This window comes from Oncorhynchus keta, chromosome 16, assembly GCF_023373465.1.
Source record: "Oncorhynchus keta strain PuntledgeMale-10-30-2019 chromosome 16, Oket_V2, whole genome shotgun sequence".
NCBI lineage: Eukaryota > Metazoa > Chordata > Actinopteri > Salmoniformes > Salmonidae > Oncorhynchus > Oncorhynchus keta.
The window spans coordinates 8,274,444-8,518,236 of NC_068436.1; the positions used below are offsets into that span (position 1 = coordinate 8,274,444).

Consider the following 243,793-nt stretch of genomic DNA (forward strand, 5'->3'; position numbering starts at 1 on the left):
CGTTATTGTCTTCGCTACTCTGTGTCTCTGGTTCTGCCTTTTTTCTCCTCCAAGCTTTTATAGTGGCAGCCAATGCAGCCGCTTTCAGAAGAGGAAAGGTAACTCGCGGTCAAAAGGATACGAGGCTGTTTGTGTTGCTGTCTCCTTAAACGGGACACACGTGTAGAGCCCCAAGAAAAACAGCTCTTAAGAGGGCTACGGTGCCCTATACAGATATATTTAGGTATTGAATCCGTCCATGCAACGTATACAATCATTTTATGATTGTGTAATTGTCATATCTGTATAATAGCCACATTTTGGGTTGAAATCAAGTGCTCAGTCTTGTCAGTGGCCAGTGGGGACATAATCGAGGTCAATAAATACCATCATTCTATGACAGACTCTAAATGTAGGTTCAATCTGAAGGCATATCAGTTCACACACTTTATAAATATAGAATTATGCTTTACCCTTTTGAAATAGAATTCTAGAAGTGTTGGAACTTCAGATTGAACCTACATTTAGAGTCTGTCAAAGCATATTGATATTTATTGGCCCAAACACCATTCCACCTCAGTGACTTTGACTAAACAATAACTAGACACACAGGTTTGACGACCAGGTTCACTGGTTAACTAACTACACAATACTGTCCAACGATGCTGCATTCGTGATGACTAGGGCCAACATCAATGTATCATCAACTACAGGACATAATACACTCTGAGCCTGGGCACAAGTTGAATGTTGAAGACGTATCACAGATTGTTGAGTAGAGTAATCCTAATTGGTTTGTGTCTTTGTCTTTAGAGGATGGGTGCAAGGACATGGTAGCATCTCTCTGCCAAGGGATCGACCATCTGGTGTTCAATCTTTAAATAGCTTGTCTAGTCTCTTCGGTTTAGTCTTACTGTATTACAGTCTTACATACATATACTCTTGTATTCACATTCAATATACAATATGGACCATAGAGTTAATGAACCCTGAAGGTCTTCATTTGTTGACTTTAGAGGGCAACACAAAGGCTGTTCCTTACAGTAGTCTATCTTTGTAGGTTTACTGTACCTTTACTGTAATATGGTGAATCTTTACTGTAATATGGTGAATCTTTACTGTAATATAGTCACGTTCTTTCAAAATCGAACCCAGAAGCAGACCAGGACAAGGAGAGTAGGAAGAAGGTGAGTATTTATTTACAAGTGAATGTGAATGGGTAGATATATCCAGGTGGCGTAGCGGGCAGCGGTGGTGAGTTGATGGGAGTAAATAGGTGGATCCAATGGGGTAGCGGAATCCTCCGACGAACAGGCGGGAATGGGGTAAATGATCCGGGTGAGTAATGTTCATGGCTAACGATCCGGCAGGGAATGGATGTCAGGTCAGAGCTTTTGAAGGGGAGAGGTGATGATCAGGACAGATGTGCAGATTACTGATGGGATACAGGTGCGGGTGAACATCGATCTCCCAACAAGCTAATTCGCCCGGCAACCAGACAGGGTGCGTTCCAGGACACCGGAAACACACTCCAGGACAGAAACACAGGCAAACACAGACTCAGGAAGCGGGATTCGTGACAAATATGGTGAATCTTTACTGTAATATGGTGAATCTTTGCTGTACGATGGTGAATCGTTACTGTATCTTTATGTATGTCTAAATATATTTTTAAGTGTAGATTACAGTTTCTATACTCATTTACTGCACAGGAGGTTGGTGGCACCTTCATTGAGGAGGACGGGCTGGTGGTAATGGCTGGAGTGGAATAGTATCAAACACATGCCATTCCATTCACTCCGTTCCAGCCACTATTATAGGCCTCCCTCCCCCAGTAGCCTCCAGTGATCTACTGTATCTTGAAGACAGTTTACAAAAGTATTTATTTTTTCTAATAGGGGTTGTAGAACACTTCCACACAGTAGGGGATTTCAATTAGACAGCAGTTAGGAGAGATTAGACACACAATCCATGAAGAAATATGATTAATTTAGGATGAAGGAGGATCATGATTAAGAGAGACAACTGTATTGAAAACGGCTCAATATTTACCCTCACAAAGCTCAATTGACTTGGTGAAGTTCAAGCTGATGACATTAAAGGCCCATTGTGATATTTGTACATTTTTTGCATTTAAATGACTGATGCTACCCATTGATTCTTGATGAATATCACTTACACAGCAAATTGGCCAGTGTTATCTCGTGTTGATTTTTCAGTGTAACATTTCTAGTGTTGATTCAGGAGTTACATTCACTTTGTAAGAAATGGTGCAAAATAATCCCAGTGTTGGTGTTTATAAACACAGTTGCGTGTGAGAGTGTGATTGTGTCAGTTTTACTCTGTGGAGAGTAACAAATTCCCATCAAAACCACACTCATCATTATCATATTTCCCAACGTGCTCTACTGCAGGTAGATTTTTTTGGGATTGTTGTTATTATTTGTGTTTTGCATGAACATTGATTGATTAATCACATGCTACACAACATAATTTTTCTAAACTAATCAAATCAGTCAGATGTATTGCACCCGTTACTGAAATGGTTGTTCCAGTTTAAATGGTAGTCTCCTTTATCAGTGTTTAGAACCCAGGCAGCCATTCTGAATGCAGGTTACTGGTGAGTGAAAATGCCAACTGTTGGAATGTACACATTACTTTGCAAGCCAACATAATGTGACTTGCAGGCCTGATGTGGCCTGTAAACAATGAGTTTCAGGCCACTGTATTACTAAAACTAGGCATCAAAATAAGGCCTTACGAGATATGTAACGTCATAAAGATTTGACTGATAACATTTTGCCTAGAAACTCACTTGGTGAACAAATTCAACTACCATGTGTCTGTCACTAATAAATACAGTCATGGGTGGTACCTCAATCGAAAAGGCAATTATAACGGAGGCGTGGCTTAGTGGCTTTCAGTTAGATATTCTTGGCCAACCTTAGGTGGAAGTGCTGTACCAGTTTAAGTGGTCTATTGTTATGTTAATTAGAGTTGGAGTACATCCGCTACCAGATCTGAAGTCTTTGTAAATATTTTGATTTGCGCATGTGTCAGAGGGTTGTAAAGATTATTTTTTTTTTAGAAAAAAACAACTATTTTTGTAACAGTTAAAAACATTATATGAAGTGTTATTGCATAATATATATATGAACAGTGCGTTCGGAAAGTATTCAGACCCCTTGACTTTTTCCACATTTTGTTACGTTATAGCTTTATTCTAAAATGGATGAAATAAAAAGTCCTCAGCAATCTACACACAATACACCATACTGACTAAGCGAAAAACAGGTTTTTCTAAATGTTTGCTAATTTATTAAAAATAAAAACAGAAATACCTCATCTACATAATTATTCAGACCCTTTGATATGAGACTCGAAATTGAGCTCAGGTGCATCATGTTTCCATTGATCATCCTTGAGATGTTTCTACAACTTGATTGGAGTCCACCTGTGGTAAATTCAATTGATTGGACATGATTTCGAAAGGCACACACCTGTCTATATGAGGTCCCACAGTTGACAGTGCATGTCAGAGAAAAAACCAAGCCATGAGGTCGAAGAAATTGTCCATAGAGCTCCGAGACAGGATTTTGTCTAGGCACAGATCTGGGGAAGGGAAACAAAACATTTCTGCAGCATTGAAGAGCCCAAAAACAAAGTGGCCTCCATCATTCTTAAATGGAAGAAGTTTGGAACCACCAAGTCTCTTCCTAGACCTGGCCACCCAGCCAAACTGAGCAATTGGAGGAGAAGGGCCTTGGTCAGGGAGGTGACCAAGAACATGATGGTCCCTCTGACAGAGCTCTAGAGTTCCTCTGCGGAGATGGGAGAACCTTCCAGAAGGACAACCATCTCTGCAGTACTCCATCAATCAGGCCTTTATGGTAGAGAGGCCAGATGGAAGCCACTCCTCAGTAAAAGGCCCATGACAGCCCGCTTGGAGTTTGCCAAAAGACACCTAAAGACTCTTAAACCTTGAGAAACAAGATTGTCTGGTCTGATGAAACCAAGATTGAACTATTTTGCCTGAATGCCAAGCGTCACGTCTGGAGGAAACCTGGCACCATCCATATGGTGAAGCATGGTGGTGGCAGCATCCTGCTGTGGGGATGTTTTTCAGCGGCGGGGACTGGGAGACTAGTCCGGAATGAGGCAAAGATGAACAGAGCAAAGTACAGAAAGATCCTTGATGAAAACCTGCTCCAGAACACTCAGAACCTATGACTGGGGCGAAGGTTCACCTTCCAACAGGACAACGACCCTAAGCACACAGCCAAGACAATGCAGGAGTGGCTTCGGGACAAGTCTCTGAATGTCCTTGAGTGGCCCAGCCAGAGCCCGGACTTGAACCCGATCAAAGGTCTCTGGAGAGACTTAAAAATAGCTGTACAACAATGCTCCCCATCCACCTGACAGCGCTTGAGAGGATCTGCAGAGAAGAATGGGAGAAACTCCCCAAATACAGGTGTGACAAGCTTGTAGTGTCATACCCAAGAAGACTCAAGGATGTAATCGCTTCCAAAGGTGCTTCAACAAAGTACTGAGTAAAGGGTCTGAATACTTATGTAAATGTGATATTTATGTTTTTTATTTGTAATAAATTAGCAAAAACATTTGAAAAAACTGTTTTTGCGTTTTCATTATGGGGTATTGCGTGTCGATTGATGAGAGAAAAAACAGTTGAATACATTTTAGAATAAGGGTGTAATGTAAAAATGTGGAAAAAGTCAAGGGGTCTGAATACTTTCTGAATGCTCTGTATATATACAGTACCAGTCAAAAGTTTGGACACGCCTACTCATTCAAGGGTCTTTCTTTATTTTTTACAATTTTCTACATTGCAGAATAATAGTGAAGACATCAAAACTATAAAATATTATATATATATTCAAATATAAGCAAGGTTTGAAATTATTCTGTTTTAGTTAAATATTATATATTTTTGGGCTTCTTGTGGTCAATCTGCAGTTGAGAAATTATTTGTCATTCTGTTCTGGTCCCCTGACCATCTGCTCAAGACAAATAAATTGGCCCGCGGCTGAATCTATTTGATGATCCCTGTTGTAAACACCTCCTTGTGTTAAATATACTATATGAGATGTTATTGCGTGACACTAAAAGTTTGAATTACCTAAACACTGACAAAGTGTAATGGTGTCAGCACTTAATTTAACACTGAAAAGTCTAGACCCATTACACACTGGCTGATTGCTAAAAATGTAACAGTGTTGATTCAACAGTGGTGACTTTTCTGTGTATAAATGCCTCATGGTCCAAGTGCATGGGACACAATAGCTGTTGTGGCTAGCACAGTGTGGGGCTAGACTAGACATTATGTTCGCGGTGGAAGAGAATGGCTGAATGAGTTGGGTAGCTAGCTAATCCTCTTTGGATGTAAAAAAAGAAAAAACCCATCTGAGTGCCTGATCATTCAACTGTCTCAAAGCAGAACCTTGCTGTGAGATCTGGTTGTCTTCCTGCAATCTCAGCCACCCAGAACCAAAATCTCCTGTAACTACGTCAGCGACTCAATATATCTGTCCATGAGAAATGAGTCATTCTGTTAATTAAACAGCAGTAGCCTTCTTATGGAAACCTACACCTGCAACAGCTTGAATGCAAAGCATTAGCAAAACAGAGGAAGTATGTGATAGGCTTTTCTGACAGTGAAACTTCCTTTGCCGAGGTTAAAGCATTGGCTATTTTGTTCTGGCTCATACAAGTGATCCATAGACTTAATTGTTTGTTCCATGTGTTTCAAATTAGACGAAGGCTGGAATTCAATTGAAACCACCCTTACAACAAATATTTCAGTTGAAAAACAGCTGCAGTAAAACTGCAGTAATTGCAGTTGACTGTGATATTTTGGATGCAGGTCATTGGAGAATAACTGCAGTTACACTGTAATGTTACTGCAGTAAAAATTGTGTTATTTTGGATGCAGTATTTTCAGCATACCGCAGTTATACTGCACTCTAACTGCAGTTATTTTTTGTAAGGGCATGCTTATGCAAAGTGTATTGTGCACACACACTCTTATATAAGCTATAGCAGCCAGTCGTGTAGTGGAGGGTAAAGAAGTAAACGCAGTTAACCCACGTTTTGCAAAAAAAAACGCACACAGTGGCGTTGCCCTTTTAAGAGCGAGCAGTTACTTGGTCTAGAGCAGAAAACCAAATTCACAGAGGAAACCGCAGTCGAAAGAATGGTGCATACTGAGTGCCTTTGGAAGAGAACATATTTTTTCGATTGTTTTGGCTTTATCTTTACAAATATGATAGACTTCTGACTTGTTCAAAATATCAAACACATGATGAACATGAGCATAATGACCATCATCTTGAATGATAAACATTCGCTCATTAAATTAGCCACAGAAAATGTTGACCACTAAAATGAATAACTTGCGTTGTCTTTATTTGGGGTTTGAACAATTGACGTTGCCTCGATCTGCAATGAGTTTCTCAATTTGGCAACACCGCACAAGCAAGATTGTGCTTCCTCAATTGCCTAAATACCTAGGCAACTTCTAAAAGCCATAACCTATATATAGTAGACTGCCTGTCTGTAAGTCCACATTATCCTAAAATTACGTGTTACAGAATACAGCAACACAGTTGTGTTGAAAACAAAGGCACGCCTGCCTGCTGGTATGCAACGTAGACAGCATAGTTGATGAGCGGAGGATGGTTTGTCCGATAGTAACCTCGGAGTGAGAAAATGGGGGGGTTACGTGGTTTATAATCAGTTGGCTATATATAGAACGGCAAATCATTCATTGTTATATCTGTACCGTGCCCTGCAATTATGAAATAAATAACATTTCCTCCTGGACCTGAGAAAGTGTCCATTCTTGTCTCAAAATATGCATCACTCATTCCTTTCTCTGTCTGATGTTTTTCATACAAAACCAGCCATCAATGATCAGAACAATTCCTCTGAATCACACATCGTTTATCGGACAAATAACCAAAGAAATATAACCTATGAAATAACAATGTTGACGAAAACATAATAAAGCTAAACACAAATGTTCGAATGTTGAGAAACCATTGCATCGTATCGAAAAGATAACGCTAGAGAAGAGAAACATCAACTCGAGTCGAGACCACATCCGCTCTGCTCTCCACTTCGCATGAAAAGCAGCTTTGACCGATAGTAACCTCGCTTCGCAGCCGGCAGGAACTAGGTGAAAGGGGAATGATGTCATTGGGCTTGTGGAGGAGAATAGCATTGCTCGACACAGCAGAATATCACGATGGCTATTTGGTTTTGTGTTCATATTTATAAGAACATGGTCATGTGTGATTTACTGCACAGACTGCTGCAATATGTTACATTTTGGGCGACCCGACCAAATTGACAGAAATGTGAGCTATAGACCGGTCATAATTTAAACCAAGCCTAAGAAGCGGTAGATCCGTTCTATTTGCTATTTCTACTCGTCCCATTCTAAGTTTCGTTTTTACATATTTCACTTTTGGTTTTGTATACCAGCCTCAAACAGCTGAAAATACAATATTTTTGGTTATTCAAAATGTGTTTCACAACTGCTTTGTCACAAACTGAAATTAGGTGAATTATTTCTGCAACTTTTAGTCAATTTATAAAAAATTCTAAACTGAAATATTACATTTACATAAGTATTCAGACCCTTTACACAGTACTTTGTGGAATCACCTTTGGCAGCGATTACAGCCTCGAGTCATCTTGGGTATTACGCTGCAAGCTTGGCACACCTGTATTTGGGGAGTTTCTCCCATTCTTCTCTACAGATCCTCTCAAGCTCTGTCGGGTTGGATGGGAATCGTCGCTGCACAGCTATTTTCAGGTCTCTCCAGAGATATTCGATCGGGTTCAATTCTGGGCTCTGGCTGGGCCACTCAAGGACATTCAGCGACTTGTCCCGAAGCCACTCCTGCATTGTCCCGAAGCCACTCCTGCATTGTCTTGGCTGTGCGCCTAGAGTCGTTGACCTGTTGGAAGGTGAACCTTTGCCCCAGTCTGAATTCCTGAGCACTTTGGAGCAGGTTTTCACCAAGGATTTCTCTGTACTTTGCTTTGTTCATCTTTCCCTCGATCCCGACTAGTCTCCCAGTCCCTGCCGCTGAAAAACATCCCCACAGCATGATGCTGCTACCACCATGCTTCACCATAGGGACGGTGCCATGTTTCCTCCAGACCATAAAGGCCTGATTGGTGGAGTGCTGCAGAGATGGTTGTCCTTCTGAAAGTTTCTCCCATCTCCACAGAGGAACTGTGGAGCTCTGTCAGAGTGGCCATTGGGTTCTTGGTCACATCCCTGACCAAGGCCCTTCTCCCCCAATTGTTCAGTTTGGCCAGGCGCCCAGCTCTAGGAAGAGTCTTGGTTGTTCCAAACTTCTTCCATTTAAGAATGGTGGAGGCCACTTTGTTCTTGGGGACCTTCAAAGTTTCAGACATTTTTTGGTACCCTTCCCCAGATCTGTGCCTCGACACAATCCTGTCTAGGAGCTCTAAGGACAATTCAACCTCATGGCTTAGTTTTTGCTCTGAGATGCACTGTCAACTGTGGGACCTTATATAGACAGGCGTGTGCCTTTCAAAATCGTGTCCAATCAATTGAATTTACCACAGGTGGACTCCAATCAAGTCGTAGAAACATCTCAAGGATGATCAATGGAAACAGGATGCACCTGAGCTCATTTTCAAGTCTCATAGCAAAGGGTCTGAATACTTATGTACATTAGGTATTTCTGTTGATGTTTTTTTTTTATACATTTGCAAAAAATGTAGAAAAACCTGCTTTTTGCATGGTCATGATGGGGTATTGTGTGTAGATTGTTGAAGGAAAAAAATATTTGATCCATTTTAGAATAAGGTGTAATGTAACAAAATGTGGAAAAAGTCGAGGGGTCTGAATACTTTCCGAATGCACTGTATATCAACATTGCGACATGCATAGATTGTTGTGGAACTCATACACTTGTGCAAGACTCTTTGACGCCTCAACAGAGTCAATGTTTGACTTTAACACGTGATAACAATATAACAGAACAGATTAACCGGAATAACATTTACTCTCATGGGTGGCCAAAAATAAATATCTGAACGCCACACCCCAACTAAACCACGGCTCTAGCCTTCTGAGCTAACCCGCTGGGTGATATCTCAATAACCCGGCATCAAAAACCCAGTACCCAGCATTAATACCCCTGCATTTTCTAAAGAAAACAACCCAACTAAGTGACCCAACACCTGCAACCCAGAAGTTGGGTCAACCAAACAACCCAGCATTTTTTTAAAGAAGGTAAGCTTCCTGTACTAGAGAAAAACTATATGGAAAAAGTAACTGGATCTCCTAGGGGAAAACTAGGGTCTTCAAGGGAAAGATAAGGTCTACTAGAGGGAGGACAAAAACAAGTTGATATTTTAGGGAAAAACTGAATTCACTAGGGAAAACTGGATTCATTAGGGGAAACAGATTCCACTAGGGAAATGGGATCTACAAGGGAAAACTGGATCCACTAGAGGAAACAGATTCCACTAGTGAAACGGGATCTACTAGGGAAAAGTGGATCCACTAGGGAAAACAGATTCCACTAGTGAAACGGGATCTACTAGGGAAAACTGGATCCACTAGGGAAAACAGATTCCACTAGTGAAACGGGATCTACTAGGGAAAACTGGATCCACTAGGGAACACCTCTTCCTCAGCAGAAGAACAGGAATGACGTGTAGACTTAAGCATCCCATGCTATGTGGTCGGTGTCATGAGAGCTGACGTCTACAGAACCAATGACTCAGTATTTACATCAGCACACAAAGTTACTCGTTTTGGTGGTGTGTTCAAACGTGTGTTAATATGCTTCACAAATCATTCTTTACTTTCTCACTCTTTATAATTATTTTGATTAATCCGACATCACCCCCCCACACCAACATTCATACAAATAGCTGCTTTATTGAAGGAAAATGTACTTCCTATGACTGACGTGTGTTTGTCTCACCTAGCACTAACTGTAAGCCTATGCATTGATAAAGTTGTTATGGGGGTGTTTGTCGTTAGTACGGTTTTGGAATTAGAAAACTATATTTATTATGTTGTCCAACATATTGATAGTTTACACCAAGTAGTATGTTACATTGCACTGTAAGACTTATTTACACCGTGCAGTACAAGCCTCCTCTTGATGTGGTTGACATAAAAAATAAAAAAATAAAGATTAAGAGCTATGAGCTGCATTTAAATCTATTATAGAAGCTGTTTAATACCTAGTGTACAAATGTTTTTATCCTTTCTGGTAAAACGCTTCGTAGAATGAATGAATTAATGTACAAGGGAATATTATAGGAAATAGCTCAATTAATACACCTTATCAAATTATAAGCTTATGGAAGGACACTGTATTAGTTACTTTAATTCTGGAAAACAAAACTGTAAAAGTTTTGTATGAGAATGTGGATTTTCACGAGTAGTCCAAAAACAACTGACAAGAAAATACACTGCTGTTCAAAAGTATCACTTAGAGGTCACTTAGAAATGTCCTTGTTTTTGAAAGAAAAGCACATTTTTGGTCCATTAAAATAACTTGAAATTGATCAGAAATACAGTGTAGACAGTGTTAATGTTGTAAATGACTATTGTAGCTGGAAACGGCTGATTTTTAATGGAATATCTACATAGGCGTACAGAGGCGCATTATCAGCAACCATCCCTCCTGTGTTCCAATGGCACGTTGTATTAGCTAATCCAAGTTTATCATTTTAAAAGGCTAATTGATCATTAGAAAACCCGTTTGCAATTATGTTAGCACAGCTGAAAACTGTTGTTCTGATTAAAAAAGCAATAAAACTGGCAAAACACCAGTCTCAATGTCAACCGTGTAGAGGCGACTTCGGGATGTGGGCTTTCTAGGCAGAGGTCCTCTGTCCAGTGTCAGTGTTCTTTTGCCCATCTTAATATTTTATTTTTATTGGCCAGTCTGAGATATGGCTTTTTCTTTGCCACTCTGCCTAGAAGGCCAGCATGCCGGCGCCGCCTCTTCACTGTTGACTGGTGTTTTGCGGGTACTATTTCATGAAGCTGCCAGTTGAGGACTTGTGAGGCGTCTGTTTCTCAAACTAGACATTCTAATGTACTTGTCCTCTTGCTCAGTTGTGCAGCGGGGCCTCCCACTTCTCTTTCTATTCTGATTAGAGCCAGTTTTGCGCTGTTCTGTGAAGGGAGTAGTACACAGATCTTCAGTTTCTAGGAAATTTCTCACATGGAATAGCCTTAATTTCTCAGAACAAGTATAGACTGAAGAGTTTCAGAAGAAAGTTATTTGTTTCTGGCCATTTTGAGACTGTAATTGAACCCACAAATGCTGATTCTCCAGCATTTGTCTAAAGAAAACCAGTTTTATTGCTTCTTTAAATCAGAACAACCATGTTCAGCTGTGCTAACATAGTTGCAAAAAGGTTGTCTAATGATCAATTAGCCTTATAAAATGATAAACTTGGATTAGCTAACACAACGTGCCATTGGAACACAGGAGTGATGATTGCTGATAATGGGCCTATGTAGATATTCCATAAACATAAACAATCAGCCGTTTCCAGCTACAATAGTCATTTACAACATTAACATTGTTGACACTGTACTTCTGATGAATTTGATGCTATTTTAATGGACAAAAAAAAATGCTTTTCTTTCAAAAACAAGGACATTTCTAAGTGACCCCAAACTTTAGAACAGTATCATTATTATCCTCCCCATTTCAATTTGAGACACTCCCACATATGTGTTCTGCCTGCCTGTCTGTGTCTCGTGCCTGCTGACCAACCAACCAGCTTGCAGCCCACTGCCACATAAAGGCCCATGCAACCCCAACAGCTGGCTACAACACTATGTCCTCTCTCTTTATCTCTTGCTCTCCATCTTTCATGGTCAGCGTGGTGGTTGCCCCTCTGTTTTTCATGACTATATCTGCTTGGCCTTGAGTACTTTTCTCTTTCTCTTGCTGTTTTATCTAAACAGACAGTTGCTGTTGTTTCTTCTACCCCAGTGTGTTGGAGGGTAGGTTACCGCTCTCCCAAAATGGGCCCCTGACCAACACTGTCGCTGCACTGCTGACTGTTGATAACCGCATGTTTCACTTCACTAACTTTGTGTTGAGAACATGAAAAACAACCGGTTATGAACTACTGAATACATACGGGTCGGAAATGTACTCACTTCTCCTATAGTTATGGCCAGGAGTTTACATGTCCATGTGACCTGATCGGGAAAAGCTCTAGGGCATAGTTAAAGGCTGTACCTTAGGAGTTTTCCTGGTTCCTTTCACATGCTCAGGAAAAACTCCTGGTCCCTAGCAGGGTTGTTAAAAAAAATGTATTGCATAAAAATATATGAAATACACTGTATAAAATAAAATAAATACTGAAAGACTGAGCGTTCATTCTGTTCCCAAAGGGATCACCCAGTCTATGTCAATCAGGCCCTTTGAAGTAGTCAGATTCAGAGGCTGACGATGTATGTGTGAAAGACCTATTTTAGTAACAAACAGGGTTTCAATTACAAGATTGCTGGGGGGTATCTTGGTTGGCACCATGGACACACCTTCACCCACTGTAATATTAACACGGGCATCCCTATAGATGCCCTGTTTTTAGAGCAACTCACTACGTATGTATGACTGTGTGTAATTCAATCCCTAGTATGAAATGAGTCTGGCAATGAACCAATCCTCAATATAAGTTGAATATAAATCTCAGGTGCTTTCGGGAAAGTATTCTGACCCCTTAACTTTCTACACATTTTGTTACGTTACAGCTTTATTCTAAAAGTGTTTATTTTATTTTATTTTTTTAAAATATCCTCATCAATCTACACACAATACCTCATATTGACCAGTGGTGGAAAAAGTACTCAATTATCATACTTGAGTAAAAGTAAAGTAATAGAAAATGACTCAAGTAAAAGTGAAATTCCCCCAGTAAAATACTGCTTGAGTAAAAGTCTAAAAGTATTCGGTTTCAATTATAATATGACTTAAGTATCAAAAGTAAATGTAGTTTCTAAAATATACTTAATTATCAAAAGTTTTAAAAAGTACAAATAATACAAAAATCCTTATATTAAAGCAAACCAGATCGCACAATTGTATTTTTTATTTACGGATAGCGAGGGTCACACTGCCAGATCAGAGTCAGTAGAGATGACCAGGGATGTTCTCATGATAAGCGAATTGGACCATTTTCTGTCCTGCTAAGCATTCAAAATTTAACAAGTACTTTTGGGTGCCGGGGAAAATGTGTGGAGTAAAAAGTATATGATTTTCTTTAGGAATGTAATGAAGTAAAAGTAAAAGTTGTCAAAAATATAAATAGTAAAGTACAGACACCCAAAAAATCTACTTAAGTAGTACTTTAAAGTATATTTACATAAGTACTTAACACCACTGATAATGACAAAGAAAAAAAAGTTTTGACATTTTTGTAAATGTATTAAAAATATAAAAACAAAGTATTTATTTACATACATTTTCAGACCCTTTGCTATGAGACTCGAAATTGAGCTCAGGTGCATCATGTTTCCATTGATCATCCTTCTGATGTTTATACAACTTGACTGGAGTCCACCTGTGGTGAATTCAATTGATTGGACATGATTTGGAAAGGCAGGCATGCAAGGACACATTCTAGAATTCTCTCATTCTTCAATGATAATTGTAATTCCACTGCTTGCGTAAGCGTGACTTGACTGTGACACTACTGAATAGCGTTTTCTCAGCCCCTCGACCTTGGGGGCTGAGCAATGGTGATAATGACTTGAAGGAGACGAGGCACCGACTCAAACCCACAGCTGATAGCAGGCTGATCAATCCCACTGGAGAGCAGTAGCAGCACACTCACTGCAGACACGTGAGGGAGAGGAAGGGGGAGCCAGTGTGCTAATACCCACTCCCTAACCTTTTCAGAACAATGTCTCCCCTTTGAACAGCCACCCATATATACATACATGCACTATATATATATACATACATGCACTATATATATACATACATGCACTATATATATATACATACATGCACTATATATATATACATACATGCACTATATATATGTATATACATACATGCACTATATATATATACATACATGCACTATATATATACACATGCACTATATATATATACATACATGCACTATATATATATACATACATGCACTATATATATGTATATACATACATGCACTATATATATATACATACATGCACTATATATATACACATGCACTATATATATATATATATACATACATGCACTATATATACATATATATATATACATACATGCTCTATATATATATATACATGCACTATATATATATATATATACATACATGCACTATATATACATATATATATATATATATATATATATATATATACATACATGCACTATATATATATATATACATACATGCACTATATATATATATATATATACATGCACGCACTATATATATACATACATACATACATGCACTATATATATATATATATACATACATGCACTATATATATATATATACATACATGCACTATATATATATATATACATACATGCACTATATATATATACATACATGCACTATATATATATATACATACATGCACTATATATATATACATATACATACATGCACTATATATATATATATATACATACATGCACTATATATATATACATACATACACTATATATATATATATATATACATACATGCACTATATATATATATATATACATACATGCACTATATATATATATATATACATACATGCACTATATATATATATACATACATGCACTATATATATACATACATGCACTATATATATACATACATGCACTATATATATACATACATGCACTATATATATATATATATATATATATATATATATATATATATATATATATATATACATACATACATGCACTATATATATATATATACATACATGCACTATATATATATATATATATATATATATATATATATATATATATATATATATATATATATATATACACATACATGCACTATATATATACATACATACATGCACTATATATATATATATATATATATATATATATACATACATACATGCACTATATATGAGAGAGAGAGAACCATCTAAAACAAAGAGTAAAAGCCTATTGGTTTCATTAAAATGTTGAGAAATGTGGGTTATTAGGCTTATCTGGGGTTGTTTATCCCAAAATAAGAAATAAGGCTGTTTGTTTGAAATAAACATATGTACCTAGAGTTAGTTATATGCAAGTCAACACAACACACAGACATAGATAAGTATTTGATGCTATTCAACTTAAAATATGACTTTTTACACAGCTCTTACTAAATGTTATCCAGCACACCATCAATTATTAAGCACTATGTAGCTATATAAACTATCCTAATTATAGTAGCCTACTGTACTTAACATGCAATACTGTAAAAACGAAAACTGTCAACAACAACAAAAAATGCTAAATAACTGTATAAATCGTCTGGCTGGGCTCCTCAACATGCCCTTCAGTAGGTGCATGTGAAAGGTTGTCATTATGAAAACAAATATTGAAAAAAAAAAAAAAGGGATGTGGAAGAAGGATGTGGGGCTCACGAAACAGGAAGCGGTCTGTACATAGCATGTCTTTTAACTGTGACCATCAGCTGTTACCAGCCAAATGACAGGCGGTTCATCAATGCAACAACGACCAAATCATGCTCAAGTCAAGTCCCTCTTAACGGTTTCTGTTATGAAAAACCCCAGAGGTCACAAGCTGATCCCATCTATCATCTGTGGTATGGGATCTTAACAAACATGAAACATTCATCATGAAATTGATTATTCACATCATTTTACAACATATTTGTCACTGCATGAGTATGTTCACATGTAGCCTCCAAGCCCCATACTCTTATGCAGGGAAAGGATTCTCATTTTGTGCCAGACACCTTCGTGGGGAAGGGAACGTTTGGGAAAAGAGTCAAGATTTTCTCATTCATTGTCCTTATTTCAATGTCTCGGTCTCTCGTGTCTGTTTCATCTCTCCTGAGGAGACAGTGGTCTATGGAATTGCATAAGTGTTCGGAGAAGTTGAAATGTTCTAGAATCTTTGATGACTCATTTAGCTTCCCAACAGGAATACAACTAAAACCCCTGGACCATTGCACCATCTAGTGGAGTACAGGGATAAATGGTGGACTCCAGTGGAGGTGATGCACTTAATTTATTTTAATTTTGAAATTATTTAACCTTTATTTAACCAGGAAAAGCCCATTGAGACCCAGAGTCTCTTTTTCAATGGAGTCCTGGCCAAGAAGGCAGCAACAATCATTACATAATTAAAACGTACAACAATTCAATACATGATCCAGCCTAAAAGCATTTACACTCTTCCGTAACAGAGTCTCCCATCAATATTTTAAATTCATTCAGTGGCACTAACATATCTAGACGAAGCTTGGATTGTAGATTATTCCATGCCTCTGGTGCACAAGAAGAGAAAGCAGTCTTGCCTAATACTGTGAATGTCCTGGGGACTTTAAGTAGCAACCACCTAACCGACAGGGTATGGTAACTGCTGGTGGTGAAGGAGACCAGACTACAGAGGTAAAGAGGGAGTTTACCCAAAATGGCTTTGTAGATGAACACATACAAATGTATCTTTCTGCGCATATAAAGTGAGGTCCAATCTATCATTTGGTACAATGTGCAATGGTGGATGAGTGACTTGGCATCAAAGTGCAAGGATGCATGATAAACAGAGTCCAGTCTCTGTAAGACAGAGGAGACTGCATGATAAACAGAGTCCAGTCTCTGTAAGACAGAGGAGGCTGCATGATAAACAGAGTCCAGTCTCTGTAAGGCAGAGGAGACTGCATGATAAACAGAGTCCAGTCTCTGTAAGACAGAGGAGGCTGCATGATAAACAGAGTCCAGTCTCTGTAAGACAGAGGAGGCTGCATGATAAACAGAGTCCAGTCTCTGTAAGACAGAGGAGACTGCATGATAAACAGAGTCCAGTCTCTGAAAGACAGAGGAGACTGCATGATAAACAGAGTCCAGTCTCTGTAAGGCAGAGGAGGATGCATGATAAACAGAGTCCAGTCTCTGTAAGACAGAGGAGACTGCATGATAAACAGAGTCCAGTCTCTGTAAGGCAGAGGAGACTGCATGATAAACAGAGTCCAGTCTCTGTAAGGCAGAGGAGGCTGCATGATAAACAGAGTCCAGTCTCTGTAAGGCAGAGGAGGCTGCATGATAAACAGAGTCCAGTCTCTGTAAGGCAGAGGAGGCTGCATGTTAAACAGAGTCCAGTCTCTGTAAGGCAGAGGAGGCTGCATGATAAACAGAGTCCAGTCTCTGTAAGACAGAGGAGTCTGCATGATAAACAGAGTCCAGTCTCTGTAAGGCAGAGGATACTGCATGTTAAACAGAGTCCAGTCTCTGTAAGGCAGAGGAGGCTGCATGATAAACAGAGTCCAGTCTCTGTAAGACAGAGGAGTCTGCATGATAAACAGAGTCCAGTCTCTGTAAGGCAGAGGAGGCTGCATGATAAACAGAGTCCAGTCTCTGTAAGACAGAGGAGACTGCATGATAAACAGAGGCCAGTCTCTGTAAGGCAGAGGAGGCTGCATGATAAACAGAGTCCAGTCTCTGTAAGACAGAGGAGACTGCATGATAAACAGAGTCCAGTCTCTGTAAGACAGAGGAGGCTGCATGATAAACAGAGTCCAGTCTCTGTAAGGCAGAGGAGGCTGCATGATAAACAGAGTCCAGTCTCTGTAAGGCAGAGGAGGCTGCATGCATATACAACAAGTCACCATAATCAATTACAGAGAGAAAAGTGGCCTGATCAAGCTTCTTTCTAGGCATAAGCGGGAAGCAAGCCTTATTATGAAAAATAAAAACCTTTGTCACAACATTATCCACATGAACTTTGAAGGACAACTTGTCATCCAACCAAATACCGAGGTATTTGAAGGATGACACTTTTTCAATGGATATGCCACCAGATGTGACAATGCTAACCTTCTCTGGCAGAGTTCAAGCTCTGGTAAAGGTCATGAATTTTGTTTTTTGTACATTCAAGACCAGTTTGAGATTATAAAGGGGGGCCTGCAGGGACTGAAAAGCAGTCTGGAGCTCGTCAACAGCCTGAACCAGAGAAGGAGCACATGAATATATGACTGTATTATCTGCACATAACTTTGCTGGTTGCATCCCATTTCCCAAATCATTAATAAAAATTGAGAATAACACTGGAGCTAAAATGGAACCCTGGGGCACACCTAAATTAATCTCAAGAAAGCTAAACTTGTGATTGTCAGTATATACACAGTATTCTGTCAGAAAAATAATTCCTAAACGAAATTACTGCACCTTCACTGAGACCAATGTTTCTGAGTCTAGCTAGAAACAATTCATGGTCAACTGAATCAAAGGCCTTTAATAAATCCACAAACAGAGCAGCACAATGTTGCTTTTTATCAAGTGCATTAATGATGTAATTTGCCACGGCCATAGCTGCAGTTGTGGAGCTGTGCCCCAATCTAAAGCCAGACTGAACCCCACTCAGTATGTTATTTTCAATGAAGTGTTTTAAACTGTGAGTTCACTAGGGATTCATAGACGTTGCTTGCACTATCATAATGATATGAGATTTAAAAACACATCAGATCAAAAACAGATATCTTTATTTATATCACTTTCACATAATTGTACACTGTACAAATTGATTACTTTATAATATTGAGGAAAGGGCCTCCCAAGTGGCGCAGCGGTCAAAGCTACTGCATTGCAGCGCTTGAGGCATCACTACAGACCTGGGTTTGACCCCAGGCCGTGTCACAGCCGGCCGTGACCGGGAGACCCATGAGGCGGCACACAATTGGCCTAGCGTCGTCCGGGTTAGGGGACGGTTTGGCCGACCAGGATTTCCTTGTCCCATTGCGGTCTAGCAACTCCTAGTGGCGGCTGAGGGCCTGCAAGCAGACCTCAGTCGCCAGCTGGTCAGGGTTTCCTCTGACACATTGGTGCAGCTGGCTTCCGGGTTAAGCAAGCAGTGTATCAAGAAACAGTGCGGCTCGGCAGGGTCGTGTTTCGGAGGACGCATGACTCTCGATCTCAGCCTCTCCCGAGTCCGTAGGGGAGTTACAGCAATGGGACAAGACTAACCACCAATTGGGGAGAAAAAGTGGTAAAATAAATAATAATAATAAATAATGTTGAGAAACAATGACGAGACAACTTGGAAATTGACTTTGGCCTAAAATAAGAAAAGTCAAGTCATTCATTTAAACCAACTCATTTGAAGTTGAAGTGACCATTTTAGGATGCCACGTATCCGAGAACGTACAGTAAGTAGCCCAGGGCTCTAAAGGTGACTAGGGTCTTGTTTTTTCTCTGTTTGGGTGTTCCTCCCATCTTGTGACCGTGGGCTAGAAAACAGAAAACATGGAATTCCCAGAAAGGAAGCCTTGCCCTTTGCTCTGAATTGTTTGTGACTACATTTAAAACAAAGATTAACTAAATCAACCATTGGTGGGAAGCCAGTTCTGCTGAGATGACATGGCCTTGAGGTCATGCTTTCATTGGGGAAGAGGTCCAAAAACAACCCCTTCTGTGGTCATTTCCCCTATTCCCCTCCCATGGCACTGGGTAGTAGGTAGGAGTTGTCCTTAAATCAGAAATGTTTCATCATCCCCTCTATCATATTCCAGACTGACCGGTCACTAAACTGTGTCAGAGTGTACAACCTGCTTACGTCTGTTTAAGGGGGGCAATTAACCACATACCCCTTATTAACCATTTGTTAACTTGTCATTTGAAACAGGGTTGCAAATGCCGAGGTTTACTGTTTCTCTAAAAACAGGTAAGATAAATGACAGATTAATATTTACCTTACTGAGGTGATGTAGAAATAGTCATAATATTACTGTACCTTCTAAAAAAAAGTTTTCAATTTTTTTTCTCTGAGCTTGAAAGATACTGATCATGAATAAGAGATTTAATGTGATAAGCAATTATATATATATAATATATATATATATTAGGCTTATCTGGGGTTTGTTTATCTCAAAATAAGAAATAAGGATGTTTGTTTGAAATAAACATGCATACCTAGAGTTATATGCAAGTCAACACAAACAGTGGGGCAAAAAAGTATTTAGTCAGCCACCAATTGTGCAAGTTCTCCCACTTAAAAATATGATAGAGGCCTGTAATTTTCATCATAGGTACACTTCAACTATGACAGAGAAAATGAGGGGGAAAAAATCCAGAAAATCACATTGTAGGATTTTTTAATGAATTTATTTGCAAATTATGGTGGAAAATAAGTATTTGGTCACCTACAAACATGCAAGATTTCTGGCTCTCACAGACCTGTAACTTCTTCTTTAAGAGGCTCCTCTGTCCTCCACTCGTTACCTGTATTAATGGCACCTGTTTGAACTTGTTATCAGTATAAAAGACACCTGTCCACAACCTCAAACAGTCACACTCCAAACTCCACTATGGCCAAGACCAAAGAGCTGTCAAAGGACACCAGAAACAAAATTGTAGACCTGCACCAGGCTGGGAAGACTGAATCTGCAATAGGTAAGCAGCTTGGTTTGAAGAAATCAACTGTGGGAGCAATTATTAGGAAATGGAAGGCATACAAGACCACTGATAATCTCCCTCGATCTGGGACTCCACGCAAGATCTCACCCCGTGGAGTCAAAATGATCACAAGAACGGTGAGCAAAAATCCCAGAACCACACGGGGGGACCTAGCGAATTACCCGTAGAGAGCTGGGACCAAAGTAACAAAGCCTACCATCAGTAACACACTACGCCGCCAGGGACTCAAATCCTGCAGTGCCAGACGTGTCCCCCAGCTTAAACCAGTACATGTCCAAGCCCATCTGAAGTTTGCTAGAGAGCATTTGGATAATGCAGAAGAAGATTATGAGAATGTCATATGGTCAGATGAAACCAAAATATAATTTTTTGGTAAAAACTCAAATTGCACGCCCAATTTTTCAGTTTTTGATTTGTTAAAAAAGTTTGAAATATCCAATAAATGTCGTTCCACTTCATGATTGTGTCCCACTTGTTTTTGATTCCTCACAAAAAAAATACAGTTTTATATCTTTATATATCTTATATCTTATATCTTATATCTTATATCTTTTTGAAGCCTGAAATGTGGCAAAAGGTCGCAAAGTTCAAGGGGGCCGAATACTTTCGCAAGGCACTGTATATGTTGAAGAGGGTAGGGCTTAAGCTGCATCCCAGTCTCACCCCCCGGCCCTGTGGAAAGAAATGTGTGTGTGTTTTTTGCCAATTTTAACCACACACTTGTTTGCGTACATGGATTTTATAATGTATGCTTTTCCCCAAACACCACTTTCCATTAATATGTATAGCAGACCTTCATGCCAAATTGAGTCAAACGCTTCTTTAAAATCAACAAATTAGGGTGTGCAGGGTGAATACGTGGTCTGTCGTACAGTAATTTGGTAAAAGGGCAATTTGACATTTCCTCAGTACATTGTTTTCGCTGAGGAAATGTACGAGTCTGCTGATAATGACGAGGATTTTCCCATTTTCCAATGTTGACGCATATCCCACAGTAGTTATTGGGATCAAATTTGTCTCCACTTTTGTGGATTGGGGTGATCGGTCCTTGGTTCCAAATATTGGGGAAGATGTCAGAGCTGAGGATGATGTTAAAAAGTTTAAGTATAACCAATTGGAATTTGTAGTCTCTATATTTTATCATTTCATTGAGGATACCATCAACCACACAAGCCTTTTTGGGTTGGAGGGTTTGTATTTTATCCTGTAGTTTATTCAAAGAAATTGGAGAATCCAGTGTGTTCTGGTAGTCTTTAATAGCTGTTTCTAAGATTTGAATTTGATCATGTATATGTTTTTGCTGTTTGTTCTTTGTAATAGAGCCAAAAAGATTGGAGAAGTTGATAAATAGAGAACTATTCGCATCGTTGTTTGTTTTTCAATTTTCCCAGAAGTGGTTAGATTCTGTGGATTCATCAGTTACATTGAGCTGATTTCTGACGTGCTGTTCCTTCTTTTTCCATTGTGTATTTCTGTATTGTTTTAGTGATTCACCATAGTGAAGGCATTCTTCATCAAACCATTTGTCATTGTTGTTAATTTTCTTAGGTTGTCTCAAATCAAAGTTTATTTGTCACGAGCGCCGAATAAAACAGGTGTAGATCTTACAGTGAAATGCTTACTTACAGGCTCTAACCAATAGCGCAAAAAAGGTATTAGGTGAACAATAGGTAAGTAAAGAAATAAAACAACAGTAAAAAGACATATACAGTAGCGAGGCTATAAAAGTAGCGAGGCTACATACAGACACCGGTTAGTCAGGCTGATTGAGGTTGTATGTACATGTAGATATGGTTAAAGTGACTATGCATATATGATAAACAGAGAGTAGCAGTAACGTAAAAGAGGGGTTGGCGGGTGGTGGATTGCAGGACACAATGCAGATAGCCCGGTTAGCCAATGTGCGGGAACAGTGGTTGGTCGGCCCAATTGAGGTAGTACGTACATTAATGTATCGTTAAAGTGACTATGCATATATGATAAACAGAGAGTAGCAGCAGCAGCAGTGTAAAAAGAGGGGTGAGGCACACAATGCAAATAGTCCGGGTAGCCATTTGATTACCTGTTCAGGAATCTTATGGCTTGGGGGTAAAAACTGTTGAGAAGCCTTTTTGTCCTAGACTTGGCACTCCGGTACCGCTTACCATGCGGTAGTAGAGAGAACAGTCTATGACTGGGGTAGCTGAGGCCTTTGATAGTTTTTAGGGCCTTCCTCTGTCACCGCCTGGTGTAGAGGTCCTGGATGGCAGGTAGCTTAGCCCCAGTGATGTACTGGGCCATACGCACTACCCTCTGTAGTGCTTTGCAGTCAGAGGCCGAGCAATTGCCATACCAGGGCAGTGATGCAACCTGCCAAGTTTACACCTTGAAATATTTTGCCCAGGAAATTGTCTAGAAGGGATTGAATTTGTTGTTGCATTATTTATTTATTTACCTCCAATCTATAACATGTCTTAATATTATTCAGTTCCTCTGGCTTTGATGCTTCATGAGATTGAGCATAGCTCTGTACAAGTAGACTGTGATTTTGCTGTGATCTGACAGAGCATTCACAGTCAGTCCACTGACACCCCTAAGAGACTCTGGATTGAGGTCAGTGATAAAATAGTCTACAGTACTACTGTCAAGAGATGGGCTATAGGTGTACCTACCGTAAGATGACCATCAAAGCCTACCATTGACTATGTACATTCCCAGCGTCCTAAAGAGCTGCAGTTGTGACCTGTTTTTGTTGTTTATGGCGTCTTAGTTGTGTCAAGGGGGGCATATATGGGGGAGGGAATGCTGTCACCTCCAGGTAGGTGTTTGTCCCCCTGTGTGCTGACGGTGTCAGGTTCTTGTCCAGTTCTGGCATTGAGGTCGCCACAGACTAGTACATTTCTCTGGGGCTGGAAATTGTTGATCTCCCCCTCTAGGATGGAGAAGCAGTCATCGTTAAAGTAAGAGGATTCTATTAGGGGGGCATATAGCTAGCACACATGAGTACATTTTTCTCTTATTAATTTCTAGCCAAATGTGAAATGTTCCTGCCTCATTTAATAGAGTGGGTTAGGTCTGCAATGTACCAAATTAGCATACCCCCTGAGTCTCTTCCCTGTTTCACACCTGGTGGTTTGGTGGATGGGACTACCAGCTCTCTGTAACCTAGAGGGCAACCAGTGGGTCCTTGGGCGGCTGTAGTGGGGGTTGGGCCTGTTGCTCTGCTCACGGCCTGGGCATATGTCCTGCTGTTATGTTGAGGTCCTTGACGCAGTGGCGTGTGGCCAGGGTTTGTCTTAGCTGGTTGGGGTGTGGCTGGTGATGCTGTGGTCTGGATGTAGGTCCTTTTGGTGTGGGTTCTCTCAGTGCAGTTCCTTCGGGAGGGGATCTTGCACATCTGGGAGGGTGTCTCGCTGGTCTCTGCGGTTGTCCGTTGCTCCTGTGTGAGGTGCTGGGGCTACGATTGAGGGTGATGTCCTTCAGGGTCCTGGAAAAAGTTGAAATTTCTGCCTTGTAGAGGTGGACCTGGTCGTAGAGGCTGTTCTAGTCCAGGGTGGAGTTGTGGGCTAGGTAGACATTAGGTTTTGAGGTACAGTCTCACGAAATGCTTGCATTCACCTGCTGTATGGTGGCAGGGTGAAAGTATTTGTGGTAGAAGGGTCTCTCTCACTCGCTCTCTCTTTCTCCTTTGCCAAGATAATCCATCCCCCTGACAGGTGTGGCATATCAAGCCGCTGATTAAACAGCATGGTCATTACACAGGTGCCTTGTGCTGGGGACAATAAAAGGACACTAAAATGTGCAGTTGTGTCACACAACACAATTCCACAGATGTCTCAAGTTGAGGGAGCGTGCAATTGGCATGCTGACTGCAGGAATGTCCACAAGAGCTGTTTCCAGATAATTTAATGTAAATGTCTCTACCATATGCCTCACAACCGCAGCCCACGTGTATGGTGTCGTGGGGGCGAGGGGTTTGCTGATGTAAACGTTGTGAACAGAATGACCCATGGTGGCGGTGGGGTTATGTTATGCCCAGGCATAAGCTACGGACAACAAACTCAATTGCATTTTATCGATGGCAATTTGTATGCACAGAGATACTGTGACGAGATCATGAGGCCCATTGTGGTGCCATTCATCCCCCGCAGTCACCTCACACCAGATACTGACTGGTTTTCTGATCCACACCACTACCTTTTCCCCCCAAGGTATCTGTGACCAACAGATGCATATCTGTATTCCCAGCCATGTGAAATCCATAAATTAGGGCTTAATGAATTTATATCAATTGACTATTTTCCTCATATGAACTGTAACTCAGTAAAATCTTTGAAATGGTTGTTTATATTTTTGTTCAGTATATATGACTCAAAAGACTGAGGTATAGACTTGGGAGGAGTAATTTTATATGTACTTGTTTTTTTGTCATTTAGGAGACTTGAGCAACTTACAATAGCAACTGGGGTTCAGTGCCTTGCTCAAGAACACATCAACAGATTTTTGACCTGGTCAACTTGGGGATTTGAACTAGCTCCAGAAATATTCCCGAGTTGCTGACTTGGAATTCCTAGTTGTTTTGTATGCTGACATAAGTGTTTAGACACCGGACGGTAACCAATAACACATTTTTTCTTATTAGCGTCATGGCAGCAACACTAGTTTCCCGCCAGCAGCATTAAGACTTCCAGTTTTCCAATTTTTGCCTTCAAAATAAAAGACTGCGGTAAAACGCTGTGTGTATGATACGAAATCAATAATTTTTTCAGCTTTGCATAGTGCATAATGTTAAAATAATAAACTAAAAAGAGAATGACTACTTTATATAAGATACATCATATTATAATGTGGTACACATTGAGAAATGCTTGGAACTTGAGTAAATGAATGTAAAGAACATAATATTCTACAGACCACATTGATCTAGTACTAGAGTCTATATATTGTGTTATTTATTGGATGATACCCAGCAAGCCCACTCATTTCATTGCTCCCAATGCAAATCATTGTAGGCCTATAAATTACATTATTGGCTTAGAGAGAAAAAACTATTCTATGTGCCAATGTAAAAGTGGGGTTGGAAATACTCAGTAGGGTCTGTAGAATGTATGGTGTTATTTCATGGGGGACTGAGGTTAGTCCCAATGGAATGGGTGGAGCAAAAGGCCAGCAACACTGTATTATTCAGAGCCCCATTGAAATGACACCAGATATACATTCTACAGACCCTACAAAACGTTTACTGCGGCACCCAAAATAGTTTTGCTCTATAAGCCAATATGTATTACATTAACAGTAATTCGCATTGGGGGCATTCATATGACTTTGGAACATGGTGCAAATGTCACTTAAATATGAACAAATGTAAATAACTGTCAATAACCTGAGTGTTTCTACTATTACTTGGGGAACCTGTATTTTGAAGAATTTCTAAAACAACGTTGACCCGGAAGTACTTCACGTGTTGCTGACGAGACGCTGATATTTCTCTTCGGTGTAAAACGGAAGTAAACTGACGAAGAACAATTTCCACGTTAGCGTTTTGATTTAGACGTTTATTAACACCATGGACATCTACATTTGACTCATTTAACTGCACAGCATCATATACTTACCACAGGTTATATTTCATTCGCGTAGGAGACAGGACTTAGTTGATAGATGTTATCTATATAACGCTAGCTAGCTGCTAATGTTAGCTAACAATGGCCAACTGTATTGTTTTTCACACTCAAATAGCCTCCATTATGGAGGTTCTAGCGAATGCAGCCGTGGCAGAGATCTGTAAACTCGTCGACGACGACTATGCAGTGTTTCGTTTGGAAATAACTCAAAGCCAGAAAGAAAACAGGGCATTGCGGAGGAAACTACAGCTACAGGAACTTAAGGTGTCACGGGAGCGCGCAGAGGGGACATTGCGAGAGCGCGTCCTCGCCAGTCGTCCCAGAAGTGTAAAGATCCTCGACCGATACAGAGGAATGGCAAGAGGTACATTTTGCATAAATGCGCTGCATTAGCTAAATAAAACTAAATTCAATGAACATGAAAAATACTTCTACAGAATAGGCCATACATTTTTAATGCATTTACGGTGATACGGCGGATACAGAAGTCAGGGCATTCATACCTCATGCGTTTCGCTGAGCAGCACAGAGCTGTTGTGAAGGAAGTTGTATTCTATGGTATATTGGCAATAGCACAATTTAATGTGCATCCCACCACCAACTGTGAGGGATGGAAACAGGATTCCCATAAATGAATAAAAATACCCATCAAAAAGTAAACTAAATTAAACAACTTTGCTGTTTAAAAAATGTAACCGATCTGTTCCGAACTCTGGCTTAAGGGGAAACTGGGAGGGCAGGTCTTCCGGAGACAGTAATGCAAGTCTTCAGATGTAAAAATCTTTTAAGTCCCAAAAACGTTTCTGCCACAATAATGTCCAGTTTCTTAGTCTTCTACGAGACATGTGCCGTACAGTTAATAACTGTGGCAATGACTACCACAAAATCCACAATTTTAACACACGGTATCTTTTGACTGGCAGCAAATATTTACTACAGGCTGTGGTCCGTCCACTACCATATCATCACGAGCATCCCTTGTTTTCCCAATTCTTTTAAATCACCTCTGCATAGGAGATTCGATTGACCGCTTTAACTACACCGTTCTTCAATATACTCTGTCCGTCTGCACACACTTGAATCATGGCCAAATCGTTTACAATTCTTACACTGCAATCGTTTGGAGACGAAAGCTCTTACATCGTATCTTACATAACCAAGCTTCACACGCGTAGGTTGCTCTTTATCAAAAAACAACAGGACCGAAAGACTTTGAAAGAAATTGTCAAGCAAGCCAGTTTGTGTTTAAACAGAACCTCTCTCTCCCCCACCTATTGTCAACCAATCATCTCCGTGCGGAGCTATACAGAGCGGTACTGAGCTCCTTTTGGCCTTTGCATGCCTCTGGAGACTCCGCGATTGCGTCACACCCGTCCATACGGAGCCCCCGACCACATTTTCGGATCATGCATAAATTGGCTTAAGTCGCCCCGCTCCCCTCTGCGTATTTGTTCAGGGACCGGTTTCCCAGAAGAATCTTAAGGCTAAGTATATTGTTAAAACCTTCGTAGGAGGAGCATTGTTAAATCTCCAAGCTGTTTCCCCAAAACCATAGTTAACGTTGCACTTAAACGCTCGTAATTTAACGCCTGCCTCAGCCAACTCGTAGAACAGCCGACTGGGTTGTTAGATGCTTTTTTTTGCCCTCCAGCGTCACTTTATACATAGAAGATTTATGTTATCCGTCTCTCGGTGACCGCCTATAACTTCACAACGAAGTCGACTACAAATACAAAGTTGCCAATGTCTTTGCAATTGTAGGGGTAAAATGCTTAAAAATGAAAATTGAGATGACCGCATTAAAAATATATAGCCTACCTACAATATAGGCCTATATGTTTCAATGATATTAAAATACATGTTCACTTAATTGAGTTTTATTTGTCTACTGTCTATTTTTTACCTCAATATATTTAATGAAATGCAGCTTAATGTGCTCAATGATCGTGATTGTATTGTGAAATCGTGCAACGCTGCCTTTCTTTCGACCCTACCAGTATCTACAGTTGAAGTCGGAAGTTTACATACACATAGGTTGGAGTCATTAAAACTCATTTTTCAACCACTCCACAAATTTCTTGTTAACAAACTATAGTTTTGGCAAGTCGGTTAGGACATCTACTTTGTGCATGACACAAGTAATTTGTCCAACAATCGTTTACAGACTAGATTATTTCCCTTATCATTCACTGTATCACAATTCCAGTGGGTCAGAAGTTTACAAACACTAAGTTTTTTTAAATTTATTTTATTTTATTTCACCTTTATTTAACCAGGTAGGCAAGTTGAGAACAAGTTCTCATTTACAATTGCGACCTGGCCAAGATAAAGCAAAGCAGTTCGACAGATACAAAGACACAGAGTTACACATGGAGTAAAACAAACATACAGTCAATAATAATACAGTAAGTTGACTGTGCCTTTAATCAGCTTGGAAAGTTCCAGAAAATTATGTCATGGCTTTAGCAGCTTCTGATAGGCTAATTGACATACTTTGAGTCAATTGGAGGTGTACCTGTGGATGTAGTTCAAGGCCTACCTTCAAACTCAGCGCCTCTTTGCTTGACATCATGGGAAATCAGCCAAGACCCCAGAAAAAAAGACAAGTCTGGTTCATCCTTGGGAGCAATTTCCAAATGCCTGAAGGTACCACATTCATCTGTACAAACAATAGTACGCAAGTATAAACGCCAATGGACCATGCAGCAGTCATAGTGCTCAGGAAGAAGATGTGTTCTGTGTCCTATAGATGAAAGTACTTTGGGGCGAAATGTGCAAATCAATCCCAGAACAACAGCAAAGGACCTTGTGAAGATGCTGGAGAAAACAGGTACAAAAGTATATCCACAGTAAAACGAGTCCTGTATGGGCATAAACTGAAAGGCCGCTCAGCAAGGAAGAAGCCACTGCCCCAAAACCGGTATAAAAAAGCCAGACTACGGTTTGCAACTGCACATGGGGACAAAGATCGTACTCTTTGGAGAAATGTCCTCTGGTCTGATGAAACAAAATTATAACTGTTTGACCGTAATGACCATCGTTATGTTTGGAGGAAAAACGGGGATGCTTGCAAGCTGAAGAACACCATCCCAACCGAGAAGCATGGGGGTGGCAGCATTATGTTGTGGGGATGCTTTGTTGCAGGAGGAACTGCTTGCGCATGTAAGTAAAAACATAACTTTAAAATAAGAAAAGTGGACTCGCCGAACTTGTAGACTAGTTGAACACCTATGCCATCCTCCTCTCTTTGATGTTGGCAAACCGGTCTATGGCTTTGTCATATAGCACACTTTTAGTTTTTGTTGTCATGGCCTACATAGCTAAAATGCTTGCTAGCCTGACTTCCTCTCATGGGCAACAATGAACCAGCTAAGTTAGCTAGCTAGTTAGACTACTAGGCAACATCTCGACTCATATTGAACTTCAATCGTCTCAGGCCAGTGGTACAACATTAATTTATGGTTAGATCTGAATCGTCATCATAATCATTGGCCTGTGCAGAGAATGAAGTCAAAACCACCAGTCAAAATCCCCATCTCCATCCATGGCCAATTTAGCGAGCTAGCTACTGCAGACCAGAAACAATAAGGAAGTTTAGCTTAGGATGTGATTTGATTGGTGTGAAGCCGAATCCAAACTAACCTCCCTTGGGGGGCGTTTTCCTGCGCCAGGACAACCTACTGACAACCTACGCTGACTGGCTAATTATTATATAAAAAATGTTTACCAAGGGAGGCCAAATGCTTGCTGGCATCAATCAATCAAATGCTCCGGCGCAACATGTCATATACTCTTTTGTTCCAGACAGCATCAGATACATGGGCTACACATACTGCAAATCAAATCTGAGACAGAGGGGCGCTATTTCTCTCGCTCGGATGATTTCTCCCGTGAAATTCAGCCCCTTGCAAATAGATGGAAAATTATGAAAAAACAGAGAGATGAAAGAGACCTTATTTTAACATTTACATTTTTTTATAGGTCATATATTTGGGGAAGCCTGGCTTCCCTTGACGTCCATGAATACACAGCACTGTATTTAGGCTATTGTTTATATGTATATTTCACACTATGTTGAGGTCAAAATCAGAGTATAATACTTATGTGGATATCAAGCCCAATACATGTCATTGTCAGTTAAAACTACTTTGACGACCACCACCACCGCTTTCTGTATGCTAGCTATGCTACCAGTTTATACGAATGGGAGCTAGCATTTAGCAGTCTTTTTTTCTAAACCTGAAAAGTGACAACCTCTAAATGTTATGCAGCGAAAAGAGCCAAATGTATTCAAATTGGATTTGAGTAACCACATTGTGGGCCTGTTACAACATATCAATCATGATGGATTTGACAAATATCCACTTTGTTAGATCATATTTTTTGAATGTGCGCCAATCCAACTTCCTTCTATCCCCTACCGTCTGCATTCCATTGACCTCTTTACCGCGTCTATCCCCATTACCTTCCACATCTCATTCCAGGAGTTCAATCACATTTTTGTGTCTTTTGAAATCCCTACACGAGGTATCATAAATCGTTTTTTATTTATTTGTGAACTTCTTCTGATAGCCTTTCATCAATAACATATGCCATTTAGCAGACGCTTTTATCCAAAGCGACTTACAGTCATGTGTGCATACATTCTACGTATGGGTGGTCCCGGGAATCGAACCCACTACCCTGGCGTTACAAGCGCCATGCTCTACCAACTGAGCTACAGAAGGACCACAAAGTTGATAGCCTTTCATTGGTTGTCAAGGAAGTTGTCAAGGAAGTGAGTTTGTGTTAATAGTGGATTTACACCACCCCCAACTACCGTCAACCAATCATGTCAATGTGGAGCTATACGGAGCCATCCACGTTGTTACAAAATATAAGAGGCGCATGGCATCGCTGTACGGATTTGGCTCGATTTGGCCTCCGAATGCTCCGCAATTGCGTCACACGGAGCCTTTGGATCAAGCATAAAAGTTCTCTCTGCTTGGTGTTTTGGGAAATATGTTACATGTTCGGCCGTTGTAGGAAAGATGAACCTTTAAAACACTCGTGAGCCTAAATTCCATCGCTATTGGGAAACCGGGCCCAGATGTGTTACCCAGAATTGGGTCTTGGTCAGTTTTTGGATAGTGTGCAATGATTCCCCTATCTTCCGGCAAGACACATTATATTCTAACCAGATTCTTGATTGGGGCTACATGTACCCTACCGGATAAGAGTGTTGGACCAGTAACCGAAAAGTCTCTGAGCCGACTAGGGGAAAAATCTGTTGATGTTCCCTTGCGCAAGGCACTTAACCCAAATAGCTCCTTTAAGTCGTTCTGGATAAGAGTCTCCTAAATGACTCAATGTAAAACTTTTTTTTTTTACTGCATTTCAAATTATTCACTCAATGAAAACATTGTGATGCATGGAGCATAATACATCAATTAATAAATAGTATGTCAAGAAGTTATGACAAGTGTTACCTTACATCCTTGCCAATTGTAGACAGTGTCAATATTGTACAATATACTGTTGAGCATTAACAATACCTAACTTAACACCATCTTTCCCCCAATCACTCTCAGGTGAAGGGCATCTCACTGGAGGCCACAGGAGCTTTGTGAGGCCAGCGGGACACAATACATGGAGAGATGACCAACCAATCACTGTTGATGAGGGGAGTGGAACCTCCAACCAGCACGTTATCGTGATAGAGGTTAGTTTAATAGTATTACATCAAAATACAGTATATCAAATGTGGCCAGTTTATTTCATAAAGGCTCCCCGCAGCTATTAACTTCCTTACATGTACATCCTCATTTACCTGCCATAGGGGAGCTTGTGAGACTTCCCCATGACATTGTTATCCAATTATACTCATGTACTGATAATAACCTCCTCTCTTCTTGTGTCAGTCTGCAGATATAGAGGCTGCAGGTCCTGGGTTCAAGCAAGAGAGGTCTGAAGGAGAGGAGGACCCACGGCACAGCAGAGACATCCAGACTGTAGCTACAGGGGGAGCTCCTGCCGCTCCAGAGGATCCCACCGCCTCACCAGCACAGCCCAGGACCAGACGCAGCATCACGGAGGTCAGTGGAATGCTGAACGCCGTCCTCAAGTCAGAGACAGATACCAAGACTTTAACTGTAACACAAAGGCTTTTACCCACAGGATCTGACCACAGATCAGACCCAGAAAGATTGGAGCCACTGGGCTGTCCTCCTGCTCTCGGCTCAGAGTATTTACTTTACGGTAACCTAAGCCCGAGGACGATTCAATCCCATCGGGACTCAGGTGACGTGTTAGAGACTGGCAATAATCCATCTTGTTCTTACACTACAGAGTTGGACCCTGACAACATGCCCTTGGGTTTAGAGAGACAGACTGATCTGTCTAGAGGGGACTGGAACCGGTACAGTAGTAGTGTATACTCTGAAGGGTGCTTAGATAAGAAAGGAGAGGGTCTGGTTGTAGGTGAAGTGACTGTGAAAGTGGAGGGCGACGCTCCTCCCACATGGAATGCAGATAGTCACCTCGGAGATGGACTCTCACAGGGCAGAGATTTCTTAGATTACAGTGAAAGCTTAGAAACAAATACAAATATTGTTACCCACTCCCCTTTACACTCGCTCAGGCATCACGACCCAGTGTCCACGTCGATGGGGCCTTCAGATTCACATGGTCACGTCCTTTTCGATCAGGTGTTGAACTCAAACAATAGGGCTAGAGCCCAGACTCAGGGAGCGGGAACCACATCAGGATATAGTAAAGAGAAACGGTTCCTCTGCATGTTCTGTAACAAAGGCTTCAGTTGCTCCCAGAAGGTGGAGAGGCACCAGAGAGTCCACACAGGGGAGAAACCATTCAGCTGTACCCAGTGTGACATGCGCTTCGCCCAGGCTGGCCACCTGAAGAGGCACCAGAGGGTCCACACAGGGGAGAAACCCTACAACTGTACCCAGTGTGACATGCGCTTCGCACAGGCTGGTGACCTGAAGAGGCACCAGAGGGTCCACACAGGGGAGAAGCCCTATAGCTGCCCCCAGTGTGAGAAGAGGTTCTCAGAGAGGAGCTACCTCAGGATACACCAGCAGAAAAACCATTCCACTCTATAACATAGAAAGTAATCATTCCACTCGATAGCATCTGACATTTAGATCAAATCCTGCATTAAAGACACATTTTGATTGTTTTCAGCAGAAAAGACCCACAGATGCATTTGGAATATTCCTTGGTAGAATATTGTATCCAGATATTGTGTGATATGATATGCATTGTACAAAACTTTAGGAACACCTTCTTAAAATGGAGTTGCATCCCTTTTGTCCTTAGAACAGTCTCATTTAGTCTGTGCATGGACTCTACAAGGTGTCGAAAGCGTTCCACAGGGATGCTGGCCCATGTTGACTCCAATGCTTCCCACAGTTGTGTCAAGTTGGCTGGATGTCCTTCGGGTGATGGACCATTCTTGATACACACGGGGAAACAGTTGAGTGTGAAAAACCCAGCAGCATTGCAGTTCTTGACACACTCAAACCAACTACCATACCCCGTTAAAAGGCATTGTCGTCTTGTCCATTCACCCTCTGAATGGCACACATACACAATCCATGTCTCAATTGCCTCAAAGCTTAAAAATCCTTCTTTCACCTGTCTCCTCCCCTTTATTTACACTGATTTAACAAGTGACATCAATAAGGGATCATAGCTTTCACCTGGATTCACCTGGTCAGTCTATGTCATGGAAAAAGCAGGAACGTGTTCCTAATGTTTTGTACACTCAGTGTATAAGCCACATAAGCCTAAAAAGTATGTTATACATATTGTGTTTGTACTGTGTAGGCTATATGATGTTCACAACTGCCTGTTTCATTACTTCCAATCAACTACTTCACCCCCCCCCACCACCAGACATGTTTAATAAGAAATGAATGCAGTTGATCAACTTCATGCAGTTTTTTAGTTGAGACGTGTGTATGTGTGTGGTTTTCATATGGTGTATTTAAAACTTGTTTATGTTTAATAAACACCTAAATGGGACTTTTCATCCTAAGACTTTCATTGAGATTCTCTTTAGTATAAATCCCATCTGGACCCGTAAGCACAAAGCATCTCAGAATAGATCCCAGCAGTTCAAATCTGTTTTAAGACTAAAATAAACTCCCAGCTCAGAGTAGGTTTTAGGATGACGTCGAGACACTGCCCAGACTAACTCTGAGCCAGGAGGAGTAAAATCAACTCATAAAAGTTTCTCAGCTGATAATCACGACATCCTGCAAAGGAAAGATAGCGATGACGCTCTTTGACGTTGTTTGCAAATGATAGGGAATAACCAATCACAATGAGGCATCACCAGCTGTGAACTCCATAGCATGCTTCAGACAACGTCGGTGAGTGTGACTACCATCAAATGTTGCAATGGTAAAACATTTGATATAATATTCACCCGACACGATCACTTTGCCCACTCTTAATTATCGCCTAATATGTTGGCATGAATAACCTTTAAACATTTTTTAACCCATTCTTATGATTGTCAAAAGCTGAATTTTGGACTATATTACCATTATACTGTACCAACACCCGTCACTTCCCTTTAACAACTTTTCAACTTTGAACTCCTGTTTATCAAATCACTTGCCGATAATTTTGCGTATGTTTGAAAGGTTTTTCATCGGACACAATCAAAGTTAACATAAGCCCTAAATGCTTTCAGTTGCCCAACTTACCGGCATGCCCAATTTTAGGCTTTTTACATTTTTTAACAACGTAATGTTGCGCTCCAAAGGGATAACATGAAATAGCATGATGTAGGTCATTAAATAATCAAAATAAAAACTTGTTTATTTATTAGCCTAGTGGTTATAAGCATTTAGGCATATCATGTGAAATAGGCCACGTGAAATCATTGTCAAAATCGACCAGAGGGTCTAGATTATTTATGCATTGATCATATAGACATGTATCAAAACATTATTTTAATAACTTCAAAGCAATTGCATGTGGCACAGGAACCACTGACTCGCTTCATTACCAAGACACCTGCTGGTAACCCTTAACTGGTTAGGACAGCTCATGAGGTCTCCTAAATATCTGTTGACAAGGTGGGACTGTTATGGCTAAAGAGGCTTCACACATAGCTTTTATTTTTACCCATCAGAGTAGGAATCAAATGTCTCTTATCAGCACTTACGACCAATTTTCTACTCCGAGAGGCTTTTGTTAACACGGGCCCAACAAAGAGTCTCAGAGTAAAAGTGCTGATCGAGGATCAGGTCCCCACCTGTCTACATAGTCTTATTCTTTATGATCTAAAAAGGCAAAACTGATCCTAGATCAGCACTCCTCTGAGAGGCTTTGTGGATACAGACCCCTGATTTCACCCTATTCTACATACCCCCGACAGAGCATTAATCAAATCAAATCAAATGTATTTATATAGCCCTTCATACATCAGCTGATATCTCAAAGTGCTGTACAGAAACCCAGCCTAAAACCCCAAATAGCAAGCAATGCAGGTGTAGAAACACGGTGGCTAGGAAAAACTCCCTAGAAAGGCCAAAACCTAGGAAGAAACCTAGAGAGGAACCAGGCTATGTGGGGTGGCCAGTCCTCTTCTGGCTGTTCCGGGTGGAGATTATAACAGAACATGGCCAAGATGTTCAAATGTTCATAAATGACCAGCATGGTCGAATAATAATAAGGCAGAACAGTTGAAACTGGAGCAGCAGCACGGTCAGGTGGACTGGGGACAGCAAGGAGTCATCATGTCAGGTAGTCCTGGGGCATGGTCCTAGGGCTCAGGTCCTCTGAGAGAGAGAAAGAAAGAGAGAAAGAGAGAATTAGAGAACGCACACTTAGATTCACACAGGACACCGAATAGGACAGGAGAAGTACTCCAGATAAGATTAAAACCAGACTACTTACTAATGATACCTACACATCCCCACACACTAACAAACACCTACTGTACAGGTCAAAATAGTTCAGTCAGGTTTGTCTGATGATGACCTCATAGCTGACTCATATTTACCCACAACATCATATTTATGTCCACCATGATGGGTTTAACAACAATGAAGTCATTCTGTAATTACAGTATAGGACTCAAACATAGAACGTACACACACAAGATAACAAGGATTTTGTGTTGTAGATATGTGATAGTAGAGTAGTGGCCTGAGGACACACACTTAATGTGTTGTGAAAGGTAATGTTTTCATTGTGCTGAACCCCAGGAAGTGTAGGTCCTCCCTTGGCAGCAGCTAGTGGGGATCCTTAATACATACAAACGTAGTGGGGATGGGTAAACACTCCATGTTGAAAGTGTGTTTATCTGTGTGTACATACCTAAGGGAGTGTATGTCTGTATCATCTGTCTCTTCCAGGAGGAGGAGAGCCCAGAGGTGCTGCTGGTGAAGGAGGAGGGTCTGGGGAACCCTGAGGGGACCATGGTCATGGAGGACAACCAGACTACACCTCCTCCTGAACCCACAGAGGAACCAGCTGAGCAGCACAGGACCACACACAGTCTCACTGAGGTGAGCCCACTGTGAACTACTGTCTGAATGGTATTAGGTCAGGGCCTGTATCCACAAAGCCTCTCGGAGTAGGAGTGCTGTTGTTGGATCAGTTTAGCCTTTTTTGGTGTGGGACCCTGCGTTTGAATTATCCAACCATTTAAGTGTCAGGTAATCACATCAACTAACATGTTTGCATAGTACTCATAGCAAACCCTCATTGTCCAATCAGAAGATGCTCCATAGCAGGATGCTCATATCAGATTTCTTGATCCAACATCCTCTCACTCTGTATCTCTTACAGTCAGTAGACATGGAGGATGGGAAGCCTGACCTGCTGCTGGTCAAAGAGGAGACAATAGAAGATGGACCAGAGAGCATTGATCAGCTGAGTGGACTAAAGATGGGGGAGCAAGGTAAAGGAGAAATACATATAGCCTACATAGAGTACATGAGTACTTTATTTCCAAAACAATATCAATCCAATTTGTATGAAATATAAAAATAAACAATATGATGTATATCAACATAAGTCATAGATATCACCAGGCAAATAACATGCACAAATTCCATGTCTATGATTGTTGTTCTGTTGCTAAGTCTGGATTGTAACATTTGCCTGAAGGTGGCTGGCTGGAGGCTAACAGAGGAGACTGGGCGGCCATCTTGGATTCCCAGACTGGTGCAGCCAAGGGCCCAGGGGACGACATCACTGAGCAGGCCAGGACCAGAGGCGACATAGTGGAGGTCAGTGGATGGGACAGCATCCTCAACTCTGGGCTGGGGAACAACACTGTTAACCACAACCAGAAACAGACTGTCAAATACAAAACAACAACCGAACTTAGTCTCCATGACAACAGACTGGCTGAGACCAGGACGAGGTTTAGATTTGGTCCGCGGGGACGGGGAGGTGTCAGTATGCGGCAGGAGAGAACAGACACAGACTCTGCTAGCGAAGCTCCGTCCTGCTCCTATAGTTGTGATTCAGAGAGACTGATGACTCCTCAGGTTAACCACCGAACAGGTGCTGCCTTCAGCCTGCCTTCTATAGGATCTATCAACTGGAACATGGAACCTGCCACAACACAGACACTCCCTGGCCGTCCTCCTCACACTCTCCTTATGTTAAACCAGACCTCAGACAATGCCAGTGCACTAAATGGCTACACAAGCCCATTGACAAATGACAGTAGTAGCAACGCTATCAGCAGATCTGGTGGCAAAGAGAAGTGCTTCCCGTGTTCATTCTGTTGGAAAGTCTTCAGTTTCCGCAAACAGATGGAGAGCCATCAGAGGATGCACACGGGGGAGAAACCGTTTGGCTGCCACCTGTGTGAGAAGAGGTTCTCCCACCAGCACCACCTGAAGAGGCACCAGAGGGTCCATACAGGGGAGAAACCCTACAGCTGCCCCCAGTGTGAGAAGAGGTTCTCCCACCAGCACCATCTGAAGACGCACCTGAAGGTCCACACGGGAGAGAGGCCATTCACCTGTACACACTGCGGGAAGAGGTTCTCAGAGAGGAGTTACCTTAGGATACACCAGCAGAAAATGCACATGGCCCATGTATAGAGTATAGTAACATGTTATGTAGTACTAGCTAGTATGTTTGTAGTTAATTCTGTTGGTTTTGGATGTAGGAGGGAACTGAGGAAAGAATGAGTATGATGAGGCAGATTAAATGATATGGTGATGGATGGTGTCTGTAAAAAAATGCTTTACTTATGAAGAGTGACAACCTTGTCCTGTTGTTTGATAATAAAATATATGCCTTAATTCATGTTTACTTGACATGAAGTAGAGAAGCTGTGATGTTGAACCTTTTCCAAGGCATTCTAAAAATCATTTGATCAAAGCGAGGGTACCAGATAAGTTCGTTTACTTGTCACATCTATAATTGTGTGCAATAAAAGTACTGTACTAAACGTTATGTGAGTATGACCATTTTGTTCAAATGAAATACAAAATTGACTCTGTACTGACTGACTTGTATATTTTTGTATCATTACAGGGACTGAGTTTCCCTTCTCTGTCGAACCAAAACATTATACTTAATTTAAAAATATATATAATTATTAAATTTTTTACCCCCTTTTTCTCCCCAATTTCACTACAACTCCATAGGACTCAGGAGAGGCGAAGGTCGAGAGCCATGCGTCCTCCGAAACACAACCCAACCAAGCCGCACTGCTTTTTAACACAGCGCCCATCCAAACCGGAAGCCAGCCGCACCAATGTGTTGGAGGAAACACCTAGCGACCTGGTCAGCGTGCACTGCACCTGGCACGCCACAGGAGTCACTAGTGCGCGATAAGACAAGGATATCCCTGCCGGCCAAACCCTCCCTAACCCGGACGACGCTAGGCCAATTGTGCGCCGCCCAATGGGCCTCCCGGTCGCGGCCGGCTGCGACAGAGCCTGGACTCGAATCCAGAGTCTCTGTTGGCACAGCCTTAGACCACTGCGCCACCCGGGAGGTTCTATTATACTTAATTGTTGAATCAACACATACCGTTGAAGTCAGAAGTTTACATAGGCCTTAGCCAAATTAATTTAAACTCAGTATTTCACTATTCCTGACATTTAATCCTAGTAACAAATACCCTGTCTTAGGTCAGTTAGGATCACCACTGTATTTTAAGAATGTGAAATGTCAGAATAATAGTAGAGAGAATTATTTATTTCAGCTTTTATTTCTTTCATCACATTCCCAGTGGGTCAGACGTTTACATACACTCAATTAGTATTTGGTAGCATTGCCTTTAAATTGTTTAACTTGGGTCCAAAATTTAAGGTAGCCTTCCACAAGCTTCCTAGAATAAGTTGGGTGAATTGTGGCCCATTCCTCCTGACAGAGCTGGTGTAACTGAGTCAGGTTTGTAGGCCTCCTTGCTCATACACACTTTTTCAGTTCTGCCCACAAATTTTCAATGGGATTGAGGTCAGGGCTTTGTGATGGTCACTCCAATACCTTGACTTTGTTGTCCTTAATACCTCTCTGGGATATGTGGGACGCTAGCTATTCAAATAAATTACTATAAAAATCGAACTTTCATGAAACCACACGTAAGATACCAAATTAAAGCTACACGTGTTGTGAATCCAGCCAACATGTCAAATTTCAAAAAGGCTTTTCGGCAAAAGCAAACGATGCTTTTATCTGAGGATAGCACCATAGTAAACAAAGAGAGAAAACATATTTCAACCATGCAGGCGCAACACAAAATGCAGAGATAAAAATATAAATCATGCCTTACATTTGACAAGCTTCTTCTGTTGGCACTCCAATATGTCCCATAAACATCACAAATGGTCCTTTTGTTCGATTAATTCCGTCGATAAAGAAAAACACCGGTTCCAACTTGCGCAACGTGACCACAAAATATCTCAAAAGTTACCTGTAAACTTTGCCAAAACATTTCAAACTACTTTTGTAATGCAACTTTAGGTATTTTTAAAGTAAATAATCGATAAAATTGAAGACGGGATGATCTGTGTTCAATACAGGAAGAAAACAAACTGACGCTACCTTTCTGGTCACGCGCCTCTATCTAACAGTACACTTGCAGTGACCCTCGTTTTGAACAGGGATACTTCTTCATTGCGCAAAGGAAAAACCTCAACCGATTTCTAAAGACTGGTGACATCCAGTGGAAGCGGTAGGAACTGGAAGAAGGTCCCTTAGAAATCTGGATTCCCAATGAAAACCCATTGAAAAGAGAGTGATCTTAACAAAAAGAATTGGAATGGTTTGTCCTCGGGTTTCGGCTGCTATATAAGTTCTGTTATACTCACAGACATGATTCAAACCGTTTTTAAAAATTCAGAGTGTTTTCTATGCATATCTTATCTTCTGGGGATGAGTAGCAGGCAGTTGAATTTGGGCATTCATTTCAATCGGACGTGAAAATACTGCCCCCAAGAAGTTTTAACTTTGGAAGTATGCTTGGGGTCATTGTCCATTTGGAAGACCCATTTTGCAACCAAGCTTTAACTTCCTGACTGATGTCTTGAGATGTTGCTTCAATATATCCACATAATCCCCCCCTCATGATGCCACCTATTTTGTGAATTGCACCAGTCCCCCCTGCAGCAAAGCATCCCCACAACATGATGCTTCACGGTTGGGATGGTGTTCTTCGGCTTGCAAGCCTCCCCTTTTTCCTCCAAACATAACGATGGTCATTATGGTCAAACAATTCTGTTTTTGTTTCATCAGACCAGAGGACATTTCTCCAAAAAGTACGATCTTTGTCCCCATGTGCAGTTGCAAACCGTAGTCCGGCTTTTTTATGGCGGTTTTGGAGCAGTGGCTTCTTCCTTGCTGAGCGGTCTTTCAGGTTATGTCGATATCGGACTCTTTTTACTGTGGCTATAGACATTTTGTACCTGTTTCCTCCAGCATCTTCACAAGGTCCTTTGCTGTTGTTCTGGGATGGATTTGCACATTTCGCACCAAAGTACGTTCATCTCTAGGAGACAGAACGCGTCTCCTTCCTGAGCGGTATGACGGCAGCGTGTTCCCATGATGTTTATACTTGCGTACTATTGTTTGTACAGATGAACGTGGTACATTCATGCTTTTGGACATTGCTCCCAATGATGAACCAGATTTGTGGAGGTCTACAATTTTTTTCCTGAGGTCTTGGCTGATTTATTTTGATTTTCCCATGATGTCAAACAGAGGTACCGAGTTTGAAGATAGGCCTTGAAATACATCCACAGGTACTCCTGCAATTGACTCAAATTATGTCAATTAGCCTATCAGAAGCTTCTAAAGCCATGGCATCATTTTCTGAAATTCTCCAAGCTGTTTAAAGCCACAGTCAACTTAGTGTATGTAAACTTCTGACCCACTGGAATTGTGATACAGTGAAATAATCTGTCTGTAAACAATTGTTGGAAAAATGACTTGTCATGCACAAAGTAGATGTCCTAACCGACTTGCCAAAACTATAGTTTGTTAACAAGAAAGTTGTGGAGTGGTTGAAAAATTAGTTTGAATGACTCCAACCTAAATGTATGTAAACTTCTGACTTCAACTGTATGGATTTTTTCTTTTTTAATATTAAACTCTGATGGCTCCATATTGTTAGGTACTTGAATCTCGGTGTTAAGAGGCTGGGAATGGGACCGATCCACAATGGACCGAGACTCCACCACCACCACACAGAACACAACCAGTGGAGACAAACGGGAGGACTGAACAACCTCAGACCTGGTGGCTTTGTCCTACAATGGGTTTTGAGAAAGAGACAGGGAGAGAGAGGACCCGAGGAGTAAGATATTAAGATCTTCCCAGAGGCTCCAGTCAGGGATCCAGTCTGCAGCCCAGACCCTTCTCTTCACACTCAGTGCAGGGATGAAGCAGGGCCTGGGGCTGATAGAGATAGACCAGGTTACCCTGGGATTTAGCCTTCATGGAGAGTGGTGGGAGACCCCACTGTTGGTAGTCTATCAGCAAGTCTGTCTTTTCCTTCAGGATCTTGTCTAATGTCTGGTAAAAGCGTCCAAAGAAGGTCTGGGCCTAGCCTTCCTTAACCTTCTCCCCAGGCTATTGCGCACAGTGCATATAAACCTGGGATATCAACCACTCAAAGTTGGTTTTAGTGGGAGTGACCTTCTTGGTAAAGTATTTGTCATCATTGAATTTTAGTGAATCTCACGACTGCGTGACTCTGTGATTGTGGTGTGCTAGCATACGGGGGAGTGGAAGGTGTTGAGGGAGATGATTGGTTGGTAGATTATGCAGATTAAGCCAATATTATTGGAACCGGGAGATTCTCAGGTTAAGTTTGACGTTTTGGTCCACCAGACTCTTCGCACATTGGGCATAAGTGTAGTGTCTGGGAATGACATTAAGCCTTCCTCAGTTACCTCAAGGTTACTCCACCAATACAGACAGGTTCAAGATGGATGTTCACAATCCCAGCAACTCCCAAACAATGTCTTGAGGTCAAAGACTAACCACCTGAGGGTTGTGGCTCCTGCCTCCTCTGGTGTCATTGCTTCACAAAGTGGGAGGCCAACCGTTTGGATGGATGGATGCAGACAAGCCGTATGCCTGCCCCACGTGTGGGAAGCGCTTTGCTGAGGCGAACTATGTGAAGAAGCACAAGAATGTTCACACCAAGCAGAGGCCCTTAAATGCATGTGGACGAAAAGGGCTGCTTTCCGGAAAAACGGAATAACAGTTAGGATAATGGGACAATTCTGACTACAATGCAATTTATCATTCCTGGATTGAGGTATGTTTTTTTCCGAAGCCTGTCTGAACCCAGTGCAGCTGTTAGCAAGCATAGGGTCGGAATTTATCAAGGATCAAGTTGTGTCATGCTTTGCTCTCCGGAGCAGGGCGCTGCTCAGTGTAGAGTGTAGAGGTGGATCAAATGAAAAATAATCCTGGTGTTTGTGACGCCTGCCGTTTGGTGAGACGTACTGTAGACCCGGTGGCAATGGTGAGACTGAGAATACCCTGTCTGTCTTGTTGAGCTTTGTCACAGTTTCTTACTTGATAAAATCAGGGTAGGTTATATTTGCTATTCTGTGAGGGCCTATGTTCCGAACCCGCTACGGTGCTTTAGGTGCCAAGGATTCGGACTGTGGAGAATGGAGATCCCACAATGTGAGAAATGTACAGGAGGACGTAGTCAGAGGTAGTGTAAAGTTGGGATAGAGAAAGCACTTTGTGCCAACTGTGGGGGGAGCCCATGCGGCTGTGGATTCAAAGAGCCTGTGAGAGAGAGACAGGTTGAGATTGCCAGAGTTTGAGTGTGGAGGAAAGTTTCTGATAGGCCAAGGGTGAGTGATTCGACAGGGAGCCCCCTAACCCTTGATCATGACTCTCACTTCCATTACACATAAGAGTCATTGGACGAAGGCATCTTCTGTAAGGGGGGATTTGTTAAAAGCCCCGACGCTCGATTAGAACTTCGCTTTCATATCAGCAAGAAATCATTTTCAAATAACAAAAGGTTAAATTGATATACAGCCTGATAGTGTTAGGGTACCCACACGGCCATGTCGCCATGTTACAGCGCTTGTTTGGGGAAAACAGCGGCGACCACCTGTGTTAATTAGCAATCTAGCTTGCTCCCAACACGTGTGTGTAAACGTAACTCGGGAAATGTAGTTTCGTCGGATGGAAGCATCCATAGCTGTATGGATTTTCGCAAAACTGCTACAGTAAGTGTGTTTTTGTTTCGAAAGCCGTATTGCAAGCGATGATTATTGACGTTTCTAAACGTTAAAACAAAGCGTCGGGATTGTAGTTCACATGAGCCAGCCGAAGATAACAGCTGAGAACTGTAGGGAGAATTCCGCCTAGAGTTTGAGAGCGATCAGCCTCCCAGTGAATAGGCCTGAAGAGCGATCCAGAGAGGATGAGTTTCAGTAAGGTAGGATTTCTTGCGTTTATGGTTATGGTTATTGAATTGTACTGCACTGATGGTTCGTAAACCCCTGTAAAAATTTGGTAGTGATAGCAGCAGAGACATTTTGGGGTGTAAGAGTTTTTAAAAATATTTTTTATAGAAGATCTACAGGGGGTTTTAAGAGAAGGGGCTCCATCCTTCCCAGGCTGGAGTAGGATCTGGTTGGGGTGGTGTGTTTTTGGGGTATAGTGGTGAATATGTGTAGGGTTAGATGGAGAGATTTAAAAATAATAATAATAATAATATTTCCACTTTTTCCTGTCAATGTGCAATTCACACTCCAACCTGTGAAAGGCAGCAATACGTAACAAAGCAATTCTGCTGGAAACTCACACGAAGAAGTAAACGGAAGTGAATAAGAACAATTTCCACGTTAGCATTTTTTTATTTAATGTTAAAATATGACTAATTTACATTCACAGCGTCACATACTTAACCCATATAGTGTTTAATTCACGTTGGAGACAGATAGCATCTATCAACCAAGTCCTATGTATGTAACGCAGACTAACTAGCTGCTAACAATGGCTAATTGTGTGGTTTTTCACACTCAAATAGCCTCCATCATGGAGGTGCTAGCGAATGCAGCCGTCGCAGAGATCTGTAAACTCGTAGACGACGACTATGCAGTGTTTCGTTTGGAAATAACTCAAAGCCAGAAAGAAAACAGGGCATTACGGAGGAAACTACTGGAACTGAAGGTGGCACGGGAGCGCGTCCTCGCCAGTCGTCCCAGTAGTAGCAAAATCCCCGACCGATACAGAGGAATGGCAAGAGGTACATTTTTCAGGAAAAAGGCAGAGGCTGCGTGGCCTGCCGCCCGGTTCAGCCCTGCACGTGTTAAGATGTGTTACCCATAATTGGGTCTTGGTCAGTGTTTGGATAGAATGCAATGATTCCCCAGACTACTTAGCTACCTTGCCCAAAGACACAACAGCATATTGTAACCAGATCCTTGATTTACTGTATTTCTTATCATTTACTCATTGAAAACAATGTGACACATGGAACATAATCAGCCTACATCAATAAATAAATAGTATATCAAGAAGTTATAAGGAGTGTTATCTTACATGCTTGCCAATTCTAGACGGTGTCAATAGTGTACCATATACCATTGACAGTACCCCTTTTCCCCAATCACTCTCGCAGGTGAAGGACATCTCACTGGAGGCCACAGGGGCTTTGTGAAGCCAGTGGAACACAATACACGGAGAGATGACCAACCAATCACTGTTGATGAGGGGAGTGGAACCTCCAACGAGCACGTTATCATGATAGAGGTTAGTGTTATAGTGTTAAATAAAAATGTGTTATTTTGTCTGTTTATTTCAGAAAGGCTCCATTCAGCTATGTACATCCTCATTTATCTGCCTTAAGGGAGCTTGTGATAACTCCCTATGACATTGATATCCAACACAACTAAAGTACCCGGAATAACCTCCTCTCTCCTTGTCAGTTTGCAGAGGCTGCAGTTCCTGGGGTCAAGCAGGAGAGGTCTGAAGGAGAGGAGGACCCACGGCACAGCAGAGACATCCAGACTGGAGCGACAGGAGCACCCCCTGTAGCTATGGCAAACCCCACCATTGTGCAGCCCACGACCAGAATCAGCATCACGGAGGTCAATGGAACGCTGAACGGCGTCCTCAAGTCAGAGACCGACACAGAGACTTTAACTGTAACACAAAGGCTTTTACACACAGGATCTGACCACGAGAAACTAGGGCCACTGGGCCGTCCTCCTGCTCTCGGCTCAAAGTATTTACTGTACGGTAACCTAAGCCCGAGGACAATTCAATCCCATCAGGACTCAGGTGATGTGTTAGAGACTGGCAATGATCCATCTTGTTCTTACACTACAGAGATGGATCCTGACAACATGCCCTTGGGTTTAGAGACACAGACGGATCTGTCTAGAGGGGACTGGAACCGGTACAGTAGTAGTGTATACTCTGAAGGGTGCCTAGATAAGAAAGGTGAGGGTTTAGTTTTAGATGAGGTGACTGTGAAAGTGGAGGGCGACATTCCTCCCACATGGAATGCAGATATTCACTTAGGAGACGGACACTCACAGGGCAGAGATTTCTTAGATTATAGGGGAAGCTTAAAGACTAATCCAAATGTTGCAACCCACTCCCCTTTAAACGAGCTCCAGGATCATAACCCAGTGTCCACATCTATGGGACCTTCAGATTCACACGGCCGCATCCTTTTCGATCAGGTATTGAACTCAAACGACAGGGCTAGAGTCCAGGCTCAGGGTGGGCGAGCCACATCAGGCAATATTAAAGAGAAACGGTTCCTCTGCATGTTCTGTAACAAAGGCTTCAGCTGCCTCCAGAAGGTGGAGATCCACCAGAGGGTCCACACAGGGGAGAAACCCTTCAGCTGTACCCAGTGTCATATGTGCTTCGCCCAGGCTTGTGACCTGAAGAGGCACCAGAGGGTCCACACAGGGGAGAAACCCTTCGGCTGTACCCAGTGTCACATGCGCTTTGCTGAGGCTGGCAACCTGAAGCGGCACCAGAGGGTCCACACAGGGGTGAAACCCTTCAGCTGTACCGAGTGTCATATGCGCTTCGCCCAGGCTGGTGACCTGAAGAGGCACCAAAGGGTCCACACGGGAGAGAGGCCATTCGCCTGTAATCACTGCGGGAAGAGGTTCTCTGAGAGGAGATACCTGAGGATACACCAGCAGAAACACCATTCCACTCTATAACATAAAAGTAACCATTCCACTCGATAGCTACCTGGCTAGCTAAGTAAACAACAGCTGAAACGATCTAGCTAGATGTAAAGTTTACATGTATTCCCACTAGCTGGCTACTAGACGACCAATATAGCATTTGGGCCTAAAGCTTTTTGTAGGGACCCAAGGAAAGCAATTCTTGCCTGTATCAGTGATGGACACTAGTTATAATGTAGACCAATACTTTTATAGCTAACTACTAATACAACAGCCTAATTTATTGCACATTGTTTTGATAAACTGGTTAGAATAGGGTCAAATCATAATCTGTACCAAATGGATTTCCTATCTATTAGGGCTGGGCGATTATATCAAATTAATTTGATTAATTCGAATGAATGTTTTTGCGCGATATTCCAAATGCCTGTATCGCAGAATCGAGTTTTGTATTTTCCGATTTTATGAGCGTTTTAGTATGCTTGTTCGCATGTTGTCTTTTTAATCTCGTTCGCTCCTTCTGTGCTGTGCACATTATCATTTACACCAGTGATCTGTATATAATGACGAGATGCTCATGTCAACGCCCTAACAATGGGAGTCTCTGTCCCAAAGGAGGGAATGCAGGGGGATAAGTTTAGGTTCAAAATAAGCTCATAGAAACCCATTGGGCTTATTTTGGATAGATTATGGTGATAGTGAAACCTCGACCTTTGCCTCTTTCTCCCAAGCCCCCCCCCTACCACGCAACAATAAAGAAGAGGTCACTTCTTCCTTTCTGACGAATAGATTCAATTCGCTATTTGCATTTGGTCCAACAGAAACGGTCATATGGACATCGCAACACATGGAGACTTTGTTTTACTGTAATAGAGAAGGTAACCTTTTGAACCCTGTTTATGTTTCAGCTGCTCAAATTGTGAGCAGAGTAAAGCACTGCTAAAACGGATGCACCAATGAACATTCATTCTGGAAAATGTATGCTCAGTTTGTCGTGCACATATTACGGTACCACGTACCGCTAGCAGCAAATTTGTCAAATAAAGATTGTTATACTAGCGGTTTGGTCTGTGTTTTATACATGAGCAATAAGCATAAAACAATTATAATAGGAATTGGCAACTTGTCATTCTGAGAAATAAGGTAGGCCACTTGACCTCAACATCTGAGCAAGGTGGACAGACTAGCATGCTGTTCAAAGTGTTGGAGACGGACAGAGGGGTGTGTTCATAACAAGTCAACTGTTCTACCTCGTTAGCTGAATTCAGAGCTTGTGAAGTGATACCTAGTTCCAAGTTGGCTAAACTTGAAATATTAGCCTGCTACTCGCTAGCACGTGGGCTTGTGCTTTGAGATATTGTTTGAGACCTGTGTTAATTTTCTATAATACCTGCTACATTATTAGCGAGTGTGCATTGTTCATGGTTCTGGTTAAATTTGTAACAGAATCATATTTTTATAGACAGACCTGATAGCCAGTGATTACTGCAAAAAAAGCAGGTTGAACTATTTTGATAAAATAATTTAATTTTTAGTGGGTCTTAATGTTGTTGAAGACTTATATTCAGCCAAGGTATAATTTCACACATCTGAATTAATTATATTATTGCTGATTGTTTTAAATGTATTTGACCTTTTATTTTTAAATTGTACAACAAAGCTTATTTAGAGAACATTAAAAATAATCGAGAGATGAGTTTTAGGCCATATCGCCCAGCTCTGCTATCAGCAGTGTAGCCTAGTAGTTAGAGTGTTGGACTAGGAACCGGAAGGTTGCGAGTTCAAACCTCCGAGCTGACACGGTACAAATCTGTCGTTCTGCCCCTGAACAGGCAGTTAACCCACTGTTCCCAGGCCGTCATTGAAAATAAGAATGTGTTCTTAACTGACTTGTCTGGTTAAATAAAGGTAAAAAAAATAAATAAATAAACATCTTACAATGTACACATATCATGTACTTCTATGTTCCATGTTATTTACTGTGTATTATCAACCGTCAACTATATACACTGCTCAAAAAAATAAAGGGAACACTTAAACAACACAATGTAACTCCAAGTCAATCACATTTCTGTGAAATCAAACTGTCCACTTAGGAAGCAACACTGATTGACAATTAGGTACCGAGCCTGACTGCCATTAGGTACCGAGATGAGATCCTCAGACCCCTTGTGAGACCATATGCTGGTGCGGTTGGCCCTGGGTTCCTCCTAACGCAAGACAATGTTAGACCTCATGTGGCTGGAGTGTGTCAGCAGTTCCTGCAAGAGGAAGGCATTGATGCTATGGACTGGCCCGCCCGTTCTCCAGACCTGAATCCAATTGAGCACATCTGGGACATCATGTCTCGCTCCATCCACCAATGCCACATTGCACCACAGACTGTCCAGGAGTTGGCGGATGCTTTAGTCCAGGTCTGGGAGGAGATCCCTCAGGAGACTATCCGCCACCTCATCAGGAGCATGCCCAGGCGTTGTAGGGAGGTCATACAGGCACGTGGAGGCCACACACACTACTGAGCCTCATTTTGACTTGTTTTAAGGACATTACATCAAAGTTGGATCCGCCTGTAGTGTGGTTTTCCACTTTAATTTTGAGTGTGACTCCAAATCCAGACCTCCATGGGTTGATACATTTGATTTCCATTGATCATTTTTCTGTGATTTTGTTGTCAGCACATTCAACTATGTAAAGAAAAAAGTATTTACTAAGAATATTTCATTCATTCAGATCTAGGATGTGTTATTTTAGTGTTCCCTTTATTTTTTCGAGCAGTGTATTACACTGTTGATGTTTATGGAGTACAACATGACTCGTTAGCTTGTATTCTCCGAACAATAACACCTGTGTTCCTGTACCAGAATGTGTATACTGTATTATAGGCTATAGACAAGAGAGGAGGAAGTGGCGGCTTGTTAGAGCACAGACATGGTTCTAATGTCAGTGGTGCTCACGAGGAACCATATAACAATAGAAATGTCAATGGAGCCTCTGTCTAGCATTGGGAACCCCCAGTACTCAATGTGTGATAGGATGCTGAGTGCAGGAGTAAACTAATGAATGTGGGCTTTCTGTACATTGTCATTTATTTTCCATTCCATTGTTTGCTCGTCTTGTAATTGGTTATATGAACATGATCAGAACAGTCATTGATTGATAAACCAAACAAAACGTGGACCCATTGTGATGTATTTCAGTTTTTCTGTCCATAGTACAATATTGCTGCGTGCTCAGCCTCTGTCTGCATCACACAGCCTGGGAGTCCTCAGTCCTGTACGACTCATGGGTAGATTGTTGAATGGTCGTCATGGATCCGGTCCATACATGACCAGTTTGCTGTTCTCAGTTTAGCCCAGAGAACTAAGAATCAGGCATCTCTCTGTATACAGTCAAGGCAGTACTGTTGCGTTCCTACAAACTGTGTACATCAACACCCGGGTCAAAGCCACCCATGATTGTCCAGCCTTGTTGTAGTCCTGACTCCACTCCACCTATCCTGACTCTACTCCACTCCACCTATCCTGACTCTACTCCACTCCACCTATCCTGACTCTACTCCACCTATCCTGACTCTACTCCACCTATCCTGACTCTACTCCACTTCACCTAGGTGGTGGAGCGATTTTAGCTGGGTTAGACAATCATGAAATGTGACCTGATTTGCATTTTGTGGGAGAGAGTAAGAATGCAGTCTGTTTTCTGTGTGTGTGTGAGTTATGATATTTACTATGACATCAGCCTACCTTCACAATAAGCTACTCAAATGAATGTGTACACTGCATTTCTCCGGACAAACTTCAGCGAGGCTGAATTGTTGTCTGTTGACTCCTGAAAAACAGACACAAAGATGGAGTTAGTGAATAGGTCACATTGTCTGCCTGTCATGGATCAATGTATAGCCTCAATTCTATGAGCTTGACAATGACCGACACTTGAGTCTGTCTGGTCATGGTGTCACTTCTATAGCCATGCAGAGCAGAGGGGGCTGTGATGGGTAGCCTAACAAAATGGCAGGTAGGCAACTACAATGTTAGTTATCACATGTGATGCCTGTTGGATACGATATAATGTTACCATGTCTAACACAGATGTGCGAAACTGAGGGATACATTAATTTCACTAGCTACATACACCCAATCTCTGAACTTTGAAAGCAAGCTTTTTAGCTAATTAAAACGTGTGTCCTTACACGTTTTTGAATCATTTGAGTTTAGATATGACGTTAAAGGGTAAAAAAAAATGAGTAGCAAAAAAACAAGAAATTATCAAATAAAATAGTTTGACAACCCTGTTTGTAAGCTTTTAAATGATATCAAACTCAACTGTTTATCTTTTCCAGTGATTAAGACATGGATGTCTCAGGGTATGGTGGGGGAAGCAAAATGGGCACCTCTATCTCCTGAATGTTTTGGTATTCATCTCCAAAAAGTAACTTTCTGACCACTTCTACCATGGGCAAATATGTATGGAAAGTTTAGTTCAAATTAAGAGGGCTGTAGTCAAAAAGTAATTGAAATCAAATGGAACAACCCAAAATCAATGACTACATTTGCATAATATCAAATCAACTAACATAAACCTCATGGCAATCCCTCATTGCCCAATCATCCTATCAGATGTCTTAGTCCAACATCCTCTCACTCTGTATCTCTTACAGTCAGTAGACATGGAGGATGGGAAGCCTGATCTGTTGCTGGTCAAAGAGGAGACAGTAGAGGATGGACTAGAGAGCATTGATCTGCTGAGTGGACTAAAGATGGGGGAGCAAGGTAAGGGAGAAATACATATAGCCTACATACAGTAATAGATCTTCAATGAGAATAGTGATGCGCCAGGCTTTTTTTTCTGAAACCAGTACAACTTATGTTTGCATAATGTATGAACTTGACCAGGTAATTGACTCAAACTTCATAGGTAGTTTTTTCTGCCATGTTTGTAAACTCTTCCTGCAGGTGGTTGTCTGGAGGCTAACAGGGGAGACTGGGCAGCCATCTTGGATTCCCAGACTGGTGCAGCCAATGGCCCAGGGGATGACATCACTGAGTAGGACAGGACCAGAGGGGACATAGTGGAGGTCAGTGGATGGGACAGCGTCCTCAACTCTGAGCTGGGGAACAACACTGTTAACCACAACCAGAAACAGACAGTGGAACACAAAACAACAACCAAACTTAGTCTCCATGACAACAGACTGGCTGAGACCAGAGCGTTGTGTAGATTTGGTCTGCAGGGACAAGGAGGTGTCAGTATGCGGCGGAAGAGAACAGACACAGATTAAGCTAGCGAAGCTCCGTCCTGCTCCTATAGTTGTTATTCAGAGAGACTGATGGTGCCTCAGGTTAACCCCCTAACAGGTGCTGCCTTCAGCCTGCCTTCTATAGGATCTATCAACTGGAACATGGACCCTGCAACAACACAGACACTCCCTGGCCTTCGTCCTCCTCACACTCACCTAATGTTAAACCAGACCTCAGACAATGCCTCAACACTAAATGGCAACATAAGCCCATTGACAAATGACAGTAGTAGAGACGGAATTGGTAAAGGTGGCAGCGCCAAAGAGAAGCGCTTCCCGTGATCATTCTGTGGGAAAGCCCCAAACAAACACCTGTTCCCCAAACAGGTGGAGATCCACCAGAGGATGCACACTGGGGAGAAATCATTAGGCAGACAAATGTGCTGGGCCAGTTTCTCACACTCGTCCAACCTGAAGAGGCACCAGAGGGTCCACACAGGGGAGAAATCTACATCTTCCCCAGTGTGAAAAAAGTTTCTCCCACCAGCACCAGCTGAAGATGCACCTGAAAGACCATTTGCCTGTACACACTGCAGGAAGTGGTTCTCAAAGAGGAGCTCTCTCAGGATACACCATCAGAAAATGCTCATGGCCCATGTATAGAGTATAGTGATCTGTAGTGTAGTACTAGTTAGTTTGTAGTTAATTTAGTTGGTTTTGGATGTATATGGAACTGGATGAGGTGAACTGAAGAAATAATGAGTATGATGAGGCAGATCCAGTGTTGCTGATGGGAAAGACTGGACCTCTGAAGCAGCTGGTCACAAACTATGAAACAGAAGCCTCCAATCTTCTTTCCTAAATCAAGACCGAACCACGAGGGACAGAGAATCCACAACCACACAGAACACAACCAGTGGACAGGTAGACTGAACAACCTGGTGGTCATCAGAGAGACGGAGGCTCCAGTCAGGGATCCAGTCTGCAGCCCAGACCCTTCTATTCACAGTCTCAGTGCAAGGATTAAACAGGGCCTGGGGCTGATAGACCCTCCTGTTCCTATGATACAAACACCACAATATCCATGATGAACAGTGCAGGTCACCCTGGGCTTCAGCCTTCACAGAGAGTGGTGGGAGACTACCACCAGGGGGGTCTATCAGGAAGTCTGTCTTCTCCTTACCTCAGGGTTACCCCACCAATACAGACAGGGTCGGGATGGGTGTTCACCACACGGGGTACCTAGCCTATAACATGGCAAACAATCCCCACAACACCCAAGCAATGACTAAAGCTCAAAGACTAACCACCTGAGGGTGATCGCTCCAGCTTCTACCTCCTCTGGCGTCATCGGGTCACAACTTGGGAGGCTGAGCATTAGGCCAGATGCCGACAAGCCGTATGCCTGCCCCACTTGTGGGAAGCGCTTCGCTGAGGCGAACTATGTGAAGAAGCACCAGACCGTTCACACCAAGGAGAAGCCCTTCAAGTGCAAACTATGTTACAAGAGCTTCTCCTTCCTGAGTAACCTTATCAGACATAGGAGTGTTCACAATGGGGAGAAATCATAGCAGTGTGGCTGGAGAGGTATTATAGTCATCATGTGAAGTTTCTTGGGGTAAGAGTTGTTTTGGATTACTAAGTCCCTCAGTTGAGCATCTGGGTATGCTCACATTCTCAAATGATATAGACTTGTTGTTTGGTGTGCTGGCATAGTACGCTCCCTCAACTTGAGACAACTGTGGCATTGTGTTGTGTCATGAAACTGCACATTTTAGTGTCCTTTTATTGTCCCCAGCACAAGGTGCACCTGTGCTTCTTGGTATGCCACACCTGTCAGGTGGATGGATTAGCTTGGCAAAGGAGAAATGCTCACGAACTGGGATGTAAAACCAATTTGTGTGTATGGAACATTTCTGGGATTATTTTCTTCAGCTCATGGAACATGGGACCAACACTACATGTTGAGTTTATATTTTTATTCAGTGTACATCCCCTCAGTCAGGTAAATATTCAACTGTCCTTGTTCTAGCCTAGATTTGCGGTCTCTAAAAATAAAAAATAAATGTATACAAGCCTGTTTCAAATGACAAGTTAATGAGGGGTAAGTGGTTAATTACCCTCCCTCATAAACAAGTCATACAATCTGACCCAGTTTGAAGAGATCAGTCAGTCTGGAATAAAAAGTACAGGTGGACTTTTGTTCATGTTCAAATATTTCACTGAAGAGAAGCTGCATGTAGGCCTACCAAATGTCTGATCAACAGAAATGTATCTAAATTAGGAGTGAAAGTAGCCTAAAAACACTCGGTCCAGTGCGGAATATCAAGTAAATAAATGGTGGATTGAACTGCGCATGTAGCCTACTTTTTCAAGTCATTTGTTTAACAATCCGTTGAAAACGTCATCACACAACACTGATTATATGCGAAACTGAGCCTAGGCAAACCGTGTTAAATAACAGCAAACGGGATCCTCCATAAGATTAGCATAACCCAGGCATTTTATCCGGGTTTCAAGCTTTTTTGGGTAATTGTAAACAGGATATGATGTTTATATGGGTCAACGAATTTCACAGGAGATAGCATCCGAGCGAGCGAAACAGCGCTGTCTGTGTTGCTGTCTGTGTTGCTGTCTATGTGTTGCTGTCTGTGTGTTGCTGTCTGTGGGTTGCTGTCTGTGTGTTGCTGTCTGTGTTGCTGTCTGTGTGTTGCTGTCTGTGTTGCTGTCTGTTTTACTGTCTGTGTTGCTGTCTATGTGTAGGCCATCTATCTGATGCTATCTGGTCCAAACGAGTATGACATTTTTGCCACCCATAGCATTGAAAGCAAGGGAAGCCAGCGAGCATCTTGCCTCCCTGTGCCAATCAGCGTTGAGCTAAACTGAGCGAGCTCAACTATGAATGTTCCCGATGCACCAAAAAGAAAAACATGTCAAGGGAAGCCAAGGTTGGATTTTGGCATCACTCCTATCAAATCCCATTGAAAGTATACGTCATCGACAGAAAAACTTTAATTGTTGCATCTCGTTGTGTTGCTGTCCTCCGGTGCCAGCTAGCTAAAATGGTCCCTTTCCTAAATTAGCCATGGATGGAGATAGTTCTCCGTACTGGACATTGATTATAATGGTGATTCTGGTCCATTGTTGTTTGCCCCTTGCCTGATTGGATGGAAGTTCCATATGTAGCTAGATGTAGGCCTAGAAGGCTAATGTTAACTAGCCAACGTTACCCATGAATGGACGTTCGACTAGCGAGCAAGCATTTTAGCCAGGTAGTCTAGGACAACAAAACATAAAAGCGTGTACTGTATGACAGAGTGATAGAGCGTTTCGTCAACGTGAAAGAGGATGGCTTTGGCATTTCTCTACAAGTAGGGTGAGTCAACATGTTTTTCTACTTGCACACAGAAGTCAGAAGCATTGACAGCCACATCATATTTAGCTTACGTTCATTGGACTAAATTGTTTTTGTTGTCTTTTAGTCGTCACTGTATTAGACTAAGCATAGGGGATGTGATGATGAAATGTTGCTGGAATAGTGAAGGCAGCTTCTGTTTTCTTTGTGAGAACTCTGTGGTTCTAAATCAATAGCAGTTTAGTGGTCTGAAAATGTTAACATTAACGGGCTTAACCATGCTGTAGGTCATGTAACTCTGTTACTGTACATGCAATATGCATTGTGGACTGCACTGGACAGAGGTTGCTATCGGGTTTTGTGATAAAACAAAAGGTAGGGTTAAATTTATTCTGCCACTGTCTTATTGTCTCTGCCTTTAGGCTTATAATATATATCACGTCTGCAAGGCATGTGTATTAACAGGTTATAGAGCAAACAACGCGATTATCACAACACCGGTTGTAATATGGCTTTTTTTGGAGAGGGGCAAGGCATCCCCCGTGATGCATATATCAAAAAACATGTACCGCTACTGCTCTAAGCAGGGTTTCCCCAAACTAAATCCTGCCCCCAACAGAGCTGATTCAAATAACCAACTCATCATGCTTTGACTATTTGAATCAGCTGTGATGTTCTATGGCAAAAACAAAAAAACGTGCACCCAGGGGGGACAACCTGCTCTTTGTGGAAGCCGTGAACGACCTCACACTCCAGTACAGTAGGTGGCGGTGCATGTACCTTTCAGTTGATGGTGATCTGCCAATATACATTTGAAGAAGTAGTAGTAAACGGAAGTGAACTGCCCAATAATCATTTCCAAGTTAGCGATTTTATTGTTGTTATTCAGACATTTACGCCATGGAAAAAAATATGACTTATTTAACTGCACAGCATCACATACTTGTCCCAGGTAGTCTTTAATTCGCGTTGGTGACCGGACTTGGTTGATGTTATCTAGGTAACGCTCGCTAGCTGCTAACGTTAGCTAACAATGGCTGACTGTATGGTTTTTCACACGCAAATAGCCTCCATTATGGAGGTGTTAGCGAATGCAGCAGTGACAGAGGTCTGTAAACTCGTAGACGACGACTATGCAGTGTTTCGTTTGGAAATAACTCAAAGCCAGAAAGAAAACCGGGTATTGCAGAGGAAACTACAGCTACTGGAACTGAAGGTGTCACGGGAGCGCGCAGAGACAATACAAGAGCGCGTCCTCGCCAGTCGTCCCAGTAGTGTCAAGATCCTCGACCGATACAGAGGAATGGCAAGAGGTACATTTTGCAGGAGGCCTGTTGCCCAGTTCCCCTCTGGGCATATGACTTTAAATGTATTAACCACTTATGGTTAAAGGGACACTTCACCACCCGACACTATTTGGGGTGTTTAACCACGACCTACATAATTCTGAGTGATGCGTTTGACATAATTATGCACTCTAACGGTGTTTTTACATTTTAGTGCCGGAGAGTTACACTGATGACGCTATCGGTTGATTGAGCCTGTTGTCAGATCTAAAAATGAATGGAGTCATGTTTTGTAGCAATTATTGTGGCCCAATTGTGTTTAGCTAATTGCACGATCAGGAGTAGATATGATTGTCCTTGTTCAATAGAGCCGTTACAGGGCTTGACATTCAGGTAAATTTGCCAGTACCATGAGAAAGTTACTGTTCCGAGCCAATATTACAGGAAAGCAAGTTGTACACGCAGAATTTCAATCATGGCTGATTTCATGTTTCATTTGCAGTCTGTGCAAGTACCTTAGCCTATTATAGTCAACCATACAATTTGATATTTACACTGTTTGGAAAATGCTTTCCGGTGGTTACTTTTTATATTGTCATGTCAGACTCATTGAACATTCGAGCAGCACTGGAAAGCTGGGATCCCGCTCTTCTCAATAATTGTCTTTGCCCGAGATTACATTCAGGAGTGTTGCGCAGCGACTGGGTTTACTGGAGTTGTACAAGCCAGTTCCACTGCGTTGTCATTGTTCCCCTCTACTTAGGGACTGATTTAGACCAGGAACACCTGTGCTGGGTTTCACAAGTATTGTAGCACTAAAAATATTTTCTCCATTTAGTTAATGGAATTAAGATGACCTCAGTGCAATGGTGGTTGTGGGAAACCCCGCCTAGGTGGGTGTAATTATCAGGTCGAACATTAACTCGTAGGCCCCAGACCTTTAGGGTAAGAGTTGAATACCCCTGGGCTCGGCTTCCCAAAAACGTAAGTTAATTGTTTGAACCTTTGTTGGCGCATCATATCTCAGAGCTGTATCCCAAAACCATTGTTAGTAAAACAGTTATTTACCGACTGCCTCAGCTGTTCTACGAATGGTCTAAGTGAGTCATTATCCCCCCTCTTCCGTGAGACCGGCAGTCTTATGCATGACAATAACAGCTGAGAAAATGTCATTACTGCCACAGCCCTGTGTGTAACCATATAAGAAAATACGTTATGTTTAGAGATGGGGGTGGTACACTTGTTACGGAGTCACTTATTGCACATTACCCCTCTAAACATAGTAAACAGATTGATTCTAATTACATTGATTTGCTTTGGAATGTCTAGCTATATTGGTTTTACATAACACATGTAGTTCGCTTGCTAGTGACCGAAGTCAAATATTGTATTTGTCACACGCGCCGAACAGATGTAGACTTCTCCGTGAAAGAGTTAAAATCAAATGTTATTGTTCATCTAGACATATTTAGCATATTTAGACATATTTATTGCGGTTGTAGTGAAAGGCTTGTGTTCCTAGCAGTGCAGTAGTATGTAACAATACACACATCTAAAAGAATGGAAATAAGAAATGTTAAGACGAGCAATGTTGGAGTGGCATTGACTAAAATACAGTAGAATAGACTAGTCACTAGTGTATACATATGAAAGCAGTTAGTAACATTAAATTCAGGTGATATGTACATGAAAGTAGGGTTAACTTAGTCATCTCAGCTCGACTTCTTTTCTGCTGCACTGATCGGATGCCTTCCTCTGAATTGAGAAATCGAAGGAATTGCGTCACTTTAACGTTCTATGACCCGTTGTTACAAATGAGCACTCTGAACCAATTACATTAATTTGGGGACAGGTCGAAAAGCATTAAACATGTATGGCTAGTTAGCTTGCACTTGCTAGCTAAGGTGTCCTATTTAGCTAGCTTGCTGCTACTAGCTAATTTGTCCTGGGATATAAACAGAGTTGTTATTTTACCTGAAATGCACAAACTCATTTACTCCGATAATTCATCCACACATAAAACGTAAAATGTTTCTAGTCATCTCTCCTCCTTCCAGGCTTTCATCTTTGTACTTATATGGCGATTGGCATCTACACTTTAATAGTATTACCACGACGACCGGCAAAACAGTTCGTCTTTCAATCACCCACCTGGGTATAACTGATGGGAGAGGCAGGACTTGCAGCGTGATCTGCGGTCAGAAATATAAACGAGTTCTATTCTAGCCCTTGGCAAAGCAGATGCTTGTTGGCGCCCGTGAGCAGTGTGGGTGCAATAATTGAATAACATGTATTTCTAAATGTATTTTTGCGACGTGTCCAGAGGGCTAAATAAATGTAGAGTAATCAAGGTGATGAAGTCCAGGTGTGCATAATGATGGTGCTTGGATTGGTGGGGAGGAGAGGGGGGTGACACCTGGCAACCCCATCAGTTGAGACTTCAGGTCTGTTCGAAATCCTCGGGCTGAAAGTGCTGGCTCCAAACACTGAAGTTGAGATATTTCTCAAGGAGAGTATCCACCTCTACTACGTCTTGAAATCACAATGAATTGTGGATATTGTGGTTCGCTTACAACCAAGAAATTTCGATGGCCCATTTTAACCGGTGAAATGCAGAAACGCTCAATTCTCAATTTTTATGACATGCTATGTAAATAACATTAATGAACATATAGAGTGAAATGGAGCAGCAGTGAAAATGCCCTTTAGCCAGAATTGGGTCTTGGTCAGTTTTTGGATAGTATGTAGTAATTCCCCTGATTACTTATCTGTCTTGCACAAAGACAGAATATCATATTCTAACCAGATTCATGACTTACTACTATTCTTATTATTTATTCAATTAAAACAATGTGATGCATGGAACATATCGATCTAAACTCAGCAGAAAAAGGAATGTCCTCTCATTGTCAACTGCGTTTATTTTCAGCAAACTGAACATGTGTAAATATTTCTATGAACATAACAAGATTCAACAACTGAGACATAAACTGAACAAGTTCCACAGACATCTGATGAACAGAAATTGAATAATGTGTCCCTGAACAAAGGGGGGGGGGGGTCAAAATCAAAAGTAACAGTCAGTATCCGGTGTGGCCACCAGCTGCATTAAGTACTGCAGTGCATCTCCTCATGGACTGCACCAGATTTGCCCGTTCTTGCTGTGAGATATTACCCCACTCTTCCACCAAGGCACCTGCAAGTGTGTAACTCTCATTCCTTCGACAATAAACGCAAATCCAACCATTACCCATGGTGAGACAACTCCGCGACTCGTCAGTGAAGAGCACTTTTTGCCAGTCCCGTCTGGTCCAGCGACGGTGGGTTAGTGCCCATAGGCAACGTTGTTGCCGGTGATGTCTGGTGAGGACCTGCCTAACAACAGGCCTACGTTCTTGGTGTAACTCGGGCAGTTGTTGTTGCCATCCTGTACCTGTCCCACAGGTGTGATGTTCGGATGTACCGATCCTGTGCAGGTGTTGTTGCGCATGGTCTGCCACTGCGAGGACGATCAGCTGTCTGTCCTGTCTCCCTGTAGCACTGTCTTAGGCATCTCACAGTACGTACATTGCAATTTATTTCCCTGGCCACATCTGCAGTCCTCATGCCTCCTTGCAGCATGCCTAAGGTACGTTCACGCAGATGAGCAGGGACACTTGGCATCTTACTTTTGGTGTTTTTCAGAGTCAGTAGAAAGGCCTCTTTAGTGTCCTAAGTTTTCATAACTGTGACCTTAATTGCCTACTGTCTGTAAGCTGTTAGTGTCTTAACGACTGTTCCACAAGTGCATGTTCATTAATTGTTTATGGTTCATTGAACAAGCATGGGAAACAGTGTTTAAACCCTTTACAATGAAGATCTGTGAAGTTATTTGGGTTTTTACGAATTATCTTTGAAAGACAGGGTCCTGAAAAATGAACGTTTTCTTTTTTTGCTGAGTTTATAAATAGTACTGTATATCAAGAAGTAATCTGAAGTATTACCTTACATCCTTGCCAATTCTACAGTGTCAATAGGGTACAATATACTGTTCAGCAATGACAGTAGCTAACCTAACCACCTCTTTTCCCCCAATCACTGTCTCAGGTGAAGGACATCTCACTGGAGGCCACAGGAGCTTTGTGAAGCCAGCGGAACACAATACATGGAGAGATGACCAACCAATCACTGTTGATGAGGGGAGTGGAACCTCAACCCAGCATGTTATCGTGATAGAGGTTAGTGTAATAGTATTACATCAAAGTTACAGTACATCAAATGTGGCCAGTTTATTTCAGAAATGCTCCCCTCAGTTATTCATTTGCTTACATGTATATCCTCATTTATCTGCCATAGGGGAGCTTGTGAGACATGATCTAATTCAACTAATATGCACCCGTAATAACTTCTCTTCTTGTGTCAGTCAGCAGATGCTGCAGGTCCTGGGGTTAAGCAGGAGAGGCCTGAAGGAGAGGAGGACCCATGGCACAGCAGAGACATCCAGACTGGAACGGCTGGAGTGCCCCCTGTAGCCAGGGAGGACCGCGCCACAGTGCAGCCCAGGACCCAACGCAGCATCACGGAGGTCAGAGACAGACACAAGTCAGAGACAGACACAGAGACTTTAACTGTAACGCAAAGGCTTTTACACACAGGCTCTGACCACAGATCAGACCCAGAGGGACTGGGCTGTCTTCCTGCTCCCGGCTCAGAGAATTTACTTTACAGTAACCCGAGCCCGATTCCTTCCCATCAAGAGACTGGCAATGATTTGTCTTGTTCTTCTACTACAGAGATGAACCCTGGAAACATATCCTTGTGTTTAGAGACACAGACTGATCTGTCTAGAGGGGACTGGAACCGGTACAGTAGTAGTGTATACTCTGAAGGGAGCCTAGATAAGAAAGGGGAGGGTCTCGTCGTAGATGAAGTGACTGTGAAAGTGGAGGGTGACACTCCTCCCACATGGAATGCAGATAGTCACCTAGGATATGGACTCTCACAGGGCAGTGATTTCTTAGATTACAGGGAAAGCTTAGCGACTAATCCAAATGTCACAAACCACTCCCCTTTACACACACTTGGAGATTACCAGCCAGTGTCCACTTCGATGGGGCCTTCCAATTCACACGGACGCTGCCTTTTCGATCAGGTATTGAACTCAAACGACAGGGCTGGAGCCCAGGCTCAGGGAGGGGGAGCCACATCAGGCAATAGTAAAGAGAAACGGTTCCTCTGCATGTTCTGTAACAAAGGCTTCAGCTGCCCCCAGAAAGTGGAGATCCACCAGAGGGTCCACACAGGGGAGAAACCCTTCAGCTGTACCCAGTGTCACATATGCTTCGCCCAGGGTGGTGACCTGAAGAGGCATCATAGAGTCCACACAGGGGAGAAACCCTTCAGCTGCCCCCAGTGTGAGAAGAGGTTCTCCCGCCAGCACCATCTGAAGATGCACCTGAAGGTCCACACCGGAGAGAGGCCATTTGCCTGTGTGCACTGCGAGAAGAGGTACTCGGAGAAGAGCTACCTCAGGATACACCAGCAGAAAAACCATTCCACTCTATAACATAGACCGTAACCATTTCACTTGATAGCGTCTGACGTTTAGATCAAACCCTACTTTAACCCCTTACACTTGTGAGAATTGGCCTATATGGATAGGGCTAAATTGAAATGTTTCTTACAGACGAACTAGGGATTGCATAACCATGGTAGCATTCAAAAGGGAACAGTTTGGAGATTATGGGAAAATTATTAGACTGGTGGGGACACAACAGTTTTCCTGATACAAAACTGAATCCAAACATTACATGGTTGATTTTATGCACATTTTACATTTACTGTACTTTGCCGCATTTGTTAAAAATAAAATCAGAACATACTTTGGATACTTTCAGTAACAAAATAAGAATATTCCAGGAAAATGTGGGATTGGTGCAACATAAGACAAAAAAATGACCAGGGTTTGAGTGAGAGGACTAACTGGTGTTTCCAAGCAGCAACACACCTCTCCAAAGTGTACACAGTTATGAAGTAATTTCAATGCACTTTTATGACTTAAGGAAGTGTCTTCAACTTTAAGGTGATTTTCTTTTTGCTCTCCTAGCTGTGCCGTTGAGGAACTAGATCAATCACACTTGTTTTTATTTATTTTTTTAAACATTTCTGTTATTTCACCAGGTAAGTTGACTGAGAACACCTGGGGAATAGTTACAGGGGTGAATGAGCCAATCGTAAACTGGGGATTATTAGGTGACCGTGATGGTTTGAAGGCCAGATTGGAAATTTAGCCAGGACACCGGGGTTAACACCCCTGCTCTTACAATAAGTGCCATGTGATCTTTAATGACCTCAGAGAGTCAGGACACCCGTTTAACATCCCATCCGAAAGACAGCACCCTTCACAGGGCAGTGTCCCCAATCACTGCCCTGGGGCATTGGGATATTTTTTAGGCCCTCCAACACCACTTCCAGCAGCATCTGGTCTCCCATCCAGGGCCTGACCAGGACCTGTAGTGGTTTTGTTTGGAACACAGCCCTGCATCCCCGCCTTTACACGATTACTGTTGTTTAGGAAATCCAAAAACAGTCCATAATAAATCACAATCTGGGCCAGGTGTTCATCATTTGAAACCTTGCTCTATTGCCAACATCAATTATAAAAGCTAAATTATAAAATACGATCTTAGTGTTAGGTTTCACAAGGCAATTCAGAGAAGCAGATCATACTTTTGCTACGCATAGAATGGAGTCATAAGTAAATTAAAATGCGTGGTCCGCAGCCCCCCCCCAAAAAAAATCACAATTCAACAAACGGGCTCATTCTGTTCAAGACAACTCGGGGTATAACCCCATGTCATCTTGTATCTAGGGCTGTTGCAGTGACCATATTACCGCCACACAAGCAGTCATGAGTCATGACCGCAGTAAAATGCCACTTGCCATGGTAATCTCCTTTTATGCACTGGACATGCTTTGGTCGTACCCAACTTGCTAATGACCATCAGGTCCTAATGACCTGGTACTCGGGGCTCTATTGTCCCTCAACCACTCTGACAGCAAATGCAAATGCAATGGAAAATCACGTCAAACACTGATCATCAAAACAGAGCGCCTGTAAGTACGTTTAAAGCTCACCACACTGTGACAATCAAATTTGAAGAAAGAGGTTCAACAGCAGGTTGAAGCAGTGTGAAACATGGTTGTTGTGGATGTTGTTTTAAATCCTAACACAACGGAATGGACAGCACTTCCTACGGTGATGATCAAAACACACTTTCTCAAATTATCGATATCCTATAGTCACACCATGCAGCCCATATATGTTTTGCTTTCTAAGATATTTGTTGCCAAATAACTCAAACTAGCATATAGGACCTGTTTCAAATGCTAACTTTTACACTCAACATAGCCACTTCATCGGCGCGGTCGCTCAGTAATGAGAAAAATATCCTCTCTATTTTTATTCAGCTGAGTTAAATTATATTATTCTTACTATGAAATAAAATAATGTCACGGGGACTTAAGCATATATTGTCAGCTAAATGAACAAGAATACAGCCTATGTCATGGAGCATAGCCAGATAGCATAGGCCAACTCATACTCTGTTCTTCTGAAATAAATGTTATTCATATCATAATGTTTATTTTAGACCTGGTTAAAATAAATATATTTATTGTGAGGTTGTATATTCAATTGATTTATTATACTTAAAACATTTTTTTAAGTAGATGTTCCGAAGTCGGAGGCCTGGAGATGCTAAACGCGTTTATGTTCATTAACGGTCAGTTACAGTGAGACCTACAGTCTTTTGCATGACAATAACCGGCTGCCAACATTTCATGACCACAGCCCTCTTAATTTTCAGCATTTCCCTCAATTTACATTCCCCTCACTCAGACAATAAAAACATGAGCAAAAGTTGCTCAATTAGCAGGAGGGTCAGAGGCATCTGCTTGTCATGTGGTGCTCAAGTTCAGAACGTCTGTCAGTCAAAACCCATCCAGCTCTGAGACCCTGAGCTCTGACGTCATGTATAGCATGTTACTGGACAGCCACTTTGTTCCAATTTAAGTGCTTATCAGTGTCAAAATCTGCCATTTTCAACCCGGGCAGGAGTGTGAAGGGTTAAAGAAAAACAATACTTTTCATTGTCAACAGAAAAGATCCACAGATGCATTTGGAATAAGGAGAGTAACATATTTCATTGTTGAATATTCCCGAGTAGAATATTGCCTCCAGACATTGTGATATACACTGAGTATACCAAACGGTACGAACACCTTCCCACAGTTGTGTCGTGGACCATTCCTGATGTACACGGGAAACTGTTGAGCACCCACTACCATACCCGGTTCAAAGGCACTTAAATCTATTGTCTTGCCCATTCACCCTCTGAATGGCAGACATACACAATCCATATCTCAAGACTTCTTTAACTTGCCTCCTCTCCTTCATCTACACTGGATAAAGTGGATTTATCAAGTGACAAAATTAAAGGATCATAGCTTTCACCTGGATGAATTAGGTCAGTCTGCCATTGAAAGAGTTCTTAATGTTGTACACTCAGTCTGTTATATATATTGTGGTTGTACTGTGTAGGATATATGATGTTCATTACTTCCATTGACCTACTTCATTTTTCCCCAAGGCATTTTTAATGATATTTAATGTAGTTTATCAAGTTCATGCTGATTTTTTGTTGTTGTTGTGTATGTGTGTGGTTTTCATATGGTGTATTTAACACTTGTTTATGTTTAATAAACACAAAACGGGACTTTTCATTATAAGACTTTCATTGGGACTCTTTTAGTACACATCACATCTGATCTCACCCTATTCTGTATACACTGACAGTGCTTTATAACCATTATACACTTACTAAACATACCTACACATACCCACATAACTAACACCTACTGTACACCTCATAGTTTAGTCAGGTTTGTCTGATGATGACTTATCATAGCCAACTTATTTTTTACCAACAAAATATTTGTCTACCGTGATAATACTGCAATTTAAAATCAAAGGACCAGACGAAACAGGACGGATAAAAAGAGAAGTAAGGGGTAGAGGGTATGGTTTAGGGTATGGGTTTAGGTTGGGCGGACACGGGAACTAGGAAGGCACAAAAGGGGAGGGGGATGACAGAGTCAATCAGGGACACTAGGCTATATGATAGGTTAGACAAGAATGAAGTCATTCTGTAACTACAGTATAGGACAAAAAACGTAGTGGGGATGGGTAAACACTCCATGTTGAAAGTGTTTATGATCTGTGTGTACGTACCTGAGGGAGTATGTCTGTGTAATCTGTATCACCTGTCTCTTCCAGGAGGAGGAGGGTCCAGAGGTGCTGCTGGTGAAGGAGGAGGGGTGTGAGGAGGGTCTGGGGAACCCTGAGGGGAACATGGTCATGGAGGACAACCAGACTACACCTCCTCCTGAACCCACTGAGCAGCACAGGACCACACACAGTCTCACTGAGGTGAGCCTTTGAATTATCAAACCATTAAAGATGGTCAAGTAATCAAATCAACTAACTTGTTTGCATAGTACTCATAGCAATCCCTCATTGTCCAATCAGAAGATGCTCCATAGCAGGGTGCTCATGTCAGATTTCTAAGTCCAACATCCTCTCACTCTGTATCTCTTACAGTCAGTAGACATGGAGGATGGGAAGCCTGACCTGCTGCTGGTCAAAGAGGAGATGATAGAAGACGGACCAGTGAGTATTGATCTGCTGAGTGGACTAAAGATGGGGGAGCAAGGTAAGAGAGAAATACATATAGCCTACATACAGTAATAGATCTTCAATTGGAATAGTGATGCACCTGGCTTTTATTTTCTTTAAATGCAAAAAAACCCCAATGATAATATATTTACTTCACAAGGTAATTAACTCAAACAAAAATGTAATGTGTAGTTTTTTCTGACATGTGAAGTCTTTTTTGTAACCTCTTCCTGCAGGTGGTTGGCTGGAAGCTAACAGAGGAGACTGGGTGACCATCTTGGATACCCAGACAGGTGCAACCAAGGGCTCAGGTGACAACATCACTGAGCAGGCCAGGACCAGAGGCGACATAGTGGAGGTCAGTGGATGGGACAGCGTCCTCAACTCTGGGCTGGGGAACAACACTGTTAACCACAACCAGAAACAGACAGTCAAACACAAAGCAACATCTGAACTTAGTCTCCATGACAACAGACTGGCTGAAACAAGGCGTAGATTTGGTCTGCAGGGACAGGGAGGTGTCAGTATGCAGCAGGAGAGAACAGACACAGACTCTACTAGTGATGCTCCGTCCTGCTCCTATAGTTGTGATTCGGAGAGACTGATGGTGCCTCAGCTTAACCCCCTAACAGGTGCTGCCTTCAGCCTGCCTTCTATAGGATCTATCAGCTGGAACATGGACCCTGCAACAACACAGACACTCCCTGGCCTTCATCCTCCTCACACTCTCCTTATGTTAAACCAGACCTCAGACAATGCCAGTGCCTCAACACTAAATAGCTACACAAGCCCATTGACAAATGACAGTAGTAGAGACGCTATCAGTAAAGGCGGTAGTGCCAAAGAGAAGCGCTTCCCATGTTCGTTCTGTGGGAAAGCCTTCAGTTTCCCCAAACAGGTGGAGATTCACCAGAGGATTCACACAGGGGAGAAACCATTCAGCTGCCACCTATGCCAGGTCAGTTTCTCCCACTCGTCCAGCCTGAAGAGGCACCAGAGGGTCCACACAGGGGTGAAACCCTTCAGCTGTACCCAGTGTTACATGCGCTTCGCCCAGGCTGGTGACCTGAAAAGGCACCAGAGGGTCCACACAGGGGAGAAACCATACAGCTGTACCCAGTGTGAGAAGAGGTTCTCCCACCAGCACAAGCTGAAGATGCACCTGAAGGTCCACACGGTAGAAATGCTGTTTGCCTGTACGCACTGTGGGAAGAGGTTTTCAGAGAAGAGCTACCTCAGGATACACCAGCAGAAACACCATAACATAGAATGTAGCCTTTTCACTCATTAGACCTTTAGATCGAATCCTAATATTATATTATATTATCCTGCATTAAAGACAAAGATACCTTTTCATTGTCAGCAGAAAATAGCCACAGATGCATTTGGAATAACAAGAGTAACAGATTTTATTGTTGAATATTCCTGGGTAGAATATTGCATCCAGACTTTGTGTGATATATAAGGCCTAACGAGTCTGTTTCAGATTGTGTTTGTACTGTGTAGGCTATATGATGTTCACAAATGCCTATTTCATTACTTCCATTCAACTATTAAATGTTTTTCCCAAGACACTTTTTAATGAGAAAATTAATAAAGTTCATGAAGTTTATGCAGATTTAGTTGAGACGTGTGGTTTTCATATGGTGTATTTAACATAAATAAACAAACTGGGACATTTCATTCTAAGACTTTCATTGAGACTCTCTTTTGTATACATCACATCTGATCTCAACCTATTCTGCATACACCTGACAGTGCTTTATATAACCATTATACACTTACTAAATATACCTACACATACCCACATAACTAACACCTACTGTACACCTCATAGGTTAGTCAGGTTTGTCTGATGATGACTTTTGACTTATCAGAGCTGACTTGTTTTTATCCACCATGATGGGTTTAACAACAATGAAGTCATTCTGTAACTACAGTATAGGACTCAAACATGGTGGGGATGGGTAAACACTACATGTTGAAATTGTGTTTATTATCTGTGTGTACGTACCCAAAGGAGTGTACAAATCAATTGTTATTTGTCACATGCACCGAATACAACAGGTGTAGTAGACCTTACAGTGAAATGCTTACTTACAAGCCTTTAACCAACAATGCAGTTAAGAAAAACATTTTTTTTTGTAAAAAAATGGATAAATAAGAAATAAAAGTAGCAAACAATAAAGAGCAGCAGTAAAATAACAATAGTGAGGCTATATACAGGGGGTACCGGTCGAGAGGCAGTGTGTGTGGGCACCGGTTAGTCGGTAATATGTACATGTAGGTAGAGTTAGAGGGATTATGCATAGATAATATACAGAGTATCAGCAGCTGTACGCACTAGTGCTTTGCAGTCGGAGGCCGAGCAGTTGCCATGCCAGGCAGTGATGCTCTCGATGGTGCAGCTGTAGAACGTCTTGAGGATCTGAGGACCCATGCCAAATCTTTTCAGTGTCCTGAGGGGAAATAGGCCTTGTCGTGCCCTCTTCACGACTGTCTTGGTGTGTTTGGTGTATCATCTCCTTTGTCTTGATCACGTTGAGGGAGAGGTTGTTGTCCTGGCACCACACGGCCAGGTCTCTAACCTCCTCCCCATAGGCTGTCTCACTGTTGTGTTATCAGCAAACTTAATATGATGGTGTTGGAGTCGTGCCTGGCCGTGCAGTCATGAGTGAACATGGAGTACAGGAGGGGACTGAGCACGCACCCCTGAGTGGCCCCCGTGTTGAGGATCAGCGTGGCTGATATATTCTACCCTTACCACCTGGGGGTGGCCCGTCATGAAGTACATGATCCAGTTGCAGAAAGAGGTGTTTAGTCCCAGGGTCCTTAGCTTAGTGGTGAGCTTTGAGGGCACTATGGTGTTGAACGCTGAGCTGTAGTCAATGAATAGCATTCTCACATAATGTTCCTTTTGTTCAGGTGGGAAAGGGCAGTGTGGAGTGCAATAGAGATTGATGCTGATGCTCTCATGCATGTTACAGTGTTACTTGCCTCGAAGCGAGCATAGATGTACTTTAGCTTGTCTTGTAGGCTCATGTCACTGGGCAATGAGTAATTCTGAGTATACCAAACATTAAAACAACTTCCTAATATTGAGTTGCAGCCCTCCTTTTGTCCTCAGAACAGCCTCAATTTGTCGGGGCATGGACTCTACACGGTGTTGAAAGCGTTCCACAGGAATGCTGGCCCATGTCAACTCCAATGCTTCCCTCAGTTGTGTCAAGTTGGCTGGATGTCCTTTGGGTTGTATACACTTCTTGATACAGCCAGGAAACTGTTGAGTGTGAAAAACCCAGCAGCGTTGCAGTTCTTGAGACAAACCGGTGTGCCTGGCACATACTACCATACCCCGTTCAAAGGCAGGTATTTTGTCTTGCCCATTCACACTCTGAATGGCACACATACACAATCCATGTCTCAAGGCTTGAAAATCCGTCTTTAACATGTCTCCTCCCCTTCATCTACACTGATTGAAGTGGATTTAACAAGTGACATCAATAAGGGATCGTAGCTTTTACCTGGATTCACCTGGTCTGTCATGGAAAGAGCAGGTGTTCTTAATGTTTTGTCTATCACCTGTGTCTTCCAGTGCTTCTGGTGAAGGAGGAGGGTCTGGGGAACACTGAGGGGAACATGGTCATGGAGGACAACCAGACTACACCACCTCCTGAACCCACAGAGGAACCAGCTGAGCAGCACAGGAACACACACACAGTCTCACTGAGGTGAGCCTTCTGTAAACTACTGTCTGAATGGTATTAGGTGATCTATGATCAGTTTTGCCTTTTAGATCAAAATTAATAAGATTATATAAAGATCTTAGATCAAATTTTATTGGTCACATACACATGGTTAGCATATGTTAATGAGGTTAGTGAAATGCTTGTGCTTCTAGTTCCGACCGTACAGTATTATCTAACAAGTAATCTAACAATTATCTTATACACACAAGTATAAAGGAATTAATAAGAATATGTACATATAAATATATGGATGAGCGATGGCTGAAAGGCAAGATACAGTAGATGGTATAGAGTACAGTATATACATATGAGATGAGTAATACAGGGTGTGTAAACATTATATAAAGTGGCATTGTTTAAAGTGACTAGTGATACATTTATTACATCCAATTTTTAATTATTAAAGTGGCTAGAGATTTGAGTCAGTATATTGGCAGCAGCCACTCAATGTTAGTGATGGCTGTTTAACAGTCTGATGGCCTTAAAATAGAAGCTGTTTTTCAGTCTCTCGGTTCCAGGTTTGATGCACCTGTACTGACCTCGCCTTCTGGATGATAGCGGGGTGAACAGGCAGTGGCTCGGGTGGTTGTTGATCTTTTTGGCCTTCCTGTTACATCAGGTGCTGTAGGTGTCCTGGAGGGCAGGTAGTTTGCCCCCGGTGATGCGTTGTGCAGACCGCACTACCCTCTGGAAAGCCTTGCAGCTGTGGGCGGAGCCGTACCAGGCGGTGATACAGCCCGACAGAATGCTCTCGATTGTGCATCTGTAAAAGTTTGTGAGTGTTTTTGGTGACAAGCCTAATTTCTTCAGCCTCCTGAGGTTGAAGAGGCGCTGTTGTGCCTTCTTCACCACGCTCTCTGTGTGGGTGGACCATTTCAGTTTGTCGGTGATGTGTACGCCGAGGAACTTACAACTTTCCAGCTTCTCCACTACTGTCCCATCGATGTGGATAGGGGGGTTCTCCCTCTGCCGTTTCCTGAAGTCCACCATCATCTTCTTTGTTTTGTTGACGTTGAGTGTGAGTTTATTTTCCTGGCACGACGTTCGGAGGGCCCTCATCTCCTCCCTGTAGGCCGTCTCGTCATTGTTGGTAATCAAGCCTACCACTGTAGTGTCGTCTGCAAACTTGATGATTGAGTTGGAGGCGTGCATGGCCACGCAGTCATGGGTGAACAGGGAGTACAGGAGAGAGCTGAGAACGCACCCTTGTGGGGTCCCAGTGTTGAGGATTAGCGGGGTGGAGATGTTGTGTCCTACCCTCACCACCTGGGGGCGGCCCGTCAGAAAGTCCAGGACCCAGTTGCACAGGGCGGGTTCGAGAGCTTAATGACGAGTTTGGAGGGTACTATGGTTTTAAATGCTGAGCTGTAATCGATGAACAGCATTCTACTCTTAGACGCTTTGTGGAAAGGGCTCGGGTCTTGACTAATTGTGTGTTAAGTGTGGGACCATGCCTTAGAAATATTAAAGCATCAAAGGCATAGTTCGGGATTCTGGAAATCCCTTTATCTACTTCCCCAGAGTCAGATGTACTCGTGGATACCATTTTTACATCTCTACATCCAGTATGCAGGAAGTTGGAGGTAAATTTACAATCCAATGCTAACTATACTGAACAAAAATATAAACGCGACAATTTCAAAGTTTTACTTAGTTCATATAATGAAATACAGTGGGGAGAACAAGTATTTGATACACTGCCGATTTTGCAGGTTTTCCTACTTACAAAGCATGTAGAGGTCTGTCATTTTTATCATAGGTACACTTCAACTGTGAGAGATTGAATCTAAAACAAAAATCCAGAAAATCACATTGTATGATTTTTAAGTAATACATTTGCATTTTATTGCATGACATAAGTATTTGATCACCTACCCACCAGTAAGAATTCCGTCTCTCACAGACCTGTTAGTTTTTCTTTAAGAAGCCCTCCTGTTCTTCACTCATTACCTGTATTAACCGCACCCGTTTGAACTCGTTACCTGTATAAAAGACACCTGTCCACACACTCAATCAAACAGACTCCAACCTCTCCACGATGGCCAAGACCAGAGAGCTGTGTAAGGACATTAGGGATACAATTGTAGACCTGCACAAGGCACGCAAGGTCCCCCTGCTCAAGCCAGCGCATGTCCAGGCCCGTCTGAAGTTTGCCAATGACCATCTGGATGATCCAGAGGAGGAATGGGAGAAGGTCATGTGGTCTGATGAGACAAAAATAGAGCTTTTTGGTCTAAACTCCACTTGCCGTGTTTGGAGGAAGAAGAAGGATGAGTATACCCCCAAGAACACCATCCCAACCGTGAAGCATGTAGGTGGAAACATCATTCTCTGGGGATGCTTTTCTGCAAAGGGGACAGGACAACTGCACCGTATTGAGGGGAGGATGGATGGGTCCATGTATCGCAAAATCTTGGCCAACAACCTCCTTCCCTCAGTAAGAGCATTGAATATGGGTCGTGGCTGGTTTTTCCAGCATGACAACGACCCGAAACACACAGCCAGGGCAACTAAGGAGTGGCTCCGTAAGAAGCATCTCAAGGTCCTGGAGTGGCCTAGCCAGTCTCCAGACCTGAACCCAAAAGACAATCTTTGGAGCGAGCTGAAACCTGAAGGATCTGGAGAAGGTCTGTATGGAGGAGTGGGCTAAAAAAATCCCTGCTGCAGTGTGTGCAAAACTGGTCAAGAACTACAGGAAACGTATGATCTCTGTAATTGCAAGCAAAGGTTTCTGTACCAAATATTAAGTTCTGCTTTTCTGATGTATCAAATACTTATGTCATGCAATAAAATGCAAATTAATTACTTAAAAATCAATACAATGTGATTTTCTGGATTTTTGTTTTAGATTCCGTCTCTCACAGTTGAAGTGTACCTATGATAAAAATGACAGACCTCTACATGCTTTGTAAGTAGGAAAACCTGCAAAATCGGCAGTGTTTCAAATACTTGTTCTCCCCACTGTAAGTAAATTCATTAGGCCCTAATCTATGGATTTCACATGAATGGGCAGGGGTGCAGCCATGGGTGGGCTTAGGAGGGCATAGGCCCACCCACTACCAGGCCCAGCCAATCAGAATGAGTTTCTATCCACAAAAGTGCTTTATTACAGACATTGTGTTGTGTGACAAAACTGCACATTTTGTTATATTACAGCCTTATTCTAAAATGGATTCAAGAATTTTTTCCCCTCATCAATCTACACACAATACCTCATAATGACAAAGCAAAAACAGTTTTTTTTAGAGATTTTTGCATATGTATACCTTATTTACATAAGTATTCAGCCCTTTTGCTATGAGACTCGAAATTGAGCTCAGGTGAATCCTGTTTCCATTGATCATCCTTGAGATGTTTCTACAACTTGATTGGAGTCCACCTGTGGTAAATTCGATTTATTGGACATGATTTGGAAAGGCACACCTGTCTATATAAGGTCAAACAGTTGACAGTGCATGTCAGAGCAAAAACCAAGCCATGAGGTTGAAGGAATTGTCCTAAGAGCTCCAAGACAGGATTTTGCAGAGGCACAGATCTTGGGAAGGATACCAAAAAATGTCTGCCTCATTGAAGGTCCTCGTGAACACAGAGACCTCCATCATTCTTAAATGGAATAAGTTTGGAACCACCAAGACTCTTCTGGCACCCGGCCGAACTGAGCAATCGGGGGAGAAGTGCCTTGGTCAGGGAGGTGACCAAGAACCCGATGGTCACTCTGACAGAGCTCCAGAGTTCCTCTGTGGAGATGGTTGTCCTTCTGGAAGTTTCTCCCATCTCTGCAGCATTCCACCAATCAGGCCTTTATGGTAGAGTGGCCAGACGGAAGCTACTCCTCAGTAAACGGCAAATGACAGCCTGCTTGGAGTTTGCCAAACGGCCCCTAAAGGACTCTCAGACCATGAGAAACAAGATTATCTGGTCTGATGAAACCAAGATTGAACTTTTTGGCCTGAACTTTTTCTACAATTTTTCCCACATGTTACGTTACAGCCTTATTTTAAAATAAATGCCATAAAATAACAGTTTATTTTTTTGGTGTGGAATGAACAGCTGACCGAAGACAGAATTAGGGATTTTCTAATTGAACTTCTCTGTGGCCGTGTATGAAAAGTCTATTTCTGGGCCAGGTGTCAGTTAAACTACAGTACCAAAGCAATTCATATCTTGCAGTAAAATACTTTATCTTTGAGAAGACAGGTTAAATGTTTTTTTTGTGTGTAATGTTCTCTCACTTAGAAAACAGTCCGGATCATACAGGCCTAGACAATATCCAAAACAACTAACAATACACTGAATTCATACATTTTCAGTCATTTATAACCCAATACCACAACACAACTCAGTAACGTATTCAATCATTTTGCTGTGTATTTCGGATGCCAATAGAATGTACCAGAGGCCGCCAAAATAGAGCTTGTTTGGCAAAAAGTTCTTAACCCGGGGGATCCTGGCTGGCTACTTTTTCTATTTAGCTGGCTACTCCATGTGCTTGTGGGGAAAAAACTGAGCCCTACCATGGACGTACAGTGTCCGTCAGTGCTCAGTGAGTGAGGATGCTTGTCACAGTAAATGGAAAGAGGGTAGGTGGTAGGAGACATTAACTGGAGAGAGAGGCAGAGAGAGAGGGAGTGTGAGGTGTTGTCCACATTGTTTTGCTTTAACCACCAGCTGACAGAAAGATGAGCTGAACATACCAGTGTGCCAGTGGAAGGAAGAACAATAGCAGGTGACCCAACTGCGGTTTGTGACTACTATCATTTCCCATTGTAGCCAAGTCAATCGCAGTAATTCCATTTCCAATTTGTTAACAGAATTGCGAGTTTCAATCCCCTAATAATTCATAAACAAACTTGATATCAGTGAAAATAATAACTAATTGGTAGGTCTACCTTGACACGTTACCTCTGACCTGTTGTTAATCCTTCCTCCTCATGAGCGTAAACTGTGTTAGAAGAGTTTCTACTTCCTGAATCACCTTATCCGATATGAGTGTCCACAACGGGGAGAAATCATAGCAGTGTGTCTTCAGATGTACGCAAGGAATATCTGGAAAACACTGTTTAGCTGACATAGTTATCATGGGAAATGTCTTTGGGTAAGAGGGTAATTAACCCTTTGTTAACTTGTCATTTCAAACAGACTTGTGTAAATACCTGTTTTTAGAGGGGCAGTGTCAAGGCTAGAACGAGGTCTGTTGAATATTTAACCTACTGAGGTGATGTACACTGATCAAAAATATAAACGCAACATGTAAAATGTTGGTTCCATGTTTTATGCTGAAATAAAATATCCTGGAAATTGTCCATATGCACAAAAAACGTATTTCTCTAAAATGTTGTGCACAAATGTTTACATCCGTATTAGTGAGCATTTCTCCTTTGCCAAGATAATCCATCCACCTGACAGGTGTGGCATATCAAGAAGCTGATGAAACAGCATCATCAGCTGGGGACAATAAAAAGCCACTCTAAAATGTGCAGTTTTGTCACACAACACAATGCCACAGAAGTCTCAAGTTTTGAGGGAGCATACAATTAGCATGCTGACTGCAGGAATGTCCACTAGAGCTGTTGCCAGATAATTGTATGTTCATTTGTCTACCATAAGCCATCTCCAATGTCGTTTTAGAGAATTTGGCAGTACATCCAACCGGCCTCACAACCACAGACCACGTGTAACCACGCCAGCCCAGGACCTCCACATCCGGCTTCTTCACCTGCGGGATTGTCTGAGACCAGTTTTCCGGACAGCTGATGAAACTGTGGGTTTGCACAACCGAAGAATTGCTGCACAAACTGTCAGAAACAGTCTCAGGGAAGCTCATCTGTGTGCTTGTCGTCCTCACCAGGGTCTTGACCTGACTGCCGTTTGGCGTCGTAGCCGACTTCAGTGGGCAAATACTCACCTTCGATGAACACTGGCACGCTGGAGAACTGTACTCTTCACAGATGAATCCCTGTTTCAACTGTACCGAGCAGATGGCCGACAGCGTTGTGTGGGTGCCCCCATGGTGGCGGTGGGGTTATGTTATGGGCAGGCATAAGCTACAGACAACAAACACAATTGCATTTCATCTATGGCAATTTGAACGCGACAAGATCCTGAGGCCCATTGTCATGCTAATCACCCGCCACCATCACTGCATGTTTCAGTATAATTCAATGACCCCATGTCGCAAGGATCTGTACACATTTCCTGGAAGCTGAAAATGTCCCAGTTCTTCCATGGCCTGCATACTCACCAGACATGTCGCCCATTGAGCATGTTTGGGATGCTCTGGATCAACGCGTATGTCAGCATGTTCCAGTTTCCCGCCAATATCCAGCAACTTTGCACAGCCGTTGAAGAGGAGCGGGATAACATTCCACACACCGCAATGAACAGCCTGATCAACTCTATGGGAAGGAGATTGCGCTGTATTGTGCTGCATGACGTGGTCACACCAGATACTGACTGGTTTTTGGAACAATTCCCTACTTTGTTTTAAAAGGTATCTGTGACCAATAGATGCATCTGTATTCCAAGTCATGTGCAAGCCATAGATTAGGGCCTAATTTATTTATTTCAATAAATAAATATCCTAATATGAAGTGTAACTCATATTTTTGTTCAGTGTATATGGAATAAAGTAATTATATTATTTTGTACTCTATTCTTGCTAACACTCTGTTCTTTCTAAACAAATCTACAAATCTGCTCTCTGCTTGAAAGATACTGATCATAGGAGATTTGATGTAATGTAATAAGCAGTACCGCATTTCAAAGGACAGCACGCATACCTTTTTAATTTAACCACACGCTTTGCGCTACGCCGTCATGTCGCCAACCAATAAGGTCCTTTCTATTAAGTAAAGCAGAGGCCAAGAGTTTAATAAGAACAGTGGTAAAAAAAAAATAATAATAAACTATTGGCAAGAGTTGAGGAACAGGGAGGGAAGAGGAAGACACCTGTAAAAGATCCAGGAAAATGTGGGGGAGGTCCGAGAGAGAAGGGAGGAAGATGGAACTGGGACACACAAGGCTTAACAGCACTTTGAAATTAGGGAAACATCCGACTGGGAAGTGTGATCAATGCCAGGAGATGGAGACAGTGTAACACATTCTATTACAGTGCCAGGAATATGGGAGGGGAAGGGACAGTTTGTTATTAGTATCAAGAAATAATGGTATTGAACAGCCAAGTTTAATTGAATTGTTAAGAAAACCTTAAGGTGATATTGTATTTAATTATGTATTCCGATAGGGGGAATGGTTTAATTTTGTAGTTCAATTTTAGATTTTCTCCATCTCTGGTCCACAGTCCAGTAGGTGGCGGTAATGCATCACTAAAGCTGGTTGTCAAACGCGATTTACAAACCACTGAAGAAGAAGTGTAAACAGAAGTGACCAAGAACAATTTCCACTTTAGAGTTTTTGTTGTTATTTAGACGTTTATTAACAGCGTGGAAATCTACATTTGACTAATTTAACTGCATAGCATCACATACTTACCCCAGGTAGTTTTTAATTCGCGTTGGGGACAGGACTTGGTTGATAGATCTGTTATTTAGGTGACTAACGTTAGCTAGCTGCTAACGTTAGCTAACAATGGCTAACTGTATGGTTTTTCACACTCAAATCGCCTCCATCATGGAGGTGTTAGCGAATGCAGCCGTGGCAGAGGTCTGCAAACTCGTAGACGACGACTATGCAGTGTTTCGTTTGGAAATAACTCAAAGCCAGAAAGAAAACAGGACATTGAGGAGGAAACTACAGCTATTGGAAATGAAGGTGGCACGGGAGCGCGCAGAGAGGACAACGCGAGAGCGCGTCCTCGCCAGTCGTCCCACTAGTGTCAAGATCCTCGACCGATACAGAGGAATGGCAAGAGGTACATTTTTATGAAGGTCCAGGCTGCGGGGCCTGTCGCCCCATTCACATCTGCACATGTGTGACTTTAGATGCGTTAACAACAGGTTAACCAGAATTGGGTCTTGGTCAGTTTCTGTATAGTATGCAATAATTCCACTGATTACTTAACTAACTTGCAGAAAGACACTCATTTTCTAACCAGATTCTTGATCTACTGCATTTCCTATTAATTGAAAACCATATGAAGCATGTAACAGTCAATCCATCTATAAATAGTATATCAAGAAGTTATGCTTCGTGTTACCTTACATTCTTAACAATTCTAGTGTCAAAACTGTCAATAGTGCGTTATAGCATTGAGCGTTGACAGTAGCAAACCTAACCACCTCTTTTCCCCCAATCACTCTCTCAGGTGAAGGACATCTCACTGGAGGCCACAGGAGTTTTGTGAAGCCAGCGGGACACAATGCATGGAGAGATGACCAACCAATCACTGTTGATGAGGGGAGTGGAACCTCAACCCAGCACGTTATCGTGATCGAGGTTAGTGTAATAGTATTACATCAAAATTAGAGTACATCAAATGTGGCCAGTTTATTTCACAAAGGCTCCCCTCAGCTATTCACTTGCTCCCCTCAGCTATTCACATGTACATCCTCATTTATCTGCCTGTGAGACTTCACTATGCCATTGTTATCCTATTCAACTCATGTACCAGTAATAACCTCTTCTTGTGTCAGTCTGCAGATGCAGAGGCTGTAGGTCCTGGGGTCAAGCTGGAGAGGTCTGAAGGAGAGGAGGACCCACGGCACAGCAGAGACATCCAGACTGGAGCGGCTGGAGTGCCCCCTGTAGCCACAGAGGACCCCACCATCACCACCACTGCGCAGCCCAGAACCCGATACAGCGTCACGGAGGTCAGTGGAACGCCGAACGCCGTCCTCAAGTCAGAGACAGACACCGAGACTTTAACTGTAACACAAATGCTCTTACACACAGGATCTGACCGTAGGTCAGACCCAGAGAGACTGGGGCTTGGGAGACTGGGCTGTCCCCCTGCTCCCGGCTCAGAGTACTTATCGGTATTTCATCAGAGCCAGAGGCCTGTTCATTCCCGTGGGGATGGTGATGTTGATGCGTTAGACACTGGTGTTGATGATGCATCTTGTTCTTACACTACAGAGATGGACCCTGGCAACATATCCTTGGGTTTAGAGACACAGACTGATCTGTTTAAAGGGGACTGGAACCGGCGCAGTAATAGTGTATACACTGATGGCTGCCTAGATAAGAAAGGGGAGGTTATAGTCATAGATGAGGTGACTGTGAAAGTGGAGGGTGACGCTCCTCTGACATGGAATGCAGACGAGACTCACTTAGGAGAAGGACAATCACAGGGCAGCACCAATGACTTCTTAGATTACAGGGAAAGCTTAGAGACAAATCTAAATGTCGCAACCCACTCCCCTTTACACAAACTCAGGGATCGCGACCCAGTGTCTATGTCGATTGCTCCTTCCGATTCACATGGCCATGTCCTTTTCGATCAGGTATTGAACTCAAACGACAGGGCTACAGCCCAGGCTCAGGGAGGGGGGGCCACATCAGGCAATAGTAAAGAGAAACGGTTCCTCTGCATGTTCTGTAAGAAAGGCTTCAGCTGCACCCAGAAGTTGGAGATCCACCAGAGGGTCCACACAGGGGAGAAACCATTTAGCTGTACCCAGTGTCACATGTGCTTCGCCCAGGCTGGCAACCTGAAGAGGCACCAAAGGGTCCACACAGGGGAGAAACCCTACAGCTGCCCCCAGTGTGAAAAGAGGTTCTCCCACCAACACCAACTGAAAATGCACCTGAAGGTCCACACGGGAGAGAGGCCGTTTGCCTGTAATCACTGTGGGAAGAGGTTCTCAGAGAGGAGCTACCTCAGGATACACCAAAAGAAAAACCATGCCACTCAATAACATAGAAATAAACCATTCCACTCGATAGACGTACATGCACAAAGGAAACAACGTGTAGTGGGTCAATTTGTGCAACAGCTAAATGTGAGGCTTAACTTCTCTGCGGTTTTGGTACTGTACGTACCACGTAGCAGCTTGAAGTGAACCCGTGCACATGCACAGATACTCCGTGACTGTGAGAGCAATGTCTTGCATCACGCTCAATTGCAATTTCTGCAGTGCTGCTTGTGGCAACCTCATAACGCTGAGTCTTTCTTTAAAGACCAAGGTTAATTTTCATTGTTGTCTGCAGAAAAGATCCAGAGATGCATTTGGAATTATGAGAGTAACAGATTTCAGTGTTGAATATTCATGGGTACAACATTGCATCAACAAGTGTGATATATAAGGCATATATAAGCCTAATGAGTCTCTTACATAGTGTTTGTACTGCATAGGCTATATGATGTTCACAAATGCCTGTTTCATTACTTCCATTCAACTCCTTCATTTTTCCCCAAGACACTTTTAATGAGAAAATGCAGTTCATGCAGATTTCTAGTTGAGATGTGTGTATGTGTGGTTTTCATATGGTGTATTTAAAACTTGTTTATATTCAATAAACACAAAATGGGACTTTTCATTCTAAGACTTTCATTGAGACTCTCTTTAGTATACATCACATCTGATCTCACCCTATTCTGCATACACCTGACAGCGCTTTATAACCAATATACACTTACTAAATATACCTACACTACTGCACACTTTTTCTCCTCTCCTTTCCTCCTGACTGCATGTTCTGCATAGAAATAGAATTAATAGAACAGGCGTCCCCATTCAAGTCAATGATGGCATAATACAACCCCATTCAAGTCAATGATGGCGTAATCGAACATGTTGCTTGTTTCAGCAAGGAGCTACAAAGTGTCATTGCCTTGTTAAGAGCATGTTACAGCAGAAAGGGACTCAACCACACAAATGCCCGACCGTCCCATCTTCAGTCCGCTGTTCGTTCCACAATGATTGAGATATAATAATAATATATGCCATTTAGCTGACGCTTTTATCCAAAGCGACTTACAGTCATGTGTGCATACATTCTACGTATGGGTGGTCCCGGGAATCGCACCCACTACCCTGGCGTTACAAGCGCCATGCTCTACCAACTGAGCCACAGAAGGACCACAGATATATATATATATATATACACACACACACTGAACAGAAATATAAACACAACATGTAAAGTGTTGGTCCCATGTTTCATGAGCTGAAATAAAAGATTCCATAAATGTTCCAATATCCACAAAAAGCTTTTTCTCTAAAATGTTGTGCACATCCCTCTTAGTGAGCATTCCTCCTTTTTTAAAAAGATAATCCATACACCTGACAGTTGTGGCATATCAAGAAGCTGATTAAACAGCATGATCCTTACACTGGTGAACCTTGTGCTGGGGACAATAAAAGGCCACTCTAAAATGTGGAGTTTGCTTACACAACACAATGCCACAGATGTCTCAAGTTGAGGGAGTGTGCAATTGGCACGCTGACTGCAGGAATGTCCACCAGCCCTGTTGCCAGAGAACTGAATGTTCATTTCTCTACCAACGTCGGTTTAGAGAATTTGGCAGTACGTCCAACCGGCCTCACAACCGCAGACCACTTGTATGGCGTTGTGTGGGCGAGTGGTTTGTTGATGTCAGCGTTGTGAACAGAGTGCCCCATGGTGACGGTGGGGTTATGATATGGGCAGGCATATGCTACAGACAACCAAGACAATTGCCTTTAAGCCACATCTTATTTACGTCCACCATGATGGGTTTAACAACAATGAAGTCATTCTGTAACTACAGTGTAGGACTCATGTAGTGGGGATGGGTAAACACTACATGTTGAACGTGTGTTTATTATCCATGTGTACGTACCTGAGGGGTATCCTACGAATCAGGTTTGAGGAGTTAGTGAGGTAACTTTGATCAACTCTGAGTTCAACTCGGGATATCCAGTCACCTTTTAGTCAGGTACATTTCTATGGCAACAAATCCTTCAGAACTAACCTGCTTCCGGGCAGGCTAACTCAGGGCTAGCTCCATTTATCCTGAATGAAGTGTCTGAGCTGTGAGTTGAGAACTAATTAAATCAGATTATCTCCCTCTCGCAAAGACTGCATCATCACCCCTTCATTTGAGTAAGAGGATTAAAATATTTGTATTAAATCAAATGTTTTTTTTTGCGTGTTAAAAAAAGTGTAACATGTTAAAATACCTGTCACATTATTTAGTAATGACAGAATGCATTTGAAACTTTACAGCACAGTAAAACTTATGTTTGAAAAATACAATTATTATTATGACATAAAAACTATTTCTTGATAGGAGTGGGAAAAAAGACGGCATTAACGGCAAGTAATAAAATGACAACGGCACTTCTAAAATCCACATTTCACACCATATCGTGCTGAAAATTTGCAAGATAACATTTTCCTTCATTTTGATTTTGGCATAAAATCTAAATGTGGCACTGACTTTCCCATGGATTGATGTTTTAGCATTGTCTCAATGAAGAGTTCGGTGTTCAACTAGCCATGAGCGACATTCACGTGCACTTACAAGCCTGCTTAGAGTTAGCGGCGCGCGGATGGATGGATGCGCAATATCCACCGTCATGGTACTGATGAAGCCTGAGCTGGAATGTGAAGCTGGTTAGCTTTAGAAAACCCTGAGTAGATCTAGCTGGCTTCGTATGATACACCTCTGAGGGAGTATATGTCTGGTTAATCTGCATCACTTGTCTCTTCCAGGATGAGGAGGATCCAGAGGTGCTGCTGGTGAAGGTCGAGGGGTATGAGGAGGGTCTGGGGAACCCTGAGAGGACCATGGTCATGGAGGACAACCAGACTACACCTCCTGAACCCACAGCGGAACTAGCTGAGCAGCACAGGACCACACACAGTCTAACTGAGGTGAGCCCACTGAACTACTGTCTGAATGGTATTAGTTCAGGGCCTGTATCCACAAAGCCTCTCAGAGCAGGAGTGCCGATCTAGGATCAGTTTGAACTTTTAGATCGTAATGAATAAGATTATGTAGACAAATCCTGGATCAGCACCACTCAGACTATTTGTTGAGCCTGTATCCATAAAGTGTCTCTGTGTAGAAAATTGGTCGTACGTGCTAAGAGACATTTTACTCTTATGGGTAAAAATGAAAGCTATGCATGAAACCTCTCCAGTCATATGAATCCCACCTAGCCGACAAAGATTTAGGACACCTCATGAGATGTCCTAACCAGTTAAGCGTTATCAGCAGGTGTCTTGATAATAGGAAAAGGCAGTGAGTCAAGGGTTCCTGCTCCATAGACAGGCAATTGCTTTAGAGTTGTTGATTTTTCTATATGATCAATCCATACATGATCTAGACTTACATGCAACAGTATCTCTTGTGCATTTGACAATGATTTCACGGGGCCTATTTCACATGATATGCCTAAAGATGATTTAATTACCTACATTGCTATTTCAAGTTATCCTTTTGGAGTTTAACATCAAGCTGCTCAAAAATATGACTGAGCCTTGTCTTGTGTTTGGTACTGTCAATCACTCGAGACTGACACTTTTTTGGACAAAATAAGAATTCAGATGATCAGAGCGCACTTGTATCCCAACTGGAACTTGTCAATATTCTAAAACCGGTGCTTAATTTGAGGAACAGGATCCGGCACCTCTCCGTTTTGGACTGTTTTTTTCCAGAACCTTGAAGAGGAGTGAGACAACATTCCACAATCAATCAATCAACAGCCTGATCAACTGTATGCAAAGGAGATGTGTTGCAAAGTTTATTCATGCCAACATATTAAGTAAGAATTATGTCATGACTCTCCTGACAGTGGATTAAAGGACCCATTAGCGAGGCAAATGTTTGAATATAGCCAGACCCCCTCTATCCACCAAAGAAAGGCCTTTGTCCACAGAAGATCAACAGCTCTAATGGCCAAAGAGTGAACTTTGGAACAATAATCATAAGATAAGAATGGTCGGGGGGGATCTAAAGAATAATCATATTGTTTATTATTTTATGATGTCATTAAGGATGGTATAAGAAAGTAACAGTAAATCTGAAAGTGTAAGCATTCTGTATCAACTTTACATCTAAATGTTGTATAAAATATATGATTAAATATGAGAATACTTGTGAAGATAGCAATGTGATTTTAGCCTTCTAAATAAGAATTGTTTTCAAAAAACTTGTGCCCTGTCAGTAAGCACATCCAAGTGAGCACAGACATTGTGTCTGCATGATGGAACGCCCCCTTTTTACCCGGGGATAAAAGCCTTGGTAACGAAATGTAGAGCCTGACCTTGAATAATCAACCTTGAGACCAAGTAGACGGACGGTGAGTCGGACGTTACGAATGGTTGAAACTACCAGACCAGGAGCGGTGGCTACATGGCTGAAAATGTTGAGACCAGAACATTGACGGGTTACTACTGGCGTGTAAAGTGGTCGGGAGCTGAACCCTGAATAATCAACCATTGAGACCAAAAGACGTGAGACCGTGGTCCACATGTTGAAATAGTTAGAAACTCTCAACCTCAACACAAGATGAGAAGATAACCTCCACTACGCAACCAGAAACATTCACAATCTGCAGCTGTGCATGTAAAGGTGGTCCTAGAACTTTGACTAAAGACACAAGGTTGGAAGTAAGAAACCCCATCTCAGACGATCATTGGTACATCTGAAGTATCTGTCCTAACAACCACTCCACTACCAGATAAGCTCTACAAAGGACATTGTGACCTATGGTGGACAAACAGAGTCTTACATCCCTCGACAACTTCACCATAGGACCCATCGAGTTCAACAGAGATAGACGATGATCAAGGACAGCTATGCGTAAATATATTGCATTTCTAATCTGAATGAGCGGTAGTCAGGGTGCTAAGTATTCGTATTTCCGTGGGCATATCTTCCAAATGTAACAATGATAGTTGACCCTCCCGTTGACTCTCCCAAACGGTCATGCTTTTGTTAGTCCACTAGGGACCTGTTTTCATTGTATTACGCTAGTAATCAATAACCTATATGTGTGTGTTTGTTTATGTATGTGTTATTATTTAGTTAGTAAATAAATAATTAAGCCAATTTGTATAATCAAATCAAATTTTATTTGTCACATACACATGGTTAGCAGATGTTAATGCGCGTGTAGCGAAATGCTTGTGCTTCTAGTTCCGACAATGCAGTGATAACCAACAAGTAATCTAACTAACAATTCCAAAACTACTGTCTTATACACAGTGTAAGGGGATAAAGAATATGTACATAAGGATATATGAATGAGTGATGGTACAGGGCAGCATACAGTAGATGGTATCGAGTACAGTATATACATATGAGATGAGTATGTAGACAAAGTAAACAAAGTGGCATAGTTAAAGTGGCTAGTGATACATGTATTACATAAGGATGCAGTCGATGATATAGAGTACAGTATATACGTATGCATATGAGATGAATAATGTAGGGTAAGTAACATTATATAAGGTAGCATTGTTTAAAGTGGCTAGTGATATATTTACATTTCCCATCAATTCCCATTATTAAAGTGGCTGGAGTTGGGTCAGTGTCAATGACAGTGTGTTGGCAGCAGCCACTCAATGTTAGTGGTGGCTGTTTAACAGTCTGATGGCCTTGAGATGTTTGGCCAGAAGCTGTTTTTCAGTCTCTCGGTCCCAGCTTTGATGCACCTGTACTGACCTCGCCTTCTGGATGATAGCGGGGTGAACAGGCAGTGGCTCGGGTGGTTGATGTCCTTGATGATCTTTATGGCCTTCCTGTAACATTGGGTGGTGTAGGTGTCCTGGAGGGCAGGTAGTTTGCCCCCGGTGATGCGTTGTGCAGACCTCACTACCCTCTGGAGAGCCTTACGGTTGAGGGCGGAGCAGTTGCCGTACCAGGCGGTGATACAGCCCGCCAGGATGCTCTCGATTGTGCTGATTCATCAATAAGGTTAGGGTTCTTGCAAATATCAAGGAGTATGCGACTGTCACATGTGTTCCTTCTCCAGCCTCTAGGTCACCAGGCTGCTCGTTATGGCGCACACCTGCCACCATCATTATGCACACCTGCGCATCTTCTGACTCACCTAGACTCCATCACCTCCCTGATTACCTTCCCTATATGTGTCACTCCTTTTGGTTCCTTAGCCAGGTGTTTTTGTGTTTCTTGTTTTGTATTTAGTTGCGTTTATTTATTAAAACACTCACTCCCTGAACTTGCTTCCTGATTCTCAGCGCACTCGTTACATAAAAATGCCTCACCTAAGGGAAGCATCAGGGAGTGTTTTTTGTGTCAGGTGGAATGATGTTGGGTCCGGGTGCCGCTACGGGCTCCTCAGCCGGTTCGCAGGGCTCCTCAGCCGGCTCGCCGGGCTCCCCTGCCTCCTCGCCGGGCTCCCCTGCTTCAGCCGGTCTGTCGGGTTCCCGCGACCCAGCCAGCGGCAGGTACCCGTGCATCAGCAGGGGTGACTGGTTCGCTCCTGATCACTGGGATTGTCCCTTGGCTTGGTGTTCTGCGGCTGGAGCCGAACGCGCTGGGGAGGGGGTACCGTCAGGTATGCTTTCTCTCCTGCGCTCTAGTTCGCCATTCTCCTGCATCTCAGCTGGATTGACAGGTTTCCCGTGCCTCAGCAGAGGTTACCGGTCCGCTCCCGATTATTTATTAAATCACTCACTCCCTGAACTTGCTTCCCGACTCTCAGTGCACTCGTTACAGTGACATTCAGAATGAGACTGATGAGGTAATGATTGATAAACGGCTGTTATTGATATCTTTAGAGTTTAAGTCGGGAGATAGTAACTCGTTAAACAACTTTTCCCGTGGTGCCCCAAATTCCTAATGAGTTAATGGTTACATTAATTTAATTGAGTAACAATTGAACAGTTACTTGATTCAATAAATAAGTCATCACATTAATGATAGTTATGTCATGACAATTAAGAGAAGGCAAAGTGATCGCGTCAGCCGGAAATGATACCAAACATTTGCAACATTTGATGTACAGTCACATTCACCATGGTTTTCTGAAGCTTGCTATAGAGTTCGAAACTGGCGATGCCTCATCACGATTGTTTCAAATGATGGGGAATAACCAATGTCAATAAGCATCATCACTATCTTTCCTTTGCAGTAACTCAAACTGTCGTGATTACAAGCTGAGAAACCTTTCTGAGTTTATTTTACTCCTGGCTCAGAGTTTGTCTGGGCAGTGTCTTAACATCATCCTAAAACCTACTCTAAGATGTTTTCTGTTGTTGTTGTCTTAAAACAGGTTAACAGAACTCCTAAGACCTTTTCTGAGATGGTTTGTGGATACGGCCCTGCTCTTGATCAATTTTGTCTTAAGTGTGGGACCATGCCTTTGAATGATCAAACAATTCAAGTGTCAAGTAATCAAATCAACTAACATGTTTACACAATACTCATAACAATCCCTCATTGCCCAATCAGAAGATGCCCCATAGCAGGGTGCTCATATCAGATTTCTTGATCCAACATCCTCTCACTCTGTATCTCTTACAGTCAGTAGACATGGAGAATGGGAAGCCTGATCTGCTGTTGGTCAAAGAGGAGACGATAGAGGACGGACCAGAGAGCATTAACCTGCTGAGTGGCCTAAAGATGGGGGAGCAAGGTAAGGGAGACATGCAGTTTATTAGGTAAACCACTCCATTCACAAAATGGTTTGCTCCTACAGACAGTGATTCACGTGACCGTGGCTTGCTATATAAAGCAGGTAGACAGGCACCGAGTCATTCAGTTACGGTTTGATTGAACGTTAGAATGGGAAAAATGAGTGACTTAAGTGTGGTATGATTGTCAGGCCAGGTGCGCCGTGTGTTCCAGTATCTCAGAAACGGCCGGCCTCCTGGGCTTGTCATGCACAACATTGTCTAGGGTTTACTGAGAATGTGCGACAAAGAAAAAACATCCAATCAGTGGTAGTCCTGTGGGTGAAAAAAACGGATTGTCGAGAGAGAACGTCAAGAATCGTGCAAGCTAGAAGGCAAAAAATACTGCAGCACAATAGTGCTGTGCAGAATGGCATCTCGGAACGCACAACTGTCGGTTCTTGTCATGGATAGGCTATTACAGCAGATTACCACACCAGGTTCCACTCATATCAGCTAAAAACAAGAAACGGCTCCAGTGGGCATGCGATCACCTACACTGGACAATTGAGGAGTGAAAAAACATTGGCTGGTCCGCCGAATCCCGGTTCCTGTTGCGTCAGGATTTGGCTTAGGCAGCATGAATCCAGGGCCCCATACTGTCTGGTGTCAATTGTACGTCCTGGTGGTGTAGTGGGGTAGGGAATGTTTTCCTGGCACGTTAGGTCCCTTGATGCCAATTAAGCAATGTTTGTACGCCACAGCGTATCTGTTCGGGAGGAAAAGGTGGGTCCAACCCAGTACTAAATGGGTGTACCTAATAAACTGGCCAGTGTATATCCTACATATAGGAATAGATCTTCAATGGGAATAGTAATGCGCCTTTTAAAAATATTTTTTTATATATTGTTTATTCGCCGTTAGTCAGCACCTCCACTCAAAATACGTTTTCTGGGTGTGCTGCAGCTCATGTTTTTTATTCTACATAATGTATGAACTTGACCAGGTAATTGACTCAAACTCCATATGTAAACTTTTCTCTGCCATGTTTGTAAAGTCTATTTTCTAACCTCTTCCTTCAGGTGGTTGGCTGGAGGCTAACAGAGGAGACTGGCCGACCATCTTGGATTCCCAGACCCAGACTGGTGCAGCCAAGGGCCCAGGGGACGACATCACTGAGCAGGCCAGGACCAGAGGCGACATAGTGGAGGTCAGTGGATGGGACAGCGTCCTCAACTCTGGGCTGGTGAACAACCCTGTTAACCACAACCAGAAACAGACAGTTGAACACAAAACAACATCCAAACTTAATCTCCATGACAACAGACTGGCTGAGACCAGGGCGAGGCGTAGATTTGGAGGTGTCCGTAAGCGGCAGGAGAGAACAGACACAGACTCGGCTAGCGATGCTCCGTCTTGCTCCTATAGTTGTGATTCAGAGACACTGATGGCACCTCAGGTTAACCCCATAACAGGTGCTGCCTTCAGCCTGCCTTCTATAGGATCTATCAACTGGAACATGGACCCTGTGACAACACAGACACTCCCTGGCCGTCCTCCTCACACTCTCCTAATGTTAAACCAGACCTCAGACAATGCCAGTGCCTCAACACTAAATTGCTACACAAGCCCATTGACAAATTACAGTAGTAGAGATGGAATCTGTGGGAAACCCTTCAGTTTCCCCAAACAGGTGGAGATTCACACAGGGGAGAAACCTTTTGGCTGCCAACTGTGCCGGGCCAGTTTTTCACACTTGTTCAACCTGAAGAGGCACCAAAGGGTCCACACAGGGGAGAAACCCTTCAATTGCCCCCAGTGTGAGAAGAGGTTCTCCCACCAGCACCAGCTGAAGATGCACCTGAAGGTCCACACGGGAGAGAGGCCATTCGCCTGTACACACTGCGGGAAGAGGTTCTCAGAGAGGAGCTACCTTAGGATACACCAGAAGAAAATGCACACAGCCCATGTATAGTGACATGTAATGTAGTACTAGTTAGTTTGCAGTTAGTTCTGTTGGTTTAGGATGTAGTAGGAAACTGGATGAGGTGAACTGAGGAAAGAATGATGAGGTGGCAGAGTAGATGATATGGGGATGGTTGGTGTGATGGTGTCTGTAAAAATGATTCACTAATGAAAAGTGACAACCTTGTCCTGTTTGATGCTGGTGTTTTATAATGAGATGATAGTGCCTTAATTCAGGTTTATTTGACATGAAGCAATGTGTAAATCTGGACATATTTAGTTATTTTTGTGTTTTTAATATTTAGTTTATCAACTCTTTTGTTTTTTATTGCAAATGTCAAGCACTTTTGAGCCAAGGATTTGCAGATCGACTGACAGGTTAACACTTTTAGGCTTAGCCAGCTTTTGTTTGAAAAAATGCATCTGGAAACAGTACAATCCTTTTGGTTTCACCTGGTTGCCAATTCCAGATCCTTTGAGAACATCATTTGAGTCGTCGCTTGAAGCGTGAGAGGAATGGGAGACAAAGGAATCCAGCAATGTTGAAGCAGAGGGTTTCGTATAAGAGGGCGACTGGCTACAATTCTGAACTGTGTGTGGTGCGCTTTCTGGCGCCCAGAGCTGCTGAAGCATCAGCCAAGTGGGTGTTACAGAGTGGATGAGGAGAAAGGCTTACCTTTTACGAGATCATCTGCAGACACCATTCTCTGACCAGCTCTCTCTGATCAAGCCATGAACTGACCCTCTCCATCTTCGGAGGATGCCGCTTTCAAAGATTTGGCCGCTATTGGTTGACCCGTCATGATATATTGCGTGGTTGTTTTTTTGTTCTTGAAGCGCTTTGAGATTCTATGAAAAGTGCTATAGAAATGTAATACATTTTTATTAATGCTGAACCTTTTCCAAAGTATTCTAAAATGAATTGCGTCAAAGCGATGTGTACCAGATTTACGGAAAAGTAAATATAGTGAAGTTATTCTACTCATCACATGTATTGTTTTGTGCAATAAAAGTAATGTACTTCACGTTATGAGTGTATGACCATTTTGTTGAAATTAAATACAAAATTGACTGTATGATTGACTTGGTTATTTTTTTTATCATTGCAGGGACTGAGTTTCCCTTATGTCAGTCAAATCAACACATTTGGACATTTAACTTTATTATTATTATTTTTTTAACTCCAATGGCTCCATATTGTTAGGTGCTTGAATCACAGTGTTAAAGATGGGCTTAATTGTGGTTAACATTTTATAATATCATGTCATGTTTGTGTGTACAGCAAAGAGTTTCTGAAATAAACCTTTATTTGCTCTTCTGTTCAATTTGTGTTTACAGTCTGCAGTCCATGAGGACCTGCTGATATCCGGTGTTGGTGGCGAGAGAGATTGGACCTCTGAAGCGGCTGGTCACAAACCCTGGCCCCAGATCAGAACTCTGGATCAGGAGCCGTCGCTCTTCCTTCCCGAGTCAGAACCAGGACCGAACCGTGAGGGGAAGACACTCCACCCCCACCACCACTACACAGGGCACAACCAGTGGACAGGGGGACTGAACAACCTCAGTCCTGGTGGTCATCAGAGAGACAGAGGCTCCAGTCAGGGATCCAGTCTGCAGCCCAGACCCTTCTCTTCACAGTCTCAGTGCAGAGATGAAGCAGGGCCTGAGGCTGATAGAGATAGACCCTCCTGTTCCTATGATACAAACACCATGATGAACAGAGCAGGTCACCCTGGGCTTCAGCCTTCACACAGAGTGGTGGGAGACCCCCCTGGTGTGAGTCTAACAGGAAGTCTGTCTTCTCCTTCAGGATCCTGTTTAATGCCTGGTGACTGGGTTCATAGAAAGCCTGGGTCTAGCCTTCCTCAGTTACCTCAGGTTTACCCCACCAATACAGACAGGGTCAGGATGGGCGTTCACCATGAGAGGTACCTAGACTATAACACAGCACACAATCCCAACAACACCCAAACAATGTCAAGAGGTCAAGGAGGGAGTTCAAAGACTAACCACCTGAGGGTGACTCCTGCTTCTACCTCCTCTGGTGTCATTGGGTCACAACGTGGGAGGCCGAGCGTTAGGACAGACGCTGACAAGCCGTACGCCTGCCCCACATGTGGGAGGCGCTTTGCTAAGGTGAAATATGTCAAGCAGCACCAGACCGTTCACACCAATGAGAGGCCCTTCAAGTGCAAACTATGTTACAAGAGCTTCTCCCGCCTGAGTAACCTTATCAGACATAGGAGTGTTCACAACGAGGAGAAATCGTAGCAGTGTGGCTTGAGACATACACAGAGAATATCTGGTAATATTCTTTAGCTGAAATATTAAAGTAGGGTATATATTTGACTATATACCGGTATTGATGCATGGACTGGTTTGGGTTTTTACTTTGTATAATGGTGTTTCAATGTTTGGTTTGATAAACGTGTTAAGCCACTGTTGAGTGCAATGTCCGTTTATAGTTTATTCCGTTTGCTTCTTGAGTTGTCTCCCACACACCAAGCTCTGCACTCGGTGACACTCAAGGAGAGCATTTTTTGCTGCTACCACGAATCACAACCACTTGAGGTGACAGTCTGCGTGGTCAATGCTGCAGCTGCGATGCATTCTATAATTGCACTATTAGTTTGTATCTTACTGACTGCTGTCGTATCTGGGATCTACATCTGTTTATATTAGTTACTATGTTGTTACTAAGCAGTTATGTATTACGGCAGTGTTACTTTACTACACCTAATAGGAAATGCACATGCGCACTAGGGTGCCGGGAACTGTAGAGCACGAGGGGTTTTGACTAAACGAAAACTAACTATACTCCCGTCTCCTGCCTGGTAATTTCCCCACAACACAAATATTACAACTGCAAACAGTTAGTGTCTTTTATTAGCAAGCTGTGGCTAAAATAAATCGTTTTAGCTCATGCTAATCGCTAGCGAAATGTACCTAGTCAGGGCTAACGTAGCTATCTCGCTATACACCAGCCTGATACCTGGTGTATGCCTAGGTCAGCATGCTTGTGCAACGGTATATCCTAAATCAGAGTAATAGGCAAAGCATAAATATTTTATCTACATCCAAGCTACAGTAAGATAAAACGTTTAATGTAACATTAATTAGGGTTCAATGGGAAACACTGGTTCCTACCCTGTCACAATAACCACTCCCTGGCTTTTTCATTCGTTATGTCAACCACTGCATTCAGTGACTACTATATTCCATCTTTTGGTTGAAGTTTCATAAAACAGTATAAAACCATCAGAATGGACAAAGCCCATTTAAAACACCCAAAAGCCCCCCCCCCCATAATAGGTGATCAAATGTTAATGACAAATCATGTCCTTTTTATACGTTGACTTCTTATTTGCTTGTTTATCATTTAGAATTAAACATTTCCTTCGAACCAATAGTTTCTTGTTCTTGCCACCGATAGGATCTTGCCAGCCATTCTTTTAAAGGTAATTTACTGCTCTGAGCTTGAAAGGGCTTTCACTAGATTCCACAGCCACAAAGTCAAAATTGGCTATTATAAAAATGCCTGAAAACTTGCTTTTTAGTCTTAATTTAAGGTTAGGCATAATGTTAGCGTTGTGGTTAGGTTTAAAATGAAATGTTAAGAAAAAATAGGCAGATTTTAACCATAATTATGACTGAATCTGTGTACGCTAGTGAAGACCCCTTGAAATATACTAATCGTGAATAGGTTTGATGTGAAACGTAATAAGCATTACCGTATGTCAATGAACAGCGCGCATACATTTGTTTATTTTGCCACACCCTTTGAGCTATGACGCCAACCAATAAGATCATTTCTCTTCAGTGCAACGAAAGTAAACAGTGACCAAGAACACAATACATTGTTTTTAATTGATATACGTTTATTAACGACATGGAACTCAAAATTTGACTAATTTAACTGCCCCGCAACACATAACTTACCCCATGTAGTCGTTCATTTGCGTTGGAGACAGGACTTGGTTGATAGGCGTTATCTAGGTAAGGCTAGCTACTTTACCTGCTAACAATGGCTAACTGTATGGTTTTTCACACTCAAATAGCCTCAATTATGGAGGTTCTAGCGAATGCAGCCGTGGCAGACATCTGTAAACTCGTAGACGACGACTATGCAGTGTTTCGTTTGGAAATAACTCAAAGCCAGAAAGAAAACAGGGCATTGCGGAGGAAACTACAGCTGCTGGAACTGAAGATGGCACGGGAGCGCGCAGAGAGGACAACGAGAGAGCGCGTCCTCGCCAGTCGTCCCAGTAGTGTCAAGATCCTCGACCGATACAGAGGAATGGCAAGAGGTACATTTTGCAGAAGACTGCGGGGCCTGTCGCCCGGTTCCCTTCAGCACTTACGTTCCGATGTGTTACCCAGAACTGGGTCTCGGTCAGTTTTGGGATAGTATGCAATACTTCACCTGATTACTAAGCGATTTTGCACAATTGTTTTGTATTTTACCAATAGGCAGATCAATTAAGAACAAATTACTCTTGCACAAAGACAAACACTATTCTAACCAGATTCTTGATTTACTGAATTTCATATTACTTTATACAATTAAAGAAGGTGATGCATGGAACAATGCATTGATCGATAAATATAATATCAAGAAGTTATGACAAGTGTTACCTTACATCCTTGCCAATTGTAGACGGCCAATAGTGTACAATATACTGTTGAGCATTTGTAGTACATAACTTAACCACCCCTTTTCCCCCCAATTACTCTCTTACATGAAGGACAACTCACTGGAGGCCACAGGAGCTTTGTGAAGCCAGCGGGACACAATGCGTGGAGAGATGACCAACCCATAGCTATAGATGAGGGGAGAGGAACCTCAACCCAGCATGTTATCGTGATAGAGGTTAGTGTCATAGTGTGACAAAACATTTAACTACAGCAAATGTGGCGTGTTTGTTTTAAAAAAGCTCCCCTCGGCTATTCACTTGCTTACATGTACATCCTTAATTTTTCTGCCATAGGGGAGCATGTGAGACTTCCCTATGACATTGTTATACAATTCAACTCATGTACCGATAATAACCTCCTCTCTTCTTGTGTCAGCCTGCATATGCAGAGGCTGCAGGTCCTGGGGTCAAGCAGGAGAGGTCTGAAGGAGAGGAGGACCCACAGCACAGCAGAGACATCCAGACTGGAGCAGCGGCTGGAGCAGCGCCCCCTGTAGTTAGGAAAGACCTCGCCGCCGCACCCCAGGCCAGTACCAGACGCAGCATCACAGAGGTCAGTCCAACGCCATCCTCGAGACAGACCCAGAGACTAACTTTAACACACAGGCTCTTACACACAGGATCTGACCACACTTCAGACCCAGAGAGAATGGTGCTGGGGAGACTGGGCTGTCCTCCTGCTCCTGGCTCAGAGTATTTACTGGTATTTCACCAGAGCCAGAGGACGGTTCATTCCCGTGGAGATGGTGATGGTGACGATCTGTCTTGTTCTGCCACTACAAAGATGGACCCTGGCAATATATCCTTAGGTTTAGAGCAAAGATGGGCAACTGCCGGCCCGCATATCAATTTCCAAAAACGGATAAATAAAATAAAAAAATGGTAACTCAGTCTGGGTTTCAACTTAATGTTGCGATTTAGAATACACAAGATGCAATTTCGAAATTTGGTTGTGCATCAGCAGTTTCTCTTATGTCAGTCACCTGCAGCCGCTCAATCAGCCAATGTCAGCTAACATTTTTAAGAGTGGACTAAGATTGGTAAATTACTCCAGCCAGCTATGGAAACGTGTAGCAATCATGGTCAAATTACCATCCAGGGGGCCCCCATTGATTTTGTTAGTCACACTCAATCGGATATCATATTAAAAACTGCGAACATTTCTCTCCATCCTATGGCAAAATGAGTAGAATTGCATGAAATTAGTTATACAATTGCAAAATCTTCTCTCCACCCCATCGCAAAATGTGTAGCGGCAGGGATCGAGACCCAGTGTCCACGTTGATGGTACTGTCATGATGTTGGCCTCTTTGGGTATAGCAAGCCCCATCCCCCTCTCCCTGCCTCCCCTTGCCTCTTTCAACTAGGCTGCTGTGGTCAGAGAGACATCGTAAATTCCTGAGGATCTCCTCATGGACACACAGTATAGAGAGAGTAGATTTTCATGGAGCACAAAGTAATTTCTTCCACCTCACAGAACTTGAGGTACGAACAAATTTCATGTTCCGGAGAAAGTATAAAAGATTGGTGAAGAATCCAGCTACGAACTGGTCCCTTTGTCACAACTTGGGGAAGCTCATGGGAGACAGTGTGGCCACATTACCATAACGCTGTTTATCTAATTGTTGTATAAGATGAATGAGTGAGTATGATACTGTTTACACAATTTTACAATGTGATTTTGGACTGTTTAATGAAGGAAAACTCCAATCCCCTTTTTGAGTTGACTAAATCAGAGGACCGCCCCTGAGCCCAGTTAGGGCAAGACATCCTGGGACAGCCCTTTTCTGCCATTCCGAATAAAACCCAACTTTGAGAAATTATCACCAGACCATATTTTTCGCCATTAGGGGAGGACAAAGGTTTTGGACCATTGCTGAATCTTTTAACCATACCACGTGGTTAAACTCTTAGACTATCGATACCGACAGAATAATAACAAGTCTTTGATATTAATTACTAGTCTGCAGCTAGGAATTCGGTATCATTGAACTTGAAGAACGGCAACCGCCGAAACATTCATTCTATAACGAAACGAATGAATGTCACTCTGAACTATCCACTATAACCACGACAGAGAGAGAGAGGACAATTCTACAAAAGAAACAAACTTTTCACCAGCGATCAATACGACACACTAAGCGTAAATATATATATTGATTGCAATTGTTCCCGAATGAGTGAGTGTTCATGTGCAAAGGATTAGCATTTCAATTGTTATAATTATCACTCTGTAGTGACTTCTTAGTCGACCCCCACTTCCCCTTTTGTCTAACAAGCCGCCATGCCGGTTTAGCACACTTGGGCACATTCTCCTATCATTTCTTGTAAACATATTTACTGTTTGTTTATGCATTTCTGTGAATTAGTTAGTTAGTAATAAATAAATGATTTAAGACAATTGATGTATGGATGACTCAGTGACGACTGGGTTCGTGCAGGTAACCAACAATTTATTAATTAATTCGAAGACTAATTGATCAGATAAAATATCTGAAAAGTTATTTTAGGAAATTATAACTTTGTAATCTGAATATTTTTCCTTGGTGCCCCGACTTCCTAGTTAATTACATTTACATGATTAATCAGTTGATCGCTTAATACTAATGACAGAGAATCTTTGATGAAAACTATATCTTCAGTTTAATGATAGTAAAGACACGACAGTACCTTCTGATTCACACAGCCCTGTCGTCTTCATTTAGGTATTGAACTACGTTTTTCATTGTTGTCAGCAGAAAACTACAATTTCAGTGTTGAATATTCATGGTTAAAATGTTGCATCCAGGTATTGTGTGATATACACTGAGTATATAAAACATTAGGAACACCTTTGCACCCCCTTTTGCCCTCAGAGCAGCCTCAATTTGTCTGGACATGGACTCTACAAGGTGTCGAAAGCGTTCCACAGGGATGCTGGCCCATGTTGACTCCAATGCTTCCCACAGTTGTGTCAAGTTGGCCGGATGTCCTTTTGGTGGTGGACCATTCTTGATACACATGGAAAACTGTTGAGCATGGAAAACCGAGCAGCATTGCAGTTTTTGACACACTTAAACAGGTGCGCCTGGCACCTACTGTCATACACCGTTCAAAGGCACTTAAGTATTTTGTCTTGCCTATTCACACTCTGAATGGCACACACACACTATCCATGTCTCAGTTGTCTCAGAGCATAACATTCCTTCTTTAACTTGTCTCCTCCCCATCATCTACACTGATTGAAAGGGATTGAAACAAGTGAGGTCAATAAGAGATCAGATGAACGCTATGATTGACGTCACATGTTAAATACACTTCAATCAGTATTGATGAAGTGGAGGAGGCAAGTTAAAGACTTTCATAAACTCTTTAGTGTCCATCACATGTGATCTCACCCTATTCTGCATACAGTTGACAGCGCTTCATAACCTGTTCAACCTCTCTTTCGTGTCGTCTGAGATTCCCAAAGATTGGAAAGCAGCTGCGGTCATCCCCCTCTTCAAAGGGGGGGACACTCTTGACCCAAACTGCTACAGACCTATATCTATCCTACCATGCCTTTCTAAGGTTTTCGAAAGCCAAGTCAACAAACAGATTACTGACCATTTCGAATCTCACCATACCTTCTCTGCTATGCAATCTGGTTTCAGAGCTGGTCATGGGTGCACCTCAGCCACGCTCAAGGTCCTAAACGATATCTTAACCGCCATCGATAAGAAACATTACTGTGCAGCCGTATTCATTGATCTGGCCAAGGCTTTCGACTCTGTCAATCACCACATTCTCATCGGCAGACTCGACAGCCTTAGTTTCTCAAATGATTGCCTCGCCTGGTTCACCAACTACTTCTCTGATAGAGTTCAGTGTGTCAAATCGGAGGGTCTGCTGTCTGGACCTCTGGCAGTCTCTATGGGGGTGCCACAGGGTTCAATTCTTGGACCGACTCTCTTCTCTGTATACATCAATGAGGTCGCTCTTGCTGCTGGTGAGTCTCTGATCCACCTCTACGCAGACGACACCATTCTGTATACTTCTGGCCCTTCTTTGGACAATGTGTTAACAACCCTCCAGGCAAGCTTCAATGCCATACAACTCTCCTTCCGTGGCCTCCAATTGCTCTTAAATACAAGTAAAACTAAATGCATGCTCTTCAACCGATCGCTACCTGCACCTACCCGCCTGTCCAACATCACTACTCTGGACGGCTCTGACTTAGAATACATGGACAACTACAAATACTTAGGTGTCTGGTTAGACTGTAAACTCTCCTTCCAGACCCATATCAAACATCTCCAATCCAAAGTTAAATCTAGAATTGGCTTCCTATTTCGCAACAAAGCATCCTTCATTCATGCTGCCAAACATACCCTTGTAAAACTGACCATCCTACCAATCCTCGACTTTGGCGATGTCATTTACAAAATAGCCTCCAATACCCTACTCAACAAATTGGATGCAGTCTATCACATTGCAATCTGTTTTGTCACCAAAGCCCCATATACTACCCACCATTGCGACCTGTACGCTCTTGTTGGCTGGCCCTCGCTTCATACTCGTCGCCAAACCCACTGGCTCCATGTCATCTACAAGACCCTGCTAGGTAAAGTCCCCCCTTATCTCAGCTCGCTGGTCACCATAGCATCTCCCACCTGTAGCACACGCTCCTGCAGGTATATCTCTCTAGTCACCCCCAAAACCAATTCTTTCTTTGGCCGCCTCTCCTTCCAGTTCTCTGCTGCCAATGACTGGAACGAACTACAAAAATCTCTTGAAACTGGAAACACTTATCTCCCTCACTAGCTTTAAGCACCAACTGTCAGAGCAGCTCACAGATTACTGCACCTGTACATAGCCCACCTATAATTTAGCCCAAACAACTACCTCTTTCCCAACTGTATTTTATTTATTTATTTTGCTCCTTTGCACCCCATTATCTTTATTTCTACTTTGCACATTCTTCCATTGCAAAACTACCATTCCAGTGTTTTACTTGCTATATTGTATTTACTTTGCCACCATGGCCTTTTTTGCCTTTACCTCCCTTCTCACATCGTATATAGACTTGTTTATACTGTATTATTGACTGTATGTTTGTTTTACTCCATGTGTAACTCTGTGTCGTTGTATCTGTCGAACTGCTTTGCTTTATCTTGGCCAGGTCGCAATTGTAAATGAGAACTTGTTCTCAACTTGCCTACCTGGTTAAATAAAGGTGAAATAAAAAAATAACCAATATACACTTACTAAATGTACCTACACACCAACAAACACCTACTGCACACGTCAGAATAGTTTAGTCAGGTTTGTCTGATGACTTTTGGCTTATCATAGCTGACTTATTTTAACCCACATTTATGTCCACCATGATGGGTTTAAAAACAATGAAGTCATTCTGTAACTACAGTACAGGACTGAAATGTAGTGGGGATGGGTAAACACTCCATGTTGAAAGTGTTTCCATTATCTGTGTGTACGTACGTACCCGAGGGAGTGTATGTCTGTATAATCTGTATCACCTGTCTCTTCCAGGAGGAGGAGGGTCCAGAGGTGCTGCTGGTGAAGGAGGAGGGGTGTGAGGAGGGTCTGGGGAACCCTGAGGGGACCATGGTCATGGAGGGCAACCAGACTACACCTCCTCCTGAACCCACAGAGGAACCAGCTGAGCAGCACAGGACCACACACAGTCTCACTGAGGTGAGCCCACTGTGAACTACTGTCTGATGGTATGAGGTCAGGGGTTCCTGTATCAGCATTCCTACTCTGAGACTCTTTGTGGATATGGGCCCAGGTCTTCATTAATTATTCTTAAGTGTGGGACCATGCCTTTGAATTATCAAACCATTAAAGAGTGTCAAGTAATCAAATAAATTAACACGTTTGCATAGTACTCATATCAATCCCTCATTGCCCAATCAGAAGATGCTCCATAGCAGGGTGCTCATATCAGATTTCTTGATCCAACATCCTCTCACCCTGTATCTCTTACAGTCAGTAGACATGGAGGATGGGAAGCCTGATCTGCTGCTGGTCAAAGAGGAGACCATAGAAGATGAACCAGAGAGCATTGACCTGCTGAGTGGACTAAAGATGGGGGAGCAAGGTAAGAGAGAAATACATGCAGTAATAGATCTTCAATGGGAATAGTGATGCACCTGGCTATTGTTTTATATTTTTCTTCATTTATAAAATTAAATCAATACAACTTATGTTTATATACAAAAACATACAGGTGGTTGGGTGGACGCTAAAAGTGGAGACTGGGCGGCCATCTTGGTTTCCCAGACCAGTGCAGCCAAGAGCTCAGGGGACAACATCAATGAGCAGGGCAGGACCAGAGGTGACATAGTGGAATCCAGTGGATGGTACAGCGTCCTCAACTCTGGGCTGGGGAACAACACTGTTAACCACAACCAGAAACAGACTGTCAAACACAAAACAACAACCAAACTTAGTCTCCATGACAACAGACTGGCTGAGACCAGGACGAGGCGTAGATTTTGTCAGTGGGGACGGGGAGGTAGTGGTATGCGGCAGGACAGAACAGACACAGACTCGGCTAGCGATGCTCCGTCCTGCTCCTATAGTTGTGATTCAGAGAGACTGATGGTGCCTCAGCTTAACCCCCTAACAGTTGCTGCCTTCAGCCTGCCTTCTATAGGATCCATCAACTGGAACATGGACTCTGCGACAACACAAACACTCCCTGGCCTTCGTTCTCCTCACACTCCCCTAATGTTAAACCAGACCTCAGACAATGCCAGTGCCTCAACACTAAATGGCTACACAAGACCATTGACAAATGACAGTAGTGGTAACGGTGTCAGTAGATCCAGTGGCAAAGAGAAGCGCTTTCCGTGTCCATTCTGTGGGATAGCCTTCAGTTTCCCAAAACAGGTGGAGATCCACCAGAGGATGCACACAAAACCGTTTGGCTGCCACCTGTGCAGGGCCAGTTTCTCTGACTCGTCCAACCTGAAGAGACACCATAGAGTCCACACAGGGGAGAAACCGTACAGCTGCCCCCAGTGTGAGAAGAGATTCTCCCACCGACACCATCTGAAGAATCACCTGAAGGTCCACATGGGAGAGAGGCCGTAGGCACTGCTGTAAGAGGTTCTCAGAGAGGAGCTACCTCAGGATACACCAGCAGAAAATTCACACCACCCATGTATAGAGTATAGTGACATGTAATGTAGTACTAGTTTGTTTGTATTTAATTCTGATTATTTTGTATGTATTAGGGAACTGGATGAAGTGAACTGAGGAAATAATGAGTGATGAGGCAGAGTTGTGAAGATGAACCTTTTACAGAGTATTCTAAAATGTATTTTATCAAAGCGAGGGTACCAGATGTACAGAAAAGATATCGTGATAACAGTGAGGAGTTATTCTACTTGTCATAGATCGTTTTTTCAAGTAGGGAGGGGGTAGAGTAAGTTTAACCATGTTTTACATTCAGCATCACTCTGCCAAGGCAAATATAGTATTCTTTCTAACAAATATCTACATATACACTGAAGAAAAATATAAATGCAACATGTAAAAGTGTTGTTCCCATGTTTCATGAGTTGAAATAAAACATGTTTCAGGGGACGCATGACTCGATTATCTCCTCTCCCGAGCCCGTTGGGGAGTTGCAGCGATGAAACAAGATCGTAATTGAAATTGAGAGATAAAGGGGGTAAAAATAAATAAAAATACACATGTGCAACTTGTGCTGGGGGCAATAAAAGGCCACTCTAAAATGTGCAGTTTTGTCACACAACACAATGCCACAGATGTCTACATTTTTTAGGGAGCGTGTAATTGGCATGCTGACTGCAGGAATGTCTACCAGAGCTGTTGCCATTGAATGTTAATTTCTCTACCGTAAGCTGCCTCTGTTGTTTCCAACCGGCCTCGCAACCGCAGACCACGTGTACAGCGTCCTGTGGGCAAGCGGTTTCTAACGTCAATGTTGTGAACAGAGTGCCCCATGGCGGCGGTGGGGTTATGGTATGAGCAGGCATAAGCTACGGACAACAACACAATTGCATTTTATTGATGGCAATTTGAATACAAAGAGATACCGTGAAGGTATCCGTGACCAAACATCTGTATTTCCTGTCATGTGAAATCCATAGATTAGGGCATAATGAATTTTACTTTATTTACTTTACTTTTTTTAACTTTATGAAATTGTTGCATTTATATTTTTGTTCAATATATTTCAGGATGTTGTGTGTCCCTGGAAATAATCTGAATTTATTGAAACATTTTTTAAAACATATCTTGTCGAAAAAGAAGTGGTCTCTTGGCACAACTTACAGTGCCTTGCAAAAGTATTCATCCCCCTTGGCGTTTTTCCTATTTTGTTGCATTACAACCTGTAATTGAAATTGATTTTTATTTGGATTTCATATAATGGACATACACAATAGTCCAAATTGGTGAAGTGAAATGAAAAAAAAAAACCTTGTTTCAAAAAATATAGATATTTTTTAAATACGGAAAAGTGGTGAGTGTATTCATCTCCTTTGCTATGAAGCCCCTAAACAAGATCTGGTGCAACCAATTACATTCAGAAGTCACATAATTAGTTACATAAAGAATACCTATGTGCAATCTAAGTGTCACATAATCTCAGTATATATACACCTGTTCTGAAAGGCCCCAGAGTCTGCAACACCACTAAGCAAGGGGCACCATGAAGACCAAGGAGCTCTCCAAACAGGTCAGGGACAAAGTTGTGGAGAAGTACAGATCAGGGTTGGGTAATAAAAAAAAATATCAGAAACTTTGAACATCCCACAAATCCATTATTAAAAAGTGGAAAGAATATGTCACTACAACAAACCTGCCAAGAGAGGGCCACCCACCAAAACTCACAGACCAGGCAACAAGGCATTAATCAGAGAGGCAACAAAGAGACCAAAGCTAACCCAGAAGGCTCTGCATAGCTCCACAGCGGATATTGGAGTATCTGTCCATAGGACCACTTTAAGCCGTACACTCAACAGAGCTGGACTTAACTGAAGAGTGGCCATAAAAAAAGGCATTGCTTAAAGAAAAAAATAAGCAAACACATTTGGTGTTCGCCAAAAGGCATGTGGGAGACTCCCCAAACATATGGACGAAGGTACTCTGGTCAGATGAGACTAAAATGTAGCTTTTTGGCCATCAAGGAAAATGCGATGTCTGGTGCAAACCCAGCAGCTCTCATCACCCCGAGAACAACATCCCCAAAGCATGGTGCTGCCACGACCATGCTTCACTGTGGGGATGTTTTTCCCCATCGGCAGGGACTGGGAAACTGGTCAGAATTTAAGGAATACAGGGAAATTCTGGAGGGAAATCTGTTTCAGTCTTCCAGAGATTTGAGACTGGGACAGAGGTTCATCTTCCAACAGTACAATGACCCTAAGCATACTGCTAAAGCAACACTTGAGTGGTTTAAGGGGAAACATTTAATGTCTTGGAATGGCCAAGTTAAAGCCCAGACCTCAATCCAATTGAGAATCTGCTATGACTTAAAGATTGCTGTACACCAGCAGAACCCATCCAACTTGAAGGAGCTGGAGCAGCTTTTCCTTGAAGAAGGGGCAAAGATCCCGGTGGCTAGATGTGCCATACCCCAAGAGACTTGCAGCTATAATTGCTGGGGTGAATAGTTGTGCACATCAAGTTTTCCATTTTTTTGGTCTTATTTCTTGTTTGTTTCACAATAAAAAAATATTTTGTATTATCTTCAAAGTGGTAGGCATGTTGTGTAAATCAAATGATACAACCCCCCCAAAAAAAAAAATCAATTTTAATTCCAGGTTGTAAGGCAACAAAATAGGAAAAATGCTAAGGGGGTGAATACTTTTACAAGCCACTGTACTCCGGGTATGGGGTGACTGAACACCTTCCCCTGCAACTGGATCCTGGACTTCCTGACAGGCCGCCCCCAGGTGGTGAGGGTAGACAACACATCCATCACACTGATAATTAACATGGGTGCCCCACAAGGGTGCGTCTCAGCCCCCTCCTGTACTACCTCTATACCCACTACTGTGTGGCACAGTTCCAACTGCATCATCAAGTTCGTTGACGACACGACAGTAGTAGGCCTGATTACCAACAATGATGAGATGGCCTACAATAGAGGTAGGCACTCTGATGGTGTGATGCCAGGTATCAACCTCTCCCTCAACATCAGCAAAACAAAGGAGCTCATTGTGGACTTCAGGAGGAGCCAGACTGGACACACCCCCATCATCAATGGGACTGCCGTGGAGACGGTCAAAAATGTTAAGTTCCTCGGCGTGCACATCTCCGAGAAGCTGAAATGGTCAAACCACACAGACACTGGTAAAGAAAGCTGGTAAAGAAAGCAAGACAGCGGCTGAAGAAATTCTGTCTGTCCCAGAGGGCCCTTGAAGTGTTCTACAGGAGCACCATTGAGAGCATATTGTCGGGCTGCATCACAGCCTGGTACGGCAACTCCACCACCGCTGACTGCAAGGCTCTACAGAAGGTGGTACGCTCAGCTGAGCACAACATTGGGTTCACATTGCCTGTCCTCCAGAATACCTACAACACCAAGTGTTGCAGGAAGGCCAAGAAGATCATCAAGGACCTCAGCCACCCAAGCCATGCCCTGTTCGCCACGCTTCCATCACTCAGACGTGGGCAGTATGGCAAAAACTGTCAGACTGGCTGATAGCTTCTTCACCCAGACCATCAGGCTGCTGAATAGTCACCACTAGGCAGCTACCCCCCCACACACACCCTGGATTTCCTACCCACTCCCCCCCCATTGACCTGCATTGTTGGAGAATTTCACAGTACCCTGCCATTACATCCATCAATTACACCTGTGCATGTGACTAATAATCTAGTCAATACATTTATTTACTTGTCTTGGTGAAAAGGTTTATAAGGAAACATGATTCTTATAAACCGTTATGCTTTTCTGTACAATCTTTGTTTGCAGTCTGCAGTCCATGAAGACCTGCTGATATCCAGTGTTGCTGGTGGGATTGACTGGACCTCTGAAGGTCGCATACCCTGGCCCCGGATCAGGAGCCATTACTCTTCCTTCCCGAGTCGGAACCAAGACCGAACCACGAGGGACAGAGACCCCACCACCACACAGAACACAACCAGTGGACAGGTGGACTGAACAACCTCAGTCCGGTTGGTCATCAGAGAGACAGAGACTCCAGTCAGGGATCCAGTCTGCAGCCCAGACCCTTCTCTTCACAGTCTCAGCGCAGAGAAGAACAGGGCCTGGGGCTGATAGAGATAGACCCTCCTGTTCCTATGATACAAACACCACAGTATCCATGATGAACAGAGCAGGTCACCCTGGGCTTTAGCCTTCACAGAGAGTGGTGGGAGACCCCCCAAGTGGTAGTCTTTCAAGAAGTATCTTCTCCTTCAGGATCTCATTTAATGCCTAGTAACTGAGTTCATAAGAAGCCTAGAGTTGGACCTAGGTCTAGCCTTCCTCGGTTACCTTATTTTTACCCCATTAATAGAGATCATGTTCGGATGGGCATTCACCACAAGAGGTACCTAGCCTATAACACAGCACACAATCCTAACGATACCCAAACAATGGCTAGAGGTCAAGGAGGGAGCTCAAAGACTAACCACCTGAGGGTGGTGACTCCTGCTTCTACCTCCTCTGGTGTCATTGGGTCACAACGTGGGAAGCCGTGCGTTAGGACAGACGAGGCCAAGCGCTTCACGGAGACGACTTATGTGAAGAGGCACCAGATCGTTCACACCAAGGAAAGGCAAATCAAGTGCAATTTATGTTACAAGAGCTTCCCCTTAATGAGTTACCTAATCAGACCTAGGAGTGTCCACAAGTGGCTGAGATGTACAAAGGGAACCATTCTTTATCTGACATAGTATAGTTATCATGTGTCTTGGGGTGAGGGTAATTAACCACATACCCCTCGTTAACCCTTTGTTAAATTGTCATTTGAAACAGGATTGTGTAACTACCTGTTTTTATATAGACAGTAAACCTAAGCTATATCAAGGACAGTTTAATATTTACCTTACTGAGCTGAATAAAGTAATATTATTTTGTACTCTTACTAACACAGTATTATTTCTAAACATGAGCTTAAAAGATATTGACCGTAGTTGAATTTATGTGTAACGTAATAAGCAGTACCGTAGTTCAAAGAACAGCACGCATAATTTTTTATTGTATTTCACCACACCCTTTGACCTATGACTTATGCCAATACGATCCTCTCTATTCAGTGTAAGCGGAAGTGAACAGCGACAACAAACTATTTCCAAGTTAGCATCGTCATTTAGACGTTTATTAACACCCTGGACCTCAAAATATGACCAATCGAACCGTACAGCATAGCATACTTACCTCAGGTAGTATTTAATTTGCGTTGGAGACAGGACTTGGGGTTGATAGATGTTATCTAGGTAACGCTGCTAACGTTGGCTAATTGTAACCGTAACGTTATGATTTTTCACACTCAAATAGCCTCCATCGTGGAGGTGCTAGCGAATGCAGCCGTGGCAGAGATCTGTAAACTAGTAGACGACGACTATGCAGTGTTTCGTTTAGAAATAAGTCAAAGCCAGAAAGAAAACGGCGCATTGAAGAGGAAACTTCAGCTATTGGAACTAAAGGTGTCGCGGGAGCGCGCAGAGAGGACAATGCGAGAGCGCATCATCGCCAGTCGTCCCAGAAGTGTCAAGATCCTCGACCGATATAGAGGAATGGCAAGAGGTACATTTTGCCCGGTCCCTCCCTGTATGTGTTTGGATAGTATTCAATAATTCCTCTGATTACTTAGCGATCTTGCAAGAAGTTACTAAAAGTGTTACCTAACATCCTTGACAATTCTAGACATTGTCAGTAGTGTCCAATATACAGTTGAGCATTGACGTTGGCTAACCTAAGCACCCCTCAATCACTCTCTCAGGTGAAGGACATCTCACTGGACGCTACAGGAGCTTTGGGAAGCCAGCGGGACACAATACATGGAGAGATGACCAACCAATCACCTTTGATGAGGGGAGAGGAACCTCAACCCAGCACATCATCACGATAGAGGTAAGCATAATAGTGTGTCAGAAAGGATTCATACCCCCTGACTTATTATACCGTTTGTTGTGTTATACCCTTAATCCAAAATGGATTCAATTGCTTTTTTCTCTCACCCATCTACACACAATACCTTATAATGACAAAGTGAAAACATGTTTTTAGAAATGCCAGCATCCTTTAGTCGCCTCTCCACTGTTGACGTTGAGACTGGTGTTCTGCGGGTGCTATTTAATGAAGCTGCCAGTTGAGGACTTGTGAGGCGTCTGTTTCTCAAACTAGACACTAATGTACTTGTCCTCTTGCTCAGTTGCTTATCGGGGCCTCCCACTCCTCTTTCTATTCTGGTTAGAGCCAGTTTGGTTTAAATAATGCAAAAACACAGTGTTGGAGAAGAAAGTAAGTGCAATATGTGCCATGTAAAAAAGCTAACGTTTAAGTTCCTTGCTCCTATGATGAGAACATTTGAAAGCTGGTCGTTCCTTTTAACGTGAATCTTCAATATTCCCAGTTAAGAAGTTTTGGGTTGTAGTTATTATAGGAATTATAGGACTATTTCTCTCTATACCATTTATATTTCATATACCTTTTGACTATTGGATGTTCTTATAGGCACTATAGTATTGCCAGGCTAATCTCAGGAGTTGATAGGCTTGAAATCATAAGCAGCGCTGTGCATCAAGCATTGCTGAGAGCTGCTGGCAAACGCAGGAAAGTGCTGTTTGAATGAATGCGTATGAGCCTGCTGCAGCCTACCACCACTCAGTCAGACTGCTCTATCAAATATTAAATCAGAATTAATTATAATAAACACACAGAAATACGAGCCTTAGGTCATTTATATGGTCAAATCCGGAAACTATCATTTCGAAAACAAAAGCTAGCTAGCAACTTACTTTGGCTCCTTGCAGCCACCGGGTCCTTTTGATGCTGCACTCTCGAAACAGGTGGTCAGCCTGCCACGCAGTTTCCTCGTGGATTGCAATGTAATCGGCCATAATCGGCATCGATGTACGTCCTCAATAGCTTTGCCCATGCTAAAACAGGATTTTGGGCACTAGAGTCCTATCTATCTCTGTGGTACATCCTCATTTATTGGCCATAACGGAGCTTGTGCGACTTCCCTGTGATGTTGTTATCCAATTCAACTCATGTACCTGTAATAACCTCCTCTCTTCTTGTGTCAGTCAGCAGATGTTGTGGCGGCAGGTTCTGGAGGATCGTCTCTGGTCAAGCAGGAGAGGACTGAAGGGGAGGATCCACAACACAGCAGAGACATCCAGACTGGAGAAGCGGCTGTAGTTGCACCCCTTGTTACCACGGAGGACCACGTGACCGCGGTGCAGCCCAGGACCCGACGCATCATCACGGAGGTCAATGGAACGCTGAACGCCGTCGTCAAGTCAGAGACCGACACAGAGACTTTAACTGTAACACAAAGGCTCTTACACACAGGATCTGACCACAGATCAGACCCAGAGAGACTGGGGCTGAGGCCACTGGGCTGTCCTCTGGCTCCCAGTTCAGAGTATTTACTTTACGGTAACCCAAATCCGAGGATGGTTCATTCCCATCGGGACTCAGGTGACGCATTAGAGACTGGCAGTGATCCGTCTTGTTTTTACGCTACAGAGATGGACCCTGACAACATGCCCTTGGGTTTAGAGACACAGACTGATCTGTCTAGAGGGGACTGGAACCGGTACAGTAGTCGTGTACACTCTGAAGGGTGCCTAGATAAGAAAGGAGAGGGTCTGGTTGTAGATGAAGTGATTGTGAAAGTGGAGGGCGACGTTCCTCCCACATGGAATGCAGATAGTCACCTAGGAGACGGACACTCACAGGGAAGAGATTTCTTAGATTACAGGGAATGTTTAGAAACTAATCCAAACGTCACAACCCACTCCCCTTTACTCGTGCTCAGAGATCGTGACCTCGTGTCCACATCGATGGGGCCTTCCGATTCACACAACTGCCTTTTTGATCAGGTATTGAACTCAAATGACAGGGCTACAGCCCAGGCTCAGGAAGGGGCAGCCACATCAGGCAATGTTAAAGAGAAACGGTTCCTCTGCATGTTCTGTAACAAAGGCTTCAGCTGCCCCCAGAAAGTGAAGATCCACCAGAGGATCCACACAGGGGAGAAACGCTTCAGGTGTACCCAGTGTCATATGCGCTTCGTCCAGGCTGGTGACCTGAAGAGGCACCAGAGGGTCCACACAGGGGTGAAACCCTTCAGCTGTACCCAGTGTAATATGCGCTTCGCCCAGGCTGGCCACCTGAAGAGGCACCAGAGGGTCCACACAGGGGAGAAACCCTATAGCTGTCCCCACTGTGAGAAGAGGTTCTCCCGACAGGACCAGCTCAAGATGCACCTGAAGGTCCACACAGGAGAAAAGCTGTTTGCTTGTACGCACTGAGCTACCTCAGGATACACCAGCAGAAAAAACATTCCACTTTTGAGCATAGAAAGTAACCATTCCACTCGATAGCTTCTGACGTTTAGATCAAACCCTGCATTAAGTCCAAGATTAGTTTTCATTGTTGTCTGCAGAAAAGATCGACAGATGCGTTTGGAATAACGTCAGTAACAGAATCTGTGTTGAATATTCCTGGGTAGAATATTGCATCAAGACATTGTGTGATATAAGGCATATTTAAGCCTAAAAAGTCAAATTCAATTGTATTTGTTACATGATTCATAAACAACAGGTGTAGACTAACAATGAAATACTTACAGATCCTTATCCAACAATGCAGAGTTAAAGATGCATTTTTATAAAGTAATTAGAGTAAAAAAATAGACAAATTAACAATAACGAGTAAAAATAACATGGCTACAGGGAGTAGCAGCACCGAGTCGATGTGCAGGGGTACGAGGTAATGGAAGTAGCTATGTACATATAGTTAGGTACTAGGCCTTACAGATAATTATGTGTGGGGCACAGAGATGGGGTAGTCATTTAAAAATCATGTTAAACACTATTATTGCACACAGTGTCCGTATTATGTGACTTGTTAAGCACATTCTTTTGTCCTGAACTTATTTAGGCTTGCCATAACAAAATGGTTGAATACTTATTGACTCAAGACATTTAAACTTTTAATTTTTCTATAATTTGTAAACATTTCTAAAAACATAATACCCAATGCCATACCAAGCGGTGAGGCAGCCAGTCAAGATGCTCTCAATGGTGCAGCTGTAGAACTTTGAGGATCTGAGGGGTCCATGCCAAATCTTTTCATCCTCCTGAGGGTGAAGAGGCATTGTCGTGCCCTCTTCACAACTGTGTTGGTGTGTTTGGACCATGATAGATCCTTAGTGATTTGGACACCGAGAAACTTGAAGCTCTCGACCTGCTACACTACAGCCCAGTCGATGTGAATCGGGGCTTGCTCGGCAATCCGTTTCCTGTAGTCCACGATCAGCTCCTTTGTCTTGCCGACATTGAGGGAGAAGTTGTTGTCCTAGTACGACACTGCAAGGTCTATGACCTCCTCCCTATAGGCTGCCTCCTTGTCATCGGTGATCAGGTGTACCACCGTCGTGTTGTCAGCAAACTTAATGAGGGTGTTGGAGTAGTGCACGGAAGTTGTGGGTGAACAGAGAGTAAAGGAGGGGACTGAGCACGCACCCCTGAGGGGCCCCCGTGTTGAGATCAGTGTGGCGGATGTGTTGTTGCCTACCCTCCTGGTTGGGATCTGCACGTACGGTCACTGTGGGGACGACATTGTAAATGCACTTATTTATGAAGCTGGTGATCAATGTGGTAAACTCTTCAAACAGTCCTGTAGGTTAGCATTACCTTCATCGTACCATTACCAGTACCACTTGCACTTGTACTTCCCGTTTTGAGTTTTTGCTTGTGTGCAGGAATCAGGAGGATAGAGAGTAATGGTCAGATTTTCCAAATGGAGGGTGAGATTTGTGTTTCTGTGTGTGGCGTAAAGCTTATCTAGAGGTTTTTTTCGCCTCTAGTTGCATTAGGTAAAACGGATATCAGTTTCACTACATTAAAATCACTGGCCACTAGGAGCGCCGCTTCTGGATGAGCATTTTCTTGTTTGCTTATGGCCCTATACAGTTTGCATCGGTTTGTGCTGTTAAATAGACAGCTACGAAAAATATAGATGGAAATTCTCTTAGTAAATAGTATGTTCTACAGCTTATCATGAGGTATTCTAGCTCAGGCTAGCAGCATCTTGAGATTTCTTTAATATTAGAGATTGCGCACCAGCTGTTGTTAACAAAGACACACCTCCCCCCTAAGTTTACCCAAAGCTGCTGCTCTCCTGCCGATGCATAGAAAAACCAGCCAGATGTATATTATCCATGTCCTTGTTCAGCCAGGACTCAGAGAAACATAGGATATTACAGTTATTCAGGTCCCGTTGATATGATAGACTCGAACAGAGCTCGTCCAGTTTGTACTCCAGTGATTGTATGTCCGCCAATAGAACGGAGAGCGGATGTGGTTTATTCACTCCGCGACGCACATCAGGGTGCCCGCAAATCAGCCTGGTTTACGCCGCCGCCTCTTTCTCCTCTAAGTCTCTGGGATTATGGCCAGGTCGGGTGTAAGCAATATGTCCCGCGCCGCCGACTCATTGAAGTAGAAATCTTCATCAAAATCAAGGTTAGTGATCGCTGTTCTGATGCCCAGAAAACTATTTTAGATCATAGGAAATAATGGCGGAAACATTATGTACTAAAAAAGGTAAGATCAGCTAAAAGAAAAACACAAAATAGCTGAATTGGTCAGGAGCCCGTAAAACGGCAGTGATTACAGTCCAGTAGGGCTGTAATGGTATTGTATTCGTACACCTCGGTTCGGTCCGCACTGTGAACCCAAACGAATATATAGGCCTAATGGCTTCACAGTCGATTATAACTGCGATGGGCACAGATTTGTGGATAAAAAGTTAATAGTACTGCTCAACTGGAATAGCCTATGCAGAGTGGCGGATATAGCTTGTTGGCCAATCACAAGTCATTAAAGCGACACTACAGTCATATAGTCTCCTTGTGTGGCTAAGTAAGCACTCCTTACTTGCCACTGACAGAGGGCGACATGGGGGTGGCGGAACATAGCTGGTCGAGGAGGGCTCCCAGCTGACTTTGTTGACACTACTTGTCAATCCTTCTTTCTGTAAATATGTTACCCATATTTATTGGTGGCTGTTAGAAAACTCACAGGAAGGGAATTCTATATCTCCAACCCATCCCCCAGACTGTGCCAGAGAGACTTGGGGATCATAAACTGTCTCTCCCAAACTCCCAGTGACCTCTGCTACCAGGCCACCGATAGGTTGCTAGGGGGCAGGACACCTGACAGTCCTTCTGCCTGCTCAGGTCAGAGCCTTCTTAGTCTCTCTTCAAGTGGACAAGACTGTTGTATTGCAGGGACAGAAAAGCACATCCATCTCATATGTCCTCTGGAAATAAAAGTTATTTAGTGTGTGTAACTCTGTGGGGTTGCCTTATTCCTCTGACCGGGAAAATCTACAGAGCGCATCACAGGTACTTCCTGTTTGAGCTTCTGTTTGTAAACAGGAAGCAGGAGTGTAGAGTTATCATCTGATTTGCAGAAGGGGAGACGAGGGAGGGCCTTGTATGCTTGCTTGTGGGTTGAGTAACAGTGGTCTAGGACTTTATCGCCACGAGTGGCAAAGGACAAGTGTTGATAGAAGTTGGGTAGGGGGAATACCTAGTCTGAAAGCCATGTTTCAGAAAAAGAGAATATTGCAGTTACGAGAGTTTCGTTGGTAGCAAATCCATGATCGGAGGTCATCGATCTTATTATCAAGTGACTGGCCAATAGAATCGAGGGAAGTGGTGGCCGGTTTTCCCTTCGCCTTAGTCTCACCAGGGCGCCCGCTCTCATCCCTCAAGCCCGAAGATTGTGTCTTAGGTACACAAAGAACCCTGGGCAGATGAGTCGAAGTCCGGAATTGAGGTTAATAACTGTCAATCTGATGTTCAGAAGTTCTTGTCAATCATAAGAAATGATAGTGAATACATTTAGTGCAAAAAATGTAACGATTAACGCCAAAAGAATCACAAAATAGCAAAATGAAGTTGGAGCTTGCAAGATGGCAACCATACAATACAGTACGGCACCATCTTTCATATTTTGGGCCTTCTTTTGACACCGCCTGATACAGAGGTCCTGGATGACGGGGAGCTGGTCCCCAGTCTGTTACATATTGTGGTTGTACTGTGAATGCTTTATGATGTTCTCAAATGCCTATTTCATTACTCAACTACTTCATTTTTTTTCCCAAGACACTTTTAATGAGAATTTATGCAGTTTATGGAGTTTTGTGTTGTTTTCATATGTTGTATTTAACTTGTTTATGTTAAATAAACACAAAATGGAACTTTTCATTCTAAGACTCATTGAGACGGTTTAATATACATCTTTTGTGGAAAAATTCTTACACAGGGACAATCAAATGAATCATTGTTTGTTTACTGTCAGTGCTGGAGAGGTTTCAACCAACTCAGTGAACCACAGTACACATGTCAATCAGGAGCTCTCCCTGGGCAGACCCAGCAGTTGCCTTACATACGGCTATACACAGACAAGTTATTTGAGCATAATTAATTAATCATTACCGTTTCATAACATGTGACAGACCAATACCTCATGAAGCTTCTCCTCTCTATGCTGAGACATCTTTAGTTTGTTCTCAAAACAAGGTCTGGGCGTACTGCCAAATTGCAGCTCCTGATAAGAGGAGGAATTGTTCAGTCAACCACTTGCATGAGCACAGAAATTGGTTTATAGAACAGCACATGAATAGAATACAGAAATGTGTTATAAGAAAAGCACAAACATTAAAATTCCCATTACACATCACATCTGACCTCGCCCTATTATGCATACACCGACAAAGTGTTATAACTTAAGGTTACTTTCATATCCCCGGTTCTCTTTCAAATACTTGTTTCGATATCACATATGGGGATTCGTCAGGATCACCAATACTCTTGGAAGGACCTATCAAAAGTGTATGTTGGAGACAGACAGGTATAGTGGCGAATGAGGTGAGGTCCTAACCTCCTTTATAAGGAGCCATTCTCCCACCCTTGGGTCATTCACAAGCATGCTTCTCTTCCGCCTTTGCGAGCAGGGAAATGCGATATTACATCTCACTCATATTATCAGGGAAGCAGGGTTATGAAAGTAACCTTAAGGTCTTTCAAATGCTTGCTTTTTTTAACCCCTTTTTCTCCCCAATTTCGTTGTATCCAATTGGTAGTTAAGTCTTGTCTCATCGCTGCCACTCCCGTATGGACTCGGGAAAGACGAGAGCTGTGCATCCTCCGAAACAACCCAACCAAGCCGCACTGCTTCTTGACACAATGCCCACTTAACCCGGAAGCCAGCCGCACCAATGTGTCGGAGGAAACACTGTACACCTGGCGACAGTGTCAGTGTGCACTGCCCGCCACAGGAGTTGCTAGTGTGCGATGGGACAAGAACATCCCTGCCGGCCAAACCCTCCCAATTGTGCGCCGCCCTATGGGTCTCTCGGTCGCGGCCGGCTGCGACATAGCCTGGACTTGAACCCAGAATCTCTAGTGGCACAGCTAGCACTGTGATTCAGTGCCTTAGACCACTGCACCACTCGGGAGGCCTAGCCAGGGTAGTCTTAACATCAGCAACCCTCAGAGGCTCTGAAACTAAGGGAGTAAGCACCAACAAAATGACTGTCTCCCTCACCATTATAAATCAATATAATAGTTCCGGCAGGATACCATTGAAGAGAGAAAGACCTTTCGAGGGTGGCAGCCCAATGAGCGAAAATCACAACACCCTAGCATGAGCTCTCGTTCAATCCAAGTAGATGTGCAATGCGCATACTGGACAATGATGGGGACGCCCTTCTGGGGAAGGTGACAGGCGAAAAGCCATAGGTTCCAAGCTGTCGCCAATGAGAAAATGTCGACCTGGGCCAAAGGATGGGGTTAAGTACATTAACCTGAAAGACCCTGGGCATTATACAGGTGCAAACAGTGTCTGGTAGAGCACAGTCCATACACTCAAAGGACACCACAAAGTATCTTAAACACAATAGACATGTCCCAGGATGACTGAGTTAGCAACGTGCCCCCCTAGAAACGACATAACAGTTACGGATAAACTCTATTACTGTTCGTACCTTGGCAAGCCAATAAAAGCGACTAGAGGACCTTAACAAACCATCTCTCCATCCAGAAAAGTCCTGCAGGGAACATAAGACCATGGGAAACAGTGTAGGAAGGAACAATCTGTTTCGTCATACCACTAAACTCAACAACTGTAAAACAGAGAGTGTGCACTCTCTTCCAAGTCGCGGGCCCTTACTTCCTTTTTAAACATTTTATTACTGGCTATGCTAAAGCATCTGGGTGAGGTAAGAAAATTGCTTTGATCTCTTTGGTAAAAACCCTGAATGACGATAGCTGCCAGGACTGGTCGTGAGCAGGGTGTAGCTCCCGACCGGAAAGTCACTGGTCATCGAGGGACTCGAAGATGAGGGGAAGGCACTATTACCTTGCTCCGTTTATACGGGAAAAGGAGGGTAGGCAACATAAGAGGAAAAGCATACGACATCACCCTATTTTGATGGGTGTGTCAGCTCTTACCCCAGATGGGGTGGTCACCGGTATGGGGATGGGGTCTCCCAGGGCCCTCACAGGGTCATTGCTTTTACCAGGCTGCAGCAAGTCAGTCCGGATAGATGCGGGAAGCAGGCTTTCTCGGGACAGAGCAGCCAGCGGCTGACCTAAGACGTCAGGCAGTATAGCCGGAGGAAAAAGGAAATGACTGCTAAGTAACTGGTATGTCTTGGCCCTGCTCCATGGAGGAGGTTTGTCAAGAGCGAAGATACTTTTGCATATATAGTGTATGTAGACACCTCTTCAAATTAGTGGATTTGTCTATTTCAGCAATACTTGTTGCTGACAGGTGTATAAAATCGAGCACACCGCCATGCAATCTTCATAGACAAACATTGACAGTAGAATGGCCTTACTGAAGAGCTCAGTTGTTTTCAACGTGGCACCGTCATAGGATGCCACCTTTCCAAGTCAGTTCGTCAAATTTCAACTCCATATTAATGCCCATGATTTTGGAATGAGATGTTCTACGAGCAGGTGTCCACATACATTTGGTATGCTAACTCCTGTAAAATGGGTAGGCAGAGGCCCGGTTGCGTGAACCAATCGCAGTAAATTCCAAACGAGAAAAATCGAAAGCTTTGTGGATTAGAGTGTACCAGATAGCTGTTTGGGGCTCTGGCGCCTTGGTGAGGGCGCCGTCCCATCCCCCTTCTTCTCTAAGACCTAGAAAGTAAAGTAAATCATTATTATACTGACTGATCTCTAGTTAAATGGAGAGGGTTCTCCATAACAGATCCAAGTTATCTTTGCCATGTAGAGGAAAAACACATCTCAGAACCTAAAAAGGGCTGAGAGGGTTTCACAGTGAGCCCTGGAACCATGTTCTCCCGTAGAACAGGGATGAAAATATGGTTAGGGTTCCCCTGCCTTGTAGTCCATAGCAGTGGTTTTCAACTGGTGTACTTGAGGAACTCTCAGGAGTGCCCCAAAACTATGGGACTCCCAATCACGGCCGGTTGTGATACAGCCTGGAATCGAACCAGGATGTCTGTAGTGACGCCTCAAGCACGGAGATGCAGTGCCTTAGACCACTGCGCCACTCGGGAGCCCATAACAAAAAAAGACTACAATTTACATACATTTAAAAACATTAACATGTAATGTATGTGTGTGCATCTATCAGTTACACATACATGTTCAGTACATACACACAACAAGTAGGTCACATGAGGTAGGCGTCATGCCATAAGGTGTTGCTTTATTTGTTTTTTGATCATCTAGACAGGTGAAGATCTGGTCCTCGATCAGGACTTCTACTCAGAGACTCTTTGTGGATACAGTCCCAGGTCTTGAATCATTTTACATTAAGTGTGGTACCATCTCTTTGAATTATCAAACCATTAAAGTGTCAAGTAATCAAATCAACTAACATGTTTGAATAGTATCAAACAAACTAACATGTTTGCATAGTACTCATAGCAATCCCTCATTGCCCAATCAGAAGATGCTCCAAAGCAGGGTGCTCATATCAGATGTCTTGATTCAACATCCTCTCACTCTGTATCTCTTACAGCCAGTAGACAAGGAGGATGGGAAGCCTGATCTGCTGCTGGTCAAAGATGAGACAATAGAAGATGGACCAGAGAACATTGACCTGCTGAGTAGACAAAAGATGGCCGACGCATCTTAGCCTCCCGCCAACCATCTGCAGGAAGAGGTTTTAACCCATAACAGGTGCTGCCTTCAGCCTGCCTTCTATAGGATCTATTAACTGGAACATGGACCCTGTGACAACACAGACACTCCCTGTCCTTCATCATCCTCACATACTCTTAATGTTAAACCAGACCTCAGATAATGCCAGTGCCTCAACGCTAAGTAGCTACACAAGCCCTTTGACAAATAACAGTAGTAGAGGCGGAATCAGTGAAGGTGGCAGCACCAAAGAGAAGCGCTTCCCGTGTTCAATTTTCTCAAACTGTTGGAGGATGCACATGGGGAAGAAATCAATTGGGTGCCACCTGTGCCAGGTCAGTTTCTCCCACTTGTCCAACCTGAAGAGGCACCAGAGGGTCCACACAGAGGGGAAATCCTACAGCTGGCCCCAGTGTGGGAAGAGGTTCAGCATCAGGTGACGATGCCCCCGAAGGTCCACACAGGAGAGAGGTCGTTTACTTGTACTAACTGAGGGAAGAGGTTCTCAGAGAGGAGCTACCTCCGGATACACCAGCAGAAAATGCACAAGGCCCATGTACAGAGTATAGTGACATGTAATGTAGTACTAGTTAGTTTGTAGTTAATTCTGTTGGTTTTGGATGTATATGGAACTGGATGAGGTGAATTGAGGAAATAATGAGTATGATGAAGCAGAATAGATGATATGGTGATGGTGTCTGTAAAAATGCTTCACTGATGAAGAGTCAACCTTATCCTGTTTGATGCTGGTGTTTTATAATGAGATGATAGTGCCTTAATTAATGTTTACTTGACATGAATTAGTGAAGCTGTGTGTAATGTAATGTTGAACCTTATCCAAAGTATTCTAAAACACATTTTATCAAAGCGAGGGTACCAGATTTACAGAAAATGTAGTGTTAACAATAGTGACAAAAGTTATTTTTGTCACATATAATTTTGTGCAATAAAAGTACTGTACTTCATGTTATGTGAGTGTAACCATTTTGTTGAAATGAAATACAAAATCAACATTCTTTTTTTGTTGTTCATAATTTTAGGGACTGAGTTTCCCTTCTCTCAGTCGAACCAAAACATTATACTTCATTCTTAAATCAACACACATGGACATGTTTTTTTATTAAACTCCAATGGCTCCATATTGTTAGGTACTTGAATCACAGTGTTAGAGATGGGCTTGACTGTGGTTAACATTTTATAATATCATGTCATGTCTGTGTGTACAGCAGAGTTTCTAATATAAACCTTTATGCTTTTCTGTACAATTTGTGTTTACAGTTTGCAGTCCATCAGGACCTGCTGATATCTAGTGTTACTGGTGGGAGAGATTGGACCTCTGAGGTCACAAACCCCGCCCCCTTGGATCAGGAGCCGTCGGTCTTCCTTCCTGAATCGGAACCAGGACCCAACAGTGAAGGACAGAGACTCCACCACAACCACCACACAGAACACAACCAGTCGACAGGTGGACTGAACAACCTCGGTCTCTCTGATGACCACCAGGACAGAGGCTCCAGTCAGGGATCCAGTCTGCAGCCCAGACCCTTCTCTTCACAGTCTCAGTGCAGGGATGGAGCAGGGCCTGATAGAGATAGACCCTCCTGTTCCTATGATACAAACACCACAGTATCCATGATGAACAGATCAGGTCACTCTGGGCTTCAGCCTTCACAGAGAGTGGTGGGAGACCCCCCTGGTGGTAGTCTATCAGCAAGTCTGTCTTCTCTTTCAGGATCTCATATGGTGACTGGGTTCATAGAAGGCCTGGGCCTAGCCTTCCTCAGCTACCTCATGAATACAGACAGGGTCAGGATGAGCGTTCACCATGAGAGGTACCTAGCCTCTCATGGGGTTTTGGGATAAATGGTGAAAATAAGGTTTAAGACAAGTTTAGGATATATTTTACATTTTGTTCTATGAGATATCATCTGTCAGGTAACATGACCTTTATGAATCCTTTGTGATCGTTTTGATTACATAAATGCTTCAGAATTCCCCAAAAGTGATGTTAGCTGATGAATCAGATCTCCTAAGCCTCATATCTGCTCTGATCTTGAAATATATCCTGATGAATGTGTAATGTCACAAGCAGTACCGTATTTAAAAGAACATCGCGCAAACGCTTTTCATTTAACCACACCCCTGGGCTACAACATCCTTTCACCTCCGTGTAAACGGAAGTAAACTGTGACCAAGGAGATTTCCACGTTAGTTTTTATTTTTGTTATTTATACGGTTTTTGACACCATGGAACTCTAAATATGACTCGTTTAACTGCACAGCATCACATACTTACCCAGTGTAGTCTTTAATTCGCGTTGGAAACAGGACTTGGTTGTTAAATGTTATCTAGGTAACGCTTACTAGCTGCTAAGGGTTAACTAACAATGGCTAACGATATGGTTTTTCACACTCAAATAGCCTCCATCATGGAGGTACTAGCGAATGCAGCCGTGGCAGAGGTCTGCAAACTCGTAGATGACGACTATGCAGTGTTTCGTTTGGAAATAATTCAAAGCCAGAAAGAAAACAGGTCATTACGGAGGAAACTACAGCTTCTGGAACTGAAGGTGTCACGGGAGCGCGCAGAGAGGACAATGCGAGAGCGCGTCTTCACCAGTCCCAGAAGTGTCAAGCTCGTCGACGCATACAGAGGAATGGCAAGAGGTACATTTCGCAGAATAGTCCCGGCGATGTATGAACATTATTTTCACTTTTTCATAAAGCATATAATTTGCAACACTTGTACAATTTGGGGCCCTGAACATTTCAATACTATCCAGCTGCAGCCCTAAAGTATGACCTGTGACTAAAACTAGCCTGTCAACAAAACCAGTACTATCGCCATCTACTTGTATGTGGTAGGGATTAAGGATGATTCTACATCTATCTTCTTTCCCTGAATTCGTTATTTTATGACTACAGAAGTAGAAAACAAATTCATAGAAAAAACACCGATTATCTCAGGACACCATCGCGTTTGATCACAATCACGTATATTTATGCAATACATTTTCCAAAATGTATGTATAGAAAACTTACAATGATGTGTATGTCCGAAATAATCCGTTTGAGGTACTGAAAATGACAAAAACAAACACATTAAAATGAACTCAGTGGAAACGTATCATAATTATTGATAAATTGATGAGGACATTCAGTTATTAATCATGTAAAACAGTGGTATGATATGCCATGACAATTTTAGCAATTGTATTTCTCTTGCCGTGTAGACAATTGGGTTCATATGAGAAAAATAAGCCTGATACCAGTTTCTGCATAAGTAAATATTTACACTTAAAGATGATGATGATAACAGGTTATAGCTATAAACATGCCAGTCTAGTGGTTTTAAAGGCAGCAGTAGCGCTGAAATGTTAAACCTACAGTAACTGTGAGGTTTTCCCTTTTGCCTCTCTAAAACAGAATCAAAGTTACAACAATACCTAAAAAACGAATCAGAAATCTTTCACATACTGACACTGTATCAATAATGTATCTTACCGCTATGACAAACATACCTCACTTTTTCGATCCACAAAATCTTAGTATGAACATGTATATTGTAACCCTAATGTCCATTTTTTAAATACACTCAATGCTTCTTCAACAAAAAGAATGAAGATACATGACAGAGATGATAGAATCCCTCTTCTCTTTTCTTCCCTTACCATTCACAGCAAAGATTTTTCATGCTATTCAATCAATCAGGGACAGGTGAGAACAAAAGGACAAACCAAAGAGCTCTCAAACAATATAGTTTTGGCCGTGGAGAAAGGAGACGGGGCAGAGATGAGTTTAGCTCCTGAAGACACCACTACACTGCGTTCCGGCCTGGCTGACTAATTGCCTCCTGCTATGCGGAACCAATGTACGGAACCAATCTTGAGGATTTAGTGGTAGGGGTAGAGGGTGAGGGAGGAGGAGGAGAATGCGTGGATGTCGTCAATGAACGTTGGCCAGCATGGGTGAGGTGGGAAGGTCAGCTTGGACACTACTCTGAAGAGAAGAAACATATTTTTACCTTGTCGGTTCGGGGAATCGATCCAGCAACCTTTTGGTTACTGGCCCAACGCTCTAAACATTAGGCTACCTGCCGCCCACACTTAGAATAGACTTCTATAGTAAACTTTAGTATACACACAGTAGTATCCCTCAATCATGTGTATTACGTACTTTAAAATATTGTAGTATACTGTAGAATACTATAGTATTATTCGCCAAAAAAACACTGCAGTAAATAGATCAATAATGTCCGCAAAAACACAACACTTTTTTTTACTATAGTAAATACTACAGTATTTAATTTGCATATACTCTCCCCATATCCCACTCTGTTCCACCCATAAGTGAGAAACCTACATGCCAAATATAGACCATATTGTTCCATACAGGTTATACAAAATCTGTTCAGACCCCAGTCCTACCTACAGGTCTGTAAAATGTGCTTTTTTAGTATTTCTCCAGTAGGTTTCCTCAAGGAGAAAGCCACTTTTATGTCAAAGATAATAAAAACAAAAACACAAGTAATACTTCGGTAATGACAGTAAATACTACAGTATATTACAGTCCGCAAAATGACTACAGTATACAACAATCCACAAAAATACTAATTACTATACTATATACTACTGTTTTTTTTCACTACAGTATTTATACAAGAGTTAACAGTAAATATTACAGTCTTCCCTGTTGTGTTTTTATAGCAATTTTAAAAAAAGATGAAGATGGCACCGAAGTACATGGCTGACGTTTTACGTTCTCCCAACCAATTGTGCAATTTAAAAAAAAATATATAATAATTTGCGTTTTGTGTAACTTATTTTTGTACATCATTTTGCTGCTACCATCTCTTATGACCCAAAATAACTTCTGGACATCAGAAAAGTAATTACTCACCGCAGACTTGAATAAGCTTTTTCCTTTAACGAGTCCGACGAGAAGGATATCCTGCTTTCACTGGAACAGGCACATATCCACGCTTTTTGCATGAAGAAAAGACGCCGGAAAAGGGGACGCAGATCAGGGATCCTTCTGAGAAGCCGGAGGCGAGCGAGTAAACTCCCAATGCCTTCCATTCTCCTTGCTAACGTGCAAAGAACAAAGAAACGGACAATATAGAGCTGGCTAGGTTTTCAATGCACCAGCAGAACAGAGACACTACGTCTGGTAAGACGAGGGGTGTGGGTGTGTGTCTTTTTTGTCAAGAACAGCTAGTGCACGATGTCTAATATTAAAGAAGTCTCGAGGTATTGCTCGCCTGAGGTAGAGTACCTTATGATAAGCTGTCGACCACACTATCTACCAAGAGAGTTCTCATCTGTATTATTCGTAGCCGTCTATTCACCACCACAAAGCGAAGCTGCCACTAAGATCGCTCTCAACCAACGCTATAAGGCCATAAGCAAAGAAGAAAATGCTCACCCAGAAGCGGCGCTCCTAGTGGCCAGGGACTTTAATTAATGCAGGCGGGATTAAATCAGTTTTACCAAATTTTTACCAGCATGTCACATGTGCAACCAGGGGGGGAAAATTCCTAGACCATCTTTACTCCACACACAGAGATGCATACAAAGCTCTCCCCCTCCCTCCATTTGGCAAATCGGACCACAATTCTAAGGAAATACCAGTGACTCGCTCAATAAGCAAGTGGTCAGATGACATGGATACTACATTACAGGACTGTTTTGCTTGCACAGACTGGAATATGTTCCATCCAATGGCATTGAGGAATATACCACCTCAGTCATCGGCTTCATCAATAAGTGCATCAATGACATCGTCCCCACAGTGACTGTACGTACATATCCCAACCAGAAGCCATGGATTACAGGAAACAAGCGCATTGAGCTAAAGGCTAAAGCTGCCACTTTCAAGGAGTGGGAGACTAATCAGGACACTTGTAAAAAATCCTGCTATGCCCTCAGACGAACCATCAAACAAGCAAGGCAACAACACAAGATGAATATTGAATCCTACTACACCGGCTCTCACGCTCGTCGGATCTGGCAGGGCTTGAAAACTATTGCGGACCACAAAGGGAAACCCAGATGCGAGCTGCTCAGTGAAGCGAGCCTACCAGACGAGCTAAATACCTTTTATGCTTACTTTGAGGAAAGCAACATTGAAGCATGCACGAGAGCACCAGCTGTTCTGGATGGCTGTGTGAAAACGCTCTCGGTAGCCGATGTGAACAAAACCTTTAAACAGGTCAATATTCACAAAGCCGCTGGGCCAGATGGATTACCAGGACGTGTACTCAAAGCATGCACGGACCAACTGGCAAGTGTCTTCACTGACATTTTCAACCTCTCCCTGACGGAGTCTTTAATACCTACAAGCAGACCACCATAGTCCCTGTGCCCAAGGAAGCGAAGGTAACCTGCCTAAATGATTACCGCCCCGTGGCACTCACGTCGGTAGCCATGAAGTGCTTTGAAAGGCCGGCCATGGCTCACATCAGCAGCATCCTCCCGGACACCCTAGGCCCACTCCAATTTGCATACCGCCCCAACAGATCCACAGATGATGCAATCTCAATCGCACTCCACACCGCCCTTTCTCACCTGGACAAAAGGAACACCTATGTGAGAATGCTGTTCAACTACAGCTCAGCGTTCAACACCATAGTGCCCACGAAGCTCATCTCTAAGCTAAGGACACTGGGACTAAACACCTCCCTTTGCAACTGGATCCTGGACTTCCTGACGGGCCGCCCCCAGGTGGTTAGAGTAGGCAACAACACGTCCGCCACGCTGATCCTCAAAAGTGGGGCCCCTCAGTGGTGTGTACTTAGTTCCCTCCTGTACTCCCTGTTCACCCACGACTGCGTGGCCAAACACAACTCCAACACCATCATTAAGTTTGCTGACGACACAACAGTGGCCTGATCACCGACAACAATGAGATGGTCTATAGGGAGGAGGTCAGAGAACTGGCAGTGTGGTGCCAGGACAACAACCTCTCTCTCAATGTGAGCAGGACAAAGGAGCTGATCGTGGACTACAGGAAAAGGCGGGCCGAACAGGCCCCTATTAACATCGACGGGGCTGTAGTAGAACGAGTCGAGAGTTTCAAGTTCCTTGGTGTCCACATCACCAACTAACTATCATGGTCCAAACATACCAAGACAGTTGTGAAGAGGGCACAACAAAACCCTTTCCCCGCTCATGAGACTGAAAAGATTTGGCATGGGCCCCCAGATCCTCAAAATGTTCTACAGCTGCACCATCGAGAGCATCCTGACCGGTTGCATCACCTCCTGTTATGGCAACTGCTCGGCATCTGACCGTAAGGTGCTACAGAGGGTAGTGCAAACGGCCCAGTACATCACTGGGGCCAAGCTTCCTGCCATCCAGGACCTATATAATAGGCGGTGTCAGAGGAAAGCCCTAAAAATTGTCAGAGACCCAAGTTATAGACTGTTTTCTCTGCTACCACACAGCAAGCGGTACCGGAGCGCTTGCCGTCTAAGACCAAAAGGCTCCTCAACAGCTTCTACCCCCAAGCCATTAGACTGCTGAACAATTCATAAAAATCGCCACCGGACAATTTACATTGACCCCCCCCTTGCACACTGCTACTACTCGCTGTTTGTTTGTTACCTATGCATAGTCACTTCGCCCCCACCTACAAGTACAGATTACCTCAACTAGCCTGTACCCCTGCGCCCTGACTTGGTACCGGTGCCCCCTGTATATAGCCTTGTTATTGTTATTCTTATTGAGCTTCAGAAACTCAGACATTTTTTTTCTCCAAACCATTTATTTTCTACCATCTCCGACAAAACATCTTCCCTCATGTTTTCACTTTCCACTGTAATGTACAATAGGCCACTAACTATTTGAAAGAAAATAACACTTGATTGTTGTGCTAGTTCATGGTTAGACGGGCATTATAATATAATAATAATATATGCCATTTAGCAGACGCTTTTATCCAAAGCGACTTACAGTCATGTGTGCATACATTCTACGTATGGGTGGTCCCGGGAATCGAACCCACTACCCTGGCGTTACAAGCGCCATGCTCTACCAACTGAGCTACAGAACCACCGCATTGAAGTGACTCACAGAACACTTCATGTGCCTCCTCCTTTCTCTGTATGTGAAAAGGCACACTTGAACCATGCATTGTTTTGACAACAGCAAATAATCCATTTTCCTTCGTTGGATCCAAGAACTGGCTGGGCAGGTTTGAAGTTGAAGTGACATCCCAACTGTGAACACCTGAGTACTTACTTAATACATGCTTGGACAGATTTCTCCAGTTATTTTCATGTTGCCTTTGGTGCGTACTACTAAAAATTAATTTTCTTAGGCCACTTTATTTTAAGAATGTGAAATGTCAGAATAATAGTAGAGTGATTTATTTCAGCTTTTATTTCTTTCATTAAATTCCCGGTGGGTCAGAAGTTGACATACACTCAATTAGTATTTGGTAGCTTTGCCTTTAAATAGTTTTATTTGGGTCAAACGTTTCGGGTAGCCTTCTACAAGCTTCCCACAATAAGTTGGGGGAATTTTGGCCCATTCCTCCTGACAGAGCTGGTGTAACTTAGTTAGGTTACAAACTGCTGGATAATAGTTCATCAGAGAGTCTCTGGTTGCGTTCCCCAGAAGTCCCAAGGTCTTTCGTGGTTGTAGGTTGTTATAATGGAGTTCCATTCTAGATGTTCTTAGATTGGATGTGTTTACCAGACTAAAGTATTGAAACAGCTGCAGCCCGAATAATTGGTCTTTAGTTTGTAGATTTTCACAATTTCAGCGTGGGGATGATCTCCACGTTCTCTGGTCTTGTCCTTTTGTAGAGTTGTAGTTTAAACCACTTCACAACAGCATGTTTTGGTCTCTAGAGAGTAGTAGCCATTTAAACGTGGCGACCCCATCCCGGCGTTATCTTGACTAATGTAAAAAAAAAAAAAAAAAATTGGAAGTGGCTTTTATATTAGAGTTATGATGCCGATGTAAATGTCTGTGCTCACGGGGTGTGGTCACTGACTAGTTAACTTTATATGAAAACCCATACTCATTTAGAAGGCTAACATCACTTTTCATCTTTTCAAAAGTATTCCTATACTCAATCATTTATTTTATACAACATTCAGATGTAAACCCCATAATTTACAAGTGTATACAGAGAAACAGTAATGTGTGTCTCCTGTCCTTCATGAGGTCACCAAATGAATCAAACTTGACATGACTGTTCCTTAAGTGTCCATGGACCACTCCAACTGATTGGAATAAAGAAATACTGTTAAATTATTCAACCTTTTGATGTTACCATACTGCAGTCTTTCTCTGTGGTAACAAAGGGATTCTCAACCTTCATTTTGGCTGAGGGGGGTAAAGTGTTTTAGGAATTTATGACCATCAAACCTGTGGTGGGAGAGAGAGGGCTATGGTCCTCACCCAAAAAGGTCACGTCATGACGGGGTAGACCTTTCCTGTGTTATCATGTTTGGTTCAGACAATATGATGGAAAATACATTGTCCAGTAATGGCATAATAGCATAATGGCCTCCACGGCAGCCAGGGGGCATTTGTGATGATGTGCATGGTATCATTGTAATCATTGACCATCAAAACACAGGGGTATACATCACCTATTCTGTGTTATCATGTTTGATTCTGAAGATATGATGCAAAATACATTATTTGGTTATGGCGGAATGGAAAATGGCTGCCGCGGCCGCCAAGAGGCGTTTTTGCGACCCCTCTGTATCCGAAAATGTGAAGGAACCACAAGGAACCGAATTGTACAAGTATACCAAGTTTCATGCTTTTGTCGCCAAAAACACATTGCCTGAACGAGAAGGCAGAGGCTGCGGGGCCTGGTTTTCATAGCTGACTTTGAAAAGGCTTTTGATAAAGTACGACTGGAGTTTATATATAAATGCCTAGAATATTTCAATTTTGGAGAACCGATTAAAAAAAAAAAAATATATATATATATATATATATTTTTTTTTTTAAAATGAAAGAGTTAAAGTTATGTATAGTAACCCTGTTGCCCTGTTCTCCTCTGCTCATGATTTTAGATGTGTTAACCACATATATGGTTAACCAGAATTGGGTTTGGGCCAATTTTTGGATAGTATGCAATAATTCCCCTGATTACTTAGCTTTCTTGCACAAAGACATAATATCATGTTCTAACCAAATTCTTGATTTACTGTATTTCTTAGTATTTACTCAATGAAAACAATGTGATGCATGTAACATAATACAGCAATCAATACATATTATATCAAGAAGTTATGAGAAGTGTTACCTTAGATCCTTACCAATTCTAGACAGTGGCAATATTGTACAAAATATATTGGCCTTTAAACGCCTTGCAATTTAGTACTCATCTATAAAACAAAAGGTCAAGAGAGTCCATATTACGTATTGGATCACTAAAAAAATCTACTTTTACATTACTGTGTAGTTTACCAATAAAAGGGTCTGACGCGGATGTGGACAGACTCTGTAGACATATCCCGAAAGAAATTATCTCACTCCAATACATTTTTATACGAAGTTAGCAAAACTAGATATTATCTTGCTACTATGGAAAGGAAAATACCTATTTGTGGAAAAATCGCCCTGATTAACTCTTTAGTCATATTTACATTTAAGTCATTTAGCAGACGCTCTTATCCAGAGCGACTTACAAATTGGTGCAAACACCTATGACAACCAGTGGAACAGCCACTTGCATCTAAATCTTGTTGGGGGAAGGGGGGGGGGGTGAGAAGGATTACTTACCCTTACTTACCCTATCCTAGGTATTCCTTGAAGAGGTGGGGTTTCAGGTGTCTCCGGAAGGTGGTGATTGACTCCGCTGTCCTGGCGTCGTGAGGGAGTTTGTTCCACCATTGGGGGCCAGAGCAGCGAACAGTTTTGACTGGGCTGAGCGGGAACTGTACTTCCTCAGTGGTAGGGAGGCGAGCAGGCCAGAGGTGGATGAACGCAGTGCCCTTGTTTGGGTGTAGGGCCTGATCAGAGCCTGGAGGTACTGAGGTGCCGTTCCCCTCACAGCTCCGTAGGCGAGCACCATGGTCTTGTAGCGGATGCGAGCTTCAACTGGAAGCCAGTGGAGAGAGCGGAGGAGCGGGGTGACGTGAGAGAACTTGGGAAGGTTGAACACCAGACGGGCTGCGGCGTTCTGGATGAGTTGTAGGGGTTTAATGGCACAGGCAGGGAGCCCAGCCAACAGCGAGTTGCAGTAATCAAGACGGGAGATGACAAGTGCCTGGATTAGGACCTGCGCCGCTTCCTGTGTGAGGCAGGGTCGTACTCTGCGGATGTTGTAGAGCATGAACCTACAGGAACGGGACACCGCCTTGATGTTAGTTGAGAACGTCAGGGTGTTGTCCAGGATCACGCCAAGGTTCTTAGCGCTCTGGGAGGAGGACACAATGGAGTTGTCAACCGTGATGGCGAGATCATGGAACGGGCAGTCCTTCCCCGGGAGGAAGAGGAGCTCCGTCTTGCTGAGGTTCAGCTTGAGGTGGTGATCCGTCATCCACACTGATATGTCTGCCAGACATGCAGAGATGCGATTTGCCACCTGGTCATCAGAAGGGGGAAAGGAGAAGATTAATTGTGTGTCGTCTGCATAGCAATGATAGGAGAGACCATGTGAGGTTATGACAGAGCCAAGTGACTTGGTGTATAGCGAGAATAAGAGAGGGCCTAGAACAGAGCCCTGGGGGACACCAGTGGTGAGAGCGCGTGGTGAGAGCGCGTGGTCATATCACAGTTGACCTATTTGCTTGTGGTTTTTCCTACACCTAGTTACCTGCTTTTTTATTTACATGAACAAAAAAGTTTCAATTTTATTTGGAATGGCAAAGCCAGACAAAATGAAAAGGGCCTATTTATATAATGAATGTGAATTCAGAGGGCAGAAATGATTAAATATTAAAGCATTAGACCTCTCACTAAAGGTATCAGTCATACAAAAGTTATACTTAAATCCAAAATGGTTCTCTAGTAAATTAGTAAGAATGTCTCACCCCATGTTCAAGAATGGCCTTTTTCCCTTTATTCAGATTACACCTGCTCACTTTTGGTTATTTGAAAACGAAATCATCTCCAATATATTGTTATTTTTTAAACAAGCCTTAGAAAGTTGTTTGGAACTTTTGTTTAATCCACCTGAAAAGACTGAACAAATAATACAACAAATATTGTGGTTAAACTGAAATATACTAATTGATTTTTTTTAAACAATGTATTTTTTTTATAAAATCTTCTTTTTTTTTTTAAGGTATAGTTTTTGGTAATTATATCATAAATAGGACTGGTGGAGTTATGTCACACATGCAGCTAACACAGACATATGGGAATGTCTGCTCTACCCAAAATTACAACCAACCAACCAGCATTACCACAAAAATGGAAGAGGCAAGTGGAAGGGGGAAAAAGTAAGGAACTTGTCTGTCAGGCCCTGCATTAAAGACCAAAAGTTAAAGAAAATGGTGATAAATAAAAATAGGTTAATTTCAGGAACAAAAAAATGTACAGCTGTGCCATGTAAATTGCAAAATAGTTGGGAAGACATTTTTGATATACCGATTCCATGGCACATGGTCTATGAATTGACACGCAAAATGACACTGGAACTTCACATTTTAAAATGTAAATGATTATACCAAATTCTTGCAACCAATAGAATATTATATATATATATATATCCCCCATTTTATATATTTATATATATGGGAGATACAATCTTCCCAGCTCTGCAGATTTTGCTGCGAGGAGGCAGAGTCCTTAGATCTTTTATTTTGGTACTGTCCATATGTAGCTCGTTTTTGGTCACAGGTCCAGGAATGGCGGAAGAATTGTAACATTTACCTAGAACTAACGCTGCAGAGAGCAATACTGAGTGATTTGAAAAGTCAGTCTTTTCAAATTATTGGATCAATAATTATTTTAGCAATTTTTTTATTTTTTATTTACAATCTGTAGAAGCTATGAGAATAGAAAGGTTCAGTACTTTTGTGAAGCATCACAGCACAGTTGAAAAATATGGCAAATACAAATGAAAAATATATGACAAATACAAATGAAAAATATATGACAAATAGAAATGAAAAATATATGGCAAATACAAATGAAAAATATATGGCAAATAGAAATCCAAAATGGATGGTGTTAAGAGATAAATGGGAGGGGTTGAATGGAGCTGAAGGGTGGGACTAATAACAACAAGATAACAAATGTAGAACATACGGGGTCTGTAAAATGTATATAGGTTCAGAAATGTTGTCAAATAGCACAGTTACAAATAGAAATCAAACTGGATGGACATCAGAAATGGAGGAAGGCAAGGACTAAAAACAAACAAAATATAACTATTGTAAAATAGATTGTCTGAAAATGTGTATAGTATGTATAAAGTGAAGCCTAAGTGTTATTGTTTCTTAGTTTACTCCAATTGGGGGAGGAGTGGTAGGGTTTGCGAGGAATAATAAAGGTATATTCTAAAAAAAAAGTGTGTGTATATATATATATATATATATATATATATATATTCCAAAAAAAGTGTATATATATATTCTAAAAAAAAGTGTATATATATATATATATATATATCTATCATACACATTTTTAAAAATATGGGATAAAACATTTAAAAACATTTTATTTTTTTATTTGACAAAATACCATTGAGCATTGACAGTAGCTAATCTAACCACCTCTTTCCCCCAAATATTTTTTTTTAGGTGAAGGACATCTCACTGGAAGCCACAGGAGCTTTGTGAAGCCAGGGGAACACAATACATGGAGAGATGACAAACCAATCACTGATGAGGAAATTGGAACCTCAACCCAGCACATTATCTTGATTGAGGTTAGTGGAATAGAGTTGCATAAAAAATGTTACTTTGTAAATCAAATGTGTCCCGTTTTTCAGAAAGACTATTCACTGTCGTACATGTACATCCTTATGTATCTGCCATAGAGGAGCTTGTGAGACTTCCCTATGACATTTTTATCCAATTCAACTAGGTACTGGTAACAACCTCCTCTCTTCTTGTCAGGATGCAGAGGCTGCAGATCCTGGGGTCAAGCAGGAGAAGCCTGAAGGAGAGGAGGACCCACAGCACAGCAGAGACATCCAGATTGGAGCGCCCGCTGAATCCACGGAGGACCTCGCCGCCACACCCCAGCCCAAGACCCGACGCAGCATCATGGAGGTCAGTGGAACGCCGAACGACGTCCTCAAGTCAGAGACCGACACAGAGACTTTAACTGTGACACACAGGCTTTTACACTCAGGATCTGACCAAAGATCAGACCCAGAGAGAATGGTGCTGGGGAGACTGGGCTGTCCTCCTCCTCCTGGCTCAGAGTATTTACCGGTATTACATCAGAACCAGAGGATGGTTAATTCCCGTGGAGATGGTGACACATTAGACACTGGTGGTGATGATCTGTCTTGTTCTTACACTACAGCAACGGACCCTGGCAACATATCCTTGGGTTTAGAGACACAGACTGATCTGTTTAGAGGGGACTGGAACCGGTACAGTAGTAGTGTATACACTGAAGGGTGCCTAGACAAGAAAGGGGAGGGTCTCGTCGTAGATGAGGTGACTGTGAAAGTGGAGGACGACACTCCTCTGACATGGAATGCCGACAAGACTCACTTAGGAGAAGGACACTTGCAGGGCAACACCAGTGACTTCTTAGACTACAGTGAAATCTTAGAGACAAATCTGAATGTTGCGACCCACTCCTCTTTACACGCTTTCAGGGATCGTGACCCAGTGTCCACGTCATTGGGGCCTTCCGATTCACAAAACCGCATCCTTTTCGATCAGGTATTGAACTCAAACAACAGGGCTAGAGTCCAGGCTCAGGGAGGAGGAGTCACATCAGGCAATATTAAAGAGAAACGGTTCCTTTGCATGTTCTGTAGCAAAAGCTTCAGGTGCCTCCAGAATGTGGAGATCCACCAGAGGGTCCACACAGGGGAGAAACCGTTCAGCTGTACCCAGTGTCACATGCGCTTCGCCCAGGCTGGAACCCTGAAGCGGCACCAGAGGGTCCACACAGGGGTGAAACCCTTCAGCTGTACCCAGTGTCACATGTGCTTCGCTCAGGCTGGTGACCTGAAGAGGCACCAAAGGGTCCACACGGGAGAGAGGCCATTCACCTGTAATCACTGCGGGAAGAAGTTCTCACAGAGGAGCTACCTCCGGATACACCTGCAAAAAAACCATTCCACTCCTTAACATAGAAAGTAACCATACCACTTGATAGCTTCTGACATTTAGATCAGTCCCTGCATTAAAGGAACACTCATTGAGATGATGTAGATGCAAAAAGTAAACAGCAGTAGTGGGTTAATTTTTTACATTTTTTAAATGTAATTTTACCTTAATTTAACCAGGCAAGTCAGTTAAGAACATATTCTTATTTTCAATGACGGCCTGGGAACAGTGGGTTAACTGCCTGTTCAGGGGCAGAACGACAGATTTGTACCTTGTCAGCTCGGGGGTTTGAACTCGCAACCTTCCGGTTACTAGTCCAACGCTCTAACCACTAGGCTACGCTACAACTAAGAGCGTTGAAGTGCAAGGCCCAGGCATTGTGGGAAATACAGTAACTTCAGAAAGTATTCAAACCCCTGGACTTTTTCCACATTTTGTGTCATTGGCCTACACACAATAACCCATAATGTGAAAGTGGAATTATGATTTTTACAAATGAATAAAAAATTCTAAGCTGAAATATCATTAAGTAATCAACCCCTTTTGTTTTGGCAAGCCTAAACAAGTTCAGGAGTAAACATTTGCTTAACAAGTTACATAATAAGTTGCATGGACTCACTCTGTCTGCAATAATAGTGTTTAACATGATTTTTGAATGACTACCTCATCTCTGTACTCCACACATACAGATAATTGTAAGGTCCCTCAGTTGAGCAGTGAAAACACAAATTCAACCACAAAGACCAGGGAGGTTTTGCAATGTCGCACAAAGAAGAACACCTAAAAAATATAAAAATGCTGTATATTGAAATATCCCTTTGAGCATGGTGAAGTTATTAATTACACATTGGATGGTGTATGAATACACCCAGTCACTACAAAAATACAGGTGTCCTTACTAACTTATTTGCCGGAGAGTAAGGAAACTACTCAGGGATTTCACCATGAGGCCAATTGTGACTTTAAAATAGTTACAGAGTTCAATGGCTGTGATAGGAGAAAACTCAGGATGGATCAATAACATTGTAGTTACTCCACAATACTAATCTAATTAACAGTGTGATTCTAGCATGTATTGACTCAGGAGTGTGAAAACTTATGTAAGCTTCATATTTCTGTATTTCATTTTCAATGCATTTGCAAAGATTTCTGAAAACATATTTTCACTTTGTCATTATGGGGTATTGTGTGTAGACGGGCGAGGAATAAAATATTTTTTGAATTCAGGCTGTAACACAACAAAATGTGGAATAAGTCAAGGGGTATAAATCATTTTTGAAGGCACTGCATAAGGCATATACAGTGTCAGCCTAAACAGTTTGTTACATAGTGTTTGTACTGTGTAAGCAAGTTTTTACCAACTCCAGTCCTCAAGTCTGGAGTTGTAGCCCCGGACAAACACACCTCATTCAACTCAGAGGGCTCGATGATGAGTTGACAAGTTGAATCAGGTAGCCTAGTGGTTAGAGCGTTGGACAAGTAACCGAAAGGTTGCAAGAACGAATCCCCGAGCTGAAAAAACTGTCGTTTTGCCCCTGAACAAGGCAGTTAACCCACTGGTCCTAGGTCGTCATTGAAAATAAGAATTTGTTCTTAACTGACTTGCCTAGTTAAATAAAGGTAAAATAAAAACATTAAAAGGTGTGCTTGTCCAGTGCTACAAGTTGGGAAACACTGTTGTAGGATATATGATATTCACACATACCTAGTTCATTACTTCCATTCAACTCCATTCAACTGAATACACATTATCAAGTTCATGCAGATTATTTGTTGAGACGTGTTTGTGTGGTTTTCGTACGGTGTATTTAAAACATGTTTATGTTTAATAAACACCTAAATGGGACTTTTCATTGAGACTCTCTTTTGTATACATCACATCTCATCTCACCCTATTCTACATACATCAGCGCTTTATAACCATTATACACTTACTAAATATACCTAAACATACCCACATAACTAACACCTACTGTACACCTCATAGTTTAGTCAGGTTTGTCTGATGATGACTTTTGACTTGTCATAACTGACTTGCTTTTACCCAAAACTGACTTGTTTTTATCCACCATGATGGGTTTAACAACAATGAAGTCATTCTGTAACTACAGTATAGAACTCAAACATGGTGGGGATGGGTAAACACTACATGTTGAACGTGTATTTATCTGTGTGTACGTACCTGAGGGAGTGTATGTCTGTGTAATCTGTATCACCTGTCTCTTCCAGGAGGAGGAGGGTCCAGAGGTGCTGCTGGTGAAGGAGGAGGGTTGTGAAGAGGGTCTGGGGAACCCCGAGGGGACCATGGTCATGGAGGACAACCAGACTACACCTCCTCCTGAACCCACAGAGGAACCAGCTGAGCAGCACAGGACCACACACAGTCTCACTGAGGTGAGCCCACTGTGAACTACTGTCTGAATGGTATTAGGTCAGGGCCCGTATCCACAAAGTGTCTCAGGGCTGATCACAGATCATAATGAATGAGATGGTGGGAATGAGATGGTATGTTGGTGGGGAGCTGATCCTTGAACAGCACTTCAACTCTGAGAATCTTTATGGATATGGCCCCTGGTCTTGATAAATTCTGTCTTAAGTGTGGGACCATGTCTTTCAATTATCAAACCATTAAAGAGTGTAATCAAATCAACTAACACATTTGCATTTCTTGATCCAACATCCTCTCACTCTGGATCTCTAACAGTCAGTAGACATGGAGGATGGGAAGCCTGATCTGCTGCTGGTCAAAGAGGAGACAATAGAAGATGGACCAGAGAGCATTGATCTGCTGAGTGGACTAAAGATGGGGGAGCAAGGTAAGAGAGAAATACATATAGCCTACATACAGTAATAGATCTTCAATAGGAATAGTGTTGCACCTGGCTATTGTTTTAAAGACATTACAATGTGTGAAATTGACCAGGTAATTGACAGACTAAACTCCATGAGTTTTCTCTGCCATTTTTGTAAAGTCTATTTTGTAACCTCTTCCTGCAGGTGGTTGGCTGGGGACTAAAAGAGGAGATTGGGTGACCATCTTGGATTCCCAGACTGGTGCAGCCAAGGGCCCAGAGGATGACATCACGGAGCAGGCCAGGACCAGAAGCGACATAGTGGAGGTCAGTGGATGGGACAGCGTCCTCAACTCTGGACTGGTGAACAACACTGTTAACCTCAACCAGAAACAGACAGTTGAACACAAAACAACAACCAAACTTAGTCTCCATGACAACAGACTGGCTGAGACCAGGACGAGGTTTAGATTTGGTCTGCAGGGACTGGGAGGTATCCATATGCGGCAGGAGAGAACAGACACAGACTCTGCTAGCGATGCTCCGTCCTGCTCCTATAGTTGTGATTCAAAGAGACTGTTGGCTCCTCAGGTTAACCCCCCAACAGGTGCTGCCTTCAGCCTGCCTTCTATAGGATCTATCAACTGGAACACGGACCCTGCGACAACACAGACACTTCCTGGCCTTCATCCTCCTCACACTCTCCTTATGTTAAACCAGACCTCAGACAATGCCAGTGCCTCAACACTAAATGGCTACACAAGCCCATTGACAAATGACAGTAGTGGTAGTAATGCTGTCAGCAGATCCGGTGATAAAGAGAAGCGCTTCCCATGTTCGTTCTGTGGGAAAGCCTTCAGTTTCCCTAAACAGGTGGAGATCCACCAGAGGATGCACACAGGGGAGAAACCATTCAGCTGCCACCTTTGCCAGGCTAGTTTCTCACACTCCTCCAACCTGAATAGGCACCAGAGGGTCCACACAGGGGTGAAACCCTTCAGCTGTACCCAGTGTCACATGTGCTTCACCCAGGCTGGTCACATGAAGAGGCACCAGAGGGTTCACACAGGGGAGAAACCCTTCAGCTGCCCCCAGTGTGAAAAGAAGTTCTCCCGCCAGAATCAGCTGAAGATGCACCTGAAGTTCCACACGGGATAGAGGCCTCCTACGCACTGCAGGAAGAGGTTCTCAGAGAGGAGCTACCTTAGGATACACCAGCTGAAAAACCATTCCACTCTTTAACATAAAAGTAATCATTCCACTCGATAGCTTCTGACTTTTAGATCAAATCCTACATTAAAGACAATTAATTTGAATTGTAGTCAGCAGAAAAGATCCACAGTTGCATTTGGAATAACGAGAGTAACAGATTTCAGTTTTGAATTTTTCTGGGTAGAATATTGCATCGAGACAATGTGACATATAAGGCATTTAAGCAATTCAAAAACGTTCCATTATAAATCTCAATCTGGGTCAGGTGGGCATCATTTGAAAGCGTATTATATTTCCAACATGACTTGCTAAGTTCTAAAATACGATCTTACAGTGTTAGGCTTTGACCATTAGAATGGAGTCATATCCTCCCGGGTGGCGCAGTGGTCTAAGGTACTGCATTGAAGTGCTAGCTGTGCCACCAGAGACTCTGGGTTCGAGCCCAGGCTCTGTCGCAGTCGGCCGCGACCGGGAGGTCCATGGGGCGACGTACAATTGGCCTAGCGTCGTCCGGGTTAGGGAGAGTTTGGCAGGTAGGGATATCCTTGTCTCATCTCGCACTAGCGACTCCTGTGGCGGGCCGGGCGCAATGCACACTAACCAGGTCGCCAGGTGCACAGTGTTTCCTCCGACACATTGGTGAGGCTGGCTTCCGGGTTGGATGCGCGCTGTGTTAAGAAGCAGTGCGGCTTGGTTGGGTTGTGTTTCGGAGGACGCATGGCTCTCGACCTTCGTCTCTCCCGAGCCCGTACGGGAGTTGTAGCGATGAGACAAGATAGTAACTACTAAAAATTGGATACCATAAAATTGGGGAGAAAAAGGGGGGACACATTTTTTTTTATACATATAAAAAAGGACGTCTCACAAAAACGTCTGTAGCGTCCGAACGGTTTGGCGTACAAAACTAATATTACTATGGAAAGATGGGGCTCTCTCAAACACGATGTTCTCCGTTTTACTCTACGACCCCACAAGTATCACAGGTAATCAGTGCCGATTTAAAACAATGAATGGAAGTATGAAGGTAGTTTTGTGCCTACCCAAAAAAAGAATACACTAAGATCATATCTTCTAACTTAGTTAATCATATTGGAAATAGAATAAGCTTTAAAATGATGCCCACCTGACCCAGATTGAGATTTATAATGGAACATTTTGCATTGCTTAAACAACAATGGTAATTGTGTTATGGTGGGAATACAGGGCTGTGTAAAATAAAAAATAAAGTGTGCTTGCTTCAGTTCCTCAACTTCGAAGCTCGGAGAGCTCAAAAAGCAGCTTATATTTCAAGGCTCTTTCCTTGAATCATAAAAGTGCATTGAAATTATGTGGGAACTGCACAGTTTGGAGAGGTGTGTGGCCACTTGGAGACACCAGTTAGGCCTCTCACTCAAACCCTTGTAATTTTCCAATAAAATTATTTTCATGTTACTGAATACATCCAGAGTACTTTGAAATGTTGTTATCAACAAAAGCGGCAAAATCCAGTAAAAGTCAAATGCACATCAAATCAAGTGTTCTGTTTGGATTCAGTCTTATCAGATGAACTGTTGTGTCCTCACCTTTTGGAGATTATGGAGAAGTGATCAGACAAGTGGGGCGCCAGGTATCCTAGTGGTTAGAGCGTTGGGCCATTAACCAAAAGGTTGCTAATTCGAATCCCCGAGCTGACAAGTTAAAAATCTGTCATTCAGCCCCTGAGCAAGGCAGTTAACCAACTGTTCCTAGGCCATCATTGTAAATAAGATTTTGTTCTCAATTGACTTGCCGAGTTAAATAAAGGCCAAATTAAATAAATAAATAAAGTGTCCCCTTTGAACTGTTACCATGGTAATGCATATACTTTTTATATTTATTCTATAGGAAACATTTCAATATGACCTTTTCCATATAGGCCAATGTCCACAAGTGTAAAGGGTTAATGAGAAAGGAATGCACTTTATCAAGTTCATGACATTTTTTTTGTTGAGATGTGTATGTGTGGTTTTCTTATAGTGTATTTAAAAATAGTTTATGTTTAATAAACACAAAAATGTGACTTTTCATTCGAAGACTTTCATTGAGACAATTTCGTATACATCAGGGCCTGTATCCACAAAGCCTCTAAGAGTAGAACATTTGTCATAAGTGCTGAGAGTAGATACATTTTTTTACTCCTACTCTGATGGGTAAAAAATAAAAGCTACGTGTAAAGCCTCTTTAGTGATAAGAGACATACCTAGTTGACAGAGTATTTAGGAGACATCATGAGGTGTCCTAACCAGCTAAAAGTTACCAGCAGTTGTCTTGATAATAGAAAAAAGCAGCATTTCAGTGGTTCCTGCACCACATGCAATTGCTTTGGAGTCTTTGGAGTGGTTAAAAGAATGTTTTGATTATTCTAAATGAACAATCCATAAATGATCTAGACCTACATGCAAAAGTATCTCTTGCAGTTTTTGTATGTATAAACTGGAAGTAGAAGCCAAAATGTTGTTATTCAATAGTTTACGCCAATTAGGGGAGGGGTTAGTGGAAATTAATAAAGAAAAACACATTTTCAAAGATGTGTATATGTATTTTATATGTGCAGTTGAAGTCCGAAGTTTACATACACCTTAGCCAACTACATTTAAGATCAGTTTTCACAATTCCTGACATTTAATCCTAGTAAAAATTCCCTGTTTTAGGTCAGCTAGGATCACCACTTTATTTTAAGAATCTGAAATGTCAGAATAATAGTAGAGAGAATGATTTATTTCCGCTTGTATTTCTTTCATCACATTCCCAGTGGGTCAGAAGTTTACATACACTCAATTAGTATTTGGTAGCATTGCCTTTAAATTGTTTAACTTGGGTCAAATGTTTTGGGTAGCCTTCCACGAGCTTCCCACAATAAGTTGGGTGAATTTTGGCACATTGCTCCTGACAGAGCTGATGTAACTGAGTCAGGTTTGCAGGCCTCCTTGCTCGCACACACTTTTTAAGTTCTGCCCACAAATCTTCTGTAGGATGAGGTCAGGGCTTTGTGATGGCCACTCCAATACCTTGACTTTGTTGTCCTTAAGCCATTTTGCCACAACTTTGAAGTATGGTTGGGGTCATTGTCCATTTGGAAGACCAATTTGCGACCAAGCTTTAACTTCCTGACTGATGTCTTGAGATGTTGCTTCAATATATCCACATAATTTTCCTGCCTCATTATGCCATCTATTTTGTGAAGTGCACCAGTCCCTCCTGCAGCAAAGCACCCCCACAACATGATGCTGCAAACTCCGCGCTTCACGGTTGGGATGATGTTCTTCGGCTTGCAAGCGTCCCTCTTTTTCCTCCAAACATAACGATGGTCATTTTGGCCAAACAGTTCCATTTTTGTTTCATCAGACCAGAGGACATTTCTCCATAAAGTACAATCTTTGTCCCCATGTGCAGTTGCAACCCGTAGTCTGGCTTTTTTATGGCAGTTTTGGAGCAGTGGCTTCTTCCTTGCTGAGCGGCCTTTCAGGTTATGTCGATATAGGACTCGTTTTACTGTGGCTATAGAAACCTTTGTACCTGTTTCCTCCAGCATCTTCACAGGGTCCTTTGCTATTCTGGGATTGATTTGCACTTTTCGCACCAAAGTATGTTCATCTCTAGGAGACAGAACGCGTCTCCTTTCTGAGTGGTATGACGGTTGCATGGTCCCATGGTGTTTATACTTGCGTACTATTGTTTGTAAATATGAACGTGGTACCTTCAGGCATTTGGAAATTGCTCCCAAGGATGAACCAGACTTGTGGAGGTCTACAAAAAAAATTCTGAGGTCTTGGCTGATTTCTTTTCATTTTCCGATGATGTCAGTAAAGAGGCACTGAGATTGAAGGTAGGCCTTGAAATACATCCACAGGTACACCTCAAATTTACTCACATGATGTCAATTATCCTATCAGAAGCTTCTTTAGCCATGACATAATTTTCTGGAATTTTCCAAGATTTTTAAAGGCACAGTCAACTTAGTGTATGTAAACTTCTGACCCACTGGAATTGTGATACAGTGAAATAATCTGTCTGTAAACAATTGTTGGAAAAATGACTTGTGTCATGCACAAAGTAGTTGTCCTAACTGACTTGCCAAAACTATAGTTTGTTACACAGACAATTTTAATGACTCCAACCTAATTTTATGTAAACTTCCAACTTCGACTGTATGTATGTGTGTGTGTGTGTGTGTGTGTATATATGTGTGTATATGTGTGTGTATGTATTTGTGTGCATGGTGGTGGCATTCGGAAAGTATTCAGACCCCTTGACTTTTTCCACATTTTCTTACGTTACAGCCTTATTCTAAAATTGATTACATTTATTTTTTCCCTCATCAATCTACACATAATACCCCATAATGTTGAAGCAAAAACTGGTTTTTAGATATTTTTGTACATGTATTACAAGTACAAAACTGAAATATCACATTTACATAAGTATTCAGACTCTTTACTCGGTACTTTGTTGAAGCACCACGATTACAGCCTCAAGTCTTCTTGGGTATGACGCTATAAGGTTGGCACACCTGTATTTGGGGAGTTAATCCCATTCTTCTCTGCGTTGCTGCACAGCTATTTTCAGGTCTCTCCAGAGATGTTCGATCGGGTTCAAGTCCAGGCTCTGGCTGGGCCACTCAAGGTAATTCAGAGACTTGACCAGAAGCCACTCCTGCGTTGTCTTGGCTGTGTGCTTAGGGTTGCTCAACTATCAAACATCTCCAATCCAAAGTTACATCTAGAATTGGCTTCCTATTTCACAACAAAGCATCCTTCACTCATGCTGCCAAACATACCCTCGTAAAACTGACCATCCTACCGATCCTCGACTTCGGCGATGTCATTTACAAATTAGCCTCCAATACCCTACTCAATAAATTGGATGCAGTCTGTCACAGTGCCATCCGTTTTGTCACCAAAGCCCCATATACTACCCACCACGGCGACCTGCCCTCGCTTCATACTCGTCGTCAAACCCACTGGCTCCAGGTCATCTACAAGACCCTCCTAGGTAAAGTCCCCCCTTATCTCAGCTCGCTGGTCACCATAGCAGCACCCACCTGTAGCACGCGCTCCAGCAGGTATATCTCTCTGGTCACCCCCAAAGCGAATTCCTCCTTTGGCCGCCTCTCCTTCCAGTTCTCTGCTGCCAATGACTGGAACGAACTACAAAAATCTCTGAAACTGGAAACACTTATCTCCCTCACTAGCTTTAAGCACAATCTGTCAGGGCAGCTCACATATTACTGCTCCTGTACATAGCCCATCTATAATTTAGTCTAAACAACTACCAATTCCCCTACTGTATTTATTTATTTATTCATTTTGCTCCTTTGCACCCCATCATTTCTATTTCTACTTTGCACATTCTTCCACTGCAAATCTACCATTCCAGTGTTTTACTTGCAATATTGTATTTACCTCGCCACCATGGCCTTTTTTTGCCTTTACCTCCCTTATCTCACCTCATTTGCTCACATTGTATATAGACTTATTTTTCTACTGTATTATTGACTGTATGTTTGTTTTACTCCATGTGTAACTCTGTGTTGTTCTATGTGTCGAACTGCTTTGCTTTTTCTTGACCAGGTCGCAATTGTAAGTAAGAACTTGTTCTCAACTTGCCTACCTGGTGAAATCAACATAAATCCAAATACAAACTCGCTATTGTTATTTTACTGCTGCTGTTTAATTATTTGTTACTTTTATTTTAAATGTTTTACTTATCTATTTTTTTTACTTTACTTTTTTATTTTCTTAACTTCTTACAGCATTGTTGGCTAAGGGCTTGTCAGTAAGCATTTCACTGTAAGGTCTACACCTGTGGTATTGGGCGCATTTGTGACAAATAAAATATGATTTGATTTGTTGTCCTGTTGGAAGGTGAACCTTCACCACAGTCTGAGGTCCAGTGCGCTCTGGAGCAGGTTTTCAACAAGGATCTCTCTGTACTCTGCTCCGTTCATCTTTCCCTCGATCCTGGTTAGTCTCCCAGTCCCCACCACTGAAAAACATCCCCACAGCATGATGCTGCTACCACCATGCTTCACTGTAGGGATGGTGCCAGGTTTCCAAACTCTAAGCGGGCTGTCATGTGTATTTTACTGGGGAGTGGATTCAGTCTGGCCACTCTACCATAAAGGTCTGATTGGTGGAGTGCTGCAGAGATGGTTGTTCTTCTGGAAGGTTCTCCCATCTCCACAGAGGTTCTCTGGAGCTCTGTCAGAGTGACCGTTGGGTTCTTGGTCACCTCCCTGACCAAGGCCCTTCTCCCTGAATTTCTCAGTTTGGCTGAGCGGCTAGCTTTAGGACGATTCTTGGTGGTTCCAAACTTCTTCCATTTAAGAATGATGGAGGCCGGGCCTCCTGAGTGGCGCACTAGTCTAAGGCGCTGCATCGGAGTGCTAGCTGTGCCATTTTTTTGTTTTTTAAATGTTACCTTTATTTAACCAGGCAAGTCAGTTAAGAACATATTCTTATTTTCAATGAAGGCCTGGGAACAGTGGGTTAACTGCCTGTTCAGGGGCAGAACGACAGATTTGTACCTTGTCAGCTCGGGGGTTTGAACTCGCAACCTTCCGGTTACTAGTCCAACGCTCTAACCACTAGGCTACGCTGCCGGGGTTTGTGTCCAGGCTCTCTTGCAGCCGGCCGCGACCGGGAGAGCCATGGAGCAGCGCACAATTGGCCCAGTGTCGTCCGGGTTAGGGGAGGGTTTGGCCGTCCGGGATGTCCTTGTCCCATCGCACATTAGCGACTCCTGTGGCGTGCCGGGCACACTGACACAGTACAGCGTTTCCTCCGACACGTTGGCGAGGCTGGCTTCTGGGTTAAGTGGGCATTGTGTCAAGAAGCAGTGCGGCTTGGCTGGGTTGTGTTTCGGAGGATGCACGGCTCTCGGCCTTTGCCTCTCCCAAGTCCTTACGGGAATTTCAGCGATGAGACAAGACTGTAACTATCAATTGGATACCACAAAAACTGGGGAGAAAAAAGGGGTAAAAAATAATGAACTGTGTTTTTGGGGACCTTCAATGCTGTAGATATTTTTTGGTACCCTTCCCCAGATCTGGCCTTGACACAATCCTGTATCTGAGCTCTATGGACAATTCCCTCGACCTCAGGATTTGGTTTATGCTCTGAAATACACTGTCAACTGTGGGACCTTTTATATAGACAGGTGTGTGCCTTTCCAAATCATGTCCAATCAATTGAATTTACCACAAGTGCACTCCAATCAAGTTGTAGAAACATCTCAAGGATGATCATTGGAAATAGGATGCACCTGAGCTCAATTTCGAGTCTCGTAGCAAAATGTCAACCTGTTTTCGCTTTGTCACTTTGGTGTATTGTGTGTAGATTGATTAGGCTAAAAAAAATCATACATTTTAGAATAAGGCTGTAACATAACAAACAAATTATAGTTTTGGCAAGTCGGTTAGGACATCTACTTTGTGCATGACACAAGTAATTTTTCCAACAATTGTTTACAAACCACGCAGCTGTCATACCACTCAGAAAGGAGACGCGTTCTGTCTCCTAGAGATGAACTTACTTTGGTGCGAAAAGTGCAAATCAATCCCAGAACAACAGCAAAGGACCTTGTGAAGATGTTGGAGGAAACAGGAGGAAACAGGTACAAAGTATCTATATCCACAGTAAAACGAGTCCTATAACGTCATAGCCTGAAAGGCCGCTCAGCAAGGAAGAAGCCACTGCCCCAAAACCGCCATAAAAAAGCCAGACTATGGTTTGCAACTGCACATGGGGACAAACATCGTACTTTTTGGAGAAATGTCCTCTGGTCTGATGAAACAAAAATATAACTGTTTGGCCATAATGACCATCATTATGTTTAGAGGAAAAAGGGGGACGCTTGCAAGCCGAAGAACACCATCCCAACCGTGAAGCACGAGGTGGCAGCATCATGTTGTGGGGTGCTTTGCTGCAGGAGGGACTGGTGCACTTCACAAAATAGATGGCATAATGAGGAAGGACAATTATGTGGATATATTGAAGCAACATCTTAAGACATCAGTTAAAGCTTGGTCACAAATGGGTCTTCCAAATGGACAATGACCTCAACCATACTTTCAAATTTGTGGCAAAATGGCTTAAGGACAACAAAGTCAAGGTATTGGAGTGGCCATCACAAAGCCCTGACCTTAATCCTATAGAAAACTTGTGTGCAGAACCGATAAAGCGTATGCGAGCAAGGAGGCCTACAAACCTGACTCGGTTACACCAGCTCTGTCAGGAGGAATGGGCCAAAATTCACCCAACTTATTGTGGGAAGCTTGTGGACGGCTGCCTGAAACGTTTGACCCAAGATAAACAATTTAAAGGCAATGCTACCAAATACTAATTGAGTGTATGTAAACTTCTGACCCACTGGGAATGTGATGAAAGAATTAAAAGCTGAACAATTCTCTCTACTATTATTCTGACATTTCACATTCTTAAAATAAAGTGGTGATCCAGGGAATTTTTACTAGGATAAAATGTCAGGTATTGTGACAGAGTTTAAATGTATTTGGCTAAGATGTATGTAAACTTCGGACTTCAACTGTATTTACAGCACCAGTCAGAAGTTTGGACACACCTACTAATTCAAGGTTTTTTTCCTTTTTACTATATTCTAATAAGAGTAAAGATAAACTATGAATTAACATATGGAATATTGGATTAACCCAAAAATATTTTATATTTTATATTCTTCAAAGTAGCCACCCTTTGCCTTGATGACAGCTTTGCACACTCTTGGCATTCTCTCAACCAGCTTCACCTGGAATGCTTTTTCAACAGTCTTGGAGGAGTTTCCACATATGCTGAGCACTAGTTGGCTGCTTTTCCTTCACTCTGTGGTCCAACTCATCCCTAACCATCTCAATTCGGTTGGTCTAGTGATTGTGGAGGCCAGGTCATCTGATGCAGCACTCCATCACTCTCCTTCTTGGTCAAATAGCCCTTACACAGCCTGGAGGTGTGTTGGGTCATTGTCCTTTTGAAAAAGAAATGATAGTCCCACTAAGTGCAAACCAGATGTGATGGCATATCTCTGGAGAATGCTGTGTTAGCCATGCTGGTTTAGTGTGCCTTGAAATCTAAATAAATCAGACGATGTCACCAGCAAAGCACCATCACACCACCTCCTCCATTCTTCACAGTGGGAACCACACATGCTGAGATCCTCCGTTCACCTACTCTGCATCTCACAAAGGCACTTCGGTTGGAACCAAAAATCCCAAATTTGGACTCATCAGACCAAAGGACAGATTTCCACCGGTCTAATATCCATTGCTCTTGTTTCTTGGCCCAAGCAAGTATCTTATTCTTATTGGTGTCCTTTTGTAGTGGTTTCTTTGTAGCAATTCGACCATGAAGGCCTGATCCATGCAGTCCATGAACATTTGATGTTGAGATGTGTCTGTTATTTGTGAAGCATTTGGCTGCAATTTCTGAGGCTGGTAACTCTAATGAAGTTATCCTCTGCAGCAGTGGTAACTCTGTGTCTTCCTTTCCTGTAGAGGTCCTCGTGAGAGACAGTTTCATCATAGCGCTTGATGGTTTTTGCGACTGCACTTGAAGAAACTTTCAAAGTTCTTGAAATGTTCCATATTGACTAACCGCCATGTCCTAAAGTAATGATGGACTGTCGTTTCTCTTTGCTTGTTTGAGCTGTTCTTGCCATAATTTGAACTTGGTCGTTTACCAAATAGGTCTAATATCTGTATAACACCCCTACCTTGTCACAACAGAACTGATTGGCTTATACACATTAAGAAATAAATCATTTCCTCAAATTAAGTTGTAACAAGGCACACCTTAATTGAAATGCTTCCAGGTGGCTACCTCATGAAGCTGTTTGAGAGAATGCCAAGAGTGTGCAAAGCTGTCATCAAGGCAATGGGTGGCTATTTGAAAAATCTCACATTTAAAATGTATTTTGATTTGTTTAAAACACTTTTGTGGTAAGTATATGAGTCCATGTGTGTTATTTCATACTTTTGATGTCTTCACTACTATTCTACAAGTAGAAAATAGTACAAATAAAGAAAAACCCTTGAATGAGCAGGTGTTCTAAAACTTTTGACCGTTCGTGTATATATATTTAAACAAATATATATGGGCGAATTGGAAATTATGCAGACAATTACATTGATGGAAGCTAGAATCTATCTGCAATAACAAAGCTGATCTACCCCCTCAACTTAGTTTTATAAATGAATAAAACAAACCGCACTTACAGTTGACCGGGGAAGCTCCAGCAGGGCAGAAATGTTACAAACTTGCTTGTTGTAAAGGTGGCATCCTATGATGGTGCCACGTTGAAAGTCACTGAGCTCTTCAGTAAGGCCATTCTACTGCCAATGTTTGTCTATGGAGATTGCATGTCTGTGTGCTCGATTTTATACACCTGTCAGCAATGGGTGTGGCTGAAACAGCCGAGTCCACTAATTTGAAAGGTTGTCCACATTCTTTTGACCATGTGGTGTAGTTGAAGGCTTTTTCCTTGAGTAATAAAAATGCATTGAAATGACGAACTGTGCACAGTTTGGAGAGGTGTGTGTCCACTTGGAGACACCAGTTAGATCTCTCACTAAAACCCTAGTTGAATAGTTTTTTCTTATCATGCACCTACTCCAACGTTTCAATGAGTATTCTTATCATGTTACTGAATGTATCCAGAGTATTTTCCAGATTTCTTATTGACAAATGCTGTGAAAAAGTACAGTAAATGTAAAATGAACATAAAATCAACAGTGTCATGTTTGGATTCAATCTTGTGTCAGGTGAACTGTTATGTCCTTACGTTTGGTTTTATAATTTCCATATAATCTCCAAAGTGTTCTCTTTCAATTGCTACCATGGTAATGGACATATGCTTTGTATAGTTATTCTGTTAGAAACGTTTCAATTTGGACCTAACCATATAGGCCAATTTCAACAAATGTAAGGGGTTATCAAGTATGGGGACCATGCCTTTGAATGATCAAACCATTAAAGAGTGTCACGTAATCAAATAAACTAACATGTTTACACAATACTCATATCAATCCCTCATTGTCCAATCAGAAGATGCTCCATAGCAGGGTGCTCATATCAGATTTCTTGATCCAACATCCTCTCACTCTGTATCTCTTACAGTCAGTAGACATGGAGGATGGGAAGCCTGACCTGCTGCTGGTCAAAGAGGAGACAATAGAAGATGGACCAGAGATCATTGATCTGCTGAGTGGAATAAAGATGGGGGAGCAAGGTAAGGGAGAAATACATATAGCCCATTGTCTTCCGAGAGGTGGCATCACTTCTACGCAACGCTCATCCCTCATCAGCGCAGCTGAAATCATCTCACTATCTGACGTAAGGCAATGCATGTAGCCTACATACAGTAATAGATCTTCAATGGGAATAGTGATACAACCGGCAATGGTTTTTTCTTCATTCATAAAATGAAATCAGTACAACTTATGTTTAAATACAAAGGCACACATAATAAATTAACTTGACCAGGTGATTCACTTAAAAAAAACGAATGTCTACTTTCTAACCTCTTCCTGCAGGTGGTTGGCTGGAGGATAACAGAGGAGACTGGGCAGCCATCTTGGATTCCCAGACCCAGAAGGGTGCAGCCAATGGCCAAGCGGAGGTCAGTGGATGGGACAGCGTCCTCAACTCTGGGCTGGGGAACAACACTGTTAACCACAACCAGAAACAGACAGTCAAAAACAAAACAACATCCAAACTTAGTTTCCATGACAACAGACTTGCTGAGACCAGGACAAGGTTTAGATTTGGTCTGCGGGGACGGGGAGGTGTCCGTATGCGGCAGGAGAGAACAGACACAGACTCTGCTAGCGATGCTCCGTCCTGCTCCTATAGTTGTGATTCAGAGAGACTGATGGCGTCTCAGATTAACCCCCTAACAGGTGCTGCCTTCAGCCTGCCTTCTATAGGATCTATCAACTGGAACATGGACCCTGGGAGAACACAGACACTCCCTGGCCTTCATCCTCACATTCCTGTAATGTTAAATCAGACCTCAGACAATGCCAGTGCCTCAACACTAAATGGATACACAAGCCTTTTGACAAATGACAGTAGTAGTAACGCTATCAGTAGATCCAGTGGCGAAGAGAAGCGCTTCCCATGTTTATTCTGTGGGAAAGCCTTCAGTTTCCCCAAACAGGTGGAGATCCACCAGAGGATGCACACGGGTGAGAAACCCTTCAGCTGCCACCTTTGCCAGGCCAGTTTTTCACACTCATCCAGTCTGAAGAGGCACCAGAGGATGCACACCGGGGAGAAACCATTTGGCTGCCACCTGTGCCGGGCCAGTTTTTCCCACTCATTCAACCTGAAGAGGCACCAAAGGGTACACACAGGGGAGAAACCGTACAGCTGCCCCCAGTGTGAGAAGAGGTTCTCCCACCAGCACCGGCTGAAGATGCACCTGAAGGTCCACACAGGAGAGAGTCCGTTTGCCTGTACGCAGTGCGGGAAGAGGTTCTCAGAGAGGAGCTGCCTCATGATACACCAGCAGAAAATGCACACGGCCCATGTATAGAGTATAGTGACATCACCATCTAACTGAGCAGCAGCACTTAGGGAGTGCTATTCATACAATTGTATTATTTTTGTTCAATTATTTTGTATTTTGTTTAAATGTAGTGCTGTGTTCTCCACATCTGGAGATATTAGTAGATGTTTTTCCTTTGAGAACATTGTTTGATTTTGAGATTTTGAGAGAGATTGATCAACCTGGCTCTAAAGGCTAGCTAGTCTACTAACTCATCTTGATCATCTGGCAAGAAGCAATAAGGGCAGGATTGAGGGACTAGTGCATCAGGACAACGAGAAGAACGATGAGGAGAAATAGAGGATAAATCCAACAGAAAAAAGGAATTGATTGGAGGATTTCTGGAGGATTTCTAAAGGAAAGACGGTACAAGGCATTGGAAAGTCAACAAACAAACAAAAACACACACAAAGGAGAGGTAGGATATCATAGATATCCCTAAAACACTTCAGTGAGCAGGCCTTTCTAATCGATCTGGCCCGGGTATCCTGGAAGGATTGCTCTTTAAAGTGCTTTCCTCACCATCTTAAATGAGCATGCCCCATTCAAAAAATGTAGAACTAAGAACAGATATAGCCCTTGGTTCACCCCATACTTGACTGCCCTTGACAAGCACAAAAGGCGTACTGCATTAGCATCGAATAGCCCCCGCGATATGCAACTTTTCAGGGAATAAGGTAAGCTAAGGCTAGCTTTTTCAAACAGAAATGTGCATCCTGTAGCACTAATTCCAAAAAGTTTTGGGACACTGTAAAGTCCATGGAGAATAAAAGCACCTCCTCCCAGCGGCCCACTGCACTGAGGCTAGCAAACACTGTCACCACCGATAAATCTACGATAATCGATCATTTCAATAAGCATTTCTCTACGGCTGGCCATGCTTTCCACCTGGCTACCCCTACCCCGGCCAACTACGCTGCACCCTCCGCAGAAACTTGCCCAAGTCCCCCCCGCTTCTCCTTCGCCCAAATCCAGACAGCTGATGTTCTGAAAGACCTGCAAAATCTGGATCCCTGCAAATCAGCTGGGCTAGACAATCTGGACCCTCTCTTTCTAAAATTATCCGCCAAAATTGTTGCAACCCCTATTACTAGCCTCTCTTTCATATCGTCTGAGATCCCTAAAGATTGGAAAGCTGCCGCGGTCATCACCCTCTTCAAAGGGTTGAGACACTCTAGGCCAAAACTGTTATAGACCTATATTCATACTGAAATGCCTTCTAAAGTCTTCGTAAGACAAGTTAACAAACAGATCACCTACCATTTCGAATCCCAACATACCTTCTCTGCAGCCTCCAACACTACTCAGCAAATTGGAGGTAGTCTATCACAGTGCCATCCGTTTTGTCATCATAGCCCCATATACTACCCACCACTGTGACCTGTATGCTCTTGTTGGCTGAACCTCGCTACATATTCGTTGCCGAAGCCCTGCCTTATATCAGCTCACTGATCACCATAGCAACACCCACCAGTAGCACGCGCTCCAGCAGGTAAATTTCACTGCTCATCCCCAAAGCCAACACCTCTTTGGCACCCTTTCTTTCAAGTTCTCTGCTGTCAATGACTGGAACAAATTGCAAAAATCATTGAAGCTGGAAACTTATATCTCCAACTCCCAACTGTAAGCATCAGCTGTCAGAGCAGCTTACTGATCACTGTACCTTTACACAGCCCATCTGTAAATAGCACACCCAACTACCTCATCCCCATATTGTTACTAATTAATTTAGCTATTTTGCACCCCATTATCCCTACTTGCACATCTATCGCTCCAGTATTAATGCTAAATTAATGCTAAAATCTCACTACATTTGCACACACTGTACATAGATTGTTTTGTGTTATTGACTGTACGTTTGTTTATCCCATGTGAAGCTCTGTGTTGTTGTTTTTGTCACAATGCTTTGCTTTACCTTAGCCAGGTCGCAGTTGTAAATGAGAACTTGTCTTCAACTGGCCTACCTGGTTAAATAAAGGTCAAATAATAAAAAATAAAATAAATAAATCGCAGGACAGGCTCATTGTAATGGCTGGAATAGCATTAATTGAACGGTATCAAACATATGGAAACCGCGTTTGTCTCCGTTCCTTTCATTCCATTCCAGCCATTACAATGAGCCTGTCCTCATATAGCTCCTCTCACCAGCCTCCACTGACATGCATCAATACTCAAATTCTAAAAATAGCAATGGCAACAGTAGCAGGAGTTTGGCATATTCCATTTGATCTACCAGCAGAAAAAAAACTCTGAACATTATAAACAACATCACAAACTAAATCTGCTTGAGGGAAAATCCAGAGACATTGTTGGCTGATTACACCCTAATTTGAGACTCTGTTCACAATGTTGACATCAGCTAACCGCTCGCCCATATGACGCCATACACGCTGTCTGCCATCTGCCTGGTACAGTTGAAACCAGGATTAATCCGTGAAGAGCACTCTTCTCTTGGGTGCCAGTGGTCAATCGCGGAGGTGAGCATTTGCCCACTGAAGTCGGTTACGAGGCCAAACTGCAGTCAGGTCAACAAGCATGCAGATGAGCTTCCCTGAGATGGTTTCTGACAATTCGTGCAGAAATTCTTCAGTTGTGCAAACTCATAGTTTAATCATCTGTCCAGGTGGCTGGTCTCAGACCAACCCGCAGGTGAAGAAGCCAGATGTGGAGGTCCTGGGCTCGTGTGGTTACACGTGGTCTGCGGTTGTGAGGCAAGTTGGACGTACTGCAAAATTCTTTACCATAAACCACCTCCGTCGTTTTTAGAGAAACAAACATTAAATTATCTGGAAACAGCTCTGGTGGACATTCCTGCAGTCAGCATGTCAATTGCACACTTCCTGTAAAACTTGAGACATTGGTGGCATTGTGTTGTGTGAGTGGTCTATTATCCCCAGCACAAGGTGCACCTGTGTAATGATCATGATGTTTAATCAGCTTCCTGATATGCCACACCTGTCAGGTGGATTGATTATCTTGGAAAAGAAGACATGCGCACTAACAGAGATGTAAACCAATTTTAGCACAACATTTGAGAGAAATAAGCTTTTTCTGCGTATGGAACATTTCTGGGGTCTTCTTTTCCAGCTCATGAGAAATGGGACCAACACTTAACATGTTATGTTTATATTTTTGTTCAGTATATTCTTTAAAGAACAAGTTAACTAGTGACTTTCAGCATGCGTTTAGGGAAGGGCACTCAACTTGTACTGCAGTGACTCAGATTACTGAGAATTGGCTAAAATAAATGGATAATAAGATGGTAGTTGGTGTTGTATTAGATTTCAGTGCAGCATTTGATGTTATTGATAATAATTTGTTATTGAAAAAAACAAACTTGTTATGGCTTTACATCACCTGCCATCACATGGTTGGAGAGTTACTTACAGTGCGGTGTCCCTCAAGGCAGTTCCCTTGGGCCGTTATTCTTCTCTATTTTTACAAATTATTTGCCACTTGTTTTACAATATCTTAAACCAAAAGCATTCTCTTAGACCTTAACCTCAACTGGAGTTGTGCATAAAGGATGCGACCATTGGACAAGTTGAAGAAGCTGAACTCCTAGGAGTAACATTGGATGGTCAAGTCGTAATGTCAAATGTGTTGTTAAGATGGGTAGAGGTATATCTGTTATAAAAACATGTTCTGCGTTTGACACAAAGATCAACTGTACCATTTGTTCAGGCTTTGATCTTGTCCCATCTTGATTACTGTCTGTTACGCGGAGTGGAACAGGGGAACCCAAGAGCAGACTCAGACGAGAAGACTGGGATAAAGTAACCAAGGTATTTATTGAAACAAGGGAGAGCTGGAGTGCAGGTCAGGGGAAGCTCGGGCGTGTTGCTGGAAACCAGGTGCGGAGGCTGAGGCTGGAGCGAGTGGGGTTGGGAAAGGGTAAGCAGGTCCGGAGGGAAATCCAAGGAAGTAGTAGAGTGGGGAATCCAGGAAGACGAGACGTGGGACTGGAGACTGGGACCAGAGTCAGAGCGGGCAGAACTGTAGCAGAGGAAAACAGCGTTAGGCAAGGAAAACGGGCACAACAGGATCTGAATAGTAACAAACGGCTAGAAACGTAAACTGACTGAGCAGAGATTATGATCTGGCAGCGTGGAAGTGGCAGAGCTGAGTATTAGTAGAGGTCTTGGTTATGGAACAGGTTGCAGCTGGTGGGGATCTGCTCTGACTCCAGCACACCTGTCTCCGCCCACACAATCACACTCACACACACACAAACATACAGAGAGAGAGAGAGAGGGAAAGAGCACTTGGGGAGGCGGTAGGTCAAGGCACCACATGATGAGCAGTAGAGGGCGTTGCAGGAGCAGATGTGACACTGTCAGGTAAGATGGTCAGGTGCAGTAAAGAATGACCTTCAAAACTGCAGCTGGCTCAAAACAAAGCATGACGCCTTGCCCTTAACTGCGCACAAAGAACTAACATCAACAACATACATGAGTCTTTCATGGTTGAGGGTTGAGAGGAAATTGACTACTTCTCTTCTAGACATACATATCCCACCAGACACGCCACTATGGGTTTCTTCATGGTACCTAAACCAAAAAGAGATTTCATGCGTTGCTCAGTTATGTGTAGAGCCATGTCATCGTGGAATGCTTTAAAAAACAGATTAAAATACATCTTGTATCACAGAGCTCCTCCTCTTTCTAAAAATCCAATTTAACTGTACTGTATATAAGAATATGTATATTTGAATAGTGTGTTAATAGTATTTTTGTTGTCTCTTGGTGGCTTTCCGATATATAGAGTGCCTTCAGAAAGTATTCAGACCCCTTGACCTTTTCCACATTGTTACGTTACAGCCTTATACTAAAATTGATTTTTTTTTTATTGAATCCCCAGCAACCTACACACAATACCCCATAATGACAAAGTGAGGTTTTTAGAAATAAATACCTTATTTACATAAGTATTCAGACCCTTTGCTATGAGACTCGAAATTGAGCTCAGGTGCATCCTGTTTCCATTGATCATCCTTGAGATGTTTCTACAACTTGATTGGAGTCCACCTGTGGTAAATTCACCTGATTGATTTGAAAGGGCACACACCTGTCTATATAAGGTCCTATGGTTGACAGTGCGTGGCAGAGCAAAAACCATGCTATGAGGTTGAAGGAATTGTTCGTAGACCTCCGAAACAGGATTGTGTTGAGGCACAGATCTGGAGAAGGGTACCGAAACATTTCTGCAGCATTGAAGGTCCACAAGAACACCGTGATCTCCATCATTCTTAAATGGAAGAAGTTTGTAACCACCATGACTCTTCCTAGAGCTGGCCACTCGGCCAAACTGAGCAATTGTGGAAAGATGGTTCCCCGTGTAACCAACACTTTTGGGGCGGCAGGTAGCCTAGTGGTTATAGCGTTGGGACAGTAACCGAAAGGTTGCTGGATCGAATCCCCGAGCTGACAATGTAAAAATCTGTCGTTCTGCCCCTGACGGTAGGCCGTCATTGTAAATAAATATTTGTTCTTAACTGACTTGCCTAGTTAAATAAAGGTTTTTAAAAAATGAATTTGGGGAGAAGGGCCTTGGTCAGGGAGGTGACCAAGAACTCTGACAAAGCTGTAGAGTTCCTCTGTGGAGATGGGAGAACATTCCAGAAGGACAACCATCTCTGCAGCACTCCACCAATCAGGCCTTCATGGTAGAGTGGCCAGACAGAAGCCACTCCTCAGTAAAAAGCACATGACAGCCCGCTTGGAGCTTGCCAAAAGGCACTTAAAGACTCTCAGACCATGAGAAACAAAATTCTCTGGTCTGATGAAACCAAGATTGGCCTGAATGCCAAGCTGGAGGTAACCTGGCGCCATCCCTACTGTGAAGCGTGGTGGCAACATCATGCTGTGGTGATGTTTTTCAGCGGCAGGGACTGGGAGACAAGTCAGAATCGAGGTAAAGATGTATGGCGCAAAGAGATCCTTGATGAAAATCTGCTCCAGAGCGATCGGGACATCAGACTGGGGTGAAGATTTACCTTCCAACAGGACAACAACCCTCCTTCCATGGCCTCCAACTGCTCTTAAATGCAAGTAAAACTAAATGCATGCTCTTCCACCCCACCGTTCGCTGCCCACCCGTCCATCATCACTACTCTGGACGTGTCAGAGTCGTGTGTATAGGTGGCAGGGAAGTCAGGCGCAGGAGAATGAAACTGAGTGTTATGGAGTTATTTAATAACAATAAACTAAACATACTCCAAACACTAAATGTAACAATAAACAAAGTGGTACGAGGACCCGTCGCGCACCAATACAACACTGAATAACAAACCACCTCTGTATAAGACATGAGGGGAAACAGAGGGTTAAATACACAACAGGTAATGAATGGGATTGAGACCAGGTGTGTAGGAAGACAAAACCAATGGAGAATGAAAAATGGATCAATGACGGCTGGAAGACCGGTGACGTCAAAGGCAGAGCACTGCCCGAACAAGGAGAGGCTTCGAGTTCGGCAGAAGTCGTGACAGGACGGTTCTGACTTAGAATATGTGGACAACTACAAATACCTAGGTGTTTGGTTAGACTGCAAACTCTCCTTCCAGATTCACATTAAACATCTCCAATCCAAAATTAAATCTAGAATCGGCTTCCTATTTCGCAACAAAGCATCCTTCAGTCATGCTTCCAAACATACCCTCGTAAAACTGACCATCCTACCGATCCTCAACTTCGGCGATGTCATTTACAAAATAGCCTCCAACACTCTACTCAACAAATTGGATGCAGTCTATCACAGTGCCATCCGTTTTGTCACCAAAGCCCCATATACTACCCACCACTGGGTATGCTGTATGCTCTCGTTGGCTGGCCCTCGCTTCATACTTGTCGCCAAACCCACTGGCTCCAGGTCATCTACAAGTCTCTGCTAGGTAAAGCCCCGTCTTATCTCAGCTCACTGGTCACCATAGCAGCACCCACCCGTAGCACGTGCTCCAGCAGGTATATCTCACTGGTCACCCCCAAAGCCAATTCTTCCTTTGGCCACCTCTCCTTCCAGTTCTCTGCTGCCAATGACTCATGTCTCCCTCACTAGCTTTAAGCACCAGCTGTCAAAGCAGCTCACAGATCACTGCATCTGAAAATTGCCCATCCAATACTACCTCATCCCCATACTGTATTTATTTATTTATCTTGCTCCTTTGCACCCCAGTATCTCTACTTGCACATGCATATTCTGCACACCCTACCATTCCAGTGTTTAATTGCCATATTGTAATTACTTTGCCACAATGGCCTATTTATTGCTGTATATAGATTTTTCTACTGTGTTATTGATTGTATGTTTGTTTATTCCATGTGTAACTCTGTGCTGTTGTATGTGTCGAATTGCTTTGCTTTATCTTTGTCAGGTCGCAGTTGCAAATGAGAACTTTTTCTCAACGAGCCTACCGGGTTAAATAAAAGTGAGAAAAAAATATATATAATTTAAACCCAAAGCACACAGTCAAGACAACGTAGGACTGGCTTCGGGACAAGTCTCTGAATGTCCTTGAGTGGTCCAGCCAGAGCCCGGACTTGAACCTGATCGAACATCTCTGGAGAAACTTGAAAATAGCTTTGCAGCAACGCTCCCCATCCAACCTGACAGAGCTTGAGAGGATCTGCAGAGAAGAATGGGAGAAACTCCCCAAATACAGGTGTGCCAAGCTTGTAGCATCATACCCATGATAACTCAATGCTGTAATCGCTGCCAAAGGTGCTTCAACAAAGTTCTCAGTAAAGTGTCTGAATACTTACAGTGCCTTGCGAAAGTATTCGGCCCCCTTGAACTTTGCAACCTTTTGCCACATTTCAGGCTTCAAACATAAAGATATAAAACTGTATATTTTTGTGAAGAATCAACAACAAGTGGGACACAATCATGAAGTGGAACGACATTTATTGGATATTTCAAACTTTTTTAACAAATCAAAAACTGAAAAATTGGGCGTGCAAAATTATTCAGCCCCTTTACTTTCAGTGCAGCAAACTCTCTCCAGAAGTTCAGTGAGGATCTCAGAATGATCCAATGTTGACCTAAATGACTAATGATGATAAATACAATCCACCTGTGTGTAATCAAGTTTCTGTATAAATGCACCTGCACTGTGATAGTCTCAGAGGTCCGTTAAAAGCGCAGAGAGCATCATGAAGAACAAGGAACACACCAGGCAGGTCTGAGATACTGTTGTGAAGAAGTTTAAAGCCGGATTTGGATCCAAAAAGATTTCCCAAGCTTTAAACATCCCAAGGAGCACTGTGCAAGCGATTTAATATTGAAATGGAAGGAGTATCAGACCACTGCAAATCTACCAAGACCTGGCCGTCCCTCTAAACTTTCAGCTCATACAAGGAGAAGACTGATCAGAGATGCAGCCAAGAGGCCCATGATCACTCTGGATGAACTGCAGAGATCTACAGCTGAGGTGGGAGACTCTGTCCATAGGACAACAATCAGTCGTATATTGCACAAATCTGGCCTTTATGGAAGAGTGGCAAGAAGAAAGCCATTTCTTAAAGATATCCATAAAAAAGTGTTGTTTAAAGTTTGCCACATGCCACCTGGGAGACACACCAAACATGTGGAAGAAGGTGCTCTGGTCAGATGAAAAAAAAATTGAACTTTTTGGCAACAATGCAAAACGTTATGTTTGGCGTAGAAGCAACACAGCTCATCACCCTGAACACACCATCCCCACTGTCAAACATGGTGGTGGCAGCATCATGGTTTGGGCCTGCTTTTCTTCAGCAGGGACAGGGAAGATGATTAAAATTGATGGGAAGATGGATGGAGCCAAATACAGGACCATTCTGGAAGAAAACCTGATGGAGTCTGCAAAAAGACCTGAGACTGGGACGGAGATTTGTCTTCCAACAAGACAATGATCCAAAACATAAAGCAAAATCTACAATGGAATGGTTCAAAAATAAACATATCCAGGTGTTAGAATGGCCAAGTCAAAGTCCAGACCTGAATCCAATCGAGAATCTGTGGAAAGAACTGAAAACTGCTGTTCACAAATGCTCTCCATCCAACCTCACTGAACTCGAGCTGTTTTGCAAGGAGGAATGGGAAAAAATGTCAGTCTCTCGATGTGCAAAACTGATAGACATACCCCAAACGACTTACAGCTGTAATCGCAGCAAAAGGTGGCGCTACAAAGTATTAACTTAAGGGGGCTGAATAATTTTGCATGCCAAATTTTTCAGTTTTTGATTTGTTAAAAAAGTTTGAAATATCCAATAAATGTTGTTCCACTTCATGATTGTGTCCCACTTATTGTTGATTCTTCACAAAAAAATACAGTTTTATATCTTTATGTTTGAAGCCTGAAATGTGGCAAAAGGTTGCAAAGCTCAAGGGGGCCGAATACTTTCGCAAGGCACTGTATATAAATATGATTGAATTGATTTTTTTATTTTTAAAATAAATTAACAAAAATGTCAACACTATTTTTGCTTTGTCATTATGGGTAATTGTGTGTAGATTGATGAGAGAAAAAACAACATTTTAATCCATTTCAGAATAAGGCTGTAACGTAACAATGTGGAAAAAGGCAAGGGGAATACTTCCTGAAGACACTAACTCTTTATTTAGAATTGAATTAATATCTTATGATGTTCTTGTCTATTACTGTTCTGTACATTGTCATGTATTTTTTACGTTTTATGTGGATCCCAGGGAGAGTAGCTGATGCATGTGTAGTAGCTAGTGGGGATCCTAATAAACTAAACATGTAATGTATTACCAGTTAGTTTGTTTGTAGTTAGTGCTGTTGGTTTGGATGTATAACGAACTGGATGAGGTGAACAGGAAATAATGAGTATGATGAGACAGAGTAGATGATATGGTGATGGTTGGTGTGATGGTGTCTGTAAAAATGCTTCACTGATGAAGAGTGACAACTATGTCCCTTTGAGGTTTATACTGGAGTTTTATAGCGGGATAATGTTAGTGCCATAACCCTTAAATCTTGTACCCGTATATGGGTTGAAAATGGCAGATGTAGGGGCCTCCTGAGTGGTGCAGCTGTCTAAGGCACTGCATCGCAGTGCTTGAGGCATCACTACAGACCCGGATTTCGATCCCAGGCTGTGTCACAACCGGCTTTGACTGGGAATCCCTTAGGGTGGCGCACAATTGTCCCAGCGAAAAGAGTCATTCTGTTCAGAACAACCCAGGGTATGATGCCATGTCATCTAGTAAATGTACATCAAACATAGTGATCATAAATGTTGACTGTGTTTATGACATTATTTTGATATGGAAATGTGAATTGCACATTTGGACTCACAGGTTTTTGACTTGATAGTATGACACCTATGCAAATGGCGGACGGAAGACAGGGTGGTGCGGCAGGTGCCGCTTCTCATTCGAATGCTGTAATTTAATCTAAACCATCAGGTGTACGCCGATCCCAGTTAAGTAACTCATGCAAAGAGTTAAAGCGCAATAATGCGTTTTATCTCCAGTACTCTGTCATGACTGTCAGTTATGTAGCTGCTCTACTGATAATCTCAGTGCGTCCTTGCTGGGATGACACAATCAGTCTACTACCGGAGAATATCAACACCAAACACATTGGTTCACTGTTCCACGGGAGCGGACAGTACACAGCATACCATAATGTTATGAATAATGGCCAAGTCTACCTCGATCCTTATTCTACTGAACCGCTTAGGCGTAACAAACACAAGTCCAACATTTATCGGAAACTGTTAAACTACCTGTTCACTACCCTCCTGCTCTCCGGGGATGTACAACTCAATCCTGGGCCCAATATCACCGAGCCAGTGATATACGCACCGGAGTGGAGAGCGGTGGAAGGCCTCGTCCACTGGTCTTCGCCTCTGTGGAGGTGGGTGAGTGCTATGGTCCTATGGTTTCTCTCGACTCACCCGGGGCCAGGATAGATTTTGACTCTTCAAACATACCAGAGTCGGTATATTCTGCTTCTGGTACGCAAGCTATTTTAATTAGTTCCCCGCATCCAGTGCAGGCGGGAGGGATTGTTAATTGCGCTACCGAACTGACCCTAATCAAAACGGCCTAAACCCAGCCATCAGAAAACACCGAAATTTTAACTTTTTTCAATGTGTCAATCACTCTCGAGTCATCTGGGACCCACGAGCTAAGCCCAAGGGACTACTAGGGGGGCACTTGAACATTCGTAGTGTCATTCCAAAAAGTGATCAAATTCAACATCTACTCACAGACTCCAACCTTGACTTTCTCTGCCTCTCAGAGACATGGCTCCATAAACACTCTCCATATGCTGCTTTGATTGTGCCTGGCTACAATGTTTTCAGGAGAGACAGGATTGAAGGAAGAGGAGGGAGGGGGTGTGATGATTTACATTAAAGAACATATCCGATGTAAACAAATTGAGTGGTCATGTGATAATGAACTAGAATGTATCGGCCTGAACGTTACACTGTCTCCCCAAATGTCTTTTACCCTCATTGGAATGTATAGGCCACCTTCCACCAAAAGTGTGTTTTTTGATCAGTTTAATACCATGCTTAGGGAATGTGATTTTGGGAAAGAGGTCATCTTAATGGGAGATTTTAACATTAATTATGAAGACAAGTGTTGTAGGAAAACCCTCAAACGGATCACTAATACCTTTGACCTTACACAGCTAGTTAAAGGGCCAACCAGGGTGACTTGTTGCTCTAAAACACAGATTTGATTTGGTGTTCAGTAATAAACCAGAGAGAGTGACTAAATCATTCAATATGGTTACTGGGCTGTCTGATCATAATCTGACACTTATAGCCAGAAAGCTGTCTAAGAGCAGGTTTAACCTCTCTACTGTTAGAAAGCCGGATCAACTCAGAATACCTAAGAGTGAATTAAACTATTTTGAAAAAGCAATTAAGGGAATAAACTGGAATGATCTCTTGTCCTATACAGACGTGGAAGCTGATAGTCTGGTTTTTCTATCCACAATCCAGACTACAATAAATGGCTTCCTAAAGAAAATCAAATCCAAACCTGGCCAAAAGAGCACTCTTCCTTGGCTAAATGGAGAAATCTGAAATTGAAAAGAACGAGATTATGCTCTAAAAACAGCCCCAAAATCTACATTAGAGCATGACAGACGTAGGTTTACCATGTTGAGAAATAAGGTGATAAAAGAAATCAGACAGGCCAAGGCAAACTTTTTTATTAACATAATTGGTGAAGCAAAGGGAAATTCTAAATTGATATGGGAGAATCTAAAAAAGTTAACAGGGAAAGACCATAGTAACACTGCAAAAAAGACTAGAAATCATGGTGAATAACAATCTAACACAGGATGCAGTTGAAATAGCAACAGCCTTCAATTCCTACTTTATTGACTCTGTCAGGTTACTGACACAGAACCCCTCCACTGATTTCTTGGGCTCAGTGCTAGTGAATGACACTCAACCTGTCTTCATCATAAGGGAGGTTTCTGAGTCAAAGGTGAACAAGGTGATTAGCTCACTAAAGAACTCTAAAGCCAAAGATGTGTTTGGGATGGACTCTACCTTTCTTAAAAACTACAGAGTCACTCATTGGCCCCATTACTAAGGTCACCAACACATCTATTGGTCTCGGTGTGTTTCAAGGGTATGGAAGTCGGCCATAATAACGGCCATCTTTAAATCAGGCGACCCTGCTGACGTGAGTAACTACAGGCCCATTAGTATACTACCTGTGGTGTCAAAGGTTGTTGAAAAGTGTGTAGCAGAACAACTGATTGCCCACCTCAACAACAGCCCTTTCACATTACACTCCATGCAGTTTGGCTTCAGAGCGAAACACTCCACAGAAACGGCCAACTGCTTTCTTCTGGAAAATGTGAAGTCCAAGATGGACAAAGGGGGTGCTGTTGGGGCTGTGTTTCTGGACCTAAGGAAGGCTTTTGATACTGTTAACCATGAGATTCTCATCACAAAATTGTCCAAGTTCAACTTTTCCCCTGATGCCTTGAGATGGATGAAATCATACCTTGAAGGCAGAACTCAGTGTGTCAGAGTGAGCAATGAGCTGTCGCCCACTCGTAGCTATGATGTGGGCGTGCCCCAAGGGTCAATACTGGGGCCCCTCCTGTTCAGCCTGTACATTAATGATCTGCCTTCTGTCTGTACTGGGTCTGAAGTTCAAATGTATGCAGATGATACAGTGATATATGTGCATGCAAAGAGCAAACAACAAGCTGCACAAGAACTCACTACTGTAATGGTCCAGGTTACAAAGTGGCTCAGTGACTCGTGTTTGCATCTCAATGTGAAAAAAACTGTTTGCATGTTCTTCACAAAGAGGGCAACAGATGCTACTGAGCCAGATGTCTATGTGTCAGGGGAGAAGCTCCAGGTGGTATCCGATTTTAAGTACCGTGGCATCATACTTGATTCCAACCTCTCTTTTAAAAAGCATGTGAAAAAGGTAATTCAAATAACTAAATTCAATCTAGCTAATTTCCGATTTATACGAAATTGTTTGACTACAGAGGTAGCAAAACTATACTTCAAATCTATGATACTCCCCCACTTAACATACTGCTTGACTAGTTGGGCCCAAGCTTGCTGTACAACATTAAAACCTATTCAGTCTGTCTACAAACAGGCTCTCAAAGTGCTTGATAGGAAGCCCAATAGCCATCATCATTGTCACATCCTTAGAAAACATGAGCTCTTGAGTTGGGAAAATCTTGTGCAATACACCGACGCATGTCTTGTATTCAAGATCCTTAATGGCCTGGCTCCCCCTCCACTCAATATTTTTGTTAAACAGAAAACCCAGACATATGGCAGCAGATCCACAAGGTCTGCCATGAGAGGTGACTGTATAGTTCCCCTAAGGAAAAGCACCTTTAAAAATCTGCATTCTCTGTGAGAGCTTCTCATGTCTGGAATACACTGCCATCAGACACACATAACTGCACCACATATCACACTTTCACAAAATGCTTGAAGACATGGCTAAAGGTCAATCAGATTTGTGAACATGGTCCCTAGCTGTGTGTTGCCGCTTTCCATGTTGTCTGTAGCTTGTGAGGTATTGAAACACTTTGTTGCTTTTATGAATTTTGTCTTGCTGCTTTTTGTTCTATGTTGCTCTGTCTGTATGCTATGTCTTGCTTGTCCTATGTTGCTATGTTGCTATGTCTATGGTGCTATTGTCTATATTGTAATTGTTTTTAATAACCTGCCCAGGGACTGCGGTTGAAAATTAGCCAGCTGGCTAAAACCGGCACTTTTACTGAAACGTTGATTAATGTGCACTGTCCCTGTAAAAATAAAATAAACTAAACTAAACATCAAAGCGGTATTTATTATAATCCTCAACGTCTCATCTTTCAGAATACATCGAGTCCTCTTAATTCACACCACTCCCCTCAGAAAACCAAACATCTGAAAAAGTTGCCCAATTAGCGGGAGGGATGGGGGCAACTTCTTGTCACGTGTGGTGCTCAAGTTCAGAATGGCTATCAGTCAAAACCCACCCAGAGCTGTGAAGCGCTGAGCCTAAGCTCTGATGTCATTTACAGCATTTTACTGTACAGCCTTTGCTTATCTTTTTGTTGTTGTTGTTGTTTACCCATTTTTTCTCCCTCATAGAAACATTCTCAGACCAAAGTTGAAGACACAATATTCCATGTGACACAATACCAAATCCAAAAATTACACTGTTTTTACATTTACTGCACTTTTCAAACTTTTTTTTTTGCTAAGAAAATTTGCCACAAAACACGCACCTGACTGCACACATGACTCCTTTCTATTTCTATACAATTACAACCTGTTTCTCTGAATTGCCCTGTGAAACCTTAACACTAAGATCGCATCTTATAACTTAGCTAGTCATGTTAGCAATAGAATCATAAAACACGGGACGAGATGTTAAAAACTGTCCAGTGTGCCAATAGATGGAATGCACTCGCATGAGATTTGCCGTGATGTGACAGAGTGGCATGGGAGGTTTATTTCTTAGACTGGGTTAAGATGTCAATTTTGGGACACATCCTCAGTAGTGTGCCTTCGAATCAGTGGGTGTTTCGGCCTTTAATCACTAAACACCCTCATCAAAGGTGGCCAGCTAAAGGGTGATCAAGTGTCCCATGCCCAATTAAGATGTCCCATGGGACTATGCAAGGCAGGGGCGTCCTCTTCCCTGAGCCAGTCCTACATATACCTCATATGCCCTCCTCAAGTTGGAGGGATCTGAATTGGGTTCTCAGGTGGGGGTGTGGGGTCATGAAGTTATAGCCCAGCAAGGGTCCTTCCGTTTGATCCTGATCAACTGGCTGCCTCTTTCAGCTGCTTGAGAAACTGCTCTGACGGTCTGCCGCAGAGCCTGTCCATGGATTCCAAGTTCTTTCAGCAACCTGATGTTGGAAGAAGCCACGAATCCTCTGCATCCCACTTCAACTGGCCAGACTTTTGCATTCCAGCCACGCTGAGTTGCGTCTGCTGCCAACTCTGTGTAACGCAGTTTCTTACGCTCGTAGGCCTCTTCAACAGAATTTTCCCACGGGACTGTGAGCTCTATGATGTACACAGCCTTTCGTGAAGGGGACCAGAGTACCATGTCTGGCCTAAGGTTGGTAGAAGCAATCTCAGGTGGAAAAATTAGTTGCTGGCCAATATCGACAAGCATCTTCCAGTCCCGGGCCATGGCTAGGTGTCCAGTTTCTGGCTTCGTAGGAGGATACTTGGGCCTTTTCTGTCCCTCCCGGATGAATGTTGTTGTTTTGACGGGATTGCTTGTTTTTGGAGGTAATGAATTGGTTTCGCTCCTCTTGGTCTCAAGTGCTGCAGCCAGGCTCTTGAGGACCTGATTGGAGGACCTTCCCACCACGTCCATTGCCCTTGTTTAGCAAGAGAGACAGCCTTTGCACTTCTTGCAGTCTCCTCCTGTCTGCGCACCTCCTCGACCACCAGCTTCCTGCGTTCAGATGTTGTTGCCTTATGGAACGTTGGTTTGCTTGCTGCCAGGCCAAAGCCTCCTCTTCCATGCTGGATATTCCCCACAATGTCTTGGTGTCTCAGGGCTGATGTTGCTTGCTGCACAGCCTTGGATGATGTCCATTTCCGTCCAGTTTGTACGGGAGGTGCAGCCTTGCTAATGGTCTGGTCTTTGGAGTCCATCAATGTCATCGGAAGTCTTACTTTAGAGCACTTGTACTCCTCCGTTAGACTTGTAAGAGGTAGTTCAAGGACCCCTTTGCCATAGAGGCCGATGTTACTCAGGCATCGTGGGACACCCAGCCATTTCTTCACGTATGAGGTAATGGTTCGCTCCATCTTCTCCACTGTTGTTATTGGGACCTCATTTCAAATGATGCCCACCTAATCCAGCATAAACAACAGTCATTATGTGATGTCAGGGACGCAGGGCTGTGTTCCAAACAAAACAACCACAAGTCTTCTGCTCTAGTTCCTGAACGGCACAACTGGGAGAGCTCGAAACAGCACCTTATAGTTGAAGACTTTGTGTCATAAAAGTGCATTGAAATGACTTAGGAATAGTGCACACTTTGGAGAGGTGTGTGGCAGTTTGGAGTCACCAGTTAGTCCTCTCACTTAAAACTTGTCATTTTTTGGTCTTATGTTGCACCTACCCCACATTTCCCAGGAATATTATTGTCATGTTAATGAACGCATCCATAGTATTTTCAGACATCGTTATCAACAAATGCGGTGAAAAGTGCAGTAAATGTAAAAACAGTGTAATTTTTGGATTCAGTATTGTGTCACGTGGAATGTTGTGTCCTCAACTTTGGTCTGAGAATGTTCCTATGAGCTCCTAACTGTTCCCCTTTTAATTGCTACCATGCTTATGCACATTCTTTTCATATTTCTTCTGTAAGAAACACCTCCCTGACCGAGGCTCCAGTCAGGGATCCAGTCTGCAACCCAGACCCTTCTCTTCGCAGTCTCAGTGCAGGGATGAAGCAGGGCCTGATAGAGATATACCCTCCTGTTCCTATGATACAAACACCACAGTATCCATAATGAACAGAGCAGGTCACCCTGGGCTTCAGCCTTCACAGAGCGAGGTAGGAGATCCCTCCTGGCGGTAGTCTATCAGCAAGTTTGTCTTCTCCTTCAGGATCTCATCTAATGCCTGGTGACTTTGTTCATAGAAGGCCTGGACCTGGGTCTAGCCTTCCTCAGCTGCCTCATGGTTACCCCATGAATACAGACAGGGTCAGGATGGGAGTTACCTGGCCTATAACACAGCACACAATCACAACAACGGCGAGAGTTCAAGGAGGGAGCTCAAAGACTCAGGTGGCTCTTGCTTCTGCCTCCTCTGGGGTCATTGGGTCACAACGTGGGAGGCCGAGTATTAGCAAGGACGCTGACAAGCTGTACACCTGCCCACGTGTGGGAAGTGCTTTGCTAAGGTGAAATATGTGAAGCAGCATCAGACAGGTCACACCAAGAAGAGGCCCTTCAAGTGAAAACTATTACAAGAGTTTCTCCTTCCACCTGAGTAACCTTATCAGGCATAGGAGTCCACAAAGGGGAGAACTCATAGCAGTGTGGCTTAAGTTTTACTCAGGGGATATCTGGGAACCATTCTTTTGTTTTATAGTTATCATGTGAAGTGTCTTGGATTAAGAGTGTTTTTGTGATGACTAAATCCCTCAGTTGAGCATCTGGATATGCTCACATTCTCACATGTTGTTTGGAGTGCTGGCATAGCTGAAACACTGTCATTGACGAGTAAACACTATATTCCCCCCTGGTTTTGCCTATGTTCTACTCATAACAAATAGAATGTCCCTCTTCTTTAACACCTTAATAACCCATTATTTTATGCCATTTATTGTATTTTTTCTAAGCAAGTGAGCTCTGAGCCTGAAAGATACTGATCATGAATAGGTTGAGGTGTAATCAAAGATGCTTGACAAACTCACTCAGGCAGTTTGACATTGAAGAAAATGGTTGCTACTGTCTACTTAATGGGGTGGCTCCCATAGACACCAATGCGATAGCATCTGGGTCTGGCCTACTTCATTGACTTACATTGACAATGAGGGAGTGGGATGGTTGTCTAGAAGGGGCACAGCTTTTGTCAAAATGTACTTTTCGTAGCAGGTTTAGGAGAACTTATGCAGAAAGTTAGGATAATTAACATAGCAGGTTAGAAGAATTAGGTTACGTTTAGGAAAACGGTTAGCTGTATCCCACCAAGGCATGACTGAGTCGGATGTCTGCTTTCTCTTCCATCTCTGGTGTAATTTAACAAAGATTATCTATTATATTGACAAGATAGGCAAGTGACCACTTTAACAATAGAAATACATGTCCTCAAAGGTGGAAGGCAGCCAGGAGGAGGCGAGATCCGGTGGGACTATTCCAGCCAATGAGAGGAAAGATAGGCTTGTGAAAAACATGCCATAGAGCTAGATAGGGTAGGAGATAGATATTCCTCCTTGTATCTGTGACAGACTGACCAGCGCTATCTCCATTTTAAAGTAGTAAATGTATTTATTAGCTGATTGCTCCCAACCCAGTTGATTACTTTAAAATTGTGAAAGCCCTCAATGGCAATGTTCATGGAAAAAACGGTTATATCCATGAGTCCTCTATCTCTATGACAACAGGCACAACTCTGATATAAAGTTTTTTTTTTCAAAGTTGCCTAAATGCCACGTGCGTCTACTTATATCAGTGCATTCATAACAACCTAACCGTCCCTAAACATTACTTCTATTCAATCAGATAGATCAAATAAGTCTCATGTAGCACATTAGAAATTACATTGTTGTTGACCAAGTTCGACTGATTGACCACCATACAAAAATTCCTCACTTCATGGGCTTATTTTCGTGGACAGATTTTGGGTGGAGTAAAACCTCTCGCCTCGCCCTCTCTGAATGAAATAAGCAGTACAGTGGTTCTTATGCCGCGTTCAAAACTGGGAACCCCGATTTTAAACGCGTTCAAAACAACTGGCCCATTCGAAAAAACGAGCCTGACTGGGAAAAATCGGTTCGAACGGTCATCCAACTCCGAATTCCAACTCGTGAACTCGGCCCACTTTCTATGGCTCCGACTTTCCTACATGAAAATCACTGACGTCATGATTTGACCTCGTATTTTTTTGAGATCCCAGTTGTGTTGAACCCGAGATAAGAACAGCGCACATACGTCTTATTTAGTCACGCCCTCTGAGCTATGACGCCACCCAATAACATCCTTTCTCTTCAGTATTAACGGTAGTAAATAATGACCAAGAACAATTTCCCATGTTAGCGGTTTTATTGTTGTTCTTTAGACCTTTATTAAACACCATGGAACTAAAGATATGATTAATTTAACTGCACAGGTTCACATGCTTACCCCATGTAGTCTTTAATTCGCGTTGGAGACAGGACTGATACACGTTATACACTAGCTAGCTGCTAACGTTAGCTAACAATGGCTAACTTTATGGTTTTTCACACTCAAATAGCCTCCATCATGGAGATGCTAGCGAATTCAGCCGTGGCAGATATATGTAAACTCATAGACGACGACTATGCGGTTTTTCGTTTGGAAATAACTCAAAGCCAGAAAGAAAACAGGGCATTGCAGAGGAAACTACATATACTGGAAATGAATGTGGCACGGGAGCGCGCAGAGAAGACAACGCAGGAGCGCGTGCTCGCCAGTCGTCCCAGTAGTGTCAAGATCCTCGACCGATACAGAGGAATGGCAAGAGGTACATTTTGCAGGGAGCGGTCTCCCCGTTCCCCTGAAATTCCAATAATCACACTCACTTTAAATAATGCGATGCATGGAACATAATCAATGAATAAATAGTATACCAAGAAGTTAAAAGTGATACCTTACATCCTTGTCAATTGTAGACAAGGTTTCATCCAATTGGCGACAGATTTTCATGCAAATATTCATAAATAGACATAAAGAAAATATGCGCATTTTTCCAACACGATATTGTTTGCATCCAGTTTTTATGAGAGTAAAGTCATAGGTCTACCATATATTACAAATAAAAAACAATGACTTCTGTGATGGAAACATGAAGTGTCGGAACAATTATATAAATGCCAACAGATAATTTGTTCGTTTGACATGGTGGGATCTTTTTGTGTCGGTAAAGTTAATTATGCGCAGATATTGATATAATAATATATAATACAATCATAATATACCATCATATCCAAGTAAACTTGGAGTCACGCAAGGATATGGTGTGGTTCTTCCACTAGAACTCAGGAAACCATGCAGTTTATTAGGCTACAGATGAAATAAATTCACTGGGTGGTGAAAGTGCACGGTGATGAGCTTGATGCTGCTTTACAATAAATATCGAGGGTCTTATTCTGGTGACGTGATGATCGATGCTTGCCTGCTGTTTGACAAATACACATATTCTCGCACTATATCTGTGTTGGCTAGAGTGCACGTACCAAGACCAGAGTAGGCAAATATACTATTTAAAGCAAAAGTTTCTGTGACAAAACTATTGGTAGAGTTGAAAATGTGATGTAAACATATTTAACGTTAGATTTCTATTCAGTACATGAAAACTTAAACTTGTGAAAAAGTACATTGTGTGCACTTATTACGCACAGATGTGTATCCACGACAAGATCATTTGGTGGAAACATTCCACTGGTGGGAAAATACTCATTTACTTTTTTTTTTTTTATTCTTTTTTTTTTCACCTTTATTTAACCAGGTAGGCTAGTTGAGAACAAGTTCTCATTTGCAACTGCGGCCTGGCCAAGATAAAGCATAGCAGTGTGAACAGACAACACAGAGTTACACATGGAGTAAACAATTAACAGATAACAGATGTTTGAAGTTGGTGAGGGAGATAAAAGTCTCCAACTTCAGCGATTTTTGCAATTCGTTCCAGTCACAGGCAGCAGAGAACTGGAACGAAAGGCGGCCAAATGAGGTGTTGGCTTTAGGGATGATCAGTGAGATACACCTGCTGTGGGTGGGTGTTGCCATCGTGACCAGTGAACTGAGATAAGGCGGAGCTTTACCTAGCATGGACTTGTAGATGACCTGGAGCCAGTGGGTCTGGCGACGAATATGTAGCGAGGGCCAGCCGACTAGAGCATACAGGTCGCAGTGGTGGGTGGTATAAGGTGCTTTAGTGACAAAACGGATGGCACTGTGATAAACTGCATCCAGTTTGCTGAGTAGAGTGTTGGAAGCAATTTTGTAGATGACATCGCCGAAGTCGAGGATCGGTAGGATAGTCAGTTTTACTAGGGTAAGTTTGGCGGCGTGAGTGAAGGAGGCTTTGTTGCGGAATAGAAAGCCGTCTCTAGATTTGATTTTCGATTGGAGATGATTGATATGAGTCTGGAAGGAGAGTTTACAGTCTAGCCAGACACCTAGGTACTTATAGATGTCCACATATTCAAGGTCGGAACCATCCAGGGTGGTGATGCTAGTCAGGCGTGCGGGTGCAGGCAGCGAACGGTTGAAAAGCATGCATTTGGTTTTACTAGCGTTTAAGAGCAGTTGGAGGCCACGGGAAGGAGTGTTGTATGGCATTGAAGCTCGTTTGGAGGTTCGATAGCACAGTGTCCAAGGACGGGCCGGAAGTATATAGAATGGTGTCGTCTGCGTAGAGGTGGCTCAGGGAATCGCCCGCAGGGAATTTTTGCGGACTCCAGAATATTTGCATGAAAATCTTAAACCAATTGGATGAAAATGTAGCTACTGTTATGTTTCCACCAAATGTTTCTTGCTGATAAAAATCAGTGCGTGATGATATGGTACACACAAAATGTACTTGCATTAAATAGCAAATGTGCCTACTGTTGGCGGGTGCAGCCCAGGGTTTCACAAACTCGGTTCTGGGGCCCTGTGGGTGCATGTTTAGTTTTTTTTGCCCTAGCGCTAAACAGCTGATTCAAATAGTCAAAGCTTGATGATGAGTTGGGTATTTGAATCAGCTGTGTAGTGCTAGGGGGAAGAAAAAAAACATGCACCACCATGGGGCACTCTGTTCAGAACGTTGACACCAGCAAAGCGCTCGCCAGCAGGACATCATACATTCTGTCAGTCATCTGCCCGGTACAGTTGAAACTGGGATTCATCCTTGAGGAGCACACTTCTACAGCGTGCAGGTGTGCATTTGCCCACTGACGTCTGTTACAATGCCTAACTGCAGTCAGGTCAAGACCCTGGTGAGGACGACGAGCACGCATATGAGCTTCCCTGAGATGGTTTCTAACAGTTTGTGCAGAAACCATCCCGCAGGTGAAGAAGCCGGATGTGGAGGTCCTGTGCTGGCATGGTTACACATGGTCTTCGGTTGTGAGGCCGGTTGGACATACTTCCAAATTCTCTAAAATGTCGTTGGAGGACAGCTTATGGTAGAGAAATTAACATTCAATTCTCTGGTGGCTCTGGTGGATATTCCTGCAGTAAGCATACAAATTGCACACTGCCTGAAAACTTGAGACATCTGTGGCATTGTGTTGTGACAAAACTGCATATTTTAGTGGCCTTTTAATGTCCCCAGCATTAGGTGCACCTGTGTAATGGTCATGCTGTTTAATCAGCTTCTTGATATGCCACACCTGTCAGTTGCATGGATTATCTTGGCAAATGAGAAATGCTCACTAACAGGGATGTAAATAAATGTGTGTGCAAAAATTGAGAAATAAGCTTTTTTTGCATATGGAACATTTCTTGGATCCTTTATTTCAGCTTTTTAAACATGGGAGCAACACTTTACATGTTGCGTTTGTTTTTGTTTAATACAGTATGATCTGTTACATTTACATAAGACAGATGGTTACTTAAGGCAAAAACAAAAGTAGGGTGGGTGTATAATGCAAACGTCTTGCAACGTAAAGGTTGCAAGTATGAATATCACCACAGACAATTTTAGCTCATCAACACATTTGAGAGAAATACTTTTTTTGTGCATATGAAGCATTTCTGGGATTTTATTATGTCAGCCCATGAAACATGGGACCAACTCTTTACATGTTGCATTTATATTTTTGGTGAGTGTACCAAAACCAGATACTTTTAGACTTTTACTCAAGTATTTCACTGGGTGACTTTTATTTGAGTCATTTTCTATTAAGTTATCTTTACTTTTACTCAAGTATAACAATGGAGTACTTTCTCCACCACTGGTTGCTAGGTTTCCATCCAATTGGCGAACGTTTTTCATGCGACTATTACGAAATTTGACTCGTGGATAAGAATCAGTGCGTGATGACTTAGTGCGCACACAATTTACTTTCTAGTTTAAGTTCTTATGAACCGAATAAAAGGTTAATGTGTTTCCATCACATTTTCAACTCCACGGGTAGTTTTGTCACAACTGTTGCGTTAAATAGCATATGTACCTACTCTGGTCTTGGTACGTGTGCTCTATCCAACAGCTCTCAGATACAGTTGAGGGTAGGCTGGTCTACATAATGAGATTATTATGGATAAAAGCGGGAATAATTGTATTTGTCAAACGGCAGTCCAGCATCGATCATCATGTCACCAGAATAAGACCCTCGATATTTATTGGAAATGAGCATGTCGATTGTGTACAATATAGAGTTGAGCATTGACGGTACCTAACTTAACCACCCCTTTTCCCCCCAATCACTCTCTTAGGTGAAGGACATCTCACAGGAGGCCACAGGACCTTTGCAAAGCCAGCAGGACAAAATACGTGGAGAGATGACCAACCCATAACAATAGATGAGGGGAGTGGAACCTCAACCCAGCATGTTATCGTGATAGAGGTTAGTGTCATAGTGTAACATAAAAAAATTACAGTACATCAAATGTGTCTAATTTATTTCAGGAAGTCTCCCCTCAGCTATTCATTAGCTTACATGTACATCCTAAGTTATCATCCATAGGGGAGCTTGTAAGACTTCCATACGACATTGTTATCCAATTCTATTTATGTACCGGAATAACCTCCTCTCTTCTTGTGTCAGTCTGCAGGGGCTGCAGGTCCTGTGGTTCTGCAGGAGAGGCCGGAAGGAGAGGAGGACCCAAGACACAGAAGAGACGTCCAGACTAGAGAGGCTGGAGCGCCCCCTGAAGCCATGGAGGACCTAATCTCCGCCGCACCCCTGCCCAGGACCCAACACAGCATCACAGAGGTCAGTGGGAACGCCAAACGCTGTCCTCAAGTCAGAGACAGAATTTAATTGTAACACAAAGGATCTTACACACTGAGAGACTGGGTCTGGGGAGACTGGGCTGTCCTCCTGCTCCCAGCTCAGAGTATTTACCGGTATTTCACCAGAGCCAGAGGACAGTTTATTATTTTGGTGATGGTGACGCGTTAGACACTGGCATTGATGATCTGTCTTGTTCTTTCACTGCAGAGACAGAAAGGTAAGAACTGTGGGATTAAGATCAAGGTGTCAGAAACAATAGGACTACTACAGAGTCAAAAAACTGAAATTTACACCAATTACTGCCCCCCCCCCCCAATTTTTTTTATTTAAAATTGGATCTTTTACCTAATGCTGGTGCACTAAACATTCACAAATTCCCATTGGAACACAGCCATTTTGAAAGTGAATGGCTTGCGCGACATGTCATACCTTAATTTCTCGTCTTACAAGAATGATATACAGTGCATTCGGAAAATACTCAGACCCCTTAACCTTTTCTACATTTTGTTACGTTACAGCCTTTTTATAAAATGTATTAAATAGTTTTTTTCCCCTTCATCAATCTACACACAATACCCATAATGACAAAACAAAAACAGGTTGTTAGAAATGTTTGCAAAAAATAAACAAATCATTGAAATTGATATCACATTTACATAAGTATTCAGGCTCTTTACTCAGTACTTTCCTGAAGCACCTTTGGCAGCGATTACAGCCTCGAGTCTTCTTGGGTTTGACACTACAAGCTTGGCACACATGTATTTGGGGAGTTTCTCCCATTCTTCTCTGCAGATCCTCTCAAGCTCTGTCAGGTTGGATGGGGAACGTCACTGCACAGCTATTTTCAGGTCTCTCTAGAAATGTTAGATCGGGTTCAAGTCCGGGCTTTGGCTTGGCCACTCTCTATACTTTGCTCAGTTCATCTTTTCCTCAAACCTGACTAGTCTCCCAGTCTCTGCCGCTGAAAAATATCCCCACAGCATGATGTTGCCACCACCAGGCTTCACCATAGGGATGGTGCCTCCAGTCATGACGATTTGCATTCAGGCCAAATAATTTAATATTGTTTTTTATCAGACCAGAGTATCTTGTTTCTCATGGTCTGAAAATCCTTTAGGTGCCTTTTGGAACACTCCAAGCGTGCTGTCATGTGCCTTTTTACTGAGGAGTGGCTTCCGATCTGATCTGTGCTTCAACACAATCCTGTCTCGGAGCTCTACAGACAATTCCTTTGACCTCATGGCTTGGTTTTTTCTCTGACATGCACTGTCAACTGTGGGACCTTATATAGACAGGTGTGTGCCTTTCCAAATCATGTCCAATCAATTGAATTTACCACAGGTTGACTCCAATCAAGTTGTAGAAACATCCAATATGATCATTGGAAACACGATGCACCTGAGCTCAATTTCGAGTCTCTTAGCAAAGGGTCTGAATACTTATGTAAACGATGAGCAAGCTAAACGGAGCATGTGGAGGATGCATACAAGGTAATGTAGATGGTGAAGGAAATGCATTGCTTTACAATGACCATCAGGGTGTACCCTTTCCACTCATACTAAATGTTTACACTTTTGGTAACTTGAGCTACACTGCATACTCTATTAATTAATATGTCCATAGCCCATGATTTATGGACTTTATGGGGGGAGATTCTTATGCTATTGCCAGCAGTAAGATTTGAGTTAGATTTCAAAACAGACAAGGCCTGTAGCTTTCAAATTATATGTCACTTTCTATTTTCAGATAAAAATACATGTTTGACCCCCACACTCACCGGGCCCTGTACAGGCCCCAAAACAATCGCTCAGGTTTAACAGGTTTAAAATTAATCACTAATAACATTAAATAAATAAAAATCTTCAGAAATGACTTGGTGAAAGCAACAATATAACTATGACTTTAAAATGATGGCGAAAACTTGAAGAAGTGTTGGGGTTAAGTGGGTTAAAATCTTCCAAGAAGTCTTTATTCATATTAAACATCTGATTTATAGAATTTTGCATGTGGTCTAATGTGGTCTACTGAAGGGCACTTAATTTAATGAACCCATGTGGTCTATTTTAAAAGGCACTTAAAATGTAATATTTGTGCACAATTTCTACTTAAAAGGGATGCCAAAGGCACTCATTTCATAGAATGACCATTATCAACAATAAACATTTAGTAAATACACCTACACATACCCACACACTAACAAACACATACTGTACATGTCAAAATAATTTAGTCAGGTTTGTCTGATGATGAATGTTGACTTATCATAGCTGACTTGTTTTTGCCCACAACATCATATTTATGTCCACCATGATGGGTTTAACAACAATGAAGTCATAATGGAACTATAGTTTAGGATTCAAACTGAGTGGGGATGGGTAAACACTCCATGTTTTAAGGGCCTTCCGGGTGGCACAGTGGTCTACCTGTGTCACTAGAGATTCTGGGTTTGATTCCAGGCTCTGTCGCAGCCGGCCGCGACCAGGAGACCCATGGGGCGGCGCACAGTTGGCCCAGCGCCGTCTGTGTTAGGGGAGGATTTGGCCGGCAGGGATGTCCTTGTCCCATCGTGTACTAGCGACTCCTGTGGCGGGCCGGGCGCAGTGCACACTGACACGGTCGACAGTGTGGTGAAGAAGGCGCAACAGCGCTACTTTAACCTCAGGAGTCTAATAAATTTGGCTTGTCACCCAAAACCCTGATACACTTTTACAGATACACAATCGAGAGCATCCTGTCGGGCTGTATCACAGCCTGGTACGGCAACTGCACCGCCCTCAACCGCAAGGCTCTCCAGAGTGTGGTGCCGTCTGCACAACGCATCATCAGGGGCAAACTACCTGCCCTCCATGACACCTATAGCATCCGATGTCACAGGATGGCCAAAAAGATCATGAAGGACAATAACCACCCGAGCTACTGCCTGGTCACACCGCTATCATCCAGAAGGCGAGGTCAGTACAGGTGCATCAAAGCTGGGACCGAGAGATTGAAAAACAGCTTCTAACTCAAGCCCGTGAGACTGCTAAACAACGATCACTAACTCAGAGAGGCTGCTGCCTACATTGAGAACCTATCACTGGACACTTGAATAAATGGATCACTAGTCACATTAAACAATGGCACTTTATTAAATTATGCCAGTTTAATATTGATTACATATCTTACATTACTCATGTCACATGTATATTCTGTATTTTATACCATCTACTGCATCTTGCCTATGCCACTCGGCCATCGCTCATCCATATACCTATATATTCTCATTCACCCCTTTAGATTTGTGTGCATTAGATACTTGTTGGGGAATTGTTAGATTACTTGTTAGATATTACTGCACTGTCGAAACTAGAAGCACAAGCATTTCGCTACACTCGCATTAACGTCTGCTAAAATCTGATTTGATTTGAGGTGTACTGTGTTTCCTCCGACACATTGGTGCGGCTGGCTTCCGGGTTAAGTGGGCATTGTGTCAAGAAGCAGTGCGGCTTGATTGGGTTGTGTTTCAGAGGACGCACGGCTCTCGACCTTCGCCTCTACCGAGTCCGTATTTGAGTTGCAGCGATGAGACAAGACTGTAACTACCAATTGGATACCACAAAATTGGAGAGAAAAACGGGATAAAATAAAATATTTTTAAAGTGTGTTTTATTATCTATGTGTATGTATGTACCTGAGGGAGTGTATGCCTGTGTAATCTGTTCCAGGAGGAGGAGGGTCCAGAGTTGCTGTTGGTGAAGGAGGAGAGGTGTGAGGAGGGTCTGGGGAATGCTGATGGGACCATGGTCATGGAGGACAACCAGACTACACCTCCTCCTGAACCCACAGAGGAACCAGCTGAGCAGCACAGGACCACACAAAGTCTCACTGAGGTGAGCCAACTCTAAACTGCTGTCTGTATGGTATTAGGTCAGGGCCCGTATCCACAAAGCCTCTCAGAGGAGTGCTGATCTAGGATCAGTGTTGCCTTTTAGATCATAATGAATAAGACTATGTAGACCAGTGGTGGTCAGTGCCCCCCCCCCCTCCCCCTGTTTCGCTTGCTTTTGTTTAAGAAACGTTTTTCAACAGAAATCTGTGAAATGAATACACCCTGATGACGCGTAAACACAGTTCACTTTCAAACTCTCCTCCTCTCACCTTTTGTTTTAGTTTGTGGACTTCAATTCACAACACATCACCTGTATGTGACCAGACAAAGAAAACTTTCCAAACCATGTCATAGCCGCAACACACAGCCTACATCGTTGTCCCCATATCAGCTTAAGTAACATCCTAGTCAACATGGCTAATAGAACTAATGCGTTAGTAAACACGCTACAATCATGTAGTAACATTAGTGTATAGTCAGTAAGCAGTTTAGCAGTTACACCAGAGACCCCGGTGGCAATGGATTAATAAAACCAAAAGCTTACCTAGACTTTGAAAAGTTCCAGTGTTGTGTTAGATAGTCATAGCCAGCTAGCTAACATAGTATCCCTCTGTTTGAGCCGGGTGTTGGTTGGCTAAAATAGCCAGCTGCATTTGCTAAGTAAGTGAAACTAAAAGTGAAAAAAATGACTCTCTCTCTTGCTTCTCCTTAATTTTTGGAGAAATGAATTTGTCGAAAATCATTACACTATTGTCTTTCGCTCTCTTTGAGTCAACTACTCACCACAGTTTATGCACTGCAGTGCTAGCTAGCAGTAGACAGGTGGGGACCTGATCCTCGATCAGCACTTCTACTCTGAGACTCTTTGTGTATACTGCCCCTGGTCTTGATCAATTCTGTCTTAAGTGTGGGACCATGTCTTTCAATTATCAAACCATTAGAGTGTTAAGTAATCAAATCATCTAAACATGTTTTCATAGTACTCATAGCAATCCCTCATTGCCCAATCAGAAGATGCTCCATAGCAGGGTGCTCATATCAGATTTCTTAATCCAACAACCTCTCACTCTGTATCTCTTACAGTCAGTAGACATGGAGGATGGGAAGCCTGATCTGCTGATGGTCAAAGAGGAGACAATAGAAGACGGACCAGAGAGCATTGATCTGCTGAGTGGACTAAAGATGGGGGAGCAAGGTAAGGGAGAAATACATATAGACTACATACAGTAATAGATCTTCCTGGATATAATTTATTTCTTAATTTTATTCATTCATAAAATGAAATCAATACAACTTATGTTTACATTTAAAAAATAATGTATGAACTTGACCAGGTAATTTCCCCCAAAAATGTAGAACTCTATATGTAGAATTCTCTCTGCCGTGTTTGTAAAGTATTTTGTAACTTCTTCCTGCAGGTGGTTGGCTGGAAGCTAACAGAGGAGACTGGGCGGCCATCTTGGATTTACAGACCCAGATGGGTGCAGCCAAGGGCCCAGGGGATGATATCACTGAGCAGGCCAGGACCAGAGGGGACAAAGTGGAGGTCAGTGGATGGGACAGCGTCCTCAACTCTGGACTGGGGAACAACACTGTTAACCACAACTAGAAACATACAGTCGAACACAAAAGAAGAACTGAACTTAGTCTACATGATAACAGACTTGCTGAGAGCAGGGCAAGGTGTAGATTTCGACCGCAGGGACGGGAAGGTGCCAGTATGCAGAGGGAGAGCACAGACACAGACTCAGCTAGCGATGCTCCGTCCTGCTCCTATAGTTGTGATTCAGAGAGACTGATGATGCCTCAGGTTAACCCCCTAACAGGTGCTGCTTTCAGCCTGCCTTCTATGGGATCTATCAACTGGAACATGGACCCTGCGACAACGCAGTCACTTCCTGACTTTCATCCTCCTCACACTCATAATAAACCAGACCTCAGACAATGCTAGTGCATTGTATCTATCATCTACTCTGCCAGTGTTTTAGATGTATTAGGGAACTGGTTAAGGTCAGCTGAGGAAAGAATGAGTTTGATAAGGCAGAGTAGATGATATGGTGATGGTTGGTGTGATGATGTAAAAATGCTTCACTGACGAAAATTGAGAACCATGTCCTGTTGTTTGATGCAGGTGTTTTAATTAGGAAATTATAGTGCTTTAATTCATGTCTACTTGACATGAAGATGTGTGTAATGCAATGGTACCAGATTTACACAAAAGGTAAACCATAATGTTACCATAATGAGTTATTCTACTTGTCACGTGTCGTTTTGTGCAATAAAACTACTGTACTTCACGTTATGTGAGTGTATGAACATTTTGTTAAAATTAAATACAACATTGACTCTGTGCTGACTGACTTGGTTATTTTTGTATGTATCATTGCAGGGACTGAGTTTCCCTTATGTCAGTCGAACCAAAACATTATACTTAATTCTTGAATCAACACACAGGGACAAGTTTCATAATAAACTCCAATGGCTCCATATTGTTAGGTACTTAAATCACAGTGTTAGAGATGGGCTTGACTGTGGTTAACATTTTATAATATTGTGTACAGCAAAAATGTTTGTATATGAAACTTTCTGCTTTTCTCTTCAATTTTTGCTTACAGCCTGCAGTCCATGAGGACCGGCTGTTATCTGGTGTTGCTGGTGGGAGAGACTGGACCTCTCAAGCAGCTGGTCACAAACCCTGGCCCCGGATGAGAACCATGGATCAGGAGCCGTCGCGCTTCCTTCCCAAGTCGGAACCAGGACCGAACCACGAGGGCCCGAGACTCCACCACACAGAACAGAACCAGTGGACAGGTGGACTGAACAACCTCAGCCCTGGTGGTCATCAGAGAGACAGAGGCTCCAGTCAGGGATCCAGTCTGCAGCCCAGACCCTTCTCTTCACAGTCTCAGTGCAGGGATGAAGCAGGGCCTGGGGGTGATAGAGATAGACCCTCCTGTTCCTATGATACAAACACCACCGTATCCATGATGAACAGAGCAGGTCACCCTGGGCTTCAGCCTTCATGGAGAGTGGTGGGAGAGACCCCTGTTGGTAGTCTTTCAGGAAGTATGTCTTCTCCTTCAGAATCTCATCTAATGCCCGGTGAATGGGTTCATAGAAGACCCGGACCTGGGTCTAGCCTTCCTCAGTTACCTCATGGTTACCCCACCAATACAGACAAGGTCAGGATGGGCATTCACCACAAGAGGTACTTAGCCTACAACACAACACACAATCCCAACAACACCCAAACAATGACTAGAGGTCAAGGAGGGAGCTCAAAGACTAACCACCTGAGGGTGGTGACTCCTGCTTCTACCTCATCTGACGTCATTGGGTCACAACATGGGAAGTCGAGCATTAGGACGGACTCCGACAAGCCGTATGCCTGCCCCACGTGTGGGAAGCGCTTCACTGAGGCGACTTATGTGAAGAGGCACCAGACCGTTCACACCAAGGAGAGGCCCTTCAAGTGCAAACTATGTTACAAGAGCTTCTCCTTCCTGAGTAACCTTATCAGACATCGGAGTATTCACAACGGGGAGAAATCGTAGCAGTGGGGCTTGAGATGTACACAGGGGATATCTGGGAACCATTCTTTAGCTGACATATTATAGTTATCATGTGAAGTGTTCTGGGAGAAGAGGGTTTTTTGGTGATGACTGAATCCCTCAGTTGAGCATCTGGGTGGGCTCACATTCTCAGATGATAGACTTGTAGTTTGGTGTGCTGGCATAGCCAAAATACTGTCATAGAAGTGTAACTATAATCCCCCTATGAATTTCTTTGTCTATGTTCTATTCATGACAAACATAATGTCCTTCTTTATAACACCCACTCCCCCAAAACATTTGACATAATCAGGTGGTACCTGTTCCTTTATGTACTATAAATAGATGATCAAATCTGTTAATAAATCAAAATTAATGTTGTCCTTTTGATATGTTGGCTTTTTGTTTTCTTGTTTATAATTTACGATTAAAGTGGTCTTAGTTTCATTGGCTTCCTTTGAAGTTAGAACCTATAGGTTTCCGTCCTTTCCACAGATTTGGGATCTAGTTAGCCATTATTCTTTAGGTAATTTAGGGACATTTTTCTAAAGTCTTCTCTGAACTTGAAAGATCGCGATCATGAATAGAAAGTCAGATGTGTAATGTAATAGGCAGAACCATATTTCAAAGAACAGCATGGGAGGTGTGATGACGCGAAAGCTTAAGAATGGTTTTAAGTTCAGACCATCTCCGGAGTACACAATCTTGTATTTAGGTCTTCTTGCTCTCTTGAGGATCTCAAAATGGAATCGGTGGGCAGTGGCGATGTAGATCAGGATGAAGTGGGCCTACCTGAGGTGACAGGTGTGGTAGAGACTTCCAATATTTGCCCTGTGAATCCTACCGGAAAAGATTTTGGACCAGTGGGAGTGAGATTTTTGGAAAGAGTGGATTCCTGCTTTTTGTCCGACCCATACGTTGTGTCAAGCTGGGTAAAGGACAAACTGGAACGGTTACATCTGTGAAAGTTTCAAGAAGTGGAATTGTTTCTATTTTTTTGTGCATCCTCCGGCCAGAGAAAGCGTGTGCTTCACTGCTCGGGGCTCAACCTGTGCCATGCTTTGCTCTCCGGAACAGGGCACCGCTCAAAGGGGTGATCAGTGGGGTAGTGTTGAGTGTAGAGGTGGATCAAATGAAAAAAAATATTCCTGGTGTTTGGTGAGACGTACTGTAGACCCGGTGGCAATGGTGAGACTGAGAATACCCTGTCTGTCTTGTTGAGCTTTGACACAGAGTTTCTACCTGATAAGGTCAGGTTAGGTTATATTTGCTATTCTGTGAGGGCCTATATTCCGAGCCCGCTACGGTGCTTTAGGTGCTAAAGATTCAGTCATGAACGTTTCCTATGCTGAGGCAAGGAAGAGAGTAGAGGGTGAGTGATTCAACTGGGAGCCCCCTAGTGAGTAGGCCTGAAGAGAGAGATCCAGAGAAATGTCGATTTTGTCAGGTTGGATTTATTGCTTTTATAGCCATGGTGATCAACCGCACTGCACTGATGGAGCAGAAATCACAGAAGATAGATGTGGTAGTTGCAGCAGCAGAAATATTTGGATGTGAGAGATTTTTAGTGCAGAAAATGTCCAGGGAGTTTTGAGAGAAGGGGTACCATCCTCCAATGCTGATGGCGTGATGTAGGATCTCTTAGGGCCAAAGTAGTGGGATGGGGTGGTGGGGTTTTGGGGATAGTGTATAGGTGCAGGGTTAAATGGTGGTGTAATTTAGAGGTCCTGAACAGTCATTCTGAAACATACTTTTTTTCTCATGACTAACTACCAGAAAGTTAGAAAAGACAGGTTGGGTGTGTGGGCAGCTTATATTCATTAGCTTGCCTTGACTGGCAGCTCTTTGAAATGCCTATATCAAGCAACTTGGATGCAGTTGCAGTAAAATCATCTCAGCTAAGCTAATTAAAAAATATATATAAATCTTCCGTTTGGCATGTCTCTTGTGATGCAGTTCACAGCAGCACTGACGGGTGTGTTGACCTGACAACTGCGTTGGAGTTTTGACCCTTTGTTCCATGCTGGCTGAAGACCTAGCTAGCCAGTAACTCGCTAACACCAGGCACAGCCAAAACATAGAAGTATCTTTGCCGTAGATGAATGGTGGAAACTTTTAATTATATTTGCTGACAACCTGTCAAATTTTGGCACCAGTAGAGAAGCGATCTAGCTATATAAACCACGTCCCTCTGCAAACTAGCCTTTTCCGATGTTGATACTTATTTAAATTATAGGTAAGAGAATATCATGAGTTAAGGTGATTTCACCTTACCCCCTTAATAATGAATCCAACTGTTTGACATGGAGAGGGGACCAATAACTTTATGATACAACTTATCAATGTAGAACCAACGGTGTCTTATGATTTTCACATTCCTTTTTCTTTTACCAAAAATGTTCTATCCGCACTCCGACCTGCAAAAGGCAGCAATAAGCAACACAGCGTCTAGTCTGCTGGAAAGCTGCACGAAGAAGACACCCTAGCTTTGACGCCAACTAATAACGCCCTTTTTCTTCAGTGTATACGGAAGTAAACAATGACCAAGAACAATTGACAAATTAGCGTTTTTTCATTCTTGTTACTTAGACATTTATAAACACCATGGAACTCAAAATATGGCTAATTTAACTGCAGAGCATCACATACCCCATGTATTATTTCATTCGTGTTAGAGACAGGACTTGGTTGGTAGATATTATATAGGTTATATAGCAGTTACGCTAGCTGCTAACAATGGCTAACTGTATGGTTTTTCACACTCAAATAGCCTCCATCATGGAGGTGCTAGCGAATGCAGCCGTGGCAGAGATCTGTAAAGTCGTAGACGACGACTATGCAGTGTTTCGTTTGGAAATAACTCAAAGCCGGAAAGAAAACAGAGTATTACGGAGGAAACTACTGGAAATGAAGGTGTCACGGGAGCGCGCAGAGAGGACAATGAGAGAGCGCGTCCTCGCCAGTCGTCCCAGAAGTGTCAAGATCCTCGACCGATACAGAGGAATGGCAAGAGGTACATTTTGCAGAAGGCTGCGGAGAAGGTCGCCGTTCATATATATAGCTCAGTGCCTGTCGCCCCGTTCCCTTCTGCACGTGTGTTCAAATATGTTACCCATAATTGGATCTTGGTCAGTGTTTGGATAGAATGCAATAATTTCCTTGATTAATTGGCTGTCTTGCACAAAGACACAATATCATATTGTAACCAGATGATTGATTTACTGCTTTTCCTATTATTTACTCATTGAAAACAATGTGATGCATGGAACATAATACATCAAACAATAAATAGTATATCAATAAGTTATAATTAGTGTTACCTTACATCCTTGCCAATTGTAGACAGCTTCAATAGTGTACAATATACTACTAACCTAACCACCTCTTTTCCTCCAATCACTCTATCAGGTGAAGGACATCTCACTGGAGGCCACAGGAGCTTTGTTAAACCAGCGGGACACAACACATGGAGTGATGACCAACCAATCACTGTTGATGAGGGGAGTGGAACCTCAACCCAGCACGTTATTGTGATCGAGGTTAGTGTTATAGAGTTACACCAAAAATTACAGTTGCTTTGTAACTCAAATGTGGCCCGTTTATTTCAGAAAGGCTCCCCTCAACTTTTAATTTGCTTTACATGTACATCCTCATTTATCTGCCATAGGGGAGCTTGTGAGACTTGCCTACGGTTAATATGTGTGTGTGAATAACTCACGCCGGCGAGTGAGATAAGATGCAAGAATAATCCTTTACTCAGGTATTACATGTTACAGGTCATGACATTCTATCTTGCATTACTCATCTCATATGTGTGTACTGTGTTCTATACTATCCATCTGAGCCTATGCCGCTGTGACATTGCTCATTCATATTTATATATTCTTATTCCATTCCTTACTTAGATTTGTGTGTATTAGGTATTTGTTGTGGAATTGTTAGATATTACTTGTTAGATATTGCTGCACTGTCGGAACTAGAAGCATAAGCATTTCGCCACAATCTGCAGTAACATATGCTAACCATGTGTATGTGACCAATAAAATGTGATTTATCTATCCTAGATAGGTGCCCCACTCGCGCCATCTCTGGGTTGGTATTAATGCCCATTATCTTAACATCTTCCTTTTCATATAGAATTAGCTCGAGCACTTCATACCATTTTAATACCACAGTGAAAATACCTATTTACATTATCAACACCTTTTTAATTTTCTTGTCCTAGTGTGGCGCACTGGTAGCATATTGGCCACTTCTGGGAGCCTCAGGGCCTCTTCTTCATCTTCCACATCCTCCTGAAATTGTGGAGGAACGGTCGGCAGAGATAACTGCCCTGGTGGGTTATTCCCCATCACCTCATTATGTGTCCTGCCCACACCATCCAGGGGATATTCACAGTCTTCCCATGTGGCCCTCCTGTGCCCTATGCTCTCCTGAACTGGGCGTATGCCCCTCCAGTTCCTTCGATTCTTTCGGCCCTTTACTTCCACTTCATATGACCTTGCGCTGATGTGCCCTATGCATGTGCCAAGACTCCATTATGGCATCTCTGGCTTGAGGTGACAGGAGCACTCTGACAGTTTGGCCTTGTTTTATTACAGGCAGATTTTTTTGCATGCTGGTCATAGTGATGTTTTGACTTGTCCTGACGTGCACGCTTGTGTGCCTGAACATTCCTAATGACCTTAGGTGCGAGAAGCTTGGGAGCTGTTGGCAACAGAGAGCGAGTGCGTCTAGACATTAAGTGACGTACAGGACTGCTGCCGAAGACCTCTGTGGGAGTATTTCTCCACGCCTAAATGGCTTGCCACACATCTCTGCCTTTCTGTATAGCCTTTGTGATGAGTCTTTGCTATTGTCACTGCTGACTCAGCCTTACCATTACTCTGACTGTGGTAGGATGAGGAGGACACATGATGGATCTCCCAGGCTTTTGCAAACAAAGCAAAGTCGTGACTCGTGAACTGGGGCTTATTATCCTTAACTACCCCTTATCTGATAAACTCCTGCTTACAACAATCGATGATGCAAGCGGCTGTTGTGTCAATCACTTTCTCCACCCCCCAGAAATGGTAATAGTAGTCCACTATAATCAGGAAAGGAACACTCTTACTGTGAACAGATCCATTCCCACTTTAGACCAGGGACATGCTGGTAAATCATTTGGCTGCAGGGTTTCCTTTTGCTGCTTCGGTCAATTATCATTCCATATGCTGCACACAGCCACAAAATGTTTTAATTTAGAATACTGAGTCTCTGGCTTTCCTGAGACTGGCTTCGATCCCTGAGTGCCCTGCTTGGATACGAGAGAGAATCATCGGACGAAGAGTTTCTGGCACTACCACCCTGTCACCTTTTTGTCTACGACCTCTTCCTGCATTGTTTGTCTCTGTATGTCCAGCAGTCCCTTACTAGGATGGGCGTACTCTTTCTTGTGTCCGGCCAGCCTCTTAGGATAGAAGACTGAAGCGTTCGAGAAGTCTTGTCCTCTGCTGAATGAGCTTTGGATAGCATCCCATGTCTACGGGGAGATGTTGTGATCAGTAGCATGGTTCACTTCTTCAACCTCAGCCTATAGAGCATGTACAGTCTCATTTGTCTGTTATTGCCTGTGACTAGCTGTTGGTAGTGCTGCTCAAGACAAGAAAGCTGCAATGTGAAGCTCTACTCCTGTACTCTTGTATACTACCTGAAGTTGATAACACTGAAGCTTTAGCGTCATCCTTTGTAGTTGCTACAGGGCAGACAGTAGAGTTTCTTTGAAGATGACCTCAAACGGCTTGGGATCAGTGTGCAACGTGATAAAGTCCCCATCATGAAGGTGCTGGTCACAGGCGAACAATATGGCTAGGCACTCCTTTTCAATTTGAGCATATCTTTTCTCCGTGGGTGCCAATGTCCTCGAAGCAAATGTAATGGGCTGCCCCTTCTGCAGGAGCGCTGCCCCTAGGCCTTTGTCACTTGCGACGTTGTAGGGTCACTTCCTCAGAGAGGTCATAGTACCTCAGTATTGGTTGGTTGCTTACCAATTTCTTGATTTGCGCTAATGCAGCATCATGTTGAGGACGCCATGCCCACAGCACATCTTTATTGGTCAGCCGACGCAATGGATCACAAGTGTCAGACAGATGAGGTAATAATTTGGCTAAGTCATTTTCAAAACCAATCAGTCTCTGCATTGCTTTTGCGTCGGTAGGTGGCGGCATTTGCTGTACTGCCTCCGCCTTCTTAGTCTGGCTTCAGGGCCTTCAGCTGTCAAAAGATGTCCTATGAATGTAATACTTGTGAGCCTGAGCTTAACGTTGGTCTTTATTCAGCTATAGATTCAACTCCCTTCCTCTTTGTAAGAGCTGAGTCAGGTTGTGGTCATGGTCCTGCACTGCTTCTTCCATTGTGACACCACAGCCATGTGCCAGGATGTCATCAGCTGTGACGCTTCTTCCTGTCAGTCCCTGAAGTGCATCCCTTTGCCTTCACTGATATTCCTCTGCAGCTGGTTTCACTCTCCTAAAGGTAACCTTGTCCACCGGTATCTACCATTGAGGGTCCAAAATGTGGTGAGGTGACTACTCTCTTCATCCAAATGTACCTGCCAGTACCCATTTTTTTGCATCCATAACCGAAAAGATTTTTGCTTTTGCCAGGCTTGGCTGTATCTCTTCAATGGTAGGTATTTGGTAATGCTCAGGGTACATGGATCGAGGCAGACTCTTATTTTGCCAGGCTTTTCCATCACAACCATGTTAATTATCCCACTTTTTAGGGTTTGGTGACCTTTGTAATGACACCCTGTTCCTCCATTGAATCAACAGCCTTTTAGTATCTTTTCTTTCAGTGGGATGGGGATTCGGCTGGGAAGCTGTTGAACTGGTCTAACAGCTTCATCCCCCACCAGGTGGAGCTCACTTAGCAGAGCCCCCATGGGCCCTTTCAAAAACATCCTCAAACTGGTTCCGTTTTGCCCGCGGAGGTGTTCAAGTCTGATGGGACCTTTTAGTTTTTCTTTAGTGCTGACATGATTAACGACATGTTGGTGGTTGAGCTGTAGCACCTTTTCACACGTTTCTGCTGAAAGGAGAGGCTGCTGCTGCAAGGTTTTCACCACTTGGAACTTTAGTACATTTGTTTCCCCATCATGGTTGTCTTGTAGTTCACACTCCACTGCTGGTGTCATAACCGAGCCATCGTACAGCCTTCGCCTTGCTTGGTTGTGGCTTTTCATCTCCATCCTGCATTACTTGCATAAAGTCTCTTTAGCCGAGTATATTAACAGTGGAGCCACTGTCTAGCTGGCATTTGATCATGCTGCTTGGATCATATTCACAGTTGTTAGTGGGGAAAGCTTTACATAATTGACATCTGTCATGTGTAGCATGTCAGCTTCTTCATCATCATTATGATCACTGCATATATCATGTTTGAGCAGATTGACAGGCTTACGTTGTCTGCACAATTTAGCAAAATTGTAAAAACAATTCCAACGAAATTTGCACAGAAACCCCATAAGCTGGACATTTGGCTCTTGCCCGTGTTGATCCACAGTACATGCAGCCATCTTTAGTATTTTTCCGCCTTGCGTCACTGTCAGACAAATTTTGTTTCCATTTGTCATCGACATGGTTTCTGTATTTGTTCTGAGTGGCATAATTGACAGATTCTGCCTGTTCAGGGACAGTGTTCATCTTTTTTAATTGTATCGGCGTCTGTTCGCTTGCTTTGCATAGATCTATGGCTTTAGTCAGTGTACGTTTGCGCAGCATACTCTCTCTTACCCTGTTATCTTTACAGCCAGTCACAAGTCTGTCTCTGATCATTTCGTCTCTCATTGCACTGAAATCGCATGAATCAGACAATTGATGCAGCCTCACAACATATTGACCCGACAACTCTGCTTGAGTGTGTTGACATGAATCTTTCGTAAATCCCATTACGAGTAGGTTCAAAACGTCTTTGTAAAACGTCAAGGATTTTCTTTGAATTGTTCCAATCCTCTTCCCACAGACCTAGGTGACGCTGAAGTATATGACACTGTCTTCCATTAATACTGGGCAGTGTTGCCACTCGCACATGCAGGTCTTTTTATTTATTTATCTAAGCCCGTTAAGCGATTTCATAATTCTCCCACTGATCACGGGAAAAACAGACAGTTTCGATACAAATTGCCTTTCATGTCCATGGCGCTAGGCACCCGGGAATTTGACTGAGAGATATTGCAGGCTCATTTTCCTCGCTCATCTGTTCCACTTGTTTGCGTTTATCCGACAGTGATTACATCGTCCACATACCTTATGTTTTCCGTAGGGCTTGGCTTTGGGTTCAATTCTCTGACACTGTGTTCGATAAGGTCCAAGCAAAATCCTTTTGGCATTTGTTGTTTTATTAGGGTCTCCATTCGCTGTTGCAAAAACAGCAGCTACTCTTCCTGGGGTCCAAAAAAACATAATACAGAATGACATAACATCATTAGACAAGAACATCTCAAGGACAGAACTACATACATTTTTCAAAAGGCACTATCTAGGTCAAATAGGGGAGAGGATTTGTGCCGCCAGTTGTTGCTTTATCTATTTTTTGAAACCAGGTTTGCTGTTTGGTTGAGCAATATGAGATGGAAGGAAGTTCCATGCAATAAGGGCTCTATATAATACTGTACGTTTGATTGAATTTGTTTTGGATTTGGGGACTATGAAAAGACCCCTTGCGACATGTCTGGTGGGATAAGTGTGTGTGTCAGAGCGGTGTGTAATTTGACTATGCAAACAGTTTGGGATTTTCAACACGTTGTTTCTTATAAAAAGAAGTGATGCAGTCAGTCTCTCCTCAACTCGTAGCCAAGAGAGACTGGCATGCATAGTATATATATATCAGCCCTCTGAATACAATTAAGAGCACAACGTGCCGCTCTGTTCTGGGCCAGATGCAGCTGAACTAGGTCTTTCCTTGCAGCACTGGACCACACGACTGGACAATCATAAAGATTAGACAAAACTGGAGCCTGCGGAACCTGCTTTTTTGAGTTCGGTGTCAAAAAAGCAGAGCATCTCTTTATTACGGACAGACCTCTCCCCATCGTTAAAACCATTGAATCTATATGTTTTGACCATGACAGTTTACAATCTAAGGTAACGCCAAGTAATTTAGTCTCCTCAACTTGTTCAACAGCCACACCATTCATTACCAGATTCAGCTGAGGTCTAGCACTTAAGGAATGATTTGTACCAAATACAGTGCTCTTAATTTTGAGATGTTCAGGACAAGTTTTTACTGGCCACCCATTCCAAAACTGACTGCAACTCTTTGTTAACTTCTTTGGGAATGGGGGGCAGTATTGAGTAGCTTGGATGAATAAGGTGCCCAGAGTAAACTGCCTGTTACTCAGGCCCAGAAGCTAGCTGCATATAATTAGTAGATTTGGATAGAAAACACTCTAAAGTTTCCAAAACTGTTAAAATAATGTCTGAATATAACAGAACTCATATGGCAGGCAAAAACCTGAGAAAAATCTGACCAGGAAGTGGGAAATCTGAGGTTTGTGGTTTTTCAAGTGATTGCCTATCCAATATCCAGTGTGTAAATGGGGTCAGATTGCACTTCCTAAGGCTTCCAGTAGATGTCAACAGTCTTTAGAAAGTTGTTTCAGGCTTCTATTGTGAAAGGGGAGATAACAAGACCACTCAAAGCAGGTGACTCAGCTGAAAGCCATGAGTTGTTTATCGTGTGTGGCCATGAGCTCCGTTCCCTTCCCTTTCCTTTCAAATGACAACGGAATTGTCCGGTTGGACAGATTTATGATAAAAACATCCTAAAGATTGATTATATACATCGTTTGACATGTTTGTACGAACTGTAATGGAACTTTTTTGACTTTTCATCTGGACATAGTGCCCGCGCTTTGTGCATTTGGATTAGTGAACTAAACGCGCGAACAAAAAGGAGGTATTTGGACATAAAGATGAACTTTATCGAGCAAAACAAACATTTTTTGTGGAACTGGGATTCCTGGGCGTGCATTCCGATGAAGATCATCAAAGGTAAGTGAATATTTAACGCTATTTCTGACTTTTGTTGACTCTACAACTTGACGGTTGCATTAAGGAGAAGTTTATCTTTAATCCTATGTAAAACACATGTATCTTTCATCAAAGTTTATGATGAGTATTTCTGTAAATTATGTGGTTCTCTGCAAATTCACCGGATGTTTTGGAGGCAAAACATTACTGAACATAACACACCAATGTAAACAGATTTTTGGATATAAATATGGACTTTATCGAACAAAACATACATGTATTGTGTAACATGAAGTCCTATGAGTGCCATCAGATAAAGATCATCAAAGGTTAGTGATTCATTGAGGTATATTTCTGCTTTTTGTGACTCCTCTCTTTGGCTGGAAAATGGCTGTATGTTTTTTGTGACTAGGCGCAGACCTAACATAATCGCATGGTATGCTTTCGTCGTAAAGCCTTTTTGAAATTGGACACTGTGGTTGGATTAACAAGAAGTTTATCTTTAAAATGGTGTATAATACTTGTATGTTTGAGGAATTTTAATGATGAGATTTCTGTTTGAATTTGGTGCCCTGCAATTCACTGGCTGTTGTCAAATCGATCCCGTTAACGGGATTTGAGCCCTATGAAGTTAACAGGTGCATGTTTATCAATAATTGGAAGAAGCAGTTTCATGAATTCATCAAGTGCCGCATCTGGAAGCTCCTCATTAATCACATCAGACCAGCAAATATTTTTAACATCATCCACATAAGAGTCACAGCTAAATCTATTGTATGACCAGCTGTTGGAACTTTGTCTTTCCTGGATATAGGCACTATATTGTGATCACTGCATCCAATGGGATCACTGCATCCAATTAGAACAAAGTTCTACAGCGTTAATAAAAATGTTATTGATACATGTGGATTTTTTTATTTGACATTTTATTTAACTAGGCAAGTCAGTTAAGAACAGATTCTTATTTTCAATGAGGGCCTAGGAACAGTGGGTTAACTGCCTTGTTCAGGTGCAGAACGACGGATTTTTACCTTGTCAGCTCGGGAATTCGATCTTTCAACCTTTCGGTTACTATTCTAACGCTCTAACCACTAGGCTACCTGCCCCACATCTTGTTCCTGCGGTGGTTGTAAACACCCGGGTAGGTTGATTAATATCCTGAACCAGATTACAGGCACTGGTTACAGTAAGAAGCTTCCTCTTGAGTGGACAGCTTGATGAAAACCAGTCAATATTCAGGTCCCCAAGAAAGTAGACCTCTCTGTTTACATCACATACACTATCAAGCATTTCACATGTATTATTTAGATACTGACTGTTAGCACTTGGTGGCCTATAGCAACACCCCAAAAAGAAAAGGCTTTAGATGTGCCAAGTGAACCTGCAACCACAACACTTCAATAACACTTGACATAATATCTTCTCTAAGCATTACAGGGATATGGCTCTGAATTTAATATACAGCAACACCTCCCCCAGAAGCATTTCTCGAAATAGTCTGATGTATCTGTCATTGTTATCATGGATTTACACACAGAACTGATGTCCTCTCTCAATGACTTACAGATTCCTGTCATGTTTCAACTCGTCGAGCTGATCCTGGGAGAACTGCAAACTGTTCTTCAGGTCCTGGACCTCTGGTCAGGTCGTCCATTCTTTTATAAGTAGAATCCACCAGTAGTTGGACAAAACACTTGAAGCTATTTTCTTGTTGTTGTAACAACTGCTTGTTGGTCTCTTCTTGTAGAGACACCACTGGCACTGTCCTTAATGGTACTCCCGCCGGCTTTGGTCTTTGTCAGGGTAGCTAGCAACGTATGTTAGGCTGTTACTCCTCGCAGTTTCAGGCAGAGCGGGTGACAGGGAAAATTGAAAACAACTAACACGTTACAGGTGTTACACGTTACAGCTCACCACATCCTAATCAGACCCTCATAATGCACCCGTTTATCTATCCTAAATAGGTGCCCCACTAGCACCATCTCTGGGTTGGTATTATGCCCATTATCTCATCACCTGAGATAATTATCCAATTCAACTCATGCACCGGTAATAACCTCCTCTCTTCTTGTGTCAGTCTGCAGATGGAGAGGCTGCAGGTCCTGGAGGATCGTCTCTGGTCAAGCAGGAGAGGACTGAAGGAGAAGAGGACCCACGGCACAGCAGAGACATCCAGACTGGAGCCACAGGGGACCAATCCAACACCACCGTGCCCCAGCCCGGGACCAGATGCAGCATCACGGAATTCAGTGGAACGCCGAACGCCGTCCTCAAGTCAGAGACAGACAAAGAGACTTTAACTGTAACAAAAAGGCTTTTACACACAGGATCTGACCACAGGTCAGACCCAGAAAGGCTGGGGCCACTGGGCTGTCCTCCAGCTCCTGGCTCAGAGTACTTACCAGTATTTCATCAGAGCCAGAGGAAGGATCATTCGTGTGGAGATGGTGATCGTGACACGTTAGACAATGGCAGTGATGATCCGTCTTGTTCTTACGCTACAGACCCTGACAACCCTGACAACATGCTCTTGGGTTTAGAGACACAGGCTGATTTGTCTAGAGGACACTGGAATCAGTACAGTAGTAGTGTATACTCTGAAGGGGGCCTAGATAAGAAAGGGGAGGGTCTGGTCGTAGATGAATTGACTGTGAAAGAGGAGGGCGACGTTCCTCCCACATGGATTGGAGATGGTCACCTTGGAGACGGACACTCACAGGGCAGAGATTTCTTAGATTACAGGGAAAGCTTAGAGACAAATTCACTTGTCGCGACCCACTCCACTTTACACGCATTCAGGGATCGCGACCTAGTGTCCACGTCAATGGGGCCTTCCGATTCACACAGCCGTGTTCTTTTTGATCAGAAATTGAACTTAAACGACAGGGCTAGAGTCCAGGCTCAGGGAGAGGAAGCCACATCAGAAAATAGTAAAGAGAAACGGTTCCTCTGCATGTTCTGTAACAAAGGCTTCAGCTGCCTCCAGAAGGTGGAGATCCACCAGAGGGTCCACACAGGGGAAAAACCTTTCAGCTGTACCCAGTGTCATATGCGCTTTGCCCAGACTGGTGACCTGAAGAGGCACCAGAGGGTCCACACAGGGGAGAAACCATTCGGCTGCCACCTGTGCCGGGCTAGTTTCTCTCACTCCTCCAGCCTGAAAAGGCACCAGAGGGTCCACACAGGGGAGAAACCCTACAGCTGCCCCCAGTGTGAGAAAAGGTTCTCCCACCAGCACCATTTGAAGATGCACCTGAAGGTCCACACGGGAGAGAGGTCGTTTGCCTGTACGCACTGCGGGAAAAGTTTCTCAGAGCGGAGTTACCTCAAAATACACCAGCAGAAAAAACATTCCACTCTATAATGTAGAAAGTAACCATTCTACTCGATAGCTTCTGAAGTTTATGTCAAACTCTGCATTAAAGACAAAGATGCATTTATTGTTGTCAACCGAAAAGACCCACGGGTGCATTTGGTATATGAGAGTTACAGATTTCAGTGTTGAATATTCCTCAGTAGAATATTGCATCCAGACATTGTGTGATATATAAGGCATATACCCTGCTTTTGGAAAGTATTCAGACCCCTTGACTTTTTCCACATTTTGTTTTATTACAGCCTTATTCTATAATGGATTAAATAAATAAAAAATCCTCAGCATACTACACACAATACCCCATAATGCGAAAACAGAAATACCTTATTTATATAAGCATTCAGACCCTTTGCTATGGGAAATTGAGCTCAGGTGCATCTTGTTTCAATTAATCATCAAGTTCTACAACTTGATTGGAGTCCACCTGTGGTAAAGTAAATTGATTGGACATGATTTGGCAAGGCCCACACCTGTCTGTATAAGGTCACACAGTTGACAGAGCATGTCAGAGCAAAAACCAAGCCATGAGGTCGAAGGATTTGTCTGTAGAGCTCCAAGACAGGATTATGTCGAGGCGCAGATCTGGGGAAGGGTACCAAAACATTTCTGCAGCATTGAAGGTCTCCAAGAATACAGTGGCCTCCATCCTTATTAAATGAAGAAGTTTAGAACCACCAAGACTCTTCCTGGTGCTGGCTGCCTGGCCAACCTGAGGAGAAGGGCCTTGGTCTGGGATATGACCAAAAACGTGATGGTCACTGACAGAGCTATAGAGTTCCTTTGTGGAGATGGGAGAACATTCCAGAAGGACAACCATCTCTGCAGCACTCCACCAATCAGGCCTTTATGGTAGAATGGCCATCGGAAGCCACTCTTCAGTAAAAGGCACATGACAGCCCGCTTGGCGTTTGCCAAAAGGCGCCTAAAGACTCTCCGACCAGAAACAAGATTATCTGGTGTGATGAAATCAAAATTGAACTATTTTGGCCTGAATGCCAAGTGTCATGTCTGGAGGAAACCTGGCACCATCTGTACAGTGAAGAATGGTGGTGGCAGCATGCTTTGGGGGTGTTTTTCAGCGGAAGGAACTGGGAGACTAGTCCGGATCGAGTCAAAGATGACTGGAGCAAAGTACAGAGAGATCCTTGATGAAAACCTACTCCAAAGTGCTCAGGACCTCAGACTGGGGCAAAGGTTCACCTTCCAACAGGTCAACGACCCTAAGCACACAGCCAAGACAACGCAGGAGTGGCATAGGGACAAGTCTCAATGTCCTTGAGTGGCCCAGCCAGAGCCCGGACTTGAACCCGATCGATCATCTCTGTAGAGACCTGAAAATAGCTGTGCAGCAACACTCCCCATCCAATCTGACAGAGCTTGAGAGGATCTGCAGAGAAGAATGGGAGAAAATCCCCAAATACGGTGTGCCATGCTTGTAGTGGCATACCCAAGAAGACTCTAGGCTGTAATTGCTGCCAAAAAATGCTTCAACAAAGTACTGAGTAAAGGGTCTGAAGACTTATGTAAATGGGATATTTCAGTTTTTATTTTTAATAAATTAGCAAAAAATTGTTTAAAAAAAAACTGTTTTCGCTTTGTCATTATGGGGTCAAGGGGTCTGAATACTTTCCGAAGGCACTGTAAGCCTAAAAAGTATGTTGCATATTGTGTTTGTACTATAAGCTATATGATGTTCACAAATGCCCGTTTCATTACTTCCATTCAACTATTGTTTTGACACTTTTAATAAGAAAATTAATGCAATTCATCAAGTTCATGCAGATTTTTTGTTCAAAGCATGTTGGTGTGGTGTATTTAAGACTTTTTGATGTGTAATGTTTGGTCATTCGGACTTACACCCAACAGCGCTTTATAACCATTATAGACTTACTAAATATACCTACACATACACACACACACACACACTAACAAACACCTACGCTTCACTTAAAAATAGTTCAGTCAGGTTTGTCTGATGATGACTTTTGACTTATCATAGTTGACTTATTTTTATCCACAACATCATCTTTACAACACCTTCAGTAAGTATTCAGACCCCTTTTACTTTTTCCATATTTTGTTGTGTTAAAGGCTGAATTTAAAATGGATTAAATGGAGTTTTCTTGTCACTGGCCTACACACAATACCCCATGATGTCAAAGTGGAATTTTGTTTTTAGAAATGTTTACAAAATGAAAAGTCTTGAGTCAATTAGTATTCAACCCCTTTGTTATGGCAAGCCAAAATAAGTTCAGGAGTAAACATTTGCTTAACAAGTCACATAAGTTGCATGGACTCACTCTATGCAATAATAGCGTTTAACATGATTTTTGAATTAGTACCTCTCTATACCCAACACATACAGTTATCTGTAATGTCCCTCAGTCGGGCAGTGAATTTCAAACACAGATTAAACCACAAAGATTAGGGAGGTTTTCCAATGCCTCTGAAAGAAGGGAACCTATTGGTAGATGGGTAAAACATTTAAAAAGCAGACATTGAATATCGCTTTCAGCATGGGGAAGTTATTAATTACACGTTTGATGGTGTATTAATACATCCAGTCTCTACAAAGAGACAGGAAGGAAAATTCTTAATAAATATTTTAATTGGAAACATATACATAACATTTGTATTTTATATGAATACCTTTGCCTATTCTCTCTGGTTTCTAACATACAGTAGGCCACCAAATTATTGTCAAAGAAATCAAATTAAAAAAAATATATTTTTATAAAGCCCTTCTTACATCAGCTGATATATAAAAGTGCTGTACAGAAACCCAGCCTAAAACCCCAAACAGCAAGCAATGCAGGTGAAGAGGCATGGTGGCTAGGAAAAACTCCCTAGAAAGGCCAGAACCTAGGAAGAAACCTAGAGAGGAACCAGGCTATGTGGGGTGGCCGTTCCTCTTCTGGCTGTGCCGAGTGGAGATTATAACAGAACATGGCCAAGATGTTCAAATGTTCATAGATGACCAGCAGGGTCAAATAATAATAATCACAGTGGTTGTCGAGAGTGCAACAGGTCAGCACCTCAGGAGTAAATGTCAGTTGTCATCTCTACCACTCCTGCTGTCTCTAGAGAGTTGAAAACAGCAGGTCTGGGACATGTAGCACGTCTGGTAAACAGGTCAGGGTTCCATAGCTGGAGGCAGATCAGTTGAAACTGGAGCAGCAGCACAGCCGGGTGGACTGGGGACAGCAAGGAGTCATTAGGCCAGGTAGTCCTGAGGCATGGTCCTAGGGCTCAGGTCCCCTGAGTGAGTGAGAGAGAAAGAAAGAAAGAAAGAAAGAGAGAGAATTAGAGAGAGCATACTTAAATGCACACAGGACACTGGATAAGACAGGAGAAATACTCCAGATATAACAGACTGACCCTAGCCCCCCGACACTAACTACTGCAGCATAATTAATGGAGGCTGGGTTGGGAGACACTGTGGCCCCATCCAACGATACCCTTGGACAGACCCCCACACCACTTGAGGGAAAGCTTCAACCACCAACTTACCATCCTGAGACAAGGCCGAGTATAGCCCACAAAGATCTTCGCCAGGGCACAACCCAAGTGGGAGCGCCAACCCAGACAGGAAGATCACGTCAGTGACTCAACCCACTCAAGTGATGCACCCCTCCTAGGGATGGCATGGAAGAGCACCAGTAAGCCAGTGACTCAGCCCCTGTAATAGGGTTACAGACAGAGAATCCCAGTGAAGAGAGGGGAACCGGCCAGGCAGAGACAGCAAGGGTGGATCGTTGCTCCAGTGCCTTTTCCGTTTACCTTCACACTCCTGGGCCAGACTACACTCAATCATAGGACTTACTGAAGAGATGAGTCTTCAATAAAGACTAAGGTTGAGCCCGAGTCTGCGTCTCTCACATGGGTAGGCAGACCATTCCATAAAAAATAGAGCTCTATAGGAGAAAGCCCTGCCTCTAGCTGTTTGCTTAGAAATTATAGGGACAGTTAGGAGGCCTGCGTCTTGTGACCATAGTGTACGTGTAGGTATGTACGGCAGGACCAAATCAGAGAGATAGGTAGGAGCAAGCCCATGTAATGCTTTGTAGGTTAGCAGTAAAACCTTGAAATCAGCCCTTGCCTTAACAGGAAGCCAGTGTAGAGAGGCTAGCACTGGAGTAATATGATCAAATTTTTTGGTTCTAGTCAAGATTCTAGCAGCCATGTTTAGCAATACCTGAAGTTTATTTTGTGCTTTATACGGGTAACCGGAAAGTAGAGCATTGCAGTAGTCTAACCTATAAGTGACAAAAGCATGGATTAGTTATTCTGCATAATTTTTGGACAGAAAGTTTCAGATTTTGCAATGTTACGTAGATGGAAAAAAGCTGTCCTTGAAACAGTCTTGATATGTTCGCCAAAAGAGAGATCAGGGTTCAGTGTAACGCCGAGGTCCTTCACAGTTTTATTTGAGACGACTGTACAACCTCCAAGATTAATTGTCAGATTCAACAGAAGATCTCTCTGTTTCTTGGGACCTAGAACAAGCATCTAAGTTTTGTCCGAGTTTAAAAGTTGGAAATTTGCAGCCATCCACTTCCTTATTTCTGAAACACAGGCTTCCAGCGAGGGCAATTTTGGGGCTTCACCATGTTTCATTGAAATGTACAGCTGTGTGTCATCCGCATAGCAGTGAATGTTAACATTATGTTTCAGAATGACACCACCAAGAGGTAAAATATATAGTGAAGACAATAGTGGTCCTAAAACGGAACCTTGGGGAACACTGAAATTTACAGTTGATTTGTCAGAGGACAAACCATCCACAGAGACAAACTGATATCTTTCCGACAGATAAGATCTAAACCAGGCCAGAACTTGTCCGTGTAGACCAATTTGGGTTTCCAAAAGAATGTGGTGATCGATGGTATCAAAAGCAGCACTAAGGTCTACGAGTACGAGGACAGATGCAGAGCCTCAATGCTAATCAATGCTTCAGAACCAAAATGTTGCATGGCTTGATTGTTGTCCAATGACCAGTCATCAGCATTAGTGCTCAAGGGCGGGCAGCATATCCAGATTAGTCTCAAGAGAGCACTTGTTTAATTTTCTCAGGTTTTGCATGGTAAAAACAGAGTAGGCCAGTGGTCCTTCTGTGGCTCAGTTGGTAGAGCATGGCGCTTGTAACGCCAGGGCAGTGGGTTCGATTCCCGGGACCACCCATACGTTGAATGTATGCACACATGACTGTAAGTCGCTTTGGATAAAAGCGTCAGCTAAATGGCATATATATTATTATTATATATTACCTATGTTTAAATTATCCATATAAAAGTTATGCATAAAAACAGTTTAGCAATTTATTAACATACTACGGACGTATCTTTGTCAGAACAATAGGGTAAAGCTGCATGGTGTTCAGATAGTCCTAGTTTGGTTGGCCACTGGATATATGTCTGAAGATAGCTGTAACTTCACACTGCCTTAAATATTGTGTGATGAAAATGTAACATATTCTCGTGAATTTATTAAGATATTTGTGAGGAAGAAAGGGGCTACCCAGTGGTCAACATGCACTCCTGCAGGAAGCCCGCCAAAGTGATAGCTCGCAGTGCAGACAGACCATGCTTTCCATCAGTCTCCTGCAACCTCTGCTGCATACAGGTAGGGTAAGCAGGGACGTTGCCAGAATTTTGGGGCCCCATGGAGAAACAAACTACTGACCCCTAACATAGAGATCAGAATGTTTCAGATTAAAATAACATACTGAACAATATGTGTTATTAGATGTACTAATTATGAGCTTCTGCTGCTCCATACTACAATTATGCAGATTCTTGTTTCCGCCTTCATCCTTTGCCAATATTAACACTATTGCAAACATTTCTGGTTCTTAACGTTAACAAAAGCTGTCTGTGTCATGAGATTTTTATGAAACATTATTATAAATAACTACACAATTGGTGACTTTTTTTATATGGTATTGTCCGTTTGAATGAAAAAAAATACCAATGATCCATGTTTCAGATTAAATAATTTATTACCAATTCTTATAAACAAGGCTAACCCTCTTCTGCCCAATGCATAATTCCTAAATATATGCCTAAATAACATACCCAAAATAAAAATAAATCCTGAACTACCTGGACTGCAGGCATAAATGTGGTGCCTACAGAGAACATGCATCTGTGAAACGGCAACTGTTTTGTCAAGACATTATGTGGGCATTCCTGAGTAAGTTCAACAGGAGATAAACCATAGCAGAACATACTCTGAAACAGTATTTTGCCCATCCCCGGGCAGGCTTGGGTCATACAGGTTAAGGTATTTTCCCTTGTGTTTGTGCCCTGTAAACAGGGAGGTTATACTGCACCAAGAGCCCAGCATCAAGCCTTCTTGTGAGCAAACTCATTCATAATGTCTTTAAAGATTTTTTTTTCTAGCCAACTGGTTTTCAATTGAAAGGATGTTCAACCTGTCTTGGCACATTGTAGATCTTAGATAGTTCTTTATAAGTTTCAGCTTACTGAAGGCACGTTCACCTCCAGCAACTGTTCCTGGCATTGTCAGTTAGGACCACCACTTTATTTTAATGTGAAATGCCAGAATAACAGTAGAGAGAATGATTTATTTGAGCTTTCATTTCTTTCATCACATTCCCAGTGGGTCAGAAGTTTACATACAGTCAATTAGTATTTGGTAGCATTGCCTTTAAATTGTTTAACTTGGGTCAAACGTTTTGGGTAGCCTTCCACAAGCTTCCCACAATAAGTTGGGTGAATTTTGGCCCATTCCTCCTGACAGAGCTGGTGTAACTGAGTCAGGTTTGTAGGCCTCCTTGCTCGCACATGCTTTTTCAGTTCTGTCCACAAATTTTCTATGGGATTGAGGTCAAGGCTTTGTGATGGCCACTCCAATACCTTGACTTTGTTGTCCTTAAGCCATTTTGCCACAACTTTGGAAGTATGCTTGGGGTCATTGTCCAGTTGGAATACCCATTTGTGACCAAGCTTTAACTTCCTGACTGATGTCTTGAGATGTTGCTTCAATATATCCACATCCACAATATATCCATTTTCTTCCTCGTGATGCCATCTATTTTGTGAAGTGCACCAGTCCCTCCTGCAGCAAAGCATCACCGCAACATGATGCTGCCACCCCTGTGCTTCACGGTTGGGATGGTGTTCTTCGGCTTGCAAGCCTGCCCCCTTTCTCTCCAAACATAACAATGGTCATTATGGCCAAACAGTTCTATTTTTGTTTCATCAGACCAGAGGTAATTTCCCCAAAAAGTACAATCTTTGTCCCCATGTGTAGTTGAAAACCGTAGTCTGGCTTTTTTTTATGGTGGTTTTGGAGCAGTGGCTTCTTCATAGCTGAACGGCCTTTCAGGTTATGTCGATATAGGACTTGTTTTATTGTGGATATAGATACTTTGTACCTGTTTCCTCCAGCATCGTCACAAGGTCCTTTGCTGTTGTTCTGGGATTGATTTGCACTTTTCGCACCAAAGTACGTTCATCTCTCGGAGACAGAACGCGTCTCCTTCCTGAGCGGTATGACGGACGCAGTTTATACTCGCATACTATTGTTTGTACAGATGAATGTGGTACCTTCAGGCATTTGGAAATTGCTCCCAAGGATGAACCAGACTTGTGGGAGTTTCCAATTTTTTTCTGAGGTCTTGGCTGATTTCTTTTGATTTTCCCATGATGTCAAGCAAAGAGGCACTGAGTTTGAAGGTAGGCCTTGAAATACATTCACAGGTACACCTCCAATTGACTCAAACGATGTCAATTAGTCTATCAGAAGCTTCTAAAGCCATGAAATCATTTTCTGGAATTTTGCAAGCTGTTTAAAGGCATAGTCAACTGAGTATATATACTAACCCACTGGAATTGTGATATTGTGAATTATAAATTAAATAATCTGTCTGTAAACAGTTGTTGGAAAAATTACTTGTCATGCCCAAAGTAAATGTCCTAACTGACTTGCCAAAACTATAGTTTGTTTACAAGAAATTTGTGGAGTAGTTGAAAAACTAGTTTTAATGACTCTAACCTAAGTGTATGTAAACTTCCGACTTCAACTGTATCTCACCTATAATACATTTTGCTCAGTATGGGAAATGTCTGGAGTTGCATCACACATAACCAAGTAATAGATTGCATCTTCTCTTTCATAGAGTATTGTTTTCAAAACCCTTTGACCACATATTCCTATGAACTGGTTTTGGCTCTCAGGGCTGAGGTAATGAGTCAGTCGTGCTCTTTTCTTTTTGCCTCTGACTTTCTGTAAGTGCTCATGTAATAGCGGGTCATAATTTGACAACAGTTCCAGTAAGCCTAGGTAATGTCCATTATGCACATCATCAAGACTGAGTGATTTCCCCCAGAAGGGCAGATTCCTAGATGCTAAGTACAGTGTCACATCCAAAATCCTTTCTACAAGTGCTCTGTTTTTATACATTTCTGACTGGACTTGTTTCTGCAGCTGACTGTCTATACCTGTAGCTGTTGTTACGGTATGCTGAAGATTTTTCCATGCATGATTTTATACAGTTCAGTTTTTTTTCTGGGGGGGGGATGCCTGATCTGATTATGTTTATACGTTTTAATTTTCATCATAGATAATTTTTTGTCTAACATTTTTACCAGGCTAGGGCCCCATGAATCATTCATGCTGGAAGCCACTATAGAATTGAAAGGATCACCACACACTTTCCTTCTTTCTCACTTTTTCAATACAGTGGGTAAAAAGGGGTATGCCAGGTGTACTCTGCCTGAAAGAGATCAATTATTATATTTCTACTTTAAGATGTTTTTTTTTTCACAAATGCAATATTTAGATGTGTGTGGTCACACGCGTTCTATTATAAAGGCTGTCATGGCGAACTGCAATATTAGTGTATGTTTTTTTCCTCAAGACGTGAGTGTCATTTGCAGTAAAGTCTAGGCAACACATAACATTGGATTGCTTTCTTTACATTTTGTAGCTGTGAGTTAGGTTCACATTAACCACTTTTTATTTTACACAGAGACTGATCATGAAAATTCATTGTTGTTAAATGAGTTAAAACCTGCATTTCCCCCTTGCAGGGATTTTTTTTTTGCATGTTTCAGTGCAAAAAAAAAACTGTCACCTTTTTTAGGCCCTCACCAGTTTGCATCTCTGAGCGAGTGAGGATTGCCATAAATATATATGCAGCTCCAAATAAATGGGGAGAGAGAGAGGGATGTTTATTTCATTTAAGGTACAGTTGAAGTCGGAAGTTTAACATACACTTAGGTTGGAGTCGTTTAACCTCATTTTTCAACCACACTACACAAATTCCTTGTTAACATACAAATGTGATCATTCATCCTGATGATAATGTTGTCTATTGGCCTCTGGTACCTTAGCATTAGGTTCCCAAAGTGGGGTTTGCATGCAAAAGTTAGACCATTGAGTTGTTGAAAATAAATTATGCAGCTATTGATGTATAGCCTACCTGCCACTTATGAAACATGGTAAAATTAGTTATGTTTATTTTGAAAAGAAACACTGTCAAGCCTTCAACTGACAGAGCCATTGCAATTTTGAATTTTCTTCAGATGAAATCCATATGGCTGACTCCAATAATCTTCCTCATGGATAATGGCATTTCATTTGATATTATATTCATAACATTGATTTAAAATATTTTTCACCTGGCGAGCCAGCTCCTACTTTACCTTGCTACCACAATGTGCACTGTGACTGACAAAGGTAAGCATTGTTGTGGATATTAAAGTTCTGAGTTTATATGTCATGTGTTAGATATGATTTAATTACCAAAGCTAGTCAATGTTAAATGATGCTTGTAAAGCAATATGCTGCCTGTTACTAGCTAGCTAGGGTTCTAGGTTTTTTATTTGTCTTTTATTCTTATTTTTAATGCAAAGCAAAGCTGTCGTCAAGGCAAAGGGTGGCTACTTTGAAGAATCTCAAATATAAAATATATTTTGATTTGTGTAACACCTTTTTGGTTACTACAGGATTCCATATGTGTTATTTAATAGTTTTTATGTCTTCACTATTATTCTACAATGTAGAAAATAGTTTTAAAAAATAAAGAAAAACCCTAGAATGTGTAGGCGTGTCCAAACTTTTGATGGGTACTGTGTATAAATATATTTTTTATATATTTATATATTATGGGGGATTGGAAATGATGCAGAGAATTACATTGATGGAATCTACTACAAAAAAAATATTGTTTACCAACTCTGTCTCTGGAATGTCATAGCAAAGAGGTGTGAATACTTATGTAAATAAGATACAGTCATTATGGGATATTGTGTGTAGATGAGTGAGAAACTAAATCAATGTAATAATTTTTAAAAAACATTACCCTTTTTCAAATGCAATTTTCTTGTTGTGTCTGCTTATTTTTGTCAATTACAAACTATGTAACTTTTGGTGCAGTTTCTATGCTGAGAAAACATCAAGCCAATAATTACGTTGGCATGTAGAAATTATGTCATCTAGTGCAGGACTCCAATATTAGCAGGCAGAACTTAGGCAATATTTAGACTGTCCAGTTCGAAGAGCTAAGACAGAAAGGCGATATAAGGAATGGAACATATATACAGCTGTCAGATGTGGGCGTTAACAAGCAAGAACTGAGATGAGAAGATAATAATGAAGAAAGATCAAGGAAAGCTATTTTCATATAGAGGGAGGGGACTCTATATGTTATGCAAAGACAGAATCCTATAAAGGCAGGAAGGACTCTATAATATGAGAATTTAGTATTTTCATGGAGGGGCTCGGCTTGGTTACATACAGTATGTAATGGAGTCTTTCCATGGAAGGGCTCGGCTTGGTTTCATTGAAATTAAAGTCTATTTTGAATTCACAGGTTCTAGGAAAAGTGGTATATTTCTGAGTCAATATTCCACAACACTACCTCTCTCAAAGAGTGCAGTGTATAAAGTCATAACATCTGCTGTCTCAGCCACTGCCTGTCACCAAGGGAGTACCCTAAGGCTTGATCCTAGGTGCCACGCCCTTCTCAATTTACATTAACAACATTGCTCAAGCAGTAGGAAGCGCTCTCATCTGTTTATATGCAGATGATACAGTCTTATACTCTCTACCCTTAACCTTGTTCTGAACACCTCCAAAACAAAGGTCATGTGGTTTGGTAAGAACAATGCCCCTCTCCCCACCGGTGTGATTACTACCTCTGAGGGTTTAGAGCTTGAGGTAGTCACCTCATACAAGTACTTGGAAGTATGGCTAGATGGTACACTGCCCCTTCTCTCAGCATATATCAAAGCTGCAGGCTAAGGTTAAATCTAGACTTAGTTTCCTCTATCGTAATTGCTCCTCTTTCACCCCAGCTGCCAAACTAACCCTGATTCAGATGACCATCCTATCCATGCTAGACTTCGGAGACTTAATTTATAGATTGGCAGGTACAGTAAGGGTGCTTGAACGGCTAGATGTTCTTTACCATTTTGCCATCAGATTTGCCACCAATGCTCCTTATTGGACACATCACTGTACTATATACTACTCTGTAAACTGTTCATCTCTGTATACCCATTGCAAGACCTACTGGTTGGTGCTTTTTTATAAAACCCTCTTAGGCCTCACTCCCCCCTATTTGAGATACCTACAGCAGCCCTCATCCTCCACATACAACACCCGTTCTGCCTGTCACATTCTATTAAAGGTCCCCAAAGCACACACATCCCTGGGTCGCTTCTCTTTTCAGTTCGCTGCAGCTAGCGACTGGAATGAGCTGCAACAAACACTCAAACTGGACCGTTTTATCTCCATCTCTTCATTCAAAGACTCAATCACGGACACTCTTACTGACATTTGTGGCTGCTGTGTGTATTGTTGTCTCTAACTTCTTGCCCTTTGTGCTGTTGTCTGTGCCCATTAATGTTTGTACCATGTTTTGTGCTGCTATTATGTTGTGCTGCTGCCATGTTCTGTTGCTACCATGTTGTGTCTTCATGTGTTGCTGCCATGCTATGTTGTTGTCTTATGTCTCTCTTTATGTAGTGTGTGGAGTCTCTCTTGTCGTGATGTGTGTTGTGTACTATATTTATTTTTAATCCCATTCCCATCACCGCAGGAGGCCTTTTGATAGGTGTCATTGTAAATAAGAATTTGTTAACTGACTTGCCTAGTTAAATAAAGGTTAAATAAAAATAATAATAAACACGGAGGTATTTATTAAGGAGTATTGGAGGATTTGACTATACTGACAAATCTATGGATATCATAATTGCATCTTTCATACAGGTAGGCCCACCTAAGAAATGGGCACCAATAAAGCCTTCTTGTAGTTGGTGAAATCAAATCAAAATGAAGACAATTGTTGAAATGAATTACTTTCAGCACCAATGGTTGTCCACTTCTTTTTCATGATGCCTTAGCCATTCCAAAGCTGTCTGCCCCTGTGTCATTTTAGTTTACTTTCTCAGCCACTCTCTCCTGGTTAATAAGTTAATGATTTAAAAGTGTCTTTCTCATGACATTGTAATACATTTGATATCCATGCTATTGTATAGGCTACAGAAAAACCACATAGGCTACTACTCTTTCAACCGTAGGCTACATCGTTTATGTTCAATTCATTTGATGGGGCGTTGGTGGAGATGCGTGCTGGGCATTGACAAGCTAAATAATATATTGCACCCCTGCCTTTGGCAAAGTGGACACTGCTTATCATGGGGCGGCATCAGCGCTCACCTAAATAGGCCGCATGCCACTGGTTGAGAGAAGTTATCACTGTTTTGGGGCGGAATAATGTGAGGTGTTATGTGTTGTTGGAGTTGCGTCTTGGTCAGTTTAGCACTGAAAATGCGGCCTTTAAACTGCCGCTCTAGGCGGCTGCCTAATGAGCGGGCCGGTGTTGTGCAGAAAATCTCCCAATGACAGAATCCCCCCCCACCCCACACTCAATAATTCATTGCTGCGACTTGCTTGCTCGTTGAAATTTCTGCTCTTCACTCCGTTGTCAGTTTAGCCTACATTTCACTGATCTTAGTAGCAGAAAGCATTTTTTACGTGTGTCCTTCAAGGCAGCTATCAATGATCATGTCAGGTTGCGTTTAATTAAAAAAAACATTTTTTTTTATGGCGGTTTACTCGCGGTGGAGGCACTAGTAATGTCTGCAGTTTTCAGTTTGGCTATTTGTTTCAAGTGTATTCTTCTGTGAATAAATCTCTTTGCCAAAATTCGTCATCTCTCCCATGTTTTATTCGACTAGTAGTTGTTCTGAAATGTTTATTGCTTGCCAACATTTTACTCCTTCCTCTATGTTTAATATAATTATAATTAGAAGGGGGGTAAGACAATGAACTCGTTTTTGGATAGTCCGTTTGTAACTCCACACATTACTTGTAGCTTTATAATGTGTTGTTGGTCTTGGCTAGTTTAATGTTAAGGTTGGTAACTAGCTAGCACTCCCGAATGAAAAGGGGCTTGAGTGAAGAACAATATTACGTTTTTTTAAATAGTGAGAATGCTTGGGAGCTGGCAATATAATCTTTAGACATGTTGTAGTTTTCTTAAATTTAGTTTTGTAATGGACTAAAACAAGCAGACAACAAAATTCCGTGTGAAAAATTCCAAGTTTTTGCTGTGAGGCATTTAGGTAACCAAGGTAACCACAGGTTGTTTTCACCATAGGCGGGCGGTGCTCACAACGTTCTATTTAAAACCGACTGGCACTATACCAGAGAAGAAGAAGTAAACGGAAGTGAACAGTGACCATGAACAATTTACACGTTAGAGGTTTTATTGTTGTTATGAATACGTTTATTAACATAATGGAACCCAAAATATCACTAATTTAACTGCACAGCACCACATACGTACCTCATCTAGTGTTTAATGTGCGTTGAAGACAGGACTTGGTTGATGGATGCTATCTATGTAACGCGAACTAGTTGCTAAGTAACGTTACGCTAGCTAACAATGGCTAACTGTATGGTTTTTCACACACAAATAGCATCCATCATGGAGGTGCTAGCGAACGCAGCTGTGGTAGAGATCTGTAAACTCGTAGATGACGACTATGCAGTGTTTCGTTTGGAAATGACTCAAAGCCAGAAAGAAAACAGGTCATTGCATAGGAAACTACAGCTACTGGAACTGAAGGTGGCACGGGAGCGCGCCGTTGCTAGGCCCAGTAGTGTCAAGATCCTTGACCGACACAGAATAATGGCAAGAGGTACATTTTGCAGAAGGGCGAAGCTGAGTAGCCTGTCACGGTTCATATAGCTCAGTGACTGTCGTTGTTAATATATAGCTCATTGACTGTCGCAGTTCATAAATAGCTCATTGACTGTCGCTGTTCATATATAGCTCATTGACTGTTGCAGTTCATAAATAGCTCAGTGACTGTCGCCCCATTCCGCTCTGTGTTCAGATGTATTATCCAGAATTGGGTCTTGGTCAGTTGTTGGATGGTGTGAAATAATTCCCCTGATTAGTAAGCTCTTGTGCAAAGACATAATATCATATTCTAAACAGATTCTTGATTTACTGCGTTTTCTATTTACTCAATGAAAACAATGTTATGCATGGAATATAATACACCGATCAATAAATATTATATCAATGAGGGATACCTTACATCCTTGCCAATTCTAGACGACAGTGTCAATAGTGTACAATATACTGTTGACCATTGACGGTACATAAACCTCTTCTTTTCCCCCAATCATTCTCTCAGGTGAAAGATATCTCACTGGAGGCCACAAGAGCTGTGTGAAGCCAGCGGGACACAATACATGCAGAGATGACCAACCAATCACTGTTGATGAGGGGAGTGGAACCTCAATCCAGAACGTTATCGTGATAGAGGTTAGTGTAATAGTGTTACATTAAATTACAGTGCATCATATGTGATCAGTTTATTCCAGAAAGGCTCCACTCATCTATTCACTTGCTTACATGTACATCCTCATTTATCTGCCATAGGGGAGCTTGTGAGACTTCCTTATGACATGACGTTATCCAACTTAACTCATGTACCGTTTTTAACCTCCAATCTTCTGGTGTCAGTCTACAGAGGCTGCAGGTCCTGGGGTCAAGCAGGAGAGGTCTGAAGGAAAGCAGGACCCATGGCACAGTAGAGACATCCAGAATGGAGTGGCTGGAGCGCCCCCTGTAGCCACAGAAAACCCCACCACTACGCAGTCCAGGACCCGACACAGCATCAAGGAGGTCAGTGGAATGCCGAGCGACATCCTCAAGTCAAAGACAGAAACCGAGACTTTAACTGTAACACAAATACAATTACACAGAGGATCTGACCACAGATCAGACCCAGAGAGACTGGGCCTGGGGAGACTGGGCTGTCCTCCTGACTCAGAGTATTTACCTGTATTTCACCAGAGCCAGAGGACTGTTCATTCCCATGGTGATGGTGACTCGTTAGACACTGGAGGTGATGGTCCGTCTTGTTCTTACGCTACAGAGATGGACCCTAACAACATGCCCTTGGATTTAGAGAGACAGACTAATCTGTCTAGAGGGGACTGGAACCGGTACAGTAGTAGTGTATACTCTGAAGGGTGCCTAGATGAGAAAGGGGAGGTTATAGTGGTAGATGAAGTGACTGTGAAAGTGGAGGGCGACGTTCCTCCCACATGGAATGCAGATAGTCACCTTGGAGATGGACTCACACAGGAAAGAGATTTCTTAGATTACAGGGAAAGCTTAGAGACAAGTGCAAATGTCGCTACCCACTCCCCTTTACATACGTTCAGGGATTGCAACCCAGTGTCCAGATCGATAGGGCCTACTGATCCACACCGCCTCGTCCTTTTCGATAAGGCATTGAACTCAAATTACAGAGCTAGAGACCAGGCTCGGGGTGGGGGAGCAACATTAGGCAAAAGTAAAGAGAAACGTTTCCTCTGCATGTTCTGTAACAAAGGCTTCAGCTGCCCCCAGAAGGTGGAGATCCACCAGAGGGTCCACACAGGGGTGAAACCCTTCAGCTGTACCCAGTGCCCCATGGCCTTCGCTCAAGCTGGTGACCTGAAGAGGCACCAGAGGGTCCACACGGGGGAGAAACCCTTCAGCTGTACCCAGTGTCACATGGCCTTTGCTCAGGCTGGTCACCTGAAGAGACACCAGAGGGTCCACACAGGGGAGAAATAATACAGCTGACCCCGTTGTCAGAAGAGATTCTTACGCCAGCTGAAGATGCACCTGAAGGTCCACATGGGAGAAAGGCCATTCGCCTGTACTCACTGCGGGGAGAGGTTCTCCGAGAGGAGCTACCTCAGGATACACCAGCAGAAAAAACATTCCACTCTATAACATAGAAAGCAACCATTCCACTCAATAGCTTCTGACGGTTGTATCAAACCCTGCATTAAAGACAAAGATGAACTGTCATTGTTGTCGTCACGAAAAATATCCACAGACACATTTGGTATTACGAGAGTTACAGATTTCAGTGTAGAATATTTTGCATCCAGACATTGTGTGATATATAAGGCATATATATGGCTGGGAGATTCAAATTCATGTTTTAACGCAATGTTTCAAATGCATGTATCGCAAAAATTTAGTTTTTATTTTTAGATATTTTTTGCGTTCTACAGTGCCTTCAGAAAGTATTCATACCCATTAACTTATTCCATATTTTGTTACAACCTGAATTAAAATAATAAATCTCAACCATCTACACAACACCCCATAATGAAAAAGTGAAAACATGTTTTTAGACATTTTTGCAAATACAGATATCAACAACATTACTTGTTAAGCACATTTTTACTCCTGAACTTATTTAGGCTTGACATAACAAAGAGGTTGAATACTTATTGACTCAAGACATTTCAGCTTTTTTATTTTTTTTATACATTTCTAAAAACAATTTCACTTTGACATTATGGGTTATTGTGTGTAGGCCAGTCTTAACGTTCAGGCTGTAACACAACAAAATGTGGGAAAAGTCAAGCGGCGTGAATACTTTCTGAAGGTACTGTCTTTTTGGTCTCGCGTCCTTCGCTCCTTCTGGCTGTGTGCACTGTGCACCTTCCCACTCCTACACAGACACCAAGCCCCTCCGATGCCACTCACAACAACGATGATAGATAACTTAACGTTTCTGACTATACCCATTTTTTTTCTCTCAAAATTGTAGACAGAGCAGATCCTACTAAAACGAGAGTATCAATGAACATGATTGTGGAAAATTCAGTTCTGTCGTGTGCTCGGCATTGTGTTACCATGTACTGCTAGCAGTATTTTAGCCACAGTGTGTTTTATAAATGTGCAATGAGCATTAAAAAAGGAATTGGCAATTTGTTCTCATTCTGAGAAATAAGCATCTTCTTATGCAGGTAACCCACTTGATTGCAACATCTAATCAAAGTGAACAGGCTGTTGTTCAAACAGTTGGAGATGGACAGGAGGGTGCCATCACAACAGTTCAACCTTGGTAGCAAGCAAATAGATCCAAGTTAACCAATAAACTTGGATTTGAAGTTGGCTAGACTTTAAATCTAAATATTAGCTGGCTACTCACTAGCACGTGGGCTTGTGCTTGAGAGATTGTTTATGAGACCTGTGTTCATTTTCTATAATGCCTGCTACAAGAGGCTAGTCATTATTAGTGAATGTGGATAGTTCTGGTAAAAGGTTATCAAAAATGGCATTTTCATGGACTTGAAAGCTAGATCAGTGATTATTGCAACAACAAAAAAAGCAGTTTAAACTATTTTGATAAAATAATTACATTATTAGTGGGTCTTATGGTTGTGGAAGGCATGTAATTTAGCCTACAGTAGGTATAATTTTACAAGCCCTGATTTATTTATGACTGTTTGAAATTAATTGTATTAAACTTTAATTGTGCAACAAAGATTATTTAAAGAGAACTTTAGAAAATTGAGATCAATGAACCAAAGGTTTGAAAGATTCGAGCTGATTTTTAAGCCATATTGCCCAGCCCTAGGCATATATAAGCCTAAAAAGTATGTTATGTATTGTGTTTGTACTGTGTGTTCACAAATGCCTATTTCATTACTTCCATTCAACTACTTAATTTCTTTCCCAAGACACTTTTAATTAGGAAATTAATGGAGTTTATCATGCAGATTTCTAGTTGAGACGTGTGTATGTGTGGTTTTCATATGGTGTATTTAAAACTTGTGTGTTTTAATAAACACAAAATGGGACTTTTCATGCAGACTTTCATTGAGATTCTCTTTAGTATAAATCACATCTGATCTCACCCTATTCTGCATACACTGACAGCGCTTTATAACCATTATACACTTACTAAATATACCTACACACTAACAAACACCTCCTATACACGTCAAAATAGTTTAGGCAGGTTTTTCTGTTGGCTACTTTTGACTTATAGCTGACTTGTTTTTACCCACAACATATTTATGTCCACCATGATGGTTTTAACAATAATTAAGTAATTCTGTAACTACAGTATAGGACTCAAACGTAGTGGGGATGGGTGAACACTCCATGTTGAAAGTGTGTTTTATCTGTGTGTGCATAACTGAGGGAGTGTATGTCTGTGTAGTAATCTGTATCACCTGTCTCTTCCAGGAGGAGGAGGGTCCAGAGGTGCTGCTGGTGAAGGAGGAGGGGTGTGAGGAGAGCGGGGAACCCTGAGGGGACCATGGTCATGGAGGACAACCAGACTACACCTCCTCCTGAACCCACAGAGGAACCAGCTGAGCAGCACAGGACCACACACAGTCTCAATGAGGTGAGCCCTCTGTAAACTTCTGTCTGCATGTTTATGTCATGGCTCGTATCCACAAAGCCCCTCAGAGCAGGATAGCTAGGATCAGTTTAGCCTTTTAGATTATAATGAATGTAGACAGAGTGGCACCAGAACATCCAATTGTAATATATTTTGTAGTTGGTTCAAGTTTCATTAAAACAAAAAGTGGATTTACCTAGTTCGAGGGAGACCAAAGGAACCTCAAGAGTTACTCAAACCCATTCACAGGGTTGGTTATCTCATGTTTTTATACTTTAACAACAAAGTTAGTTAAGTTGGAAGTTTGTGTAGTTGAGCTTTGTAAACAAAAATGAGTAATGAAGTGATCCATGAGACTTTAATGAGGACCAGCCAATTTGATACAGGATGCAGAGGTGTATATTAAAACTGTCACCTGTGATAAAACGAATGGAGCTATAGTAGACAGCATCTGAAGGTTTAAAACTAGTGGCTGCTGCAATCTTGTAAATGGTGGCACCAAAGTCAAGAACTGTCAAGAAAGTTGACTGTGCAATCTGCTTTCTGCTATTTAGGGAAAGGAAAGATCTATTTCTAAAAAATAATCCCACTTTCAATCTTATCTTTTTAACTAGCTCATCTATTACTTTCTTTAAACGTTCAATCTCTGTCAATCAAAATGCCCAGATATTTATAAGCGGGAACCCAATGAAAATGTAGTCCATCTGAAAAATTGTGAGAATTAGAGAACATGTATTTAGTCTTGCCCACAATGAATTACACATTTTAAATCAACCAGGTCTCTCTGTAGGCATCAAGGTCAGATTGCAGCTCTAACAGCCTGGTCAACAGTTGTGGCAATGGCACACCCCTGAGTGCTTGCAGAGTGACGTCATCAGTGCGCAATGCATGCGGAACGAGAGCGCGCTAATTTTTCTTTTTAAAATTTTGTGCTTAAATTTTCCTTTGGACTTTTTTTTACTAGCATACCTCTTTAATTTGGATCCTGCGATGTGCTGGGGGCCGCTACTATCTGTCCCGGGACACTGCCAAACCCTCAAGTCTGAAGAGCTGCTGCTTGGCGACGCAGCTAACCTAGCTGCTAGCTATCAAGCTAGCCAGGTTTCTTTGACAGGAACACAGCCTGCAACGCAGTTAGCCCGTGGCTGGGACCTCGGATAGTCCTGGACTTGTGGCTGTTTAAATCTCTGCTGTTTCCATCGGCCATGCGAGCTGTGCTGGCTGGAATTGCGTGGAGTAAGTTACCAGCGTTAGCCTACGTTGCTACTATTATGTCGCCCAAAGTCAAAGAAGGTTGTAAACAGTGTAAATCAACAAAAATGTCTACAAGCAATTGTTACAGCAACAGAAAAATGGCTTCAAGAGATTTGTCCTAATACTGGTGGACACTAACAAAAGAATGAGCGATCTGACCAGGGAGAGGTGAATGTCATGGAAGAGATTCTCAGCAAGATGATAACAAACTGTAAATCCACTCGAGATGACATCAAAAGTGTTTGTGAATCACTATTACAGATGACTGGGAAACCGACTATCTAGAGGGACAATCCAGGAGGAATAACATTGTTGTGGCTGGCATACAGTGTACACAAAGTGAGCAAATTATCACTGAAAATCTGCAGATGGATCAAAAGAAGATTGATGTGGAGCCACGCCCACAGTTCTGGAAAACCTGTAACCAGCCTAGGTGACAGACCCAGGCTGATAGTGGTCAAGTTCCTAAGGTTCAAGGACATGATGGCTGTTCTGGAGAGAGCCAGGAACTTGAGAGGAACCAACATCTTCCTCAATGAGGACTGTGCGCCAGAGGCAGAATTAACTTATCCCAGCTATGAAAGCTGCAAGATAGCATGGGGACATTGCTTACATCTGCTACGAGAAGCTCATTGTGTACCCTCTGTCACAAACACTTGGGAGGAGTGAGAGCCAAGCTTCCGGGTCAGTAGCTTCAGCCCCACATCACACACACACACACCAACTGTCACTCACAAGTGCCTTATTGACTGACTCTTAGTTAAACAATGTTATTATTTTTCTCTCCATATTATGTCCATCTCAGCTAAGCTACCCAGGAAAGGGCTAAGGATAGCCCATATTAATTACAGTGCCTCCAGACAGTATTAATACCTATTGACCTATTCCACATTTTGTTGTTACACCCTGAATTCAAAATGGATTAAATGTTTTTTTTTCTCACCCATGTACACACACTATCCCATAATGACAAAAAAGAAAACATGTTTTTAGAAATGTTTTGCAAATGTATTGAAGATGAAATACGGAAATAACTAATTTACAGAACTATTCACACCCCTGAGTCAATACTTTGTAGAAGCACTTTTGGCAGAGATTATAGCTGTGCGTCTTTCTGGATAAGAGTATTTATTTAGTGCTTTGTTTCAAACAGGATGCATGTTTTGGAATATTTTTTATTCTGTACATGTTTCTTTCTTTTCACTGTCAATTAGGTTAGTGTTGTGGAGTAACGACAATGTTGTTGTTTTAAAGTCATTGGCCTCGTGGTTACATACCTGAGTCGTTTCCTTCTTTTCCGGCAACTGAGTTAGGAAGAACATATGTATCTTGTAGTGACTGGGTGTATTGATACACCATCTAAAGTGTAATTAATAACTTCCCCGTGCTCAAAGGGATATTCAATGTTTGCTTTAAAAAAAAATATATACCCATCTAACAACAGGTTCTTTGTGAGGCATTGGAATATCTCCCTGGTCTTTGTGGTTGAATCTGTTTGAAATTCACTGCTTGACTGAGGGACCTTACAGATAATTGTATGTGTGGGGTACAGAGACGACACAGTCATGAAAAAAATCATGTGAAACACTATTATTGCACACAGTGTCTTGCATAAGCAGTTCCAATAATGTCCACTTCACTTTCATGGGCATATCACATCAGCCAGCCTCCTCCCCTACCAGCCCTCACTCACCTGCTTCTCTCTGTCCGCTCTTCCTGTGCGTCTGTTCCTCTGTATGTACAGTGTATTCCTTCCTCCCATTCCTCCAGCTAAATCACAGGTAGGCCTTTGCAAATATGAGCAAATCAGCCATTCTATGCAGTAGTCTATTATACACTGTGAGGTTAAGTTCAATGTGTTGTATTGAATTATGAATTTCAGTGACATGTTTTGAGATATTTTTGAAAAAGGATGTGAACCGGTATGCACAATGGAAAAATTATGCATTTAAAATAAATTATGCATTGCGTTTCATGTAATTTATCTAGGTTTAATAACAATTTCATTTTTTGTTAAGTTTTGTAAAAAAATATATATATATCTACATTTACAGTATGTCAACCAATCATCTTAGCCTGACTTTTTTTTGCCACCTTTCTGCAGAAAAAAAACTTGAGTACCTGGCAGAAATCCCAAATTCTTCTCCATTGTTCATTCTCATGGGTCATTTGTAACAAAACCTTTCGATATTGCCAATCATTTCAATGACTAATCAGCAGGGTAGCCTAGTGGTTAGAGCATTGGACAAGTAACCGAAAGGTTGCAAGTTCAAATCCCCGAGCTGACAAGGTACAAAATCTGTCGTTCTGCTCCTGAACAGGCAGTTAACCCACTGTTCCTAGGCCGTCATTGAAAATAAGAATTTGTTCTTAACTGACTTGCCTAGTAAAATAAAGGTAAAATAAAAAATAAAAGGGCATACAAACTACAATCTGTCTCCTTAATTAGCCTCGTGTGCATGTGGGCCCAGATGGTGCACATGCGCACTAGACCCGAGCTCGTTATCCCTGGCTAAACTGTTCTTATACCTCAGTGGGCTAGATTAGCTGGCTAGCTGAACTATGCCAAACTTCATAAATACTACACCCTCAACTTCAAAACTCCTTTGCTAGTGATACAATCATGTGACTAAGAAATTAGCTGGGGTTAAAACATAAATTATGTATTGTTTTGAGTACTGTGGTGGTTTATTTCTGTATTATCAAATTAGGAGACAAACTTATCCCACAAGTCAGTTATACTTAAACTACATCTTTAATATTAAGAGCTTTGCAATAGCAATAACTTTCAACGATTCACCATTTTCTAATGATCCGTTGAGTGACAAAACAGCATGATGGTAAAGGATATCATTGCTACTTAACGTGGATGCAAGTTCAGTTTTGAGATCAACCGGCATCATCATCATCAGCTGGACGTTTCTGACTGGTCTTGGAACTGTGACAACGGGCAGCCTCCCCCCGCTCGGCTCGATGGGATATGTAGTGATTTTGCCAACACAGACAGATATTAACAGTCCTGCACTCAACATTTTTTCAACTGACTATTGCATTTCTTGATTAAATCTGACTATATTGGTATAATGAGTAATCCAGGAATGTTACAAGTTAATTGACACACAAAAACTTGCAGAAATAGCAACTCTACAGATCGCTATGACTACAATGAATGGCTAAATTACTTTCGGACATTCTTATGGTCAAGTCATAATGACAGAGTTGTTGTGAAGATGGGGAGGGGAATGTCTGTTGTGTTTTTGACACAAATCAACTGTACTGTAAAATCAACTGTTACGGTTCTGATTACTGTCTGGTAATATGGTCAAGTGCAGCAAAGAAAGACGTAGCAAACCTGCAGCTGGCTCAAAACAGAGCAGCACACCTCGCCCTTAACTGCACGTACAGAACAAACGTCAACAACATGCATGCTAGTCTTTCATGGTTGAGGGTTTTATTTTTGAAATGTTATACAAGTCAGTTAAGAACAAATTCTTATTTACAATGACGGCCAAACCCTCCCAACCCGGATGACAATGGACCAATTGTGCGCCGTTCCTATGGGAATCCCGATCACGGCCGGTTGTGATACAGCCCGGGATCGGACCAGGGTCTGTAGTGATGCCTCTAGCACTGAGATGCAATGCCTTAGACCGCTGCGCCACTCGGGAGCCCTAAAGGGTTGACGAGAGAGAATATTACTGTGATGAAAATTCCAGATTGCATAATCAAATAACATTCAGCTCACACACCCATACATACCCCACAAGGCATGCCACCACAGGTCTCTTCAGTCCAAGTTCAAAACAAATTCACGGCAATCCGCAGTATTATACTGAGCCATGATCGCATGGTACTCCCACCTACAATTACTCAAGCATCTCATTGACCGGCGTGGACCGTGGCGACACACATACAGACACACACCATTTTTTTGTTGTATTGTTTGTATATCGAATTTTACATTTGTGTGACTGTCCTTGTCTATCACTGTATAAGTGTTTTGTTACTTGTCTTCCTTTGTTTTTTTGTGGACCCCAGGAAGAGTAGCTGCTGCTTCTGCAAAAACTGATGGGGATCCAAATACATAAGTTTCGTCTGCATACATGCCTTTCAATGCTACACCCAACCCAAATAGTGCCAACTAAAGCCAACCTTTACTATTGCAGTCAGTAGACATGGAGGATGGGAAGCCTGATCTGCTGCTGGTCAAACAGGAGATGATAGAAGACGGACCAGAGAGCATTGATCTGCTGAGTGGACTAAAGATGGGGGAGCAAGGTAAGAGAGAAATACATATAGACTACATACAGTAATAATCTTCAATGGGAATAGTGATGCACCTGGCTGTTGTTTTGTCCATAGAACTCCATATGTGGGTTTCCTTATTTTTGTAACTCTATTTTGTAACCTCTTCCTGCAGGTGGTTGGCTGGAGGCTAACAAAGGAGACTGGGTGGCCATCTTGGATTCCCAGACCAGTGCAGCCAATGTCCCAGGTGACATCAGTGGATGGGACAGCGTCCTCAACTCTGGGCTGGGGAACAACACTGTTAACCACAACCGGAAACGGACAGTCAAACACAAAATAAAATCCGGATTTAGTCTCCATGACAACAGATTGGCTACGACCAGGACGAAGCATAGATTTGGTCTGCGGGGATGAGGAGGTGTCAGTATGCAGCTGGAGAGAACACTCTGCTAGCGATGCTCCGTCCTGCTATAGTTGTGATTCAGAGATACTGATTGCGACCTCAGGTTAACCCCCTAACAGGTGATGCCTTCAGCCTGCCTTCTCTAGGATCTATCAATTGGATCATGGACCCTGCAACAACACAGACACTCCCTGGCCTTCATCCTCCTCACACTCCTCTAATAAACCAGATCTCAGACAATGCCAGTGCCTCAACGGTAAATGGCTACACAAGCCCATTAACAATTGACCGTAGTGGAGACGGCATCAGTAAAGGTGGCGGCGCCAAAGGGAAGCGCTTCCCGTGTTCATTCTGTGGGAAAGCCTTCAGTTTCCCCCAACAGGTGGCAATCCACCAGAGGTTGCAAATGGGGGAGAAACCGTTCGGCTACCACCTGTGCCGGGCTAGTTTCTCCCACTTGTCCAACCTAAAGAGGCACCAGAGGGTCCACACAGGGGAGAAACCCTACAGCTGCTACAGCTGCCCCAGTGTGAGAATAAGTTCTCCCACCAGCACCAGATGCATCTGAAGTTCGACAAGGGAGAGAAGCCGTTTGCCTGTATGCACTGAAGGAAGAGGTTCTCAGAGAGGAGCTACCTCAGGATACACCAACAGGAAATGCACACGGCCCATGAATAGAGTATAGTGACATGTATTAGTACTTGTTAGTAGTGACATGTATTAGTACTAGTTAGTTTGTAGTTAATTCTGTTGGTTTTGGATGTAGTAGGGACCTGGATGAGGTGAACTGAGGAAATAATGAGTATGATGAAGCAGAATAGATGATATGGTGATGGTGTCTGTAAAAATGCTTCACTGATGAAGTGTCAACTTTGTCCTGTTTGATACTGGTGTTTTATAGTGAGACGATGATAGTGCCTTAATTCATGTTTACTTGACATGAAGTAGTGAAAATGTATGTAGTGTGCAATTCCATTGTAACAGAGTGACGCTGGGTGTAACTGATTCCATGTGTTATTTCATAGTTTTGATGTCTTTACTATTACTCTACGATGTAGAAAATAGTCAAACTAAAGAAAAACCCTGGAATGAGTAGGTGTGTCCAAACTTTTGACTGGTACTGTATGTTGTTAGTGGCCGGTGACATAGGGTTCAGCCAGTAGTTGGACAGTCGAGGAGGGAGGGCTGGGGGCTAGGGAGAAGAGGGGACTGGGGGCAATGTGTTGGTTTCCCTGTGAGGCCTGCGTTTTATTTTACATCCATGAGCTTATCAGTAGAAAAGATAATGACATTTTACAAAAACAATGGCAACACTAGCTATTCTCTCATGGAACGTGAAAGTCCTTAATAGTTTGATCAAACGTTCCAACTATCCTAGCAAAAAAAAAACATATTGAAATTGCAATGCTCCAAGAAATACACCTGTACCAAAAAGACACGCGTATTAATAGAGACCCATTTGGCTGCTTTTTCATCAGCCCCAAACAAAACTAAGGGTGTAATCATATTGTTTCAAACTCAAAATCACCATCCTTGCTAAAGGAGAAGACCAAGAAGGCAGAATCACTTTCCTTAAATGTATCCATAACGGTAAGAAAATTGTATTTATTAATGTGTATGCTCCAAATTCATATGATCCTAAGTTTTTTTTAAATTCTCTGAACAGCAAATTTTTAGAATCAACTTAATTCCAACTGGTTATAGGGACAGACATGAATGAAATACTTGGACATGCAGGGAAAATCTAATAAGACCGACTACAATCCACAGGCAACCAAGGTTTTCCAACATATACTCTCTGATTACCACCTCATTGATGCCTGCTGAGCTCATAACCATAAGGCAAAATAGTACACTTTCTATTCAAACAGGCAGAAAACATTCTCCTGAATTGATTTTGTACTGTTATCTACTCTTATTTTCTTTAACTTCTTATGGCTGGCGGTGCTATTTTCACATTCGGAGGAAAAAGCGTGCCCAGCGTAAACTGCCTGCTACTCGGGCCCAGAAGGTAAGATATGAATATTATTAGTAGATTTGGATAGAAAACACTCTGAAGTTTCTAAAGCTGTTTGAATGATGTCTGTGAGTATAACAGAACTCATATGGCAGGCAAAAACCTGAGAAAAAATCCAACCAGGAAGTGGGAAATCTGAGGTTTGTAGGTTTAAGTCTTTGCCTATCCAAGATAGTGTACATTTGGTCCGATTGCACTTCCTAAGGCTTCCACTAGATGTCAACAGTCTTTAGAACCTTGTTTCAGGCTTCTACTGTGAAGGGGGAGAGAATAAGAGTTGTTTGACTAAGGAGTCTGGCAGAATGCCATGAGCTAAGTCAGGCAATTTCTAAAGGCAGGAATTGTCCGGTTGAAACATTATTGAAGATTTATGATAAAAACATCCTAAAGATTGATTCTATACACCGTTTGACATGTTTCCACGAACTGTAATGGAACTGTTGACTTTTCGTCTGGACCTAGTGCTCGCTTGGACAAAAAGGAGACATTTGGACCAAAACAAACATTTATTGTGGAACTGGGATTCCTGTGAGTGCATTCCGATGAAGATCATCAAAGGTAAGTGAATATTTATAATGCTATTTCTGACTTCCGTTGACTACACAACATGGCGGGTATCTGTATGGCTTGTTTTGGTCTCTGAGCACTTTACTCAGATTATTCCACGGTGTGCTTTCGCTGTAAAGCTTTTTTGAAATCTGACACAGCGGTTGCATTAAGGAGTAGTATATCTTTAATTCCATGCATAACTTATTTTCATCAACATTTATGATGAGTATTTCAGATAAATTGATATGGCTCTCTGCAAAATCACTGGATGTTTTGGAGGCAAAACATTACTGAACATAACGCGCCAATGTAAACTGAGATATTTGGATATAAATATGAACTTTATCAAACAAAACATACATGTATTGTGTAACATGAAGTTTTATGAGTGCCATCTGATGAATATCAAAGGTTAGTGATTAATTTTCTCTTTCTGCTTTTTGTGACTCCTCTCTTTGGCTGGAAAATGGCTGTGTTTTTCTGTGACTAGGCGCTGACATAACAAAGTCAGATGTCCGGGGTAGGCCGTCATTGTAAATAAGAATTTGTTCTTATCCGACTTGCCTGGTTAAGTAAAGGCAAAATAAAAAAATCTCTCCACGAACTCAAAAGGGCATTGGATAACATGAAGAAAGCCAAATCACCTGGTTGGGACGGTATTCCTCCTGAGGTCTATTCATTTTGTAACCAATTAGGTCCACTGTTACTTGAAATGATTAACACAGCCGTTCACAATGGGTCATTTGGAAGGGATGTAAATGCAACGCTAATTGAGCTTTTATTGGGAAAAAAAGGGTAAGGACGTCACCAAATGTTCTTACCATCGCCACCATCTTTGATACACACAGACAAACAATTTTTTGAAAATTCTGTCATACATTCTCAACTTTCTTACCCAAATTGATACATCCGGACCAAAGCAGGTTTAAAAAAAACTATTATACTCATAACCGCCGTCATCCATCACATATTTTAAATGCTTTATCAGAAAGCAAAGCTCCTTGGGCAGTTCTATTTTTCGACACAGAAAAAGCTTTTGATAGAATAGAATGGTCATATCTTGGGTCGGTTTTGGAACATATGGGACTTGGGTCCAATTTCATTAATATGATTAAAATACTATATGCCAATCCCTCAGCCATAGTAATAACAGGCAATACCTGCTCTGTTCCGTTCAGAAAAGCTAGAAGTAGCATACAAGGTGATCCCATCTCACCTCTGCTATTTTCTTCTATGGAGCTTCTGGCTCAGGCAATTTTACAATCAAATGAAATTACACCAATATCACTAAATTCTATGTATCACATAATTGCATATGCCAATGATATCTTACTTAATCTAGACAATGTATCTCAATCCCTCCCAAATGATTTGAAGATCATAGACAAATTCAGCTCCATCTAAAGGTATACAGTGCATTCGGAAAATATTCAGACCCCTTCCCTTTTCCTCATTTTGTTACAGCCTTATTCTAAAATTGATTCAATTATTTTTTTAACTCAATCTACACACAATTCCACATAATGACAAGGCAAAAACAGGTTTTTAGAAATGTTTTTAAAATTGTATTCTTCAAAACATAGTATTCAGACCCTTTGTAATTAGACTCAAAATTGAGTTCAGGTGCATCCTGTTTCCATTGATCATCCTTACTAATTTTCTACAACTTGATTGGAGTCCACCTGTGGTAAATTCAATTGATTGGACATGATTTGGAAAGGCACACACCTGTCTATATAAAAGGTCCCAGTGTGACAGTGTGGATGCCAGAGCAAAAACCAAGCCATGAGGTTATAGGAATTGTCCATAGAGCTCCGGGACAAGATTGTGTCAAGGCACAGATCTGGGGAAGGTCCCCAATGACGGCCTACCCCGGCCACCTAAATGACTCTCAGACACAAGATTCTCTGGTCTGATGAAACTCTTTGGCCTGAATGCCAAGTGTCACGTCTGGAGGAAACCTGGCACCACCCCTACAGTGAAGCATTGTGGTGGCAGCATCATGCTGTGGGGTTGTTTTTCAGGATTAAGTGAAAGATGAACGGAGCAAAGTACAGAGATATCCTTGATGAAAACCTGCTCCAGCGCACTCAAGACCCCAGACTGGGGCGAAGGTAAACCTTCCAAGAGGTCAACGGCCCTAAGCACACAGCCCAAAAAATGCATGAGTGGCTTCGGGACAAGTCTCTGAATGTCCTTGAGGGCCCCGGACTTGAACCCGATCAAACATCTCTGGAGAGACCTGAAAATAGCTGTGCAGCGACGCTCCCCATCAAACCTGACAGAAATTGAGAGGATCTGCAGAGAAAAATGGGAGAAACTCCCCAAAAATGGTGGGCCAAGCTTTATGCATACCTAAGAAGACTTGAGGCTGTAATCACAGCCAAAGGTCCATCAATAAAGTACTGAGTAAAGGGTATGAATACTTACGTAAAGGTGAAAATGTATAAAAATGTAGGCTGTAACATAACAAAATGCGGAAAAAGTGAATACTTTCCGAATGCACTGTAAGCATACTTTTATTTCACCTTTATTTAACCAGGTAGGCCAGTTGAGAACAAGCTCCCATTTCCATCTGCAACCTGGCCAAGATAAAGCAAAGCAGTGCGACAAAAACCACAACACAGAGTAACACATGGGATAAACAAACGTACAGTCAATAACACAATATAAAAATCTGTAATCGATGTGTGCAAATGAAGTAAGGAGGTATGGCAATAAATAGGCCAATAGTGCTTAATTTGAGTCTGGAAGGAGTTTATATAGTCTAGCCAGACACCTAGGTATTTATAGTTGTCCACATATTCTAGGTCAGAACCTTCCAGAGTAGTGATGCTAGCTGGGCGGGCGGGTGCGGGCAGCGATCGGTTGAAGAGCATGCATTTAATTTTACTAGCCTTTAAGAGCAGTTGGAGGCCACGGAAGGAGTGTTGTATGACGTTGAAGCTTGTTTGGAGGTTTGTTAATAACACAGTGTCCAAAGAAGTGCCAGATGTATACAGAATGGTGTTGTCTGCGTAGAGGTGGATCAAAGAATGACCCACAGCAAGAGCGACATCATTGATATATACAGAGAAAAGAGTCGGCCCAAGAATTTAACCCTGTGGCACCCCCATAGAGACTGACAGAGGTCTGGACAACAGGCCCTCCGATTTGACACACTGAACTCTATCTGAGAAATAGTTAGTGAACCAGGCGAAGCAGTCATTAGAGAAACCAAGGCCGTTGAGTCTGACGATAAGAATACGGTGATTGACAGAGTCGAAAGCCTTGTCCAGGTCAATGAAGATGGCTGCACAGTACTGTCTCTTATCGATGGCGGTTATGATATTGATTAAGGACCTTGAGCGTGGCTGAGGTGCACCCGTGACCAGCTCGGAAACCAGATTGCAAAGCAGAGAAGGTACGGCGGGTTTTGAAATTGTCGGTGATCTTTTAGTTCACTTGGCTTTCCAAAGACTTTAAAAAAGGCAGGGCAGGATGGATATAGGTCTGTAACAGTTTGGGTCTCGAGTGTCTCCCCCTTTCCAATCTTTAGGAATCTCAGACGATACAAAAGAGAGGTTGAACAGAGTATTAATAGGGGTTGCACCAATGGTGGACAGAATTTTTTGGAAAAGAGGGTCCAGATTGTCTTGCCCAGCTGATTCGTAGGGATCCAGATTTTGCAGCTCTTTCAGAACAGCTGCTGTCAGGATTTGGGTAAAGGAGAAGGGGCGGGCCTTGGACCAGTTGCTGCAGGATGCAGAGTTGTTGGCCAGGGTGGGGATAGCCTCAGTGCAGTGGGCAGCTGGGAGGAGGTACTCTTATTCTCCATGGACTTTAGTGGTCCAAAACATTTGGGAATTATTGCTGCAAAGATGCACATTTCTGTTTGAAAATGCTAGCCTTAGCTTTCCTAACTGACTGTGTGTATTGGTTCCTGACTTCCTCGAAAAGTTGAATATCGCGGAGGCTATTCAATGGTAGTGCAGTACGCCACAGGGTGTTTTTGTGCTGGTCAAGGGCAGTCAAATCTGGAGTGAACGAAGGGCTATACCAAACATGAGAAAAAGAAGAAACCCACACACTGCTCTTGAAAGTAACACTGCTCTTTAATAAGCTTTAAGTGTCGCCCTCACGGCCTTCAGAGCTTTTGTGAGTTGTTTAAATTAGCACCCTTATGTAGACACAGCCCCACCCACATCCGTTTCACGCATCTAATAGGTTTGGAGTCGAGGGAAAACAAATTAGTGATACCAAATATAACAATGTGCATTTCATAAATATTCAAATAAAGTGTGGAAATAAAACATATTAAACACGTCTGTAAAACCACAATAAGGACTTCGACCTACCAAGCAAGCTTTCATAAATCATTGGGTACAGCGCAAGAAAAACGTAAAACGAGTAATCTGAAATGGGGGCATAATTCATATACACATTTACACGTTAACATACATCATTAAGACCTCTAAGAAATAATGTCTGGGGGTGAAAATACAAAAATACGGTCGGAAAAGAGTGAATTCTACTAAATCAAATGCCGAAATTAGTATGCAGTTTAATTAAGTATATAGTACGCTTGTGTTGGTATTCGGACATTACCACTGATCATAGGAGAGTTGATGTGTAATGTAATAAGTAGTACCGTATTTCAGAGAACAGTGCGCATGGATGTTACATTTAACCACGCCTTTAGAGCTATGACGACAACCAATAATATAATTGATATTCTGTGTAAAGGGAAGTTAAGTGATAACAATTTCCACGTTAGCGTGTTTGTTGTTGTTTGGACGTTTATTAACACCCTGGAACTCAAACTCGTTTAACTGCACAGCGTCACATATTTACCTCAGGGAGTCTTTAATTCACGTTGGAGACAATACTCGATGTTATTTTTCTAGGTAACGCTAGCTGGCTAACTTCGTAGTTAACGTTAGCTAACATGGCTAACTGTGTAGTTTTTCACACTCAAATAGCCTCCATTATGGAGGTGCTAGCGAATGCAGCCGTGGCAGAGGTCTGTAAACTCATAGACGACGACTATGCAGTGTTTCGTTTGGAAATGTCTCAAAGCCAAAAAGAAAACCGGGGATTGCGGAGGAAACTACAGATGCTGGAACTGAAGGTGGCACGGGAGCGTCGTCCCAGTAGTATCAAGATCCTCGATCGATACAGAGGAATGGCAAGAGGTACATTTTGCAGAAGGCAGAGGCTGCGGGGCCCATCGCCCCGTTCCCCTCTGCGCATGTGTTCAGATGTGTTACCCACAATTGTGTCTTGGTCCTAGAGAATGATAGTGGACTCAAAAGCGTGTTAGCATGAGCAGCGCCATTGAGTACTTTCACCGTTTTGAAGCAGTAAACTGGGTGGGACTTCCTGAGTTAAGGAAGGATCACATTATTCCATTCAGGTATCTTTGACTAGCCAATGAATTATACTCATGAGTAAAAATTCCATAACTGCAGGTGCCAGTAAATCGCCAACTTTGGCTTTATACCTGTTCAAACAACACAATACGGGTGGCAGTATGCACGCTTTCAGTTTGTTTGCCAATTCATATAAGTAGTAGAAAGAAAGAAAATGGACTACTTCAAAATGGAGATGGCCTTCAATCAAATTGTATTTGTCACATGCACCGAATACAACAGGTGTAGACTTTACTGTGAAATACATGCTTACAAGTGCTTCCCAATGACAGAGTAAAAAAAAAAGAAAAGCAAAATACAAATTGTAACACGAGGAATAAAATACAAGATTGACGCTATGTACATAGAGTATCAGTACCATATCACCGAACATATTTATAACTAACCAAAGATAAGATGTCGTTTTACAGTGGGAACAAGTGAAGCATAGTGGGCAGAACAAGCAAGGAGGTGAACCAAGCAATACCTAGCAAGATACTATTGGCACGTTGTAGTATGTATATTTTTAGTTTTTATTTAACCTTTATTTAACTAGGCAAGCCAGTTAAGAACACATTGTTATTTACAATGACGGCCAAACCCGGACGACGCTGGGCCAATTGCCTCTTGTGCCTTAGACCGCTGCGCCTCCTAAAATGTGCGTGTGCACAAACTCAATGACGTTGCACTCCTTCTAAACAATGCTCTTTTTTTTTTACTTTAGCAAAGAATCAAGTCTATAAAACTTAGTGCACTGTGTTTGTAAAATATTGTAGTTTTGGGTACAGAAAATTGAGAGAAGACATTTCATCTATGAGAAAATGTGCAGAATGTCAGCCCAGTTTCACCTAGTTTCATCCTTTTCCACTACCCGTGACTGGACTTCCTCTCACTACCATATTTGGTGGTGGGAAAACGTTCTAAACGGATGCTTCAGCTTTATAGCCCCTGTAACCTGTCTGGGTTACCCCTTCTGTCTTGGTATCACTGTGCAGGGGTACGAGGTAGTTATGTACATAAAGGCAGGGTAATGTGACTAGGTATCAGGATAGATAATAAGCGTAAAATAAATGACAGATTAGCAGCAGTATATAATGTGTGGGTTTGTAGTGTATGTGAATGTGTGCGAGGTCTTTGATCTCCACCCTGTAAGCTGTCTCATCGCCGGCCTACCACGGTCGCGTCGTCAGCAAATGTGAAGTTGGTATTGGAGTTGTGCGTGGCCGTGCAGTTGTACGTGAACAGGGTTTAAAGGAAGGGACTAAGCACACACACCTGGGTGGCCTCCATGTTGAGGGTCAGCGTGGCGAAGGTGTTGTTGCCTACCCTCACCACCAAGGGCCGGCCAGGCAGTCTAGGATCCAGTTTCAGAGAGGGGTGTTCAGTCGCAGGGTCCCGAGCTTGGAGAGGACTTTGTCATTGAACACTGAGCTGTAGTCTATGAACAGCATTCTCACATAGTTATTTCCCTTCTTGGGAGAGAGCAGTGTGAAGTGCAATTGAGATTGCGTCATCTGTGGATCTGTTGGGGCGGTATGCGAATTGGAGTGTGTCCAGGGTTTCTGGGTTGATGGTGTTGATCTGTCATGTCCATTCTTTCAAAGCACTCATAATTACAGATGTGAGTGCCGCGGGACCATAGTCATTTAGGCAGGTTACCTTGGAGTTCTTGGGAACAGGGACAATTGTGGTCAGTTTGAAACGTTGAGATCAAATCTTATTGATCACATACACAGGTTTAGCAGATGTTATTGCAGGCTTGTATTCCTAGCTCCAACAGTAATATCTAACAATACATACTAATATAAAAGTAAAATAATGGAATTAAGAAATACACTGCTCAAAAAAATAAAGGGAACACTAAAATAACACATCCTAGATCTGAATGAAGGAAGTATTCTTAGTAAATACTTTTTTCATTACATAGTTAAATGTGCTGACAACAAAATTACACAAGTTATCAATGGAAATCAAATTTATCAACCCATGGAGGCCTGGATTTGGAGTCGCACGCAAAATTAAAGTGGAAAACCACACTACAGGCTGATCCAACTTTGATGTAATGTCCTTAAAACAAGTCAAAATGAGGCTCAGTAGTGTGTGTGGCCTCCACGTGCCTGTATGACCTCCCTACAACGCCTGGACATGCTCCTGATGAGGTGGCGGATGGTCTCCCGAGTCCATCTCCTCCCAGACCTGGACTAAAGCATCCGCCAACTCCTGGACAATCTGTGGTGCAACGTGGCGTTGGTGGATGTGGCAAGACATGATGTCCCAGATGTGCTCAATTGGATTCAGGTCTGGGGAATGGGCGGACCAGTCCATAGCATCAATGCCTTCCTCTTGCAGGAGCTGCTGACACACTCCAGCCACATGAGGTCTAGCATTGTCTTGCATTAGGAGGAACCCAGGGCCAACCGCACCAGCATATGGTCTCACAAGGGGTCTGAGGATCTCATCTCAGTACCTAATGGCAGTCAGGCTACCTCTGGCGAGCACATGGAGGGCTGTGCGGCCCCCCCAAAGAAATGCCACCCAACACCATGACTGACCCACCGCCAAACCGGTCATGCTGGAGGATGTTGCAGGCAGCAGAACGTTCTCCATGGTGTCTCCAGACTCACGTGCTCAGTGTGAACCTGCTTTCATCTGTGAAGAGCACAGGGCACCAGTGGTGAATTTGCCAATCTTGGTGTTCTCTGGCAAATTCCAAACGTCCTGCACGGTGTTGGGCTGTAAACACAACCCCCACCCGTGGATGTCGGCCCTCATACCACCCTCATGAAGTCTGTTCTGACCGTTTGAGCAGACACATGCACATTTGTGGCCTGCTGGAGGTCATTTTGCAGGGCTCTGGCAGTGCTCCTCCTTGCACAAAGGCAGAGGTAGCGGTCCTGCGGCTGGGTTGTTGCCCTCCTATGGCCTCCTCCACGTCTCCTGATGTACTGGCCTGTCTCCTGGTAGCGCCTCCATGCTCTGGACACTACGCTGACAGACACAGCAAACCTTCTTGCCACAGCTCGCATTGATGTGCACTACCTGAGCCACTTGTGTGGGTTGTAGACTACGTCTCATGCTACCACTAGAGTGAAAGCACCGCCAGCATTCAAAAGTGACCAAAACATCAGCCAGGAAGCATAGGAACTGAGAAGTGGTCTGTGGTCCCTACCTGCAGAACCACTCCTTTATTGGGGGTGTCTTGCTAATTGCCTATAATTTCCACCTGTTGTCTATTCCATTTGCACAACAGCATGTGAAATTTGTCAATCAGTGTTGCTTCCTAAGTGGACAGTTTGATTTCACAGAAGTGTGATTGACTTGTAGTTAGTTACATTGTGTTGTTTAAGTGTTCCCTTTTATTTTTTTGAGCAGTGTATAAGAACGTGCAATGTCGGAGTCCGGAGTATGAATATATATACCGGGGGCAAACTACCTGCCCTCCAGGACACCTACACCACCCGATGTCACAGGAAGGCCATAAAGATCATCAAGGACAACAACCACCCGAGCCACTGCCTGTTCACCCCACTATCATCCAGAAGGCGAGGTCAGTACAGGTGCATCAAAGCTGGGACCGAGAGACTGAAAAACAGCTTCTATCTCAAGGCCATCAGACTGTTAAACAGCCACCACTAACATTGAGTGGCTGCTGCCAACACACTGACTCAACTCCAGCCACTTTAATAATGGGAATTGATGGGAAATGTAAAATATATCACTAGCCACTTTAAACAATGCTTCCTAATATAATGTTTACATACCCTACATTATTCATCTCATATGTATATGTATATACTGTACTCTATATCATCTACTGCATCTTTATGTATCACTAGCCACTTTAACTATGCCACTTTGTTTACATACTCATCTCATATGTATATACTGCACTCAATACCATCTACTGTATCTTGCCTATGCCGCTCTGTACCATCACTCATTCATATATCTTTATGTACATATCCTTTATCCCCTTACACTTGTGTCTATAAGGTAGTAGTTTTGGAATTGTTAACTAGATTACTTGTTGGTTATTACTGCATTGTCGGAACTAGAAGCACAAGCATTTCGCTACACTCGCATTAACATCTGCTAACCATGTGTATGTGACAAATAAAATTTGATTTGATTTATACAGTACCAGTAAAAAATGTGGACACCTCATTCCAGGGTTTTTCTTTATTTGTACTATTTTCTACATTGTAGAATAACAGTGAAGACATCAAAACTATGAAATAACACATGGAATCATGTAGTAACCAAAAAAGTGAAATCAAAATATTTTAATTTTATTTTCTTCAAAGTAGCCACCTTTTTTGCCTTGACAGCTTTTCACACTCTTGGCATTCTCTCAACCAGCTTCATGAGGTAGTCACCTGGAATGCATTTCAATTAACAGGTGTTCCTTGTTAAGTTTAATTTGTGGAATTTCTTTGCTTCTTAATGTGTTTTGAGCCAATCAGATGTGTTGTGATAAGGTAGGTGTGGTATACAGAAAATAGCCCTATTTGGTAAAATACCAAGTCCATATTGTGGCAAGAACAGCTAAAATAAGCAAATAAAAACAGTCCATTATTACTTTAAGACATGAAGGTCAGCCAATACGGAAAATTAAGAACTTAAGGTTTATTCAAATGCAGTCACAAAAAGCGTCAAGCACTATGATGAAACTGCCTCTCATGAGGACCGCCACAGGAAAAAAAGACCCAGAGTTACTTTGCTGCAGAGAGCTCATTAGAGTTACCAACCTCAGAAATGGCAGCCCAAATATATGCTTCAGAGTTCAAGTAACAGACACATCTCAACATCAACTGTTCAGAGGAGACACTGAATCCGGCCTTCGTGGTCACATTTCTGCAAAGACGCCATTATTAGAGGACACCAATAACAGGAAGAGACTTGCTTGGCCCAAGGAAAACACCAGCAATGGACATTATACCTGAAGAAAGCTGTCCTTTAGCTGTCTCTCTTTAGTCCAAATTAGATTTTTTTGTTCCAACCTAAGTAAGTGTCTTTGTGATTTATTTTATTTTACCTTTATTTTACTAGGCAAGTCAGTTAAGAACAAATTCTTATTTTCAATGACGGCCTAGTGGGTTAACTGCCTGTTCAGGAGCAGAACGACAGATTTTGTACCTTGTCAGCTCGGGGATTTGAACTTGCAACCTTTCGGTAACTAGTCCAACACTCTAACCACTAGGCTACCCTGCCGCCCCAATGCGGAGAGGTGAAAAGATTCTCAGCATGTGTGGTTCCCACCGTGAAGCACGGATGAGGTGGTGTGGGGGTGCTTTGCTGGTGACAGTCTGATTTTTTTTTTATTTAGAATTCAAGGCACACTTAACCAGCATGGCTACTATAGCATTCTGGACCATTTCAGTTTGTCAGTGACATGTACGCCGAGGAACTTGAAGCTTTTCACCTTCTCCACTGCGGCCCCATGGATGTGGATGGGGGCATGCCCCCTCTGCTGTCTCCTGAAGTCCACGATAAGGTCCTTAGTTTTGTTGAGGGAGAGGTTATTTTCTTGGCACCTCTACGCCAGGGCCCTCACCTCCTCCCTGTAGGCTGTCTCGTTGTTGTTGGTGATCAGGCCTACTGCTGGTCTGTCATCTGCAAACTTGATGATTGAGTTGGAGGCTTGAGTGGCCACGCAGTTATGGGTAAACAGGGAGTACAGGAGGGGGCACAGCATGCACCCTTGTGGGGCCCCTCTGTTGAGGATCAGCGTAGTGGTGGTGTTGTTGCCTACCTTCACCACCTGGGGGCAGCCCATCTAACACTAGGACCCAGTTACACAGGGCGGGTTTCAGATCCAGGGCCCCGAGCTACATGATGAGCTTGGAGGGTACTATGGTGTTGAAGGCTGAGATGTAATCAATGAACAGCATTCTTACATACAGTTGAAGTTGGAAGTTCATACACCTTAGCCAAATACTCAGCCATATGCCAGTTAGGATCACCACTTTATTTTAAGAATGTGAAATGTCAGAATAATAGTAGAGCGATTTCAGCTTTTATTTCTTTCATCACATTCCCAGGGGGTCAGAAGTTTACATACATTCAATTAGTATTTGGTAGCATTGCCTTTAAATTATTTAACTTGGGTCAAATGTTCTGGGTAGCCTTTCACAAGCTTCCTCAAGCCATTTTGCCACAACTTTGGAGTATGCTTGGGGTCATTGTCCATTTGGAAGACCCATTTGCGACCAAGCTTTAATTTCCTAACTGATGTCTTGAGATGCTACTTCAATATATCCACACAATTTTCTTACCTCATGATGCCATCTATTTTGTGAGTGCACCTGTCCCTCCTGCAGCAAAGCACCCCCACAACATGCTGCCACCCCCATGCTTCACGGTTGGGATGGTGTTCTTTTGCTTGCAACCCTCCCCCTTTTCCTCCAAACATAACAATGGTCAATATAGCTAAACATTTATATTTTTGTTTAATAAGAAAAAAGTACCATCTTTGGTCCCCATGTGCAGTTGCAAACCGTAGTCTGACATTTTATGACGGTTTTTATGTCAATATAGGACGTTTTACTGTGGATATAGATACTTTAGCTCTAACTTGAGCCCAGTGCTGCTATTGCTGGAAATCCATTGGTTTTGGTTTGGATACGTTCATATGGTCACTTTGGGGACGACGTCATCTATGCACTTATTGGTAATCTCCTCAATGCTATTGGATGAATCCGGGAACATATCTCAGTCTGTACTACAATGGCGTTGCCCATGCTCTCACTGACCCATAATGGGACGTCTATCTATCTAAGTCTATAGTTAATGTTTGGATAGTGTGCAATACTTACCCTGATTACTTAGCTATCTTGCACAATTTGTTTTATTTTACTAGGCAGGTCAATTAAGACAATTCTTATTCCACAAAGACAGTATCATATTCTAGCCACATTTCCTATTGTCATACTTTTAAAATAATATGATGCATGGAACATAATCAATAGTGTATGAAGTTTTTAGAAGTGCTACCTTACATCCTTGCCAAATGTATACTGTCATTAGTGTACAATATACTGTTGAGCATTGAGAGTAGCTAACCTAACAACCACTTTTCCCTCAATCATTGTCTCAGGTGAAGGACATCTCACTGAAGGCCACAGGAGCTTTGTGAAGCCAGTGGGACACAATACATGGAGAAATGACCAACCAATCACTATTGATGAGGGGAGTGGAACCTCAACCCAGCACGTTATCGTGATAGAGGTTAGTGTAATAGTATTACATCAAAATTACAGTAATCAAATGTGGCCAGTTTATTTCAGAAAGGCTCTCCTCAGCTATTCATGTTCATCCTTATTTATCTGTCATAAGAGCTTGTGAGTTCACTACGACATTAACTAATTCAACTCATGTGCCGGTAATAAACCTCTCTTATCAGGCTGCAGAGGCTAGAGGTCCTGGGGTCAAGCAGGAGAGGTCTGAAGGAGTGGAGGACCCACGACACAGCAGAGACATCCAGACAGTAGAAACCACTGGAGTAGCGCCCCCTGTAGCCACGGAAGACTTACACACCGCTGCTGCGCCCAAGCCTAGGACACGACGCAGCATCACGGAGGTCAGTGGACCGGCAAACGCCGTCCTCAAGTCAGAGACAGACACCGAGACTTTAACTGTAACACAAAGGCTTTCACACACAGACAGACTGGAGCCACTGGGCTGTTCCCCTGCTCCCAGTTCAGAGTATTTACTTTATGGTAACCCAAGTCCGAGGATGGTTCATTCCCATCGGGACTCCGGTGGCGCATTAGAGATTGGCAGTGATCCGTCTTGTTCTTACGCTACAGAGATGGACCCTGACAACATGACCTTGGGTTTAGAGACACACACTGATCTGTCTAGAGGGGACTGGAACCAGTACAGTAGTAGTGTATACTCTGAAGGGTGCCTAGATAAGAAAGGGGAAGTTGTTGTCAATGATGTGAAAGTGGAGGGCAACGCTCATCTGACATGGAATGTAGACAACACTCATTTAGGAGAAGGACACTCACAAGGCAAAGATTTCTTAGATTACAGGGGAAGCTTAAAGACAAATGTCGCCACCCACTCCCCTTTACAGACGTTCAGGGATCACAACCCAGTATCCACGTCAATGTCACCTTCGGATTCACACGGCCGCGTCCTTTTCGATCAGGTATTGAATTCAAAGGACCAAAGGGCCAAGGCTCGGGGAGCAACATCAGGCAATCGTAAAGAGAAACGGTTCCTCTGCATGTTCTGTAACAAAGGCTTCAGCTGCCTCCAGAATGTGGAGATCCACCAGAGGGTCCACACAGGGGAGAAACCCTTCAGCTGCCCCCAGTGTGAGAAGAGGTTTTCCCAGGCTGGTGACCTGAAGAGGCACCAGAGGGTCCACACAGGGGAAAAACCATACAGCTGCCCCCAGTGTGAGAAGAGGTTTTCCCAGGCTGGTGACCTGAAGAGGCACCAGAGGGTCCACACAGGGGAGAAACCATTCTGCTGTACCCAATGTGACATGCGCTTTGCCCTGGCTGGCAACCTGAAGATGCACCTGAAGGTCCATATGGGAGATTCTCAGAGGAGCCTCAGAATACACCAGCAGAAAAAACATTCCACTCTAACATAGAAAGTAACCATTCTACTCGATAGCTTCTGCTGTTTAGATCAAACACTGCATTAAATATAAAGATTAATTTATTGACAGCAGAAAATATCCAGACGCATTTGCAATAATGAGTGTAACAGATTTCAGTGGTGAATATTCCTGAATAGAATATTGCAACCCGATATAAGCCTAAAAAGTATGTTACCTAGTGATTCTACTGTGTAGGCTATTTGATTCACAAATGCCTATTTCATTACTTCCATTCAACTACTTTCTTTTTTCCTAAGACACTTTTAATGAGAAAATGAATGCAGTTTATCAAGTTCATGCAGATTTTACATTAAGTTATTTAGCAGATCTTATCCAGAGCGACTTAAAAGCAGTGCATTCATCTTAAGATTGCTGAGTGAGACAACCACATATCATAGTTGCAGCAGGTCCCTGCTTTGATGTTCTTTGCACTCCATGGAGTTGTCAATCAACCGTGATGTGGTCTTGGAGCTGGCAGGTCTTCCCTGGGAGGAAGAGCAGCTCCATCTTGTTGAGCTTGAGGTGGTGGGCCGACATCCAAGCTGAGATGTCTGCCAGGTATGCAGAGAGACCCTTGTGTGTGTACCCGTGTATTTAAAACTTGTTTATGTTGAATAAACACAAAATGGGACTTTTCAGTGAGATTGTTTAGTATACATCACATCTGCTCTCACCCTATTCTGCATACACACAAACGCACTTTATAACCAATTAGGGCTGGGAATAGCCAGGGACCTCATGATACAATGTGCCGATATGATTAAATAAAGATTTTTATTGCGATTCCATGGTCCAAACAGATCTCACCATAAGTCGTTGCAGAGGGACAAGAGAGAACACTTATTTTGATCAGTCATGGAAATAAGTGGTGAAAACAAATTTGGCTCCCTATTTTTAAAAATTATATGGAGAACAAACTATGAAGCTAAACACCTAGAGTACACAAGTAGTTTAGTCAGGTTTGTCTGATGACTTATCATTGCTGACTCATATTTACATCCACCATGATGGGTTTAACCTATACGGAATCGGTGTCTCCAAAGTGCGCTAATGTGACTACAATTACGTTGTATACAACAGCCAACTTTCCGGGGACATAGACATGTCTTATATGGGCAGAAAGCTTAAATTCTTGTTAATCTAACTGCTGTGTCCAATTAACAGTAGCTTTTAGTGAAAAAATACCATGCTATTTTTTGAGGCGAGTGCACAACAAAACACTTATCATGGTAACTGGTTTGATATTCACCTATGAAGGTAATTACATTTTGTAATCTTGCTCTGATTTTTCATCCCGAGGGTCCCAGAGAAAATGTAGCATAGTTTTGTTTGATAAAATTCATTTTTATGTTAACGTAGGAACTTGGTCTACAGTTTGACCCAACTGCTGTCTATGGCTCCACACCCACCCTGCCCGGTCATCTAGATGAGTGAAAGTTAATGATCTATCATTTATGACATTCCTGTGTAAACATACTTTTTGCATTTTGTATGTTCTCTATAGTGATGTACTTAAATGTATCAATTTACCTATTTGGTACATTTGGACAAACTCCTGGCAGACCTGGTGCGGTAATTGAATTCTTCACTGGATCAGTCTGAAACTTTGCACATACTGCTGTCATCTGGTGACCAAAATCTAAATTACATCTAGACTCCTAACTGAAAGTATGGACGTTCTCTTGCATTTCAAAGATGGAACAAAAACATTTTTTTACTAGATCTAATATGTTATGTTCTCCTACATTAATTTCACATTTCCACAAACATCAGTGTTTCCTTTCAAATGGTATCAACAATATGCATGTCCTGAGCTACAGGCAGCTAGATTTTGGTATGTCATTTAAGGAAAATATATATATTTTTAAAAAGGGTACGAACCCTTAACAACAATGAGGTAATTCTGTAACTACAGTATAGGACTCAAACATAGTGGAGATGGGTAAACACTCCATGTTGAAAGTGTGTTTATCTGTGTGTACGTACCTGAGGGAGTGTATGTCCGTCTGTGTTATCTGTACTACCTGTCTCTTTCAGGAGGAGGAGGGTCCAGAGGTGCTGCTGGTGAAGGAGGAGGGGTGTGAGGAGGGTCTGGGGAACCCTGAGGGGACCATGGTCATGGAGGACAACCAGACTACACCACCTCCTGAACCCACAGAGAAACTAGCTGAGCAGCACAGGACCACACACAGTCTCACTGAGGTGAGCCCACTGATATTAGATCAGCACTCTTACGCTGAGACGCTTTGTGGATACGGTCTTGTGTCAAGTAATCAAATTAACACATTTGCATAGTACTCATAGAAATCCCTCATTGCCCAATCAGAAGATGCCCCATAGCAGGGTGCTCATATCAGATTTCTTGATCCAACATCCTCTCACTCTGTATCTCTTACAGTCAGTAGACATGGAGGATGGGAAGCCTGACCTGCTACTGGTCAAAGAGGAGACAATAGAAGACGGACCAGAGATCATTGATCTGCTGAGTGGACTGAAGATGGGGGAGCAAGGTAAAGGAGAAATACATATAGCCTACATACAGTAATAGATCTTCAATGGGAATAGTGATGCACCTGGATATCATTTGAAATGCATAAACTGAACATCTCCAAAATGTTGACTTCTCTGACATGTTTGTAAAGTCTATTTTCTAACCTCTTCTAACAGGTGGTTGGCTGGAGGCTAACAGAGGAGACTGGGTGGCCATCTTGGATTCCCAGACTCAGATGGGTGCAGCCAAGGACCCAGGGGACAATATCACCGAGCAGACCAGGACCAGAGACAACATAGTGGAGGTCAGTGGATTGGACAACGTCCTCAACTCTGGGCTGAGGAACAACACTGTTAACCACAACCAGAAACAGGCAGTCGAACACAAAACAACATCCGAACTTAGTCTCCGTGACAACAGACTGGCTGAGACCAGGGTGAGGCGTAGATTTGGTCTGCGGGGACGAGGAAGTGTCCGTATGCGGCAGGAGAGAACAGACACAGACTCTGCTAGCGATGCTCCGTCCTGCTCCTATAGTTGTGATTCAGAGAGACTGATGACTCCTCAGGTTAACCCCCTAACAGGTGCTGCCTTCAGCCTGCCTTCTATAGGATCTATCAACTGGAACATGGAACCTGCCACAACACAGACACTCCCTGGCCTTCATCCTCCTCACACTCTCCTGTTAAACCAGACCTCAGACAATGCCAGTGGCTCAACACTAAATGGCTACACAAGTCCATTGACAAATTACAGTAGTTGTAACTCCATCAGTAGATCTAGTGGCAAAGAGAAGCGCTTCCCGTGTTCATTCTGTGGGAAAGCCTTCAGTTTCCCCAAACAGGTGGAGATCCACCAGAGGATTCACACGGGAGAGAAACCGTTTGGCTGCCACCAGTGCCGGGCCAGTTTTTCACATTTGTCCAGCCTGAAGAGGCACCAGAGGGTCCACACAGGGGAGAAACCATTTGGCTGCCACATGTGCCGGGCCAGTTTTTCACACTCGTCCAACCTGAAGAGACACCAGAGAGTCCACAGAGGGGAGAAATCCTACAGCTTCCCCAGTGTGAGGAGAGGTTCTCACACCAGCATCAGCTGAAGATTCATCTGAAGATCCACACGAGAGAGAGGCCATTCATCTGTACGCACTGTGGGAAGGAAGAAGTTCTCAGAGAGAAGGTACTTCAGGATACACCAGCAGAAAATGCACACAGCCCATGTAGTGTATAGCCCTCAAACTCAACTCTTGACCTGGAACCCAGTTCCATTGCATTTTTTACTTGTTCTCCTCTAATCAGGCACTGATTTAGACCTGGGACACCAGGTGGGTGTAGGGCTGTTAGTTGCAGTCACGAGTCATTACAGCAATCAAATTCCAAGTGACCATTTTGTCATGGTAATTTGGCTTCTGATCATTAGTAGCATACCAAACTTGCTAAACTGCCTGGTGCTCAGCATTCGATTGTCCCTCTTATCACTCGGACAGCAATGCGAATGTCATTGAAAATCGAATCAAACACTTCATGAGCTTATGTTGCGCAACATTTCTATAGGCTATGCAATTGCATGAGAGTGTGATGGCCTCTATTAAAAAGAGGATCCCATCATCTTTCTATAGGCTAGGCCTACTATATTTCTTAACTTTCCTAATATTAAGCACATTGCTTCTCTTTACAACAGGAGTATAGCCTACCTGGCTGGCATGAAAATGAACCACGGGAAAAGCAGCTACCATTAGCTATTCTTTTGCTCCTGTTTTAAGACAGGTGCATGATAACGGTCCATTCCAAATCAAAACTCATTTCACACACATTATTTAGCATATGTAAAAATCAGATTAAATCAAGAATAGACTGATGGATAGTGTTTGACTTGTGAATGATGCGTATTCCTTTTTTTTTGCGACTTTTTCGAATCATAGTCACACCTCATGTAGCCTAGCCCATAGGCTTGGATAAGGTTTGATTCACAACTAAAGTGGCAAAATAACATCTTAAAATTACGCATATTAATCCACGTTACAAGGGGTGTAGAGCCTAACTGGCATACATACACAGCGCGTGAGTGTCAAGATTCTTAAATGCACCTTTAATAAAAGGTGCATAATCGCATTTGCTATGAGAATGTTTTCCTGCTAATGGAGTATTCACGCTTAGCCAACTGCTGTGTGCGCATTTCTGCGCTTATAATGTGAAGAAAAATCCTTAGGTTATCAACATTTTAAGCTAATTGTTCTGATCTTTTTTGTCAGCCACATTGCTTAAAAAATAAAATAAAATTGACACTAGTAGCTATATTAATTTGGGATCTATTGCATCCCACAACTGTCCCAGACTGTTTGGAATATTTATTTTTCGCAGAATAGAATTGGTCAACTTTTGTACTATGGGGGAATAGTAGATTTACATAGGCCAGTGCTTTTGCTGTTCGTTGGCTGACAAAGTAAATGTAGACAGTTCTTCCAATATCTTCAATATGCGCCTTGAAATTGAATAAGGACATGCACAGTTGCGTCCCCGATGTGTCGGTCTCCACTTGTAGCCTGTGAGAAAGACCCGATCACGTGACTGAGAGCCGCTTCAGAGCACTGTGGTTGTTAATTTCTGTATTACCAAATGAGGAGAAACAAACTTCACACAGAGTTATACTTAAACTACATCTTTAATAATAAGAGCTTTGCAATAGCATTGACTTTCAATTAATCCCTATTTCTAATGAACCATTGAGTGACAACACAAAAGTACAAAGATCTTTTATAGCCAAGATACACCCCTCTCGACCTACATGACGCACAACCGATACATAGAATGGTCACAAGGTTAAGATTTATGTGAAAGGTATCTATAATACATAGCAGACAGCAACTGCTGTGTCAACAGTTTATTGTACAGACCAGTGTCTGGCCCTCCTACTCCAAACTGGAACGGTATCTTCCTGGTACGGTATAGAACAAAAACACCAACTCATCCAATGGCATAACTCAATTGTCAACCCTAGATACTCCCATCTCAAGTAAAACCCCTTGACACCACTCCTGGACAAGCTCACTGAGGGGAGTGAGTCTCTAGGTCATATACTATCCCAGGATAAGTACAACATCAGAGAGGACATACAATGGTTCCATACACCTCCCCCCAATGCCAAAGGAGGGCGCACAGACATTGGAGACTAAGTAATTGGTACCCCATTAATCACGCCATCCCTTCACATGGTTTAAGAATAGGAAGACACATTCACATATGAAGACAATGTTCCATCCTGTCCTCTTCCCTTTCTGATATTCTGCATAGCACCAGAAACGTGTAAAATACAAGCCTGACCTCTCCCCTCTCTGGGCCCCAAGTGACTGAGCCCCAGCTGAGGTAAGAAGTGCAACTGCCAACACCAGAGTCCAAAGGGATACATTCTGATTCATCCGCCACAGCACCCAACCAGGAGAAGGGAATTATTTCCAGGCATGTTTTTTTTCAGGAGGCATTACAGCTACACAAAGGGTATGCCCCTGGGAAATTCGAGGCATTATCAAGTGCTTGCCAAATTGTAATTGAGGCAGCTAAAATGTGTACATCCTGCACACAAAAAAATGAAAGCAGAGCTCATTCTTTTTCAAACCCTCATTAGTTGCACCATGCAGCCTTAATGTATATCACATTTACTTGAATAACTCTAAATTAAGCATATGAGTACCTGTTTCTTTAGGTTGGTGTTTTATAGTGAGATAATGCCTTAATTTACTTGACAAAGTAGTGAAGATGTAAGAATTTCCAAGGTATTCTAAAATGCATTTTATCCAAGCGAGGGTACCATATTATAGAAAAGGTAGGGTTTAGTGAGAAAGTAATTCTACTTACATTTGTCATTTTGCAGACACTCTTATCCAGAGTTACTTACAATTAGTGTATTCATCTTAAATGGCTGCATTGGGCCTTTATCTCAATGTCAAGTATCTAAGTGTAGGCTAGGGCGGTATACTGGGGCATTTGGAAATGGGCATGGAATGTTTTTTTTCAATACCATTAACTATTATATGTAATTAAAGTACTGTACTTCACGCTGACTGACTTGGTTATTGTTTTGTAATCATCTTTCTATTAGAATGTTATTTTCTTTTAACAGGGGTTACACAGACAAGAGTGCACCACACAGACTAAGTACAATAACATGAATAAAGAGCAAAATCTTATACAAAAAGGCAGAAATGTATCTCGTATGCTTATGGAGGTGCATTTGGGGTAAACCCTTTCGCAGATAGAAGCCCATTCTTCCTCACCAAATGCATGTCCAACGTCTCTCCCAAACATGTCTCAATGAGGCACTTCTGTTCGATAAAATAGAATATGTCAGAGATTAAACCTCTCCGAACAGTAGGATTTGTTAATAGTTTTTCAACTTCAGTCATTTGAAAACGTAGTTCGACTTTCTTCTGACCCTCTGAAGTGTCTCAGTTGTAGGCACTTAAAAAAATATTTGTTGTGTAAGTCAAACTCAGTTTTTATTGGTGGGAACAATTTAAGAGTGTCCTGAGTAAATAAAAAGGCATGAGGTCAGCAAAACTCTTCAACTTCCAGTCCAGAAGTCCAATACTCCTTATCTGACCATTTTACAATGCACTCTTAACTTAGAAGGATGCAAGGAGGTACCTGCAGATTCCAAACATCACTCTGGTCACCGATTGCCCTGTATCCAGATTCTCCTGAAAAAAGGACCTAGATGGCAGGGGATATTTTGGAATAAATAATTTAGCCGAGGAAGCACATTAATCCTGCCAAAAAGAGTTTGGTAGGGTAGACCAGTTAATCCAATCCTGTTTTATCTTTGTGAGCAAAGGTATATAATTTGGAGTCACATATGTCCAAGTATATTAAGCCTGTTTCAGTCAATTGGAATGGATATATTGTTTCTAAGTTGAATGGAGAGGGGATATTCAAAGGTAATGCCATGGATTTATCCATATTAAATTTTGTTCCCTGACAGGTTACCATATTCAGTCAGGTATGATGTCTAAACCAGAGACCTCGGTCACTGCAGTAGTGGACATGTGCTTTTATACATCAGCAAATAATGAAATTTTATGCTCTTCAATCACCCATAAAGATGCCCCTGATGTTATTGCTAGACCTTATTGCCTCCGCCAGTGGTTCTATGACTAACGAGAACAGAGCAGGAGAAAAAGGACAGCCCCTATCGATAGGAAATCTCTAATTTACCACTTGTGTTAACTGCCGCTGATGGGTCAGAACAAAGTCATTTTACTAAATTAATAAAATGGTCACCCAGATAAACTTTTTCTAATACAGCATGGGGCGGCAGGGTAGCCTAGTGGTTAGAGTGTTGGACGAGTAACCGGAAGGTTGCAAGTTCAAACCCCCGAGCTGACAAGGTCGTTCTGCCCCTGAACTGGCAGTTAACCCACTGTTCCTAGGCCGTCATTGAAAATAAGAATTTGTTCTTAACTGACTTGCCTAGTTAAATAAAGGTAAAAAATTAAAAAATAAAAATACAAGAATTTTCACTCAACTCGATCAAAGGCCTTTTCGGCATCGAGAGAGACAATGAGTGCATGGTCTTTAATTCTGCCAAGGTGGTTTATGATATTCAGAGCACGTCTCACATTGTCCGTTCCAAATCTGGCTTTGACAAACCTGCGAGCAAGTGTCTTGGTGATTATTTTAACATCAACTCCTAGAAAACTGATACTGTTGAAGTCGGAGGTTTACATAC

General features: G+C 42.6%; 10 protein-coding genes, 3 long non-coding RNA genes and 1 pseudogene across 24 annotated transcripts in view; 10 read left to right on the plus strand and 4 right to left on the minus strand.

Annotated features, from left to right (window-relative positions):
* LOC118395541 (phospholipid-transporting ATPase ABCA1-like) overlaps positions 1–53 on the minus strand; it is a 45,044-nt gene extending 44,991 nt beyond the window's left edge. For both annotated transcript variants that reach the window (XM_052464672.1, XM_052464671.1), the window contains exon 1: positions 1–53. This exon is cut by the window's left edge and continues 108 nt beyond it. The gene's annotated coding sequence lies outside the window, so the exon portion shown is untranslated.
* A 25,579-nt stretch (positions 54–25,632) lies between these two features.
* On the plus strand, positions 25,633–68,159 carry LOC118395542 (zinc finger and SCAN domain-containing protein 5A-like). 4 transcript variants are annotated; one of them, XM_052465135.1, is made up of 6 exons: positions 25,677–26,623; positions 31,830–31,960; positions 32,160–32,333; positions 66,080–66,232; positions 66,404–66,515; positions 66,715–68,159. In XM_052465135.1, the coding sequence occupies exons 1-6, from the start codon at positions 26,341–26,343 to the stop codon at positions 67,767–67,769; spliced, it is 1,908 nt and encodes a 635-aa protein (XP_052321095.1). In that variant the 5' UTR covers positions 25,677–26,340; the 3' UTR covers positions 67,770–68,159. The 4 variants fall into 4 exon arrangements, with proteins under 4 accessions (XP_052321097.1, XP_052321095.1, XP_052321096.1 ...); XM_052465136.1 differs by lacking the exons at positions 66,080–66,232; positions 66,404–66,515; positions 66,715–68,159 and adding exons at positions 36,633–36,785; positions 37,069–37,180; positions 37,390–38,533 and having other exon boundaries at positions 25,698–26,623; XM_052465137.1 differs by lacking the exons at positions 31,830–31,960; positions 32,160–32,333; positions 66,080–66,232; positions 66,404–66,515; positions 66,715–68,159 and adding exons at positions 45,353–45,483; positions 45,660–47,946 and having other exon boundaries at positions 25,633–26,623.
* On the minus strand, positions 49,888–60,830 carry LOC118395474 (uncharacterized). Of its 3 annotated transcripts, none has more exons than XR_004827972.2 (3): positions 58,915–60,830; positions 58,450–58,518; positions 49,888–50,714 (listed from the first exon to the last, which is right to left on the minus strand). It is a non-coding gene; the product is annotated as an uncharacterized LOC118395474 (long non-coding RNA). The 3 variants fall into 3 exon arrangements; XR_004827973.2 differs by lacking the exon at positions 58,915–60,830 and adding an exon at positions 58,738–58,907; XR_008066164.1 differs by lacking the exons at positions 58,450–58,518; positions 58,915–60,830 and adding an exon at positions 56,258–56,700.
* On the plus strand, positions 61,334–65,870 carry LOC127908083 (gastrula zinc finger protein XlCGF26.1-like). The gene has a single exon (XM_052465196.1). The coding sequence runs from the start codon at positions 61,538–61,540 to the stop codon at positions 62,306–62,308; it is 771 nt and encodes a 256-aa protein (XP_052321156.1). The 5' UTR covers positions 61,334–61,537; the 3' UTR covers positions 62,309–65,870.
* A 5,008-nt stretch (positions 68,160–73,167) lies between the features above and the next one.
* Positions 73,168–92,101, plus strand: LOC118395544 (uncharacterized). The gene is made up of 7 exons (XM_035789369.2): positions 73,168–78,097; positions 78,491–78,621; positions 78,819–78,995; positions 82,825–82,986; positions 87,608–87,719; positions 88,779–88,906; positions 91,000–92,101. Exons 1-7 carry the CDS (start codon positions 77,815–77,817, stop codon positions 91,930–91,932), a joined length of 1,926 nt encoding a protein of 641 aa, XP_035645262.2. The 5' UTR covers positions 73,168–77,814; the 3' UTR covers positions 91,933–92,101.
* A 1,252-nt stretch (positions 92,102–93,353) lies between these two features.
* Positions 93,354–196,551, plus strand: LOC118395477 (zinc finger protein 311-like). Of its 3 annotated transcripts, none has more exons than XM_052465161.1 (3): positions 93,354–93,968; positions 184,428–184,558; positions 193,107–196,551. In XM_052465161.1, the coding sequence occupies exons 1-3, from the start codon at positions 93,686–93,688 to the stop codon at positions 194,391–194,393; spliced, it is 1,701 nt and encodes a 566-aa protein (XP_052321121.1). In that variant the 5' UTR covers positions 93,354–93,685; the 3' UTR covers positions 194,394–196,551. The 3 variants fall into 3 exon arrangements, with proteins under 3 accessions (XP_052321121.1, XP_052321120.1, XP_035645185.1); XM_052465160.1 differs by lacking the exon at positions 93,354–93,968 and adding an exon at positions 168,651–169,183; XM_035789292.2 differs by lacking the exon at positions 93,354–93,968 and adding an exon at positions 183,553–184,032.
* On the plus strand, positions 94,014–149,511 carry LOC118395475 (zinc finger and BTB domain-containing protein 41-like). Of its 2 annotated transcripts, none has more exons than XM_052465093.1 (8): positions 94,014–94,053; positions 94,407–94,531; positions 94,732–94,908; positions 135,141–135,305; positions 135,616–135,727; positions 135,909–136,030; positions 148,060–148,171; positions 148,476–149,511. In XM_052465093.1, the coding sequence occupies exons 1-8, from the start codon at positions 94,029–94,031 to the stop codon at positions 149,477–149,479; spliced, it is 1,842 nt and encodes a 613-aa protein (XP_052321053.1). In that variant the 5' UTR covers positions 94,014–94,028; the 3' UTR covers positions 149,480–149,511. The 2 variants fall into 2 exon arrangements, with proteins under 2 accessions (XP_052321053.1, XP_052321052.1); XM_052465092.1 differs by lacking the exons at positions 94,014–94,053; positions 94,407–94,531; positions 94,732–94,908 and adding exons at positions 119,725–120,364; positions 131,418–131,545; positions 131,736–131,891 and having other exon boundaries at positions 148,476–149,494.
* On the plus strand, positions 106,551–113,779 carry LOC118395478 (PR domain zinc finger protein 14-like). Of its 2 annotated transcripts, none has more exons than XM_035789293.2 (3): positions 106,551–107,097; positions 107,270–107,400; positions 108,579–113,779. In XM_035789293.2, the coding sequence occupies exons 1-3, from the start codon at positions 106,803–106,805 to the stop codon at positions 109,809–109,811; spliced, it is 1,659 nt and encodes a 552-aa protein (XP_035645186.1). In that variant the 5' UTR covers positions 106,551–106,802; the 3' UTR covers positions 109,812–113,779. The 2 variants fall into 2 exon arrangements, with proteins under 2 accessions (XP_035645186.1, XP_035645187.1); XM_035789294.2 differs by having other exon boundaries at positions 106,552–107,073.
* On the plus strand, positions 122,138–122,190 carry LOC118395694 (uncharacterized; annotated as a pseudogene).
* Positions 153,264–160,436, minus strand: LOC118395486 (uncharacterized). Of its 2 annotated transcripts, none has more exons than XR_008066168.1 (3): positions 160,301–160,436; positions 153,574–154,041; positions 153,264–153,487 (listed from the first exon to the last, which is right to left on the minus strand). It is a non-coding gene; the product is annotated as an uncharacterized LOC118395486 (long non-coding RNA). The 2 variants fall into 2 exon arrangements; XR_004827974.2 differs by having other exon boundaries at positions 160,222–160,436.
* Positions 196,552–208,106: 11,555 nt separating the features above from the next.
* On the plus strand, positions 208,107–218,631 carry LOC118395485 (uncharacterized). The gene is made up of 5 exons (XM_035789303.2): positions 208,107–208,582; positions 209,087–209,217; positions 209,419–209,580; positions 212,944–213,106; positions 218,524–218,631. The coding sequence occupies exons 1-4, from the start codon at positions 208,327–208,329 to the stop codon at positions 213,007–213,009; spliced, it is 615 nt and encodes a 204-aa protein (XP_035645196.2). The 5' UTR covers positions 208,107–208,326; the 3' UTR covers positions 213,010–213,106; positions 218,524–218,631.
* Positions 209,594–211,277, plus strand: LOC127908087 (zinc finger protein 583-like). Its single transcript, XM_052465201.1, has one exon. It carries the CDS (start codon positions 209,836–209,838, stop codon positions 210,520–210,522), a length of 687 nt encoding a protein of 228 aa, XP_052321161.1. The 5' UTR covers positions 209,594–209,835; the 3' UTR covers positions 210,523–211,277.
* Positions 216,320–226,537, minus strand: LOC127908091 (uncharacterized). The gene is made up of 4 exons (XR_008066172.1): positions 226,408–226,537; positions 218,698–218,903; positions 218,510–218,616; positions 216,320–218,028 (listed from the first exon to the last, which is right to left on the minus strand). It is a non-coding gene; the product is annotated as an uncharacterized LOC127908091 (long non-coding RNA).
* On the plus strand, positions 225,882–242,641 carry LOC118395483 (zinc finger protein 624-like). The gene is made up of 6 exons (XM_035789302.2): positions 225,882–226,748; positions 234,061–234,191; positions 234,367–234,543; positions 237,619–237,783; positions 237,980–238,091; positions 238,249–242,641. Exons 1-6 carry the CDS (start codon positions 226,502–226,504, stop codon positions 239,169–239,171), a joined length of 1,755 nt encoding a protein of 584 aa, XP_035645195.2. The 5' UTR covers positions 225,882–226,501; the 3' UTR covers positions 239,172–242,641.
* The last annotated feature ends 1,152 nt before the right edge of the window (positions 242,642–243,793 follow it).

Excerpts from the sequence above, each read along its gene's own strand:
- LOC118395542 (XM_052465135.1), top strand. The coding sequence starts at position 26,341 with ATGGCCAACTGTATTGTTTTTCACACTCAAATAGCCTCCATTATGGAG. Across the intron at positions 66,233-66,403 it reads CCACACACAGTCTCACTGAG|TCAGTAGACATGGAGGATGG; the intron begins GTGAGCCTTTGA and ends TATCTCTTACAG. Across the intron at positions 66,516-66,714 it reads ACTAAAGATGGGGGAGCAAG|GTGGTTGGCTGGAAGCTAAC; the intron begins GTAAGAGAGAAA and ends CTCTTCCTGCAG.
- LOC127908083 (XM_052465196.1), top strand. The coding sequence starts at position 61,538 with ATGAACCCTGGAAACATATCCTTGTGTTTAGAGACACAGACTGATCTG.
- LOC118395544 (XM_035789369.2), top strand. The coding sequence starts at position 77,815 with ATGGCTAACTGTATGGTTTTTCACACTCAAATCGCCTCCATCATGGAG. Across the intron at positions 82,987-87,607 it reads CCACACACAGTCTAACTGAG|TCAGTAGACATGGAGAATGG; the intron begins GTGAGCCCACTG and ends TATCTCTTACAG. Across the intron at positions 88,907-90,999 it reads CCAGAGGCGACATAGTGGAG|TCTGCAGTCCATGAGGACCT; the intron begins GTCAGTGGATGG and ends TTGTGTTTACAG.
- LOC118395477 (XM_052465161.1), top strand. The coding sequence starts at position 93,686 with ATGGCTAACTGTATGGTTTTTCACACTCAAATAGCCTCAATTATGGAG. Across the intron at positions 93,969-184,427 it reads ATACAGAGGAATGGCAAGAG|GTGAAGGACATCTCACTGGA; the intron begins GTACATTTTGCA and ends TCACTCTATCAG. Across the intron at positions 184,559-193,106 it reads AGCACGTTATTGTGATCGAG|TCTGCAGATGGAGAGGCTGC; the intron begins GTTAGTGTTATA and ends TTCTTGTGTCAG.
- LOC118395478 (XM_035789293.2), top strand. The coding sequence starts at position 106,803 with ATGATTTTTCACACTCAAATAGCCTCCATCGTGGAGGTGCTAGCGAAT. Across the intron at positions 107,098-107,269 it reads ATTTTGCCCGGTCCCTCCCT|GTGAAGGACATCTCACTGGA; the intron begins GTATGTGTTTGG and ends TCACTCTCTCAG. Across the intron at positions 107,401-108,578 it reads AGCACATCATCACGATAGAG|TCAGCAGATGTTGTGGCGGC; the intron begins GTAAGCATAATA and ends TTCTTGTGTCAG.
- LOC118395475 (XM_052465092.1), top strand. The coding sequence starts at position 120,085 with ATGGCTAACGATATGGTTTTTCACACTCAAATAGCCTCCATCATGGAG. Across the intron at positions 131,892-135,140 it reads CCCGACGCAGCATCATGGAG|GAGGAGGAGGGTCCAGAGGT; the intron begins GTCAGTGGAACG and ends TGTCTCTTCCAG. Across the intron at positions 148,172-148,475 it reads AATAAAGATGGGGGAGCAAG|GTGGTTGGCTGGAGGATAAC; the intron begins GTAAGGGAGAAA and ends CTCTTCCTGCAG.
- LOC118395485 (XM_035789303.2), top strand. The coding sequence starts at position 208,327 with ATGGCTAACTGTATGGTTTTTCACACACAAATAGCATCCATCATGGAG. Across the intron at positions 209,218-209,418 it reads AGAACGTTATCGTGATAGAG|TCTACAGAGGCTGCAGGTCC; the intron begins GTTAGTGTAATA and ends TTCTGGTGTCAG. Across the intron at positions 209,581-212,943 it reads CCCGACACAGCATCAAGGAG|GAGGAGGAGGGTCCAGAGGT; the intron begins GTCAGTGGAATG and ends TGTCTCTTCCAG.
- LOC127908087 (XM_052465201.1), top strand. The coding sequence starts at position 209,836 with ATGGACCCTAACAACATGCCCTTGGATTTAGAGAGACAGACTAATCTG.
- LOC118395483 (XM_035789302.2), top strand. The coding sequence starts at position 226,502 with ATGGCTAACTGTGTAGTTTTTCACACTCAAATAGCCTCCATTATGGAG. Across the intron at positions 234,544-237,618 it reads CACGACGCAGCATCACGGAG|GAGGAGGAGGGTCCAGAGGT; the intron begins GTCAGTGGACCG and ends TGTCTCTTTCAG. Across the intron at positions 238,092-238,248 it reads ACTGAAGATGGGGGAGCAAG|GTGGTTGGCTGGAGGCTAAC; the intron begins GTAAAGGAGAAA and ends CTCTTCTAACAG.